Source organism: Ictalurus punctatus, chromosome 27 (assembly GCF_001660625.3).
Source record: "Ictalurus punctatus breed USDA103 chromosome 27, Coco_2.0, whole genome shotgun sequence".
NCBI classification, from domain to species: domain Eukaryota; kingdom Metazoa; phylum Chordata; class Actinopteri; order Siluriformes; family Ictaluridae; genus Ictalurus; species Ictalurus punctatus.
Window position 1 is genome coordinate 8,010,001 of NC_030442.2, and position 270,000 is coordinate 8,280,000.

Consider the following 270,000-nt stretch of genomic DNA (forward strand, 5'->3'; position numbering starts at 1 on the left):
TCAAACTGAACTTACTGAAGACATGCAGTAATTCAGGTTTTAACAATTCGGGCAATATATAAGCATTATAAACAATTTGTAATATATGATTGTAATCAACACACTCTCTGAAAAAAAAATTTAGGCAACTATGAATGAGCTAGTTGGACCTTTTCAGGCTGAAGACGGACTGAAAATCAAAACTGATCACGAACAGATCAAGAAACTGACAGATTCAGTGGATGGAGTGAATGGTGGCTATGTTTATCACAGAATAGTTTTGAAGGGTCAAGATTGTTTTTATTAATCGTCAGGTGCTATTTTATGTTCATTATTTGTTAGATCATACTTTAAGACTGCAAAATGAAGAAGTAAGTGAAAAAAAAATTATTTGAAATGTAGTTGCCTAATAACTGTGCACGCTAATAACTTCCCCTGAGAAAGACAAGTCACTGCATGCAGCAGATATATATTATATATATATATATATATATATATATATATATATATATATATATATATATATATATATATAATATTATATATATATATATATATATATATATATATATATATATATATATATATATAATATGTGTGTGTGTGTGTGTGTTAAGTGTTAGAAAATGTAAATAAATAAATAAATAAATAAAAACACTCACCATGGTTACTACTGATGAAGAAAAGCAAAATGATGAAACCCTGCAACACCATTACTACACTTTTTTGAAGAAAAAAAAAAGCAGTAACGTTGGAAATGTTTCAGCTTATCTTCATAAAAACATGTAGAATGAGTTAAGGAGCACACTACACAATGTGGTGAACACTTTGGAAGACTTTTTGTGCAAGGGATGAGAAAATAAAGAGTCACACAGTTTTGTGGCGGATGTGACAACTTGTGGGTTTTTTTTTGTGGCTACACAAATAGTCTCTGCTTAAGTGGGTGTGTGTGTGTGTGTGTGAGAGAGAGAGAGAGAGAGAGAGAGAGAGAGAGAGAGAGAGAGAGAGAATGCATGCTCCAGAATGCTGATGTAGGAACTGTGTTCTATCGGTGAGTTTTCTTGGTCTTACAGCTATTGCCTCGACTTTCAAAGTTCCCCTTAACTGCCATTTCTTAATGATATTTTGGACAATGGAAATGGTTAGCTGGAAGGATATCTTTTTACATTCTCCCCCTGCCTTATAGGCATCAATATGCTTCAGGTTCAATTCAATTCAATTCAATTCAATTTTATTTGTATAGCACTTTTTACAATGGACATTGTCTCAAAGCAGCTTTACAGAAATATATAAACACAGCATACAGATTTTAAGTGTGTGGATTAATCCCTATTGAGCAAGCCGGTGGCGATGGTGGTGAGGTTCAGAAGGTTTGAGTTATTTAACAAATGAATTTCTTATTGAGTTCTGAGATTTTATAATCTCAAACTTTCCACAGTTATTATTTTATTCATATTCTATTCTCTTTTATTTATTTATTTATTTTATTTCATCAAATATAAAGTAACTGTGCATTAACATTATTTTTTTTAATTGTTTGTCGCAGAGGTTGTGTTTACTTCTGTTCACTATTCACTTTCACATTAATAAACAAAGGGAAGTGTAAAGTTCACTCACCATGGTAACTACTGAGGAAGAAGGACAGCACTGAGCCAAAATAAAAAACAAAATAGAAATCCCCAAAGTGAGTAATATCGGAAATGTTTCTGATATTCTCTGTGAAAAGATTCTTGCGTCACACTGAATAAAGAAGTGCTCAGTGTGGGGAACAGAATCTTGGCTCCTGTCATGAACACCTGCCTTGGCCAGGGATATGCTACTTCAAATTAAGCTACTAGTTTGTTTATATTTTGGAAATTTAGAGCCAATTAAATTCATTAGAAAATATTTTGTACTATTTTATATTATATTGTATTATAGATCGTGTAATATTACTGCACATGTGAGATTTTTTAGTTGAGTGCCGTTATGAACTTATGTAGCTGTGAGTGATGTATCTGAGGTTGAGGAAATGTCCGAGCCAGTATACACACAGTAAGCTGACAGAGTGTGCATTTCTGCTTCTGTTTTTTTTTTTTTTTTCTCCAGTGTTTTCCAGTGTTTCCGGGGGTAAAGTGGTTTATTAAAATTCCGGTTTAGGGCACACCAACATCTGTAACACTAAACACATACAGATGCAGATAATGTCACTGTGTTAAAAATGAAGCTACATGCTATGATATGAGTAATACTGTATTATACATACTATACATAACTGTACTGTATAGACTCTGTGGCAAAAAAGCAGAAGTGAGTAAGGTTAAAAATTGTGCTGCTTTTTTCTGAAACTATGTTTTAAGAAGAAACTACATTAAGGTGGTGAAGGAAGTCTTGGCCTCTACATTGCTTGGAAGGAGGAAGTCATAGCATGTGGGTTTACAATGTTAACTGACTCAACCATCTCATCCTGCGAGTGCATGCGTGCATGTGTGTGTGCGTGCGTGTGTGTGTTTGTGTGTGTGTGTGTGCTTGCGTGTGTATCATAAGTGTGATGGCCTCATGGTGGTGATGGAGGCATGGCCTCTTGGTGTGACACTTCAACAATGATTCAATGATTTAAAAATGTCTGTGGACAGATCACTAACACATGATAAGAGAGTATTAAGGAGTCCGCTTCGGGGTTGGTGAGGCAGAGTGTGTCACATCTACCCAAACAGGAAAGGTCAATAAAAAATAGTTTATAGTGCACTCAGTGAAGCTTAATATTACATCACATCCATCCATCTTCCCTTCCCGTTATCCTACACAGGGTCGCAAGGAGCCTGGGGCCTAGGGCAATCAACCTACCACGCATGTCTTTGGACTGGGGGAGGAAACCGGAGTACATGGAGGAGACCCCCGAAGCCGGGGAGAGCATGAAACTACGTGCACACAAGGCGAAGGTGGCATTTAAACGCCCCAACCGTGGAGTAGATCCCTTTTCTTTTAATAAAACAGTACGCTCACTCACACCTGATTGTCATCCCATTGATTGATAACACCTGACTCTAATTTCACCTTCAAATTAATTGCTAATTAATTCGGTTATTAGCTTCGCATACTTTTACCACTCACAGATATGTAATATTGGATCATTTTCCTCAATAAATAAACGACCAAGTACAATATTTATGTCTCATTTGTTTAATTTAGTTCTCTTTGTCTGCTTTTAGGACTTGTGTGAAAATCTGATGATGTTTTGGGTCATATTTATGCAGCTATATAGAAAATTCTAAAGGGTTCGCAAACATTCAAGCACCACTGTAGGTGCTCTCTGGCATGTAAGAAAACATGCCAGAGAGAGTTTTATGGTGATTTTTAAACCAGCAAGCATGACCCCTTTCTTGACTCTGTTCGCTCTCAAAAGATAAGTCTATACACATGAGCAATTATAGACATTAACAATATACGTTATAAATCTATAGCTTATTAACAGAAGAGGAATGTAGAAACTCTCTTTCACACCACAGCAAAACATACAGTATACATCCATCCATCCATCCATCCATCCATCCATCCATTTTGTGTACTGCTTATACTGTTCTCAGGGGAGCCTGGAGCCTATCTCGGAGAACTCGGGGCACGTGGAGGAGGACACCCTGGACGGGGTGGCAACCCATCGCAGCGCATATACACTATACATAAACATCTAAATTCTACATATATTATTCATAAGCATAAATATCACACAGCAATGATATTTACATCATAAAGAGATAAGAATCAAACAGCTGAAACATTCTCACAGTGTAGAATGATAACATAAAAATTATTATAATAATAATAAAAAACAAACCAGCACAATTCTGGAACGGTGGACAATCCAGAAATCAATGGCAATGCATACATTACATCACTAGAAAAATCGTAAAATGTGAAAGATATAGTATGTATGGAAGCTTAGCTTGCTAGTCCACATGGAGGACCACAAGATGAACGAATACTTTTAAGATCATTCTCGTGGATCTCAGTGATCTTATACCTGAAACTTCTGTATTGACTTTTGCCTGCTAGACTATAACCCACACATGCTACCAGCATTAACACCATTTTTTTCACTTCAGTAAATGTGTTCCAAAAAAAAAAAAAAGTCACATGCACGTACTGTATATACCTTCAAAGTTCTTTCTTGACATCAATGTTACAGTGTCCTCTCATACCCCGGGTTCATACAAATCATTCAGCTTCATGACTGAATAGAGTGCTCTGGATTCTTCGTGGCCTTCCTGCTTTAATGTATCCCCTTGGGATCTAAACTTAATCTCCTCCTCTCCACATCCCACTGCATACGGACCTGTAGATGACAAGAAGTCTTCACATTTTAAAAAATGTAAATATGCTCATTCATACATCTTCAGTGCTTTATCCTGGTTAGGGCTGTCACAGGAATTGGAGTTTATCCCAGAAACACTAAGCTCAAGTCAGGAATGCACACCAGTCCATCACACACACACACACACACACACACACACACACACACACACACACACTTGCATACTGAATCACACTCAGGTTCAATTTAGCATAGTCAATAAACCTAGTGGCATGTTTTTGGGAGGTGGGAGGAAACCCAGTCGATTCGCTGTGTCAAAATATAAAATATAAAAAAAGATCAATCTCTAAAGCTCTTACATTCTATATCGGCTTTTTCTTCCGTATCATCCGCATTTTGGTTTCTGCAGGTTTGAGAAAACATGATGAAGCAGAAATAAGTTACAACAGAGGTAACAAAAGAGGTCATGTTCATTTAAAACACATGGTTATGAATGCTATTTCTTACCTCTGTAGTTCTATCGCCTGAGATCCTGTAAAAAAAACACACAAAAAAACAATATTATTTAATGTTGTTACATATAGGTTTTAGCGTATGGTTAAGTGGCTACGTGGTTTCACAAGATTCTTACCTGGTGAGGTTTTAATCTTTTTCCAGATAAACCACACAGTAGCTATAGCAAGAGCCAGTAATATGGGAATTGTAACACAGACGATGAGAGCTGTGTCGAAACAACAATTAAAACATAGGTAAGCAGAAATTACAGAAGGCAGGCACACACACACACACACACACACACACACACAGTGTACTATCCAATGTACTATAAAGATGTACTATCATATTAAAATGTACTATCAGTTAAAATTCACCAGTGCTGTTTCCAGTGTTTTCAGATGCTTTGTCTTTAGGAATGGGATCTTTAGGGTTGAGGTCTGTGTATAAATGAGAATTAAAAAGTAGGTAGGAAATTAATGAAGGTGTACACACACACACACACACACACACACACACACACACACACACACACACACACACATACACTATCACTCACCAGCGTTGTTTCCAGCTATTTCAGGTCCTTTGTCTTTATGTACACTGACTGTAATATTATTTATGATCTTCCACTTTCCTTTTGTTTTATTATGTGTGTGCACTTGTAAGGCACAAAGATATTGTCCAGCATCTGAGTCTGTTACGTTACTGATCCTGATGTTATGGGTGATTTTGTCTTCAGTTTGGTTTGAGAGTGTGTAAAGCCGTTCTTCTTGCACATTGCAGTGGGGATTGTATCTTATACGAGTATATAAGTCATAATCATAAGAATACACACAGGTACTGTTCTTTCCAATGGTCTTGATCCAGTACACTACAAAGTTCTTGTTGTCATATTGTTCTGTAAAGATGACACTGCAGTTTAAAAGTACATCTTCACCTTCAGTTAGCTCGACTGAAGATCTTTCCTCAGACTTGTTTGTCACTAAAGGAAAAACACTTTTGCTGATTATTCTGAAAAACTAAATTTGTCTTGAGAAAATACAGAAAATAAAAGCGTACTCACTTTCTTCATTTGCAGTGGCGACTATGTACGACGTGACAGTGTTGGGAGACGGTTTGAATGGAAATAAGAAACCAGAATCCAGAGCAGTAACACATCGATAAAATCCACTGCTCGCTATTAGCGAACATTTTTCACCAACTTTGAACGAATCTTTATTTTTGCAGGAATTCTGGGTATTATTAAGTTTGAGTGCTTCACCATGAACACACTCCACTGTGCAATTCACATCAATTCTGTTGTCAGACTCTGTGTTTGTTTCCCATTTGTTGGTGTCGCAAAACAATTTTACTTCATCCTTTGCTGTATAAATGAATTCAGTATGTCCTTAAAGAAGAGGAAAGAAGATGTCATTAAAGTTTAATAGCCTAATATGGTGAATATGGTAACATCAGTCTATATGACTGAGACAAGTTTAATTTCCCAAAATATTTCAGAAAGAAAGATTTTCCTTGAAAATGACTCTAGTGCCAGAGTATGACTTGTCTATTTAATTTGAAATGACTATAAAAACTTGCACAAAAGAATATACCCTGTATCTAAACCATGATAAAATGATAATACACAAAAGAAAGTAAGAAATCCACTCACCAAGGCATTTACTAAGGAAAATGACCAGGAGGACAAAACACTGCAACGCCATTACTGCTCCTTACACGGTGCCAAAAAAACAGAAGTGAGAAATTTTGGAAATTTTGCTGCTTTTTTCTGAAACTATGGTCTAAGATGAAACTACATTAAAGTGGTGAAGGAAGTCTCTGGCTCTACACTGCTCGGAAGGAGGAAGTCACAGCTCATAGGTTTACATGTCAACTGACTCAACAATCTCATCCTGCGAATGTGTGTGTGTGTGTGTGTGTGTCAGGCAAACATGCTAACCACTAAGCCACCATGCCCCCTTACATAACATCTCACCTATACAGAAATAATCATGCAACTAATTCAACAGCAACTGGAGATGGGGGGTGATATTGTACGGTGGCATAGCAGCTAGCATCCTTGCCTCACACCTCCAGGGCTGGAGGTTCAATTCCCACCTCTGACCTGTGTGTGCAGAGTTTGCATGTTCTCCCCGTGCTGCGGGGATTCCTCTGGGTACTCCTGTTTCCTTCCCCAGTCCAAAGACATGCATTGTAGGCTGATTGGCATGTCTAATTGTCTGTAGAGTCAATGGGTGGGTGAGTGTGAGTATGATTTGCCCTTCAGTGGGTTGGCACCCTGTCCCTTGTGCCCTGGTCTCCATGTGATAGACTCCAGGTTCCCCCTCAACCCTGCGTAGGATAAGTTATACAGAAAATGGTGGATAGTATTTGATTTGGTATTTAATAGTTGATATTTGAAACCATTAGAATATTAGCCTAAATTTGTACACTGCCATATATAGAGCAAAAAATGAAAATTTTGCTTCCTCAAACAAATCATGAGGAGACAATATCATAACCTTTCTATTATTGTTTTTTTTTTTAAATAATAATAATAAATTAATTAATAATAAATTTAAAAATTTTAAGTACTAGAGCCATCTGGTGGATCACATTGGTTTTGTACCCATAACTTGAACAAATTGCTACACCAACCCTGTGGCGACTTTAGCATGCCAAACTGCAACTGCTTTGTAAATTCTCTAAATTCTTTGGCATTTTTTGTAGGACAATACAAATTTCGGAGGAATTTATAACAATGATCGCTTGACAGTTTTTAAAGCATGTGGTTTATTTTTAAAAAATAATATAAATAAATATTTGTCAAAAAAACATTCAAAAGTAACAAAAAATGCTCAATAAAATGGCAAAAATGGAAGTTTGTATGCAACTTTAATAAACAATCTAAGATAAGAGAGAGAGAGAGAGAGAGAGAGAGAGAGAGAGAGAGAGAGATCAATCCAACAATAAATAACAATGTCATAACTCACTGATGATCAGCAAGTGTGAGAGCATGGTGTATAAATAATAAACCAGGTATGCCAGTTGTATGTGGTATAGCAGTTACAGGAGGAGACCCAAGAGCATTCCTCTACACTGTACAGCTCCCAGTTGATGCTTGGAGTTCAGCAGTGTCCTGATCTGGTAAATGGAGCTGTTTTCCACGTCCAGCAGTGGTGATGACTCGACCTCAGTCTCCCAGACACAAAATGTAGGTAATAATCTGAAAGAAGAAGGTAAAGGTAAGCAATAGACAGCAGTATTAATTAGTCTTAAATTTCTGAATATATCATCGCCTTCACCTTCAAGGACAAGAACAACTCTTCATGCAGTAACTCTACTGTGTACTGATTTTTGCTTAGTAGACCTAAGTGACCTAAGTTGTTTTCAACCTATGTAACTTTAAAAGGCAAAAGAATTTTGTAGGCGCATAACCCAATATTCTTGGCAAAAGTCCCCAAAATCCCAGTATATATATATATATATACATACACACTACCATTTTGCGGTGGTAATGTGGTGGTGATTGTACATTATACCCTCGTAGATGTTCAAATCATAAGAATATACACAGGTACTACTCATTGATGACCTTAATCCAATCTTGTTATATCCTTCTGAATGGATATATGACTATATGATTAACAAAAGAATCTTTTTTTAATTTCAGCTGCATATCAAAGCTTACACGTAAGACAATATTGTAAAGAACACTATGTCTAAAAAAACATTTATTTATTTACTTTCTACTTTGTATGGAGAGAATGAACAGAATGAATGTGAAATTCAGCCCAGACATCTTTATCCCTGGTCACAGATTCCAGAGGGATTGCCAGATTTTCCCAAGCCAGCTGTGTGATATATTCTCTCCAGCCTGTTCTGGATCTGTCTCAAGGTCTCTGTCCAGTGAGCTCTAGCAGAAGCAAACCACCTCAGTAAGATACCCAAACCACCTCAGCTCATCGTGGTTGGACTCTACTCCAACGTTCTCCCAGATTGGTGAGCACATCACCCTGTCACAGAAAGTAAGCCCAGTAAACCTATGGAGGAACCTCATTTAATATACAGTCTAAAGAACTATAACATGCTAATACACAAAATTGAAATGTGTGTAAAGGAAAGCACTCATCATGGCATTTACTAAGGACAAAGATAAAAAAGTGTAAAATAAACAGAAGTGAGTAATATTGGAAGTAAATCATTTGAAATGGACATCCATTCAGATGCTTTCATCATGTTCATGTACAACACAGACCACCAGAGGTCATCCTCACTCACATTTCAACATTTCTTTGTTGTTTGTCTCGCTTCCTGTGTTTGTGCACACCTGTTTTGTATTCGCCGTAATTAGTTCCCTTATATAAACTCTTCATGTCTTCCCCTTGTTGCTGAGCATTATATTGTTATATTGTTGTATTTGTGGTGCTGGTTTCTGGCCTGGCCCGGCCCTGCCTTTAGTCTAGTCCTTTGTTGTTATTTCTCTAGTTTTGTTCTTTTCAATGTTGTGGTTTAGTTAGTGTTTCATTAAAATCTATATTTGCATCCAGATCCTGCCTTGGATTTGTTACAATATCAATAAAAGAAGAAGTGGTGTACAAGTGTACTAATATACAGTTCTCAGTGCAAAATGGTTAGTATGAAGATGAGGTAGTGCAAAACAGTCAGTGTGAGGATGAGGAAGAGTACAGATTTGGCAAGGTGGATTAGTGGTGGATTGGCGGGTAAGGCTCTGGGTTACTGATTGGAAGGGTGGGGGTTCAAGCCCCAGCACTGCCAAGCTGCCACTGTTGGGCCCTTGAGCAAGGCCCTTAACCCTCTCTGTTCCAGGGGTGCTGTATCATTGCTGACCCTACACTCTGATCCCAACTTCCTAACATGCTGGGGAAGAAAAGAATTTCACTGTGCTGTAATGTGTATGTGATCAATAAAAGACTCATTATCATTAGCACCCTTGTGTAGGTACATCAGTGTGTAAAAGTCATGTAAACAATGAGAATGAGACCAGGGTATTTATCACCTGAGACCTACTGCACTAGGTGTTTAGCAGTTTTTATTTTTAGGCTCAGAGATTGTGGGGGTGGTGGTGGGGTGTGGTGGGGGCAGATGGGCTTATACACTGGCAACAGCTCTGGGGAAGAAGCTTTCCTTTAGTCTTGTTGTGAGTGTGTGGATGGACCTGTTTCACCGATGGTAAGGGGACAAATGCCCAGTGTCCAGAGTGGGGTGGGCCCCTTGTGATGCTCAAGGCTTTCTTAAGGCAGCTGCTGAGGTAGATTTCTTCCAGGTCCAGGAGTTTTACTCCATTGATACTGTGGGCTGTATTCCTTTAAGCATGCACCCATGCACAACTTAGTTATCATTAAAATGGCAGTTTACTAATGTCATTAGGAGTACAAAACAAAAAAACAGAACACATTTCTGGCCTATATCTGGAAACAATACCTATGAATCTTTTTAAGTCATATAGCATCCATTCAGTGGTAAACTGTGTAAATGTCTTCAGTTGATGTGTTCACACTTTCCGTGACCATACAAGGTTAAAGGGTCTGATAATTGGCTGTTTTATACTTGATACAATTTCCCTTATTTAAACATGGCTTGTGTAGCTTTTTATCTTTAGGGAAGATGTATGATTCAAAGAGCAAAAAGGAAAGTGAAAAGCTTTTGTAAGGAAACATTTTCAGCCGGTGATTCTCTTCCTTGTGTTGGGTAGTTTTCCAGTATTAGATGTTATATAACAATAAAGGTGTGTAAGACACACAGACTGACTGAGTGTCAGACAGGTAAAACAGATAGAGATACTGTGTGTAAGACAGGTAGACAGACATACTGTGTAAAAGACAGAAAGATAGACACTGTGTGTAAGACAGTTAGACAGACAAACTGTGTGTCAGACAGGCAGACGGACATATTGTGTGTAAGACAGTTAGACAGACAAACTGTGTCAGACAGGAAGACGGACATATTGTGTGTGAGACAGTTAGACAGACAAACTGTGTAAGACAGTTAGACAGACATATTGTGTGTAAGACAGTTAGTCAGACAAACTGTGTGTAAGTCAGGCAGACATATATGATGTGTGTAAGTCTTTTTACTATACTTTTTTTACACTGTGTCTACAGATGTTTAGTTTGATTAAATATGCAAATTTATGCATATTTAATTTTATGAAGCCTCATTCGCATAAATAAATGTGCGTATATATATATATTTTTTAGAGCTCCAATACCACAATACTTGTAAGAATATCAGCTAACAGATATCAAAATATCAAATTCCGAAGATTTGTTGTGATTTTTTAATCTATTGTTTACAAAATACTGTTTAAAAAAATTAACCACAGGCAACTTTGCTCCCGTTCAGCGTTTCATGATATCACCCTTATTAGCAACAACAAGACAACAGCGCCTCCTGTTGGTCAGTTGCTTGCAGCACTTGACCATTTATGGCCTGGTCACGTCATGCGGATTCCGTCAGCAGCGCGGTGAAGTGATCTCTCCCCAGCGGCTGTGCTCACTGAGATACAGCGCAGCCTTAGCAACTACAAACCTGCTGCTCGACATGGAGCTCTGAGGACAAACTCAGACGCGTTTTTAGAGGACTTTCCTACCGTGTCTGCTTCACACACAAACACAGACAGACCCAGGAGCTGTGTTTCTGCGACAGGGACACAGACATAGGATACTCTGCGAAGACAGAGCAGCAAAACGGACTTGTACAAGGTGTCTATTTGTCAACAGCTGTAACTATGGTGAGTTTACCTTTAACACTGACCTGCTTGTGTCTTTCACTTGACCAGGAAAACATCTGACATTCATCTCTTCCTGCCTTTATTCTTATATTAATTCATCTCTTCTTGTCTTTATTCTTATATTAATTAATCTCTTCCTGTCTTTATTCTTATATTAATTAATCTCTTCTTGTCTTTATTCTTATATTAATTAATCTCTTCCTGTCTTTATTCTTATATTAATTAATCTCTTCTTGTCTTTATTCTTATATTAATTCATCTCTTCCTGTCTTTATTCTTATATTAATTAATCTCTTCCTGCCTTTATTCTTATATTAATTCATCTCTTCTTGTCTTTATTCTTATATTAATTAATCTCTTCTTGTCTTTATTCTTATATTAATTAATCTCTTCCTGTCTTTATTCTTATATTAATTCATCTCTTCTTGTCTTTATTCTTATATTTATTTATTAACCAGAGATGAAGTTTAAACTAACTTGATGACTATGATTGTTTTTTACACACACACACACACACACACACACACACACACACACACACACACATATATATATATATATATATATATATATATATATATATATATGTATATGTATTCATCTAGTTGATTATTAAGAGCACATTTGATGAAAAGTGGGATACAGTTTGGGAATGAGGATGGGGGTCTGAGGGTTCAGGATGGACTGAATGGACCATTGAGGTGTCTTACTGAATTCACTACCCAGTTCTGTGGAAGAAAAAGAAACCTTAGACTTGGTGTCAGGTTTGCTATTGTGCCTTCACTTGCTTCTTCCTCTCTCTAACAGACCAGACTCTGATTGGACTCTGATATGAACAATCTGTTAAGGACGATTAGACTGATTGGCTAGATAGATGTGTGTGTGTGTGTGTGTGTGTGTGTGTGTGTGTGTGTGTGTGTGTGTATAAAATAATAAACTAATTCAAATAAAAAGTATGTATTACATAATAAAATATTAATTAACCAATCCAATATTAAATACAAATCTACACGTTTATTTCTATTTAACGAAAGTCATATTGAGACAGAAAAGAGCCGTGGTTAAAAGAGCAGCACAATGCATAGTGTCCCAAAAGTCTCCGTACACGGGGGACTGCGTGACGTTTGCCAGCACCACGTCGGCTGTGCTTTCATCAGTGGACGTCCGTGGACGTCCACGTCTCGGTCGAGCTGCAACACTTCCAGTCTTTTTGAGTTTTGTTAATAAGTTTGGTAACAGTGTCACGGGTGATGTGCTTCTCATGTTTCCTGTGAAAGTCCAACGCAACCTTGAGACAGCTTCCCGATCCAGCCATGAGAACGATACGTCCAGTACGTTTCTTCTTTTCGTTCGTAAAGCCTATCTGAAGAAGAAGAAAAAATCTATAATATAAACCGAGTATTAAAAAGTTTGAAGACATTTTGTTAAGACATTTTGCTCACAGATGGAACATCCAAATGAATGTGGCTATAAGAACATAACTTGTACACCATGCTTTTAGTTTTGTTTGCTTGTTGTTTACAGATTGATTGATAGATAGATGCAACGGAAGGTGACTTCAGTCCTTACTTCTAGTTCTGGTAATGGAGTAGGCTATAAACACTTTGGATTTATGTTCACTGTGTAAGGCTAAATGGAATCGATTTATTCACATAACATCTGCATTTGCTTCTTGGCTCGATTTAGGAACATATATCTAGGCTAAATAAGAGATGGCTGGTTTATAGCTCATCCTAGACTGCAGGTCAGAGTTACATACACATACATAATATCCAGCTTTTATTCTTTCTCATCAGATCACTGTTACAAATGACTCCAGCTCCAGAGTATCACATTCTGCTAATTCCTATCTGTCGCTGCTGTATTTCACGTTTAGTCTCTTTGCACCCACCACAGAGCTGGTTAAGCCGGTCTGTCCGTCTCACCCGTGCAGTTCGACAGTTGCTTTAAGAGTTTGACTACCTGCAGAACCGGTTTTTCCTTCATGCCTGCGCTCATAAAACAAGCCTCGTTAGGTAAGGTAATTGATGCGCTTTACTCCTGTCTAGGTGGGAACTATGTACGTAATCTTATTTACCATGTCTACCTTTCTGTATATGTGTCATAAGGTAGTGTTCGTTAGAATGTAACATGGGGAGATCTCTCAAAGAGGATAGTCAGGTTCGTAGAGTCCATTCAGAGAACTAGACGTCTTTGCTATGGTGTAAAACACGGTAGTCTGGGATTTCTCCAGAATTGGCCAACTCCGAAGAGTTTTGAGAGATGATTGTTTTGACTGCAGTTTTGCGTCAGTATCTCAAAAAAAACCCCAAAAAAACAAGAAGTCCTCATTTCGATGATGGAAACCCAAATGAAATGGAGTAGGGTTCCAACTCGGAGGTAACGCTTAACGTCCACGTCTAGTATAAATACAGCTCCCACTTCACTGACTGATCTCCTGAGTCTGTGACAAACCGAGGATCAGAGTTTTTCCAAACACAAGACGTCTAGACGTTCAACTCGGCACGTTGTATTCATTCATTTTGCTTTGTTTTACGAAACCAGAATAGTCCTTGGATACAGCGCTGCGTCATTGAGAGATGGCAAATGTGGGCTAAACTGAGATAGATTTACTGTTTGGTGTGCGGAAGAAAAAAAAACGCAGTCACATGGGCTGTCTGGGCTGGCAAGCAGACGGTTTGCATATTCTGTCTTCTACTCTTCTTTTTCTCCTTCTCTGCGTCTTTCTGCAGATACTCAATAGTAGGTCAGTATGGCAGCATATGGTTTGCGTTAAGACCTCCAGTGGGGAGGGCTCTCCCATCTCCCCACAATATACACACACATACACACATTCAAAACTTACTTTTTGCACTCTGCCTTGTTCTGCCAAGAGGCTATAGAGGAATTCAGCCTCTGTATCAGAGCTGTGGCATTCATGAAGCACTAGAGCTGAGATGCCTTTTTTTTTGCAACCATTTTGATCAATTATGTACGTTTTTCTTGGTCTTCATCCCTAAAACAGTTCCAGGCTTCAGCAAGCTTTCTGGATATCTGACGAATCAGACTGAATCCTAGCGTTTTCTTTTCTTTTCTTTTTTTTTTTGGAGTCAAACCATTATTGTTCATTGACCAAATGGCTAGAATAACATTTCTCTCAGTCCTACTGGATGTTAAATCTTTATTTTATTTTTAAAATAAAACCTCAAATAGACTAAAACAAATTCTTAAGTATGCATTTTATAGTTCTTTTCAGATGTAAAACCAGTAAACCTTCCTCTGCATGCTCCATGCTACATGCTGCATATGTTTCCACACTGTGTATGCGTAACGTTTATGCGCTCGTTCCTAACCTAGAGATTCGTATTTCATGGCGTTTTCCTGCACGGCTTTTACTCTGCTGCTCGACTCCTGTTTTAAGTCAAGCTAGCCATATTCTGGAAGAGATTATGGTAGCATTCCCTCTAGCCAAACCATAAAACCCCATGTTTCATAATGGAAGAGCAGAAACGGTATATGGTCTGTATTCTCGCTGTTTCATTTTGGACAGAGGTACAGCCTTAGTGCTTCTTCTAGAGACAGAGAACTTAAAGCAGCAACCTTATAATTGCTTTAGTTACTGCACTGTAGTTCTTCATTTGTAACAACAGTTAGCGTATCCTCGTCTCAAACGGAAAAATTCGAAGAAAAAAAACGCAGTGCAGGCTTTGAATGTGTCCTGCAGAGGAGCTTTGGATCTTCAACCAGCCAGAACTTTGTGGCTAACTCAATTTGTTGCAACATTTCTTATGGTTGTTCTCTGTCTTGGCCTGCAAGAGATATATATTATATATATATATATATATATATATATATATATATATATATAAGAATCCCCTCCGCATACCCACAGTTCATAGGGCGTGCAATCTTGTATTTGAAATGCCTCAATTAGTAATTATAATTGCATGTCTTTTCTCCATGACCAACCCACACAGGCACTGCAGTGAACCACGGTCATGACTGATTAACTGGTTTTATTGTGACACACCCCTTTAATACATTGGGAAGTCTTGTACCAAAAATGTTCTTAAAGTGATTTGCATCTCCATTATCCATTTTCATCTCCTTGACGCACCTTATACTGGTGCGTCAAGGTTTCAGGTCTAGAATGCACACTTGCAGTAATCCTTCAGCGCAGAAATGAAATGCGTCTTCATCTTCAACCACAAGTATGGTTTCCGGATTTGTAGAGGATCACATGGATTCAACTATGATTGCATATTAAGTGTGCGGTCCTTTGATGTTAGATGTCTGATGAAGATACTCGTAGTCGTGAGGCAGTTCGAATGTTCAGCCCGTAATGGATTGCAGACATCATTATTTACATCATATTTATGTTATGTCATGTTATGTATGATATTTTTTTTTTAAGTATTCATCCAAGGGCGTAACCAAGGTATGGACATTGGGGGTTTCCAACGAACTTGGTGGGAGGATATGCAAGTGAATGTCATGTTAATGGTCACAAACTGGAACTGACGTTAGCCTAGCGTACTTCGTGTTTGTGCAGTTATCAAAAGTTAATTGACGTTCTTAAGAACAAACCAGGCCATGGTATGATGCCTTCTATACTAAGCTAAGGTTACATACTATTTAGGTATCTAGTTACTTACTGTCTGAAAAAAGCTCGTATGTTCTGCTGCACTTTTCTACGCTTGGCTGCTGTCGCCATTTCTTACAGACTGAGCGGCGAAAATATATCAACGAACTTGCGTTGAGTATGGACGCAACTAAGTATATTTTAGTTGGGACACACACACACCTGTTTTCCTTAACAAACGGAAATATATTAAAAAGGAATAGACATAAATAAATAGAATAGATGAAGAAAAGACAGATCCGTTGGCAGGGTTCATTAAATGGGGACATATAGAAAATATTTTGTACTGTATATTGGGGGGGCAGTTTGGTATTTCCTCAACATTGGAGGGGACACGACCCCCCCAAAGAATGCGTGGTTACGCCCATGTATTCATCTTCAAGGAAATCTACATAGATCCCTCACCTATGTACAGAAATAGTCCTTGTTTGCTTTGAGAGTTGTGTTGTTTTGGTTGTCATCTGGTAGAAAATCTTTAATGTTTTCTACAGTGGTTGTGGAAAAACCAGGCTGGCTTGTTTGTGGGGAAACAATGGCTTCGAATTACCATAAAAATGTAAAACTTTTGAAAATATCACCCAAATATCTTGATCAGATTTGAAATCGCAAACGTCGTTTCTTAAAGGATAACTTTTATTAAAGAAATCAAGCGGCTAACCGTCCCTTATATTATATTATACCACATTACAACATAGTGCTGTTCTCAATTCCGATTGGTCAGAAATTGTTGATTCATTTTCTCTGACGGCAGCTCTGACATCTGTAATTCAAATCACGTTTATATTAATTCTTGTTTCTAAAGTAACAGCTAATTCACAGGGACTTCCCCACATGGGGATGAGCCACATAATCTCAGACTAGCCATCAACAGTTTAAAAAACGTCTTACGCCACAAAGTATAAATGGTGAAGAGAGAACAGGAACTGATAACAGGAACTAGCTTCTTGGACATTCCACAATATTAACTATAAGAATAATCTGATCATGATAAGTATCATGTGACACGCTTTAATTATTTAAATAGACAACACGGTATAAGAGGAATAAAACACGCCATTATAGGAAAGTAATCAACTTCGTGGTGGTAGCAGTAAGTTTGCTTTGCATCACACCACCCTGTTGTTGATTTTTATTTTTATTTTTCCCTATAACAGCATGCTTTGCCAAGTTTTATTCCTTACATAATATACAGATTATTGCCTCGGTCCATATGTGGGAGAATATATGCAGTATATGAATTATAATGACAGTTATTAATATATTTCACATAAATTCTGGTTAGTGATGAAACAATATATGATATTATACTGTGTGTTGTTAATATAATCAAATTGAACCTAACCTTAGTACTTCTGACCTTCCTCAAACTAAAAATAAAATCAGCTCTTGCTGATGTGTCTTTAACCTCAGAACACCAACAGCGTAATGATCATTGTTCCTTGTTAGCACTAAGAAGGAAAATATTGTGGTTATGTCTCGCGGGAGAATCCAGGCTGTGTGTGTGTGTGTGTGTGTGTGTGTGTGTGTGTGTGTGTGTGTGTGTGTGTGTTAGAGAACGTATCCTTATTCTGTTCATTTCTACACAAAGAGATAAAACTGCTGTTTTTGTACATTTCACGTCCTGACCTCAATCGCAACAGCACATCAGGCCTGGATTTGCATCTGCTGAGTCATGCTACTCAAGCAGAAGAAGCAGCTTTCCAAAAATGTTAAAGGTCACATTTTTACCTGAAAATGTTCAACTTAACTATTAAATATTTACAATTTTAAGTTCGCAAATACAAGTTCGCTTCACACCTCCAGGGTCTGGGGTTCGAGTCCCGCCAGGACCATGTGTGTGCGGAGTTTGCATGTTCTCCCCGTGCTGCGGGGGTTTCCTCCGGGTACTCCGGTTTCCTCCTCCAGTCCAAAGACGTGCATGGTAGGCTGATTGGCGTGTTTAAAGTGTCCGTAGTGTATGAATGGGTGTGTGAGTGTGTATGTGATTGTGCCCTGCGATGGACTGGCACTCTGTCCAGGGTGTACCCCGCCTTGTGCCCGATGCTCCCTGGGATAGGCACAAGGTTCCCCCGTGACCCTGAAAAGGACTAAGCGGTATAGAAGATGGATGGATGGATGGATGATCTGTTGCCGTGTAATGTAATCTTAAGCTGAGTGATCTTGTGGCCCCTGAGATTGGTGTTTTTTGTTGGTGAATTTGTTCAACATTTGCGTAGTTCCTTAATGTGTCCTAATCACCAAGCCATAGCTCATTGTGAGTCACAGCAATAGTCATCCTGCATCACTTCCCTTAGGAAGTCTGATCATAGGGCTATGTGAAAAATTGGAGCCGATTTAGAGCTTCCTGCAATAGCCAGACATACACGTATGAATGCATTGACTGTGATGTATCTTCTTATAGCCAGGAAAACGATTCTTTGTCATCCATGGCTCTTACAACATCGTGTGTATCAGCAGACAATGACGGAAAAGCTTGAGTAATTTTCACAGTGCTGCATTTTCCCTACTTGTCAGCAATCCCAGCGGCAATGCAGCAGAAAGGTTCAGTGTGATTACACTGTAGAGGTCACATTTCACCGATGATGGAGGATCTAGATTAAGATCTTGAGTCAGAAAGTGATGAGGGAAATAACTGCACATGGCGAAGACCTCATCTTATCTTCCTGATCTCTTTCTGCCTTTCTAGTTCAGCACAATTTGCTCTTTTTCATTCTACTCCGTTTTCTGTGAGGTCTAATATGTGGATGCATCCGTGACTTGTAAATATATGCATTTGCTCAACCTCGGACTGTTTTCCACATGCAGTTTTGTGATTCCAGGAAGTAGTTGTATCTCTGTAAAATCCAACGTTTCCCAATCCCAATGCTGTATCGGGTAGTTATGTGTTTTCACTGCTCCAGCGCACTTGATTCGTACTTATAAAGACTTTAATAATTAGGAGTTGATTCGGGTGTGGACGAGGAAGAACTATCAAATATGCCGTGCATGCCCATGTCTAAGCAGGCGGACTGAGAGGCTTTGTAAAAGGGAGTTCTCAGAGGGTAGTTGCAGCGTTCTTCAGACTTTGCCAGCACCTAGTTCCCGTTGGCTGTGAGTAATGGCCTTAAACCGGCAACATTCCTAAGTGCAACCTGTTTACTTTTCCCTTAATCGTCAGAAATACGCACACACACACACACACACACACAGGGCAGTCCAGGCCACAGCGAGCTCCTCCAGCCAGCCCCTACACAGCATTCCTCCTTTTTCCACGCAGTAGAGTTCAGAACTCAGCATATCCTCGTCAAAGCCTCATCCTCAGCAGTTATCAGAGATACCGTAAATAGCCCCACATCAGCATTCAAGTTCACCTACCTCCTAGCATCACCTAGGCGGACCAGTCCAACTGGCCCTTCCATTCCTGTTCTAACGCACAGGGCGTTTCTGTTTTCAGATATGCACTGGCCATTGTTAGACTGGTGTGTGTGATGGAAGGCATTGTGACTCGAGCTCCTGGCAGACCCAGGCTGAAAACAGACAGCTGAGGGGAAGGCAAGACGCGTCATTTAGTTTAATCAAGTTCCCACACATGCCTGCCTTTGATTTACAGCCTCGTTAAAAGCCTCTCATGTGGGCTAGTAAAATGGTCCTGACGTTGTTGTGTGTTTATGAATGTGTCGAAAATTTGTTTAGACAGTTTGGTGTTTTTGTTTTTTTATGAGGCGATGGCTATTAATGCGTGGTAGATGAAGGCTTGCTGTAAGGCGGGTCTTTTGCAGGACACATGCTTGCTCCTTTATGAGCCATAAACAGATCCTCAAAGCAAATGCTCGTTCCTTTAGAAGCTGTTTATTTGGCTATGGCAGGAAAAGAAAATGATTCTTTAGTTTATCACACTACAGTACATATCAGTTTGTTTATTCTTCTTCTGTACTGGGCCGAACATCCACTTACACAAGTGTGTATGGTTCTTCAGCTATGTTTGCTCATCATCATCCTGTCCATGGCTAGTCTCTCTCTCTCTCTCTCTCTCTCTCTTTCTCACCCTATCCAGGCTCATCCTCTCTCCACTTTGTGTCTGAGTATACCTCTCATACTCATCAAGGCTGTAAAAGCTGTGAAAATGTTACTGGAGTAACAACAGCAGACCTGTTCCTTTGTTTCAGCCATGTTTTGTTTTTGTTGAATCAGTTTTATTTGTTCTACGCTTAAATACCTCAAATGCTGCTCCAGACATGCTTACACACATAGACTTACTTGCTAGTGTATTTTTTAGTTTTTTTTTTTTTTTTTTTTTTTTACACTTTAAGTTTAACTTTGATCTGGGAAAGTCCTGTGTTCATGTGTTTTTTTTTTTTTAAAGGGGGACAATTAGCGGAGACCACAAGCTTTGACTCCTACTGGTCTGGAGTTGCTCAAGCAGCCGTTTGAGCTACTTAACACCAAGTGCTTATATTATATGAGCAATTGACTCTGCTCTTAGGAACTACACCTCCATTATGCACACAAGTATAAACTTTTTTTTTCCATTTTTCTCCCCAATTCCCACTCACCAGCCAGTTCTCCTCTGTCATACGACAGCTAACCGTAGGGAAAGGTGAAGGCTAATGCTGCGTTCGACTTGCCTTGTAAGTCATAATTTGCAGGTTGGAAGGACGTCCTTTTCCACCTTGGCGGCACATTCAACTTGCGAAGTGTAAAAAAAAAAAATTTTTTAAAAAAAAGCACGGATGAATTCATGTTCTTCTTTTGTTAGCAACAAGCTAGCCAGCTAACTGTGATGAATAATTCATATTTTCCTTCTCAAACAGCGAATTGTGTAGATGATGTTTTAGATTTAACAAGGGGATATGTCTGTATGTTGACTGATCTAAAGCAAATACTTGTATCAGTCCCTCCAGGATTTCGCAATTTTTCGATCACAGAAATGAATGCAAAATCAAGCAACCTTCGCAGTATTCAGAATTGCCGCAGATTTTCCTCAGATTTGGGCCAAGACATGTCATGTGACATCATCACAACGTTTATTCAATCAAAGCCCATCGATTCATATGCGTCGAACATGAGTACAGCTACAAGGTTGCATTTAGCAACTACATCACTACGAAACACCGACAATTTTGAGTGATTGCAATTTCGCCAATTCATATAGTTTTCTACAAAAAAGCCACAAAAACTCAAGCATTTTTGGCTGCAAGAATCACAAAAAAACTCCGTGAAATCCTGTGTGGACTGATTGTATACACAGCATAACTCATTTAAAGGAAAGACGGGTTCCTTTTGTTTATTTATACTGCTGTGCGCCGCCATGTCGACTTTACGTCACTCCGTAAACAGGTAAGAAACTCGTACTGTAGTTGAGAAGACGACCCCAAGTTGATGAGTTGAGGAGATGTTTTCTCCGGTTGGACGTGGAGAAGTTGCAACCTTGAGTTGAACGCAGCGTAACGTGCTTTCTCTGATACGCTTGAAGCCAACCAACCGTGTCTTTTTGAACTGCTGCATAACAAGGCAACATAAAACACCAGAAGTAAAGCACTATCTATACACCATCTTTTGCATACATGAGCTCACAGACTCTGAGGAATGGCCAGTTTCACTGTGATTGACATTCGCAAGAGAGTATACCATCAGTGGTAGCTCAGTGGTTGAGAAGTTGGACTACTGATCAGAAGGTCAAACCCCAGCACCGCCAAGCTGCCAATGTTGGGTCTTTAAGCAAGGCCCTTAACCCTCACTGCTCAGATGTATAAATGAGATAAATGTAAGTTGTTCTGGATAAGGGTGACTGCTAAATGCCATAAATGTAAATCTGTCCCACCCAGAGAGCATTGCAAAATATCTTCCCTTTGGTCCCGCTTCTGGACTGATCATGTAAATGGGTGGTTATTTATAGGTGGGTTTATTGTTCCGTAGTCCACATAGGAAGAAAAAAAAAAAAATTCATGTCCTAATCAGCAATATGAATTTAATAGGCACTGAGTTACGTTTGCATAAAGAAACCGGTAGTTGTTCTCCAATGTTTAGAACTATTAGATTACAGAGGCTGGTCATGATGCGACACTAGTCACACTTAATTTTGTACGGAGCATTCTCCGACCAGACATTCTATTCCATTGAAATCGATTTGATCTGGGGCGCACAAACATGTGATTCTTGTGCACTTTTGCCAAAAACAGAGAGACTTGAAAACTTCAGGCTAGCAAACAGGAACCATTGTGTGACAGGAAGTCGTAGAAATAGATGTAAAAATGATTCAGCTGCATTCAGCTGTCTGGAAAAGTGCTAAAACGGTGCTCACATTTGCTCATCAAGTTCACTTCCCTATTAGATTCCATTTGTTTCATTTCCACAGCTGAAGGGGTAAAGCAGAACCAAAAAAAACTGGGCTAAATTTAAAAATGTTGGAAATGAGTTTTGAAGCAGTAGCCAGACATTTATGGGTCACGCCCATCTTGGCTTATGTTGCGCTGGCATTGTCTCTGGAGACCTAGGTCCCACTCCACCCTTAGGCTTCAGGCTCTCTCAACACTTATGAGCTCCAGTAACCTTATCACCATAACTGGTGAAGTATTACGTCATACACAACCACTGGCCTTTTTTTAAATGTATTTTTATTTATTTATTTATTTATTTTAGAATTTGATTCCATCCATCAATCTTCTATACCGCTTATCCTTTTCAGATAACCTTGTGCCTATCCCAGGGAGCATCAGGATCAGGCACAAGGCGGGTTACACACTGGACAGGGTGCCAATCCATCGCAGGGCACAATCACATACACATACCCACACCCATTATTACACTACGGGCACTTTGGAAACGCCAATCAGCCTACCATGCATGTCTTTGGACTGGAGGAGGAAACCGGAGTACCCGGAGGAAACCCCCGCACCACGGAGAGAACATGCAAACTTGACACACACACAGGGCCACGGTGGGAATCGAACCCCCGACCCTGGAGGTGTGAGGCGAACTTGTATTTGCGAACTTAAAATTGTAAATATTTAATAGTTATTACTTTGTGTAGTATAATAGAATAACTATATCAACATCATGATGGCAGATAAAGTATCATTTTAAACCTTCAGTTCACGGACGACTTTATGCTGTCAGGTGTTTAGGAAGTGGATGTTTTGTTACTAGGGTATATATTAGTCAAATGTGAATGTTTTCATTTCACATCTTCCTGGTTTCAATGTGAGAAATGTTCTGTTTCCCTTTGTAACATTCTCAGGGAGAGACACCACACCAAGTCCAAGTGAGTGAGCTTGGCACCTTCTCCCTGGCATTGGAATAAAGTTATTATCCCCTTTATTCTGTACACAGGAGCTGATAGTACTCAGGACTAAGAGTTTGCACTTGTGCCAACTTGGAGCTGTTTGTAAGTCATGTTCCAGGAGCACTTAAGTCCATGTGGTCTGCCAAGTTTATACACTGGGGTTAATGAATATCCCATAGTTTGCAAACACTCAAAATCATTTCTGTCCCTCCAGAAAGCCATTTTATAAGTGCCACTTGCATAAATCTCACAGTACTACAGGTGGATAAAAATCTCAAAATGAATTGGAACATGTGTGATCATCAACTAGCAGAGAGTGGTCGGTATGTATACCCAGTAAAGGATTTCAGCAGACCGAACTGAGAACTCGAAATATACTGCAGCAGAACCAATTGATGTATGAAAAAAAAAAAACCTGGCTGTAATTCAGCAACTCCAGCTTTCAAAACCATCACAGCTTCTGTAGCAGATCCTCTGTTGCAGCCAATCACATGCGTTTAAATGATTTTCCTGAAAGCATTTCAAGTGACAACAGAGACGATTGGACAGAGTAGTATGCACTTATTCTCCTCTTCATGATCAAAACAGACACCTCATCTGTTCAGATTCCTGGCGTTAGCTAAAAGTCATAACGTGAAGTGCCACATAATCACTGCAGTCTTATCTATAGCCATGAACTAATCACTAATGGTTTATGGTGCAGTAAAAGGTACTAGGTCATATTCAGTCATGCAAGTTCCTTATTTGGTCTTTTGGAAGCAAAGACCTTATCAAATTTTAGTTGAATACTGGTTTATTGGAATTGGTAAAAGCTGAATTTTAATTGGTTGATACTTGATTGGGGGTGGGGCACGGTGGCTTAGTGGTTAGCACGTCTTCCTCACAGACCCCTGGTGTTGGGGGTTCAAATCCCACCTCTGCCTTGCGTGCAGTTCTCCCCATGCTCCGGGGGTTTCCTCCAGGTACCCTGGTTTCCTCCACCAGTCCCAAGACATGCGTTGTAGGCTGATTGGCATTGCCAGATTGTCTGTAGTGTGTGAATGGATGTGTGAACGTGGGTGTGATTGCGCCCTGCGATGGGCCCAGTCCACTGTGTACCCCGCCTTGTGCCTCGGGTTTCCAGGGACAGGCTCCAGGTTCCCCCGAGACCCTGTGTAGGATAAGCGGTATGGAAAATGGATAGATGGTATGGACCCCTGGTATTGACCCTTGGCCTAATGGTCCATATTCTGTAAATATGTGCTCATCCTGTCCATTTTGAATCACAGATCATAGATCCGCCTTCTCCCCTTCCACATCATCCACCCATGCTTTACCCACATGAAAATCAAAGGGTCCAGTCAATAATTGGTTTTCTGTTTCTCCTCCTAATCTGCTGAGGATCAGCTGAAGTGCTCATGGCATTAAACAGTGGCTTAGTGTTTAGGATTAAGCTTTAAACTGGATGGGTAACTGACCTTCCACAATATAAATAACACCTCTTATGCTTTTTCAGATATTACTTTTCATGTAGCGTGTTACAGAGCTGCATGTGAATGTAAAAAGTCTGCCAAGTTTCAAAAATCAGTGCACCACAAACGGAGTTATTGACACCCAAAATAAAGAACTGAATCTGAACAGCTGAAATGAGTCGTTAGTGATTCCAGACTTACTTCCTGTAGTAAGACCTACGTAGGTTTATAACAAAAAAAAAAACCCCGCCTCTCGTCTTCTTCTTATTTGCTGCTCGCAAATAACGTGTACTTTAACCCGCCCTCAAACACTACATCTGAGGTTGCGTCCTGGAAGAGTTTGGTTCGTGTCTAGAAGACTTTGTTTTCAACGCTGCAAAAGTAAAACCTCTTTACATGGACTCCCAAAGCATGAGGATGTAAAGCGTCAGTGGTTAGAATTCATATTAAACCGATACCACAGCAGTTCAATGCGGGATTTGAGAAACGATTATTCATTAAAGACAGGGCTGTACCCACTTTATTTGGACCATCTTGCAAATCTGTATCACAACCTGTAAGTATGAGTCATTATTTATGTATATATTTCTACCGAGTGTTCCAAATGCGTAGTTTTGTGTTGTATACGTGTTGTAGCCAGTGCACAGCTGTTAGCCTGTTAGATGTTAGCCTCTGCTAACCGGCTAACTCGCGTTATTGTCAAACTACAAACCTATAAACTATAAACCTACCACTGAGAAACGTCCTGTTCTCGTCGTGCATGCGATGGTGGTTCTTCCGATGCATCATTATCGGGCCTGGCCTCTTTGTTAAGATAAAACCGACGACATTATTACTGAGCTGAAATTTAGATACGGTAGTGGGCGTTTCCTTTTCCGACACCCGCTGTACGCAGTAGACCAATCACAACAGACTGGGACATCTGACCAATCAGAGCAGAGTAGGCTCCCTGAAAGGAGGAGTTTAGAGTGAACGGATCCTTGAACGAGTCGTTTGTGACACTGGGGAAAAAAGGTGATGCTGCAATTTAAATTATGATCAAATTAAAGTGCGTTTTGACCTTGGATGCATGTAAACCTATCGTATGAAAACTCTTAAAGCAAAATTAGGCACGTTTAAAAACCATATTAGGTGCACTTTAACTTATTATGTACAGATGAAATGTCATGCACATACTGTATATGCTTGTGTGTTCAGAGTGACTGCAGTTTCTGAATCAGTCTTCCCTTTCAGTATAAAATGTCAATACAGAGAGGGAATAACCTGTCCTGTCTCAGTATTTCCAATTCTCAGAAGCTTTATAAAAACAGCCGGTGGTGTGAAAACCAGATGTCTGGGAAGTGGAGTGAAGTTTAAGGGGAGGGGGAAAAAGTGCCGCCTGACTGTGATATTGAATCAGACCCAGCCATTTCCTGTGCCCGGCCTGACTTCGCTCCACGCGCGCCATATAAGGCCATGGAATTTGCATTTGGGAATTGCCAGACTGTATGGATCTGGATCTGGTGTTGCAGGAATCCTTCAACCTCTGCTGGATTACATTTTTGGGGTAATAGTCTCTTCCAGCACTTTTATGGGGAAAATATGTCGCAAATATTTACCCCATTCCTTTTTACTAGTAAAACAGACTTTAGTGGGGGATTTTCCAGGTTTTTTTTCCTGCTGAGATTCTGAGGTTCTCAGATTTTTATATGCTGATTGGTTTGAATGCACACACTTGAAGGCTTTAAAAAGAAACTGCGTCGGTTTTTCAGGGTAAAAGATCTGTTTACTTATTTTTGGCTGCAACTGATGTACATTTACAGGTTTAAATGTAGAAAGGTTTATGCCATTCATAATGAACCATGCAAGCCAAAGCTAGACAGTATTTACAACGTGCTCATGGACTCTCAGTGAAGTTCATGCTACTCCCAAAGAGATGGTGATGTTGTAGTCATCCTTATATCACAGACTCCTTACGCACACCCCAACTTTAGCAAACCACTTACAATCAAGGCCACCCAGTACAGCTTCGTCTCACTCGTTCTGCAGGCCTCCATTTAGCGCTGTGTTTTGAAGGCGGAAAGTAGTAGTCTGCAATTGCGTTCTTTAAAAAAAAAAACAAAAAAAAAACAGCCTGATTTTAAGTGTAGTATGCCGCCTACTTTTTATGGAAGCCAGTCTTCACATTAAATTGTGCTGTGCTGAATGTCGGTTCATAGTTAAGGGTCGGTTTTCGGATCGCGCCACCATGGGATGTGTATGACATGACACATAACAGGTGGACTCATTATCACGTTCTAAAAGGAGCGCTTACCGATCCTGGGTGAACCACAGAAATATTCTGAACTTTTGCCTCTTGTGTTTCCGCTTTTCAACCTCTCCCTTTCCCAACAGAACATTATCATTCCTAAATAAGCACAGTGGGAACAAATCTGTCTCCGTAAAATGACTATGTGTCCTCGGATTTTAAAGATAAACTTTGTTCTCCTTGTTCTCTAACGCTCCAGTCTGGATGGGGAACAGTTTTAAATGACGTCCTTAAAAAGCCACAGCATATATAAACGCCGTAGTATATTTCATGCACGGTGTTTAGTATTTAAAAAAGAAATACTCTTTGTGTAGAGGCCACTACTGGTGTCGCTTGTGGGTGTGCACTGTAGTAGTAGCTATGTATATATAGCTTCTGCCGTCAAATTCAATAATGCACTAATCAGTGGGACTAGACTTCTCTGGAAGATGAGCAAAACAAGCAAACTGTACTAGCTACATACACTCCAAGGGCATCTCTGCTACTTCCATCCAAGCTTCATTTTTCTACATAAAGTTTCTATACGCATATACCAACAGGTCAGAGGAAGATAAGATGAAACCACGCTTATAGGCTTTTCTCTCACTTTTATGTGAGTCTGCAATGAATGGGAACAGTTGCAGGTAGGAACTAAAGATGTGAGTGGGGAAGCTAGAAGCGGTAGGTCCATTTGAGCCATAGGATTGCTGTGAGGAATTATTCAAACTAGTTGTTTGGAGTTGTTGCTTTACTACATCATATTCTAATTTGCATAGAATGTAGAAAATCTCAGTTCAAATGGCACGTGTTGCTTGGCCGGCGTTGTTGCATTGCATCTCCGTGTTGTGTACGTACATAAAAAATGAACGGTCTCTTGTTGTTTGGCACATGCTAGTGTGAACACAGGGGTACACACATAAATCAGGTTAAAGGGGGAATCAATTGTAAACCCAGAACTTGTTTTCATCATCCATGTCTGCTATGATTGGTCCTATTGAAAGGAGCTTTGGGTTAGGACAAGTGCAAGCATCTCCAAACAATATTACACATTAAGGATGCACAAAGTGTTCTTTTTAAGTGAGTTTTTGTACTCTGAAATTAAGGATACGGTGTTTCTCGTACCGCCAGGGTTGGGGGTTCGCCCTGCGTACGCAGAGTTTGCATTCTCCCCGTGCTTTGGGGTTTTCCTCCGCGTTTTCCTCCGGGTACTCCGGTGGTCTCCTCCCTCCAGTCCAAACACATGCATTGTTGACTGATTGGCATTTCCAAATTGTCCATAGTGTGTGCCTATAGTATCTCTTCCCACCCCCCCACCCCAACACATCCAGGGTGTCACCTGCCTCGTGCCCCGAGTCTCTGGGGATAGCCTCCAGGCACCCCATGACCTTGTGTAGGATAAGCGGTGCAGAAAATGGATGGATGAAATGAAGAATTGGACACTACAGTGTCTGTGTATACCTTGCAGATATGCACACATGCCGACTGCAATGCCTCAACTGTTCCATTTGGTACAGCACTGTAGTGTTTTTCAATCCTCCTCGGCTCATCGACTTAACTTGTAGTGTTAGAAGAGCAGGTAAAATAAAAAGCAGTGTACAAAGGTACTTAAAGATAAGAAATGTACTAACTGATGTTAATTTCATGAACAATCTCAGCTGTTGTTAAAACTAATAATAAAAAAATAATAACTAAGGTTATAGTTCTGGTTATAATTCTGTTTCATGTATGTTTATTATAATACTAGGACTACAAAGGAGCAGCTGATACACTTCTTATACCGAGCTGCATGAGCTGCTGGTTTGGCTTCAGTTCTATCAGGAACACGTGGTGGGAAAAGAATGGTCCTAAAGAGCATTTGGGCTTCAGAGAGATTTTTTTTATTTTTTATGGCACAGCTGAATTCACATTCCACTGCTTTTGTGAAAAGCAAAGAAATCCAGACCAAAAAAAAGGGAGCAGACCAGACAGAAATGGTGTTAGATGTTCTGAGATTCATTTCTCCAGTTTCTCTTCTGAAGGCTGAGATTAAAATCTGGATGGTGTGAAATGATCGTAGACCTGGACCTGTATTTAAGTTGTTTGTTAAGTTAGGTTTTTCATTTTGTTTTGTTTTTGTTTTTGTTTTTTTTTTGCTTAATCATAGGCTTCCTAGCTCCCTTTTGTTTATACTTCATCCTCCTCCAGGTCCTAATGAGCTCCCATCACTCCAAAATGACACCTACTACCGGTTAACCAATGAGAGGTATCTTCCTGTGATGTGACGTGATGTCTGCTGTAAAACCCGTTAATGAGCACCAGGTGGAAAATTGTTTGACCTGGGATGTTTACTGTGGAACAAAATTGTAAGACCAAGGTGAAAATAGTATCCAAAAAAAACCCATTCCTTGTTGTAGTCTATGCAAGATGGAGTTTGTAAAAGGAGAGCGGTGTTTTATTTAGCTGGTGAAAACAAAATGCTGCCACCCCAGTCTGTAGCTCTAATAATGGTGTCCTCATAAAGTGTTTTTTTTGCACTCCTTTACTTTCCTGTAATTTACCCGTGTCGGTTTATTTACTCCTGAAGAGTTCATCTAAGCTCATTTGCATTAGGAATAACTTTGAATCCCCTCTACTTTTTCATCACGTGTCCTACTCCTCTGTGTATTGTTTCAGATTGTAACGTAATGTACGAATTTAAGTAATATAAGAATTTAACAGCATCCCAGAGATCTGGAAAAATAATAAAGGAGAGGAACAGACATAGCAAGCCATCAAGATCACGCTGAATCAGGAAACTATGGTTAAACTTGACATTAAAATGACATTGAATCTGATGTTTTCTGTGCATGTTCTCTGGCCTGTGTGCAATTCGTGATTGATGCTTTTTATGTCTAAATATCTCAGGAGTAAAGTTGATCATGCTGTGCCATGGCCTCAGTCGACACTGGCTCATTGCCCATGATGAACGACCGTGATGAATGATATCCCACTGTGTACACTGCAAAATCAAAGGAGAGAAACAGATAGAGAGAGAGAGAGAGGAAGAGGAGGGACCTGAGTTCTGAGGAACACAGGCATCAAAAGCAGTATTTGCAGTGGCTGTGGAAGATTTGCATGACGCTGCACTTTTCATGAGCTCAGAAAAAACAAAGCCATCATCTGCTGTGTTGAGAGAAAACAGACTGTATTCCAAACGTATTGGTCAGTAAATCGGACGCGGTCAGTTCACCGAGCGTAAGCAATGTCTGTGCTTTCGCAAGGCTTGGAATAGGTTTGCTGATGAAGGGAGTGCACTAAAGCCAGCTGTGCAGTGACAAGCTTGTATTCAGGTCCTGGCTTTAGGTGTGAAGTCATAGTTGGGAAAACATAGATGGGAAACAACGCGCTTTTGCTGATTTGACCTGTGACGAGGTTACACATCGTCCTTTTACAGTGCTATGCTGTTTTACATGCAGGAACAATGAAAATTTCCTGACACCAACCATACACAAAACATTAGATATACAGAATACATTACCGAGAATAGGTTAGTTGTTCTCTGATGACATTACACACGGGCAATATGAAAAGCAGTTTTCTAATGTACTGTGTTTTGTAAGTATGCAAATGAATATTTGTGTGCATTTTCTCGCCGATAATAAGAGAATATCTGAGATCCTGTGGGGAGAAAAAAAGAGTGTTTTCATTTGAAATAAAATGTGTGTGTGTGTGTGTTTTAACAGGGGAGCCGGGGACACTACCGGTACCACTGGCAGAGCCACAATGTCAAGCAGAGCGGTGTGGACGACATGGTGTTACTCACCAAAATCAACGAAGACGCCATTGTGGAAAACCTCAAGAAGAGATATATGGATGATTACATTTTTGTATCCTTTATCACTGTAACCTCACGTGGGTCAGTAAGATGAGTCAGGGGGCCGAGCTAGGGATATGAGAGCCATCAGACGTGCAATAAATGTCAGTTGAAAGGTTCCTGTAATATTTTAGCAGGATCTTGATTGATGCGTTATGTTGTACAGATCTCCTCAGGCTTTGGCTCAATTATTTATGGAGTTATTGATAAAAAAGAGCTGGATGAAGAATGATTTCCTGGATTTTCTTCAATTGTGCTTTTGGATTTGTTCCACCACACCATAGATTAAATCTTGATTAGACTGGCTCTACTCAGGCTTAGCCAAACATTTACAGCCCAAGCCACTCTGATCCAGCAATCCACAAAAACAGTTATTAGGTATGGCTGTTAAGAAGTTTGTGCAATGTTCTTTGCAATTCAGAATGTCTGACTTGTCATGTCTGTTGATTGTCTGTAACAATTGGAAAGCTATGTTAAGACTCTCATGAACCCTTTTGTTTTCTCTCAACATCAAGCATTGTTTAAATCTAAGATGTAACTCTTCTACTGGGAAGTTGTGAACGTCTCGTTGGGTTTCATGCTTTAGAACTAAGCCGAGTAATCCTGGAATATATCTGTGCTGTGTAATGTATATAGTCAGGGTATGTGGAAACATTCAAGTCTTCATTCATAATAACGGAGCCCCTGCTTCTTTACCCCTTCCAGAAATGCTGAACGATCCCATTGAAATCTCACAGGTCATAAACTTCTCTGGCCTTATTAGGATTAAGGGTTCTTAGCTGATTTGGGCCATTGGAAGTTTTACCCCAAACTAAGTGCTGAAATTGTGGTCAGAAAATAGTAACAGTGATGCTGTGTTGTAGTCAGAGGCATATGGGACTGAGGTCAGCGTGAGTCAAGCTCAATGCTTGCTTTATTTGCAATGAGCAGCAGCCGCCTAGTCACTCTAGTCAGAGGAGACAGTACTGCCTTTACAAACCCCTGACCTATCAGGCAGAAGTTCCTCTGAAGTTCCATATGACAAATACTCAGCTGTCATCATCATCATCCATTTTTAGGTCACTTTATGTCTGCCAGTTTTAGTACATTACAGTTTTAACAACTGATTAGTCTAAAGAAAAGAGTTTACTCAGTTCCCCCCTTAATTTGAATGTAGTCGATCACCTGAGGCATATTTTGGAGCTAGAAGGCTAATTGTCCTAACAAGAAAAGGAAAGCTTATACCTAGCAGTGTAGCGCTGGGCAAACATGACTAAATCATCACACAGTGTCCTCAAACCACACTGAATTGTTCAGTATCTCACACAGACTTGCTTCTGTGGTGTCTAATATCACATTAATTAATTAATCACATTGTAATGTATGAAGCTGGACAGAAGCACATCACATAGCTGAAACAATAGTGCTGGTCTATTCGAAAGTAGAAAGAGCACATAATTTGTGCTTGCTCAGCAAAAGCTTCAGACTTGCATTGAATGCTTGTGATATGTACGGTGTGTCGGAATGAATCGAAGGTTACTATTTATTTTTTTTAAAGCAATGGGAGATCCTCGGTGTAATACAATGTATACTTATGTATATTATGTGTATTATTAATGGACTCTTAACCCTTGACCTATAAACACAGACATACATTGGACCTGTGCTCATATCTGTTAACCCTTTTAAACAAATGCCATACTTTGGGGACAAGGAGGTGGAGATGTACCAAGGAGCAGTAAGTATTATATTGAAACTTTCTTTTAAGAAATAAGGTGTGGTCCAGATACTTGTACCCACTGCATTCTTAGGTAAAGGGAATGCAGCTCAGACCTGTCTTATAAGGAAGTCGCCTGGCAGCGTCTCGGAACAACAGCATGTTTGCGTCCGCTCTCATTGCCTGAGCATTGACTGACAGAGCCTGGCTCGGCTCTGTGGCCTCTCGGCGCAAACATTTTAACCTGTGGGAGTTTATGTTGTCCATTTGTTATTTATTATATTTTTTTTTAACTACTCTAATTGTTCCCTGTTTTTTGTTTTCATTTAGGCTCAGTATGAAAACCCTCCTCATATCTATGCACTGGCAGACAATATGTACAGAAACATGATGATTGACCGTGAAAGCCAGTGCGTCATTATCAGGTAGGCAAACAAATAGACTGAGTCACATTTTTCGGCCACGTGGGAGTTGTCTTTGTTGGGAAAGGCGTTGGCCATTATGAGTTTTACCTAATGCACACGTGGCAGGATTTTAGGTCGATGGATATCGGTAGACAATTAATGACCTCTGCTTAATGGATGGGAGGAAAGCAGGCCCGACTTGCTCAACCACTTTAACAAGTGATTTGGACGATGGCTGGTCCCTTTGAGACCAACTGAGAGCAGTGTCTGGGTGTGTAGGGGTGTGTGCGTGCGTGCGTGTGTGTTTTTACACCACTTTCTACACTCAGTCACTCTTGAGCCCCTTTGACACCAACTGAGAGCAGTGTCTGGGTGTGTGTGTATGTGTGTATGTGTATTTGTACACCACTTTCTTTTGCAATATAGTGATATGTAATTTCTAGAAGGTTCGGTATCATCAATGTCATCTCAAGTTGCTCTTGCTGTATATTTGCCTATTTTCTTTAGCATGTAGGTAGACTACAAAAGGCAACAGCTTTTAATTTTCATGTTTCCTGCTTCCTCAGCACAGGAATTTCAACTGGAATGGTCTCTCAGGCTCTGCTGTTGCTGCTATATACAACACATGTGTGTGTGTGTATAACAGGGATGTGCAAAAGTGCATATTTCTAAAATCATCTTATATTTAGTCTCAAGGAAAAGCTGTATATGCTACCCGCTGTGCCATGGTCCCAACCCAAAACATTCTTTCAGTTTCCCCAAATGCTACAGTGTTATATACTTTAATTAAACTGTCTTTTCAAGTGCAAAGCTGATAGAAGATTGGGGTATATACAGTGGTGGAAATGGCCGAGATACACTGTTGGAGAGTTGTTTGGTTGTTTTTTTGTTTTGTTTTGCGGGGGTTGTAAATATGTGTAAATATAATATAAATATAAACATATACATATAAATATCTCTATAATATGTAATAACATTAGACTTATTTAATGTCTCCTCCAAACGATATGCTTTCTTGAGTATCAAGACAGGCACATGAAAGATTGATGAACAACATTCATGAATTATGTGTGGCACAAAACAAACACCGTTCATTCATCCTTATCTTTTATATCACAACCCTCTGCCCTCTCACTCCTTTACCAGGTGGCAAAAAGTATTTTAATATAGTCCTGCCAGACTCTCTCTCTCTCTCTCTCTCTCTCTCTAGCCTTTTTTAACTATCAATAAAAATAAGAGTAACAGCCTCTGTCAGTGCTATAAAAAATTAAAGTGGTACAGTAAAAAAGAAACCTGCCAAATGACAGCTAAAACACTTTACAAACATTACATATCTCTCTATGTAACTACTGACCAGGTTTCTATTTGTAATAAACATGTATGCTAACATAACTGTGGATATAATACTCAGCAAGCTGTGATGGTGAAATTAAGATGTTCAAAATAGATTAAACCTGGATCATTTCAGGTAGGTGCACGCAGCTTGTGATCCATATCAAAGTTTCTACTATCGCATCAGTTAAAGTAACTGTTTCTGTTAAGATTTTCAGCTCCATTAAGACTCCGTTAACTAAACTGAGGTGGTCTGGTCGGTCCTGTGAGAACACGCGCTGATAGAGAAGCGTTCCCATTGGCTGCAGCCTGTAGGTATTAATCAATCACGAAAGTCAGCATTGTGCAACCACGCACAGAATATCCCCGCTATGCTTATATGCAGAATTCGCATTTATGTGCGGAACTGGCTTTCGAGTGGATAAAAGATAGAAACCGTCTTCATTTCCCGGAAAAAAATTTAGCCACTTTGAACTGGAATGCTGTCCCCCCTTGAAAATCACTCCCTGGACTTAGTCACCCATGTCTCATCCATCCCACTTTCCTCCCCTTTCCAGCCATGGGTATATGGTAACTGTACAATATTCCATCGCTAATTTTCAGATAGCCAGAGAGAGAGCATGTGGACAAGAATGGGGGGAAGTTGTGTTCTGGTTTGTGGTGTGTGTTGGTGGTCTGCTGGTCAGCTGAGGCCAGGTTTCTGACTGTATTGCCTACATCATGGCGAATGGCTCACGCTTCAGCATTTTCCTCTCGTTTGTTTGTCCAGCAGGCTGTTACCGCACAGTTTGGCCACAAAATATACTGGAAGTGGAATTCTGCTTGGTCAGATTAGCAAACAAAGCCCCTGCATTAAACTGCTGCTCAGGCATTGTGTGGTCAGCACAGCACTTTTACCGTTCTCTTGTTATTATTATTAAAGATTCATCATGAAATGAGCCGTTTTACTTCAAACTCCCAGCACCTTAGTTCATGTCTTTTTCAGATTTCCTTTCCTTTTATTGTGCAGTCTTTTGTGCGACTCTGCAGGCTTTTGGAATTTTCTACTCTTTTCTAACATGTTACTGCTCTTTCTGTGAGCACAATTCTCACGAGTTACAGTGCTGTGAAAAAAGTATTTGATTTCTTCTGTTTTTGTGTATATCTCATACTAAATTGTTTCAGAAATTAAAAAATCTAGGATAAAACAAAGGCAACTTGAGTAAACACAAAATAGAGTTTTTTAAACGATAATGTTATTTATTGAAGCAAAAAAGTTATCCAATACCAACTGGGCCTGTGTGAAAATCTATTTTCCACCGTAGTTACTAATTCATAATTCATAATGGGGTTCAGCTGGACTAGACGCAACCAGGTCTGATTACTGCAAACCCTGTTCAATCACGTCATCACTTTAATAGAACTTTTTCTTGGGACTCTATAAAAGCACAGTGGAAAAACTCAGCACAGTAGTGAATCCTCTCAGAAGTGGCCGACCTTCCAAAATTCCTCCAACAGCACAGCAACTACTCATCCAGCAAGTCACAAAAGAGCCAAGTACAACATCAGAGGACCTACAGGCCTCTCTTGCATCAATAAAGGTCACTGTTCATGACTCCACTATCAGAAAGACACTGGGCAAAAATGGCATCCAGGTGAAAATCACTTACAAAACACACCTTGCTTATCCTCAAAGCTTTTGGGAGAATGTTCTGTAAAATGATGAATCAAAAATGGAACTGTTTGGAAGACAGGGGTCCTGTTACATCTGCCGTAAACCAAACACAGAATTCCATAAAAAGAACATCATACCTACAGTGAAGCATGGTGGTGGAAGTGTGATGGTGTGGGGATGCTTTGCTGCTTCAGGGCCTGGACAACTTGCAGTAATTGAGGGAAACATGAATTCTGCTCTCTACCAGAAAATCTTAAAGGAGAACGTCCGGTCTTCAGTCCGTAAGTTGCAACTGGATTATGCAGCAAGACAATGATCCAAAGCATAGGAGTAAATCCTAGTGCTAGAAGTAAGTGAAAGACTGATCTCCAGTTATTGGAAGCATTTGGTTGCAGTTATTGCCGCTAAAGGTGGCACAACCAGATTTAAAGTTTTAGGGGGCAATTAGTTTTTCACATTGGTGATAATTGTTGGATAACTTTTTTGGTTCAATAAAAAAAACCCAAAAAAACCTTATTGTGTGTTTACTCAGGTTGCCTTTGTTTTATTGTTGTATTTCGTTTGAAGATCTAAAACTATTTATTATAAGATACACACAAAAATAGAATCAGTCAGGATTTCAATCAAGTTCTTTTTTTTTTTCAGCACTGTATATGAGTCAGTTGCTTTGCTTTTGGTCAGGTCTCAGGTTCTTCCGCTTTCTGTTTTGAAGTAGTTCATACATAACCATGTGACCTAACTATATATTAGACTCCCATTGTTTCACCATCACAATGGCTACGGAAGCTGGGGATCTGTTTCAAGTGGAGGAAGCCATTTAGAGAGGAAATTGTCCCTCACTAGAACAGAGGTAAGGATACAGAAAGAATAGAGGTAATTCCCAGGGAGACAGTGACACCTCATCACCTCATTATCAGTCCATAATGTGACAGTCCACAACAAGCCAGACTGGACATACAGTTTGGTTTAAAATAAAAATAAAAAATGTAAACACTGGCATTGTGCAGTGTGGTACTGTGTCTGTTTTGGCTGAGAGGTAATGAGTTTTATCACAGTGTGTTGAATGAAGCTGACAAGGTTCACAGGAAGTACTGGTGGTGCTGGTGTTTTTCTTTTTCTCTTTGTCCATATTTGGCGAATAAATCCATGTAGAAAAATGTCTTTAGCTGTGTAATTACAATATACAATGGGTAACTCCTACAGAAAAGGATTAAAAATAGCACCCAGATTGAAGCTCCAGCCCTTGGTGTGGAATGAGTGAAGTGCCAATATCGGCATTACTCATTTCCTTCATAGTGGAAAGCCAACATCACTCAGAAGTGGAGTCGCAGAGAGGCATATTACAAACATATACATCCATTTTATTAGAAACACCTGCACATTCATGCAATTATTCAATAAGCCAATCAGTGGCAACCAGGCGATGTTTTCCCAAGCTTTAGCTGTCTTGAGTCAGTGAGTGTTGAGTCAGGGGCAGTTGTGGCTTAGCGGTTAAGGCTCTGGGTTACTGCTCGGAAGGTTCAAGCCCCAGCACTGCCAAGATGCCACTGTTGGGCCCTTGAGCAAGGCCCTTAACCCTCTCTGCTCCAGGGGCACTGTATCATGGCTCTGACCCCAGCTTCCTGACACACTGGGGTATGCGAAGGATACGGTTTCACTGTGCTCTACTGTATGTGACCAATAAAGACTCATTATAATTGAGTCTCTGGCCACTGAAGCCTCAGATTGACAGGCTGACAGGGTGGAACCTGTTGTGGTCTTCTGCTGTTGTATCCCATCCATCTCAAGCTTTGATGTGTGTGCTTTCTGAAATACTTTTCTGCTTACCACGGTTGTTACTTCTATTTGAGTTCTTGTGAGCTCGAACCAACACAAAACAAGCAGTTTGTCCCTGCAGAACTGCCGTGCACTGGATGTTTTTTGTTGTGTATGTGTAAACTCTAGAAACCGTTGTGTGTGAAAATCCCAGGAGATCAGCAATTCCTGAAATACCCAAACTAGCCCATCTGACACGAACTGCCATGCCACAGTGAATCACACTGTTTGATGAGTATATTAATTGAGCTCTTGACCTGTATCTGCATGATTTTATGCATTGTGCTGCTGCCACACGATTGGCTGACCGGACAATTGCATGAATGAGCAAGTATGCAGGTGTTCCTAATAAAGTGGACAGTGGCTGTGTATTAACATGTATGAGTTAAGATTGTTTGTGTGCTTGTGCTTGTGCATTTGCTTGTGTGTGTGTGAGATGAAAACTGGTGTGCATGAAAGCCCTAACTGCAAGACACAGTAGAAGGTTTCTCAGGATGAAATTAGCTGAGAAGAATAGGTATATAGAGTTACTGTCGTGTAACGTCATGGGTCTCTGACAGTTTCCTCTGGCCTTCTCCAATGGCTCACAGCTGCATCGGCTCTAAAAAGTACTACAAACAAGATTACTTACGAAATCTTCCGAAAACATAAAATCACAGCTGATTCTTCTCTTCTGAATGATGTGAAGCTGTGCCAAACTCAAAGCAGGACTCAAAGCAAGTATGAAACTAGGCTATTTTAGCCATATGGAAAGAAGAGAATGGGTAATGTTCACAGGAAACTGTCTTCCGTGTGTAGGAAGTCAGGCTATAGTAGTTGTTCGGTTAATTCAGCAAGCTTTGTGATTGCTGGTACGATGACATCACAGTTTTGCAGCCTCATACAGTAAGTGAAGATTGCATCAATACAGGGATCACACACATCTCATGGTGCAATCACGGGCTCGTCATCGAGTGGTTAAAGATGTGAGAAGACTAGGCTAGGCACAAATATAATGATGGAAGCAAACAAATGAGCTAGCTAACATGCATCTGTCAAGTGTTACATACGTACAATCTAATGGCACAGTGAGATTAAGAGAGTAAGGTAGAGCTGGTGAGAATATGAATTTCCCACAGATCTGTTGGAAAAATGCCATTTAAATTGAATGACCACATTTCCATGGGTTCTGACGTAGTGTGAAATGTCAACATTGCCTAATAACTTGTGAACTCATCGCTGTTAGGAAATTTCAGTTGTTCCGCCTCATTAAGTCGGAATAGTCGAAGTTTAATAATAACGATGAATGTTGTTCACACATCATTTATAAATAAACATATATACAAACACTTCTCTCAAACATAGTAAACAAAAGGTCTATGCTGTACAAGATAAAATATTTATTTTTAAAATATTCATTTCAGGAAAGTGCGGTTAATATCTGTAAAGTAATTTGTATCCAGTGTCTATAAATTCACACTTTAACCATCTCCCTTAATCCTGCTTTGTAACTTCTCTATATTTAATTTCTATTATATTAATAGGCGACAGGGGGCACAGTGGCTTAGTGGTTAGCACGTTTGTCTCGGGGTTGGAGCTTGGAATCCCGCATCCGCCCTGTGCGTACGGAGTTTGCTTCAAGGGTTTCCTCTGGGTACTCTAGTTTCCTCCCCAAGTCCAAAGACGTGCATTGTAGGCTGATAGGCTTTTCCAAATTGTCTGTATTGTGTAAATGTTTGTGCGATCCAACCCTGCGATGGGTTGGCACCCCCGTCCAGGCTGTCCCCCGACCTGTGAAGGAAAATTGTCTCTTTTTTTTTGTTGTTGTTGTTGTGTGTGGAAATGTTAGCTTTCATAACTAAGCATTTCAAGTCATTCATTTCATTTAAAGTAAAGTAAATGCTATATCCTGGTCCGGGTCACAGTGGATCCAGAGCCTGTCCCATGAACACTGGACACAAAGTGGGAAGACACCCGGAATGGGACGCCAGTCAGCATGGCACACAGATACTTACATACTCATTCATGCATTCATTCACACCTGTGAGAAATTTAGAGTAGCCAGTCCACCTATTGGCATGTTTTTGAGAGGTTAAAGGAAACTGAGAACCCAGAGGTTCTCCTGATAATAACATGAGAAACACACAGAAAGTAACAAAGATCCAGAAGCTGTAAGGCTGTAATGCTTCCCACTCCACTACCGTGCCATCTATAAGAATTTGAGAAGTATCTTAAATTGTTGGGTCAGAGTTTGTCAGAGTTTTTTTTTTTTTTTTTTTTTTACCTCAAACAAAGATAGTTCACTGTGTTCCCTGTTCTTATTCCTGCCTCCCTAAAATAGTGCATCCATGGTAATGAAAATAGTCAAGTGTTTATTTGTGGAACAGCGGTCAGCTCTGCTGATGGAGCTGAGAATGTATTTTGCTTTCTGTGTTTTCTGATGACGCAGCACTCTTTGAGCCCGTTATGTGTGGACTGCAGTTTTGACTGCGCTTTCTGTGTCTCATAGTGGTGAGAGTGGTGCCGGGAAGACAGTCGCAGCCAAATACATTATGAGCTACGTCTCAAGAGTGTCAGGAGGAGGACCTAGAGTACAGGTGAGTCCAGCATGTCTGTCTATACTGAAAGCGACCTGCAAAATCAGAGGAAGGTGGAACATTTGTTTTTAATAGAATATGACACCAAAAACCTCTTCCTTTAAAAAAAAAAAAAAAAAAAAAGTTAACTGGGATTTTCCAATGAAATTTTCAGCTTCCCCTTTTTGATAAAAGACGCTGTAAAGTTTATCTGCTACACCTTTTATGGCTGCATATATTTGGTGGAATTGATTAGTGTGTGCATTTGGCTCAAAGTGCAGACAGTTTTTACATTTGACCGAATTCATTTCCTCAGATGAAGTCATAAAAGCTTGGAGGAGCAAAAAAAAACAGCTTAGCATAATGCCACTCTGCAACATTTAATGAAGTCACCATTGCAGGTTTTGCTGATCTAATCTGTTTTGTTTAAATTGTGATGCATTGTGCTGCTTGGGGTGTGTGTGTGTGTGTGTGTGTGTGTGTGTGTGTGTGTGTGTGTGTGTGTCTTAATGCCTTTATTTCTTCCTGCTCATTCTGAGCTCCTGCCTTTATGCATTCCCTTATGTGTCATGGTTTTATGGAGTCCTCCCTTTTCTGTCCTGTTATTTGACTCCCAATGATGCACTACACCCTGACCATTATAGTGGGAGTCTCTCTCTCTCTCTCTCTCTCTCTCTCTCTCTCTCTCTCTCTCTCTCTTTGTCTATTTCTCCCCTTCTCTCTCTGATTTACAGTTAATGGATTATAGTAATAGTTTACTCATCACCATAAAGCATTATCTAATCAAAGTATTCTAATACATTGTTAAGTAGAGTGTAATATTGTAATATTCGAATGCCCAGTGGAGACTCAACGGTTAAGGCTCTGGGTTACTGACCAGAAGGTCGAGGGTTCAAGCCCCAGCACTGCCAAGCTGCCACTGTTGGGCCCTTGAGCAAGGCCCTTAACCATATCTGCTCCAGGGGCGCTGTATCATGGCCGACCCTGTGCTCTGACCCCAACTTCCTAACAACCTGGGATATGCAAAGAAAAGAATTTCACTGTGCTGTAACGTATATGTGATAAATAAAGGCTTCTTCTATAATACACTATATTAAATAGAATGTTCTTGCCTTACAAACAAATAATTCCTTGGTCTTTTCTTAACACTTACTGATGTCTCTATCCTATGCAAATGATTTGTGCATGCCATTACACATGCAAATAAAACAGTGCTGTAATTGATTGAAATATCCATCTTTGATCTGTTGGATATTCTGGAGTGTTTGTCCATACAGCTAGCCTTCTGAATTCCACAAAAAAAGTTTTATTCCCAAATGACCGCAGTTGCGTTTACAGGCTCGCCAGAAATGCTACCATAGAATTTCTGCGTATAATAAAAGATGCGTTTCTTGATCGGCTCGCTGATTTAAAATGCATGTGCTCCTGATCTGCAGATGGTTTGGAGCAGATAATGCAATCCAAGCGAGAGGACTTGGTGTGTGTGTGTGTGTGTGTGTGTGTGTGTGTGTGTGTGTGTGTCCCATGACATGCAGACTGTGTTGCAGGCATATGGTTGTCAACGTACATCATCATCATCATCATCATCATTGCTACTCTCTCTTTCTCCACAGCATGTCAAAGACATCATTCTGCAGTCCAACCCTCTCCTGGAAGCCTTTGGAAACGCCAAGACGCTGAGGAACAACAACTCGAGCCGATTCGTAAGCACTCTACCTTCTGCCATGGCTTTATGTGTAAAAGAGAGTGCTCCTAAAGTCATGTGGTTTACCGAATCTAAGCTGGGAGGCTTCCAGAGCTTTATGGGGACAAAAGAAAACACAAGAAACTTCCAATTAAAATAGAAAGAAGGAGAAAAAGAGCAAGAGCAAGGGAGTCTTATTATTACCCTCTCCTGTCTCTTTCTGTCTGCATTATGAGTGGGAAACGGGGCCAGGTGAAGTCAACAGCTGGAAACCGAGAAGAGAAAGGGGTTAGAGTGGATCCAGGTTAGGCATTCACAGGCCAGGCTGATATATGAGCATGTGTATACTTTACAGTGTATAGGGGGGAATTACATCTAGCTATTGTGAACTCCGTAGACATGAATCATTCTATTTCTGTGCTCCTTTTAGTCATTGGAAAGAGGTATGTGTTGGCTGTTTGAGACTTGTTTGTATTGGAATAGAAGCAAAGAGTAAAATGACTGTAATAATAGCTTAAGTCAAAGCCTGTGAGATCCATCCCAGGCTCTCTAAACTGTGCATAGCTACTTTCAGTAAAACTTTAATCCAAAATAATATTCATTAAAAAATATTTTTTTTTTGCCACGTCTGAAACTCATCATTTAGTTTCAGGCCATCTCTGAGACTCACTGATGTGAGTATTACTTTTTGTTCTCCTGGGTTTGGTTTAGTTTTGCATAGAGGGGAATGAATCAGATGTGACACGTTGAGAATCGATGTGGATTAGCCACGTTGAGGAAGGGGTTAGAGAATGAATAGCGTTTCACTGAGTTCACGAGCCTCAGTGCTGCTGGGAATCTCATCACACCCTTGCTCTGCATGACTGTGGCTTTTTTTTTTCTTTAGGTCTGAGTACACGAGACAATGGGCTGCAGGTGTTTTGAGGATATGTGTGTTTAAACACTGTTTAACACCGCACGTTTCTTCTGGCAGGGCAAATACTTCGAGATTCAGTTCAGCTCCGGCGGTGAACCAGATGGCGGGAAAATCTCCAACTTCCTGTTGGAAAAATCTCGCGTGGTCACGAGGAACCCTGGAGAAAGAAGCTTTCACATCTTCTACCAGGTGAGAACCAGACCTTAGGGAACTCTTTTCATCTCTCTTCTGAGGAGGACAGGGGAAAGATTAGCAGTGGAGGAATTGAGAAAAAGGAAAGACCTGGCTCTATTACTGCATGAACTCCTTGGACGAGAAACAAGACCGTCTGGCTTCCGGAAACCTCTACGGCCTCTTTTTCTTGGATTAGAAGAGATACAATTAGACCAGACTGACCCTGCAGTGTGCTCTGTGATGGAAGCACAGCATAGTTTTGTAGTTTATTTGTAATATAAGATAATTATTACAATACAGATATCCTTGGTTCAAATGTAGCAGTAATGCCAGGGTACATGCATATGCTGGGCACTTATATAATTTTATAATCCTGGAAAATAAATGTCCTGAATGTTCACTTTTGTGACGTAGTTGATCGAAGGGGCCACCGCGGACCAGAGAAGCACTCTGGGAATCACCAGCCTGGATTACTACTCTTACCTCAACCAGTCAGGATCCTACAAAGTAGATGACATCAATGACAAAAGTGATTTTCGGGAAACTCTGGTGAGTCACTGGACCTTATCGTGTCTTTTCTATTTTCATGATAGGAAAGACGAGACCGTTCACCCATATGTTTCGGGAAATGGGTTTGTTACGGGCACACAAGTGTTCCCTTTCTACTTCAGACCAGACACCTGTTTTTATTTACAACTAAAGCCACAGCAGGAGTAATTAGAGGACACGGGCTGGGAAACGGCAGTCTCAGCTACACACTGCACACTGGTAACGTGAACCTCCTTTCTCTTTCGGCCTTCGTCTAGCACGCTATGGATGTAATTGGGATCTCAGGCGAGGACCACACCATGGTCCTGCAGATTGTAGCTGGAATTCTTCACCTGGGGAACATCAGTTTCAAAGAGTCTGGGAACTACGCCGCTGTGGAGAGTGAGGAGTGTGAGTAGAAAGTCATCTTCTCTTTTTGGATGTGTGTTTCTTTGTGTTTTTTCAGGGCTTTCTCCACTTGGTGTCCTTGGTTGCTCTGTGGAAGGTCATGAAAAACACATTTTCACTCTGTCCGTTTTCTTTGTTTTGTTTTTTTCCCCCTTTGGTTAGTTTTTTTTATCTCCCAGCGCTGAATGTTTGTTGTGTTAAAAGGGGGTTGGAGCCAGGCAGACTCAGCCATGCTGAATTAACCCAGAAAATGAAGCTTGCTTCAGGGTTCAGGGGTCTGGTTGAATTACATCACACTCTAAAATTACACCAAGGAAAGCAGAACTTCCTGTTGCGCCAGCCCACCCTTCCAGTTCTCCCTGTCCCCACCCTGTACTCGTCGGTTTGCTTCGACGCTCCCTCCACCCTCTTAATCCATCTTGCTATCCTTTCATGCGAGGCATAATGATTTTCGCACAAAGCTTTGCTGTACCGGGAGCAGACACAGTATTGCTGCTGGCTAATCGTCGTGTTTCCTGTTCGCCGTAAAAACCACTTCCTGTCTGCTGCCAATGGTTTTCACACATCTAGGAGACTGCTGTAAAAACACATCATGGATAACTGGCATAGCAGCATGTGTTAATGACAAAATCACACTTCAGTATGCGTGCAGAGCTTCTCAAACACCCTAAACACTCTGTGTGTGTTAGCCAATCAGAGTGAATTTATTTATATCTACCCTGTTGTTAGCCGTTTGTTGAAAGGCTAAGTTGAAATACATGTCACATGTAGGTGATGTTAATTATTGTTTACCTACTTCAGTCAATCAAATACAAATTTTACTCAAAAGGTTTCATTCTGTACCAAGCTACCGATCATGACATTTTGAACTCCACATAATAATGTTAAAGTACTTAGATGGATGACTCACACACAGTCAGTCCCAGCTCTTCTGGGAGGCAGATGGAGAAGCAGGAGTTTTCTCCTTTGCTCTGCTCACTTGTGCATTTTGACCACACCCTCATTCCCACGAGGTCGCTAGCATCGATGAAGTGTGTCTGTCCGTTAGATGGGGAACGCGCCCCCTCTTGAAAGAAAACCGATTTAGCATGTAGGCTACGTTAGAGACCGGACGAGGAGGCAGGTTCGAAACAATGCCTCGTGCCTCACCCGTGCCTCAGTATCCTCTCTTAGCGTTTGATGTGGTTTAATAAAAACACTGACTCTGAGTCATCTGTTTAAATCTTCATTCCGCTTTGTCCTCTGGAGAATTGTGCTGTTCCCGTAAAAGGACTTTGTGTACAAGATCATGAAATCGGGGAATTCAGAATGTCTTCTAGTGCACTGTTTTTTTTTTTTTTCTTTTTCCTCCTTGGAGAAACCGATTTTTTTCCCTCCTCACTACGTCATTTTCCTCTGCTTAGTCCTGGCATTTCCTGCTTTCCTACTGGGCATCAACCAGGACCGGCTAAAAGAGAAACTCACCAGCCGTAAGATGGACGGCAAATGGGGAGGGAAATCTGAGTCGATAGATGTCACCCTGAACGTGGAGCAGGCGTGTTTCACACGTGACGCACTCTCCAAAGCTCTGCATGCTCGTGTCTTTGACTACCTGGTAGAGGTATGTGCATTTGTCTCGTATTCTCCATATTACTCCATTGATTGTCTCGTATTCTTCATATTACTCTATTGAGTGTCTCGTATTCTTCATATTACTCTACTGAGTGTCTCGTATTCTTCATATTACTCTACTGAGTGTCTCGTATTCTTCATATTACTCTATTGATTGTCTCATATTCTTCATATTACTCTACTGAGTGTCTCGTATTCTTCATATTACTCTATTGATTGTCTCGTATTCTTCATATTATTCTATTGAGTGTCTCGTATTGTTCATATTACTCTATTGAGTGTCTCGTATTCTTCATATTACTCTATTGAGTGTCTCGTATTCTTCATATTACTCTATTGAGTGTCTCGTATTCTTCATATTACTCTATTGATTGTCTCGTATTCTTCATATTATTCTATTGAGTGTCTCGTATTGTTCATATTACTCTATTGAGTGTCTCGTATTCTTCATATTACTCTATTGATTGTCTCGTATTCTTCATATTATTCTATTGAGTGTCTCGTATTCTTCATATTACTCTATTGAGTGTCTCGTATTGTTCATATTACTCTATTGAGTGTCTCGTATTGTTCATATTACTCTATTGAGTGTCTCGTATTGTTCATATTACTCTATTGATTGTCTCGTATTCTTCATATTACTCTATTGATTGTCTCGTATTCTTCATATTACTCTGCTGCTTGTCCAATATTTTTAATATCATTTTATTGATTTACAAATGTTTAAGTAAAATCATTCTTTTCCCTTCTAGTCAATCAATAAAGCGGTGGTAAAGGATCATCAGGAGGAGAATATTGGGGTTCTGGATATCTATGGATTTGAGATTTTCCAGGTATTTTTAATGTTTTGTTTTTTTTCAGACTGATAATAGTCTTAATGATTTGATCTGATCTGTTCTTTTAGTCTGCCTTCCTGCTTGGATTACAAAAAAAGACATTATTTTTAAACCGTTTCACATACTCACTACCACAGCACGGTTTTGGTTTTAGGTTCAGGGTTATGGATGCCTGCCTTGTACGCGTTGACATTGCTGATTAAAAAGCTTGCTCTGATGTTAAAGTTTTGATAGGGGACGGTTACAGTGTGGCATTCTTTCCTCAAGTCAGATTCCACATACACACACACTGATGAACCTGTAACATGTGATAAATAAGCACACAAGTGAAAGTGAAAGACTTTTTTTTTTATCTTGGGTACAGATCTAAAGTGTACAAAAAATGGTTTTTGGTTTCATTGTTCTACTTCTTTTCTGTATTTTTAGAAAAATGGTTTCGAACAGTTCTGCATCAACTTTGTGAATGAGAAACTGCAGCAGATCTTCATTGAGCTTACACTGAAAGCAGAGCAGGTACTAATGTCTGTGTTCTATGTTTGATTCATAATGGCATTCCAGGTTATGAATGAACTAGTTACTAAACTTTTTTTTTTTAATGCAAAATGTACCAATATATTTTGCCTTCCTTCTCTTTTTCATTTTCTCTCTTTCCCACGCATATTTTTTTTTAGGAGGAGTATGTACAGGAAGGAATCCGATGGACACCCATCGAGTACTTCAACAACAAGATCGTTTGCGACCTCATTGAGAGTAAAGTAAGTGCCAAGGGGCTGAATTTGGGTTTTATTTGGCTGCTTTCCACAGACAGGATATGAGCTGTGTCCTTTAAACAGTTTTTTACACACCCAATAAACACTCAACAGTCTGCCAAATTGAGGTATCTCCAGTGGCACAAGCTTCCCGTCTTTTTCCATGGGTGTTGGATACCCTGAGACAAGCTAATGTGCCTTCTAGTTCGAATCGTCTGGAGCACAGAGAGATCGGTCATCTCCGTTGTAAGCTAAGACCTTTACAAAATGCAGCAATATGAGAGCAGAGGATGACCTCAAGAGGCATTTCCTGTCTTCAAGTGCAAGATGTTTTGGAGAGCCATGTTTTCTTTTCTTAGAACAAAGCAGGGGGAACAAACGATGACGAGATATGATGAAGCCTAGCTCGGATTTCAATCCTGAACCCCTGGTTAAGTCTTTCATAACATCTCTATTAGATTACTATAATTCCCTGTGATGTGGCATCTCTGGTTAAACTCTAAATAGCACTTACTGACCTCTTCTGTGTCACTCTGATTAACAGTGTAGAATTATCCCACCCAGTTAAGATTTTTGTAATCCTGGTCATAAATGGCTGTTTCATTGTTTTTTAACATTTACAGTATGTGAGTAATTGGGCAGGGACTGTCTGTTTCTCTTGTATAAAATAGCAAGCTGGATTCATGTGTGTTATCCTTCCTAGAATCCCCCAGGCATCTTGTGCATCGTGGATGATGTATGTGCAACGATGCATGCAAAGGGGGAGGGAGCTGACCAGACGATGCTGCAGAAACTGCGCATGCAGATCAACAACCATGAGCACTTCAACAGCTGGAATCAAGGCTTTATAATCCACCACTATGCGGGGAAGGTCAGAGCACTGATATCTCTTTGTCTTCATGTACTGTCTTCATATATACTGCCAGTTAAATGTTCATGAACGTCTTCTACAAGATCCGAATCTTTCATGTAGCTTATTATTTTTAGGGATTTTGTATTATTTCTGTGGGTCTAGGAAACAAATCTTGAGTGAAATTTACTCTGAAAGTCTGATCATGTCTAATATATATATATATATATATATATATATATATATATATATATATATATATATATATATATATATATATATATATATATTTTTTTTTTTTTTTTAAATAAATTTTTGCCTCTCCATCTCATAGCTTATTTCAATGACACCCCTACTCGTCACTAATATTCATTACACCCGACCCTCTATATGCATTACTATTCAGTAGCTTGATAATGGCTTTCTCAACAAGCTTTTGCACGTTAATACAAACAGACAGGTTGTTTATAAGCAGTTTTCACAAAAGCTCACTGACCTTTTGTTGTGTCAGTCTAAACAGGAAAATGCTGATTCATTATTTGCTGTACACCCTGAGCTAAATCAATAGATTGGGCTCATTTCCTAACAGCAGTTGTTTTCAATGTTATCTTGAGAGTATGGAGGTTTGAGAAGTTGGTCGAGCGGTTTGCTGAAACCAAATTAACCTGCTGGTTATGCAGCTGTTTTTGTTTATGGAACAAATACAGGATTTTATTTGCCAGCTTGTAGCAGCAAGGGGCTTTTTCGCTTGTCATTTTGAGCTAGTATGAACGCTGTAGCGCTAACTCAAATTGCCTACTTGTGTACTAATTAGTATGTGAAAATTGTGGTCTACCAGCTGCTACATTGGAGGAACTTACAGTTAGTGACCGTCTGTGGTTTAGTGCATACCCTGTGTGTCTGTTGTGCTGTATGCTGACTGACCAACCACAGTTATCACACAGATGTGTCTTGTGAGACACACTTGCTTGTGCAAGGTCATTCGCAGTGAGTTACTGAAATGATGTCATGCGAAAGATTCATGTCAGCCATTTTGAACAGTGTGTGAAAACAGGAAGGTTTAGGTACAGATTTTCTTAATATGTTCTCTTTAAGGATTCTTTAAGGACATATTAACTGGCTGCTCTCTGTCAGATATTATATAATATATACTATATAATGCTTTATCAAAGGCAGGTGCTGTTAAATCTGTCAAGTCTATATTTGAAAGTCTATATAAGACAGTGCTGGTATCAGTTGTAAGCTAGATATATGCAGAGTGCTCGATGATCCTGATTAGTGATCACTATCTGATCCTTTTCTAATGAAGGTTCCAATACAAAATAAATCTCCATTTCTACATTAACGTATGTAATAAGTATGGGACATCTTCACTTGTTCCATGCTTACATTTTCAAATTTAACAGATTTAAAATGGTCCCATTGCCTGTTTATCCTGGAAATAGTAGCATAACTGTTATTCAAAAAGGATTTGACTGGCAGTGTACCTGCAGGCTTCATTCTCACATCATTTGTCCACTGTGTATATATTTCTTTCCTGTTTGTCTGCCTGCTGTGTAGTGTTTTGTTTTCTATTTCCTTATCTTATGTTCGGTTCATGTGATTGTATTTCTATTACCTGCTTTCCCTCTCAGCCTCATATGTCGTCCCATACAGTACCTTCTGTAAGTTGCACCCTGCTAAAATGAGCACTTCCTCCATTTAGGATCTTCTGTTCTTGCTGTAGCACAGTTGGTATATCAGCTATGAGTCTTATTCTCAGGAATATTGCGTCATTTGGATGAGAATATCTGTGTGTGTGTGTGTGTGTCTTCAGGTGTCCTACGATGCTGATGGCTTCTGTGAGCGGAACAGAGACGTCCTGTTCACTGACCTCATCGAGCTCATGCAGAGCAGTGAAATGTGAGCGAGTCATCTTTTTTAACCATTACTCAGCTGTGCTGACAGCCCATTTTACTGTATGCAAAGCAGGCTCCTAACTCGCAGCAACAAAAGTGTGTCAGTATTGCTTTTGTGTGAGCGTGTGTACGTGCGTGCATGTGTGTGCATGTGATGATTGTGCCTCCTCTGAGCACTAGAAACCATTTGTCCAAACACCTCCAGCTCCATCTAGCCTCATGCTAGGTTAGGCGCGTTCCTCTACAATGCACAGACACTTGCTGTGGGGCAGACATACTTGTAAATATTTCAGAAAGGTACAGCATAGACCATTCTTCCTTCAGACGAGCAGATTCCCTATTAGTGAAAGAATAGAAGGGGAAGACCTTTATTGTCAGCTGCATGATGTCACCGGGCCCCTGGTCCATCTGCACATACAAAGTCCTATAGCGTTAACCTCTGAACTTTATTAAAGAGCACAATTTTCCTAAAACTGTAGAAACTCGCACTCAGATAAAGAGCTCACAGATGTGTGTTCATTAGATATTCAGTGGAAAATAATCTAAAAGGATCGTTCTGAGAATTCTATACAATTTTACACTTAACTCAAATGTAGTTGATCATCAAAGATATGTTCAGGGTCTTGTGCTTTGGACTGGACCTAAAATATTTTCTGTGAAAACATGCCTAAATCTTCAATGTAACAAAGGGGTTTACAAATGTAGGTAAACGTTATTACCATCTGCAGACTTTTAGATTTTCGATACAATTTCTCATTCAAACATTTGGGGGTGGGGCCTGTGGTATTGTCAAATATCTTTAGAGTAAACCACATACGTCTCGTTGTCCTGCATGGAATTATACAAAACTGTGCAAAGGTAGTAGAGTAAAATTAGTTGAGCAAGATGGCTGCCTCCAAAACCATGATGTTTTGCTAATTATTATAGATTACAATCAGCCACACTGTGTCCATAACCATCGGTGAGTTTGTGTGGCATTACTGAAGTTTATCCAGCCATCCATCCATTTTCTATACCGCTTATTCTATTGGGTCACGGGGAACCTGGAGCCTATCGCAGGGAGCATGGGGCAGAAGGCGGGGATGGGGTTCCAATCCATCACAGGGCACAATCACATACACATTCACACACCCATTCATACACTATGGACACTTTGGACATGCCAATCAGCCTACCATGCATGTCATTGGAATAGGGGTCGAAACACGGAGGAAACCACCGCAGCACGGGGATAACATGCAGACTCCGCACACACGGGGTTGCGGCGAGAATCGAAGTTTATAGTTTTGTCAAATAGATTTTTAACAAAACGTAGAACGGGTTAGAAATGCTTCCATTACTTGGTAGCTTGAAATTCACTAAACTAAAGAAGCAAATATTGAATCTCCAGTGACAGATATTAATGCAGTTGTTATAATATGTTATCGTTTCTGTAGTAACAGCTCATTCACATGGACTTGTATGGGGATCCTCCATATAATCTAAGTCTAATAATAAATGGATTTAAAAATGTGCTGTTAATTCACAATGTAAAATGTATAATCATTGATATGGGGAACATTTTTGTTCGGAGACTTTTATTTAACATGTATAGGAGGAGTCTCTAGTGTAAAGCGCTGTAGCAGTTAGTTTTCTGCCATGGACAGAGACAGGACAGAGGACTGCGTTATCTAGGACAAGACAGAAGAAGCTGCGTCTTTTTAACTTCAAGGAAGAGGAAAAAATTGAGTGGAACGACTGTTTATAACTGATATTAACATGATAACAGGAACGAACTTGTCTCATGGACATTCCACTACATTAAATTTAACTATAAATGGTTAAAAAGCCATGTTTTTTTGTAATCTTTATCAAATCGCTGTGGTATCAGAAGAAGAAAACACATCAGGGCATCTTATTGGAAAATAACCGACTTTTGTTGCACATCAGGCCACATCACAACACACAGTGTTGATTGTTTTCCTATAACATTATGGCCCGTTGTGTCTTGATCGACTACATTTGAGGTACGATTAGATTTTTCACCCAACCATTCCTTTAACATACATCTTTACCATAACAGTTCTTTTAACCAACGAAGAAAGGTAACCCCTGAGACATGTTCAACTGCTCTCCGAGGCTGAAAGAGATCAACACACACCCAGAATCCCTGGAATGCTCGCAAGCATGTGTTACATTCTGACTGGCGCTGAGCTATCGGTCATGGGTTATGGCATTTGTGACATGTGACATAAATGAATGCCTTGATGCGATATACTGTATACTGCTCTGAATTCTAGCACAGGAAAATTCCATTCAAGAATAAATGATGGTAGTGATTAGAGCGGGTGTGTAAGGACTGTACTGTCCCTAAAGCTCCAAAACAACATGCACTGTGGTGCGGCAGAACTTCAGTGACCCGAATCAAAAATGGTCCAGTCATCCCAAGTGTCTGCTTCTTTGTCTGTACTCCTCTCTCTCTCTCTCCTTTCTCTCATATGCGCCACTTCTTCCATAATTATTCCTGTCTGCCTTGGTTTGTTCTTCCTCAACAGAGCTTTTATTCGGGCCCTGTTCCCAGAAAACCTCAATGCTGAGAAGAAAGGTCGTCCCACCACTGCAGGCAGTAAAATCAAGGTGCGTTGAACTGTAAGGTGTGTTTGTGTGTGAGTAGTGGAGAGAGAAGTAGCAAGAGAAATGAGTAGCGAATATTTAAAAGAATACACCACCTTCACCAACATCTCACACATCTCTGGTGTATGTGTGATTACTAGGGAAAAGAAGTTTGACACATTTCGCCGTACTGAGAAAAGAACACACAGCCATTTTATTAGAAGCGCACTAACACTGGACACCTAAGAGCAGATGAAGAAATGTTTACAATATGCAACCACGAATTCAAAGTACCATGTCTTGTGTATTTCCAGTGTGTCGAGACTAGTGTGTTAATGCAGCGATGCTGATGATTCGGCAATCATTTTAAAGTCGTATAAACAGGAGCCGAAAGCTGAAAACACCGACTCTCTCTTTCTTGACCAGAAACAAGCCAACGATCTGGTGAGCACACTCATGAAGTGTACGCCCCACTACATACGCTGTATCAAACCCAACGAGACGAAGAAGCCGAGAGACTGGGAGGAGAGCAGGTACACACACATCCACATAAACACACACTTTAGCCATCACTGAAACCTCGCGTCACAGACAGGCCTAGCATTTTCATATTATCTTTATGGTGACTCAGCTATGGTTGTAATCACAACACATGCAGTAATATTCCAAAGTAATATTTGCTTACTCTGTTTTGTATCCTAGACACAGATTAAGAACAATGCTTATAAATAACCACTTAGCTCAGTAATTTCAACACAGACCTGTTTGGGTTCACAAAAGAAAGACACATGTGGGTCCGTTAGCTTGGCCAAGACTTTCCCGGCTTTTATTTTTCCCCCCTGTTACTCAGAAGTGCCTACATCTCGAGCCAATGTACTAAAGGGGAATGGATTCATGGCTGGTTACTTTCAGTTTCTTCTGACTTTATCTAGGTGAACTTTGAATGGATTTGCCTTTCATGTAATTATTGAAAGTGTACAAGATAACATCTAGTGGACATAGACTGAACTGAACTGAATACTGAATATAGGAGCACGGTGGCTTAGTGGTTAGCACGTTTTCCTCACACCTCTGGGGTTGAGGGTTCAAATCCCACCTCCATCCTGCGTGTGCGGAGTTTGCCTGTGCTAGCCGTGTCTTGGCGGTTTCCTCCGGGTTCTATGGTTTTCTCCCCCAGTCCAAAGACATACTCTGTAGGCTGATTGGCATTTCCAAATTGTCCATAGTGTGTGAATGTGTTAGACACGTCTTTCAGGGTGTCCCACGCCTTGTACCCCGAGTTCCCTCGGATAGGCTCCAGGCCTGCCGCGACCCTGTGTAGGATAAGCGGTACAGAATATGGATGGATATATGCTTATACATTTAGCTCGTATCTTTATAAATCCAAATATTTCTGCAGTAGTTAAATATCAGCCAATTTTCCATCTGCCTGCTGGGATTTTTCTGATTCACAACGTTGGCAGCTGTGATTATTTCTTCTCCTCGTGCTTGTTGTTCTGTCTGGTGCGTTTGGTGTGAGCTGTACTGTTGCAGGTGCAGCGATATTGTTCAGATCCTTCCTGTTGTGAATACAGGCTCTCGTGCAATTAGCACTGAGCCTGCTGAGTGTGTGACTAAACCCGGTTTCGGAGCGGATGTGGAAAATACACCGCTTCCACGCGACAGTTTGTGCACTTCAAATCAGATAATACGTTTGTGCTTCAAATCACTGCCTAACCAGAGTGTCTTCACACCAGCTGCAGTTGCAAAGCCATTCAGCAGCAGTAGTCTTGTGAAAGGTTTTTCCTGTCTCTGGTCTGTTTTTCTGCACTGTGTTAAATGCCTTTCAAAGACTGAAAGTGGTCTGGATTTTAAGCATGCTTCACTTAGATGTTCCATTGTCTAGTTTACAAAACATTTACCAAACATAGGAGCTAATCATGAAACTATTATGTGTTCATCGTAAATGGCCAAGTGTAATTTAGTGTACAGGGATATATATATATATATATATATATATATATATATATATATATATATATATACACACACACACACAAGAATTTAACAAGCTCTGTTTTTCTTACCTCAGAGTGAAGCATCAGGTGGAGTATCTTGGTTTAAAGGAGAATATCAGAGTGAGACGTGCTGGCTACGCTTACAGAAGAGTCTTCCGCAAGTTCCTCAACAGGTACAAAAAAATATCTACATTAAACCCCACTGAGGAACCCAGAGCACAGCAGTACACAGATGTGCAAATGATCAAGTGTTGTATTTTGGCTTGAGATCAGAAAGCAGACTCATGTCTGAGAGAGCAATGGAAAGGGGAGAGAGTATGCACTAAAGTGAGGAGAAAATGAGAACAATTTAACAATGTCTGAGGGAGCAGCCGTGGAAAGTGGAAGAAAGTTTCATGCTTATGGCATGAGGTTCATAAATGAGAAAAAGAAACGGAGCAACAAAAAAAATCCCCAGCTGCTTATTTTACACAGGTGTACCACAAAACAGGTGGGAAAATGTTCATTTCTTCAATCACAAGATTCATGTCTGTTATTAGTTGTTCACTCTCCAGGTTAGATTATCAAATGGTGTTCAGAGGCCACAAGTACAGATCTGAGAGCCTGTGGCTGCTGAAGTTGTGTTTCATACCGAGGTAGCTTAGGCCCATAGTGCTCTGCTTGTGCTATGTAAAGGCAGGATTATAGTGAGGGACAGTGTGTGGGAATTACGGTAATCAGTGCAGTACACCGCAAAGGTGCATTTCTTTCTAATCTAACACAAGCTATATATTGTTCAAAGTAATAATCATAAATGACCTATTGACCTATTCAAACTAAACCTGAACAGTTAATGGAGCAGTCTTTGCATTTCCTTGATTTGCTGTGACGCTTCTTATATCCAATACAGTGATTTTACATTTAGAATCACGTACATAAACAGGAACAAAATTTTATAAAATAAAAGTTATATGTATGAAGGGAAGGGTAGGTACATATGATTACATATAGTGTCTCTCTATGAACAGACCAGTAATGCAACCATCTAAAAAAATCCCCCAATATGGGGGGATATAGCCAGATTGTTCCAGGGGGGCCGCGTAGAAATTCTAGAACACTATTATTATTATTATTATTTATTTTATTTTTTTTCACCTGTATGTAAGTCGGATTGTGAACCTTTGAACTATGATGCACATAAAAATGAGAAATATTAATCAATGAAATCAATTATACACAGCACACTAAGACACACACCAAACAGAGACATCCACTGATATACTAGTGTACAGTACTGTTAGCCACACGCCGATAAAACTTAAGACTAGTTAAAATGGATACGTTTTTAGATAGAGGACGCGGTCTCTCAGCTGAGAAAGTTAATACAGAAGAGCCTAGCGTGAAAAAGACGCAATTGCGAACATTTGACAACTCTAGTGGGCTACAAAGGGATTGCAGGGATAAGGGGGGGCCTCACGCTGAAAAAGTTTGAGAGCCACTGTTCTAGTTCCCCTGTGAGGCTGGCACATTTTCCATCCACCCTGCTGCTGTTTGCTTTCTCCAGACATACACACCACGAACACACACACGCACACACACACACACCATCACATGCATGTATACACACTCACAGACAAACAGGACTCTCTTTTTATTGGTCTCTCTGCTCTGGGTGGACAGCTATAGGCACCAGAGGCATTTATATACATAGCCTTGAAAGGCTGATTTGTATTCAGCCTGTTAATCGTGTCACGGGAAATTTCTTCTTTGAATTCTAACCAGTTCCCACTGCTGGATAAAATGCCATCCTGAGAAAAGCCATATTCATATACATACAGTGTATAATTGGATAATGACACTACTTTTCTTGTTAGCTGCTCTACCACAGCACTTTTGAAATGAAACAATGATTCAGTGTTTAAAATGCACGTTTAAATGTCAGCTTTAATTCAAAATGTATTTACGTATTAACGGATGAGCCTTATAGACCACACAGCGCTTTTCATACCGAGTGGACATATTTCAGGGAATACTTTGCAGCTGATGAACGTCTACGAGCCTCAGCCTCAGATTACTACATGCTGACTATCTTTTCAGTCGATACTGGCAATAATAAGCTTTCAGAGTTCAACCAATATAGATGTAGCTACCTCAGTGTCGTTGTTTTATTTTAAATTCCAAATAATATCACTTTCCAATTACAGGCTGTGGTCTGTTTTGCGCATTAATCATAAGGCTGGTCGGTAGAGACTGTTATTAAATCCTAGTCTTGCAACTTTACCAGTCATGTTGGCTCTGGGCTTTGGTTTACCCAGTCAAACACTTTTCCCCTCTCCTTCCTCTATTTTTAGGTACGCTATCTTGACAAAGGAGTCGTGGCCGACGTGGCGCGGAGATGAGAAGCAGGGTGTGTTGCATCTCCTGCGTTCTGTCAACATGGACCAGGACCAATACCAGCTTGGACGCACCAAGCTCTTTGTCAAAGCCCCTGAATCGGTACGAGTGCCTGTTTGGTCTACTGCCCGAAATCAAAAAATGCTTGTCTCCTTACCCCAAATGTAATCGATCAGCCAAGACATGTTTCATGTTTTAATTTGGTGTGAGCTATGATAATCACATACTTCCTTAAAACTGTGTCAGGTAGTTCAGTATCTCAAATAGATTCTCTTAAGGGGTTTCTGACATATGAAGAAAGCTTGTTGCTAAAACAATCGTAGACAGAATCTCTTTCTTGCACTCTGCGCCAGCATCGGACATGGGTAGGAGGCTCAAATTTCATTCATTCATCTATAATAACCGCTTTATACTGGTCAGGGTCATGTAAGATCCGGAGTCTATCCGTGGAACACCGGGTGTTGGGACTTGGGAATACGTGCAAACACACTCACACCCAGGGAAATAGTAGCCATCCATGCATCCATTTTCTGTACCGCTTAATCTATACAGGGTCATGGGGGGGCCTGGAACCTATCTCAGGGAGCTTGGGGCACAAGTCGGGGGACACCCTGGACAGGGTGCCAACCTATTGCAAGGGCACGATCGCACACGCATTCACCCACTATGGGCAATTTGGAAATAGCACTCAGCCTACAGTGCATGTCTTTTGACTGGGGGAGGAAACCGGAGTACCCAGAGGAAGCCCCCGAAGAACATACAAGCTCCACACACACTGGGCGGAGACGGGAATTGAACCCCCAACCCCTGCAGGTGTGATGCAAGCGTGCTAACCACTAAGCCACTGTACCACCCCACCACCCCTCATAGTAGCCAATATACCTATATGCAGGGAATATACCTAAAGATATGTTTTTGGGAGGTGGAAGGAAACCAAAGAACCCTGAGGAAACCTACAGGGGAAACAGCAAGAACATGCTAAACTCTCCACAGAGAGTAGCCTAAGCTCAGGGTCAAACCAGGGGTCCTGGAACCACTGAGCCAATGATTACAGTTTGAAAACAAAAATGTTTGCTAGAAATGATCCAGATGATAATACAGTTCTGTTTTGATTTGTTACTTTTTTGGAATTATGCATTAATTCTGGTGTTTATCCGCAAATGGTGTGACAGGGCAAAATGTTTGTTTGAGGTCAGTGGGTAATAATTTAGCATGCGGTTTGTACAACACTAAGCTGTAAACTGTAATCTTCTCTTACCTGTCAGTATGTTAACCTCATAGCTAAACATATATTGGCTGATGCACTACATTTGGGATAATTATGTACATTTCATTTGGTCCAACTGTTCCTTTAAAAATATGCATATTAACTGGATAGTGCTTAAATGTAGATTTTGTGAGCTTTACGCTGAGAATGAAGTTGTACAACCTTAGTTAGATTCATCTGGATAAAATAAACCCTAGCTGTTTGGAAAGACCCTTTCTGTGAGGTTTAACAGACAGCAAGCAGAGATTTGCAGAGCAGGAAGTAAGTGCTACATCAGCAGCATTGAGTCAACATCACTGAGGGAAGTCCACACAAGTGTGTGTCTGTAGAGAAGGACCTCTTGTTAGGACACAACCAGGGTTTCTGTTCACACCATGTTCTATATGAAAGGTCTGCCTGTGACTTTTCTGTGAGGTCACTGTTGACATTTGCACACACTTGTTCACAAGCACACACACACATACGTTCTCGCACACCCTCTGAATCAGGCCTTGTTAATGAGGCTCAATGCAGGGGATTATTTAAAACGTATCCTATCTTGCTTATGTACGTTCACAGCGAATGTGTGTGTTTAAATGTCAGAAGTCAGCTCATAGTAAAAGTCACAGGGAGTTTATAGAAAAACGTGTGTGTGTGAGATGAATGCTTACACAACTGAAATATTAAGTGGGAGGGTCCTAGTCTTAACTACTCTAATAACTATAATAACAAGGATCTAATAACAAAACTCCCTCACAGATAAGGGCTGACACAGACTAATTAGTTTATGACTAGTGGTGAATTTTTCAGCTGGCAAAATTTCACCCAGCTGTGTGTGTGTGTGTGTGTGTGTGTGTGTGTGTGTGTGTGTGTGTGTGTGTGTGTGTGTGTACTCCTGTGTGTGCCAGAATGAACTCTGTGATCTCTCAGTGTGCTGATGGATGACACTTTTGTGCTGTGTTTGTGTCTGAGCCATCAGACACTCGGACTGTAATAGCACAGGATAAAACGTTTCTGAATTTTTTGTGTGAAAAAGAAATATTTTTGTTTAATGCCTGCCGTGAGGGACCTCCTGCACGCTCACAGTTCAGTCCTTGAGGCGATAATAAAAGAACAGTGTGTTTAGACTGGAGTTGTCTGAGGGCATACAGAGAACAGACTGAAGCACCAATCCAGCCAGAATCTCATTCTTACCCAGGGAGGGATGGATAGAGGCAAAAAACGGACTGATCGACATGTGGAGAGTTCGCGAGATGAATTAGTGAGATATTGTAGAGCTTGACATAAAGCGCAGGTCTTCGTGTTGGAAGTAAATGCCAGACGAGACACCTGGAGCTCTTTTAAAAGTGAAGCCTGTCCTCAGCTCACTAATAAAGCTCGTGTATGGAGTGACCTTTCCAAAGGTTTTTTATTATTATTATTATTATTATTATTATTATCTTAGTGCTGGACTTGCAGTTTTATTGAGGGGAGGAAAAAAAAAGGTACAGAGTATATTTAAATATTCTTTAGGCTTAAACAGTGCTTCTCAAAGGGTCCCGGAGACCCGTGCTTGGCAAAATATGAACAACTTCTTACACTTAATGAGTAGCTGACCTGTTGGGGCTGGTGTTTCATTAGTAAGACTAGAGATTGTAAGACTGTACAGGGTAGAGGGTTCCCGAAGACTGGAGTTAAAGGATTGGATTGGCTAAACATCACATTTCCATATTCTCCCCTAAACCCAAGTGTACTGAGTCAGACATGTTTGGTGTTCAATGTTTGTTTCTTTGTGGTGTAACATAACTGACAAGGAATGGAAAAGACTGTTCGAATGGGATAAGATTTCCATATTTATGTCTCTGGGAATTCTGATTGGTTTACATGGGATAAGAAATCTCGGTTTGGGCGCGTCTTCATGCTGTACGCATGTTCATCACACAAACACATTCCGTACATACTACGCACACCTCGTTTTAATACAAACAGATTGTTTTGATTTTTGTTGTAAGCGCTTGTCGTAGGGCTTGTAGCTTCACAACTTGAGCTTGATCATTAGCAGGTCATATGATCATAAGGTTTATGTAAGCTCTATCTGTACTAGGAACGCAAAAACTTCCTTAAAATATACCTAATACACTCTGAAGTGTTGCTTCTCTGACAAGTCCTTTTGAAATATTGTCAATATTTTCTTTTTTTTTTTATTATTGTTCCTCATTTTAATCTTAGCTGGGAGAAAACCCCTACGTCAAACCTACTTTGTTTCAGTTTGTTTTTCTGTTGGTGATGAGAGAGAAGAGAACTTCCTCCTTTATACTGAAGAAAATATACAGGAGAGAAGGGAACCTTAGCTGGAGTTTTTTCTACTGGTCATTTTGTAGAAGGTGAAATATGGCGTAATCTTTCCAGGTGCATGTACGCACAAAAATTATTGTCTCGGACAGGATTAAAATCTTAGAAATAAACCAGTAATAATTACATTACCCCACCTCCACATCTGAAACTAATCCAGTCCCAGCAGGCCAAAAGTCTCAGCCAAAACCTTTTCAGTAAATATATGCCTAAAACTGTGTTTAGCTGTTAAGTCATACTGACATTTGGGGAATTAAGGTGTAAATATAATTATTTCCCAAACCACTATCTTACGTTTAAATAAATATAACATACAATAACGAATGATGTGCTGTGAAGTAAAATTATAACCATCCTGACTAATTATGACAGGCAAGAGCATTGTTGGTTTGTTATTAAGGCTCTTATATGGTGTGACAGATTGGCATTGTGTTTGGTACAGCTGTATTTCCACTGGCTATAGTTTCTAGCTGTGGCGTTAGCTGCAGGTATGCGCAGATGCCTAAGCATTGCTGTTTCTCCACAGCTCTTCCTCCTGGAGGAAACTAGGGAGCGCAAGTTTGACGGCTATGCCAGGGCTATCCAGCGTGCCTGGCGCCAGTACATCGCCCGCAAGAAATATGTGCAGATGAGAGAGGAAGGTGAGCGCCACTGTCTAACCGATCCCTGCCCAGTTCACATACAGTACACACGCGTTCACATTCAGACACTGGGGCGCACATAGAGAACTAAAGAAGGAAGTGAAAACCATCTCTAGGTTATAAGACCAATATGTCAGCTATTTGTGTATGAATTGAGGTTTCAGTGGGTTTCCTTTGTTCAAGTATCGAGCACAGATATTGACCTCATTTCCTCACTTGTTACACAGGCCGAACGAAACCGCAACAATGAGCATGACATGCGTTAGAATATAAGTCGAAATTCCAACTTAGTATAATCATCTTGGCGAAGAATACTCTGGATCTGAGTTGACACAATGAATTAATCTATTATTAGTCACCTTTTCAACAAAAAGATCTTTGCGTCAACCGCTCATTCATAGCCATATATGGGTAATGCAGCAATAACAGCCAATACACTCCTCACACATCATCATCAAGCATAATCTTCGCTGATCTAAAGGGTTTATGTGTTTTTATCCTCAGCCTCTGACCTGCTGCTGAACAAGAAGGAGAGGAGGAGGCACAGCATAAACAGGAACTTTGTGGGAGATTACATCGGCATGGATGACCGGCCTGAGCTCAGGCAGTTCCTGGCCAAGAGGGAGAAGATTGACTTCGCAGACAAAGTCACTAAATATGACCGACGCTTTAAGGTGCGATATAGAATATACCTGTATTGAAAGACTTAAGACCTGGGGTTTCCACAGACATAATCTGAGTTGAACTGAGTAGTGTGTCCAGAAATCCTGTTTTGTAGCTTGAATCAGTTTGACATCAAATCAGATTTATTTTCTGGGTTTGTGAAACTGCTCACATTGACTGTTTGTTTGTTTGTTTGTTTGTTGTTTTTTTAAACAATCACGAATGTTAATGTTTTTGTTGTTTTCCTTCTTTTGGCAGGGTATTAAGCGGGACCTAATCCTCACACCTAAGTGTGTTTATCTGATTGGGAGAGAGAAGGTGAAGCAAGGTCCTGAGAAGGGCCAGATAAAAGAGGTTCTCAAGCGTAAAATCGATGTGGAGAAGATCATGGCTGTTTCTCTTAGGTAAGGCATGAAGCAGGACTCTGTATGTGAGTGTGTGTGTGAGCGATAAAGCAGGTTAAATAGTTAATCATTAAACACCACTGAGTCAATATTTGGAGAGTGGGTCAACAAACCTTGAACACATATAATGTCACGGGAAGAAAAAAGTCACCCCTGATACTCTGTAATACACACATTTATTACTGCACCGACATGAATCTCAGTACTTCCATACTCAGTTCAGAACTTGTGATCTCCTGTACATAAAGCCGGATTATTACTCAGGTCCTCCGTCCGCGCAAACCCAGTGTGGGGACTTCAGAGGCAGTAGGTCTGAACTGTATAGCCCTCACATAACCGTATGCTCTAAACTATCACATCTGAGGAACTGGAGACATCTGTGACACATTCAGAGCTTCCCTCCATAAGCCACATGCAGCCTTTAGGTATAAAAACCACATGTATGTTTGTTTAGCCTGACGTCTCAGAGTCAACTGTAAAAAGAAGAGCTTTCTCTAAGGCTGTCAGCGTGCATCATTCTTATCAGATTAAAGTCATGGGTCACACAACTTTCCCCAAGGACACGGGATTAAAATAGAAAAGTCACACGACAAGTTAAACATTGCACGTCAGTGCTCCACAAGTGTTGCGTAAACAGCACAATGCTATAAACTGTCTAAATGGTCCTCTCTTTCTAGTAGGGGGTCTGGGAGAAGTGATATGAGTGGAGGGTTGTGTGTAATGTAATCCAGCTGCTCCTTAGAAGGCAGAACATGCCTTGTAAAACGCTCATTAGAAATGGCTTAAGTTTATTAGGGTGAAACAGGCGATCACCGCATGTGCCTCCGTCGTGATATCTCTGTTTGGCCCTAAATTGCCTGCTGTTTTGTGTTCTGTCGTATTGAGTCGTTTGTAGACTGAACTGAGAACATCTGAAACATGCTCCTGTTGATCATTTTATCTGTACGGAACATCGTATGGACAGTATTCGGGTTTGGACGGTTATATGGAAAAGGAACAACAGGAATATTAATAATGGAAATGAGTTTAAACCATAGCTAGAATTGCTGCATAGTTCACTGTAGTTCTATGTACAGGTAGGCAATGTGGAGGGGGAAAAAAAAGAGTCATATCACAATACATGGCAGTTATTATCGTTAAACACACTATATAGGAGGATATTTAAATTTACTAACAGGGTGTCATCAAAACAGGAACAAAGCTTTAAAAAGACAAGTAAATCCTATTGCAAAAACATCACCTGGTATTATTCCAATCTTCATCCGTCCGGTTTTGGTGAACCCGTTCCCACTGTAGCTTCAGATACATGTTCCTGTCTCCGAGGGGCAGAAGTGGATCTTGACATTCTGCTGTTATAGTCACTCCGCCTCGGTGTTTGGCGTTGACGTGCTTTTCTGAAGCGTGGTTATTTGAGTTCCTGTAGCCTTTCTGTCATCTTGAACCAGTTTGGTGGTTATCTTCTGACCTCTGTCATCACCAAGACCTTTCCACTTGCAGAACAGCTGCTCACGGGATGTTTTTTTCCATGTACACCATTCTGTGTAATGGCTAGAGAGAGTTGTGTGTGAAGGACCCTGGAAAGCAGGAATTTCTAAAATACTCACTGAGATCACTTTTTTTTTTTTCTCTCTCTCTGTTCGGAATGAGTGATGTGACCAGGAACTTTTTGTGAAGGAAAATGACATGCTTTGAGCGTGTAGTCACATAGTATGCAAGTACAGGGACATTCTAACACGTCATGTAAAGGAAGAGAACGTTGTTGCCCAGAAGAGAAGACTGTCACCGTGAACAAACTCCTTGTTGCATTTCAGCTTTTCGTTATTCGTTATTTCTTATATCATTTATACTAAATCATTAAATTTATCATTCCCTTGATTTCATTTTTAGATGTTTCATTCACGCCTCTCTAAAATACATCCTTCAGTTCGACCAAGCAAACCGTCACAAAGCTCCTCCTCCATCGTGCAAGGAGTTGTGAGCAATATTAGCTGAAAAAGTGTCCACGGATCCACACGTCAAAAATCTACCGGAAATAGTAGATCATCCGGGTATCCTTTGGGATACTCGTTTCAACATACTACGATTTGGGACCCATTAATTCTCATCACGGATATTATTTAGTACGGATCCCATGCCAGTTGGAATGCAGGGATTGTCTTCTCCTTTCTTATTTATCTCTCTTCTCCTCTCTCCGGTGTGCAGCACTCTGCAGGATGACTTTATGATCGTTCATGAACAAGAGTATGACAGCCTGCTGGAGTGCGTGTTTAAGACCGAGTTTATCAGCTTACTGTCGCGCAGATATGAGGAAAAAACCCAGAAGAAGCTGCCTCTCAAATTTGGCAACACGTAAGTCCCCATAGCACTCGTTCAACTAGAATGGCCTGTGAGCAACGGCTTTGTCTCTGAAAGAAGAGCAGACTTGTTAAGAGTTTGGCTCTGATGTTCAGGTTGGATATGAAGCTGAAGAAGGAGAGCTGGGGGCCGTGGAGCAATGGAGGTTCTCGGCAGGTGCAGTTCATGCAGGGTCAGGGAGAGGTAGCCACGTTGAAACCCTCCACCAAGATGCTGCAGGTCAGCATTGGACCAGGACTTCCTAAGAACTCACGTGAGTATCAGAGCACCCAGAGAATGCGTCTTGAGAGTTCTTATTCCTACACGTTTCATTGCTATTAAGAGCAGCTGTTGTCCCAGGGATAATCAGACGCTGGTGTAGCATCAGTAAGGATGTTCTTACAGAGAAATAAGGTGCAGTGTACAGATGTTGTAGCCTAATTAAGGCTTTCGTATTAACCAGGAAAAGAATCAAATCTGGGGTGGTCCATTAATGTGGCCCAATGCAAAGCACAGTTGATTATTTATCCTATAACAACATGTCCTGAAGTGTTTTATTCTTCTTATATCACATCAATCTGCCAATGATTAGATTTTTATTTATTTATTAAGTAATGAAGACTTTTTATTAGTTTATAGTTCCATTTAATGTTGTGGAACATTCGCAAAACTAGTTCGTTTCTGTTACAACAGTTATAAACTGTCGGTCCCTCACTAGCCTCTTGACATAAAGACGAATATTGCAGCTTGTTACAGAGAAACCACAAAATACGGCATGCTCCATCCTGACATTTTTATGCTCAAGCTTTACCTCTTGATTGTTACAAAGCGCTGACACTGGAGACTCCTTCCATAAATGTTCATTAAACATAACGTTACAGAAAGCCTTACATTATTAGACTTGTATTATGTGAAATGTCCTAAATACAGGTCCGGTAAATGAGCTGTCACTATAGATGATAATGTATTAGAAGAGGCACTACTGTCAGAGCTGTGCTGTCATAGAACACTACTCAGCACTGTCCAATCAGATTCAAGCATTCATCAGCGCTGTGGTATAAAATCAAATTTAAAAAGCAAACGTTGGAGAAGACAAACATATCTGGGCTGATCTACATTTGGGGTGGAGGGGAATAATGTGTGCATTTGAATATTTTGCCAAGCCAAATAGCTTTGGAATGTAATTCTGAGAGAGTGTAGTGATTTTCAACACTGGGAACGTCACCTCTGTACTGGTCAGTTCTATAGCAGTAGTATTAGGCAACGGTATTAGGTGCTTTTAGGAGTGTGGAATGGACATGTAGGTAGAATGAGAATAGGATTACTTTGGTCTTGGTAACCAATAATACACCTACTGGCATCTCCAGTGTTGTTATTGTGTTTAACAACACAATAAAGTATGCTGTGTGTAACTGAGTTATATTGTTTTCCAGGACCCACTAAGAAAGGCGCCAATGTGATCCGTTCCAACACATTTAGACCACACCAGCATGTGCCAGCACGGGTTGCTCCCGGCCCTCCAGGTAACACACACACACACACACACACACACACACACACACACACACACACACACACAGGGAGAGTGTGGAGGAATATTCATTCTGCTGTTACAGTGTTCTTATAGTCCAAATCTGTCCAAATTTAAACAAAATCGATTGCTCCTTACATTGCATTTGTATTACTTTGTCATTTTGTTTCCAGTTTTATAGAAAAAAAAATATAAAAAAAGATGTTTCCACAGCCAAACACTTCCAACTTCAGCAGTATTAAGCAGACTGTGAAACTGACGTTGTTGTCAAAAGACTAATACTATTCAATTCAATTCAATTCATTTTTATTTGTATAGCGCTTTTTACAATAGACATTGTCTCAAAGCAGCTTTACAGAAATATCAACACGGTATACAGATATTAAAGGTGCGAATTTATTCCAACTGAGCAAGCCACTGAGTGGCGACGGTGGCAAGGAAAAACTCCCTAAGATGTTTTAAGAGGAAGAAACTTTGAGAGGAACCCGACTCAGAAGGGAACCCATCCTCATCTGGGTAACAACAGATAGTGTGAAAAAGTTCATTATGGATTTATATGAAGTCTGTATGGCGTTAGGAGCAGCCGTAGTCCCATTATGATCCAGTCATAATACCATGACTGGATCACTTCAGCCTGTGAAAATGAACACCGCACTGTTACATATCGAACTCCTTGGTAGTCCAAAAAGACATTATTCATTTTGTATATTCATTTCAGTCGCTCATCAGAACGGTGGGTTGAAACATGCTGCCAATCAGAGGAACGTGCAGCATCAGAGGCCGGCATCAGGTAATCAATCCCAACCTTTCCTGCCCATCACTGCCAGTCAGCTGAAGGACAGGAACAGCAGGCAGTCGGCGCAACAGCCCAACCTGGACTGCCTCAGAGTGCCTGATCAGGGAGCTGCTGGGTGAGTGTACACACACAAACACACACACACACACACACACACAGACACACACATTTTTCACAAATACACACTACACACTTTAGGAACATGGACATCAGTAATATGGGACAATTTTTGTTACAATAATTACACACAGCACTGAACAAATGAAGCTGTAAAGGTTTACTTTAGATAAAGTGTTCTTTGTCAGCACATCACCCAGACAACACGACACAGTGTGTAACACAGCTGATGTATCTCTTTGCTATGACAGAAACCAGCGGCCGGCTGCAAATGGAGGAAAGTGAGTCTGCGTGCGTGTGTGTGTGTGTGTGTGTGTGTGTGTGTGTGTGTGTGCGTGTGTGTGTGTGTGTGTGTGTGTGTGTGTGTGTGTGTGTGTGTGTGTGTGTGTGTGTGTGTGTGTGTGTGTGTGTGTGTGTGTGTGTGTGTGTGTGTGTGTGTGTGTGTGTGTGTGTGTGTGTGTGTGTGTGTGTGTGTGTGTGTGTGGTGGTGTAGTGTCATCAATGGTAGTGCTGGTTGTGGTTTCAATTCTGCTTTATTGTAGTATAAGGTTTGACAGAGATGTACAATTCCAAATCAGCCCAAAAGCCTCCTTACCACAGAAAGTTCCTTATTAAATATCTGTGCACTTACATCAAAGTACCGGAAAGCTGTTAATGAAAAGGAAAGGAACAACGTGCTATAATGAAATACTTATCTAATCAAATTTCCCTCTGCCCCAGGAGTAATCCATGTACTTTGCTTCTTTAGTTTTGCACTGGAACTACAAGGCAAATATAGCGCCAAGTGAAGGAAGTCTGTCTGAACCAAAATCTTTTCCCGAAATGGACGCGCACACACACCTCAATATACACAAAACAAAGCTGCAAAGAACAAACAAAACATCACCATGTTGCTGAATTCTGTAACAGTAAATGGGCAGCCGTGCCGAACTAAATTTTCTTCCTCGCCACAGTTTTGTATCAGTCTGCCCGCTCAGTCCCAACGTTCCCAAGTCTGAAAGCGGAATTGATTTGGAAAGCTGGATGTTATGCGGATAATATAGCATAGTGCCACGGTAAACTTACAAGAGTTACATTTGTGCGTACAAAATAGGTTTTACACAGACGAACATTGTTTAGAGCAAGTATATGAACATTTGCGCATGTATTTATGAGCCTCATAGTGCCACTGCATAAGTAAAGAAGCATCGTCTGGACACCAAACACATCTTATCTATTGACTACATTAGGGAAATTGGACACGTGTGTCAGTCTGAACCATTCTGAACAATTCTCTGATATCAGAAAGTGGAGATTACGAAGCTGGTTTGGAATTGAATCATGTTCTGTTCTTGGCTTTGCTGTTGTCTTACCGAACTTCTCCTGGGTCCTCCGCACATCACACAAACAGCTCCACAAGACCCCAGGAGACGTTGGATTCGGCCTGTTCTTCCACTGACAGTTCTGTGCAAACTCAGACGAGAAGAACACAGGTCTTCTGAGAGTGGTGCAGACGGGATGCGATGATGTGTTTCACCAATGACTGAAATGTTTCGAGTTATGATTCTCTCATCTCTGCTTTGTAGAGACTGGGTTTAGAAAAATATGATCTGTTAAAGGAATACTGCAGTGTTTTTAATCAAATCTCTCTCTATAACATCTGTAGAATGTGTGATTAACCATAGGTAACTGTTCCCCTGTACTGGAAACCTGTTTACACGACTAGTTTCAGGAAATGTCTTAGGATGAGACAGATATGAGCTGTCTTACCAAAGCTATTTTGATGTACTTCTGATCAAAGTAATTCATCACAAATATGCTACAGATGTGGTAGGTTTGAAAAATGAGTATTCCTTTGAGTTCATTATTTGTAAAATATGTTTTACTACACTATATTACTCTAAACTCAGATCAGATTTTGTCTTTATTATTTCAAATATATTCAAATCCATTTACCAACATAATTAGTCCTTTAATGCGGCAGTTTTGTGAAAAGGTTGCGCCACCTTGTGGTGAACATGAAATCATCAGCATGAAAGTCATTGGTTTGAAACTGAAGCGATCACAGGCAAAAGCACACAATGCTTTATTTTTGCGCCTAAAAGTAAAGTTAACTTCAAGTCAACTTCACTTTGCTCTCTTAAAGCATGCTCACAGCAGCTTCTGTAATGTCTTAGGGGGCGGGGCTGAGGGCCCTGAGCCCTGAGCCCTGTGTGATGCTGAAGTGAGTCTGATGATTGGGTCACGTTGTGTTTCAGGGCTCACAGGCAGTCGGCTAACAGGCCCGCCCCAGGAGGTGGACGGCCCAAACCTGCTCCCAAACCCAAGCCTCAGGTGCCTCAGTGTAAAGCTCTGTACGCCTACGACGCCCAGGACACAGACGAGCTTAGCTTCAATGCTGATGACATCATCGAAATCATCATGGAAGGTGAGCACGCGGAACAATTAGTGCAGAGATCATAGGCATAGGACCAGTGCGACAGTAATGGTGCGTTCACACATACAGCGATTTTATCGCTTCAACTCACCAGTTGCCGTATTATGAAGTCGCCAGTTGGCATTCCTACAACTGGTTGCCATAGTAACATGGGTGATGCAACTAACATTCCATTTTTGACAACAAACCAGTTTTCTTGCTATTAAAATAAAACATTCTGGAGGGAGTGCATTCATATTTAAAATTCACCAGTGTATATATGCATCATATCCTACGAGATGAAGAAGAAGCAGTGTGAGCTCTTTGCCATTGTGGCCATCGATCTGTGGCAGAAGCGCAAGCTCCAATTAGCTTAGCTTAGCTTAGCTTATGACCTTAGCTATGGCATTTAAAACAAAATAATAATAATGAAGCACACATACTTTTTGTTGCAGTAAAAATCCCGGTGTAGCTCCTATCTCAGTAAGTGAGCGTCACTATCGGGGTGTCATTCACTATATGTTCGATGGCTTTTCTGAACATTTCTCAACTTTCAAAGTCGCTGGACACGCCCACATCTAGTCGCCAATGGTCAAGTAGACCTGGCTGCAGCCTGCAGAACGGGGCGGGGCTGCACTTTTGGCTGGGCTACATGTGTCACTCCCCTAGCCGGTTATGGGCGGAGCGACACATGTAAGCCCGTCAAAAAGTGCAGCCCCGCCCTGTTTCTCAGGTTGCAGCCAGGTCTTTCTCACCAGGACCTTCTCCCAGTAGTCGCTGTTGCTCGCGTCACCTGAAGTCACCAGCTCTCATTGAAAATGAATGGTCTCCGGTCGCTTTATTCCTGCTAGTCGCTGTATCTGTGAATGCACCTGAATGCAACAGTAAAACTACTTAAAAGAAAGAACTTTTAATTAAATTATTCATTAAATTGCAAGTGGTACATATTCATAAAACAATATGGTAAAAATCCTGTTTATTTGCACATGTATACATAAGAATCCTTAAAGCAGCAGTCCATTTCCAATGGCTGATCAGGAATAAAGTGCACATTGGCAGCCACTGATTCTTTGTGAAACGCTCAAGACAGCAGCAAGGTCCTTCAGTGGTCAGATAATTAGTTGAGTAAATACACCAGTTCCTCGAAAGACCCCAGAGTTTGTTAGAGAACATACTTAAACAAACGGCATCACGCAGACCTAGGAGCTATCAAAATCATTCTGGAGCAAACTTCTGGAAAAGTATCAGGGCTTGGTTATAAAGATATCCCAAGCTTTGAACATCTTGTCGAGCACAGGTTCCCAACCCTGTTCCAGGAGTATGCTCTGTCCTGTGCGTTTCTGTGTTATTCCTGCTCTGACACACCCACTTCATTTCTGGAAGGACTGTCAGTTAACTAATTAGTTCATTTCTGCAGGACAGGACGCACTCCAGAACCAGGGCACCACAGAGCACAATGAAATCCATTATTAAAACATCGCAATTCTGCCTAGAGGAGGCTGTAAACTTCAAGTCAGTGACCGGTTAAGGAGGGCGTTAGTCAGAGAAGCATGAAAAAATGCTGTATTGTCATTATCAATGTTTCATCCTTTTAAAAGACAGCTCAGTGATCAAACATACAGATGCTTCAAACGTATAGTAAAGGAAACCGACTCTATTGTACATGGAGTTTAGAGAATACATTTCGTAAAGTTCAGTGAACCACTAGTTGCAATCTGGTTCCTTATGGACTCGCTGAAATAAACTGACTAATACCTCTCACTTTTTTCCCTTTTCCTCTTTGCTCCTCAGACGCCTCAGGCTGGTGGACGGGGAGGCTGAGAGCTAAACAGGGCCTTTTCCCCAGCAATTACGTCACCAAGATCTAACTCCATCTACTGCAGCCGAGCGGCCAGTCGGAGAATCACACGTACCTCAGAGACTCCTAGTGCAGTGGAAATGGACAAATGAGAGAAAGAGGGAGAAGACCACGACATGGAGATCATGCTGTATCTGCATGCTGTAGTCTTAACACAGTGAGGTTTTCAGCGGAGTCCTTCAGTCTTATCGAGCACAAGGACGCTGGCCAGCACACTTCTCTCCAGGGATCAGAGTTACACAGTCCCTGTGAGCACTGATCAAAACTATTTATTGTATTTATAGCTTTCAACATTTTTATTTTCCTTCCTTTGGTTCAACCATCGTTGATATTTAAAGTTATTTCTTTTGAAGACACGAAGCAACCGTTGTAAGTGGGACCTGAAATCTTTTTTTTTTTCTTTTCTTTTTTTCTTTCTTTTGAAACGGAAGGATTTTCTTGTGTAAATGAAGGTGCTTTACTGTAGATGTATCATGGTTTATGATCTCTTATGGCTCTACGTTTTAAATCTAAGGTTTATAGAGGGAATATGTTTTGCTGCTAATGCCTGATTGGTTTTAATGATTACATCTCAAAAATGTACTTTTTAACTGAAATTTGAAGCATTAGTCTTTAGAAGTCAATGAAGCCCCAAGCCACAACGCGCACGTGTTACTGCGTAAATGTCCAGTATGCTGTGTGCACTGCATGTGGTTACAAAGCACTTTATCAGTATGATGTACTGGCTGCTCCTGACACTGCCAGTCTCCCCAGGATGTATATACGAAGGATTGCCAAAGATGCACCATTTGCTGAAGGGAACTGTTTTGAAAGCAATTTGTTTACATAAATACACAGGCATTTTGCTTCGATGTATCTAGAATATTTTGTACGAATATGTTAATAATAGGATGGAAAGATTGTTGTACTGTTCCCCAGCATTCCCGAGTTGGCTGTTTGTCAATTTATGAAGGGTTGTGTTTAGATGGAAATTGGACCAAAGTTCACCTCCTGACACAAATGACACAAAATCTGTAAATATTAAATGATTAAAAAAAAACAACTTATCCACTATTGACAACTTTGATGAGAAAATACAGTTATTTTCCTTTTGGTAACAAATGCTTCTTGTTTCATTATTGTGAATGAACTTTCTACACATAGATACGTCTGTTTCAACTGTACTTTCTGTTCCTCTTCATATTTGTGCAATACCTGATATTAGGTAATGAACTCTGGATTTTTTTTGTTTGTTTTTCTTTTCATTTTCCTACTTTGTTTTCCTATTGAAATAGAATGTTGCTCAAACGTTTTTGGCATCTGATTGGTTCGCCATATCTCCAGTCAGGGCCGGCCCGAGGGGTTGTGGGGCCCAAGGCGGGATCAGGAATATGGGCCCCACTGATGTAAAAACTGCCATAGCAGTCCAATTTGGTGAGTGAAGAGCACATAACAATGACATTTTCCATATTTAAGTGTATAGATGTTAATTAAGTGCAACTTACAATTGTTGTATTATTACAATGAATATCAGAACTATATGTATAAAATACAAATATTTAAACAAATATATTCAATTATATCTCAACTTGAAAATCGGTTCGAACTGCATCTGATCAAACGGAGAGCCAGTCAACTGGGTCACGTGGTGGTGCTTGCCTGACTTTAGCTGAAACATCTGCAGCAGGTGGCTCAGCTGGAGTAGTCTCAGTTTGGGAATCTGATTGATGGGGTTCTGAAGTCTGAGCTTCTGCTTCAGGATCAATAATTGGCCTTTTCATTTTAAATATGCATTACGGAAATGAATAAACAGTTATCTACAATGTTATGTTGTGTAATATAAAATAATACAATACAATTAGTGTTTTATGTCAAACTAAATAATAAATACAGAGACACAGCCTGTCTCTGTAGCCGTGGGTCCACTGAGAAACTTCCGCATAGCCCCTAGTTAGTACATGAATAAAGTCAGAGAGCTCATTTTAAAAAAACAAGGCATGTAATCGAAGGTGTAATTCTAAGTGTATAACATTCAAACATGCATTAACGTGGAGAAATGTCTGCTACATGAAGCATTTCACCTAGTTTAATGGCTGTAAAATAAACACAGCGTAAAACTTTATTGCATTAGGCCTTAATGTGAGATGGGTTATAATGATCATTTATTAAAACAGGAGTATTAATAATACAACAATAAATAATGTCAAGCAGAGCGTACGTTTACTTTGAGCTTGCTTTTTTTTTTTTTCTTCCTTTTTCCAACTCCCGAAAGATACCGTTTAGGTGCCATGTTGTACCACAACTATAATCTCCGTAGTGTTCTTTATTTTTTTCTATTAATTTAATGAAAATGAATCGCATCTTTCAATGTAACGTGTGATGAGTTATGGTGTTATGAAATACTAATCCCTCGGCGAAGTTGCTATTACCATAGTCATGAGAATATTGGGAACTTTTTCAACCAAGAATAATGAGTTGTTGTTGTTGTTGTTTTTTTTTACAGAATGCCTGTGTCATGCGTTTTACTTATGCTTATGCTTAGTACATATTCATAAAGAGTAAGCAGCGCCAAAGACTAAAATAGGACGTTTCCCTGCATTTCTGTCGAACGTGAGCAATGAGCATTTTGGAGCAGAGCGTGGAATCCCGTGGATACGAATAATTACTGTACTTGAGTTCTCCTCAATCCATCACTGCATGAATAAATTATGCAAAATACTGTGATATGGTGTAGTTTTCTAATATTTTCTACTTTTAGTTATACTAATGTTTTTCATTTTTTTGGTCATTTTCAGTCATTTGTCTTGTTATTTAGAGCTCATCCTTTTACTTGCATAATATGGTTGAATTATTTAGTCCTCACCGTTTTTATGATTTGTGTGTTATTTAATGAGGTACATGTGAGTAGGTGTTTGATGCACTTTCTGCTCATTGCATGAAACCCTGAAATCGGGAAAACCTTGAAGTCGGATGGGTTCATCTGGCAAGTCGGGGCCCCAGGCGACCGCCTGCTGAACGGGCCGGCCCTGTCTCCAGTGCAAAACTAGGGTTTCTCTAGTTTTGTACTAGAGCCAAATAGCTAAAATTGCTTAAAAATTAAGGGAAGCTGAGGAAGAACAGTTAAATGCTGTTTGTCTCGGTCTATGTACACAATATCTACATAGCTATTAGCTAGTCAGTTTACCCTTAACTACATTTTCAGTAGCAAAGGGGTAACATTGCTACCTTTCTTCATACACGCAATCAGTGTTTGGTAAGTTACTCAAAAAAAGTAATCCACTACAGATTACTAATCACTGCTTTAAAATTGCAATTTGATTACATTACTGATTACTGCAGGTAAAAAGTAATCAGATTACTAATCACTTTACTTTCAAGTTACTTTCAAAACCTATCAAAATACACTACAAAAAAGTTGGATTTATCATCCAACTAGCCTCGGGTGTTGTCACTGTTTGTAGGACAATCAGACCGATCAAATATAACACTTTTCTAACTAGGCTAGTTTGGTGTTGCTAGCCAAGGAGAGTCACAACTAAGCTATCAATGTATGGGTTTAGCTGCTATAGAGCCATGCAGAGTACATTATCTTTCCTTCTGCTCTGCTCATATCATGTTCACGTAAACTGGAATTCATACAGACATTTACACACCTTGTTTTCCTGCTTAGCATCAAAGGATGTTTCAGTTTCAACCCCTTTAGTGGTTTAAAATAAATATTGAGCTAATAGTGAGCTAGTGTTTGGCAGAATTGAGAGACCGTCAGCCAATAAGACACGAGCGTTTCCACGTATTCTCCTGTAAACCCTGTCTGATTGGTCTCTCCTCTGTTCACTGAAGATATAAAATTACAACACCGCCGTCTTCTTTTACTGACGTTCAGTTACGTAGTGACAAACCTCTCCAAGTGGAGAATTATTCGGGGCTAAAGAAAAAATCTTCAGGGCTACAGACCCGAATGCCCAGGCCAGGTTACACCCCTGGCAGGCGTGAAGAACGTGATTTATTATAAAAATGCTTTTACTTGTTTTCTTAACAATAAATTTTTAATGCAAGTAACGTCATTTTATTAACATCAGCAACTAATCAAACTATATAAATTTCAAATGTAATGCGTTACAGTATTGTTATAAGAAAAAGTAATTAGATTACAGTAAGGCGTTATAGCCAACTCTGCACGCAATATAATTTTATTTCATCATGCTATGTAGCTGCTTCTTATCTGTTGCTTGAGAACAAGACAGGTTCTTTTCATCAGCTATGTTATTCTGGTCAACAATGTAGAAATCATTTTGGTTGTTCCACGTGACTCAACTTTTGCGTGTGTACTACACATTTACGCTATATTTTACACCGATTGCAACGGTGGAACATCCAAAGTGTGATTTAACCATGCAGTTTGCAAAAGACTAAATGTATGGCTATTATTGTCCTTGGTACTTGGCTGATCTTTGGGGCTAAACTGTGTGCACTTCGTTTTTGGCCAAACCACTTTAGGTAGCAAGTGTGAAACCCAAGCAACCTTATTAAGGGTGATTCATTGTTTGAAAGAGGAAGCTGCGCTGCCTGGCCACAAACAAAAAATCACACACTTGAAATTTTACACCACCCTTAGCTTTGATTGCAGCGCACATTCATTGTGGCATTGTTTTCACAACCTTGTGCAATATGACATTTACTTCCTTCCAGAGTTGCATTAATTTTGACCAAGATCTTGTATTGTGGACAGGAGAGTCAAACCACTGCGTAAAGTCTTCTCCAGCACGGCTCAAATGCTTTCATAGGGGTTAAGGTCAGGACTTACACCCGTGGCCAATTCATGTGTCAAAATGATTCTTTCATTCTCCCTGAACCACTCTCAATTTGAGCCTGATGAATTGGTATAAATCATCCTGGAATATGCCTGTGCTGTCAGGGAAGGGAAATTTAAAAAAAAAAAAAAATATTCATTGATGTAAAAAAAAAAAAAACCTGGTCATTCAGGACATTCTCCAATCAGAGACACCACTTGGCTGTCTGAATAGCGAAGTTCATTCCACTGCCTGGTCATCAAAGGCCGACATCTTAATGCAGGTCTACATTGTACCTTGAAGAATGGTAAGTTGAATTAGGCCACACTGGAAAACTGAATGCAAGGTGGTATAGAGTGGAGTTTGATAAGGACCTTCATATGGAAGCAGTTCCATTTTTGGCTTTATACCCAAGCATGATGCCTGTACTGAAGCACAGCAATCAGTGACAACTTTGCTCAGTTACAGGTCTGACAGCACACGGAAGACTAGCCAGGATTAAGTGACAGCAATCAAGAGAACCAGGGAATGATCACTCGACTGGCGTCTGGAGAAAGTGGCCCAACTTTGACCCCATGACCAAACTATTAAGAGGTCCCAAGTTTAAGTTCTGGTCTAGAGTGTTTTTTGAAGTCAGTAAAACAAACTACCATTTAGTTAGAACATCTTTGGACTTTTATTGAAATGTTCCATCAACTCAAATAGGAAAATTCAGCTCAAGAACATCTAAAACTGTTAAGGCAACAGTAAAACTACTTAAAAAGAATTAAGTTGTACATGTTCATAAAATTAAAAAAAAAAAAAAAAAAAGTAAAAAGTCATGTTTATTTGCACATATATACATAAGAATCCTTAAAGCAGCAGTCCATTTCCAATGGCTGGTCAGGAATAAAGTGCAGTTTGGCAGCAGTGATTCTTTGTGAAGACACTCAAGCGGTGAGCAGAGGGGCAGCCAGGTCCTTCAGCAGTGCAGACTTCAGCTGAGGAAGTAGGCTGACCTTCATCAGCCTGCTGCTTGAATACTTTTTCCTCACAGCCTGGAACAACAACGCAATCAGAGGAAGACACAAGACATGCATGCCAGCAGTGCCAGTGATTTCACTTACCACATATTTAGTGAGTCCCTCATTAATCTTGACCACATTTTTGGCCATGTGCTTCATTATGGGCTTCAGGTGGGCCTCACTGTAGGTGGTGTAGTGTTCCTGTGTTGGAGACTACAAAACAGGAGGATATTAAGTGACTTGCATACAGCTGAAAGAATCCAACCTTGAAAGGAGTCTTACCCATTTCTGGCCATCAAGCACAAGCTGAGAGAGGCACAGGGCAGCTGCACCAGTTTCTGATGGATGGTAATGAACCATGTCGTAGTCCACCAGGGTCAGCTCAAGGAAATATTTAGCAAGGGTGTGCTTCTCTGCATCAGCCTTGAGAACAGAAGGCAGTCACCAACGTCAGCTAGCTAAACTGAATGGTTAGATATTCAGGAAGTAAATGGTGCAGCCTCAATACCAGGAGTTTCATTTTAACTACAGAGCCAGAATGTGTAGCTGTATACCACGGCACCGTTGAATTCTTAAAGCTGATTGGTCAGGTGTTGATTTTCTATTAACACTGTTTAGACGGTCATGTTGGCTGTAATTCAAAGGGCAAGGTTATTCAATTTGCCAAGTCTGACGTAATTATTTTTATAGCAATAGCTCATAGAAAGTCCCTATGAATAATATGATCAATCTAATGGCAATAAATAGATTAAAAAGAATTGTGGCAACATTTGTTAAGGAGATACTTATACATTTCTGGAAGAATGTATAAATTCTCAGAGGCCCACAGGCAAATCAGTAAGTTTTTTGCCACTGGGAAGTCTTTGGACAAGACTTTGCTTTTTGTAGTTGTTGGCAGATCACCGGTATGTGAGGGATACAACTCTTCATACATGCTGTTGTAGGAAAACCAGTTTCAGGGTGGCAACAGTAACACCACGACATTAACCGTCCATTTTTAGGCAAGATCACAGCATGACCACTTGCGCATCTTTTAATGAACAGTGCCCCAACATGCATTTAACACTAAAATGGATGTTAAGTACCTTTAACTGCTCAGGTGCACACTAAAAGTCAATCTAGGAATGTCTCCATATCCTTATTGTTAAAATTTCAGGATCTAGGAACAGTTACAGCCAAACATGCACAAATAACCTCTTAAAATATAAAGCTCTGTAGGCAGCCATAGTCAAGAAGTTTTTGAACTTCAGGATATTTGGTGTATTCATTTTAAGAAATCAATCCGACCCACTGACCAAGCTGCACTAAACTAATCAAATTTGACATGTAGGGGGAAAACCAGCCCTTACATTTCCAGCTTTTGAAGCCCTCCTGAGGAAGTGAAGGGGCAATGGGCGGCCAAGCTCAAAGTTCAGCTCTCTGAGAATCAGCATCTCCATCTCACGAATCTGGGGTTTTGTGAAGGCGTTGTCTGTGATGTAGGCAAAGTCTCCAACCTCTGGGACGTACATTTCTTCATACTTTGAGGCGAGCAACATTGCAGTGACTCCCACCAGCTGCAGTTTCCTTCGAGACACTGGTTGGACCTGTGTAAACAAAACTTAATATCTGGAAGGAGCTCAAAGATGTGAGCTACTACTTCAACAAGTTTTACCTGAAGAAAGCGATCAAGGATGGCCACGGTCATGTACAAAGTTTCCTGGAGCAGCTGGAACCTTGAGTGCACCTGAATGAGCCAGTCGATCAGAAGCGCACGCATACGCTCATTGATCTCATAACCATCCATGTATTTTGGTCGGATTGCCTGCTGGGCCTGGGATGGAAGCACAGTGGTGAACGTTCAATAAGGAAAGTCAGGGAAAAAGAAAGAAACAACCTCCGCTGGCACTCAAACCCACCTCAAGGCTACGGAGATACACATAGATGTCCTTTACATATTCAGAGCACAACTGTGGGATGTCTGCATCGCCTTGATCAATGTCCTCAATGGGACAGAGCACATCAGAAAAGGCCTGGCACAGGTCATCCTCCTCCTTCATGGAGACATCAGCCTGAACTGGTGGAATGACTGGTGCAGGAGGGAGGACCTCTGGCACAACTGGAACACGTTTAGGCTGCACAGCAGCTGGCTGAGCTGCTGCCTTAATGCCCTTCTGAACAAGCGAGACAAGAGCATGAACAAGTGGGGAAATACAGGAAGGAAAAGGAAGTGCAGGAAAGGAAAAAGGAAGAGCCATACTGTTGTCTTTGCAGGTTTGGTAGCAAAGTTGGACAGTTCACCCAGGACAGCCCTCCTCACACCGACATTAACAACCCCAGCCTTGCCACCAACTTGTGCTGGGTTCTCTGCATTGCGGTGCTAAGAGATTGCAGAAGCAGTTTGGAAATAAAGTACACAAAACATTACTTGGACCTGGAACTTAGCACTCAAAACTAGAACAAATCCTGTTAAAATCCTTCTTGGTCTCACTAGGTGAGAAGACAGGCCAAGCTGATTAAGCAGTTGGACGATCTTTATCCCCTCAAACAGATCCATCTACCAACAAGTTCCAGCCAGAAGAGATTATCTACTAGATCGACCAGCTCATTATATTGTAATATCTTGTAACAGGTCAGAACAAGCTGGATTTTCCAGAAGGGGAGAGAAACACGGAATTTAATGGGAGGGGTTTCAAACGCCCTTCACAGTCTATACATGTGCACATGCGCCATAAATTTAACTTTAGTAACCACTTAGGCCAAACACAGCGTCGTCTCAACCGGTATGAGGCTGTGACTTACAACAAGTAACAAAAATGGCACCATTTACAGAACACAGGAAGGTCGTATATCCCGCGTGTGACTTGGACAACGTTAAATAGAAGCTCGAGCACCGAGCCCTGTTTTCAACCTGCACGCGCTACGCTACATCTAAAGCTAGCTTTTGTTGAGCAAAACAAAAGACACAACCCACAAATTTAACGCGTCACTAGGAAGTTAACATTCAGATTCAGCTTTACTTTCTCCAAAAACAAGAACTTCACTAAACAAACAAACAAACAAATAAATAAATAAAAACAGGTTTACTTAGAATGACCGAGCTAGATTATTTTGCTAATGCTAACAAGTTAGCTTGCTAACGTTACCATAACCACACATGATAAATACACGAATTCAAAAAAACATTTGGTTTTTTTTACAAGTACTCACAACAACACGAACGTCCATGGCAACTACCGTAAAATGCAATCGCAGGACTTTAAAATCTTTAAAAATACCGTGTACTCTTTACTCTCGTTTTCCGTTTAAGCGTTCAAAACAAATGAGATTGTAAAACTAACAACCCCTGCGACGATTCAAATACCGCTCCCTCTATGCCCATTGGAGCTCGCGTCATGGAATTCACCCATTTAATTGGATAACGTGAAAGCCAATCAACTGGTACATGTCGTGCTCTAGGGGCGGGCCTTATTCGCACATCTCATTTGTATTGGATAGCACATCATGGGACGATTCCGCTTTAACCCCCATAAATGTTTAGTTTTTATATAATTTAATATAAAAAATGTTATTATATAAGTTATGTTATATTTATAATGCATAAAAAAATGTGAAACTTGGGTGTTATATTGTTAATATCCAAATTGTAGATTTACGTTCATGGTGTATGAAATGAGTACATATAAAGAATCACAAACAATCCTAAACTGTTAGGTAATAATAACAATGCTATAAAATGTTGAAAGTTATTTTAAAAAGATAATGCGTGTGTATGAAATATGATATTGCTGGAATATCCACTATTCCACTAGAGGGCATAAATCGGCAAGTCTTATAAGTAGGTTAAATGAATAACATCGTTTTTATTTGTAACCACGGTTCGCATGAAATCGTTTTTATTTGTAACCACGGTTCGCATGAAATAAGTTTAATATATAGGTTTCAGTTTCTATGGTTTAGACGTTTTATTTGCGATAGTCGACTATTCAAAACAGTTTAAGGAGTTGTTTTTGTTTTGCAGTCGTCAAGTGTGCGTAGTATGTCGCAAAAAAAGTGTCGAAAACACAGTCCGCTCCGGTAACATTATTTTCTCCACCGTCATTCCAACAAGACCCACCTCTTGCGCTGGAAATTGGCAGTAAAACTGTCTAATGACAGAAACCGCTTGTGTATGTGACCTGATGGACCAATCCTAGCATAGGAGCTTGGCGCCATGGACCAATCGTGCCGAAGAAAACGTGATCCTCCTAACCAATTATAGTATTGCAGGCGGGCTTTTCAGAAATACGGGTGGTGAGAAAAAAAACCCGCCCCTACAGAATAAGCTAATTTGCATACTGGTCCTACGAGAGCGCGCGCGAGCAGCGAGTCGCGAGAGTTTGGCCTCCACAAGGCGCTAGTGTAATGGACGCCGCGGAGAGGCAGGAATGGGGACTTCAGCTCGGCGCCGACGGCAAACGGCGAGGAACTCGACGTTATATTTGACAAACAGATAAAACATGATCGCCGCAGGTTTGTCTTGGTTTAGGTCGACGTTATTTTAAACCGTCACGCGAGTTTGTATTTGCTCACGATTGTGAAGCTGGATTGTCGACATAAGCGGGCGAGCTAACGGTTAGCTTAGCTAGTTTGCTAACCGCAGGCCTCTTTTGGGGGTTTTGTGACTTGTCAGTTTCACAGCCCCCGATACCCCCTCCCCCTGCGCCTGCCGCTTATAGGCGCCTTTTCAATCAATTTTACGGTGATTTCTCGACGGAGTGGCCTGTCCGCATGCCCTGGGAACAAGCTGGAGAGGAGCACCGCGTCATTAAAAGTGAAAAGAGGTAAAGTGAACACGGGCCAGTTCTCTCTCTCTCTCTCTCTCTCTCTCTCTCTCTCTCTCTGTGTATATACACAGTATGAGAACCGAGTAGCTAACGCACTGCTATTGTTTGGCTCCTGGAGCAGCCGAGCTCGCGGCCCTGTGTGCGTGAATATAAATCCGCCACTGAGACTTCATTCAGGCTCCAATGTTTCATTCCCTCTCGGACACACACGTCATCTTTAAACACTTCATTTCATATAAGATCGGGCTAATATTTATTATCGACTTCCGCTTCATTAAATTCCTTGAGTGAAAACCTCAGCGTGTGAAAACGGTGTTATTTTCCTGGTCGTTAAGCGCTTAAGGCGCGTGAAGCAGGCTCTCCGACTTAACGTTAACTATATCCGTGTCTAAATAACACCTTTTATTAACAGCCCGATATCCTGTCTGTGTTTGTATGTTTTATTATTAGTACTACGTGACCCTGAGGTGTAAACAAGACTCTTTCGGAAAGCTACTGGATAGTATTTCTATCTTATTCCACGTAAAAGCTCAGTGTTGTGTCTCATGTAGACTTCTGTCAAACACATCACGCGTTAGCGTTGCTCCGTCTCACTCCGCCGACTCCTGCACTAAATAGTGCACTGTACACTACTCCTCTGGCTCACGGTTGAGACTAGTGCGCTGTTTTTCACCAGGATATAACACTAAACCTCCTTACATCGTTTTCTTATTGCACATTGAGTTTTACCAACTGATATTGTGCACATGTATTGTTAATATCTGTGATTTATATTAATTAACAGACCAAAGGACCATACACGGCTGGTGTTAATGAACAGTTTTGGACTTGATTCCTCTGAAAGTAAATGAGCAGTGGAGTTTAATTTCCAGCAGGAATGAATGGTCAGCATACATCTTTAGCAGTAACGCTTGCAGTCTAAAGTGCCGAATGAATGCCCGCTATTCTTTCGTATTAGAAACGTTTCAATCTAGGTTTGCCCTGGTCGTCAGACAGCATGCAGCAGAATGTCGCCTGCATAAGGTGTTTTGCTGACACCGAGGTAACTCGACATCTATAGGATCTACACAGGGATCCTCCAGAGAGGGAATTAAAACAGTCGCTTGCAATCCTCTACGTTCTGAAATCTGTATCCACCTTGGTGCCAGGGGGGCGTTGCTGTTGTTTCTGGCCCCGCAGGCACAGAAAGTGCTGGGTCCTTCGGCTCAGCGGCACAGCGCAGGCTGAACCCCAGAGGAGCATGGGGCGGCACTGCACATCTCACCAGTGGCATCTTTTATCATCACACACCCCGCATTAACCCATGCTGTAGTCCAGGCTTGACATTTATTTAAGTGTCGTACCTGCTCTGCGGTAGGTGAGGAGGATGGTTTTTGTTGATGTATTGTAGGAAAGGGAAGGAAAAATTGCATGGTTATTATTAGCTACACAAATGTGAGCAGTTTCAAGGGATTTTTCTTGCGCTGGCTCAAGCATCAAAAGATCAGAATCTTATGATGAGCTCTTACTCATTTAGTTCTGAAGATCTTTGCTTCAGGTAACACATACGAATAAGCTACTCGCATGTAGTGGATTTAAATATTTTCTTGATGACCGTTGTTAATCTGAACTCGATCATGTTTCTGAGAGGTTGTTTCGTGCAGGAAGATGAGCGGTTCTTGGAGTTGCAAATAATTTTTAGCACTGGATTCTATTAATATTTACAATATGGCCAGAATTGGAGTTGATTTGCAATGTACACCGTTATTGGAAGTCCATGTCTTTCCACGGTGAATGGAGTTATCAGGCAGACTTTGCCCAGGAGGATACTTGGCATGCCCCTTTTTTTTATTGGTCTAAAATAAGGACCTTTTGGAAAATGAGTGTGTTTTCCACACCAGCACTGGCCAAAATGCTGCCTGGAAATGTTTTGAACAGAGTTTGCACAAGGAATTTTTTGGTGCGGGTCACAGTGTCTGGGAACGATGCAGTTTACCGGAAAAATGTGTGGTGATTCCGGTCAAGGGTTAATTATTACTGCTGCGAGAAAACACTGAAATTTTGGCCTATACAATAGTGAAACTTTCAAGCACAATTAACATTGAAGTAATATTTTTCATTTAAATAAAAACATCAACAAGCTTAATTATGCAACCAACAGCCAAGAACAAGAAAACGTTCCTTTCAATGAAATATTATCCAAGTATTACCTTGCAGCCCATGTTCTCACATGTACAGCTTTTCTGCATCTTTGCAGCTGGACCAGGATCATGTGTCTCTGTGATCCTGAGATGTTCCTCAATGTCTCGATTAGGCTGATCAGAATCACTTGTGTTTAGGAAGAAACGTTTAAGAGTCGACTGTTTTGCATTTGTCTGTTCAACTGATTGTACAGTGACTATGTGCCAGTATGTCTCAGTATCAGCAGCTTTAAGTTGCTCAAGGAAGAGGAAATTTTGAACTTGAGTAAACTATTATCTCACCGAGTAAGAGGAACTTTTAATTTTGCACTTGAACAGTGTGTGTATGTGGTGTGTGTGTGTGTGTGTGTGTGTGTGTGTTTTTTTTTATATATATATATATATATATATATATATATATATATATATATATATATATATATATATATAAAACTTTAAGGGGAATTTCTGAATAATTGTGTCAGCAGAAAGTTCTGCCTATGTGAGCACCAGGGAGTCTGTCCCTCAAACACACAAACCCTGTGACGGGTGGCGTTGGCATGATTGAGCTTTATTTCTTAAGATGTGTACTTTTACTAGCTGTCTAATTTTCTCAGATTAAAAAAAAAGCATATAAAAGAGGAATTTTAAACCATTTATTAAACTTCATAAATCCTATATTAATTCCTGTCTGTTTTTTTGTGCATGGCCACTAGTGCCGCACAATTAATGGAATATCGGTCTCGATTACGATTTTGACTGCCCACGTTTACATGAACATGATCGACTGCGATATTGACGTTTAAAGTTCGTCCTCCACTTATAGAAAACTCCTGCAGATCAAATCAAGCGCTTCCTAAACTTACAGCCAATCACCATAGAGCGGCATGGGGATGACATCATTTTGTTATGCCAAAACCCGGAAACTAGTTAGCATTTTAGCGCTTCCTGTTCCATCGTCTCAAAGTCAATTGGTTTTTTGAATGGGATTTTGGTTAAAACCCTGAAATAAGGTCTGTGATGAACACAAGCTCAAAATATTTTCACGTTTTATTCTCCGATATAAAATACTCCAGTTATACCCCACTTGTGCGTTTTTACAGCTTTCACTTGTATTGAAAAAGGCGATTGATAACATGTTGCTAAGTGGCACTACAGAGGTTGTCAGGGACATTAAATGTCATCACGCCGAACAGGAAAAGTCTTTGCAGATCAACTGGTTCATCATCTGTGCACAATCCCCCCCCCAAAAAAAAAAAAAACCTGGATGAAGATCCATCCACGGAGTAAATCCATATAATGGAAAATGTTTTAAATCAAGTTTGGAAAAGTTCTCTGAAGCTTGGTGGTGTTGAAGTCGAGTGACCGTGGTGTAGTTTGTTTATAGCGTTACAGTTAGCTGTTTATTTCTGGCGATTGTATTTAGGCTTCAAACTTCATAAAAGTTGTTTATCTGTGAAAATGATCTTGATGAACAGAACGTGTTAGTGTTGTAAACTTTTGTTGATCACAGAGCTTATTCTCTGCAATAATCCAAAAACCTTTGTGAAAGTCCTACTGGGTTTTTGTCGAGGGAACCGGTGTGATGCTAACTTCCGGGTTTCGGTACAAAATGACGTCGTCCCTGCACCGCTCTATTGGGTGATTTGCCTGCGTCTCTCCTCCTCTAAACACTGTTATCGTCTTTTCTGCAGACGCCTGAATTGTTTTCGTTTGGTTGCATATTGTTATATTTGATTGCATATTTTCATTTGGTTGCTGACATTTTTATTGTTACTTATCCTATGTATTGAGTACAATTTTATTGATATTTTGCTTCTACGAGATGATGCACTTTAAGGACCAGTCTAATTTGCTGCAAAGATTTGTACGTGAGCAGGAATGTAGCACAACATGGAGGTGAAAGCAGCGGTCTGTCTATTTAACTGTGAAAGTGCAGTAAAAATACGCTGTCCCTAAAATCAGTCAATAATCATGATCTCAATAGTGGTCATAATAATCGTGATTATCATTTTGGCCATAATCGTGCAGCCCTACATTGTATAACCAGTTATCAGAACATACCCGTTTCATATCGACGATCTTACTGTGCCGATGTCCGTAGTTGATTTATTTAACGATGATGTCGTTCATGACAACAGTGATGATACGTTAACTTTTCATGATGTCACCTACATTGTATTTGGTCAGTTTAGTCTGGACTTAAAGCTCACATCAAGGTTAGTGTTATAGCCCAAGGCAGTTTGAAACAGGTTTCACCTTTTACTTTTCTTATGGAAGGATATTGTCTAATCGGGTGAACACTGCTACCACTGCAATGAACAGACGGACTGTGGGCCTCTTTTTAAACAGCTGGCTGCTTTCATAATTTATGCAAACGCAGCCCTGCATTGGAAATGTTGTGCTACTTCGACTCTGTGAGAGAGTTTGCTGGTTTATTTGGCTCAGGGGTTTTTTTTTTGCTCTGGGAAGGGTGATGGGGTTTAGATGGATATTGAATAGAGGAGGGATCACATTTATGCTGATGAGATTATTCTTCCGCGATTGAAAATCACTGATAAAAGAACAGGAAGTGGCGTTGTGGAATTAATTTCTTAGCCATGATGACAGGAATGACATTTTGGTTAACAATAGCTTTTAATGTCTGTAAATACCCTGTTTTATTTATAACCTACAATCCTAGAATTGACTTCCTGTCTAGTTAAAAATGTAAATAGATGCTTTAAATCTATGAGGAGCTTTATGAGGGTTGAGCAGCTTTTGTGTCTCGTGCAATAATATTGCGCAGTCCTTATAAAATGGCTTTGTGAGAGGCACTTTTTCTGTGTCCGTGTATTGTCAGATTAAAAGAAAGCCGGTACAGAAGCTTTTAATGTCCCTGGCTCCATTATCTTGTATATTCCCCTTGATTTATTACATTAATAATGGACAGAAGGCATTAGCCAGCAGATAGGTGTGGGCTTGTTTGTTTTCTCGGCGTGTATAATGAGGCCTGGGACGACCTTACTTTAATTCCTGTTCTTTCACAAAGGTCTGAGCTATGCCAAGAGTTTATTTACAGTCGAAACTGATTCGAACTGTTCTCTAAATACAGGAGAAAACATGCTAACTGACTCGGGTGTAGTAAGGTTAGCACAGTCAGATCCTGCCCATTGTAAGAAATGACGAGGATGTCGTAGACATAAAGCACTTCGGGTTCATCGGAGTCAAAGTGAACCCCGAACAACATCGGCACAGACATATTATTCTGTATATACGTAATGTATTTCACTCTAAATGTAAATTAAGGATAGCATTTGATGTGACCACTTTCCGTTCTCACAGTACTGATGTTGTTACAGGTGTGACCCCCAAATGGTGAGGTGATAGGATTGTCTAGACACATGTCTTTTTGAATAATAATTACGGTCACGTAACCCTTTGTTCAGGGATGGTTCTTGATGTCCCACTGCTGCTCCCATGCTATAGCTGAGTGAATGTCACTTTAGGTGGTATTATACACACATTGCTGAGACTCGGGTAAATTGTCCCTTTTGATAATTCAGCCTTTTTCAGCTTTTCAACCTGGGAACCTTGGAGTGGAATCTGTTTAGAGGCAGTCTGTAATTTCTTACACCATGTTTCAGTTTACTGTCCCATTTCCCCTTACAGGATGTTGTCAATTTTTTTTTCTCTAGTTCGTTCTTGACACGTGCCTCACCTTTTGCTTCTTTTTTTCCCTTCACACAGTTGCGGGATCACTGGCCTGCTGATGGACACATAGGAACTGCTGTGTTCGTATCGTTTCCAGCCGCTCGCAATGAAGAGCGAGGTCCAGACCGACACACGCCGCAAACAGGACCCGCTGAAAGGGCCTCTGGTTAATCCCGAGCCCATGGAGACGGCTAAAAGTTTCCCCTCAGAGGTGGATGTGATCGGTAAGGCTGGAGGAGATTTCACAGCGCTGTGTGGCGAGACGAGACATCGTGCCCTAAGAGACGCTGGGGGGCGCAGAGACTCTGAAAGGACCCGAAAGAAGCGAAAAAGCCAGCAGCCCGGACCCTCGGACTGCTCTCTAAAGGAAGGGAGACTGAGCGAGGCGGCGATTCCTCCACCCCATCTGGAGGCACGCAGTGAGGACGAGCGGAACGCCGAATCCTCATTTAGTGACTGCGCCTCCTCGCCCTCATCCAGCCTGCGCTTTGGCGATTCGGAGACTTTGAGCTCGGAGGAAGACGGTCGGCAACAGCAGCACATTAAAGCCTCATCAGCCAGTGCAGGAGGAGGAACAGGGCCGACGCGCACCCTCCTGAACCGAACCCGTCCCAGCAGGTCACACAAATGGGCGCGACTTGAAAACCCAGAAGTCAGTCATGTGAAACGACCGTGTCTCAGCTCACGGCGGCAGCTTAATAGGAAGCGATTTGCAAAGGGTGGGAATGGAGGTGGTGCTCAGCGCACTCCAAAGCAGAAGGAGCGTCTGCTGCTGCAGAGGAAGAAGAGGGAGGTGATCGCGCGCAGGAAGTATGAACTCTTGCATAGCAGCAGCAGCTCTAGTGAGGAGCTGACCTCTGACTCTTCCTCATCCTCTTCCACTGAGGGGGATGATGAGCTGTATGTGGGAGTGAGCAGCAGCGCTGGTAGTCAGATGAACAGCACCACTGTGGCCTCAGGTAAACTGCTACAGAAATGCCTGCTTATTTAAGTAAAACCTGTAATTTTGTATTGTTTTAGAGTGATGATTTTCACCTTATGACACGCTGATCACTATACTGGTTGTTACTGGGTGTTCTGACCTTTAGGTAACTGCCAGTTGCCATGGTTGCACTAGGAGCTCTAGGTTAATGTAATATCTACACAAGCTAGCTAGCGAACACACACCGAATAAAACCGCACATTTGACCAGTAGTCAAATGTCATTCCACCAAAAAAAAAAAAAATCTGGCGAAAAACGCTTGTGTCTAAAATGTATCCGTGCAGCGCAACAATTCCTATTAGTTTCAGAATGAGCCTGAAGTTATGTGTTGCTCTTCACATTCTCTGACGTCAAGCTTAAATGGACTGGAATAGACGGGTGAAAATACAGACACTGTTCTATTTTAGGTAAATCAAACACTTCAGTTCTGTAGCAGCACAGAGAGCATCGCCGACCGACTCGGGTTCATCGGGTGGGACTGAATGTGTGCGGGATCGTACCTCACCCCTACTGGTCGAAGTTAAATTACTGTTCATTTGTATAAAGTAAAAACTTGACTGTTGCACATCTCGTGCCACTCACTCACTTTGTCACAAACCGTTGCTGGGCCTACTCTCACTGGAAACCACCAGCTTTTGTTAGTAATAAATTACTTCTGGCTGCTGTATTGCGTAGTGTCAATGCCGGTGTGAACATCGAGTAAAACTTTATGAATAAAGGTCTTATGATGATGCAGACATGAGTTAATATCATAACAAAGCTGTTCTTTTTGTATTCACTGAAAGTATTGGAACGTCAAGACCAATTCTTTTGTTTTTGCTATACAGCGAAGACATTTAGGTTTGAGATTTGCCCAGTTGTTGTGCAGTGACTCAGACCGACTGTCCCTCTATTCTAAACTTCAAAATTGCTTCCTTTTCTCCCATAGACAGCTCTCTGGTCTTCATGTTGGTTTATCCTTTTTAACAAGAAATGCAGTCTTCACAGAGAATCCCAGGGATCAAATAAAAAAAAAAAACAGTAGACATTCAGAGCTATTAACTGTTTAAACAATCGATTTAACAGGACACTCCTGTGCAATAAGAGCCCTGTCAGTCACATATTCCGATATGTTCTAAGTTATTTATCACATCTAGATATAAATATCAGGAAATGTAAGCTGAAATTCGGTTCTGTCGTCTCACATTCATCTTTTGATGTCAAAACCAAATGTATTCAACGTATTGCAAAAAGAAAAGGATTGCTTTTTGCTGTTCCGATATTTTCGGAGGGGACTGTATATCCAACTTTCCAACACCAAAGCATTACAGTAAAAAGTACTTCAGGTTACTTTCCCTGGAGACTTTGTGGCATTAATGTGCCTTCAGACCCACCACATTACATTAATAATTCATAAGCCCATGTTCTTTCTTGCCATCTGTGAAAGGATGAGTTTTACTGGCTTAGAGTTTAATTTATAAATATCTCTGACTGTAGAATCTATGAACACCTACAGAGATATGCAGTGCACGTTACTCTTCATTGTGAGTTCAGCAGTTGCCCTTAGACTTCTGTTATAAAGGAGTTTGAAGTAAACCGGTTCTACGGTTTTTCGTCAGTGCAGGAAATGTGTCAATACCCGTCTGTGACCTGCGCAACAGAGTAACTGTGGAGTATCTCTTAAAAGAGAGGGAAGTGCCTGTCATGGTGTCTGATTCAAGCCTGGATATACATCCCTTGTCCTTTGTGAAAACATTATCAGCCGCTCAAGCACTTCTTTGTGTGCCATAAACGCAGATCTGATGGTAACGCGTCGCAGCTGTTAGAACAGGCTGTGGTTCAGAAGTAGTCAGCTTGACACACTCTCTCACACACCATAGTGTTTCCTCATCCAGCTGTTTGCCGTACTCATTACTAGCACAAGCGGAGGAGGCAAATGAAGGCCAGGGACTTTCTGAACCAGCTGTCATATAGAAAGGTTTGGCCTCAGTTCATGTGTAATTTTGCCCCACGCCTTCCTTATTAAGCGTTGGAATTTTGACCTTCAAATTATTTATGACTTTATTTATATCAAGACAGCATGAAAGATCCGCCAAACTGGTTTTACTTTTGGAAAGGAATGATAATAGTAAAGACCAGATTTTCAGACGAATACATCACTGCTCGTCTCCCCTTACTTTAAATGCGTCGGTTTAATCTATATAAAGATATCGATAAAATTAACATGCAAGATGTTTTTCTTGAACAAGTTTGTCATTTGCGATCTCTCTCACTGTAGTCACTGTGGTTGTTTGTGTATCCTAAGAAACTGAAACGAAACTCCTGAAGTTCTGAGGCTGCCGTGTTGGGCTGGTTCTTGTTTTTAATGTGCATTGGATAAATGCCCTATAGTGTAACTTTAAATTCGGTACATTGTTATAATGTTTCAAATGCCTGACTTTCATCACAGTTTATGATGATCGATGTGTTAAGGGAAACTGCGTACCTGTTCTTATTGGCTGGATTTGAATCCACAAAGATCCTTTGCAGCACAGAAATCTGCTCTCGGAGTGATGTTTGTTGTTCGATACAGTTGACACAATAATCAATACGGTTCTTACTTGTACGCTTATGTCTACACGTATAGACTGCACATGTCGGTGTCTGTATTTTTAGAGTTTCATGGTAACAATATTACGTATGTTGTATAATCACAGTATATATCAGTATAACAGATTATGGATGCGTGTTATTGATTGAGTAAATATTTGAGTGAGTCTGACAGCTGGTTCACGTTTGGACTGCGAGGCCTCAGAGCCCATAATAATATAAACAACCTCATTATGTGTATTTCGGCAAACCGACTGAGAACCAACAGGGCCATTTAAAAACATTTTTAAAATCCGGATGGGCGTTGGATTTAAGTAAATATTTTTATAATAATCATTAAGTGATGTAAGTGTAAAAAGCGTTCATGTAGCAGTGTTCTGTTGAAGGTCATTAGTTAACAGAAGGAGCTCTGACTCCATTTTAAAGGGTGGCACACCAGGATTAGGGCCCAAATACCACTGCCTTCTTTTTCAGCATTCCTACTGGTGCAGTTTTATCCTCTCCGCAGCATTTTGGGTTTGGGACTGCTGTCAAAAAGGCCAGAAGTTTCTGTTCTGTGGACAGTGCAGTGTATTGGACACACACACACACACACACACACACACACACACACAGAGAGTTTGCATGGATGATTTTGTCCCCATGTATTCCTTTTTCACACAGACCTCCTGTTTTACTCTATACTCTGTATAAAGTTCAACTTTCAGACACCCACATCATGTGCTTGCTATCTCTCGCACTCTCTCTCTCTCTCTCTCTCTCTCTCTCTCTCTCTCTCATGCTCTCATACAGACATATACACACACACACACACACTTTCTCTCTCTGCTTTTTGTTCTGGTGACATCGACTAGGCATGCGCCAATTAATCCTTTATAGAATACATCGCCGTATTCAACACATACAATGTTGTTACTGTGGTCTCTCCAGAATATTGTCTCTACCCCTGCTTTCCCTTTAGAAAGAGGTGGCCTAGATAGACTGTGTTTTTAAGCAGTCTGAAAAAGCCTGTCCTATTTGAAAGGCTTCATAGAGACCACACTGCCTTCTGTTTTGTAACGGTCTATTGGTAAATTTGACACCATCGTGTGTATGGCTGCAAGAGAGCTGTTGCAGTTATCTCCATATGACTTGCAGTATGCTTAAGTTCCATCAGTGGACTCTTGATGTGACCTGATTATAGATAAGCCTGCAGTGTTCCTCTTTTTTGGATGGTACACCCACAAAACATCTCGCGATGTTCACAGCACACTAATAGGATGATCGCAGAACACCTGCAAAGCGATTTAGTGATTTTAGTAAAGGTGTTAGCGGTTGTTGCAATAATGATGATTGATACGTTGATGAGCTGTTATTCCGTTCCTTGGACAATAAGGTTGTCAATATGTTTCCCCTTGTACATAAGTTTAGTGTTTACATATTGAGCCTTTAATTTTGAACTTCTATAAATGGACTGTTTTTCATTCGAATATGCAAATAAGCGTGAGTAGCATTTGAATAGCGAAGTGTGAGTTTGAAAAGCATGACAGATGAAGTGCGCTCTCTGACACTGTAATGTGAAATTATAAAAATATCGGCGCATACCCGGCGCGCTCTCCTTGGTCTGCCCGTTATAACATAACCAGCGGTGCTGAAGAGTCTTTACAATTTTTCCTGACCTTTTATATTTCTTCTGAAAGTTGTTTTACATTTAGTCCTGTTTTATGCATCTCTTTACAAACCTCAGAAGCCAGAGTTCAATTCTGTGCTTATGATTATATTTTGCGTGATTGCTTCTACTTTCAAAGAAAGTCATGGCATAATGGAATGGAAAAAAACTGCATGCGCGAAGTCTTCATAATCCTCACGTGTGTGTGTGCGCGTGTGTGAACGAGTACATTTGCGCATGTTTCCTGTTAAGCAATAGCATCTATTCTCCCACTAGTCTCCCTGCTGTTATTTGACTATAGTACTGTGAGATCTTACTTAACCATGACTTGTGCTGTGGTTTGCACCCAGCGCACCCTTAAACAGGCACAGCACACGCCCTTTAAGACCTGAGAAGATGTGTGGAAAGTCTCGTGTCTAGATGACATTATGAAGCCGCTCTGATGTAGGCCTCAAGAATGTAACATGCTTTAACAGTTAACACCTTTCTGCATATCTGTTCCTGTCTATATGAAAGACCAAGCTGCTGCCAACCAAGAACTTGGGTGTTGAGATTCTTTACAGTTTTCAGATGTCTCCTAATGAGAGCCTGTGAGATACAGTAAACAGCCTTCACTGAGATTGGAGCCCAGAACACTTATACAACTTGTGTGGCAGAAACACTAAACCTGACCACGTCTGTATTCTCTAAGGACATGAACTACTGAGATCATCTCAGGCAGTGTTCACTACAGAAATGTTACCGATACCTTTAGTTTATTGAAAATTTGATATAGTTAATGAATTCTTTGCATTTCTGATGCTCAACTCGCATCCCATACTTGTGTAGTATTCTGCACGATTTATGATATGCATAACTGCCTGTTGAGAAATACAAACAAAATGGTACAGCATCAGGGGTGGAGAAAATGATGCATGCATTAGCAAGTGTGCTGCCCAGTCCCGTATTTTGGTTGCACAGAAACCCAACTAACTAGGTTAAAAATGGTAACTAATAACTTATGGCCAGCTAGTTAAGTGCATTAATACAGAGTAAGGGAAGCGAATGAGTATACTATTGTATCTGGGGATATAGCAGTAGTCCTTATTCTCTCCTGATGAAGTTTAACGCCTTTCTACATCATGTCCCCATGTTGTCGTGGTGAACGTTTCAGGCCACGTGTACGCATTTAAAATGAAAACGAAGGTAGTTCACACTGGCGTTTTCCCGCTGTGTTTCGGAAACGATCTCCGTCCACACTACACGACCGAATACGCATGTCACATGACCATTCATGCAGACTGGGCATGTGCATAGAAGTGTAAACAGGAAGTTGATTGCTAGTCACCGGCAGGCACAGCAGTGAGCATGACGGTGAGGAAAAGCAAGGATGTCTTTGTGTGGACAAATGATGAAGTGCAATTGTTACTTAAAGTAACAAATGACTACAAGGCAGCCATGGGGGTCGAAAATGTAGACTGGGAGACTTGTAAAAACAAATACGGTGACATACCAGGCACTAGTTCTTCCCGGTCTAACTCAAAACCGGTGTTCCACGTAGGATTTGCTCCTCTTGAAATGAGATTTGTGGCCGATTTCTGTAATCATAGCTCGCCTCTTGTGCATGTAGCAGCCGCAGTTTTATAAAATACAGAATTTATCTGCACAGTGGCTGCTAAGAATGACGACAAAGCCAGCAAAGCTTGCGGATCAGTCTCCGTGTTGTTGTGTATATGATCAAGGTAGTGTAATGGTCGTATGGTAGGGGTTTGACGAATCATGGAAGGATATGCGATGATCCAGAAGAGCCAATCGGGGGTGATCGTGGGCGGAGCCACGTCTTCATTTTCAACAGTGCCCGGATTTTTCAAACTAAAACGGGGTCTTCAGCGTTTCCAAAAGTCTCCGTTTTCGAGGGTGGAAAACGCCAGAGTAGTGTAGATGACAGGCGTAACCGTAGCGACAGTTATGTGGTTTAAAACGAAAAGGCACTAGTGTAAACAAGGCCTCAGCTATGAGCTGTGCTGTTCTCTTCTTTGCCTGTTCAACTAGGAATAAAAAACGAATAGCACATACACAGAATCAACTTGTTCTGTGCATCCTGGCTACTGATTTGTCTACCTCTGTGCAAACAATCTGTAAATGATGCTCCGGGTTTAATTAGGGGTGTGTGTGTGTGTGTGTGTGTGTGTGTGGGTGGGTGGGTGGGTGGGTGGGTGGGTGTAGAATGAAAGCATGAGGAGAACTTTGAGGAGCTCTTCTGACAACTGTAACTATTCAGTGAATTTACACACGTCAGAGTGCCCATGCCGTCTCTCACGTCTGACTCACACAGCGTTATCTGATAAGCAAGTATTAGACACATTGGCACTGTAACCACAACTAGGTTCTTTCTTTCCATCGAAGATGAAACGGACAACTTTTTTTTCCATACAGTAGCTGGAGCATTAACCGATAATGCAGCACAGTTTTTCAGCATTTTCTACTAGCAACCAAATCACAAGCAACCAACGTCAAAAAATTAGCAGGGCTGGTAAGCCTTTATCCAGTTCCTCTTTCATGTAACCTATGTGTAAGGACATGCTGTTCTTCGGAAACATTTATTGCAATAATTTTGTTTTCACATTGCCGAGGCACAACCTGCTATGACACTGATGTCCTTCCTGTTTCTAGATGTTAATTGTGTGTGCTGTGACATCATGCAAACACGTACCTGCTGCTTTGAGACGACGAAACACAGAGATGTGTCGAAGCAGAAATGCCTGTACCACCAGCTGTGGTGCTGGAAAGGAGTGTTAGAGTTTGTATAGTTAATTTTATGCCCTTTTATGGCTGATGTGGTTTAGGGCTTCAAACATAAGTTGGAAATGTTCATGAAGAGCAGGAGGATTAGGGGAAAGTTGAGTCTCTCTTGCTCCCTGTCTTACTCACTCACTCACTCTTGCATTTGGTCAGTGTTAATTTCTACTCTATGGGAAGTAGGTGGGCGGAGAAGACTGCAGCACACCAGAGCAGCTCCTCTGAGCTCTGGGGCTTTTCCCTTTTTACCCCACACCCTGATCCTAGAGGGCTGATGCTGATCTCACTTCCCATCCTCCAAGCTGAAATATTAAAAATACAAAGGATCAAAACTGTTCATCTTGGCATCACTGTAAAGAAAGACCCAGGCCCTCATTGTGTTGGGCTAGTCTGGTTTTTGTCCTCCTTAGTTTTCTGGTTCATGGCTGTTGGATTTATGTAAGCGCAAGGCTAATGGTAGTTCATTTACCACATGAGATGCAAGACTATTATTACTACTGAAGTAGCATGTCCGCTGTAGAAGCTGTAACACATAGGCATATTGGATTAGATGAATGCAAAATGATTAAATACAGCAGGGGTTCCCAAATTACAGGTTATGACCCCATGGGAGTCACTTTCAGACAAGCCACGTTTAAATGATGTGCTATTTTATTTATTATTTCCCACTATTTTGACATGTGGCATTATTGTAGTTAAGCAGTACAAATGGAAATATTGTGTTGTCCAGCCACATCTGCTAAATGTACTGGCATATCTCAAGGCACATACTTGTGTACTATTATAGCCTATTATTGAGTACCAACACAAATCGATTTTCCTGTTCCAGTTAGTGTTTGAATAAAAAAAAACAACAACTCTCATGTCGCCTTCAAACCTATTGAAATGTATGTGTACCAATCTTCTGGATTTTCTAGATTAGTACTTTTGAATTTAATGTCAGAGTTTTTGATTTGAGATGCAGCTCATAACAGTAATCACAACGACAGCAGAGGGTTCTAAGAGAGATCGAGCTCGTCAGTTTGTTAATGTCGCTGTGCATGAAATCGCTGAACACTTTACACTTCGATTCGGAAACCCGATGTACAGGGAACTTTTGGCTCTGGAGTGATGGCTAGGAAATATCCAGTGCTTCCGCGTTAATTGCCTAGACTGCGGCGTCCCACCCATAAGCATGCCTCCTAGAGGGTCAGAGGTCCACCCATCACAGTCTCACAAAATCCTGTGGGAAACACTGGATATCTGTTTTAAATCTTCTTTATGTAAATAAGGTAACTAACGAGTGTGCATAATAATGCCACTCACGTTGACACTGCTTCTGCTTCTACCTCCTAGAAGGAGAGAAACAAAAGTACAGTATCAGTTTTCTACATCTAAAAAGTGTGAACTATTATTTTTAGCAGATGCGGATTTGCCAGGAGAAGAACTCCATCAGCTGTGCAAATAGCACCAAATGTGCTGGCAATGTATTTTCTGTTAAAGCAGCGTGATGCAGACATCATAGCAGCATGGTGTTTGCTTCTCTTACCGAGGAGAGGCGAAGGTGCTAAGCAGCAGCACTCAGTAGGGTTCACTTCCCTAACAACACACCCAGGAGGATGCTGGTACTCGCTAGAGTCACACACTTCTACCTCAGTACACTCATAAATTTGGTAAAGCACATTCAAAAGCCAGGCGATTTCTTAAAGAGAACCCCGACTATAAAGACTTGTATGGCTTATTAGATTAACGCTGATATCTGCTATATAAATCCGCTACACAAAAACACTCTAGATGTCAGTTTTAAAAAAATAATAAATCCTTGCACTCATACGCCGCCATTACTGTTTATGTCGCAATGCATTCTGGGTAGTGACGTGAAATGGTTGCAATGGTCTTGATTCTCCAGCGACCCTACAGCGATATGAACATGTCTTCAGCCTTTTCAATTTGAACCCGAGCGTAACATAAGCTGTTACTCAAAATGTACATCAGAAGCATTGCGCATGTCACGTAATGGTGGCTTCCGTAGATTAAAAATCCGTAATATTTAATACATATTTTAAAGTATTGAACATATTTGATGGGTTTCTGACGACGTATTTTAGTAGGAGAGGGCAATTACTGCGTGTTAAGGCCTACAAGTCTTCATAGTCGAGGTTCCTTTTAAAGCAGTGATTTCTTTGACTTTGCTTAATTTGTTTTTCTGTTTAAATGCTTTCAAGACAGATTGGTTGTTGTGGCAAAAATATACCATTACTTGTGGTGGAGCGGTCCAGTTTCTTCAAAACTTGAATCTAAAATTTAAGCTGCTGAATTGATTTACATTTATTCTCATTCTGCCACAGAGTGAACAATTTGCAGTGTTACTAGTTATGTCCCAAATGACATTTATGCACTTTTACTGTACACTACACTTAAACTATTCACTATACAATTATGCTATACACTTTACACTTAAACTATACACTTAAACTATCCATTATACACTTAAACTATATACTATACACTGCACTTAAACTATACACTTATGCTATACACTCTGCCGTCTAGTGTATGAATTTTAAAAGGGTAGTATCGTCTCAAATGGCACACTTTCTGTATTGTACTAACCGATAGTATATGCTGTTTACTGGTCGAGGGCAAATTAAGTCAAACACATGTAATGTCACAGTCTAAAACTGGATTTAAAGAGAAGCAAATTAGTAAATGAGTCACATGAAAATGTATCACTTCAATATGAATCTCATGAAAATGAATCACATGTAAATGAACCATATGAAAATGAATAGATAAATTAAAGACGTGTTTGAGGGCGGGTCAAAGTTCGAGCAGCCAATGAAGAGGAGAGGCGTTTTTCCTTTGTTATAAACCTACGTAGGTTAGTAAAGGAAGTAAGTCTGGAATTACTGCTGACTCGATTCAGCTGTTCAGATTCAGTTCTTTATTTTGGGTGTCAATAACTCCGTTTGTGGTGCACTGTGATTTTTGAAACTTTGCAGACTTTTTACGTTCAGCGCTATAACACGCTACATGAAACGTAATATCTGAAAAACCATAATGGGTGCACTTTAAAACAAAATCACAAGGCAAATCAAAAGGACTTAGATTTTTAGGTTTGTCATTTCTAAGGCCACCTTAAAGCCACTTTATTAATTACTTTTAAAATGGTGAATCCTTACATAATTTTGAGATCAGATAAATGTGTTTCCACAAATTTCATATGAAAAGCTAAAGGTTTATAATTTTTTTTTTTTAAATATTGGATGATTTTAGAAAGAGTAACCAAGTAACATTAGAAAAATATGAAACCATTGATTTAATGAGATAAAGTTTAATGTTTAGCCAGTGAGTTTTTACTGTGAACACTACGGTCATATTCTCAGTGATGTTTATTGTAATGTACTTTTCCACAGTATTATATATTCATATTACCCAGCCTTTCTTTCAAGACAAATCACTCTCTCACTCACTCTCTCACACTCTCTCTCTCTCTCTCACTCACTCACTCACTCACTCACTCACTCACTCATGTATATTAAAACCTAATTGACTTAAAAGAGCTTGCAGTGTTGCGTCCCACAAATGCAGCATGTAACTTGAAAACCCCCTGAAAATTCTCATGGGAGAAAAAAGGCAGGACAGGCAGCCAATCAGAAGCCAGGGATAGCACAACAAAAAAACACAAGCATCTGCAAACACTGGACTGCAGCTTAAGCATGACCTACATTTGCACTCTGGGACCGAACACACGCTGACTTTATGGCGGAGCTTAAACCAGGCACAACCGAGTGTAAAGCAAATTAAATTGTGTGCAAGAGAAAGGGTGAGGAAAGGAGGGCAGACGACGATCACGTACCCGGTGGTGTTTGTGAGGCGTTCTCTTGGTGTTTGAGAAAATCTTGAGGGTTCTCAGTTGTGTGATCTTGAAATAAAACTGTCACACAAATATGGTGCTTCTTTTCAAATATGGTTGTCCTAACAGTAAACAAAGATGTATATTAAAACATAAATGTTTATTGTTCCTATATTTTAGCTGGATGTAATCAGACAGAGAGCATTCATTTTTTTAAAGAGCAGATCTGCCCAACATTTGCTTTGCCTTCTGCTTTATGTTGCAATTTGCTTCATTTTTGTTTCGTTTCTACATGGTGACTTACTAATCTGATCACTGAGCACATATTTTTGGACAGTAATCATAGAATCATTCAAAAATATTACATTGCTCATTACTAAATATGATTCAAGGCAAAAAAAAAACAAACATTATATTTGCTTGCAATATGTTAATTTAGTGGACACACTTTAATAGAAACACCATCAGTCTATCATGTAGATGACTAAGCATTTTCACTCGCTTGAACACTGTCCTGCAAAGGCAACTCACTGCTGTGTGTCAGTTAATCAAGACCAAATTTTGGGGAAATTATTTTGTACTATTCTTGACGTACAGAAAGCCTAAATGTACATTTAGTATTAGATTTTCTGGCCGTTATTGACAGACTTTACATCAGACTTGCCATTATTGATGGACTTGTACAGCTCGAGCCACACACCTTCTTCAGAACACTATCAAATGGATAATTGTTATTGGAAAAAAAAAAATTGTATTGACATGATGTGTGACTTGCAGCACCATAAAACACTTGAATACATAGTTGAGAACAACACAATAGTCAATATTGTCTTCTTATTGTAAGTTGTTTTTTTTTGTGTGTGTGTGTAACAGGTGCACTGGATGAAGATGTGGTGGTGATCGAAGCTACTCCTGCACCTCCGGTTCCAGCTAGTGAGGAGATCAATGTCACTTCCACCGACAGTGAGGTAGAAATTGTAGGAGATGCCTACAGGTGAGCTCTTAAACTTTTGTCTTGTTACTTCGAACACCTTGTGATTTTTCCCTTTGTATGGAGTATTCCAGTGTAGCTGTAGTCTCGGTGTGCTTTCCGGAGTGTTTAAGCGTCAGCATTCTTTGCAGCACGAAGTCTGCAGTTTTTGAGAATAAACTCTTAGCCAGGAAAAATAAAAACAAAAAATGATCATTAGTTGCCGTACATTGTATGTATCCTTTAACATGGTGGTGATTTGTGTCTGGTCCCAGTGTAGGACTCAAAAGTGGGGGCTGTGTGAGAATGTACATCTGGGCCTTGATATGAAGCAGACAGGCTCCACTTGTGTGTAGGCATTCGTGGATCTTTCAGCTGTTGCCTTGGACTACAAGGTCAAGCTCAGTCAGAGCTAATGTGTTTCTTCCCCTCACTTCCCAGGCCTCCCTCTCTTTCCAGCTGACTGCTCTGTTCTTCTTTTAACATTAAAGATCGAGCAAGGCCATTGTGTCTTTTTGACAAGACCGCTTCAGAGAATCCCTTGGTCATTCTCACTATCCTTCAGGCATGGGGAAAAGGTTCTCTGGCTAAAGGGTTAATCATCATAAAATGTGACATTTGAAAGCAGTAAACACATTTATACCCTAGCTTATTGGTAAATAACTTTGGGTAGAAATGTAATAACACTAATAGCGGGTGCATTGCGTCCTCTCAAAGATAACAGTTTAGCTGTATCTGTAGCTCCGTGACAAGCCATGGCGTAGGGTTTATATTATTAACTGAGCAAAAGCTAACACCAGCCATGGCATTAATCTGGTGAGCTGAGGTAATGAAGGCTGCTAACTAGACAAGCTGACCTAATAAAGCCATATTTGGACTGGATTAGTTTTATATGAGGTGGTGGGGTAATGTAATTATTACTGAAGTATGTCTGGGATTCTAGTTACATCTGAATTTGTTATGTAGGTGGTTTTTACAGACTACACATCTACAAGTATGGAAAGATTACAGTGCCCTCCACTAATATTGGCACCCTTGGTAAATATGAGCAAAGAAGGCTGTGAAAAAATCGTCTTTATTGTTTAACCTTTTGATCTTTTCTTTAAAAAAAAAAAAACACAACAAATACTCTGCTCTCATGGATATCAAACAATTGCAAACAAAACACAGGTTTCTTAAAAAAATCTATGTATATAAAAAAAAAAGAAATAAATTGTTATACTCCATTATGAAGACACTCCATAACTTATGTGACCCAGTTACGATAGTGATTATAATAAAGGTCAAAACAATCAGTTCGTATTAAAATTATGTGAATGTAGAACACAAGGAATTTTTGGTTACCACCATGCATACTTCATGAATACTCTCCCATCTGTGTGATTTTACAGAGATCAATTATCCCATGCAAATTGATCATAATCGCTACAGACATGCTCTGATAACATTACTTAACAGACGTGTGTCCAGAAATCTTATCCTGTCCGAATAGTTCTGTAAGCTGTAAAAACACTGCCATACGGTTGTGCCCTAAATTTTGGAGTTAAAGATGTACCTACTAGTGTTGTGGATGATATTGACGTACCTGGTGCTGATCGCATCATTCTTAAGAGCCCTACCTGTATCCGTGTTGTGTTGACACTCCCAAACACATAAGTGGTCGCATGCTTTTCTTAACAAAGCCATCATTCTGTATTTTCATACCTGCGTCATCTTCTATTTTATGTAGATGTAAAAAGCTTTTTCTTGTTCATGTAGTTGAAGTTTCTAATGTTAAGTATTTTGCTCATTAGATTTAGTATTGTTCTTGACATAGTGTTTTTTAACGATTAATTTGGTTAATTCGAATTACTGTTTGAAGGCGATTTTCAAAATGTTCTATTCAAGCTTGTGCATGTTTATATATGCATATTTAAATTTTTTATGAAAACATTCATAAATGCTATTTAAGAGTTTAAACAAACGCGAAGGAAAAACAACCGTCTTCACATGATAAACACCTCATAGAGCCTTCAAGTTAACTTTGTCATTCATCCACATACGTTTATCCATATACAGCTGAACGAAATATTCTTTCTTTCGGAATAAGGTACTAAAAAAACAAAGAAAGAAACAAAATGCAACGGGGGGGGCATGAAAACGTGCAATGTACCAAGACAACATATGTAAGACACATAAGGCACAATAGTATTACAAGGCATTTAAGGTGCTGTGTGCACACCGGCTGTAAACATATTTGCATGAATTTTGCATGAATTTAGATATTTAAGCAGATAAGAGCAGCTGGAGTGGAACAATGAATTTAGTCCATGTTATGGACTAAAAGTACGGGAGTAAGGGAAACAGAAATAATTACGAGATGTATATTAGTTGATGTGGTGGATGGCTGCAGGTGTTTAGGCATCTATGTCTGATAGCTTGGAGGGGAAAGCTGTTGCAGAACTGTTGCTGTTGCAGAACCTTGTGATTTTGGTTTTGATGCTGTGAAATTTTCTGCCTGATGGCAGCAGTACAGACAGTCTGTGAAGGGTGTGAGGGGTCCTCCATAATGGAGATGGCTCTGTGTGCGTGTCAGGAAGATGTCGTGGACGACGGGCAGAGAAACCCCTTCGATCTTCTCGGCTGTCCTCACCACGCATTGTAGGATCCTGCGTTCAGATGCGTTGCAGTTCCCAAACCACACAGAGATGCAGCTGTCCAGGACGCTCTCCACAGTGCCTCTGTAGAAGGTGGAGAGGATGGGAGGTGGTAGTCTGGCTCTCTTCAGTCTCCGCGAAGTGGAGACTTTGTTGTGCCTTCGCTACTTCAGCCTGCAGTGCTCTCAAACATTGTGCATTTAGGATAAAAAAGGGTGCAGGATAAACAGGCAGCACTTCACCGAGCACTGAGCTCATAGCAAAAGGTTCAAATATCACTTCAGAGATTTGGAATGAGATCTCCTGATTTGGATTGAAAGTCAGATGAACAATTTATGTAAACTATAATGCATTACGTTGTAAGTAGTAATTCGCCGGTCAGATTCACGTCATTTTCAACGTCGGCACATCCAGCAGACGAAGTGGTAAACTTGTGGTAGCCCCCATGTTCATATTTTGTTAGCAACAAGCTAGGCAGCTAACTCGGATGAGTGATGTGTGTTTTCTTTCTCAAACAGCGAACTGTTTGAGTGTTTTAGATTTAACAAACGAATATGTCTGTAGGTTGATTAAGCTAAAGCTAACACTTGTATATACAATCTAACTCATTTAAAGGTAAGAAGTTTTAATTTGTTTATTTCTGATGCTGTGCACTACCACACTGATCTGATGTCACACTCTAAACAGGCAAAGAACTCAGATATGAGAAGAATACCCCAAGTTGACTCTCGGTTGCGAATTTGGAATTTGATATCAGGAAAGACATGGTCCCTTTTTACTCTGTCGAGGAAAAAAAAAAAAGTAAATGCTATAAAATGGTACATTTGCTATAGATGTTACTATTTTTTCAAAGTCCATTCCAATTAATAATAAAAAAAAATAATAAATTGCTTAATTTTCGTTCATAAAGTTGAAAAAAAGTCTTTCTTCTTTTTTCTTTTTTTTTCTTCAATGTTGCCCAGCCCTATACTCCACCCCTCATCACTTATGCTCCGCATTTACTCGCATCCTAAACTATTATTTAAATTAATAGGAAAGGCAAGGTAAAAGTGCCTTATCTTGAAGCTTTCCCTAAAGCTTTTCACTTTTATATGTCTTGTTTTAATTATTCTCTCTGTCCCTTCACTGATCCAAACCATGACTCATTATTGTTATTGATATTGAGTGCCTGTTTGTGGACCCCAGAATAATTTCCAGCAACTTTATTGTGTTATCCCACTCACTGCTGCCAGAAATGGCCTGTGCCTCATCCTCGCTCCTAACAACATAGTCACATTGTCAATCTTTAGATGATCACTGCAGTTCTGTTGTCACCGGTGTCTCGTGCCACATGGACTGGACCCGTTTATGCTTGTGGAGGCTGTAACTAGACTAACTATTCTGAGCTTAAAAGATTGTCACATTTTTGCTGGAACAAATGTCACTGATTGAGATTGATATTCACCGGGTCTGACTGCTGGATGATCTAGGCACAGCATGGTGAATACCCGTTGCCTTATGTGTGAGGTTTGTCACAATACCAATACCAGGTGTCGTGATCCTCTGTACCAAAACAATACTTGGGCCTAAATAAATAAATAAATCGAAGTGTGGATACACACACACCAAAATTCAAATGCACCCAGATTTCCTTCTTTCCTTCTAATTGACGTTGCTGTTGCTAAGTTGCTGTTGTGTGAGCATTAATGCCATACATTCCTTCAAAGATCATGGACAGAAATGTTAGTTACAGCTGTTAGAGTAATGTCCCAGTCCTATATGTCGGTTTTACTCAAAAATTAGTTGTGAAGCTTGTTTTTTCTATCTGCGCGTTTGTTGTCTGGAGCCACTGCCCATCTCAGCCATCCGAGTCAAATTAGCGGACTTAATTTTCCTATAGGCAAAATACAATGTCAGATTAGTGTTGGCCTGTTGAAAGGCAGCATCAAAAGTATCGAACTTTATAGTATTGACAATGTATTGAATTTTTTCCGATAGCTTGTGCAGCTCTGTTTGGGTATACGTTTGATACTTTGTAGCATCATTTATGATATTTTCATGATGCGTTACTGCAAAGAGTCTTATTTCTGTTACACTTCCATTGGATTCTTATATGGTGAAGACAATGATACCTTGGACGATAGGCGTTCTTATACTGGCTTTGCACTGGGAAAAGTACAAGCAGAAGCCTTTGTCATATATACATTACAGCACAGTGAAATTCTTTCCTTTGCATATCCCAACTTGTAAGGAGCTCAGGGTCAGAGCACAGGGTCAGCCATGTTACAGCACCCCTGGAGCAGAGAGGGTTAAGGGCCTTGCTGAGCAGTTCTGGAGCTTGAATCCACAACCTTCTGATCAGTAATCCAGAGCCTTAACCATCGAGCCACCATTGCCATTGAGGCCTAGTTAGCCTCCTCACAAAAGCTGTGCAAAAGTGTCTGCAATAACAATACTGAGCCAGGGATTTTCCTCGGTCAGAATTAGGTCAAGGTTGCCCATGTTGTCATTTGTGCAATGTCAACATCAAGAAGTATTTCACTCTGTGGCAAAAAAATAAAAAAATTAAATGGGTCAGGGGAAAAAAAAAAAGTATGTGAATTGTCGTGTTTAAAGTTCAGCGTACAAACCGAAGCAATATATGTTAATATTCACTTGTTTGAAGTGTTGGTGGTCAAAACACTAGCCCGTGATCTTGGGACAAACAGATTTTTTTTAACTGTCATTTCCTGGTGGATGTGTGATTCAGTAGTTTTGTAAAAAGCTGGTGGTAAAAGAAAGCTTTGTTTTTCCTGTCTGTCTGCTAGAGAGTAAAAAAATCATGCTCATTATTGTTGTTGTTTTCTACTGAAAATTTTTAAACATGATCCAGCCCGTTTGTTTTGTTGGTACTGTGATTTATTTATTGGTGCACTGTGTTACTGTAAAGGTTTATCGCTACTTTCCATTAGGATAAATTAGAGAATCGGTGTGTTTTGGTCCATTATCTAACTAACGCGTCATACATTCGGGTTAAATTACCATTAACTACCATTTTTCTCTCTGTAATGAATTTATTTGTCCAGCCATGAAACATCATTCTCGTCTGAGCATTTTGGCAAAAAATATCATAATTGAAGACTTTTTAAAGATGTTCTTCCAGTTGTATTACCACATTTAAAAAAAAAAGTCAGTCTACCAGAACAGTTTTTGATTCGTATTTGATCTAAAATGTATTTTTGTGCCAAATGTTTAGCATTTTATTGTCTATGGCTGCAGCTAAAGATTATTTTGATAATCATTTAATCTGCTTACTGCCCAATACTGCATTATGCAAATACTTCCTGACGTGAGCTTTGAAATGAACAAAGGTTAGCCTCATAAACTGATCATTCATTTGAAACTATGTTTCAGCTCTTTGAGTACAGAAAGTACTGTTGTCTTGGTCCAATTAGCACATGGGAATATTATAGGAGAGGTAGATTAATACATGACCATAAATGTGTGATTACAGCTATAAAACTGGTTAAGGAAGAACAAGTCAATACATGATGGTTAATAAGCATGTTCAACCAGGCACATTGAGCTTCCACTGTTTCTCGCATTCCCACAAACAAAAAATTAAAAATTAAAATATCACTCACATGAAAGCACTGTTTATTTCCAGAGTGTAGCATAATGTAAAGAGGTTGTTCTCTGTTGTAACCTACAATAGGTCATTTCAGTCGTATGTGTTTTTAGTACAAGTGACTGCATGCTTCATAACACAGTCCAAATAATCAATAATTAATTAGTTTCTTTTTTTTTCTTTTTTTTTTCTTTTTTTAAAAAACATTTCTATTAGCAAATTTGTTGATCAGTTGTTGCAGCTCTAGTCCAATCAGCAGTGAGTAATAGAGGGTGTGGTCGGCGATATCAAAATGTTAACGATGCCCACAGTGCTCTCAGAACGACATACTGAGATTTATATTGTATTATCTTAACATTCAACAAGATCCCTAAGATTAATTCCAGTTATGCTTTTATAACTGTACATGTGTGAACATTATCTTGGTTAATTCTTAGTTAGTTATTTCTTATTGCGATAGAGGTAGAAGATATTCCACCATGAGCAGAACTAGATAAACAGCAAAGCTTTATTTTCAGGTAATTGTGCGCAAGAGCAGAGATGATTTGGTTTTAGTACTGCTGGGACAAACGGCTTATTACAGATTTTCTCATTCTCATTGGAGTAGCCGAATACTTGTTTTGAAAATCATTATTAAAAACAATAATATTTATATTTCATAATAATCCACAATTTTAAGTACAAAGGTTTGTGGTCACCTGACCACCACACTCGTTTGGGCTCATTCTAGAGTTAGTCCCCCTTTGTTGTTATAATAACCTCCACTCTTGGTATTAGTGAGGTTACTGACATTAGGTGAGGAGGTCTGGGACCTAGTCAGATTGGCAGTGCTCGGATTTGAACACACAACCTTCCGAACCACTGCGCTACCGTTGCCCTGTTCAGTGGGGTTGAGGTCAGGGCTCGGTGCAGATCACTCAGTTTCTTCCACTCCAAACTCGGCAAACCATGACTTCATGGAGCTCGCTTTGCTAGTCATGTTATGGCAGTTAAAACGATCTCCAGTAAGCAGCAGCCATGTACTAATAGTATATATTGGCGATCTTGCTGTGTACCTGCTTTTGTAGCTGTGCAGCAATAACTAGATAAACGAGGTAAAAGGCTATGGGTTTTCCATTCTGCCGGTCAACCGCTCTTTTAAGCACTAATGCGTTTGATTTGGTGTTCGAAACAGAACTGCTTTTGTACTCACTCGACGATGATTTAGGGACTCGTGTCTGCTGTCTTTGTTCACTAGTTGTCGTTTTAAATTAGCACACAATTTAGATCACATGACAGTCTTCTTGGGAGTTATCTATGTTTGGTGAATCATGTAGTGCAGTGTATATAGGGTAGAGAAACCATTATTTCATTGCCTGCATGATGCACATGTAAAGGGAGTAGGAACATAAAGCCAAAGCTTCTGAATTATAAATAGAGAAAGAATAGAAATCTAGAGACTTCTGAGTATTTAAATTATTTGGTCCAGCCCTAATTTATGGAATAAAATAAGCACGCTTGGTACCTTGATCTATGTTAAGTATACTTCCTGCATGCTTTTATCACAGGACCAACAAGTAAGACAGTGCCTCTGTGCTTTAACAGCCCAGATCCTGCATCGCAGCCAGTTCTACCACTCAGCAGCCCTGATGAGCCTCTGGCTTATTTACTGTGCACCCCTCCCCCTCTGTGGCACCTCTCTCTCTCTCTTTTTCTCCCTCTCTCTCTCTTTCACACTCTTTCTTTCAATATCATCGACTCTATCTCGCCTGTTTTCGTAAAGGTCAAGAAACCTATTATTCTTGATAACATGGTAGGCAGCACCACCGTGCTGGTGCACTTCTGTAGACTCCTGTTCCTATGGGGGGGGGGGGAGAAAGTGTGTGTGTGTGTGTGTGTGAGAGAGAGAGAGAGAGAGAGAGAGAGAGAGAGAGAGAGAGAGTCAGTCAGAGGATGGGACCACTGGGGTTAGGTAGTGGATCTGAATGCCAATCTGCTTCATCTCTCGACTGAGGAATGCAGGAAAGCAGTTAGAGGCAAAGAGGGGGAGGGTGTGTGTGTGTGTGTGTGTGTGTGTGTGTGTACATACATATATATGTGAGTGTTTTTGTGTGTGCGCATGTGCTGGCGCTTGAGCGAGAGTGATTAATGGCTGATGGTCTTTTCAGCTCAGATAAAGCGAGTGACCTGTGACTAGGGGCAGATGAAAAATTGTGTGTGTGTGTGTGTGTAGGCTTGCACAGTTGTACATGCGGAGTGTTTTAAGAGTAGTCTGCACTGTGTGCGCATGTGTCGTGCACGTCGGTATGCATTTTATACATATGCTGATTGATTACAGTCAAAGATACTGCCAAGCAGTGTAGGCTTATTGGTATTCGTAATATTATTAAAACATTTCACCACGAAGATTGATGAGATCTGCAGGATTTGAGCTTGTGTACAGCTTTGCTGTTCCTGCCGTGTGTTTAATGGAGAATGCAAGTCAGCACAGTCACCCTAGCTGGGGCCAAAGCCCCTCTGTGGCATGCAGATGCCAGGCTGTATTTAGCAGTGCTGGGCTTACAACACCCCAACAACACTGACAGATATCACTCTAAAACACTACATCTCCAAGCTTAAAGCTGGATGTTTAGGATTCATTGCATTCTTCTCTTTCATACGTTTTGTATACGTGTTCACTGAGTTGTGGATCTGGATATATTTCTTACCTGAACCCAGCCATATGGTAATGTTAGTTGGCTAACTATTTAGCTTTTAGTAGCTAGTCAAGTTTCTTAGGTAACATTGAGGCAAACTATTATGGTTATTTCATAAAGGGAAGCCAGTCGGTGTGATTGGCTGATCAAATTTGACTTAAGCTCCGCCCTTGTTGACTGAAGGATCTCTGTCACACTGGATAAAGTCAGGATGTGCTCTACTACGCTACTAGAGAGCTTGTGCCACTTGTTTAGGACTGTTTATCTGCATAGGCAGAATCATGTCTTTGATAAACATACTGAAAAGGCCACCGGTGTGTGTGTGTGTGTGTGTGTGTGTGTGTGTGTGTGTGTGTGTGTGTGTACTCCAGTCTGTGGGGTGTGTACTCCAGTCTGTGGGGTGTGTACTCCGGTGTGTGGGGTGTGTACTCCGGTGTGTGGGGTGTGTACTCCGGTGTGTGTGTGTGTGTACTCTAGTGTGGGGGGTGTGTACTGTGGTGTGTGTGTACTCCGGTGTGGGTTGTGTTCTGTGGTGTGTGTGTGTGTGTGTGGGGTGTGTGTATGAGATGGGTCCTTTAGTTTCTGTATTTAAAACATTGTGATATGGCTTGGTTTGCTTGCATATTTCCTCTCCTGTTTCTCACTGTATATCTCTTTAGTGGCTTTGTCAGTTCTCTCCCACACCCACATGCTCGTCATTTTTCTCTCAGAACTCTCTCTCTCTCTGTTTCCCCTCCTCTTCTTGCCCTTTCTCTGTGGCTGCTTTACTGTATTCTCAGAAAAGGCATTTCCGGGAACAGGGATTTCTGCTCGAGAGAGAGGGAGAGAGGCCTTGTTTATTCTTTCCGGTTGCCCAGACTTGCCTGAGAATTCCGAGAATGGCAGCCATTTTCTACATTGACCAGGTTGTTGAGGGTTGTTTGTTGAGGTTGAGGGGGTAAAACTTCAGCATGGATGATGTACTTCTTTCATTAAAAGATCTTTTGTGTACAGGGCAAAGAGAGGTTAGTGAGAGAGGCTAAAACTCATGTTGCATTTGCATGTTGGCCTTGACATGTTGGTTCACTGCAGGATTTATATGGATAGTAAGGTAGGTGCCATGTAAATGATGTCATGGTGAGAACATCATGTGTTGGACATAATGCTTCGTCATGGTTTGAATAATTTTCTTGGAGGTTCCAGAGTTTTTGTTACTTATTTAAATGACAGCCAGTCATTGAAGGTCATAATTTGTCAACTGTTCTGTTGTTGCCAGCAAGCTATCCACTCTGATTAGTGAACATGAGCCAAGGCTTCTTCAGGCAGTCCATAGACCATGAGAAAAAATTAGCATGTAACCCTGGCACCTAAGGAGCATGAATTAATCCTATGATTGCTGATTAGAGGTAGAGGTGATGATGCACTTAACCCAGAGTTCTTCTATGTGGTAGATAGTGTGATCCAAAACGGTTACTTCACATTATTTGTTTAATTATTTAACATGACATGAATAGTCAGTGTCTGTATCTTGGAACTGCAGCTCAATTTCTTACTCACACACACACTGGAGAGACTTGGGTCACTATCTAAACTGTTCAACATCTCAAACGCGTTGTATACTAGCGTGCTAAATATTATGTGAAAATTGTATGTCTCTATTCTAAGCCATTATGATGTAGTACACAGGGTTGGACTTGGGCTAAATGAAGGACATCTGTCCGGACTACTGACGTGACCGACATCTCATGGTTCTGCGACTAAGGCTAATTGCGCCTCAGCTAACAATTTATTTTGGTGACGGTACTAATATCAACAAAACATCGTGCGGGAAGTATTTTAATACTGCTGAAATGTCCGTGCGTAGTTACTGCAAACTCACTGGGTAAGTCTGTTAATAGAGCCAAAGGTCTAAAGGTAACTTACACAGAGACTCCACTTTCGTAAAATTTGTTCAGGAAAACTAAACCCAATGCTAAACCGTGAAACGTTCTTTAAATACACCAGTCGCGAAAAGAGCTTGTGGAGCGGTGGACATCATCTCCCTCCTTCTGTATGTTCTTATTCTTCTATAACCAAGGTTAATATTCTCTCTTCTTCATCCTCGATTTGATAAATGCACATGTGCTGCTTCTTTCAAAAAGAGGTGAAATGAGCTGTCAATCAGCACCAAACTGCCAGTAATGAATGAAATTTTGGGGTGGCACCAAGGGTGGCCAATCAAGAAACCAGACACCCTCCTGGCTCCACCAGGGACATGGACATAGGTATGTGTGTTCAATAAGAAATTATAGAAAATGTTATCTTGATAGTCTTTATTCGAACACCAGGTATGCCTGCACCCCAAGAGAAACTCAGTTTATTTTACTGCTATAGTATGAATTTAACGCAGACTGCTAGGCAGTTTAGTTTTCTAGTTCATATCTGCTTTAGTTGTAGTTTATTCCTTCTCTCTCTCCATCCATTTTTACTTGTACTCTTATGATATAACCTTGCACCGTCCAGGTTTAATTCCAAAACTGAAGAACAGGAGTATTCTCACCAGTGAGCGAACTAATCGAAAGACGCATAATTCATGATAATGCCTGGCGGGGAGACTCCTAACGACATGGGTTTCTGTTCCTTAAATGGTGTGTTTCAACTCGTATCTGAAAAATGGAAGTGTGAAAGAGTTATATAGTTCTTGAATGCTTATATATTGCTTGTACCAAATGAGCAAATATTCATCATAAATTAGCAATCTGGAAATACGTTGTAGACCGCACATCTCATTAACTTACAGGATGAACTTAAATCTTTTTTCCTTTTCTTTTTTTCCCCACATTCTTGATATTTAGAAAGATCAAGCTTGGGTAATATAGTCTGTAAGGGATTTGACTGGCCAATTTGGACAGAATAAATGATTTGTGTCATTTGCACTTACTGCCACCAGTATTCCAAACGTATCAAAGCCTGGATGTACATGTCAATATTATGTGACGGATTCAGCACTCAATAACAATACGCCACAGTACAGAGCCTTGTACAGAGTGTGTCATAATCAGGTCACTTTGAGAAGGACCACTATTACTGAGGGAGCTTGGCGATCAAGGGCAGAAAGTAATTTACTCCAGAATTATTGCTTTAACAAATCATAAAACTTACTGGAAGATTCCTGCAGGATTAAAATGATTTTGTTGGTATTTCTGTAAGTTAATTGAATCCAGCTGGAACAGGGCTATAGACATATATAACATTCTGTTTTAGCAAACCTACTGAAGCTAATAATTTCCCCGCCGGGGATTAATAAAGTCATCTATCTATCTATCTATCTAATGAATTGGGTGTTTTTGAGAATGAATACTGTCAGACCTTCCACCTAGGAATGCATGACTGTATAATCTCAGAAATCTGCCTGACCAAGTCAGGTGCAAAGGTTTGTAGTGTTTAAGCAGTAATTCATCTGTGTGAGCTTTAACCCTAAGAATTCACTAATAACCAATAGAAGGTATCGGGGTAGTGTTCCTACCACACAGGCACCTGGGAAGCTCCCCCAGTGCCTGTGTTTACAGTTTTCCACTTTCTACAAGGTCTCAGAAGACCAAAGTGGTAAACAGGTATTTACAAAATAATCCCTGGCCTACTTGTGGGTAATTAGAAACTCATCCCAGGAGGCGGTGCCATCTCCCTGGGAACTTAGCACTGCTGCAGTGGTGTTGAGCAGATAACTAGTCTCACTGAGTATCTTACCTAGTGATGGGTTGCGTCCGAGATCGCGTACTACTCAACTACACAGTGGGCGAGAAACAGCAGGCGAGAAATATCCGGATGGTGTACGGCTTCCGGCGAGATTTTGCAGTATGCAACCGATGTATGTCGCGCTACGTGAGTCAAAAATCCCATAATGCAAAGGGACTGGTGCGGAAGACGGTATTAAACCTTGGTTAAACCGGACTTGTTTAACAATACCTGAATAAATTGTTAACTTGTTGAATGTTTAAACAAGAAAACAGTTGTCATAGCGTTTCAAACCTTTTTTTGTGATCTCCATCATGCTTTAGCCGGCCATGCTAACGGCAACGAATTTACCTCAGAATGTTAACTCCGCCCACATTACATTACTAATTCAGTTCACTTTCCTGATGTGGATTTTGCCATTACTGCGGTTGCTTTAATGTGGTGGTCCCTTTAAGATTTTTGTGTTTACGATGCCGTCGAAGGTCACATGACAATGCCAATATGGCGGACGTAGTATATCCGGGATTGTATTCGTACTACACTCTCATACTGATTAGTACCTACTGTTTCAACAGCTGTGCAGTAGGTACTGTCACAGTACGTGATTTGGGATGCAGCCATGCTCTTCCTACCCTTATGAGAAGCAGTCTTAAATAGTCACAGAAGACTTTGTGTACACTCCTTTAGATTTCATGTCCCTTCTTTGTCTCTTGATTTCCATATTATGAATTATTCAGAATTGTGAAGAAGGCTGTCTTCCTTATTATACTGAGTACACTTCTATGCTCAAGTTAAATTTTAGTGTTAATGAGAATTTCAATACAGCTTGGAAATTTTGTGTGCGCGCGCACACGCATGCTGTGTAAATAAGAACTTGCACTGGTTTCAGCAGTCTGTTTGCTGTTTTACATATCTCATGCGTGCACACGCTGGCGGTCTTGTGGCGCCTCCCCGAGGCCCTGTGCACTTGTTGGTAATCATTTTGTTTTTGAAGTATTAATGATGCAATCTGAGGTTAAGGGTCTAGGTGGGAGGGTTGGGAGGCAGGGAGTTTTGTGGGTCTCCAGACAGGGAGCATGAAGCCCCTGAAGCCCTTCCTGAGTTACACCTCTGTTCTTTGTTTCCCACAATGCCCTTCTTTATGGCAGCCAGTGCTCCTGGGCCATTCCTATGGATTCAGTCCCCATGCACGCATACCCAATTTCCACAGTCTCTACAGATTTGCTCCCAATTAAGTGGGAATTTTGGATATTTGCCATGATGCCTCATGTTATGTGTGAATTAATGCTTTTCCCTTCCCGTGGCATTTTAATCCATTGTCAGTGGCTGAGTAATGTGTACATGGATGTTTTCTCTAAGGTGAAAGAAATTATCAGTGCTTGTCTTCTGTACAGGTTCGGGTTTGTCCTTTACGTTCTATCTGGTAACTAATCCAGCCAGAACAGTGGGTGATATGGTGATGCATATCATAGGATGATATATATATCGTCTATATACCACTTTTTGGTAGCCGATGTACGTGATTAAGGTTGCCGTTACTTTCAGACAAAACAAAAACAAGCATGGCAGATCGTGACAGAGCGGTGAGGAAATTTTCCCACTGGTTAATCGACGTGTGGTAATACCGGTATCACTGGTTGGTGGGGGGGGGGGGGGGGGGGGTGATACCTTATGAATGCCCATGAAGATGCGCTTTTCACTTTTACTTTCATGTTAGAGGCTATTGCTTGAATGGTGGGTTCATTAATATTAATGAGAAACACAAGAACTACAAAACAGTACAATGACAAACTCGCTTATTAAACACAGACGTTTTCGAAACCAAATCTTCCGCCATCGTGTTGTCAGAGCTCGCCTCACTCTGCTAAATGAAATCTGACTCCTGCTGATCTGTGCTGTGACCCTGACTTGTTCGGCTCATGCTGAAATTGTAGCGTCCATTTAGTTGTAGCATCCGCTCTCAAACTGAACTAAATGATTATTACTATTTAAAAGGCAAAACGATGATGGGGGCGGGGCCGCGGTGGGCAAGTGATGTAATCCCCAACATCGGTAACACCGGCTATCGCTGCAAGCCTAATATATGTTTATAATATACATGTACAAATCTGTGAATCGTTCACTGAGTACAAAAATGTTTAATGCTAAATATGAACAAAACACATTTACAGTTCAATCCCTATGTACCCACAGTACACACAGTCTTTTTGTTCAAAGAAACGAAATAACTTTCTTAATTCTTTCCCAGTCATGTGAATTTATTTTTTCCGTTTATTATGTGACAGGGTTATCTGTGACTACTCTATGACCAGTCATTGACTAATGTGATATTCGCTCTGTTTTTGTGTGTTCAAGGCCGCGGTCAGTGGGGGGTCATGGCAGAATGCACTGGGGGCCGAGTTGCTCTCAGAGTCGGGCTCAGGAGGGCCGAGGGCGCCATCGTCTCTCCACAGTCATCCAGCCCCTCAGACAGAGTGCCAGCGAGGTAGTGGACCTCACTGTGGACGAGGACGGTAAGAACACTGTATCATATCAAATAAAAGTCAAAACATCACTCTTTTCAGATGTTAATGTCATTTGGAACAATAATTAAAGATGTCTTTTACCTTACCTGTGATTAGTCAACAATGAACTGTATTTATTCCAAACATGGTGACTGCAACACTAAAACCACCTGAGTGAAACACTAGGATATGGTTTGGAGTGACAGATGAGTGCTGGATCTTCACACTGCAAGAGTGCAAGAGCACTTCTCTCCCTGACGTATAGGCTGTGTGTTCTGTGTTGCGAGTGTGGGAGGACAAATGAGCTTGATGAATGTAATGTTCTTCAGTCATGACTATTCCTGCACTGTAAGATACTTGCATCATTAATGAAGATTTATCCATATCTTTGTATAAAGTATAACTAACCTCAGCAGCTGAAGTAATGTTTGCTGCATCCAAAGGTTTCTGTGATGCACGCTGCTGTTTGTAATTGTTCATATTCCTAATTTCATTTGCAGGCAGCATAATGAAGTCTGTCTGTTATACAAGCTGCCTGTGCTCTCTGAGACAGAATGAGCTGTGCTATTAAAACCAATTAAGCTGCCACTCTGGATAAAGGTGGTTTTGTGTGTGTGTGTGTGTGTGTGTGTGTGTGTGTGTGTGTGTCCTTATTCAGCCATATGATCTTAAGGTTAATAAAAGAAAACTAATTTACAGTCATTCAGATTTGATTGCCAGTTGAAAGTGTGTGTGTGTGTTGGGGCGGGGGTGGAAGCAGGCAGATGTGAGGGATGAAACATAGCGCTTAGAGATATGGCTGCATTTGCATTTCTTTCGAGAAGGAGAAATTAATTTGTGAATATGAAAAGCAGATGGAATGCTCACTGTGGAATGTTAATCAGCAGCAATCCTCCTGGGGTCCCTGGCCATCGATGCAAGTCCAACACACACACACACACACACACACACACACACACACACACACACACACACACACAGAGTTTCATACCCAAATTAGCAATTTAAAGACAGGTTTTTAACACACATCCACACATTATTCTTATTGTTTGTTTGTGTGTGTGTGGTGTGTGTTGGACTGTTTGGTTATCTCCTCAGATCTTTCAGTCGTGCCAACCACTTCTGACAGTGTGCACTTGCAACCTGCCAGCTCCTCTGCCTCCTCTGCTTCCTCCCTCCTTGCCTCTACCTCAGAGCCCTCCCAGGATGCCCCAGGCCCCTCCACTAGCTGCTCTGCTATGGCCCCTGACAGCACGATGGAGGTCCACAGTGGGGCCCCAGGGCCCAGCAACACTACCACTCCTACAGAAGGTGAGGAGACGCTGGACAGTGCACTATTTAGATTCTGTATGGTGGGTCACATCACCTTAGTCTAGTGTATAAAATAGGACATGTTGGGATTCAGTGGACTTTAATTAGGCTTTAAGTGAAAATAATTGTTTTTGAACAACAAATTTGTTCAAATGAAAACATCTTCATTGAGAGGGACAAGTGCAGAGGGGCCACACTGCCGGCACTGCAGCATAATTGGTTTTCCGTTGGTGCATGTCAGTCCAGTGAAAGAGGTGTGGCCACTGTACCAGTCAAGAGCAGTGTTCACTCCTCCTTTACTGGACTATCAGTTAAATAGTCCCTGCACAGGATTTTCACTTTAGTCCGGTAAAGGAGGCGTGGCCTCTGTGCTGGACAGGTACAATAGCCACATCTCTTCCACTGGATCTGGTAGACATAGAGAATCATGATGCATAGCACTAAAATAAACTTATTTGATATGTCTAAATAACAGAACACTGATGATAAGTAGTATTTTATGTTGGTTTTTTTGGTTGGTCGTTTATTTGGGGTTTTTTTGCATCAGAAGACAGTAGGAGAGGTTCATCTGGTGAGAGTGGTGGTGTTGCGATGCCCAGGCTGCCGTCATGTTGCCCTCAGCACTCTCCCTGCAGTGGCCCTTCCTCAGGGCACCTTTCCCTGAATCACTCTCACTCAGGGTGCATGCAGGCCGCGCAGGTGCAGCAGCATGGCCCCCCACAGCCCGGATCTCAACACTCGCATGGTCACTCTCATCACTTCCACCATCACCACCATCACCATGCAGGTACTGCGCCCTCTTCTCTGCCTTTCCCTGAGCCCAGCTGTCCCCTGGAGAGGCCCGGTGCAATGCCCGTACCCTGCGGAGGGGTCAGCGCCAGCACCCAGTACCATGACCAGGTATAACAGGTTTTTTTCTAAACTCACTTAATCACTGCCTACATATACACGATGGAGGAATTATGTTTTTGGGTTGACCGTCTATCCCTCCACCTGAGATTCTTGTTAGAGGAAACTAAAGCTTTCATGTTTGCAAATTGCTTTTGAATTATCAACAGATTTACCGAACATATTGGATTCGCAACTGATCCAAACAAGGTAACGGTCACGACAGGGTCCAATGTCTTGTCTGACTTGTTGGAAGCAGAGGTATCCCAGTCAACGCCTTCTATGTAGAGTTCTATTTGTTTATTATGGCATGACGTGGGTGTTTTGTGTTAGTTTGTCCATCTAAACCTTTTGGGAGTTGAACTTATCACACAAGCACTTATTACACAAAAGGAGAAAATCACTTGGCAAAACAAACTTTAGAACAGTGCTTTCTCACCTTTTACAGCTCGCAGCCCACACAGCCAACAGCAGAACCAACAGGCCTATACAAGCTACAGTGTTGCTTTACACTGACTTTACTTGAGTACCGAAGGAAATGCCCAAACAGCTTTCCACAATACTAGCGGTTGTGCTACCATTGGGGTGTGTGTGTGAGTGAATGGGTAAATGAAACGCAGTGTAAAGAGCTTTGGAACCTCTAAGGCTAAAAAAGTGCTATATAAGTGCAGACCATTTACTATAGGGGTTCTAACAGACTATGATCAAACAGTCAACCAGCATTTTACACATTTTGTTTGAGTACCACTGTCTGAAATTACTGGAGCTCCAACTTGCTGCTTAATCTAGCATCCATTCTCTATAAAAATAGACCAGAAGACTTTTATTTTAAATGTCTATTAACCTTAACATTCTTTAAGCATCAGTTTTCTGACCTGCTACTTTATTTATACTTAAACCACCTCTACATATTTAGTACTTTTTATAGGTTATGCATGTAACCCATGTTTAACATTAGAAGTGAAGAAAGAGCATATTAAAGGATGGTGACTGTGCAATGTTCGTGTCCCCAGCGCTTGCATTTCTCTTCCTTTGATTAAAGCCTTTTGAAAATGAATTAAAAGTTCTTTTGAAGTTGAAAAATTAAGACTCTTGGGTAATATTATTGTGTTTGAGGGAAAACAGTCAAAATGGTGACATTTTGTTTGAAGCCAAACTTGAAGAACAGCTGACCTCTAAATAATTTACATTGAGTTAATTGTCTGAGCTCCTTTGTTGTATTATAATAAGAGAAAATGCAGTGCCTAGTAGTCTAAACCAGTGAATTGTAAATTTTATTAACTCAAATCCCTATTCAGCCATTCTGCAAAATAATTAAATTAAGACATTTGCATAGTTATAATTATTTATGGCAATAAAAGAATCACTGTGGTCCACTGGTTAAAACCTATATCGATAGTGCTCTGCACTCCTACCCTTCAAGGGTTTTTGTCTGTGGTTGCTCCTTTGTCACAACCCAATGTTCAATAATGCAAGGGGAGTTTTAGGCTATTATGTATAAAAAGGAGCCGTCAGGATTAGCAAGACAGCGTAGTTTCCATGTGTAGTGCGTTAGGTGAAGCATGCTGAAGCTTTTGATGATGGGGCCCACAGCTACTGCTCAGATATGCAGAGACAGGAGACGGCTGAGTGAAGCGTACTCATGTTTTATACATCAAAGCATTAAATGGGATTAGATACGCTCCACCTCATAGAGCGATTTTGAATGTCCAATTTTTAAGATGTTACCATCTCTTTCATTATCAGCTTATTATCTCAGATTCATTTTAGATTGTTTTTTTTGTTTTTTTTGGTACCTGTGCTGATTTTGTTCCTTCCTACATTTTACATTTGCCTTTGTCTTTCTCTTGTTGTCTGTCTGTTTCCCAGCAGACCCTCCCAGTGGATCTCAGTAGCAGTGCTGTCCGTAGCAGTGGCTCTAGCAGTAGCAGTTTCAGCAGCACCTCCGCCTTTGATCCGTGCTGTCCAGGCAATACCTCTCGGCCTCCTGCTTACGTTTCCCAGGCCACTCCAGGTCCAAGCCAGCCAAGCGTGGTGGATACTTTCAGCCCGGCCTTGGTGGCCCAACCGCAGCCCCAGTCTCAGCTTTCATCCTGCAGGCACTACATGCATCCCACCTGTAAGTGCAAGTCTTCATCCATTCGCTGGCATCCTTATATTTTGTAGTTTAGCACTTTTGTGGCATTAATGACTGTTTTAAAATCATCATGTTTTGATACCTCAGTCTTTCAGTGTTTGTGCTGAGTTTTGTTCTTCAAACTGAATCACTGAAATAATGAACCTGCACCAGAATGCATGATATTGTCTCGTCAAACAAAAATGTAATGTGTGTAGAGTAACTTATAGAAATGTATTATTGGAAGCTTCATTATATTGGAGAAGCATTACTAGGATTTTACAAGGATGTCTGGGTTTAAGCAGGTCTTCACAAATAACACCGAACCAAGAGAATATTGTTTCTGAAATACTACAAACTGTTAACCTGTAGTTTAATGCTTCAAAATCATTGCAGTACTGTTCAGTAAGCAGTCTTTGTGTGTTCTGCCTCTGTGTGGGCATCTGTCTCTGGGGAGCTGGGCTGAAATAGCTGAAATTTGTGCTCGTACCCGATTCCAGTGCTGATGGTAATTAGGCAAAGCACCTGGTGTTTAATGTGTTAATTGCTGCAGGTAGTATGTGGCCAGCAGTCAGCTTTAATTGCTGCTCCTTCTCAGAATAGAGGCGTGTAGAATGTGAATGAGTGCGCTCCCTCCCTCGTGGGCCTCTGTTTAGAAGGATAATAGCTGCACATTACAGCACCTGCCTTCTCACTCAATCTTTACCTGTATCTCTGTATCTGCCTCATTTTCTCTCTCTCCCCTCTGTGGCACATCTCTCCATTTCTCTCTCTCACTCTCCCTCTCTCCCCTCTGTGGCACATATCTCTCTCTCTCTGTCTCTCTCTCTCTCTCTCTCTCTCTCTCTCTCTCTCCCCTCCCTTCTCTAGTAGTTAGCTTCATTTCTGCTTTTATCTCTTAAATCGGCGAGTTATTTCATCTCATGTTTGCTCATGCATGCTGCGGCAGTAGGAATTCAGACCCCCCCTTTACCACACACACTGCTCATGAAGGCTGCAGCTTACCAACCCCTTTAATGCTTAAAAGTCCTTTTCTCAAGTTTATATGCGAATACCAAGAAGAACCTTCAATATATTTCTTTAAATATATTTCCCAGACTTCTAAATGCTTAGACCGTGTCTTTGAAGTAAGCCAGATGTTCTGAATTGCAACGTTTATATCTTCAAAATAAGCTTTTTAAAATTCATATTGTGAATACTGTGTGTGTGTGTTTACAGATGGTTCTCTGGCGCGCTCTTTACACCACCAGTCCTCCTCATCGTGTCCTCACTCTCACAGTAACCCCCCTCCCCCTCCACAGCCTCCTCCTCAAAGCGACTACGTCATTCCCCACCCCGTGCTCCCCTACCACACCGCGTTACCCTCTCATGGCCCGGGCCACACTGTGCCTGCTGCCCCTGCTCCCTCTCTTCCACCCCACCACCTCCCAGGCTCTGCTGCCCCCCTGCCACAGCACCTGGCCCCCGAGCACCAGGCACTGCAGCACCACCTGCCCATGTTGGGCCCCAATGCCGTGCAGAGGCTCCACCAGCACGACATTCTGCAGAGGATGGAGGTTCAGAGGCGGAGAATGATGCAGCACCCCACGTGAGTGGCACTGGGCCTTTACTTGGCATCAGGTCTTCATGTATGCCTGTCTGCATCACTGTGATTAGCATCTAGCAAAGAAGTGTAACAGTCTTTTTGTATATTTTTATTATGCTATTATGTTTCTCTTATGTAATCGTTTATTACAATTCATTTCCAGAGCGTTGTTGAAGTTATTTATAATCATTCGTCTCATGGAACAGATGTGTTTACAATTTCAGCAGCTTCTTAATCCTCACCAACTCAGACGCACGCGACTGTTTCCTGTTCTGGGTTGGTTTTTATCACTCTGAGTGGGTGTATGTGTATATTTAGCCAGTGTGCGTGATTGAAGCGTAAACTCTTCGATTTACATACGCCCACTCGTGTATGAAAGTTTCTATAAAAATATGGGTAACAAGAGCGTATAGAACATTTAGAAATGTTGCTCATGTGCCGTGTGCCATCTGTGAATTATAGGTAATAATATAACATTTGGCATTTTTTAGGGAATATGTCGGTCTGTTGGTTTTTCTCTAATACTCTAAAAGCAGCATTTGTCATAATTCAAAGACATTTTAAAAAGCGAAATTTCTTCTTGTCTGCAGCCGAGCACACGAAAGACCTCCCCCTCACCCTCACAGAATGCACCCCAACTACGGTCATGGACACCATATCCATGTCCCCCAGACCATGTCCTCACACCCGCGCCAGACTGACCAGAGAACCACATGGTAAGACAAACATGACTTTGCTGTGCCTTTTTCACAGAAAAATAATTTAGGGAAAAACTACACCTGATCCCTTTAGGGTCGTGTATATAATCTGTTTTGCCATTTATCTAAAGTGGTTTATGAGGTGACATCACATCACTGTGCAGTTTCATTAGCAGTTTTGCTGATTAGAACACAGTGATCATCCTCTGGAGCTAAATATGTTAATTAATAGGGAACAAAGCCAAAAATGAAAATCAGCATCTTCTTTACAGCATTGTGTCTTAACTGGGATTTCTGCGTTGTCCGTATCTGATGTTGTGGTGTGTGTATGTGTTTCAGGGAGCTGGGCATCGAAGCTGGTGTGACTGTAGCTCCGTACCCTTCAGGGCATTTGCACCCTCATCTGCCCCACTACCATCCCCCACCCAGACTGCACCACTTCCCCATCCCACTGATGGTGAGTACCCCATCCTCCCCCACTTCCAGCCATCATTATAAACATTAACAAGCATTACCATAAGTAATGAAGGACTGGTGTTGGTGCAGATCTCTTGCATATTAATCATGACAAGCTATTGCAATCCCCCCTTTTACAACATCTGTTATTTTATTATAAAGCTTAGTGTATTTCCATTTATTCTATGTACTTGGCAGCCATTTTAAATGATTATTTTATGGTACATTTATTTGGGCAGTATTAACTTGTTTGATATTTGGGCAGTAAATATTTAAACCTGAATTTTTTTTTTAGTTAACTACACTTGAAATTATACTGCACGTTTGTCTGTATGTGTGCTCCAGAGACCCTGATACACAACATCAGTGTTTTGAGGTTTTGATCATGTCTGTCTGTGAGGATAGATGTTGATATCTATATTTTTTGCTTTTCTGTGTCTCCCTCAGCACTCTGGCATGTCCGAGGTCACCTATCCTCACATTCGCTACATCTCATCTAGAATGACATTTGGCCGAACATACGAGGTAAGAGCAGGAATTTAGATGGAATAGTTTGCTTAAAATAAACTTTACGCAGTCTTCATACACAAGCGTCAAATTGGATTTTTAAGCAATGTAACATTTTTAAATAAGAACTTTTGTGAAATAGCAAGGTAGCCTGTATTTACAGATTTAATGTAATGTGAATCTGTATCATCTACATAACTTCCAGCTTTTCAGTACAGTTCCACGCCACCGCCTTCCATCTTGTGCAGATGTTGCACCAAGGGAAAAAACTGATTGCAGTTTATCGTAATTCTGATTGTGAATTTATATATATAATTGGTTTATATTATATATGAGTATTTCTGCATTATTGTTTGTGGATGCACAAAAAAACGCAGTTTTTAAAAAATAATTAATCTACAGTCCTAGATGAATTTTATAATCTCACTTTCACTGCACCTTATGGTTTTTATTATTCATTTTAGGCACATATTTACTTCTGTTTACTTTGATCGTACCGTTTTAATTTGATTTTACAGTTCTTACTTGCGCTCCCATCACCGCATGTACACTGCGAGTGAGGTTCAGCGTGGCCTCGTTACAAATAGATCAATTACAGATCGCTCCCGTTATAGAAAAAGACAGATTTTACATATAATGACAAAATTAAATTAAACATTTTAAGCAATTCACCCCAGTTTCCCCAACTTCTTGCACACAATGGAGGAGTTTGTGCTCGTGCATCACTGTCGTGCTTCCGTGCTACACAAGTGCCACTTCGTAAAGTTTGCAGGTTACAGTCTTCATCGCTGCATTTAATATAAAGTGCTCCCATGCCTTAGAGGACTTGGCTCGCACATTCCACCCCCACATCCAGCGGTTATTTGACGACTACGCCTCCGTCTAACGGTCACATTGAGGCCACATTGGGCATAAAAGGAAACGTTTACTTGAACAGTAAACTCAAGAAATTCATTTTCTTTGACTATGGATATTCTGCTAATGTTAGCAGAGCTTTATTTGGGGGCCGGGGGGGGGGGGGGGGGGGGGGGGGGTAAATTAAATGTAAAATTCTTTGCTGAACCATTCCTGTAAAAGGCATCCATCAGAGACCCCTTTTGCTACCCAGCGACGTTCTGAATATTACAGCAATGCATGCAATGAGATCTAAACTAAACAGTTGATAAGCTTGTGGCTGTGGACCTCTTTTTTTTTTTTACTTGTTAATTTGTATTTCATAGGATTTGCTGCATTTAGAGGAGCGGCTGGGGACTGTGAATCGAGGAGCCTCTCAGGGAACTATAGAGAGGTGCACTTATCCGCACAAGTACAAGAAGGTGAGCGCTCATAGTGATGACAAAAGTGTATGGTGGTGATAGCCACTGTTAACATTCATGTGCCAGGCATTTTTATCTTGTGTAATCTTTGTACTTCCTCTGATATGGAATTTGAGACAGCTTTCAGTCAAGTTTTGTCCTGCTCTTTGCTAGTTCCTCTGTGAGCCCTGGGCCTAAAATAAGTGCATTCTTTAAAAGAATAAAAACATTATAGAACATTTTATATATATATATATATATATATATATATATATATATATATATATATATATATATATATATATATATATATATATATATAACTGTTTATTGCTTACTACAGTAATAGATGATCATGCTGGTTTTGGATAGCACAGCTATGATATTTCAAGAGATAATACTAGTGTACCTTCCAATAATATTACCATAACTACAGCAATAGCACACCTACTATAAAAACACTAACAAATGAGCACATAACTGAGTTTCCCTTCGAGATCAATGACGTTCCTACGCATCTGTTATATTAGGCAAAAACACTTTTTTTCTGAACAGGTCTCAACACCACCTAGAGGGCAAAAATAGTACAGAAAATACAGCAGAAGCTGTGTGCACAAAGACTTACTGAGCAGATGTGATTTATGGAATGCAAACTGGTCCATAAATATACATTCCCACCACCTCAACCTAACCTGTACTCATTTTTATGATCTCCTAATTTGACAAATATCTGTATGTGTGTGTGTGTGTGTATATATATATATATATATATATATATATATATATATATATATATATATATATATATATATATATATATATATATATAAAACTCAACAACCTGTTATCATATGTTTATGGTCCAGTAGGTTTTGGTGTGTTGGCATGCTGAGGACTCTGTCATACAGACTTCAGATCATTCTCATACAGTAAATCTCTGGAAAATGTGCTGCACTTTCTGATTAAAAAAAACAAAAATCTGTGTAAAGGCCCCCTGTGATGCCTGTGTGTTCATGTGCTTGTTAGATTGTAGTGTCTTTTGTGAGATGATGTTTTGAATGTGTGTAATATATCCTCTTGTCTTGCACACAGAGAAAGCTGCATGGTAAGCAGGATGAGGAGGAGGGCGCGGAAGAAGACACAGAGGAGAAATGCACCATCTGTCTTTCTATACTGGAGGAAGGAGAGGACGTCAGGTAAAGTCCTCGTGTGTGTGTGTCTGTGTGCCGATTTTTAGTTCAAACAGGCGATCTTGAGAAGGATGGTATCGGATGGTCTTTGTCTGTCGCTGTTACTGTCTCTCTTTCCTCCTTGTCTCTCTCTGCTTTCGCTCTGTCACTGTTTCTAGTGCTTTTTCTTTTTGTACCCGTCTCTCTGTGTGTCTGTCTGTCTTGTGTCTCTCTTGCTTTCTGCCTGGATCTTGCTCTCGTTTATGTCCATCTAGTCTCACTTGCTATCTGTCGGACATTAAACTGAGGATCTTGTGTATGTCTGTTTTGCAGGCGCCTCCCCTGTATGCACCTCTTCCATCAGCTGTGTGTGGATCAGTGGCTCCTCACTAACAAAAAGTGCCCCATCTGTAGAGTGGACATAGAGGCGCAGTTATCCTCTGAAAGTTGATGCTGTTTTTATAGTGACTTTTTTTTTTTTTTTTTTTTTTTTTTTTTGTGTCGTTGTACTGTTTTGTTTTTTATTTTAATTTTTTTCTCCAGTAACACATTCAACCAAAGATGGCATGAATTACCTGTGCAGATCCAATACTGAAAAATTTTAAAAAAAGAAAAAAAATTGACTGCCAGTTATCATAGTACCAATAATGCTAGAAATTACATTTTCATTAAAGGGTTCAAATTTTATTGTATTTATAAAGATTTTATGTAGCTTTTGTTTCACAAGTGTCATAGTATATTATGTTTTGTGTGTTTTTTTTTTTTTGTTTGTTTGTTTTTGTTTTTTTTATTTTGCATGGATCCTTGCGATGCATTTCTTTGCACATATAAATGATAACGGGCCTGTCGGGCTTTACAGACTTGCAGGCAAGAAGAGCTGCTCTGGTAAAGAAGCATTTTTATATACCTAATGCCTTGCTTTACCGGAAGAGAATATCAACCGCCATTATAAAACATTGCAGGACTCATTTTATCGATCAGTATATTGATTAGGTTCATGTTTTAGACAGTGTGATCTGCAAATGATTTTCTTTTTCATCACATTCCTTATTTAGGAAGTAAGATCATGTTTGAAATGGGTTCTTGTTATCAGTGTTCACCTTCCCACAGCGTTCATCATCACTCTTCACTTCCAGGGATCAGCATACGATCGTGTCCTGATGGATCCCACTGTGCACCTCAACATCACTATCGGGGGGGGGGGGGACCTGAATGTCACCTGTATCTGTTGTATCTGTTTTTAGTATCATTACAATCAGAGCTGTGTTAGGCCACGTTGCTCTCTCGATGAACTGTCACTGCTTGGTTCAGTGGGGATTTCTGGCACAAACCCATTCACCACACAGCCTGGAGGAATTATAAAACTGAGTATTGATTTCCTCGTGCTTTCCTGGATTTTTATTTCTCGCCTTTGTCTCTCATCTCTTCACATCTCTGAAAGGGACTCTTACAGGCTGATTACTCTGTTCAGATTAACACAAACGCACACACTCTCATGAATGCATTCTTTTTTTTTTCTCGATCTAGAGCTGTGCAGCAAACTGTTGATTATGATTTTTCTTCTGTTTTCTTTTTGCTGCTGTGAAAGCCTAACACTAATATTATTCTTAACTAGCTAACTTGCATATACTTGCACATGAGAGACAAAAAAAAAAAACAGGAGTGCATTGAAAAAAAAAAAAGAAGTGTGCTGAGGCCATGGATTTCCTCTGTTGAGTTTTAGGAGGAAAAAAACTGTCATTTTGAATGGAGTGTGGGAATACAGTACTTAATGGCAGGTATCCATGCATTCATAGACTTAATGATCCCAGGGCGCTACGCCTTGGGATTTACGTTAGTTTTAAAACAATAATATTAATAAAGTTAGGTAACTCTTTATGATGCGTGTTGTGTTTCCTTCATAATTAAATGTGATGGACATGTAGCATCCCATACATCATGAGCTCATCTGAAAGTATAAGGATATAAATATGGCATCATTTTTTACTAAACAACCCATGAATCCATTGTATACAGTCGGGTCCATCAATATTTCCAGAGTTATTGTTGTTTTAGCTGTTTATCACCGTATACTGGAGTTGAAATTAAATAATGAATAGGAACTCTAAGTGCAGCTTTAATGTGAGGGTATTTACATCCAAATCAAGTGAACAGTGTAGGAATTACAGCACGTTTTATGTGGGCCAGGTGTGTGTTATTCATTCATTATTTCACTTAAGTATGCAGATGAACTGATTTCAAGTGTGGCATTTGCATTTCTTTTCCTATTAATTCTCGGTATGAAGTCCAAAGGGCTGTCGCTGTCAGTGAATCAAGTCATCATTAGGCTGAAAAATCTAAACAAACCCATCGGCAGGGATGCAAACTTTTTAACTTTTCGGTGAAATTTGCCATTTTGGATCCAAAATATTGTCGTTATTGTGATTCGTCTAGATCCGATGAGTTTTTGAAAATGTTTGCAGGGGGGTGGATTTGGACAGGGTCATGGTGAATCAGTGAATGAGATCATAAGAATCACACCTTCTGAGTTGTCAAGTAAAAACATCTTCCTGGGAAGAGTGAACACCAGGGGTTTAACCTGGCCTGGGCATTGGGAGCTGTAGCCTAGAAGATTTTTTCTTTAGCCCTTAGTAAATCTCCACTTGGAGCAGTTCGTCAGTAGTGATGGGAAGTTCGGATCATTTTACTGACTCGGATCTTTGAATCTCGTCCAGTAAAATGAACTAATCTTTTTTCCCAGTCCTTTCATTAATTTCAGCAGAATATAAATAAAATGTTACATGTTCAATTCCCCAACACATCTAGTACTTAATAAATTATCAAATGAACTATAGGCTAATGCAACCAAGGCTGAATTATGAGAAAGAGAAATGATTAATATCTTAGCTGGGTCTTCAGGCTATGCAGTCTGTTAGTTCACCTCCTGATCCCAGTCCTTCTTTTGTTCACCTCTCGAGTCTTCGGGTTCGAATCGTTCGTTCATCCCATGACCACCAAATAGGCTGAATGCAGTGGCGCTGTGACGTCATGAACCCAAAGACTCGAGAGGTGAACTAATCATTTCTGTTTCCAGTACAGAACCTGTGGGGATGTTGCAGCGCAAGCGCGGTCAAAAATTAACAAATCGCTCTGTGAGACAACTTGTTGTTCCCGAGTCATATTAAAGATTCATTCGAAATGAACGACCCATCACTAATGAGGATGCACAAATAAGAAATGAGAAGCACTCGGGGTTTACAGGAAAATACGTGGAAACACTCGTGTCTTATTGGCTGAGTCTCTCAATCCTGCTAAACGCTAGCTCACAGCCAGTGTGAGGAGAAATGGATATACGCCATTTATTAATTATTTTAAACCAGTAAAGGGGTTGATATTGGAAGGTGTGTAAATGTCTATATGAATTCCAGTTTACGTGAACATGATAGGAGCAGAGCATAAGGAAAGATAATGTACTCTGCATGGCTCTGTAGCAGCTAAACCCATAGCTTAGTTGTGCCTCTCCTTGGCTAGCAACACCAAACTAGCCTAGTTAGAAAAGTTTTATATTTGATCAGTCTGGTAGTCCTACAAACAGTGACAACACCCGAGGCTAGTTTTATGATAAATTCAACTTTTTCTGATCATGTCATACATTGTGACGGTTAAGTTATCTCAGCATCCATAAGACAAAACTTAGGCTATTAGCTGAGCTGGAAAAATGCATCTAGGCTCAGCCCCGGATGATTAACAGTCCAGCTAACGCACCTGGGTGCTTTGCTGAGGAGAGCCGCTCTGGAGGTCTGCCCGCAGAGCTTCTCAAACTTTTGTAACTAAAGCCCTGCGCCACGCATATTGGATTAGACCAGGTATAATGATTATCTACTCTATATAAAACCTAGTCTATAATCTCTCTTGATTGATTGATAGATTTTTTTTTGCTTTTGTGTTTGTTTCCTTTTTTAATTACTTTTCATAACTTATGATTTTTTAAAATAACTTTTATAAAACTGTGATGGACTGGCATCCTGTCCAGGGTGTACCCCGCCTTGTGCCCGATGCTCCCTGGGATAGGCTCCAGGTTCCCCGTGACCCTGAAAAGGATCAAGCGGTTGAAGATGGATGGATGGATGTAACGGACAGGTATGGAACATGAATGATCAAAAATGTTTCTGAACACTATAACTACTTTGAACAAGAGAACTAGGTTGTAATAACATGGACTATTTTACATGTAAAACATGTTGCATTACATTCGTCTTGCGTTCTAAAAATATTTGCATAAGAATGATGTAAATTGGGAGGAAGGGTGCATCTCATCTCAAGGGTGTTATCCATTGTTATGACATTGTTACATCTCCGGCTCTCAGCCTCTCACTGAACAGAGCAGACGCAGAGAGAGGTGTGAGTGCAGTGGGAAAGCAATACTTCGCGCTTGCCGGACAGTACTGGTGACATTTGGAAAGTCACTAGATTTGTCATTAGGCGCTTTTTTCTTCTTCTTTTTTTTTGGCAAAAAAGTGCTAAGTTGGCAACACTGGTCTGCACTGACAGCTAGATAAAAGGCAGGCTAAACTCCACCCAGCAAAAAGAAAATACAGAGAGAGCGGGAACGCAGGGTTTTTCATTTATGCACATTCTATTTGAAAAGCAATAAAATACACAGAGGACCCAAATGATGTCTGTGTTTTTTTTCTTGAAAACAATTTGCACCCCCCTTCCAGTTGACAACCACTGCTTTAAGGTAAAGAATCTCTTAAAGTAGCGTTATGACAACCTTAATTGTTGTAACGTTACCATCTGTGGGTAAAAACCAACCAATAGCACAGACCCAAAAAACATAATAATGTGGGGAAACTAAGCCCAGTGTAAGGAGGAAAGAACCACCTAGCAACGAAGAAGCACATCTGGCAGTTTTTAGCAGATCCTGGCCTATCCTGTCTATTTGTTATTTTTATGAGACCACAGGTTTGTTTTGTTCAAGGTGGTGTTTGATTTTCTTTTAATTTATTCAGCTTGTAGTGTAGAAATGTCTTTTTTGCAAGTAGAATGGAAGTATATTTTTCCACATGTAGCATTGCACTGCATTTTTTTTTATAACGATAAACAGCAGCAAATGCACCAGCATGAGTTCTTTGATAGCAAATAGAAATATAGAATTGTTATTACATAAATATGAAAAGCAATTTAGAATTTACTATGTGTGATTTTGGGTACTTATTATATTTTGTATTCATGATTATTTATTGTTACGGAGAAGAAGAAAATGCTCCTGTTCCTCCTCACACTCCTTCTGATGCCCAAACACCCACATGGAGGTTTCCACTGCAAAACTGACCGCTCCATCTACCCCCCAGAGAAATCAGAGAAGAGGGGTCACTCTTGTGTCACTCATTTGAGCCATTTGGAGAGCAAGTGCTCCTGCATCTACATCACAACCTGAACAGGACAGGTGGCACAATATTAACGAGGATGATGTGCCTCCCGTACATCACTTTTCTCTTGCCCACACTCCTCGGGTACAGCACACTTCTCTAGAGCTGTTCTAGTTATTTTCTTTGGTAAAGCCACAATCTCTACAACACAAACCTGTATGCAGAGTAAAAGCAGAAGGATATGTAGACACCATGGAGTTCTGTAACTAGCCTGAAGATATGCAGATTCTTGGGCCTAGTCATTTACTGTGGCCTAATAAAGCCATCAAGAGTTTGAGATTTGTGGAGAAAGGATAAGCTATACATAGTTTTCCATTCCCAAACTCTGTCATGGCATTCTATAGATTTGAGGCAATATTCTGGATCCCATACAAGAACAACGTCAAAGACAATGAGCAGAGTGACCGGCTAAAAGTGGAGGCTGCAGCTGTCAGTGACGTGTTACAGGTGGCAGAGAAGAGGCCATGCTATCTAGTGACAATTGTATACACCTCAACCTGTGCCAAGAAAGACAAAGCTGGGAGAAAACACGGTGTACTGCCTTCAACTGAAGAAGTGCAGCAAGACTATTTACAAATGCAGGTCTTGTGATTCCTGTGTACTATAGTGGACCATCATTGTTTCACTGAGTGGAGATGATGTCAAGGACAGCCAAGCTCAATGATGCGCACTAGACTCTCACAATACGTATTTATAAGGCAGCACAACACAACTATCAACAACAATATAAAATAATGAATTTATTGGACATAGAAATAATTACTGCATTACTAATACTAAAGTCATTATAACTACAATATAATAACATTATAAAAATACAGGCTGCATTTTTATGAATACATTAATAGAACCATAAGACTGACTAATTAATTAGAGATGCACCAATACTAAATTTCTCAGCCGATACCGATAACCGATTATTCCGAGTGATATCAGCCGATACCGATAGTTCTGCCTTTAGTGCCTTCTTTTAAATGAATAATAATGAATTCCACAATTCTGTAAAATCAAATAAAATCTTTATTCTCTCCATTTCAACAAGTTGTTTCACAGTAACTGGTCTCATAAACAGAAAAAAAACATTACTCAAATTAACATTAACACTAACTAAATTCTGAAGATTAAAGTAACATTTCTTAATTTATTGAATGTTAATTCATATTAACATTGACTGAATTGTAAAAAAAAAAAAAAAAAAAACCCTCCTGTTAGTCTCATATTCACTCTCCACAAACACAAGCATTTCTACTTAATCACTGAACATCAAACTGGTAATATATACTATCAACTTTTTTATATATTATTAACTAGTTATGAAATATACTACTGTACAATGATATTTTTCTGTGCTATATATACTTTTTTTGTCAACTCATCTTCATTTATATATCTTTCATTAGTGTACTTGCGCTTTAATTCAGCGTGCACAGCGGTGCAGAAAAATGTAAACCTGATGCCGAAACTCCCGCTTCACTGCTGCAGTTAACATGCACACAGAAAAAAAATACGCACTGCTTCTGCTCTGCTGCAGCGTCCGGTGTAAAATTTTACTTTCTCCGGAGATTACAGAGCTTACAAACTGCAGTTTTGTCATCATTCCACACAAGAGACATCTTTACACACAGCACTAATTTGATGTGTTTTCCCGGCCTCTTTTGATTTACAAGATATAATCAGCTCTGATCATCGGATGTTTTTAAATTATCGGCTGATAGCGGGAAAAATTGCCTTTATCGGCCGATACAGATTATTGGCCGATACATCGGCGCATCTCTATAATTAATACTTATAAATTGGTGTATAATAGATAATGAGCATGGGCACTAAAATGCAAGTGCATCACTTATAAGTAGAGCTGCAACAACTAATTGATAATAATCGCTTATGAAAATCGTTCTCAACGAATCTCGTTATGGATTAGTTGGTCTGTGCGCGGCATGGGGGAGATTTACTCATTATGTTACTTCTGTTCTGAAAACACGCTTCGGAGAGTGAATACTAAAGTTGTGTCCCAAAAGACGTACTGTACACTTTCACTATGCAATGTGTACTATCATCTAGTTCAGTGTCTCTCAACCGGGGTCCGGGGACCCATAGTGGTCAGTGGTGTAATTGCAGGGGGTCCGTAGGAAAGTTTTAAAAATGTTTAAATAATATGTATTTTTTTTGTTAAATGTATAAAAACATATTCAAATGAGATGTTTTAAAATTAATCAATTTGGTTATTCACAAATATCATGTTAGCTGAGCTGACAATTGTTCATTGATGGATTTATTTTTAATTTATATACAAATGAAATGATAATAAAATCTTTAAATGTTTAGATTCAATTTAATGTTAATATTATTAATGGTAAATATTAATAAAAAATAAAGCAACATATATATATATATATATATATATAAATATAAATGACTGTTTAATATATAGCCTATAACTGTTGTGGAGTCAGGGGGGTCTTTTGGATTGGTCGAAATATGCTAGGGGTCTAAAGCTCACAAAAGGTTGAGAACCACTGGTCTAGTGTATGAATTTTATAAAGGTTGTTGAACCCTCTTTTGAAAACATGAAATATGGCTGGTTGAAAATGTTATTTTAGTACTGGTGCACACCTCATATGTGGTGGATAAACATTCAATTTCCTTTCTATTCAAGCACATTAATAATACAGACAATATATAGACCTAAATAGTCAACTTAAAAAGGGTTTTATCCTTTTCCTAAGAACTTTATTTTTTAAAGGTAAGGTTAACATTCGCATGGAATTTCTCAACTACACTTTCTTTTCCTTTTTTTAAGTTTTATGAATCGATTAATTACACTTAAAGGTATTGAGATTGAGAACAATATAAATGTGAACAATTTGAAAAATTGTTGAAATGAGAGACTTAAACATGGTGTCATGTATCAAGGAAGGAACTCTGGACTTCATTTCCCCGCAGCCACTGCACCATACTACATCAATGTCACATGACCACCTGCACCTGTATCACCCTTGAGCACTCCTATATATAGCCACTGTTAACACTGCTTCCTTGTCTTACGTTAGTCTTTATATGCCTTGTCTTGTTTTTGTGCCTTTGTTTATGTTTAATCCTTGCCACAGTGTTTTGCCTCATGTCATTTTGTCTTTTGCACTTTGTTTGTCATTAAATGTTTAAACGCACTCTACTTCGTTGCGTGACACATGGCACTTTTAGGAACTGCTACTTCATTAGTTCAACTGACAGAGCAAAGCAACACCGCAACAAATCCAGTGCTCAGGCGGCACGTCTGAATTGAGGCTCACGGCCATGACGTAGTTAGTTGAGTGGCCCGTGGTGGACAGCGTCCCTCGTCTCTCACTCGTCTTATACACGGGTGAAATGTAGCACAGGCGGTCGGGGATGTCCTGCTTCTTCATGGGCATGAGCCAAATCACTGGCATGGTGTCGTAGAGGACCTTGGGGTACGACTCTGCCAGCAGCTTCTTTTTTCTGTCCCAACGCGCCCCTTCCAGGAACAAACCACGGATGTAGACGCCATCCTCAGGAGGCTGTGTGTACTCCATGTCATCCATGACATGGAAGTCAAAGGCGAGCAGGTCGATGGGGATGGTGTGTTTGCGAGCGTAGTTCTGCTGTGCACCGGTCAGGAAAGCCTGCGTGAAGAAGAAGCCTGAAATCCAAAACACAGCCGGCATGCCATTTTCATACCAGTCCTGTAAGAATCTGAGCCTCTCCAGGAAGTCGTTGACGTATCCTCCAAGAGGTTTGAGACTCGGGTACGATTTTTTCATCCACATACCTGGAACACGGCCCTTCAGAATGCTTGTTACTACTTCCTCTAACTCAGCTGACATCACCACTAGACCCTTGATGGCCATCTGGATGTTGCCACATGAGTTACGGATGGTCTGGAGCAGCTTGTTAAAGCGGCCCATCTCCTGCACCAGGACCGTGTTCATGCTCTGCTTGTAACTGGTGGGGAACCTGCGCATGGCTTCCTCGGTGTTAAAGTCATGTGGCAGTTTGCTCAAAATGTCCGCCGTCACCTCATACACCATGTCGTCAGAGGATTTAGCATCACTGCCTGTGATGCGAGACTGAGTGAGCAGGATGCTGTCAAACAGGAGCTGCGTCTCTACCTGGTCCTTGGTGATGTCAGCATTGGCGTTCATGCCAAAGATTTCTGGCGACGGGTACAGTGGGAGTGATTGGGTGTACTCTATGTAGCTATTATGATCCCCTTCGGGCGGTGAGTAGTAAATCCCGCTTGGATCGAACTTGTACTCCGGGTCTTCAATGATCTTATTGGTGTAGAAGACGGAGAGGATGGTGCGAAGTGTCCGGCGATCCCAGTCATCAGTAACACGTCCTCCATAGTTACACTCTCCTGTCATGTAGCGCAGTGCGTCGAACGGCACTTCTTCATATTGGTCCAGGAACATATGCAGCTGTTGGACAGAGATGCGCAAGTCAGTTTCGTTGAACTCATAGGGGATGTTCCAGCCCAGGGGACCGAACTTCCTTCGCTCTTGTGTAAGAGCATGAAAGAAACACAGGCCATAAAGGAGTTTCTTGAACACAGCTGGCTTTGAGTTGCTGTTGAAGAACTCCGGATCAGAGATGGGGTCCATATGAAGAGAGCCAATGATGTTGGAACGCAACCCCTTGGGGGCCTCGTTTGTCATCTTGACACCATTCTGAAGGACGGCCACAGGGAAGTTAGGTGAGGGGTAACTGGTTAGCCACAGGCGGAAGTCTGGATGAGTGGTGTCTGGGTTGAGCTCCTCGCATACCCGTTCCAGCGTGGCCATCCAGGATGTGGCCAGGTGGCAGTTTTGCAGCACCACCCAGGTGCCTTCCTTCACTCCCACCTCAATCATATTCATGGCAATGGGACCCTGGCCTTGGCCCAGTGACAGAGAGGCCACCTTGTACCCTGTGAACCCCTGTTCTTCTCCAAATTTCAGCAGAGCTGCCATGGGGTCGGAGCCTGGTGAGAGGATGAAGATGAGGGGAGCACAGCAGTGACTGTCTCCAAATGCCTTTCCCAGGTTAAAGGGTGGTACCTCGATAAACTGCTGTCCCAAGCTGTTTGACACAAACTCCTGCACCATAGGAACGATCTTGTCCGGTCTCAGGCAGCGGATGACCAACATTCTCTGAAATTGTCCCAGTTTCTCCTGCCACTCTCCAGGAAAATGTGTGTGATGAGGATCCTTGCTGTCATACACTTCTTTCCAGCCATCTCTGAAGTGGGCCAGGTCCTTGCGCAGGCCCTTGAAGCACTCCAGCTCGTCCAGGCGGCAGATCTCATCCCAGGATTTCTGGGGCAGCCAAGTGCAAGGTTTAGAATGAGGGTTATCTAGACCCACGCCACCCGTCAGCAGAAAGCGCCACTCACTCTCATCGATAAGACTTTTGTATGTAAGCAAATTGACAGTGAGGCAGAAAGAGAAGAGCAGCTTGTCCTTCTCGAATAGTGATCGGCACACGTTGACATACAGTGAGTAGGTGAAGTGGTCTCTTAGGATCTGCAGTCTCTGCTCCAGAACCTCGCTCTTGTCCGAGTTGTCGATGGATAAGATAAAGAGATTGATGAACCAGCCTAGTGAGTACTGGTACATAGGTTCAATGTTGGCCAGGTCAATGATGGAGAACAACAAGATGGCAGAGTGGACTGCGATGGGAGTGTAGCCCATACGTGTTTCATCAATCTTTCTCTCCGTCACCTCAGCCACAGCCTGCTTCTCAGAGATGTCATTGGCCAGCAATTTGGAAGAGGTGAGAATCTGGACAGCTGTCTCGTCCTCCAGGATGTTCCCTTCAGATGCCGAGAGTACTTCCAGGATCTTGTCTTCGATCTCCTGAAGCTGTCTCTTGTTTTCTGCACCTTGCAGGATGAGGGCTTGTTTCTCCTCTTCTAGGTCTGGCCTCTCTCTAGCCACCACTATACCAAGCAGCTGGTCTTGCAATCCCTCAGGCGTGATCATGAAGTTCAGAAGTGTTACCTTGACTGAAGTCTCTGGCAAATAGTGTGGGTTTCGTAGCTTGGTGGTGATGTAGAAGCGGAAGTCCGGTGAGTACTCTATGGTGGAGTCTCCCAAGCGGATACACACACTCCCACCCTGCTTAAACGTCTGCTTCAGCAGTAGAGGCTCCAAAATGGGGTCCAGCTCCTCGCCCACATTTTCCAGAAGCACTGGCGTGCCGAACTGAATGCAGTTCTCCAGTGTTCTCACAAAGTCGCTGTCGCTCAACTTGATAACGTGCAGGCTGTTGGCCTTCTCCATATTCTTTACCCACTTGTTTGCTTGGCCCTGTGGGTCAATCATCAGAGGCCATCGCCTTGCGTTCGATATGATGATTGCATTGTCAATGGAGAAACTATCTGATGGAAGGCCTGCAATGATCCAGCTTCTGATTTTCACCGGCTCTCCCAGTGAGTGCATCAGAGACACATTCTTAGAGCAGGGGATCGCTCTGGTCTTACACAGCTCAATCCATTCTTCTGAAATACACTGTCTATAACTAGATGTGAAAGCCCCAAGGTAGGCTACTATTGCAGCTGAGATGAGAACGTCTCCAGTTAGATTAGTGTACAATTCACCCAGGTTCAACGCTGTCTCACTCCAACGAGTCTTCTCCCCGCCCAAACCACTGATCAGCTGTTCTGCTCTCTCCAGCTTCTTACTGCACAGCTCCACCTGATTTTCCAGGTCAACTTTCTCGTTCTTTTTGGCCTCCAATGTCTGGTGAAATTTGGCCAATTTGTCCTGGACCTCCTTTAGAGTGGCCTGCTTATTCTGGAGACTTTCCGTGGCTACCTTCAGCTTAGCCTCTGCTTGAGCCAACTTCTCTTTCTTAGGCGCCACAATTTTTACAACCTTGTCATAAGATTCCATAGCATAAACCCACTTGCAGAGACCCTCTGCTGCGGTGGAGGCCGTTCGTATCTTCTCTGGGACAAAATCTAGGTTGGTCATGTATTTGTTGCGGATGATTGTCATGGTAGCGGCTGGAATGTTGTCTTTGTTGTACTCATGCAGACTCTGCAGGAACTTCATGTCACTCAGAAGTTTCTTGGCTGGGCCCCAGAAGTCCTCAATCTTTTTGCCTGGGGTGGAAGGATCAGGGATGCGGTCAGGTTTTATGCCTTTTAGGATACAAATGGCCTCCATCACAAGTTTGACACCAGCTGGAGGGCTCTTCATTGACTTCACCAGTGAAATGTCCTTTGTAGTAAGTGTATCAAGTGCATCCAGAGCTGACTTCAGGATGGGCAGAGCATCATCCAAGTCCGCATCACACTCGTCTTTGATGGCCTTGGCAGCCATAGTCTGTTCATTTGCCACTGCCTCATCCATGCGAACAACCTTTTCTGTCTCTGCCACCTCCACAGACTCATGCCCAATAATGATCATCATCTCATCCACCACTTTGCTAGCCACCTGGAGCTGAGGCTGAAGTGCCTCCTGCTCCACTTGCATAGTGGCCACCTCAGCGGCAGCAGAGTCCAGTTTCTCCAGACCAACCTCATAGCGTTGTTTCAGCTTCATCACCTCAGCCCTTTTGCACTCCAGCAGGACTTTGAAGGTGGAGATGAGCTCCAGGTATGAGGTCGGGGTCACGTAGTTGGGGCGCTGCAGTTCAGCCAGAAAGCGTTCAGAGAGATTGATGGTGGAAATGTGGAAGATTTGGCACATGTCTATGCAGCCAGCGCGAACATCATCTGTCATCTCAATGTCCTCCAGGAACCGAGATGCCACAGCCTGTAGAGCATCATCAGGCCAGCTCTGGAACCAGTCTATGGTGCAGCAGTTGATAAGTGCAGGGAAACGTCGCAGACGGCCTCGGAAGGCATCACCTATTGGACTCATGGCCAGCACCACATGCAACTGACTACGACAGCGCTCTACGAACATGTTGAACAGTGCCAGAAGACTTCCATCTGTCTGCTTCTCCCGCTCCCGCTGGCGATCGAGGACCCGCATTCTTTCGCAGATCTCCTGCTTCTCATCCACAGCAAAGAGATTAGGAACTTCACCTGTGTTGAGCAAATTGCTAACATCCTCGAGGAATGACTCCATCTTTATCTGAGTGTCAGTGAAGAGGAAGACACCATGGGTATCACCAGATGTTGATTTGCACATAATACGTTTTAGGTCATCACGCCATTCTGTCATCCCATAACTCCTGGAGATCTCCACCTGGAAGAGCTCGGCTTCAGCCATGTGAGCAGCCAGACGAGTCAGGGACTGCCGACCGCTCCCTCCAACACCGACTAGAAGCGCATGACCCCTCGGCTGTTTTAGGATACGAGAGATCCTGCAGACATGTTCAATGGCAAATCGGAAGAGCACAAGATTCATGGATGTCTTGTTGATGTTGTTATACTCCTCTAGGTGGGCTTCCACCACTTGGCGTAGCTGATCAAGATCACCAACTTCACGGTAGTTACGGTCTTCACCCTTGGGGTCATGGAAATCACAGAACATGAGGCTACGCAAGTCATCTTCAGTTATGCATCCATCAGAGTCAAAGTCCAGGTGCTTGAAGAGCTGATGGAAGTCCTCCTTTAGGTGGGACTTGCAGACCTCCCGCAAGAAGTCCACCATCCAGGTGCGGTCTGATGGGTCAACCAAGCGGTCGTAATAAACTCTCTGCACCTCATGCACCCACAAGCGTTTAATAGCTTTGGGGTCCTCTGCTGTCTGTGGGCATGATAAGCAAATGCCTTGGATGACACGAGACAAATCCCGCAGGTTGAAAAGATAATGAGATTTGTGTGGGGTAGGCAACAAGTTCTTGGTGGCCTCCTGATACACTGCCAGGGTGGCACTCACTATCTGAGAGGTGAGGCTGGCAAATGCCGGAGGAAAGGGAAGTCGTATAGCCAAGTGCCAGTTTAGGATTCTGGAGAAAATTGTGTGCATGGTCTTCTCATCAAACTCATTTATCGTTACCAGGTTAAAATGACGAAGGAAACGAGGTGTAACTGGGTTTCTCCCACCACCAGGAGGCCCCATGGCGCACATCAGCTGGATGTCTATCAGGTTGATCATGGAGCAGTCCTTCATGTCATACCAGTTCCAATGGTCCAGCCACTGGCGCAGAAGCTCCACAGGAGGCTGAGCACCGTACGTCTCTCTTGCAGGCATATTCACATCATCCACAAACACCACCATCTTCTTTCCCAGTGGGGCGCCAAACATTCCTTTGCCTCTCTTGTCCAGCTTGGACATGATGATGTTTTGAGTCTGAGCGGCTGTGGTTTGGGCTGAAAAGTTGATTAGCAAGGGACTGTACGTATCCTTGTTGAGCCGCTTCAACAGGAAGTCTATGATGTACATGCTCTTGCCGGTTCCTGTGGGCCCCACAAAGACGGTGGACTTCTGGTGCATGACAAGCAGCTCCATCAGAGCCGTGTAGCGCACTGTATCCTCCGTGGGTACAATAATCTCATTTAACTGCATATCTTTGGGGATCGGTGGCGCCTGCCTCAGCTCCTCAGTCCACAGCTCCCATCTGCCTGGACCCTCTTTGATGAAGCGGTACTCATAGAGAGTGCCCTTGTTGGGTAAGGGCACAGTGAGCTGCTTGCTTGGTGCCTCTACGTGCTCCAGGATGCCATGGATTGCCCGCATCTCCTCAGTAAGAGCACCTGTTAGCAGCTCCCTCACCAGACCATCAAACTTCACCCTCCCAGGCTCTGTGCAGCTGGCACCCACTGACCACACCAGAGAGAATACAAAAATACCCTCAAGCCAAGAACACACATCCCTCTCGCTCATGACCTTCATCTGGCCCTCATCTCTAAACTCATCCATCATGCAGTCCATCAGGTTCATCAGGGAGCGCACCAGGTTGGTGTCTGATGTCGGCGACAACTCCTTGGTCCCTTTGCGGATGAGCTGCAGGCAGGCGGGCAGTATGCGGTCGAAGAAGCTGGTGATGAGGTCTTTCTGCACGGCACTCAGTGCAGACGGCAGGGTGTTGAGCCAGGAGATCATCAGCGGCCTCCAGCCCAACATATGGGGCTCCATGTAGATCATACCACAGCGAGAAACCGTGGCAGGTGAAGCCACCTCCAGGTCCATGGGTTCAAAGATGAGGCTCATTTGAGGAGACATTTGGATGATCTCACCGCTCATCAGGCACAGTTTCTTATTGTCATCAAGCACTGTGTTCATATTCTCGATCCACACTGCATCCACAGGACCATCAAAGATCAGCCACTTCCTGTCTGGAGTCTGAGAGGTGGCAAAGGCTCTGTAGCTCACAGCAAGTATGCCGTCTGACCATTCATGAGAGACAGGGTCAAACTGACCATACAGCTGACCCATGGTGATAGATTTGGGGTTAATAACAGTGATCTGAACCTTGTTCTCATCCATCAGGCCCTTTTCACAGATATCGTTCAAGGCAGCAGCGAGGACTCGACAGGCACTCGTCTTCCCTCCGAAAGGCTCTCCCACCAGCATGAAGCCATGACGCACGATCATCATCTCATAAATCTGCAGGATCTTCTCCGCAAAGAAATCTGTTACCTGCAGGTTCATCTTCTCGCTGTTCTCTTTAATGGCCTTCAGCAGGATGCTGTAGTCTGGCTTTGGGAGTTTTACACCAGGAAAAAGATCTGAAGTGATACCCTCAAACAGTGGTAGATCATGGGCCAAAAATTTGGGAAGGTTAACATCGATGATGGACCTCAGCACAAGAATGTCCTCGTTCTCCTCAGGGAACTTCAGCTTTAAGTTTCCAGCGGCAGTCAGGACAGATTTGACTGCTCTCATACCATAATCATAGTGGCTCTGAGAGGACAGCTGCTCGGAGCAGAGGCGATACGTGGCCACAATCTTTACTGAGAGTGGACGAGCAGTTACAAAACCACAAGAGTAGAGCACAATCTCTGCAATCAGGGCGTAATCAGGAACCATCATGGCCACGGTGCGGAACAAGGCCTTCAGGTTATCAGGCAGTTCGGAGCGGCCAGCGTATCCCGGGTTCATAGTGATGAAGACAGCACAGGACGGGTTGAGCCTTAACTCTGTGCCCTCAAACATCAGCATCTCAGCTTGAGCTGCGATCCCTCTCTGAATAGTGAGAATTTGTTGCGCCACCACAGACAGTACCTCCAAGTCAATGCGATTGAACTCGTCAAAGCATGCCCATGCGCCACAGGATAGCAAGCCCTTAAAGAACTTTCCAAGGGCAATGTAATCAAGACCATCAGAGCAGTTGAAGACAACACACTGCTTAGCCACAGCTTTGGCCAGATCTTTAGTCGTCTCTGTCTTCCCTGTACCTGCTGGGCCTTCAGGAGCTCCTCCTAAATGCAAGTGCAGGGCTCCAAAAAGGGTTCTGTAGCAGCGATCGGTGAGAGGGGTGATAACCAGACGTGGCGTGTTACCAAGGTACTCGTAACCATAAGCCAGGCCTGCATTAATCATTTTGGTCTGAAGCTGTTTCTCAATCCAGTAATAACGAAGCTGGCTGAGCCACTCAAAGTTGTTCTCATCATCCACACCCTTGTGCACAAGCGAGGCCAACACGTCACGAGCGTGCACGTCCAACACCACCAAGGCTTCCAGAGTCACTCGGTTCTGTTTGGACAGTTTCCCACGCACCAGTGCCACTATATCGTCAATCTGTGTGTTATTCTGGTGCAAATAAGCTTCCAGTGCTTTTGGTCCCACTGCAATGGCTTCGTGGATGTGTTTGGTCCAGTACACCTGAGACACACACAGTACTGTCTGACCTGGCCAGGCTCGTACCCAGTTGATCCGCAGCTCTTTAGGGTACGCCTCGATCGCCTCTTCTATCGCCTTGTGTAGGGACATGAGCATGCCACTCTCCAGCTTGAGGAGCCATTTCTCGACCTGGCCTCGGGCTTTAGCAGTCGAGATGATGTCAAGCAGTTCCACCACCTCACCCTCACTGCTCTTCATGTGTGTGATCTCCAAAACATCACTGAACACAACACTGGCGATACCCTCAAAACACTTCTTCAGATGCGGCTGCACTCTGGTTGGGTCCTTCGTCTCAGAGAGAATCTCCAGTAGCTCGTCGTTGGACAGAAAGAAGAACCGAGGGAAAAAGAGTCTCTTCTTTTCCAGGTACAAGTTCAGACCTTTCAAGATGAGCTCCAGAAACTCGTTGCTATTCTTAAGCTTCTCCAACATCTTATCAATGGCCACCACAGCCAGGATGTGCTTGTCCAAGCTGACTTGCTTAATGATGTCCCTCCAGGTTTTATCCACAGTGGTGAAGCGACATCCTTCCTCTGGCATCTGGGCTATGATGTCTGGAGAACTGAAAATGGGCTCCAGATAGAGCCATGTGGACTGGACTGTCAGCCACTCGTTTAAAATGTTCTGCAGTAGCAGCAGCTTGCCCTCCCAGTCTTGTATCTTAGCCTCGAAGGGTTTACTGAAGGATGAGCCACGCATGGTCTGCGTCTTCACTATATGATCATCCAGCAGCATCTGGATTTCATCCACTGAGGACAGAATGGATGTGCCGGATTCACGGTAGGGCAGCAGATTGAACTCCATACCTGCCCATTCACCTGCCATGCGCTCCATAGCCTTCTCCAGTGAGTACTCTTTGCTGGCTGCCTCGCTGATGCTCTCAAAGTTGGGCATGTGGGTCTCGAGGGCAAGAGGAATAAAGTGGGAAATGCAGGCCTTGTCTTTCGAAGGCTTCAGGGAGAAGCCCACTATGGCTGACATGGCCTCCCAATGGCGGTCTCGCAAGCCTGGATTACACAGCACCTGCACTAAAGGGATGTGCTGCTTAAAGTTCTCCACCTTAGCCTTGATTTGGGTGGCGATGTGTAGAGCCTTGGGCGAGTCCTGAAAACATTTTTCCAGTTTGTACAGTGAGCGCCAGTAGTTGCTGACGTCGCCCTCCACCTTCTCTGGGTTGATGGATGTGAGGGGTCCATTAAGCCACTGCTTGTGCTGAGCCTGAAACTCAGTAGCTGTCTTATACAGGTGAAGGTATGGGAGCAGCTGGTCTTGGACTTTCTTGCGTAAAGGGTACTGGGAGATGGGCCATCCAAACGCTTCTTCCTCGGAGTTGAAGCCATCTATTTTCTCCATGGCATTCTCCAGCTTGGAATTGAGTGTCTGAGCTTTTTTCAGATACTTGCTGAGTTCAGATAGGTTCCCAAAAGCGGTAAATCCCTCCACCTGCTTTGCGTAGCCTTCCAGCTCTTCCACAAACCTCTTGCACCGCAACTTAAGGAAATCCTGGAATTTTTCAGTCTTCTTTTCAGCAATCTCTTGGTGCTTGTCAAAGATTGAAGGCATGCTTATATGCCACTGGAAGGGCTTCTTGTTCAGGTTTACGTCCATTTGAGAAAACTCAGCTAAATAGCAGAGATGATTCATGGATTCGCTGAGCTGGAGCTCTAGTTTGGGCATCTCTTCAGCTTCAACCTTCTTTATGTAGGCCTTAAGAGCAATTAGCTCTCGTGTGTTTGAAGGACTGCTGTGGGCTTTTTTTGCAATCTTCTCAAATTCATCACATAATTTTTCATTGCAGTTCTGGTGGTCCTTCAGCAGACGGGTGACCAATTTCTCCCTGAGTCCCTCTGCACGCTTCACTAATGCACGGATAAGCTCATGGCAGTGCACTTCGAACATACCGAATCGTACCACCTTGCAGGAGTCATACTGGATCTCATCAGCCAGCTGCTGGTAGCGTGTCACCTCCATGATCATCTCCTGGAAGGAGTGCTGCTCCACCAGTAAGTGCTCTGTGTCCTGCTCGGCCTGTTGCGATAACAGTGGTGCAAATTTGTCATAGTGGCGCACATGCTCAGTTGGCCCACTGCTCTCCTCACGTATCACGCGCAAAATTTCAGCCTTATGTGCCTTCAGGATCTCAGGCAGGATGATGGGTTTCAGGGTTCTGGCATCCTCAGAGCCTGGCCATTCCGAGTCCAGCTTTGTCTCAACTCGAGGCACCAAGCTGACAGATTTCAACATTGCCTCATAGACATCCAGCAAAATGGCCTCAAAGTCCTTGAAATCTGGCTCGAATACGATCTTGTTCTGCTTCAGTATCAGCCTCAGAACAAAGCCTGGATGCTCACGTGCACTTGGGAAACGTGGGTCCTGAGCTATCAGGCATGTGTAGTCATGAATAGATTCCAGGGTCAGACTCTGGAGCTGAGAGGACATTAGGGCAGCCAAGCAGTTGAAGAAGGACTGCAGCCGTGGTAGACTGTTTTTTCTTGGGACCAATTTACAATTGCTTCCCTGGTAGAAGATTTCTTGCACATCAGGAAACCACTTCTTCAGCAAGACGTCTTCAGCACTTTCAATGTGTCGGCTGACAATCTGCTGAAAGACGGAGAGTTCCATAGCCTCCTCCCTGGTGTGGAACTCTGTCACGTCGAGAAGACGTAAATTCTTGAAGGACACATGCCACAGGTTCAGCACAGACGTCATGGTGGGGTTGATGGCATGAAGATGCTGGCTCATCCTTTTTTGTGCTTGATGGAAGGATGCATTCCAAGGCTTTGGCACAACTGCCATCTCTACTCTGTGAGGCAGAAGACTTTTCACCTTCTGTTCTTCATTCTCCCTCACGTCACACAGAGCAAAATTGACTACAGCTTTCTTAGCACTCAGCAAATAATCCTCTCTTATTTCATCTGAGAGAATCTCAACTGATCTTGTTAAGGTGTGTAGGTGACTTGGCACCCGATTCAAAATACTCTCCACCCAGGAATCTTCCATAGGGCTCACGTTGTGTGTGTCAATCCCGTATTGAATGTAGTTATAATATTTAAAATATTGTTTCTCACCACATGGGGCATGTAAGCTTTCGTTTGTATCTGATTCCTCCTCCATGAACAAGCTTATGACAGTCCTGCGAAGCTCCCTGCGATCTTTTTTTAACTTCATACATCGTTTGAAAGCTTCAGATACTCTGGCTGTGCTGCGTGCTCTCTGGCTGTGCTGCGTGGTCCCTCCGAGTGTTTCTGTGGAAATCCTAATGGGCATTCCATGAGCTGTGTTTTCTGTTTGGCCCAGGAGGACGAAGCTTGGCTTTGCATCCTGCCACTTAGGCTTTTTACTCCCTGATGCATCGTTACTTTCCATTTTATAAAATTCAAAATGCACACTTATACAGAAGCAACTGTACTTCTATTTAATTGATCAGCTAAAATATAAAATAAACTAGTTAAAATAGTAAATAAAATAATAATAATCTGGCTATCGGCCTTGTCTAAAATCACTAAGCTGGTAAACATTAAGCTGTTAAATTGGCGTCTGTAATTGCCAAACCTTACCTTACACACACGAGTATTACAACCTCTATACTGAGGATTCTAGAACTGCCATCGTGAGGCGTCATAATTCTAGAATCTTCCTACTGAGGGAGGTTTCAACACGGAGGAGTTTAACCCACCTATTATCTATTATGTAGCGTTATAGCGTGACCAATGTCCGCCATTATAAACACAGCAGACTTTATGTTCAAACGGAACGCTTTTCGCAGCGCGTTAAACGCTACGTTGTTCGCTGCGTTTTTTGTGCTCACATCCAGGAGTTAAACGCTGGCGATGCGCTGAATGAAAGTGCAAATTCACTCGCTGATAGTAGCTGCCGTTTATTGAAAAGCAGAAATGCCCCGGTACACAAGGTGGCGCTGCACAACTTTCCATTTCTGATACCCGCTCATCAATGAGAAGAAGAAGAAGAGCTCAAATATATTCATACACTTCTTGCAAACTCGCTAAGGCATGTGTGCACTTGTTGTGAAGTGTAAGGTGATTTGACCACTGCAACAAATACTTCTTTAAAGCTAAATCCTTAGTTTTCATTTTAAAAAGTATACTCTTTTAAAAATAACTAATGATTCGAATTTATATCAAAGTCACAGAAATAGCATTCGTATATTTATGGTAAGACCCCGATTATTTTACTTTTTAAATCTGTTTTTTTTTCGGGAGGGGGTGGATATAAGGCAACTATTGTGGCCAAAAATGTTAATGTTCCTGTAAACTGATGAAGTGTTGACTATGAATGATCTTTTTTTTTTTGTGTGGTCAATATGATAATACAACGATGCAATAATGGGGCATTTAGATATTTGAATAAGAGGTCAATTATACTTTATATATGCATAATATAATATTTATGCCAGGTGCAAAATAAATACATTGGTCTATCAATCAGATTATCATTTGCATAGAAGAGACAAAGAAACAAACAATGCTATTTAGTGTAGAAAACAACACTGACAGAATGAAATGGATCATTTAGATATATATGCTTGCATTTCAGTGTCATCAAAAAAATAACCACAACATAATAGATACACTATATATTATATTAGCAGTGAGCGCTTTATTTCGGGTATGTCACTTATGGACTCTCACTAAAATGGTGGGTGCTGGACGATTTCTTCTTCTTCGGTAAGACAGTTTTGTACTTGAGCGCCATCAAGTCGCATTTTTATGTCATTTCAGCGGCTCCAGGCACGTCAACAAAAGCGCGAATCTCATTCAAGAAGTTTTTCACCAACAGCAGGAAAGCTCAGTATCAGAGGATTTTACTGATTCAGTTTCAACCCCTTTACTGGTTTAAAATAAATAAATAAATAAACGGCGTATATCCATTTCTCCTCACACTGACTGTGAGCTAGCGTTTGGCAGAATTGAGACTGTCAGAAAATAGGACATGAGTGTTTCCACGTATTTTCCTGTAAACCCTGAGTGCTTCTCATTTCTTATTTGTGCATCCTCATTTCTTTTCCTTGCATCTTAGCTTCACCCCCTGAGCCTGGCCACACACTTGAAGATTTTAAAGCCGGGTTCACACGGTACGATTTTGGCCACGATTTTGGCCACGATTTGGTCGTCTGAGACAAATTTCGAGAATCCTAAAAGATTCCTATAATCCTAGGCCAAAATCTGTAATCTGTTATCTATAATCTGTTTATATATATATATATATATATATATATATATATATATATATATATATATATATATATATATATATATATATATATTACAATTGCTTTTTTGTTTTTGTACTTTTTAAAATAAATTTTCATAACTTTTATGACTATAAAACTATAATGGACAGCTATAGAGCATCAATGATAAAATGTTTCTGAACACTATACTTTGAACAAGAGAATTAGGTTGTAATAACTTGGACTGTTTTACATGTAAAACATATTGCATTACATTCGTCCTGCGTTCTGAAAACATTCGCATATGAATTATGTAAATTGGGACGAAGGGCACATCTCGTTCTCCATGACATTGTTAAATCTCCGGCTCTCAGAGCAGATGTAGAGAGAGGTGTGAGTGCAGCGGGAAAGCAAGACCTCGCACTTGCAGGACAGTACTGGTGACATTTGGAAAGTTGCTAAGGTTTGTCCAAAAAGTCTCTAGATTTGTGATTGTGTTTTTTTTTTTTTGTTTTTTTTGTTTTTGTTTTTTTGGGGGGGGGAGTTGCTAAAGTGTTCTGAAAAGGTTGGCAACACTGGTCTGCACTGACAGCTAGATAAAAGGCAGGCTAAACTCTGCCTCTTTCCAACAAAAAGAAAATGCAGAGAGAGAGAGGGAATGCGGGGTTTTTAATTTATGCACATTATATATGAAACGCAATAAAATACACCGAGTACCCAAATGATGCCCTGTCTGTGTTTTTTTTCCTTGAAAACAATTTAAAGTAGCGTTATGACAACCTTAATTGTTGTAACGTTACCATCTGCGGGTAAAAATAAACTGCGGCAAGTAACGATGTCAAATCACTAGCCAATTTGGCGGGTTATGTTTCACAACTTATGCTTATTCAATTTGCTGTCGAAGTTTATGTAATCTGCACAGATTTAGTGCACATGCTAAACTCATGAATCAATATGAATATTAAATATAGCCTCTCTACAGCACCTGTGCATTTCTGGCTTACTCCAACACAACAGTCACTAAATTGATTGTCTTTGAATTTATTTGTCCAGCTAAAATGCATTTCGACTTGTCTGGTGTTGTGCATATTGTTTTTATTTAGTTTGATGCACTTTATTGTATAGTGAATTTTCTGAAAGACTCAAACCAAGCTGTCTGGTACCAACAACCATGCCACAATCAAAGACACATCTCACAATTTTTCTTCCTTCTGATCAAGTTCAAGTTCACTGGTGAATGAAGAAATTAAGTGTGCTTCATACAGAAGCAACTATTTCTATTTAATTAATCAGCTAAAATATTAAATAAACCAGTTAAAATGTTAAAATAGTAAAATAATCAAATAAAAATAATCTGGATATCAACCTTGACTAAAATCACTAAGCTGTTAAATTGTCTGTAGCTGCCAAACCTTACACACACATTTTGGATGGATGGATGCTGGCTCGGTAAATAGAGTATGAAGCATATTCTGAAAGCAACCCATGATTTTTTAAGGCAAAGAAGTAGATTGACTACAATGGCCAAGTCAGTCACGTGATTTGAATTCAAGTGAGCATGCATTTCAATTATTGAAGGCAAAACACCCGCAAGACAAGCAGGAACTGAAGACAGCCGCAGTAAATGCCTGGCAAAGCATCACCAAGGAAGGAACCCAGCGTCTGCTGATGTCTATGGGTTCCAGACTTCAGGCAGTCATTGTCTGCTATGGATTTGCAAAGGATTTCTTTCTTTCATTTCACTGCAAGTTATATACTGTATATAACATAATATTACAATATATATCTTAAACCTTGAATTTACAACCTAGCTCTCTCTCTCTCTCTCTCTCTCTCTCTCTCTCTCACTCTCTCTCTCTCTCTCTCATATATGTGTATATATAAATAAATGTCCCTTTTTCAGGAGACCGTATTTTAAAGATAATTTTGTAAAATCCAAATAAAGTTTACAGATCTTTATTGGAAAGGGTTTAAACAATGTTTTTCATGTTTGTTCAATAGACCATAAACAATTATTGCACATGCACCTGTGGAACAGACTTTAAGACACTAACAGTTTACAGACGGTAGGCCATTAAGGTCACAGTTACAATAGCTTATGACACTAAAGAGACCTTTTTGCTGACACTGAAAAACACCAGAAGAAGCTCCCTAGGGTGCTTGCTCACCTGCGTGATCATGACATAGGCCTGCTGCAGGAAGGCATGAGGATTACAGATGTGGCCAGAGCAATACACTACCAATGTCTGTAATGTAAGACGCCTAAGACGCCTGTCCTACATGGAGACAGGAAGGACAGCTGATAGTCCTTGCAGTGGAAAATTACATGTAACCATGTGTCCCCCCAGACGTGTTCTAGAGCTTGCAAATGCCTTGGTGGAACAGTGGGGTAACAACTCACAGCAAGAACTGGTAAATCTGGTGCAGTCATTAAGGATGAGATGCACTGCAATACTTAAAGCAGCTGGGGCCACACCAGATACCGACTGTTACTTTTTGATATTGACCCTCCCTTTGTTCAGGGACTCATCATTCCATTTCTGTTGTCAAATGTTTGTGAAACTTCTTCATTATGTTTCAGTTGGGGAATCTTTTTATGTTAAGACTAATATTTACACATGTTAAGAAATTTGCTGAAAATAAAAAGCAGTTAAATGTGAGAGGAGGTTTATTTTTTTTGCTGAGTGTATATATGCATGTGTGTATAAATAAGTAAATAAATAAATAATATATATATATATACACAGTATCTCACAAAAGTGCCCCTCACATTTTTGTAAATATTTGATTATATCTTTTCATGTGACAACACTGAAGAAATGATACTTTGCTACAATGTAAAGTAGTGAGTGTACAGCTTGTATAACAGTGTAAATTTGCTGTCCCCTCAAAAGAACTCAACACACAGCCATTAATGTCTAAACCGCTGGCAACAAACGTGAGTACACCCGTAAGTGAAAATGTCCAAATTGGGCCCAAAGTGTTAATATTTTGTGTGGCCACTATTATTTTCCAGCACTGCCTTAACCTTCTTGGGCATAGAGTTCACCAGAGCTTCACAGGTTGCCATTGGAGTCCTCTTCCACTCCTCCATGATGATATCACGGAGCTGGTGGATGTTAGACACCTTGTGCTCCTCCACCTTCCGTTTGAGGATGCCCCACAGATGCTCGATAGGGTTTAGTCCATCACCTTCACCCTCAGCTTCTTTAGCAAGGCAGTGGTCATCTTGGAGGTGTGTTTGGGGTCGTTATCATGCTGGAATCATGAACTCCCTGTGGCCCAGTCTCCGAAGGGAGGGGACCATGCTCTGCTTCAGTATGTCACAATACGTGTTGGCATTCATGGTTCCCTCAATGAACTGTAGCTCCCCAGTGCCAGCAGCACTCATGCAGTCCCAGACCATGACACTCCCACCACCATGCTTGACTGTAGGCAAGACACACTTGTCTTTGTACTCCTCACCTGGTTGCCGCCACACACACTTGACACCATCTGAACCAAATAAGTTTATGTTGGTCTCATCAGACCACAGGACATGGTTCCAGTAATCCATGTCCTTAGTCTGCTTGTCTTCAGCAAACTGATTGCGTGCTTCCTTGTGCATCATCTTTAGAAGAGGCTTCCTTCTGGGATGACAGCCATGCAGACCAATTTGATGCAGTGTGCAGCGTATGGTCTGAGCACTGACAGGCTGACCCCCCACCCCTTCAACCTCTGCAGCAATGCTGGCAGCACTCATACGTCTATTTCCCAAAGACAACCTCTGGATATGATGCTGAGCACATGCACTCAACTTCTTTGGTCAACCATGACGAGGCTGTATGCTCTTGCCCACCGTGCTGCAGCTCAGTGTCAGGGTCTTGGCAATTTTCTTATAGCCTAGGCCATCTTTATGTAGAGCAACAATTCTTTTTTTCAGATCCCCAGAGAGTTCTTTGCCATGAGGTGCCATGTTGAACTTCCAGTGACCAGTATGAGGGAGTGTGAGAGCGATGACACCAAATTTAACACACCTGCTCCCCATTCACTCCTGAGACCTTGTAACTCTAACAAGTCACATGACACCAGGGAGGGAAAATGGCTAATTGGGCCCAATTTGGACATTTCCACTTAGGGGTGTACTCACTTTTGTTGCCAGCGGTTTAGACATTAATGGCTGTGTGTTGAGTTATTTTGGGGGGACAGCAAATTTACACTGTTACACAAGCTGTACACTCACTACTTTACATTGTAGCAAAGTGTCATTTCTTCAGTGTTGTCAGATGAAAAGATATCATCAAATATTTACAAAATTGTGAGGGGTGTACTCACTTTTGTGAGATACTGTGTATATACATGTGTATAATCATGTGGCAGCAGCACAATGTAAAAATGGTACAGGTCATGAGCTTCAGTTAATGTTTACATCACAGAGAATGAGGGAAAACTGTTGATATCTGTGACTTTGCTCGTCACATGGATGTTGATTCCAGAAGGGCTGGCCTGAGTATTTCATGAACTGTTGATCTCCTCTGAATTTACACAGAAAAACAAAATCCACTGAGTGTGTGACAGTTCTGTGGTTTTGCACTGCGCTTACTGCCACCATTGATTAGATAACTGCATGAATGTATGGGTTTACAGGTGTTCCTAATAAAGTGGACGGTGAGTGTATACAAGTCCTATTGCACTTTGATAAAAAAAAGTTTTGATTCTAACAAAATACATTATTATTATTATTATTATTATTATTATTATTATTATTATTATTATTATTATTACGCTGTTTGTGCTATAGGTGGCGTAAAATCGTATTTACGTCTTGACGTCACCGACGTCCGCGGTCGTGGCTCGGAATTGATGTTTAGTCGCTTCGCCGTACAGAAGTGGAGAACTAAAATGGCGTCCGGTGCCATTTCAGCAGAGACTAAGAAGATAACGGATTTACGCGTTGTTGATTTAAAAACTGAACTCAAGCGGAGGAACTTGGACGTTACAGGAGTGAAAAATGTTCTCATTGCAAGACTGAAACAGGTAAATTCGCTTAAACTAAAGACAAGGGCGAATCTGTAGATAATGCTAACATCAACCTAGCTGTTAGCTAGCTTGCTATCAAGTAGCTAACTAACGCATAAAAACGGCCTCGCTGCTGTTAGCTTTTATCCTTATTAGCTGTAATGCACAACTTCAAAGTACGTTAATATATGTAGCTGGATAAACCGTGTGGACAACGGACTGTTTATTGTTGATGTAATTTATACTTCGGGGTTTAGTTAGTTAATGGCGTAGCTTTGAGCATGCTAGCTTGTTAATCAGCTAGCTGCGCGCGCTTGGCATTTATTTATTTAAAAAAAAAAAAGGGATCGCTGACTAGCGTTTTATTTATACAAGCAGAGAGGGAGTGTTTTTTGCAAAGCACAAACAGATTCGTTTTTGTATTTTAACACGAGCCTGCGCTTCAAAATCCAAACAGACTGCAAGGCCTCAACCGACATCAGTGATGTTTATCAGTGGCTGGAAAAGAGGACAGTTTCTTTTGTTTTGTTTTGTAGCAGGCGTGATTTGTGAAGTAATTAGCATACCCATCTCTCATATTATATTTTTCTGTCTCTGAATCTTTCTAAAGTTGTTTACAGTCTGCAGAAAAAGCCTCACCTTTCTTTCTTTTTTAAAAATCTGGTTGTAGGGAGTATTAAACCCGCAACCTCTGTGATTAAGGCAAAAAAAAAAAAAACAGTCTTTGAGGGAATTCAGAAATCAATCAAATTCAACAAAACCAAATGAAGTTGCTCCAAGTGTTTTATAAGGAGAAGTGACTAATTTTGTAAAGAGAAGTGACTAGATTGACTGAGGGTTTGGGGACAGGTCAATGTCCAAGACTGGAATAAAGTTTCTTTGACGGACGTTCCATATTCGATATTCGCAGATATGCGGAAATTAAGGGACCGTCTCTAAAGTTACATGCGACATTGTTATACACGTTTCTAACTTCAGTAGCATTTGACGGGAATGACTTAGTCATATAACCAATTGTAAAGTGTTCATCTAGTGTCAGGTATGATGCACACCTTTTTAGAGTTTTTATATATATTAAAATAAACTATTAAATCATATATAAATATTGCCATGTATTTGATCACTGCATGGGCTCATAGACAAAATATACCATAACTTAAAGCTCAATAGCATTTGAAGGGAATGATGTACAGTCACACAACCAACTGTAAAGTGTTCATCTAGGTGTCAGATATGATGCACACCCTTTTATATTTTTGATCTTTAATCCTACAATGCATGAACCAAAAAAACCTTCATGAGTGCATAAAGGGGGTCAAAATGACCCGTACTGGACAATAGTTTTCTTAAAAAAATAGATGTCATATTAATTAAGTAATTTATTTATATATATATATATATATATATATATATATATATATATATATATATATATATATAATGTATGTGTGTGTGTATATACACGTGTGTGTATATACACGTGTGTGTATATACACGTGTGTGTATATACACGTGTGTGTATATACGTGTGTGTATATGTATGTGCGTGTGTGTATATATTCATACATACAGTATCTCAAAAAAGTGAGTACAGCCCTCACATCTTTGGAAATATTTTATATCTCTTCATGTGACAACACTGAAGAAATGACACTTTGCTACAATGTAAAATAGTGAGTGTACAGCTTGTATAACAGTGTAAATTTGCCATTTTCCCTCCCCGGTGTCATGTGACTTGTTAGTGTTGCAAGGTCACAGGTGTGTTAAATTTGGTGTCATCGCTCTCACACTCCCTCATACTGGTCACTGGAAGTTCAACATGGCACCTCATGTCAAAGAACTATGGCCTAGGCTATAAGAAGATTGCCAAGACCCTGACACTGTGCTGCAGCACGGTGGGCAAGACCATACAGCGGTTTAACAGGACCCGTTCCACTCAGAACAGGCCTCATCATGGTCGACCAAAGAAGTTGAGTGAACGCGCTCAACGTCATATCCAGAGGTTGTCTTTGGGAAATAGACGTATGAGTGCTGCCAGCGTTGCTGCAGAGGTTGAAGGGGTTGGGGGTCAGCCTGTCAGTGTTCAGACCATACGCTGCACACTGCATCAAATTGGTCTGCATGGCTGTCGTCCCAGAAGGAAGCCTCTTCTAAAGATGATGCACAAGAAAGCCCGCAAACGGTTTGCTGAAGACAAGCAGACTAAGGACATGGATTACTGGAACCATGTCCTGTGGTCTGATGAGACCAAGATAAACTTATTTGGTTCAGATGGTGTCAAGTGTGTGTGGCGGCAACCAGGTGAGGAGTACAAAGACAAGTATGTCTTGCCTACAGTCATGCTGCATGAGTGCTGCCGGCACTGGGGAGCTACAGTTCATTGAGGGAACCATGAATGCCAACATGTACTGTGACATACTGAAGCAGAGCTTGATCAGTATGCAGTATTCCAGTAACATAATGACCCCAAACACACCTCCAGGATGACCACTGCATTGCTAAAGAAGCTGAGGGTGAAGGTGATGGACTGGCCAAGCATGTCTCCAGACCTAAACCCCATTGAGCCTCTCTGGGGCATCCTCAAGTGGAAGGTGGAGGAGCACAAGGTCTCTAAAATCCACCATCTCCATGTTGTCATCATGGAGGAGTGGAAGAGGACTCCAGTGGCAACCTGTGAACCAGTGCTGGAAAATAATGGTGCCACACAAAATATTGACACTTGTGGCCCAATTTGGACATTTTCACTTAGGGGTGTACTCACTTTTGTTGCCAGCGGTTTAGACATTAATGGCTGTGTGTTGAGTTATTTTGAGGGGACAGCAAATTTACACTGTTTATACAAGCTGTACACTCACTACTTTACATTGTAGAAAGTGTCATTTCTTCAGTGTTGTCACATGAAAAGTTCTAATCAAATATTTACAAAAATGTGAGGGTTGTACTCACTTTTGTGAGATACTGTGTGTGTGTGTGTATGTGTAAAATTTATTTAATACATTTGTATATTTTATATATATATATAAATTCCATTCATACACACGTGTGTATGTATGTAATGTGTTTTTTATATATATATATATATATATATATATATATATATATATATATATATATATATATATATATATATATATATATATATATATATTCTCATTAATAGGACTTTTATTTTATTTTTTTAAGAAAACCATTGTCCAGTACGGGTCATTTTGACACCCCCCCCCCCCTTATGCATTGGTGAAGGTTTTTTTGTTTGTTTTTGGTTCATGCATTGTAGGGTTCAATATCAAAAATCTAAAAGGTGTGCATCATACCTGACACCTAGATGAACACTTTACAGTTGGTTGTGTGACTGTACATCATTCCCTTCAAATGCTATTGAAGTTAGAAATGTGTATAACAATGTCGTATGTAACTTTAGAGATGGTCCCTTAATTTCCACATATCTGCGAATATCGAATGTCCAAGGTCAAACCAACTTTATTCCTGTATGTCCAAGAGCATGCAAGACTGGAAGAAGGACAGCAGATGCATTTACACCCACATCATTAGCATGCAGTCTGTGGAATTTAACTCAGACAAAGATGATGTTTAAAGCCATTCACTTCTTAACGGTGAAATGGAATCACTGTTGAGTTGCTCTGCATCCTCAGCACAGAATATGTATATATTAAGCAGTCCCTCATGGGGTGGTGTGTAATTATTAAGGATGTGATGCCATGCACAGACAAAAAAAAGGATTTTAAACTGTCATGTCATATCTTATTTCGTGTTAAGATGTCCAAGTTAAAATGCCCTTTAGAGGAACAGTTCAAAAGGAAACCGTCCTTTTCTGAGTTGGCACTGGATAGTATCTACTGTGCTTGGGTAACTTAATACCCAATGAAGGGTGCAATAAATGAATATGAAGCCATTTTGGAGTTAAACCTTACAGACAACAAATTTTTACTTTAATCACATGCTGGGAGAAATTCAAGATATATATATATATATATGTATGTATGTATATATGTGTGTATGTATGTGTGTATATAATAAATATATATATATATATATATATATATATATATATATATATATATATATATATATATATATATATATATATATATATATATAAAATAAAACTTCCCACAACAAAACATGACTGTGTGAGAATAAAAATACAACACTGACTTATAATTCAAGACACTAAATATATTTGAACAGAGGGGAGAAACCCCAGCAGTCCTACTGAAGGTTGTTTTTAGTAGATATTCGTTTCTAACCTGAACACTGGTCAGTGAGCCAACTTGTGTGTGCCTCGGTGTGCTATGTAATCTTTAATATTCCCTGACCTCAGGCATTAGAAGAGGAAGGTGGTGATCCAGAAAACATTGAGATCCCTGTTTCAGCCGACACAGCTACTAGGAAGAATGCAAAATCCAAAGGTAAATAGGGTTTAATGATAAACCTTTGATGACAATCAGTTTAAAAAAAAAAAAAAAAGAAGCAGGAATAGCAGCTCATGGCTTTAAATACATTTGTTGAACATTACTGGCTGATTCTGCAGAACAGGAAAACTAAACTGTTTGTAACCTAACTTAATGCTGAGATGCAGTGCTTTGTGTTGAGTGCATCTCGAAACATTTTGAATGCGCTGCTTGCTGTGTCTGTTCAGGAAGGAAGAACGACTCTGACCTTGACACCACAATGGAAGAGGATGCATTTTCCAAGGCAAGAGGCTTTATGAAAAAATAAAACTTTTGTTATGCTTCTTTCTCAAACATGAGTTCATGGGGGATGATCTCGTATTTATATAGCCCGTTGTCTTTATGCTTTTGATAAAAACGTATCTGCAGCAAATCGTTGTTTTTTATCGGTTTAGCACCTTAAGGTGGGGGTGGTACTATTTATAAACACCAAAGACTGAATGCTAGTGCAAAAAAATAAACTTAGTTAAAATGATCTCTATTTCTTAATTTCTCTCCTTTTTCTCTCCGTTTCAGGAGCACGAAGAGGATGAATCTGAGAAAGGTATGTTTGGTCTCAAGTTAGTGTGGATTGTTAACATTTTTTAGGCTCCACAGGTTCTTTGCTTCTCAAAGGTGGGACTCGCCTTCCTCATTTTGCTCCTTGCTTTTGAACCTCAGCACAACCTCACTGTTCATCTCTCACTTAGGACAAATCACAAAACCACATGTCAAAAACTTTTTCCACATTATGACCAGCACAACTGCTGCATCAAATGAGAGATCTGATCTTCCAGGTTCTCTTCAAACTTTGTCAAACGCATTATAAATAGGACTTGTTTCAGGAAAAGTGCCATCCTGCTGCTTCTGAATCTCAGAGGATGCTTCTCAAAAACACAAGGACTCGTCAACGTCATTCTTCAGTACATGTCAAGAGTCACTACATCAACAGTTATTCTCAGCTGTGGACATTAAATCTGACTGATGGGAAGCAGAGTCACGACACATGCCTTGGATAAAATGCTCAGATGATGGCATGCCAGTGTCTAGACTCTTCTTTTTACAGCGGTGCATCATGGCTACAAGGCAGAAATTACCGTCATTCTGTTCTGCTTCTACCTGGAACACAGTCGAGACTGGAAAAGCACAGAAGGTGCTGATTTTTACTAGTGTTGTGGACAGAGTGCAGTGGCATGGACGGACTGGCTCACTCCGGTGCATCAGAAGGGATGAGGTCCTCTGTTTTTCTCTCCCTTACCTGACGAGGAGTGCTTGACACTTCAGGAGAGCCTTCCAAAGATGTTGCTGAACATGGCTTCCCTGAGGCTGGTGAAAAGTGGACTGGTTTGGCACATTGTCCTTTCCCCCGGAGAGGTACATGCCAGCCATTTCAGCCATTGGGGGAGAGAAAGGATCCTTTAAAGATTGGACCAAGGAAGAATACTGTTGGATTGTATTCTCTACACTATAAGAAAGATGACTTAGAAGATTGTTGAATCCCTCCATTGTTCTAAGGAATGTATGTTGTGTGTTAAACGTGTGGTTTCCTCACCCCCGATGACCACTAACATTAAACTTGCTCTCTATTCTACTTTCTAGGTGACGTAGCTCAGCGATGTGAATGCTAAACAATGTGTTTGTGCCATGTTTTATCCTTGTTAAATCCCTCAGATGTAACTGATACTGATGATGCTACTCGTGAAAATACTAAATCCTTCTCCGATGGGGATGGCCTCGTCGAGCCTGAGGCACAGCCAGACCTGGAGGCAGAGTCTGAGATTGAGGCCGAGGCAGAGCCTGAGATTGAGGCAGAGCTGGAGCCCGATCTTGAGGCTGAGGCAGAAGTCGAACCTGAAGACCCAGTGACTGAGGCCTTGGAGAGCAAAGCCGCTACCGAACCTGCCAAAGAGGTCGAAGATGATAACATATCCGTCACCATCCAGGCTGAAGATGCCATCACGCTGGATGTGGATGGCGACGACCTCCTGGAAACAGGTAAACATGTGAAACTTCCAGATTCTGAGGCGGACAAGGGCTGTGGGGAGGCGGAAGCCTCTGCCGAGACGAGGCAGGAGGCAGACTCGATGGCCGAAGTAAAGGACAGCCACAAAGATTGTAAGAGAGACGATGGCCCGAAGACTGATGCCACCAAGAAGGACAGCAGGGAGGCCTTGAAGAAAGCGGAAACGGGAGATAAAGAAAAGGATTCTGGGAAGAAAGGCCCCTCTTCTGCTGGGGCAGCAGGTCAAGCAAAGAGGTTTGTCTTTCTATGTCAGTTCTTTAAGATACTTCTACCAGGTTCCAGATCACTAAAACTCAGCATTGTGAGTAGCTGCAAGATTTTTTCCCATACAGAGTTGCTCATTGTACCTAATCCCTGCCATTGGTTTCCTTTGATTTGTTTGGCCATTGTTTGAAGTTGGGTAATGGGTGGTGTAAAGCGAGGAGATGAGAACACCGCTGTTACTCGCATATCCAGCACTTTTATTGCCTTTTCCAGTCCATACTTATGGGTTAAAAAGAGCAATAGTCCCAGAGATGACAGAGGGGTTTATCAGTCCAATGAAGTGATTCGCTGTGAAGTTGAACACACTCCAGAAGATTTCATTGATCAAGAGAATAAATTGGCAGAAAACCTGACCCACCTTGCTCCTGTGGAAAAGCAATGAAAGAAGCCTTATTGGAGTGTTACCCAAGTGCAAGCCTTACCTATGGGAAATGTTCTTTTCTTTTTTTTCTTTTCTCTTTTTTCTTTTGTAATGCACCAAACCAGCATTTTGATCGATGGTTGTTTTATATGAATATGTTCCTCATTGCCCAAGCATGACCATGTTCTTGTACGATTTGCTCATTTCTCTCTTTGTTGCTCTCACAATACTTGCGTTTTAGCTCCTCAAAAGACAGAGATGGGAAGACCACAAAAGATGAAAAAGGTAAGTCTTGTGGAACTCAATGGTGCAGTTTGTAATGTTTAAATCGTATAATAATGCAATGCGATTAAATTGATTTTCAATTATTTTGTCATTTAATTTATCCAGCTTTCAAATAAGCCCCTCCCTGAATCAGCTCTCGGTTGCTCGCCTCTGCCCTTTTTCCTTAAGAGGCAATTTGGAAGGCATCTGTAGTATCAAATTAAAGATCCTTTCCCAAATAATTTTTTTAGATGGTCCTAAATGCTAATTTGAGTAAACTTAATTTTACAAATGCAGTTTATTAACCTAAACTTTAAAATTCCGACAACCGCTGGCGGGCCATCGCATTGTTTAGTGAAAACTACGCTATGTACACAGCTGCTGTGTACATAGGTACTCAAGTAATATAACTTTTGGAAAGCTAAGATTCTTGTGATTTGATTGATATAAACCGTTTCAAGATGCAATCACAACAGCAGCTGCAATCATCTGTGACCACTGACATACGAACACTTAAGAAACATATGAAGCCTCATAGTAGTCCACTGATCCATAACATCCTGACAAAAACAATCTTGTTATGCTGGCAAAGGTCCAAACAATCCAATTATGTAAAAATATTTAGTCTAAAACACATTACATCAGTAAATATCTACAGACTGTTGCTGCGTCATTTGTAATTACCGACAGATGTGCCTAATCTTTCACGTGTTCCCCATTACATCTTCGGTTCGCTTTTGAATATTCCTTATCGCTTAACTTCAAAATGGCACCTGTACTCTGCCCTTTCGATTGATACCTCACTTGAACCAATAGGAGCTTCCATGTCCTATCCATAGCCTTCAAGAACCATTGAGAGTCCATGCTGAAGGGAAGTGCCTTCCCCTTTCCTTCGTGAAAGTCTTGAGCCTATTGCAACCGATTGTGTGGATGACTGGCGCATTGTATAGCCAATGAAATTCTGAAAGCCGTTCTATTTCAGCGTGTTCAAACTTCTGTTACTCAATACCAGTAGCACTTAGTGATTCTGAGGGGAAAAAACTTCAGTGTGACACCTTTCAAAAGAGACGAACCATACATGTAGTCCAAATGGTTCAAGAACAGCTTTAATTTTACTTTGGGTATGCCTTGGATAGGTGTTTTAAGCTAATTTTACAGGAGCTTTAAAGAGATTAAATATGATTTACTTGCACGAATAATACATCTTTTTCATAATCTGTATGTAGATTAGTTAAGAACAAACACCATTAATATAACTTGCCTTATATGGTTATTAAAATAAAAGTTCTGGTGATTAACTGAAGTGTATAACCAATCATCGCTGCCATTAAGATGAGTTTGAATGCAGGCTTCTTACAGTGAAGCAGGGTAATAGGTGTTTGAGATTGAAGTGGAAGAGGCTCTGACTGAAACTTCATTGCCTTGTTTTGAGAATCTCTAAACACAGTATATTAAACAAGAAGTTTGTAGATAAAATGTGTACTTGTGACAGTAGTTATTCTCTTACATGTGGCAACGTATCCCCAAAATAATATATGTAACGTACTGTCTAATATCCATTCATTTCTAGTAAAAGTTCCATCAGTTACTGCTGGCATGAAACTTGTTATAATGCTTTTTTTTTGTTAGTAAGTCATTGTAGCTAAATAAACATGAACACAAGGGAAGAGGGCCTTTTTTTTGCGGCCGTGAGCGATATAGTCACCTGTTTGCTTGTGGTCTCCATTCAGCAGGAAACAACAGCACTAGCTCTACTCGTAACTTGTGGGTTAGCGGCCTCTCCTCAAACACCAAAGCAGCTGATTTAAAGAATCTTTTTGGCAAATATGGAAAGGTAAGTGCCATCTGTGTTGGGAAGGGGGGCATATATCGTGCTTTGAGTAGTGTCACTTAAAACACTGGTTTTAATTATTATTATTTTTTGCGTTTACATGCTATTTAAGTAATGTTCTTAATTTTGACAAAGAAAATGTAATCTTCTGCTTCCCATTCACCTGCACTTTGTTTACTTGTTTTAATTAAGGTTTTCAGCGCCAAAGTAGTCACCAATGCCCGTAGCCCAGGAGCTAAATGCTATGGCTTGGTGACTATGTCCTCCAGTGCTGAGGTGGCACGATGCATATCCCATCTGGACTGCACTGAGCTCCATGGTCAGCAGATATCTGTGGACAGGGTAAGAACTGAACTGCAGTAAAACGTGTTCTACATTCACACTAGACAGTTTGTATTGCATGTTTTCTCCCTTGTCTCGAAATGTTTCAGCTTACTTGGCATACTTTTGCACCTGAGCATAGCTATGTACAGTGTTAACACAGAGTTCCTGTTTGCAACAGGAGTGTATCTTTGCGTTCACAACGCACCAGGTTGCTCAGCAGAAATTACTTAAAAGTTCCTGGTGTATGCAAGTGCAATAAAGACCATTTTATATCTTCTCTTCTATTCCAGTGTGGATGATAAACATTTATGTATGTACAAATGGCAGTGTAAAATTAGAAAGTGCGTCAGCAAAATTAGGTTAATGTAAAAACTGTTTTTAATTCGTGTCCATATTACTGTAGTATAATAAAAAGAAGACACCTGTTTTAATATCTCAAGTCCGACGTGCACAGATAGCAGACAAAATGTCACTCGCTTGTTTTGCTTTCTTGGTGAACCTCATGGTGTTTGTGCATCAGGTGAAAAGTGACCCTTTCAAGAAGGACTCTAAAAAAGAAGCAGAGGATAAAACCGGATCCAATAAAGTATCAGGGGACAAGCGCATTTCCGCTGGGCTGAAGACCGCTAGCAAGTGAGGACTTGTAACTGTTCCTGAACCTGCACGTTACATGTTCTCTTGTGGGAACGGTCGTTGCTCATCTGTGCTTTTGAAACCTCTCCACAGGATTCAGGCCTCCTCCAAAAAGGAAGAGAAGAAGCCAGCTGAAAAGGACAACAAAGAATCTTCCAAGAAACAGGAGTCGAAAAGCACCAAGTCTGACGCTCCATCCTCTAGCTCTGTTTCTGACCCCAAGAAGGACGAGAAGAAGCATGGGCGTAAGTTCACCAATAGTGTGCTTATATTTCCTTCTACCTTTGGAAAGTTTACTTTGTGTTTATGGTGCAATGAGTTGAACCTTTGTTTTGGTTTTTTTTTTGTTTTTTTTTCCCATAGGGAAGAGTCCAGGGAAGATGCTCGTGGTCGAACAGTCTAAAGTCCAGCCAGGCTTCAACAAACCTCGCCTGCCGTTCAGAAGGGGAGGGAGGTTTGACAAGGTGCTGATGATGTACCATGTCATTTCAGTAGAACCATTCTGATTGAGTACTTTTGTTTTGTATTTTATGTAAACCTGGCTTTTTATTATTTTTAAGTTTATTAAAGTTGCTAATATCGTGACTCAAAGTCATAGTATTCATCTCCTTCTCCTCCAGCCTGCTGCTCCCAATATGATGAATAGACGTCCTCGCTGGCTCATTCCTCCTGAACAGGTTTGTGTTCTAACCTTTCACCCCCATGTCTGTTCTGCTTAGATTGGCTGCCTGTGTCATTTTGCTCTGGATGTATCTCAGGGTTACTCTTATAACACAAAATATAAAACGACAAAAAAAAAAAAAAACTGAAATTAAACCATACATTAATATTGAATAAACTATAGTTTATTATCATGGTTAATTTAATATATAGTTCAAACTTTAAATGTTGCCCCTAAAACCTGTGCAGTGAATTTAATTTTTTATCATGACAAGTAGCGTTTATGTAACCTGAAATGTACACTACCGGTCAAGTTTAGAAACACTCATTCTTTATTTTTCATTTTTTTTTTACAAGTTTTATTATAATAAAGTTATCAAAACTCTGCAGTAACACAAATGGAGCTATGGGGAATTATGTTGTGATTAAAAAAAAAATCCAAAATAAATCAAAATAATTTAGTGTGTTCATCTTCAAAGTAGGCATCCTTTTTGCCTAGAATTTCCAGAAATGTATTCTTGGCATTTTCTCGACTGATTTCTTGAGGAATTTCCCTGAGATGTTTTTTAAACAGTATTAAAGGAGTTCACACCGACACTCTGCTTTTCCAAATAATTTGCTCAGTCATCTGTTTAAAGAAATATTTTTTTGTATATAAAATGTTAGTTTTCTAATGAAATAAATGAATATATTGGCACTATATATTTTTTTGTCTACAACACAGATTTCATACACCTTCAGCTCAAAAGATTTTTAAGATCATGAGAAACATTTCAGTCAAGTGTCTCCAAACTTTTGAGTTGTAGTGTATGAGTGTTAAATAGTGGCTGGCACAATAAATGTGTGCGCTATGGGATGGATAACTTGGCCTAAACTTGACTAGACCCTAACTAAAACAAAACCTGGGACAGGCTTGGTTATGCCATGACACTACCAGGATGAGGCTATAACTGAAGATGAATGCTGTATTATATAATCCAAACAGTTAATCACCTTTCTTGCTCAGGGGTGGCATTTTGATAGATTTGTTTGTGTGTGTATGATAAAGTTAAATTGAATCTGGACAGAGTTGATTCTAATTGACTGTGTCGCACTTCTAAACCCTTCCTCTAGTTTTTCATGTGATCTTGGTTCATTTTCAGTAACGATGATTAATGTTCCCACAGATAGAAGCAATAAAGAAAGCGAGGCCTTTTCCCAACAAAGGTGGCAATAGGGACATCCTTCCCTTTGAGAAAATGAAAGAACAGAGGATGCGTGAGCGCATGGTTAGAATGGAGAGAGTCCGCAGGGCCATGGAACTGCGCAGGTGAGTCTTGTTCTCTCTCTCTCTCTCTCTCTCTCTCTCTCGTTCTCTCTCTCTCTCTCACTCACTCACTCACTCACACACTCTCTCACACACACACACACACACACAATGTCTTGCTTACACATTTCTCTGTGCTGTGTTGATACAGTCACAGCTGTGCATGTCCATCACATAAAGCCTAATCTTTTGGTTTTAAATACATGTAAACACTCCTGCTTCACATTCAGGCGACGTGAGATGGCAGAACGGGAGCGCAGAGAGCGCGAACGACTGCGAGTAATGCGAGAGCGTGAGGAGAGGGAGAACCTGATGCGTGAGCGCCAGAGGCTCGAGATGGAGCGGCAGAAACTGGAGCGTGAACGCATGGAGCGAGAGCGCTTGGAGAGAGAGAGGATCCGCATAGAACAGGTCCGCTACTCTACTACTGCATGTGATTTCCCCCCCATCCACCCACCCCACCTCCCTGCGTGTGTGACAGACTACTGATTCTACTTTTTTAATTTGGCGTTGTGTGTCTGACAGGAGCGCCGAAAGGAAGCAGAGCGCCTGGCTCGGGAGCGGGAGGAGCTGAGGAGGCAGCAAGAGCAGTTACGCTACGAGCAGGAGAAACGCAACAACCTGAAGAGAGGCCGTGATGTGGACCACAGGTACATAGTAATGATGATATGCCTTAGGAAACGTACAGAAAATGTACAGTTTGTATTGAGAAGGCTATAAAAACGTATCGAAGATGTGTATGAGTTTACGAAGTTTTGCAAGACAAGTCTGTTTCATTACTGACTCGGATAGGACATTGGAATTAATTGCTGATGTGTCTAGCAAGGGTTGTGGTGAAAGCCTGAGAGCTCCTTGATGTTTTGATTGTGCCCTGTATGTGAGGTTCTCAAGGGAAAGGATTGGTGGTTATTTGCTATCAAAATCCAAGTGTTATGTGCTTAACTTCATTGGTTTACTCGGTATGTTTACTGATTCATCTGCCTGCTGCAGGAGGGATGACTCTTACTGGAACGGCAATAAGAAAATTCAGCCAGAGTCAGAGGGCCGAATGAGCCAGGCATCAGACTACAGCAACCGGCAGCAGGGCCGCTTCAGTGACTTCAGCTCCAGAGACCGAACACGTTTCCCAGACAGTACTGCAGTCCAGCCCAACAACTTTGAGAGGTATACAACAAATGAAAACTTCATTAATAACCATTTGTATCCAAGTTAAAAAAAAAAAAAAAAAGATACACGATAGGGATATTTGACTAAAAGCCAGAGTAAATATTTTAAGCTGTATGGACACAATTCTGGTGTTATTTCTTTCAAAAGCCCATGTTTTAGCTGCCCTTTTTCTTGTAATTTAATAATGATGATTGGTAAACTGGGTTGGGGATTGCCTCAAGGAATTTTATGGGAGCAAGTAGAATAAAAAAAATAAATAAAATAAATAAATAAAATTAGCTGTAGCTTAGACACTGACCGGCCCTTTTTTTTTTTTTTTTGTGTTGAATTTATATATAAAAATTTTTTTTAGGCGGAATCGGTTTGATGGTGAACCAGAGGCTAAGAAGAATCGTCCAGACCCACGGCGTGAAGGTTCTGGGTTTGAGCGCTACCCTAAAAGCTTTGATGGCGTGCGCCGAACTGAGCCCCCACCCCCTTCAGGCCGCTCTGATCTTCGTGACACAGACCGGCGAGATATTCGTGACAGAGACGAACGTCGCCCCGTGTCACTGCCTGAACGCCCAGCAGGAGGCAGAGCTCCTCCACCAGCCATAAGCCACTCTCGCTCGGCCAGAGACACCGGCCACACAGGCTGGAAAAACGACGGTGGCATAAGCACCAAGCCGTCTGATGTCAGGTGAAACCAGTAGGATTGGATGATTGTGCACTTGTTTTGGAACAGTAGAGGAAAGTAATAAAATGTAAAGTAAAGGGTTTAACCCAGTAGAAGGATTGTATATGAATACATTGTTTGTTTGGTAGCCGTGGGTTCAGTTTTCCCAAATCTGTGGAATTGTTATTCATATTTGTATATGAAAACCAATGTTTCCCAAATCTGGGAAATTGGAGCTGTAGCAGTTGTAACCGCAGGTGAAGTAGTCTCTGTGCTTCTGCTTTTAATTGTTGGCCACTTTTAAGTTAAACGGGGCGATGTGTGTCGTACCAGGGGAGCGGTGCGGATGCGTCCGGAGCACTCGGGCCGAGATGGGCCGGGCCCTAACATGAGAGGCGCCTCCTCAGCCAATCGCGGCAGAGGCTCCTTCAGTAGCCGAGATGGAGGCAGACCTGCAGTCATGGCTGATCAGGTGAGCTGTTAGAAATTTTACCTCAGCTTTGATCGCAAATAGCAACTAGTCGTTTATTTTCTTTATTAATTTTGTATACGAAACCCACTATTTTTCTTTGTGGCCACAGGTTTCTAAATTGTTATTGACATGGGTTCCTCTGTGTTTTTAGCAGCATTTCAGCAGTGGAAGGCAGGTGGTGGTGGAGAGGCACGGCCGGGATCAGGGACCCAGAAAGGAGTGGCATAGCAGCGGCTCGCAGAGTGGAGGTTTCCCTGATAACCGGCGCATGGCAGAAAGTCGACCTGCCATGATGGCTCCACATTCCAGGTGTGTAGATTCCCTTCTGCTACACAGTGCTCCTCTAGTGCTCGATTCTCCCCCAGTGGGGTGAACACAGGTAGCCAGTCCAGTAAGTTTCTTAATACCCTGTTAGCACATTTGTGCAACCATTTAGGAAAAAGCATGGGTACTAAGATTAGGATGGTGTATAACATTTATTTAAGTACAAAGATGGTAACAAACTGTTCGTGTTTGCAGCCATTCCTCCGGTGGCATGAACAGAATCGTCCAGATCACAAATGTCCCAATGGCTGGCAGCAGCGGAGGATTCAAACCCTTCAAAGGGAGGTTCTAGCAACCTGCTCTCCTTTTGCAACAGAAAATAAAATACATTTTATAACTTAATTTCTTTGTTTTTTTTTTTTGGTTTGTTTTTTAAGTTTGAGATATTTGATGTTTTTAACTGGTTGGACTGAATATTGTAAACAAGCTTTTTTTTTTTTTTTTTTTGTATAGATCCTTGTTAAGCGAAATGTTGGACTTGTTCCTCAGCTGTTCTCCTATGAGCTGTAAAAAGTGCATAGACATGTTACTTTAGTTCACCACACTGTACAGGCAGCTTGAGCAGTTGTTGTTTTTTGCCCCCACCTCCTTTGTGTATTTAAACTATGTTTGAAAAGGGAGACTAAAGACTCACCTGCATACTTTTGTCTAGTGTTTAATAATTCTGATGCTGCACTGCTGATTTCAGTGTCTCCCTGTGTTGATGTTTCCATTTTAAAATCATGAAGGGTTTGTTAAAGGGCAGATAAGCCGTGTGTATGCGTGTGTCAAAGAGCAAAAGCAGGCAGTGCGGTATTGGGGAACAGTGCAGCGTGTTCTTCCTGTTTCGTGATGTTCTGGATTTGCTGTTTCATTAAAATCCTACAGCTTGTTATGTGTTTGTATTCTGGTCAGAACACTAAAATACATTCTGCTGTGAAGTACCACAATGCAACAGGTCTCGCTGCGCGTATTTCTTTAATCAGAAGTTTTTATCCTTCGTCTAAGGCTTGTGTTACAGATAATGTCCGTCTACTTTCACACACCATGTTGGGCTAACTTATACATTTTGGTCATATATATATACACACATAAACAATTAACCCATTTTAATGCAAAGGAACCATGACCTTTTAATATCCAGCCTTTATGTAACTAAGATTTAGTGTAAATAGATATAGAAAGGAAGTACAAATAGAAACTGGGTCACTGACTCAGTGATGCTGTTAGCTCTACACATGCACCATGACATTCTCCTTGTGTGGACCAATCCATTAAACTGATCTCAAGAACGATGCACCGAGCTTCTTGTGAGATCTAGATTTGATCTCGAGTTTCTGCTAGACTGCATACATGTTAAATAAACCGAGCTTCGTCCATGAGGAGTGTCACATGGGTGGTTTTGGCAAAGCAGGCACAATATTTTTTGTTTACAAATCACCTCAATGTAAACTCGGTGTGTATTAATCATAGCCTTAAATCACAGGTTCCAGATCCGGAAAACCCTAATGTGCAGGACAGGGGCTTCTCTGATTGCAGGGTATGGAACCTGTCACTTAAAAGAGTTTGTGGTTCGTTTGGTGACCAATTAAATCGAGTTGTGGTCGATCAGCTAAAACATTTGGTAGCTGACTCAGCTAAAATCTTGCCTGCACCTATCTGCCTCAATCCACATCCAGTTCATTAGTAACATCACACAGACATGACAGTGGTTTACGATGCATGAACAGATCTTCAGTGCAGCTGAACATTACGTGAGTATGTTGCATTACTGCCCCTTTAATCTGAAATGATAAAAGCAGAGTTGTTGACATTTTTTTTTTTTTGTGTGTGTGTTTTGTTTTTTAAGAATAAGCCTCAGCTTTTCTCCATCGGACAGCTTTACATCCTGTCCGATGGTCACATCCTGTTTATTAGCGTTTCAGGGTGCTTAAACTAACTCTGGCATCTGATTCTATAGAAAATGAGGTATCTTGCTCCTTATTAGTGCATTCAATTGATAACAGTGCAGAACCAATTACAAAGGCAGAAAAAAAAAGTCTTCAAACACACCTTGGTGAATAATGCAACCATCAGTAGTGATGGCAGTGAAGCTTTCAGCACAAGTTACAATCAACTGAACGTGAAAATCTGATGTTAATCATACTGTTTTGTAAATGGGACCCTATAAGACATTGTTGATCAGAGTGAGCTGGGTGATATTTTTCATAGTTACTGATATTTCCATTGTTTATCAGGGTAATTCAGCAGCCGAACATAGACAGCCTGGGGGTAGAAATGACTGATTCTCAGTTAAACAGTCGGCACTTGAAGCACAGTTATCTGATGTGAACACAGTTACGGACAATAGAGAGCTCATAAGCAAATTATTCTTCATTATTGTCAGAACTGTTACTCAGACATTTTGCCCAGCTCTACTGTTGAATGCTTTGTTTTGCTTCAGTGTGAAAAGGAAACTTAGTTTTGTTTAACGTAACTGAAGATCAATGTCATGTTTCTCAGTTTTCTTTTTTTTATAGTTCATAACCAGCCTCCCAGGAAAACACGCCTGAAAGTCTTTCTGTCTCATAAACGTGGTCAGCTTTACTGTTGTGCTTCCGGCTAAGCGTTAATGACCAACATGAAGCCCACTGCTGACTGACGCGGTGTTCAGTGGAGTGCGAGTGTGGAAAGAACAGATGGCCTGGCGCTCTGCAGATAACCCTCTTCATGTCAACAACTCTATTAATGCTGCTTCTGATCTCTACCACCACCCCACCCATACCCCGCTCCACCCCACCCATACCCCATAGTGTGTAAAAACCCAGATTCTAACCCTGTATTTGACCACAGTTACCTAAATCTCCTTCAGCACGGTAAGACACTCGAGCACGTGTTCCATCGCTGAAAGCCTGAGTGGTTATCTGTTCATGGAAAAGTCTACAGGTTGTCTCAGTCTCCGCTCACACCTACTACTACGTGTTTGTTGTATAAAAGTTAGTGTAAATGCTGAAAGCTGTGTTTATGTACAGAGAGTTTGGCCACTAAGGGCCTGTCTAAGACAAAAATGCCTCACACACCTATACCTGTAATCTCAGACCTTGGAGACACACACACACCCCTCAAACAAGCCCACTGGGTAGGACACTTGGGCCAGGGACAAAACCTATACATCTGATCAAAATATTTTGTTCAAATAAGCCACATCAATGAATTCTTCCCTGGTTGTCCCGACAAGCCATAAGATGATGGTATACTTCGGGTATTGTTCTTAAAACACCTCTCTGTCGACAACACTCACGACACTCTTTAGTAACTTCAGTCAAAAGTACCAGTGGCCAAGTTCACTAGCAAGTGTTCACACCTAACACTTCACTGACTGAATGTAACTTGAGCTCTGCTTCGGTTCCTGCTCGGGACACCGGCCCTCAGTAACATGCACGGGCCATGCAGGTCGAGCTAGTTCGGCACATAAAACATGGTTTTTAAAGTAAATCAAAATATTTTTTCCACTTATATATTACCAACTTGGAATGGAATTGACATCCAATCGGATTGCGTTCTGTGCAAGATCTCCTAAAGTCTTCATTTCAAGGTGAAACAGAGAGGACGTCAGCAGAGGTGCATTAAAAACACTTGAGGTGTGTCGGGGAGAAAGCTCCAACGTGAGCAGAGTCTCCTCACGGCTGGGATTGGGATCTGACCCTCTACTGCAGTCCCTCATCTGAGCAACTGTGGGTGTGTGTGTGTACATCTCAACGTGAGTGAAAACATCCTGTTGGAATGTTATCGAGAGTAAAAGTTCGTCAGGAGAAGGCAGTCACACGGATAACGTGCCGAGTTACACTGCGCCGCTATGGTGGAGTGGTACACATATATACATACATAGTGCCATCACGTTTACCGTCAACAGAAAACGGCAGAAGCTGTGGCACGAGCGATAGAGAAAACAACACAAGGCTTAAATCGTATCAAGTTATCTGGTACAATCCAAAACAGCACTGAAGCAGGTGCTCAGAAAGTGGCAGCATATTAAAGTGGCAACTCACAGGGACCGAAACGTGTCTAGTGAAATGGAGTGCGCTTTAACGTGCAGGGAAAGTCGGGGGCTGCTGCTGAGCGCTGCAGGACGACGGGGTCGGCAAACCAAACCGCTCTACGTACGCGCCGCATTCAACAATCTTGCATGTCTTAAAAAAAAACACAGAGGGAGCGAAGAGAGACCCAACGTCATGATAAGTACATCTTAAACGTCAACTCGTGGCTGCAGGAGACATTAGTTCTAAGCGAGATGCAATACGGAGAAGGATAAATAAAATAAATTTTAAAAACCCAGATGGCAAACTGGGTATAGGGTGGGCGATATTATGAGGTTTGTTTTCTGAAAATAATCACCAGAGCGCTAACCATCCTCTTATTAACAAGTCGTCTTATGGTTCCTTGTTAAAAACTCCAATATGACTTCCACTAACAGGCTGTGGTGATAAAATCTGCTTTTGTACCAACCGATTCATTGTTGATCTTTACAACGTGGCACTACTGATTTACTGGCACTTTGTTAAAACAAATGATCGTGATATTATTTTTCATGAGTGATATTTTGCCGTATCGCCCACCTCTAACCCAGACTGATCTACAACCCGAGACTTTAGTGCATAATAGCAACGGTTTCAAGTGAAGGGCGAGTTTGGCCTGATCCGCAGAAGCCCAGAAGCTGAACGGCACGTCGTGTAACACTGTTACAGTGTGATATGTAGTCCTGCTACTGCTGCGTCCTCTCTGTCCCAGTGTAAAGATCCTGCCTGTGAAACTGCATCTCTGCGTATAAGAAGTGTGTGTGTATTATATATATATATATATCGGCTATAAAACAGCTTATAAAACATCTTATAAACAACTGCAATAATGGAAATCAAGAAAAGAAAAAAGAAAAAAAAAAAAAAAGAAAACGGTGCCGTTATTTCTCCTTCTGGTGTGTTTTGCTATAAAATCCACCATCCTGAAGCGTGTGAGGTCACTCCAGACAAGCGCAGTGCACCGTGCGGCTGTAAGGAAGGTCGGGCGAGCTCGATCAGAGACGCAGTGCGAGTTTGTTCCTCCTGATCCGCTCTGCTGTGTGTTCAGAGCTCAGAGAGCAAACAGCATCAGGCACCAGTGGCTAAGGAACAGCGGATCCTCTCCTCCGTCACGCTCTCTCACTCCTTGTGCAGCTCTGAGTCAGTGTGTAATGACGAGCCTTCTGCGTTTCAGTCAGACCGTGATGCAGGCTGCAGCGCTGTTACAGGATCACACACTTATCCTTGTCCTTGGCCTCTTTCTTGGCTTTGCGCTCTGTGCTGGAACTGTGCTTTCCTGGACTGGGACACACTGCTGCTCCTCCTGCTGGGGCTGCGACTGCTGCTTCTGCTACAGCGCCACCTGCTGCCTGAGCCTGCAGCACAGTGAGAGAGGAAAAGAGATTAGGACTTAACGCAGGGACACCTGCAGGACCACAACAGTGACTGGAAAACAAACTGCACTATTTCACTCATGCAGATTGGAACGCTGTTGCTGCTCAGTGGACTTTTAAAACAGCAAACAAAAAAAACCCACCAGTTTGATGTACTGTCACGCTGTTACACTACAGTGGATATAAACCCTTTATACATGTTAAAATGGAAGGTTTTTGTGATGTAATTTTTTTTAAACTAAATTAAATCATGCGAGAACCTGTCTCACCTTTATTGTGAAATTGCAACATCCAATACTTCCAATACCCAACTTGTATTAGTGTGCACAGCCTTTTATAACTAGGAATGTGGCAGTGTTCAGAATCAACCAATCACATTCAATCTCATGTTGAATACTAACTAGTATACACCTGCATTCAATTAAAGTGACTGATTACCCCCAAATAAAATACAGCTGTTCCTATAGGATTTTCCTGACATCATCTCGGTAACGTCCAACTGGAAAAGCCATGGGAGAGGATTACAAAAAAAAATTCAGCGGCATTGGATATACCATGGAACACTAAAGACAAATCAACAAGTGGAGAAAATATGGCACGATAGTGACACTACTAAGAACAGGACATCGCTCTAAAATTGATGAGAAGATCAGGAGAAAACTGGTCTGGGAGGCTGCAAAGAGGCCTACAGCAACATTAAAAGAACTGCAGCAATTCCTGGCAAGTACTGCTCCCTACATGTGATGATAATCTCCCAAATTCTTTACATCTCTGGGCTATGGGGTAGCATGGCAAAACGGAAGTTTTTTTTTTTTTTTTTTTTTTAAAACAATAAAATAAAAAATACATCCAATTTCCAAAAATCATGTGGAATGTTGTGTTATGGTCTAAGGAAACCAAAGTTGAACTTTTTGCCCATAATAACAAAAGATATGTTTGGCACAAAAAACATCACCAAAAGCACACCATCCCCACGGGGAAGCATGCCGGTGGCAGCATCATACATGGGGCTGTTTTTCTTTAGCTGGAACTGGGACTTTCAGGGTGGAGGAAATAATGAATAGCTCCAAATACCAGTCAATTCTGGTGCAAAACCTTAAGGCTACTGCTACAACATTTAAGATGAAGAGGAATTTCACCTTTCAGCTTGGCAAACCTCCAGATCAACAAAGGAATGGCTTCACCAAAGCAGGTTGAAGGTTTTTTAATGGCCCAGCCAGGTCTGGACTCTGGCTGGGCCAATGTGACAGAGTTAGAATACTTTCACAAGGAAGAATGGCAAAATATTGCTAAGTCTAGATGTGCCAAACTGATAGACTCTTACCCAAACAGATTGAATGCTGTAATAAAATCTAAAGGTGCTTCAATTAAATTAGTTTAGGGGTGTGCATACTTATGCAACCAGGTTTTTGACCCTTTCCCCCTCTAAAATGATTATTTTTTTCCACTTTAGTTTATAAGTTACATTTCAGAATAAAGGTAGAAAAGGTTCTGACATGATTTATCTTGGTTGTTTGTTTTTTTTTTTTTACATCACAAAAACCTGCCGTTTTAACAGGGGTGTGTAGACTTTTTATATCTACTCTATATTAAAGTGCTTTGAAATATATGAATGAAAAGCATCACCCTTAAAAAAAACAAAACTCAGTGGTGTGATGAGGACCCAAAAAAAAAAAGCAAGAAAATCAGATGGCTTCAGTCTGTAGTGACTTTCTAGACAGTGCTCTACACCATCATCAAAACAGCAATGGAGGGAATATCTTTTTGAAGAACAGCGTTCATCCCTCCAGTCCAGTTCCACAGACTTGTAGAATCTGCCACGGTGTACTTGAAGCTGTTCTTTGAGCGTATGGTTACTAAAACATTAATGTTGATTATCCCTTTGTCACCCATGCATGTATGAAACACTGAATTTGTGTGTCTGTATTTGTACCTGGGCCTGTGCGGCTGCAGCAGCCTGCTCCTGCTCCTCCTCCTGCTCCTGATAGAACTCTGATGCCCTGCGATCTTCCTCCTCCTGCAGCTTCTTCGCTAGCTCCAGATCACTGATGCCCTCAGGAAGCTGTTCCCAGCCCAGTTCTGAAACCTGCTGCTCCTGCTGCAGCGACAGTGCCATCAGGTAGTCCTGTGAGCGCACACACACACACACACACACACACACACACACACACACACTTCAGTCAACAGAAACTATGTACAATAGCATAAGATGGCTGTCAGGTGCTCTAATAGACACCCATAATGTGTCCTTTTGCTGTTTTTGAATCTATACGGAGTAGTGTTTGTTCATAGCTGTCCTCCTATAACTTTACATGAGCAGCAGTTTGAAAAGATGCAGTGTCTGGCTTCATAATTGTTGGAGAATGCATGTTAACCTGCACCATTAAAGTATGTGTGATAGGGGAGACGTAATTAGGACCGAAGTGGTGACGAATAACTGGCACAATTGGCAGAATTTTTACTTTGTGATCATTTTCTAGTTATTGAGGTATCCAGGTCTAGTTATTTAATGCTGGTGAGCCATTTCAGGGCGTATTCCTGCCTCACATCTGGTGTTCCTGTAACTGGCTCCAGATCCACCACTACGCTGACCAGGATTAAGCACTTATAGAAGATGGATGAATATTGCTTATATTTTACAAACAGCACTCTCTGCTGCTCTCGTGAAGTAAAACCTGAACTCTTGTTCACCCTGTTTCCCAGCAAAACACAGCAGTGTCATGAGCTGACACACAACTCAAGTAACAAAAAATATCTTCTATTATTCAAGACGCAATATAGGCAAAGAGACAGAGGATGTGAGACATCGTGTCATTTCTACATTAAACCTTTGCGGTGTCTAACCCCACAAGGACATACAAGTGGAGGGAAGAAGAAGGAGGGGTGCATTTTCAGCATTAATTATCGATAAAGCTTTGCCTCCCAGCAGCTGTGCCAACATCCATGTATCAGGAGAGCCACGTATCAGGAGAGCCATGTGTGCACAACTACACGCCACCTTTTACTAGATCACTATTGCACCTCACTAAGGACTGTTTCGAACAATGCACATCACTGCCACTTTCACACTAACCCCTTGACCCAATGTAATGACTGTACTACCCTAAAATCTGACTCTATATAATAAAAAAAAAAAATCACTAAGCCCTGTGGCTGCTTTTGAACAGAACCCTTAGAGGTGATGAGGTAAGAACTGCACCAGGTATTCTGGGAAATAAAGCTCTGTGGATGCAGGGACAGAAGATTAAAAGCGCTCATGAAAACCTGCATGTATACATAATGAGGCATGTATAGGGGACTGTACAGGGACTGCCTTAAGTACACAAGCTTATTCATAACAGCCAATTAACATTCAGAGGTGGGTAGAGTAGCCAAAGATTTCACTCGAGTACAAGTAAAACTACTTATAAAAATAATTACTCAAGTAACAGTAATAAAGTATCCAATGAGAAGACGTCAGATCTGATTAAAATGAAGGGAAAATCCTGAATCTGCTTACATGGAGAACTGTAAGTCACACCTCTCCTCTGTTTATATGATATAAAACCTGGGTTCAACATGACACAGCATATCCCAGTCCTGTGATGGGTCCAATAACACAGAACCTGTCATTTTCAACATAAAATCTCACACACACCCCAAAAAAAACACCTTTTCCCAACGGTTGACTGTCTTTATTTTCACAACACAAATCTGCATTTAAACAAGACAACAGAACAGAAGTGTGTGTCCTGTATCCCTCCCTCCACATGCTCACTATTCCCCCCTCTCCAGGACTGAGGTGATAAAAAAGTGAGAGGTTCTTGTGTCCACATTCAGACCACTGCAGCGTATCGCGAGACTCACGACCTCACTATACGTGATTTAAACTAATTACTAAAACTACATATATTCATTAACATTTAACAGTGACAGAGGAACGCCGCAGAATGTATTTCTACGATTAAAAATAAACTTGTAAGAGTATAAGTATGACCAGTTAAACTTACTCTTAAAAATATTTTTTTTCCCCCAAAAATTACTCAAGTAAAAGTAACAAAGTAAATGTAGCGCTTTACCACCCTCCACTGTTAACATGTCCTATTTTAACATTTGCCATTTTTAGTACGGTAATTTAAAATATATCCAGCAGATGGCAGCATTGTATTAGGCCACCAGACACCTAGAATTCATGTAGTAGTACCAGACGGACTACAAGTAAACTGATTTTTATAGATTAATCATATTAACATCTTCATAAACCCAATTACAAGTTGTCTAAATCAATTTAGGGGTATAAACTCAAGTCCTACACAAACAGTTAGCTAAAACTGACAAAGTAATTCTATGTAGCCAGCGGGTGGATATTTACAAACCTCTTGTAGAGGCGATCGCCATAAAGGTAATTACGTTAAAGGGGACTACGTTAAAGCGGAGAGCATTAAGTAAGGAGATGTCCTGACCTGATCGATCTGGTCCTGCTGGCCATGGTAGACACTCTCGGGGTCGGAGGGTCTCAGACGGAACTCTGAATCGCAGAAATTTCCGTCTCCGTCCACGTTATGTAGACTCTCCCACACCACCTTCTCCTCAGTCAGAAAGCCCTGATCCGTTACCAGCAGGTACAGCTGGCCCTGCCACACACACACACACACACACACACACACACACACACACACACACACATTTAACCTTATCCCAACACCCTCAACACTTGAACACCACATCGCTGTAGAATTCCTGATTCTCACTGATCAGAGGGGGTTTTCTGTTTCTGTTTGAATACATTATTGTTTCTATAGTGACAACTAACTCATGGACTTGTATATTAGATGCTCACATAATTTAAATGATAAACAGTACTGTTATTTAAAAAAGAAAAGCATGTTACGGCTTTCTGTAAGCAGCAAGTTTATTTAACACTGATGTGAGGAGATGCCAGTGTTTTTCCAGAGTCCGAGATAAAGCGGTATGTTTCCTGGTGCAGATCTTCAGGACAGACGACTTGTGCTTTCCAGTTTCTTAGTAACATGACAAGCTGCAGGTTTAGTCTGGAAGTATATCATGTAATGTTATAACGTAATGCTGTAATGTCACAGAAAGTAACTTCCCAGACGTTAAATGGATTTTAAAAATAGTTGTATTCATTGGCAAGTTTCAGTGGATGTGCTGTTATATGAAAATAAGCAAGTCCGGGGTAACAGTAACTCCGCTTCATGTCAGGCCACATCACACTGTACATATTATGACAGTTACATGTCAGTGTTATGGCGTATTGACATCAAAATATCCTTCCAGAAACTCAGCCATAAAGCTGTGATAACAGTCATATGCAAATAAAACACCACTTCTCAATTTAGCACAAAATGTCAAGTGAAAACATGGCCACTTTTATAATAATTAATTAAATTATACTGTGTTTATTAGTGATAACAGGCAAACTTGAGTCGTGTATGACCATAACGCACCTATTACAGTTAATCTCTCACCACTAGAAGAATAAAACTAGAAGAATGCTGTGGCCACGGCTTGTGATTAGGCACTCGGAAGATGCATCTCGCTTTCTATTAGGCTGTTGCTGAGCCAGAGGAAAAGTGATTTGAAGGGCTTTTGAAAATCTGCGAGTGTGTCAGTATGTGAAAGCTTGGCTAATGTAAGCTGGGTTACATTGTGTTCATCTGCTTCAGTAGCAATATCTTTAAAAAGGTTTCAGTCTCATTTTAGGACACTGAGTGCATGACAGTTATTTATTCACCACTGCATGCTAATTTATTTACTGACTTAAGGAACTAAAGGTGGGCATCAGGACTGGAATCCCACAGGACACAAGAGTGGTGTCTGAACTGGCTTTTCCACCACAAAAGTTTTTTTGCCTTTGGATTCCTTGTTCGTTACAACCAATGTGAGTCGTCTAAATGCTGAACCATACAACAAATTCTGACAATCTACAAACATAAATACAAATATAATAAACTGTCAAAACCTTTGTGGACTTGAAGAGAAATATGGTATAGTTTACATCTAGAAGGATGTGATGCCACGCTTGGATATAAAAAAAAAAAATTTTCAATTAAAAAAGGATAAATATAGGGAACTTCAGAGAGCTGCTGCTTTCTTTTTTGTCAAGTGTGGGACTGCTTGTTGTGCCAATCTGCCCTGTTGTATAAACAAGTGAACAAGTGAAGGTGTCTAGCATGTACGCCCAGGAGTCTTCCTTCATTCATGCATGCATGCAACAAGAACCTGTCCATTAGGGGGCAGAAAATGAAAAACTAAATAGCGTCTTGTGTTTCTGAATGAATGTAGAAACGAGGATGTGACAACACTCAGAAGCTCTTCCAAAGGGTCTAAATCCCAGATACCGTGCTATTAGGTATTAAAGTCAACCAGATACAGGTTTTTTCCCCTTCAATTTACTCCACAGTAAAGAAGTTAAAAGGTGAGTGTGGAGATCACTTATTCAAAATAAGTTAAAATGGTAAATTAGTTAAAAAAAAATCTTCTTATACAATCTTCAGTACACCTTTTAGTTCAACTATGACAACAGAGTTTATCTAGCTCATTAAAATGAATTGAAACACTACTTTCAGTTTTACATGTTCTGTATATACTCTGTATAAATCAACTCTTTTTCAGTAAATACACAGCTAAAGTAGTTCAAGTAAGGTCTTGACAACATTACAGTTCCACATCACGCCGCCAAGTTAACTGAAGTCATAAAAATTCAGCCTACTGTCCACCACAGCACACACATTCAACAACAACTCCACCTCGCGCCATGACCACGTGCATTATTTTCTAATAATTCAACGGCACGTCGTCAATTATTCCTTATGTACAAGGATAGTAATCCACAACAATTTTAATGCACGACATGGAGGCAACGAACACCCCCCCGAAAATATAAGAACAGTAAATTTCCGTTAGTTATTTTATATACGGGTCGTTACATCTAGAATACTGCCTGCTCTAAACCATACACAGATAAAGTAGTGCGAAAAGATGACATTTATTTGAATGAATTATAGTAAAACTTTATGAAAGAGAGAGAGAGAGAACGTGTGAGAGAGAGAGAGAGAACGTGTGAGAGAGAGAGAGAGAGAGAGAGAGAGAGCGCAAGCACACATGTGTGAATGACCTGCTTCTGTGCTGCATCTCTACTAATAATGAAGCTGCAAGTTTCAACTACTGTATGTAACTGTATGTTACTGCATGTTACTATGATTACAGCTGTTTACAGGCAGGGCAATAACTTAGAACGGTTATTAAACTGACTGGAACTACCTGTACATTATACGGTTTGAACACACACCTTCCAGCCAATCAATCAATTTTTCAGACAGACCTGCGTGTGGGTGTGTTTTTGTTTGTTCCGTCTCACCTTGAATTTGGTCATGGTACTGAAGTGGTTGTTCCTGAAGAACACACACAGTTCCCCCTCCTGCACAGTGGATGTGAGCTCACACAGGCCGTGGTAGGTCAGCTGCGTGGCCGTGCTGTGAAGGAACTGCTCCGCCACGAAGCCTGACAACACACGTCACCAAGATACACATCATTACACAGCCATGTACCAGTGTCCTGAAGGTCATCACAGAAGCAAGATACTAATTCTGCTGATGCACGTGCACACATACACACGCGCACACACAAAGTCCAACTATAGTATAGGCAGAAATATAACACACATCCATACAAACAGGCAGGTACATGTCATACTGTATGATGCCAGTATGATACTGTATGATACCAGTCTCAACCCTGACCTGAAGCCTAAGAAATTAAAGGTGTGGCTCATTTAGTGCTTTGATAAATACACACCTTTACATTAAAGCAGCTGTAGAAGATTTAAAGTCTCTGCTCTCTGTGAGGTGAACTGAAAATGGAATAAAAACACTGACAAGCCTCAACTTCTCCCTCACTGGACTCAAGGTCTCTGTTGTTCTAAAGTGTTGCAGTATGTTGTTGGGTCTCCAGAACAGCTTCAATGTGCTTTGGTATCAATTCTAAAAGATACTCCTTCAACTGGTGTTGTGATGACCTGGAGACCGAGGTCTAAACCTTGACAGAGCAACTGTATCCCAGTCTTAATGATTATATGAACAATTTTAAAAGGAAAGAGCCTACAAAGATTTCTGCCACCTTTATACGTTACCAAAACAAAACAAAAACAAAACTACGAGTATACACTCACCGTCCACTTTAATAGGAACACCTGTACACCTGCTCATTTATGCAGTTATCCAATTCTCAGGTGTGTGTGAAAATCCCAGGAGATCAGCAGGTTCTGAAATACTCAAACCAGTCCATCTGGCACCAACAACCATGCCACGGTTAATGTAACAGATCACATTTTGACTTCATTCTGATGTTTGATGTGAACATTAACTGAAGCGCTTGACCTGTATCTGCATGATTTTCTGCATTGTGCTGCTGCCACACGATTGGCTGATTAAATAACTGCATAAATGAGCAAGTGTACAGATGTTCCTATTAAAGTGGATGGTGAGTGTACACGTACGTAACCACAGCATGTAGATGGAAGGCAAACACAGACCCAGCAAATGGCAGGAGAGAGAGGTGAAAAAATGTAAAGGAGGTAGAGAGAGTTACAGAGAGGGGGAGAGAGAGATACTGAGCGAGGGAAGGAGGGAGAGAGAGAGAAAAAGAGACAGACCTCCTCAGACAGAAACAGTGTGATACAGTAGAAAGAAAGGGGCACACCCAAGCTGAAGAACAAAAGTAAAACAGAGAAAAGACGTGTGTGCGCACGTGTGTGTGTGTGTGTGCGCGCGCGCGTGTGTGTGTGTAGCTACAGACTTCATGACTAACTTGTGCTGCCATTTATTTAAATATTTATGTGATGCAAGAGGCATGAAAAATTTAACCTAATGAACAATGTGATGTAAATGAAAATGCGCACAAAGAGAACAAGAAAGAAAGTGCCCAAGCAAGAAAAAGAGAGAAAGAGAGTGTCAGTAATAAGATATACAATAAATCTCAACATTTAACACACACACACACACACACACACACACACAGACTCGATCCTTTTTACATAAAGACTGTCCTATTCACAGAACAGCCAATGCCACGATTACTTTCACCAGATGAGAGTATGAAAAACAATCCTTGAAAAAGGTGTAAGAGAGAGAAAGTGCTGGAGGTAATGGAGGAATGAAAGGACCTTCACACCTTCTCCAGCCAGCTCGCTGTTCTCCGACTGCTTATAACTGATGATCTTCTCAACCAGCTGGTTATAACTGCAGTTCCCCACTGCCTTCACTATATCACTCATCTACACAGAGAGAGAGAGAGAGAGAGAGAGAGAGAGAGAGAGAGAGAGAGAGAGAGAGAGAGAGAGAGAGATATGAAATACATATATTCTTGTTTTATTGCAGTAAGTTTAACACACTATGAGATCTTTCACGAAACTGAAAAACAAAACAAAACAAAGCAAAAGTATTCTGTTTCTTAGAACTCTGATAAACTCAAACGCAGAGAGGATGCTGGGACAATGAGTGTAGCAGCTTAATTTCACACAAAACCAGAGTTATTCTCCCTTTACTTTGGCTCTCATCCTATACACTTAGTGGCCACTTTAATAGGAATACCGGTACACTTGCTCATTCATACAACTATACGAATCGCACGGCACAACGAACCTTAAGACATAAGACCACAATCGGATTCCACTTCTGTCAGCCAAGAACAGGAATCTGAGGCTACAGTGGACATGGCTTCACTGAAATGGGACAGTTAAAGATTGGAAAAGCGTTGCTTGGTGCATTCCGAGTTGCTTTTCTGCTCGCCACAGTCGTAAAGACTGGTTATGAGAGTTACAGTAGCCTTCGTCTCCGCTCAAACCAGTCTGGCTATTCTCCCCTGACCTCTCTAATCAACACGGTCCTGCAGAAGGGGCACCGAGTGGATGTTTTTTGTTTCTCCCAGCATTGCTGTGAAGCTCTTGAACTGCATCTGCATGATTTTATGCATTGAATTGCTGCCACATGACTGGCTGACTGGATAACTGCATGAAAATGCAGGCATACACATTTTACTACTAAAGTGACCAATGAGTGCATTTACATTAAAGCTGCAATATGTAACATTTTGATGTAAAAAATGACTCTACACCATGTTGCTCTTGTTGCCCTGGGTGCCTCAGGATACACCTTAAATGTTAATCTAAGTTCAGAGCTGTCTCATTACAGCGAGAATCAGTGTTTTTAGACAGTAAGGATTCTTCCTGCTCATGTCTGTACTGTTCCAGAACAGTAACTGTGTTTAGCTGACGCCATGCTTTTAAGTCTCAAAACAGAAAACGTAAAAAACGATTTAGAAACACCCGATTTAGAAACACTCGATTTAGAAACACCCGATTTAGAAACACCCGATTTAGAAACACCCGATTTAGAAACATCCGATGGGAAAAACACTAGCATATCTGATTTCTTTGAACACGCAATTTACAATACAATGGGAGTAAACAATATGGTGCACCATTTTGTGTCCCAGATGCAGCAGTAGTTTTATGAATGAGTTCACACACCTGGGGTTCAACCAGCCAGCCATGGTACAGTGGGATGTCGAGCAGGTCAAAGACGATGCACTCTGGGGTGTATTCAAACACCCTGACACCTGTGAACTTCACATTCACGTCCAAACCTGTCTGTAGCTTGTGGAGGACGGCCATGGCATCACTCATGTTCTATACACACACACACACACACACACACACACACACACACACACACACACACACACACACACACACACACACACACACACACACACACACACAAAATTAGGAGAAATGAAAGCAGTACAATGTACATGACCATTAACAGTGAACCACCAAAACAAAGACCAGTTTGGTCAAAAATGACATGTATGCTGCTTCCTTTTTACCCAAAACTTTTGATAGATGACGGCTGCTTTTTTTTGTTTCGCACTGGAGCCAAGATGATAATAGCTAACTACTAAGGCCAGGGTTATACCAAACATATGACTACACTTACGCATGTGGACACAGTAGCTACGCAAGCAGCATTGTGCACATACTCGCGTTTCAAACATCCGGAGGATTAAAAAGCTCTGTCCACTAACGGGCAGGTCAGAGCCAAAACACCACTTCAGAACTGGAATTCCTTCTCTGACAACTTCATCTGATTTCGCAGAACAAGCTAAACAGTGCAGATGGTGGGAGAAGAAGTGAAGAAGTCTATGATGATATGTATCTTGAGAAACTGGCGGAGACAGCTGCAGCGACTCCAATACAGATGTTAAATCAGGCCATTAAACCAACCTTGTCGTGTCACCCGAGCTTATATTTCTCAGTAGCTGCCATTTGTATGTTATTTGGTGTGTTGCTTCACATTATGTCTATGTTGCTATGATGCCACAGATGTGTTGATTTTTTTGGACATGTATAATTGGCGTGCTGAATGAAAGCAGGATATGTGCTGCAGCCATCGTGAGTACACATACTGTACATGCATTTAAGCATAGTGAAAGCATTGCGAATGGCTAAATCATCATGTATACACACACACAGTTTTAATTGTTATTCCTATTCACGTCCCCACCCCCAATCATTTGAAATAAATGTTTTTGTAACTAAAACCAAGTGTGGTGCTTCCCTTGAAGCTCACTGATATGAACACAAGTAAGAGGAAAAGAAACGGAGAATAACCAGCAGACAAATACAAAAAGAAAGAAGAGAGAGAGAGAAAAATAACATTTACTCAGCCAGGCCCATATACTGCACAATAAAGCAATCATAATTGAACTTTACAAAACGGCAGGCCATTGAGCAGCAGCAAACACAGGGTTATTGAACACTCTCCCATCAGGCCGAGGTCAGCGAATCCTGCTGTACTTCCTGCACACACAAACACGGCCTGTCGATGGAGTCATGGCTAGGAACTCGGCAGCTGCTGCCTCACACACATACACACACACACGCATACTTTTTGATGTAATGGGGTTGTGGCTAATCTTTGTGGCTAAGCATGCTAACTTTGTTTGTATTTCCCAGCTAGCTGTTATCAAAACTATGAATTCCCACGTCACTAGTCTCCGAGACTGAGCAATCCAGAAAGCTGGCGCTAGCCTAGCAAGTACGTCCTACTGAGATAACGCTACGTTCTCTAAATGGTGACGCAAACTGGGAATTTCAGACAGACAGAGGGCTGTCGATCAAACGTACTCAATAGTGGCTTCAGCTGGTGTTTGTACTGTGTGTTATCGTATTTCTATCAATTTAGTCTTACTGGATGTTAATCAAATTTGGTTTCATATTTTACACTGTAGTCATTGGATGTTAGGATGAAGTTTCAGTCTATTAGGGAAAGCATTTTACTCACTCCTTTCTTTTGATCTCGCTCTTGTTTTATTCAGGCCATTTGGGCTGCACTTAGGCTTTACACACTGTGTGTGTGTGTGTGTGTTAAATTGTGATATTGCTTATACTGTCACAGGGCATGAACTTGAATGTGATGATTCATAAATAGAAGCCACATAAAATATTTTCTGAAAACTGCTTAGTTGTGCTGTGCGGGAACATGAGTCAGCATCCTGTTGGAACGTGTGTGAACATGATTCATTACAGCACCGTCGGTTCCACTGGGCAACCTGCCGCAACCCAAACCCATCTGCACACGACCTCATCACACCATGCTGTGCTCCCACCTCAGTACTCACCCTCGCCCACCCTCACGCATTCTCGCTCCCTGTTGCTTCACCAACTTGTCCTATCTGTGTGTGTGTGTGGCCACATCGGTCTAACCTCTCTCCATGGTATTATAAACAGCTGTGATATAAATACTGTGTCTGACTGGTCTCCAATAAACCTTCCATTTCCAGTCCCCTCTCTCGGTCTTTAAAGCGGAGACTTATAAATGGGTCAGTGAAGAAATCAGAACACTTTTGCGTAATATTTTAAATTCTCCACACACTCTGATTGCTGAGAGTAGAAACTCCAGCCTCTGTAAATGATGTGAGAAACCAACACCCAACCAATCAGGTGTTTCTAGCTGCCTGTCAATCATGTTGCCTGTCATTTCAGAAAGTTCCTCCTGTAGCATTAGCATTCTGTGTGGTTCTACCCTGCGTTCGGGGCCATGGCTTTGGGGAGGCGGATGTGTTTATATTGGTATTTCTATTAATCTGCATTTATTTGAATATGAATTACTTGAATCTAGATTCAACTACCGTTACGTCCCCGTTATCAATACCTGATCCGCACCGCCTGCATCATTTCCCTTTTGGCTATGACAATAATTTGCTTATCGGTAATTTCAATTCGCTTGTAGGTTTTAAACTGTTTCAAAAGTAGAAATAAAAAGCAAGACATAAGAATTTATACCACAGAGCAGCTGACTTCTCGATTCTGATTCAGTGGGTGTTGATTTACTCTAAACAGCACAGCTAGAACAGTGCATTTTTGGAACGAGTCACTAGTGTCAGAGGTAAAGCTGATCCTTTAAGTTTTCAGACACAAAAAACAGGATGGAGGGCTTTTCTGTTTTTCATCAAAATAACATTTGGCCTCCATTTTGTTCGAGATTTTCATTCTGGTGCATCACTGCTACAGATCTATTAATTAGAGGTCGACTGATTGATCGGTTTAACCAATTGTTGGAACTACAAGGATTATTATTTTATTAAAAAAAAAAAAAAAAAAAAAAAAAAAAGAGTACAGTACATTTTCATGGTACAGTTGGTACGGTTTGTTTTTGTAATAAAAGTTCAGCAATATTTTACTTTGAGTGTTGGTTTTTAAAATTGATACTGAATGCAAAACTCTCAGTTGATTAACTGGTTATCTGCCCAACTTAGTTATCGGGATCGGTAAAATCCACTATTGGTCGAACTCTACTATTAGGTGAGGGGTTCAAAGAATAATCAAATCTTTGAAAAAAACGCAGCTGTCATTACACTTGAACTGTAGCAGATGGCTTTGGTGAGCCAAACATGTGGAGTAGAACAGACAGCACCAGACATTAAACACAGAAAGGCAAGGAGAGTGCTACGCCTGCCAGTCCATCCCTTCTGGAGCATTTACACTCTTGAAATGACAGCAGCACAGAAGAACATCTAACACTCACCAACTGAGCCAGCTTCAGGCCGAGCTACAACATAAACACACACACACGAGCATCTGAGACGCTTCTATTTTAATCCGGCTCTTCTCACGCTTTCAGAGCCCACATACAAAAATAGACCCAAGTGCTCAGGAGTGCGAGTGGAGACGGGGAAAAATGAACCTCACCGTAAACGAGCTCAGGAAAAGGACAATATGTGAGCTACAACACATCACGGCTGACAAGGGCAGAAAGAAAAGACCTTTGAAATCCTGACAGCTGTATCATAATTAGGCTTTATTTTCAGAAGACGAACATCCTCGCCGTCAACGTTGATAAAGGGCGATGAGACACTGAGCAGTGCTGGATTTCTGAGCATGCGCTGTCTTTACTATGTACAGCATGTTCAGAACCAGAGAGCTGGCTCAGTACACTGTGATCCTCTCTCTTTCTCTCTCTCTCTCTCTCACACACACACACGCACTTCTGGCCTGGCGCCACTGTCGCTGAAAGAGGGGCAGAAAGCAGAGCAAGAGGAAGAAAAGGAGGATAACATAACAGGGAGGGGTTCTCATTTTTTATTCTCTTCATCTCTCGCGCTATTCTACACTTTATCTCTCTCAACACTCTTATATGATCAGTAACATCTGCATAAGCATTTCTCATGTTCTAAACATGACCTTTTCGGAGTAACCATGCAGCTTCACTAACATCTGTATTAACTGTTAAAAATGGATGATAGTCCGATAATAATGGAGCTTGCAGTTCGTTTTTCACCTGACTGGCGTTCAAACAAGCACATCAATGACACCAGGGTTCCTGCTCTGTCGTTTGACCTTTAAGACCTTTTTTTTTTTACCTCTCCAGACTTTCTATGTTCAATTTATTTTTTAAATGTCATTAACTGTAGCATGAAAATATAGTCTGCATTTTCCAGACTGTAATTTGCATTTTTTTTTGCCACCCAGTAAGCATGCAAAAGTTATTTCTTCTAGAAAGAAATTACAGTTGTAAAAGATTGTGGATGGATTTACTCACTCAAAATACACAAAAATTTGATCCAAACAAGTTTTGGGTGAAGTATTGTTTAAATTCTCTCTTGAATTCTTAATTCTATCTGTTGAAACATAAAATTGAGAACATAAGGTGCAATAGAAAAATATTTTTCTTACTTTGAATGTGATAAAAATGTAAATATACTACTAGAGAAGCCTAGTGTCTTTTTTGCCATGTAGACCCATTTCAGTTCATGAATACACCCCAGTACCACAGTTCCATTATCAAATGCTGTTGCCATATGGCAACAATTACATTTTACCATTTAACAAAATACTCAAAATATATAAACTTCTTATTTTTTGTCATTTAAACAAATGTTAACTTATCTCAGATAATGTTTACATTTTCAATTTAATATTCCTTCAAGTAGTTAAGCTCAGTGGTTAAGACACTGGACTACTGATCAGAAGGTCATGAGTTCAAATCCCACCAAGATGCCACTGCTGGGCCCTTGAGCAAGGCCCTTTACCCTCAACTGCTCATTGTATAAAAATGAGATAAATGTAAGTCGCTCTGGATAAGGGTGCCTGCCAAAATGCCATAAAATGCCATAAATGATGTGCAAAACCAGTCAACAATGAACAGCAGTGTTAATCCGTCCTCCAAATACCATTACTTCCTGTTGGTACTAAAAACCACACTATTAGAAATTCTGGTAGTAGTCTTGTGGAAAATAAAAGTAAAATTTTTCCTGGCCTTTATACAATGAAAATGTAATTTAGATGAACTTGTATATAATTTAAGGTCTGCCTAAAAGCAGATATTTTCGACTTTCTGCCTATTCTATTCTATTCTATATTCTGCCTCAACGCGGTCTATTTTCTGCAGATTTATGTACATCCTGAAAAAATCCGTCCCCCCTCACCCTGAACTCAGCCGTACTGAAACAGCATGAGGCTATGAGAGCTATAATGAGAATGGGGTGAAAAGGTGTAGATGGTCCCACTGTGTGAGTAACATGACTGGGTGCACCTCCAATCCCTCTCATACAGCTCTGAGAATACACCAGACCATCCGTTCCTGCGTGATGCATTTCTATCAGACAGCCTCATACGGCTCAGGTTTCTAAACACCAAGCAAATGCCTCTGCAGTGCGTCCAGATGTTTGGAAAACAGCGCCGCTATAAACAGCCCCTTACCTGCTCGTAGTTCAAACGCTGAGCCTCAGAGATCTCTTTTGGTTTGGCATCAAGGATGTAGTCTCCTGATGTAGAGAAAAAGAAGGAGGGGGAGAATAATGAGGGAAAGCACACATCAGAAACACGGTGCTCATTAAAACAGCCACACAAACACAACACTGTCACAGCTCTCTCTGTATACTCTGTCTAACTAACCATCTGCTCCTGCCAATTATCCACAAGCAGCAGCTCTTTCTATGCTCATTTCACAGAATTTTTTTTTTACCCAGGTTTAACATGCAGATGTTTTCCAGGAAACACTAAAATGGGACCGAAGGGTCGAATTGACACATTATGCCAGTCATACACTACAATCTGAGCCTGTATTTAGACCCGGTGTCACATGGTCACTGTGTGATGCATAGTATGAGGAGGGTATGAGGCCTGATTAACTGCCCAAACAATCCAGCTCCATTGATGCTGTTAGAGAACTGAATATATTTGTGATGTTGGTCATCTCAGCCAGCTGACTCAAATTCAGGGACTGATTTTCTGGAATTTGGTGTTTATATGTGGCAATAATAATAATCAACATTTAAAGACTGATCCAAACAGAAGGCATTCTGTATACAAAATCCGATCAGATTGTCAGTAAGGTAAAAGTGCAAAAGTACTGGAGATTTTCCAGATACAATCTGCAGTATCGTACGAGTACTGCTGGAATGCACAATTTAGGGTCACTTTGATCCTCTTTTTTTATTTTTATTTTTTTATCCCAGATCATCATAAGTCATACTGAGACTTTACAGTTGAATGGGGCTGCCTGTTTCTTTGATCACTGTCTGAGTCAACTGTGAATGCAGGACCCTAGGTGTGGATGTAGATAAATGAATTGGATTAGGTCTGGTGAAACACCTCTAAGGACGGCCCACTGAATGCATATAAATGTACAAGGTACGTCCCCCGTAGTTAGACTTGAGGACTATAGCGTGAAAAAGCATTTTCTGATGTTGTAGACTGATGCTCTCATCTGCAATGAAGAATCCTGCTGAAAATACTTCAAAGTCTCCTGATCTTCTCTACAAATTCTCAACAGTATCTACACTCTGGCATGTCAGACATTAGTTTTATTCTGTCTGAAATTATTTATTGGCAGGAAGAGCTTTTCTCAAAGAAACAAGAAAAACGGTACAGTACATGAGACTTACTCAGACACATGGCAGTGGAAAGCCTCTGCCATGATAATCAAAGCAATCCGACAGACCAAAGGCTCAAAAGCTTGTTTATTACAGTGAATCCTGTTTGGCACTACAGGGTGATTCAATACGGCCTCTGAGAGCTCTTTCCCTGATTCTGATACCCAGCAGGTGCAGGACAGGCCTCTCAAAGTGACCACCAGCACTGGGTCAAACTCAAACCATAAGGCTCATGTCAACTACCTGATTAACATTCTCTCCACTCCCTCGCTCTCTCTCTCCATCACACACACACAGCCCTAAGGCTGGCTCAGAGCAACGGCAGTGATGCTGACCAATAAATCAAAACCTGAGCACAGTGACATACACTACTGGCTTTTATTACTAATTCACATCCACTATTAAACTCTCATGTAACTCAGGGCATGAAGCCTGTGAACTCACTACTGTACCACGTTCCTGCCCCGCCTCTTGAGCTTTTTCACATTTTACACAATCTGGAAATGAAAGGGACTTAACTGGGATTATACAGTATGTCATGGATCTACGCAAAATAGCTAAAATATAAAAGTGGGAGGGACCAATACAGTCAAATATAGCAATAATCTTTATTAAGAAAATATATATAAAATAATAATAATAATAATAATAAAAGTTGGGATTGCAAAAGTGCTCACCCCCATTGCTGTGTAATTAGTTCTGGTGCAAACAGTTGCCACAATCACATTATTAGCTTACTGGAGTCCACCTACGTGCAATTAAAGGGTCACATGTTCGCAATATAAAAACTCCAGTTCCTGGAAGTCCACACAGTTTGTTAGAGAATATACCTAAACAAACAACATCAGTAATGAGCTATCAAAACAAGTCCAAAGCTCTGGAAAAGTATCAGTTAAGGATTCATAATCTCCCCCCCCCCCCGAAAGTTTCAACATTTGATGAAGTACCATTAAAAGGTATTATTAAAAATAGAAAGAATATGACAACCATAGCTATAGGGGAATGTCCTCCAAAAGCCAGTGGCTGTGTAAGGAGGGCATTTGTCGGATTAACAACCCAGAGAACAAGGGTAAGTCTGAAGGTGCTGAAGAGGGACAACCACAGCACAGATACTCCTCAAAGAATGTCTTTATGGAAGAGTGGTGAGAAGAGAAAAAAAGCGATACAAGATATGTTTGAGTCTTAAACATGTACAAAAGTGTTCTCTGGACTGATGAGACCAAAATTGACCTGTATTGGCCTTGGCACGAAATCTCAACACTGCTCATCACTAAGAACATTACCACAGTGAAGCATGTGGTGATAGCATCTTGTGATGGAGATGATTTTTATTAGCAGGAAACAGGAAACTGATCAGGGTTCAGATGTATGGCAAGATGTATGGAACCAAATACAAGACAATCCCAGAAGAAAACCTGTTCCAGTCTGTAAGAGGTTTGAGACTTAATAAAAGGTTTAATAAAAAAGCCTAAGCATATTGGCAAAGCTACACTACGCTCAAAAGCAGGAACCTGCATGTGTTAGAATGGCTCAGTCAAAACACAGATGTCAATCCAAATGAGAACTTTGTCCAGCAAGAAATCTGTCAAGCAAGAACTGAAAAATGCTGAATGGACAAAGACATCAGGATAGTTGATGGAGACATGTCACAGAATACTTGTAACTGTCAAATCGCAGCCAAAAGTGGTTCTACTAAGCATTTTGGGGGGCTGGGGGGACAGGACAATGCAATATCTATCTATATCTCTCTCATTTTATATATATATATATATATATATATATATATATATATATATATATATATATATATATATATATACATATATATATATATATACACACACACACACACACACACACACACACATACACACATATTTCACACACATATATACACACACACACATGATTTATTAGGGGTGGGGGTACTTACACAAAGCACTATACGAGATGTATGTTGTTTGCTCAGTGGTAGCTCATTGTTCGGTTAAGGCTCTGGATTATTGGTCAGAAAATCGGGGTTTCAAGCCCCAGCACTGCCAAGCTGACACTGTTGGGCCCTTGAGCAAGGCCCTTAACCATATCCGCTCAAGAGGCGCCATATCATGGCTGACCTCGTGCTCCGACCCAAACATCCTAACAACCTGATCTACGCGAAAAAAAGAATTTCACTGTGCTGTGACTTTCACTGTGTAACATATGTGATAAATAAAGGCTTCCTCTACATCTTCTCGAAGGGGTATAGATTTTAAATTCAGTGCATTGTCATCAATACTGCGCAAAATACTGGGAGGCAGTGCTGATTCCTCAAAGCTGTTTGTCACATATGCTTTGTATTGTCCAATACACAACAGATACACCCCCTTAATATCCAAATAAGAAGTAATTAAACCTAAAACAGTTCCAAACAACTACTGCCTGAATCTCTTCAGAATCGGGGCAGCAAACCGTTCAAGCCAGCCAGAGTGAGGAGGAAAAGTGCCAAGCTGGTTAACTTGATTCTCACACACACTAGCTTCCTCTGCCAGCTGCCAAGAATGCAGACCCAGCCCAAGCTGCTCCAGTCAGGCTCCTCAACCTTCTCTCTGCCCAGGAAACCCCTCGCTTCCAAATCCCTCCCCCTCTCCTCTCGCTATTCCTCTGTTCATATAATCCCTCCATCCATCCAGCTCTGTAAAAATCACACTATTGTTGTTCTTTAAATCGTCCAGATATAGGCTTTTCCATGTCAGTCTTGGTGATCGCAAAAGAAATCATTTCTATTTCTTCTCATGCTTTCATCCAAAGCCAAATCACAAAGGAGACTGAGATCCAAGCACAGAGCTGAGCAACTAAGGGGTTAAGGGTTCTGCTCACAGGCCCAACAGTAGCTCTCTGGCAGTTAACTTGGCACTGCGCAGTTAAGCTAGGGAGAGAACTGTGGGACCTTATTATTCAATTCAATTTTATTTGTATAGAGGTTTTAACAATAGGCATCATCACAAAGCTGCTTGACAGAAATCCAAATGCAGATTTATAATTAGATCCCTAATGATTAAACCAGAGGCAACATTGATGTGGAAAAACTCCCTGGAAGAACACGACGGAGGAACCTTGAGAGGAATGACACCAGATGATAAATTACAAATCATTTATCTTCTACAACTGTACACTATAGAGTAGGCATGTGATATCATCCCTAATATTACACTATATTACATTGCCACAATATACAGTTTATTAGCGATTATATTCCCAGGCCTGCCAACTGTTATGCATTTTGCTTAGAAGTGCCACATAAATATCACAGCACATGTATTTTACAAGTTCACTCAAAAAAAAAAGAAAAGAAAAGCCGAAAGAGCAGTATTTTTCTCCCCTTAAAAACGAAAGCATATCAATGAGAGAATCTGGAATGATCTGCAGGTTTTTTGACCTCAGCAAAATTAACAGACACTTCCTGGAAGCCCCACCCCTTCCCATTCTGTCATGGTAAATGGGGAATATTAATGTCAAATAAAATCATGTTCGATGTAGTTCGATTTAGCGAACATTAGACAGTATATTAGAAGAAGAACAACATTAGAAGTACATATGTAACTATATTTCTTAGGGGTGTCACCAGTCAAAAGGGCTCTTTCATATTAAACCATAATGCACTTTCCATTACTTTCACACTATCTGTTTTACCCAGATCAGGACGGGTTCCCTTCTGAGTCTGGTTCCTCTCAAGGTTTCTTCCTCTTAACATCTTAGGGAGTTTTTCCTTCGCCACCGGCTTTCTCAATTGGGATAAATTTGCACATTTAAAATCTGTTTACTGTGTTTATATGTTTCTGTAAATCTGCTTTGAGACAATGTCCATTGTAAAAAGCACTATACAAATAAAAATTGCATTTGAAACATTTTTTTTTTTAAATTAAATGATTTTTAAAAAAAAAAAGAAAAAAAAAAAGTTGAACAGTTTACTGCACAGTTAAATAACTTCCACCACCAGCTGATTTTCCCCCGAATTTCGAAGTTTCTGACTGCACAGCTCATATCATTACACACTCCTGTACTCTCCATGAAGCCAAACATGTAGAAGTGCTCATTATCATTGTCTTTGGATGATTAAATTGTTTGCCACGATATTTTAAAATTATAAATTGTAATCAGTGTTGCACAGACCTACTTTAGAGCATCGGGGTCTTTATGATTACCGCAGCAGTTCTTTACGTACATGTCTACAGTATCCCTGCTGAAGAAGGGAATAAACCCTTTGGTTTTAAAATGTTATAGTATAATAAGCTTAATTTCTAGAGTACTGGGTCATTTCTTTGTGATACTAAAAATCTATTAGTTAATAAACATTTATCGAGAGTAGATTAAATAAATTTCCATCCACTGGCTTATTCAGTAGGTGTTTATATGGTCTCTGTTGCTAGGTTACCAGGCCCCCTTTAGCCCATCAGCGTAAAAGGCTCTAGGACTAGAGCTGACCAGATGTTATTTGGGTGGTGGATTAATCTCAGCACAGCAGTGACACTGACAGGTTAATGTTTTGTGGTCCTGATATCAGTGTTAGTACAGTGATAAAAGGTTCATGGAAAACATTAACTATGTTAGCTAGATGCAGATTTGATCAGTCACAGAGGTACAATCTGGAAAATGTTAGCCTTCACAGCCGAGATTCTAAAATCGATCAGTTTTTATTTTTTGCAGTCAATAGTAAGTTCACAACAGATGCTATAAATAACAGTAAGAAGTTGAGCTTTACAAAAATCACAGGATGAACAGAGTACACAAACTGCTCCTCAAATGGCCTAAAACTCAGTCTACTTTGAGAAGTTCCTCTCAGCTGTATGCTCGTGCATGCTTCCATTGCCTACCGGCTTTGCCTGGAAATAAAATGACACCAGAGCAGCGAGATACAATCGGGGAGCAGTGGCCAGAATGCAGAATGCTTTCCACTGGAGCCAAACCATTAAGCTCTTATGACCATTCAGCGTTGTTAGTTAGGGCCTCCATCAGTGCAGGAAGAGATGGGGGAAGGGTGTTATGGATCCCTGCACATTTCCAGTGAACATTTCACAGTACATATTTGTACAAGCATAAACATACACAGCCACCATGCGAGGCATTTTCATACGCAAAAAGTGGAACGCAAGCAGACCTGGATTCAATAGCAACACATGCTTTCTTATCTTATCTTTCAACCAGGGGCAAGTATAGAAACAATATGTACGTTCCTCACGTGGTGCTGCTCTCCAGCCATTCGGGTTATCCTTAAAAAAAATTTTGAGTTAATCTCACTTGGTGAGTTCGAACTCCAGATATAAGGCTGAGGCCCACAATTTCCTGCTCCTGTCCTGCACCTGCCCTTATCCACATTTAACTCAAACATTCTGCTCTCACCCTAGGAAAAACATGAGCCCTTTCGGTCACTTCCACAACCGACTGTGATCTTTCTATAAAAAAAATCAGCATATATTGTGATTTAAACCTGGGACAATGTTTCACGATTGATCATGCAAAGTCAAGACCTTTCATATGTAAATATTGTTTCAGTATTAAACAATAATGCATCATTTTTATTTAACCAGTTACATTTTTTTTCTTCATCAATCTCTCATCTACAGTGGACATAAAAAGCCTAAAACCGCTGTTATAAATAAAAATAAAAGCACATCATGCTGAAGCATGGTGGTGGCAGCATCACGCTTTACGGCTGCTTTTCTTCAGTCAGAACTGCGGCTTTTATCGAGGTGGAGGTAATCATGAATGGCTACAAATACCAGTCGATTATAGTGCAAAACCTTCAGGTGTCTGCTAGTAAGCTGAAGATGGAAAGGAGTTTCACCTTTCAGCACGACAATGACCCAAAGCATACATCCAAAACAACAAAAGAATGGCTTAACCCAGTGGTTCTCAACCCGGAGAGATCGGAAAAGGGCGTAAATTGTTTTCAAGGGGAGAAAGACAAAAAAAGGAAAAGAAAGAAAGAAAGAAAGGAAAAAAAAAAAACAGACAGGGCATCATTTAGGTTCTCTGTATTTTATTGCTTTTCAAATATAATGTGCATAAATGGAAAACCCCGCGTTCCCTCTACATTTTCTTTTTGCTGGGGAGAGGCGGAGCTTAGCCTGCCTTTTATCTCGCGGTCAGTGCAGACCAGTGTTGGTTGGGGCTTTAGTTACAAAAGGTTGAGAATCTTTTGGCTTAACCAAAAGATCAATGTTTTTAAACGGCCTATCCAGAGCCCAGACCTGATTCCAACTAAAAATCTGTGGGGTGACCTGAAGTGGGCTGTGCACAGGAGATGACCTCACAATCTGATGGATCTAGAACGTTCTTCCGAAAAAAAATTGGGAAAATATTGCCAAGTCCAGACGTGCCACGCTAATAGACTGCTACTCCAAAAGACGGAGTGGTGTAATAAAATTAAAAGGCACTTCAACAAAATATTAGTTTAAGTGTGTGCACACTTCCGTGACTAGATTGTTGTACGTTTTTCTTTTTTTCCCCCCCTATAAAAAAAAAGTTTCTGATTGTTTTTCACTTTATTTGTATACTTCGCAATTGCACATTAAAAGGTGAGAAAAGATCTGGCATGATTTATCTCCGTGTCATTCTTTTACTTCACAAAACCTGACGTTTTAAAAGGGGTGTGTTGACTTTTTATATCCACTGTATGTTTACTTCACAATTGTGCAATAGAAAAGATTGTATTTAATAATATACACAGAATACCCCCAACTGAAGAAGTACCTATACAGGCATGCATAAAGACCTTTTTTTTTGTATTGTTGAAACTGATAAAAAAATGAGAAACCTATTTATTATTAAGGGATCAGTGGCATCATGAAACATTTTATTTAGCTCTGTTTACATTGGTTGTTGCTGTCCTCGCAATCTCTGTTAAAGAACATTTAAGGCTCCTGAGTAGTGCGATAGAAAAAATTGTTTGCCTTATCCTTAGTAGATCTGAGGATCTACTAAGGATCTACTCTCCAGGGTCAGTCACAACAACACTAGCCAATTGTGGGCATCTGTGAGATGGTGTATGCGGAAGAGGGAAGAGAGCATTCTCAGTGTGAGAGCAGCTGTTCGAACAGATGCGGTTGGTTTCACGTGTCTCAAATGAAGCACACGTTAACCTTCACCAGTTGGTAGCTGTCGTATGATGCCCATCATTAACTGTGAAATATGACCAAATCGCAGTTTGGCGTCGTCTTTTCATTAGTGTGACAATGTTTACTAGGTTTACGTCACATTCTATCACCTGGTATCAGACACTGGCATCAAATAATTTTTACAGGTATGAATAAACGAGCATGGTATCAGACTGATACCGATGTAGGCTTTATTTATGCTAGGGACACTGAACACTGTGAATATGTCCGCACCACATTTTTTCTATGCCTGATTGTGTTCCCACAGCCTTTTTAAACTGGGGACTATTTAAAGTCTTTTATTTAATAGCTTGAGGCAGAAACTGATCCAAGCTCTTAAAGATCACTATAGCAGAATTCATGGTGTTATAGTTGCTCGGGGGCATCTGTAAGAACATATCTCTACAATAAAACTCCCTCATATCGATGTCCATCAAGGAACATGGCATGAGCAAGGTTCCATTCCTTACCTGAAAGCCTGGATGTTTGTTTCACACATGGTGATATGGTCACGTTACTGTATTATGGATTTATTTGCAGAGAACTACAATCATTATTTTGTAGCATATGTGAATATAAAGTGAGGGTTTATAGCAGCTGTAGCTGACATTACGCATTTTGCCTTCGGCTATCGATGAGGACGACACGTAAGCCGTGTAATCAACGGCAACCTTTACATTTTTGAATACTTTAAAATGTTCAACATTCTGTGATGCTGAACATGCTTAAAAAGAGTGTGTGGTTTTTAACACTGGGTCAAATGGAAGCAGATCTTTTCTCATTACACACTAGAGACAAACGAAACTCGCTTCAGAAACACTTTTGATGAGAACTGACAAGGCTTCCCATTGATCACACATCCTCCTTCTTGTCCCTAGCACTTTTCAAAAAAAAAAAAAAAAAATTAAGTTACACCCAAGTAACTTCAGCAGATCTGTAGCAAGTTGAATGACCAATCAAAATGCCAGAAGTGTGTGTCCGTGAGGCAGGAAGTAACAGGAAACAGTGAGATGCGTGCAGGACCAGAGGCCAAATATTGATAGAAATAATAATCCATTAAAGCTGTCATGTATAAATGAAATAAACCCTTCCTTTATAGGCAGGAGCAAATATTTAAACAGTGTTAACACAGTCATGTTCTCAGCTTAAACCGGATAGTGTTGTCATGCATGACTTGAGGTGTGCTGGCACAGAGCAATAAATACACTGTTAAGTTCATGCACACAGGAGTGATGCCAATCATACGAGTGCAGAGGCCAGTTCTGTCACTCTATAACGCTAGATGAATAATATATTGCTTTTTGAAATAAAATGATTTATTAGCCTCACGATTCAATTCATACAGCCGGCCCTATAAATGATTAAATGGTAGTAGTCCAGGTTTTTATTTCCATCAGTAAAAATATAGGCTGTGTTTCAAGCATCCATGAACAATAACCATCTTATTCAAATTACATTACGATTTGTGTTTTCTAATATGTAACTTTAAGGAGCCACAAATTTTATACTCTGGAGAACATTTTCCATGACTGAAAAACGTCCTTTCTGCCACAGAATGATGACGACATGCACAGAGTATTCTGGTCCTGGTTCCTGACACACTTCGAGAGATGCTACGGTCCACTTCTAGAATGTTCCAAGATTAATTACTGCATTTCCAGCAGACGTGGACTGAAATTAAATTATTACTGCCAACCGCAAGGCAAATCACAGCTTTAAACATTGTTCCAATACGTTCAAATTTGAACTATTCACAGGGACTTGTATGGCCGACGTTCCACCTAAACAACAGACTCTACGTTCATATTTGTTCAAAATAATCGTGTGATGAACATGGCCTTGTTTTCCTAACAACGGCATCATCTTTGTACGTGCACTGAACAGAAAGCAGCCCTCAGCGGAATGGCATTTTAACCCCAAGTCTGTGATTTTGGTCTCGTAATTCAAACGGCCACAGAGGCATGAATCACATGTTTACTATTGAGTCATTATGGCTACCAAAATAAATAAATAAATAAATTCTCTCCACTCAACACTGCAGAGAAAATACAAAGTGAAGTTTATCATCACATAACTCATGATTATGACAACTGCCACCTGATCGCGACATGAGTTTAGCTATGTGAGGAATGCAATGTATTTCTTCTGGGTATTTTGTCAGCCAGAGAAAATGAGCACAATGCGATATGAGTTGGGTATGAACAAAACACTCTCTCCCTCTCGCATGACTAATCTGGACCCCTTTCAAAACTTCCCGGCTGTCACATAACTTAGCAGCTGCTGTATTTCATATTTCTTTTTGCAACATCAAGACAAATCAATAAGGCAATGCTAAATTACATTTGAAACACTTTAAACGTAACGGAAACCCAGAGTTACACACTTCGATGCCAGATGCAGAAAAACACCAAAGGTTTTCTCTGTAATTAGACGCGCCCACACCCCCTGTAATATGTGACCGTGTGGGTGCAGTGCCAGCGCAGTGCCTAGGAGGGGCAGCGGGGCATGAATCGAGTTTCCCTGACGTGAGGGGGGTATTCCCCAGACCTGATGCTGTCCGTCAGAACCTCGGCCTCCCGCGCACGCACACCAGCTGTCTATTTGCAAAGGCTAATCTAAAGATTCCCTTTCAGCAAACTCGTTGGCTCATGGGTAGGGAAGGTGGAAGTAAAACATTACGGATTATTGGTGAGTATTTTCCTCCCACTGGTGCATGCATGGAGATGTGGTCAGAACTGTGAATAGTATAGAGGTGAGCAAAATCATTGCACAATACTGCTATAAGTTTTGACAAGAGGTTGTTCTAATAAATGCATATGCCACACTGCTGTTGAACTAGTGTTGATTAATTTTCCATAACAGCAGCCCTCATAGTACTCATCCCAGCTGCAAGGAAAAATCAGTTTTATATTAATGCTCCTTCTAATATGTTATCATTTCTATAGTAACAACTCATTAACATGGAATGCATGACAAATTTATAAACAGATCTTTTGACATTTCTGTGAGGAGACATTTATTTAGGATGCTTGGAAGGAGTCTCCAGTGTCAGCTCTTTGTACCTTCCTTTACGTTTTCCAACAAGGGGAAGTCTTCAGGACAGAGGAGGACTTTGGACTGGTTTCTCAACAACATGACTAGCTGACTTTTTGTCTTATTAACTTGAACTAAATTAACAGAGGGAAAAAAAGAGAACCTTGTGAGGGAATAACTGTTTACAGCTGTTATAACATAAGTGATGACAAGAACTAACTTGTCTTAAAAGGCCATTGCATAATGTTAATTTCCCCGAGGTATTGAGTAACACTTTTTAGCAAAATGTCTTCCAAAGTTGTTCATACTTCGTTTATATTATATTGTTTGTGGAAGCAATAATCTTTCATTGTTCTTTCGGGCAAAGAATTGACGAGTCTTCATTTGAGTTTCAAGTGTTTACTGAAAATTTCTTCCACATTCAAGAAAAACAAACAAATAAATGCCGGTCAAAAACTGCGTTGCTCCGTCTGTCTTTCTAGCTTAAAGTGGGATGCCTATTCTTCAAAACAGTTCAACAGCAAAATACAGCAAAACATTACAGAGTAAAAAACGGGGTGACCAAACAAATGTACATCATTAACATATGTAATACCTAAGCAAACACCTACCTTTTCATAATGCATAAACAATTTTAAAGAATAATAATTTCAAGCATTTATGCTTTCAATGTCCAATCAGTTAGTTATTCTTACGTTGTTTTTTCAGATGGGCTTTAAGAATGCTTCTGACAAAAGAAGAACGAATTGAAATCATTCTCATGGCTGGATCGAGAAGCTGTCGCAAGGTTGGGTTGGACTTCATCAGGAAACATGGTAAGCACATCACATATGGCTCTGTTACCAAACTTATTAACAAATTCAAAAAGACTGGAAGTGTTGCAGACCGACCGAGAAGTAGACGTCCACGAACATCCACTGACGAAGGCACAACTAACATGGTGCTGGCAAACATAGTCCCCTATGTACGGAGGCTTTTGAGACACCCTGTGTGTGTCTGTGTGCATGCATGTATGTATCTATGTACGTGTGTATTTTATATACACATTATACTCATACACACACACACACACACACACACACACACACACACACACATATATAGCCACAATATAAGTCCACCATCCTATAATTCTGATAACCACAGTGCCTCAGACTTGAATTACCGCCTTAAACCCTAAACACAAGCTAGCAATCAGTTGTGCCTTGAGGTTGTTTTAAGACTTTCCTGCTTTAGAAATTCTAAACCTGTGTATGACAGTCTTACTCCTCTGTCTTCCAGAGGTTCAGGTCAGGACAGTCCATGTTTGGAAATAGTTCAGCTGTGTGTTTCTCTTAACAGTCAGAACTATGCAAGAACTATGCATTGTATTTTGACACTGTACTGTGCCACACAGCTCCATTCAATAAAAAATAAATAAATAAGCAAACAAACAAACAAATAATAAAAGACTCTCTTTGAGGAACCAACCTTTATAAATAGAGGATGCACTGGACCAATTCTTTCATTTTTGATACACTACCAACACAACAAGCAAACAAACTCCATACAAGCAAGTTTGGTGACATAACAGGCATGATGGCAGCAGCCTTTAAGACATGTTAATTCCTCACCAATATCATACATTTCTGGCAAAAGATCACTGGACTGAATACATGAATGTGTTTAAGCTCAGCCAATACAGAACCTTCAGGCTGATTTCACGCAATTAATCAGATGTCTGTATCGTTTCCAATTCAATAACATGAACTATTAGTGATGTTTGGTCTTCGTTCCTATCTCTGCAGTCACACTATAAAGACTGTCTACAATACAGAAAGGATATAATGCTGACAAAGTGACAGAATGAATAAATTTATATTCACCCAGATACTCCATCAGCTGCTCTGCTGTTATGATCTCAATCATTGGCGGCAACTTGACCTAGAAAAGACCAAAAACAGTCATGTTAAAATCAAATCTACACAATGTTAGCATTAAAGTCCACATGAAATCAAAACTGTTTCAAATGTTTGATGGCTTTTAGTATGACTATGTTAGCCTTAAGGTTATCTATAAGCTAGTGTGTTCCAAAATAATGACAAAATTTGCAATTAGAAGATATACGCATTCAAAAAGTACCGTCTCTCTCTACTACGAATATGGATCAGCAATATTGATGACGTCATTCTGCACCGCGACTCCTAATCAGTTTTTATGTCCAATCACATGCTCTCTAGAATCTGAAGTGTCCCGCCTCCAACAGTTGTAAGTTTCCTGGCTGTGAGGGAAGCTAAACACTATTAACTATTTAATAAGGGTGAAGAGCCTCTCGAAAATGTCCCGCCCTGACGTCCTGTTTCAGTGGAAATTACATCAACACGTAGGATAAAGCCGTGCGTTTCAAGGCACCTCACAAGGCATGTTTGGTCTTTAGATTTACACTGGAGCTATGACAGTAATGTAGCCGGCAAAGTAATGGAAATCTCTCACCCAGAATATTTTAGGTAAATATCTGCCTCAAACCATCCAGCTTATCAGTGTCGCCGCACAAACTTGCTGATGTAGTTTAGAAAACAGTACATGTTTACTCTCATTGCACAACTTCAGCTGGATGCTGTAACATTATGGGGGCAGCCATCATGGACTTTTAAACTGGAATTGTTTTTAATTCCTCTCCCTTGGGCACCTTTTTTCAAAGTTTAACAATGGAATTGTCCTGGAAAGCTGAAAATTATGTGTAGAATAAAGTTGCACTCTGAACTTGTTTAATTCTTTTTAATATTACTACTGAAGCTTAACAATGCCATTTAATGCAATCATATGAAGATTTGTGCATGAATTAATGGAAACGATTTCCATTACATCCATTATTTATTAGTTGGATTAGCCCCAAAGCTCCAGTGGAAAATGAAAGAAGCAAACGTCGGCCACTAATCGTGTGTTCTCGAATCTACAACGTTTGGGGAAAGTGGAACATTTTCCACTGAACTGTTTCTTTAAATTTCATCCTTGATCTGCCAATCATTTCCACACAGGTAGGTTTTCAAAAGCACCTGTGAAGCCGAGAGATAGCGAGCCTCATTTTGAAGATTAAAGCACAAGCACTCACACGGAGCCTCCTCTGCCTGCCAGGTAGCCGTCAAACGCAGTAATTAAACGTTATCTTTATAATGCAAATGAGCCTGAGGCTGAAATTCAAAAGGGAGCTGTATACTGGTGACCATTTACAGACTGCTTAACCAAAACACACGCAGGACAGGATGACAGCATGCCGGCGAAAACGGCTTTAAATGAGCTTTGGAAGAAGGCTGTAGAATTTGGTGATGAGAGGAAATCCAACAAACAGGACCTTTCTGGCCTGAACGCATTTCCAGATGTGCTGCTGATTTCAAGCTGTGAGGACAGAAGGCTTCTGATTGAAGAAAATATGAACCTGAACTATGCAATCGTTTTCCATATAGGACAAATTACTTCACATTCACACCGAAAACATGCAAATGTTCATTAGAATTACTTCATTTGTTTCAGATAACTCAACAACAACAACAACAACAACTATTAAGAGCTTGTGTGTTAACATAAGTACAGTGTTTAAGTTCAGCTGGACACAATTATTTGATAAACAATAATGGACAATTGGCAATAGATTTTTTACATTCAATCAAAAACATTCAGAGTAGAGTAGAGTACAAGAGAGGTGTGTGTGTGTGTGTCTGTGAGTTTAGCTGTGAAGGGTTATGTTGCAATATTCTGTGCAATAAGCTATTGTTCTTGCAGTCTGACTCACTCACAAGGTGTGAAAGCCCAGCCCAAACATTCTCGCACAAATATCCTAATATATGCCTTTAAATATTCTGCATTACCAACAAGCACCTTCAGCACTGATGCAAAAGATCTGTGATAACAGCTGTTGTTGTTATTATTGTTATTATTGTTATTATTATTATTTACCTTCCAGGCCAACAGCAGCACGTTCATAATAGCCAGCAGAGGGCATGGACCATTCTCATTCTGGGTGATGATAGGTGTGTTCTCCTCCTTCCACCCGATCCACTTGATGTGGTAGATGGACTGACGTGCACCACCTCGCTCCCTGCAGGTCTGAGTTTTGCCCCCTTCTGCCCCATGTTGGCCCTGAGGGACCACTGCCAGTCCCTTCTCCTGATCCTCCAAACCTTCACTGACAGGCTCAGAGCTGGGGCAGGAGGAGTTTAGATTAGAGAAGGACTCGAGGGAGTCCAGGCTGGGCAGACCCTGAGACAGGGTGCCTTCATTAGACTCGGACTTGGCCTTGGCAGCATTGCTGTCCGCACACATACTACTCGCCTCCTGGACCTCCTGGACCGTGAGATCCGCGCGCGCACTTGTAGTCCCTATAGAGGGCTCCTCTCTGCTCGGCTTGTTTACTAATTTGGAGTTTGGAGCGTCATTACTTCCGGTCGTAGGCTCACGCGCACCGTGACCCAGCCCGTTATCCGCTTCTTCTCCAGACTGCACGAGCTTTCCGCCTGCTTCCATCATTTCACAAACATCCGCTCTGTCTGCGCGAGACGCGGCGTTAGCGCTAGCGTTAGCATTAGCACTTGGAGGAGGAGGAGTAGTAGTACTAGTAGTAGCGCTTGTTGTGCAACTCGGACCCAAACTGCTGGCCGACAGCTCAGCGTTCGCGCTGTCAGCTTTCGTCTCTCCTGCCGTAGCGTCTCCGTGCAGGCTCGCATTTCTCTCCATCTCGACGGCTCGTCGACCGCAACCCCGTTTCTGAACTAAAAACACAGCTCCGGTCTCAGCAGCGCCGTCGACGCCATGACGACGTCTCTGCCTCTTACGTCACCGCTTTGGCGACTCCTAATAATCCACTCTGGTCGTGTTCCCATTGGCTCGTCCCTTCCTGTACACTCGTACACTAGTTTATGCGCACTAGATAGGAAGAACACTATTATGAACGGTTCAAGCTGACGTCACCATTGTTTTCATTTAAACAGCGGGCTTGTTCAGGTTTATAAACGAGTTATATAGAACATTAGTGCTGTTACTACACTTAACATCGTGTATAAATGTCACATGATGTTTGGAAAGCTTACAGAAATAGGTGAAGAGTACTCTAAGCATTTATAAACATATTCAGGTGACTTCTTAACGGTATGACGTTAATAAAATTGTGCGCGCGGAATGGAATGCATCGTGTGAGCGCGCAGGGATTCCACGCACGAGCTAATAGCGTTAATAAAGAGCACAAGCACACAAAAGAACCTCCAATCTGCAGCCCTACCCGACTAACACCGCGCATGCGCGACAAGTATAAGAGGAATAATAATAATAATAATAATAATAATAATAATAATAATAATAATAATAATACAACAACTACTACTACTAATAATAAATATTATTATGACATGATGATGATAATAATAATAATCCATCCATTTTCTATACCACTTATCCTACTGGGTCACAGGGAACCTGGAGCCTAGGGCACAAGGCGGGGTACACCCTAAACAGGGTGCCAATTTATCGCAGGGCACAATCACATACACATTCACACACCCATTCATACACTACGGACACTTTAGACATGTCAATCAGTCTACCATGCATGTCTTTGGAGTACCTGGAGGAAACCCCCGCAGCACGGGGAGAACATGCAAACTTCGCACACACAGGGTAGCGGCGAGAATCGAACCCTCAACACTCGAGGTGTTAGGCGAACCTGCTAACTACTAAGCCACTGTGCGCCCCTTGATGATGATGATAATAATCTTAGCTTAGTGGTTAGCATGTTTGCCTCGCACCTCAGAGGTTGGGGGCTCGAATCTCACCTCCACCCTGTGTCCGCGGAGTTTGCATGTTCTCCCCGTGCTGCGGGGGGTTCCTCCAGGTACTACGGTTTCCTCCCCCAGTCCAAAGTCATGTGCTGTAGGCTGATTGGTACATCCAAATTGTGTGTATGAATGGGTGTGTGTGTGACTGTGGCCTGTGATTGGTTGGCACCCTGTCCAGGGTGTCCCCTGCCTTGTGCCCCAAGGCCCCTGGGATAGTCTCCATGTTCCCCGTGACCCTGTGTAGCATAAGCGGTACAGAAAATGGATGGATAATAATAACAATAAGAGGAAGAAGAAGAAGAAGGCCCTTTCCCCCTTCTTATTTTCTTCTCGTCATTTTTTACCTGGTCATTCATTTCTTTATTACACATGTATTACACATCTACGTCACTGGGTGAATCAGGAGTTATAAAATGCAGGATTAGTCAGATCATTTAAATCGTGATTCATGATTTAATTTGATACCTTATATAACCTAAATTAAGCCTGACCACACCTGCAGACTGTGACTAGTTTTGAGAAACACTGCCCCATCCCACACACCACAGTCTGTGTCTGTATATCAGTCTCTGTCTGAATATCAGTCTCTGTGTGTATACCAGTCTCTGTGTGTATACCAGTCTCTGTATGTATACCAGTCTCTGTGTGTACATCAGTCTCTGTCTGTACATCAGTCTCTGTGTGTATACCAGTCTCTGTCTGTACATCAGTCTCTGTCTGTATACCAGTCTCTGTGTGTATACTAGTCTCTGTCTGAACATCAGTCTTTGTCTGTATACCAGTCTCTGTGTATATACTAGTCTCTGTCTGTACATCAGTCTTTGTGTGTATACCAGTCTCTGTCTGTACATCAGTCTCTGTCTGTACATCAGTCTCTGTGTGTATACTAGTCTCTGTCTGTAGATCAGTCTCTGTCTGTATACCAGTCTCTATGTGTATTCCAGTCTCTGTCTGTACATCAGTCTCTGTCTGTATATCAGTCTCTGTCTGTATACCAGTCTCTATGTGTATTCCAGTCTCTGTCTGTACATCAGTCTCTGTCTGTATACCAGTCTCTGTCTGTATACCAGTCACTGTCTGCACAGTTTTTCTGAAAATCAATCATGAAGCCCTATGATTGTCTATTTTTTCGTTAAACCTTATTTTGAATTCACAAGCCAAATAAGTCAACTCATCCAACTTCTCGCTTTAGTTACAGTTTATTTAAATTTAAATACTAAACTCTAAAACCCTGTGATAAGTATAATAGGTTTGTGTTTTGTATTGATGTAAATGATCTTTTCTTTATTTTTTATCTGAAGAATCTAAATATGAAGAGATTGCTATGTTTTTTTTTTTGTTGTTGTTGTTTTTAAAAAAACAAAAAACAAAAAACAAAACAAAAAACAATTAACGGTTAAAATGTGAACACACTTTGTGCAGTACTTACTTTGACCACATGATGGCAACGTTAGTATGAAATACTGTCGGGTCACTACTATCATTTGTTATTTACGTTTTATTAAATGAGAAGAAGTTTATTTGATTTGGTTAATTTAAGATTTCAACATACATTATTGCTATGTATACATACACAGTACTGTGCAAATGGCACATGCAAATAAATGCGGTAAAGTAAAAATTAGAATGTGTAGAACGTGCAATAACTAGTAATAAACAACAATAACAAAAAACCCTTAATTTATGGTGTTACGAACCTTTGCAGGTTTTTTTTCCTTCTAAAATACACCTAACCCTAACACCTAGGGTTCCACCCTATTATCTTCTCTTGACAGCATCTGCCCCCTAACCTCCAGACCTGCTCGCACATCACCCTCTAGCCCTTGGTTCTTAGAAGCTGTGCGTAACAAGCGGGCCAAACTAAGAGCATCTGAAAGGAAATAGCATAAATCTAACAATGCAACTGACCTAACCAATTACCAGACACTTCTCTTTTTCCAATAGCATCTCCATTGCTAAAGCCACATACTACCAAGAGAAGATTGGCAGTTCTCCTAACACCTGCACTCTCTTCAAAACCTTTTCTTCTCTTCTCTGTCCTCCTTCTCCCCCTTCCCCTACCTCTCTCACTGCAGATGACTTTGCCATTTTCTTTTTCAACAAGGTTACATCAATCAGCAACCAGTTCTCAACCCCAGACATGGATAGACTGGCTCCTCCTCCATGTAACTCCCAACTGACTTCCTTCTCTCCTCTCTCAGAGACTGATGTCTCTAAAATCCTCCTCTCTAGCCATCCCACAACCTGTCCTGTTGACCCTATCCCTTCTCACCTTCTTTAGTCCATCTCTCCCACACTATTACCTGCACTCACGAACATATTAACACGTCCCTCTCTACTAGTACATACCTTACCTCATTTAAGTCATTTAAACCATCATTTAACCCTGCTGGAGTTGACAACGACAGACCTGCTTCCCTCCTCCCTTTTCTTTCCAAAACGCTTGAAAGAGCCGTTTTTAACCAACTCTCTAATTTTCTCACACAGAACAACCTCCTGGACACCAAACAGTCTGGTTTCAAGATCAATCCCTCCACGGAGACTGCTCTGCTTTCTGTCACTGAAGCCTTACGACTAGCAAGAGCAACCTCTAGATCATCTGTCCTCATCCTACTCGACCTCTCTGCTGCTTTTGACACTGTGAACCATCAGATCCTCCTTTCAACTTTCTCTAGAATGGGCATCACTGGAATGGTTCAGCACTGGGTGGAATCCTATCTCTCTGACAGATCCTTCAAGGTATCATGTAGGGGAGGTATTTCTGAAACTCAGCAACTCACAACTGGCGTTCCACAGGGTTCAGTTCTGGGTCCACTGCTCTTTTCTATCTACACTACATCTCTGGGGCAGGTGATTGAGTGTCATGGCTTCTCATATCATTGCTATGCTGATGACACCCAGCCTGACGATCCCTCCGTCTCAGCACGTATCTTTGCTTGCCTGTCGGACATCTCGGTCTGGATGAGGGAATACCACCTTAAGCTCAACCTGGCAAAATCGGAGCTTCTCATCATCCCAGCCTGTCCCTCAATCAACCACAACCTCACTGTACAGCTCGGCTCAACCACACTCAAGCCAACCAGGACGGCCAGGAACCTTGGGGTGATTCTAGATGACAGCTTGACCTTTACAGACCACAGCTCAACAACTGCACGGTCCTGTAGGTTCATCCTGTACAACATCAAGAAAATCAGACCTACCTCACCGAACAGGCTACACAGATACTAGTCCAGGCTCTTCTTATCTCAAAACTGGACTACTTCAACTCACTACTCTCGGGCCTCCTGGCAGCTCCATCAAACCCCTTCAAATGTTTCAAAATGCAGCAGCACGCCTCGTCTTCAACCAGCCCAAGAGAACCCATGTCACACCCTCGTCATCTCCCTCCACTGGCTTCCTGTAGCCGCCCGCATCAAATTCATACCTTGATGCTCACCTACAAGACCTTGTCTGGAACAGCACCCTCCTACCTCAACTCTCTCCTGAAGGCTTACGTTCCCCCACGCAATCTGCAATCAATTAACGACCGACGCTTAGTAGTACCTACTCAGCGTGGCTCAATGTCCCTTTCAAGAACCTTCAAACTAACTGTTCCTCAGTGGTGGAATGATCTTCCAACCTCAATCCAGACTACAGAATCTGTCACTATCTTCAAAAAACAGCTAAAGACCCACCTCTTCCATGAACACCTAATCAACCCATAATTAAAAAAAAAAAAAAAAGGCACTTACACCTCTACTCTGTGCACTTTGCTTCTTCTGGAACTCAACTAACGGATCTTGTATGGTAGCACTACTTGTATTGTTCTCCGCTTGATATATCGCTTTGCTTGTATTTTCTCATTTGTAAGTTGCTTTGGATAAAAGTGTCTGCTAAATGAATAAATGTAAATGTAAATGTAAAATACAATTTGTGCAGTTTTATAAGGAAATTAGCTGTTAAGTTTTACTGAGCATCTTGTAGGACCAGCCACAGTTCTTTTGGAGACTTTGACTTAATTTATGGTGTGAATAAAGTAAAAAAAAACCCCCCCCAAAAAAACAACAACATGCAAATATAATAAACCCCGAGTGGCAAAACTAACAAGTATAAATGACTCAGTATTCCTTTCATGTTTTCTGTATATTTAAAATCTCGTTATTCTGTAGGGGGCGGGGCTTGTGGCACTTCCTGACTCTGGCGTCACGCCGTTTGGAATCGGTGACGTCTATGGCAAGCGGAATTAGCGTATGAAACATTGGATTGACTATCCATAATTGTAGTTTAGATAGTTATAGTTGTATTTCGACGAGTTATAATTATATTTTGACTAGTCAGAAGGATAATTAGAGATATCTTTAGTTATAATTTGACTAGTAAGAAATCTGATTCGAGATATCTGTAAATACATGTTGACTAGTCAAAATTCTTTTAAATATATATTTAATGACGTCAGTTGACGCGTCATACATACACAGCGGTAATTAGAGATATCGCTCATTCAATTTTGACTCGTCAAAATTATATTTTCAGATATCCGAGTTAAGTTTTTTGCTAGTAAAATTTGCTTTGTGATGACGTGAGCGGGATGTGGAAACCATGGCGGCTGCTGTTATGAACCTTTTGGCCTCTTGGAGTCGCTGTTTCGCTGATATTTCAAAGGCGCATACGAATATACAAGCGTGATACAAAACGTGGACTGTAAACATACCAAAAAAAATGTATGGATTGATGAACTTGACGTGTGTGACACTTTTCAATGGCTTTTTCTATATTCAAAGAATTTGTAGATTGGTATTTCTTCAAGCTTTATTCTACCCTGATATAATAACATTATTATGTAGGCCCACAGTTTGTTGCACAGTCATTCTTTTCTCAGGTTAATAGGCAGATTTAATTTGGCATATAGGTTTTAATTTGTCTTAACTTTGTCCGAACTGCACTAATTGACTGGTTAGAAAAGGAAAGACGTGGCTTAGCAACTGGGTGATTTGAATACACAATTTAGATATTTATAAAGTAATTTCAACTAGTCAGAATGTTATTTCAAGATATGACTGTTGAAATTTGTCCTAGTCAGAATGACATTTGCAGATCTCTATAAATAAAGACTGCCATAGTCAGAGATCCATTTGATATATCTATAATTACATTATAAATGTCTTTACAATATTTGACTAGTAATAGATGAAATTCAAGATATCTTTAATTAAGTTCGGACTAGACATAAATCAAATTCAAGACATCTGTATTTTGACCAGTTATATGTTAGTTTCAGATATCTAAAATGTATTTTTGGATATCTTTAATGATGAGGAATTTAAAATACCTTAAGTTTGAATCATGACTAGTCAAAAACCAAATAGAGAAATCTCAAAATACATTATGTACTAGTGAAAATTCAATTACATTTCTCTTTAATTAGAATTGTATATATGTATATATATGTATATATATATATACATATATGTATTACAAAATGAATAATAGATATCTTTGATTACAATTTCTACTAGTTAAAACTCATTTGTAGATATTAGAAAATGTTTTCCAAATAATGTTTTCCAATGTAAGTCAGTGGATGTATATGACTAGTCAAAATAACATTGTAGATATCTTCAGTGTATATCATGACTAGTCATAATTATGTTGTAGATATCTTTAATGCCAATTCTGACATGTCAACATTGCACAACAGATATCTGGGACTAGAATTTTGAGTAGTCAAAACTAAATTACGACTAATAATGGAACCAGGGGCATTTTATTTTTTATTTTATTAATTAATACATGAAGAGGTAAAACAGTTACATAAGCATTGCAAGGAAATGACTTACAGTTACATGAAAAACAACAACAACAACAACAACAATATTTAAATAGAACATAAAACATTTAACGGCAGATTGACATTTCAGGGACACAGAAACTACAGTTGTAAACATCCATAAACCAAAAACATACACATTTTACAACAGATCGACATTTCAGGGACACAGAAAAATACAGTTGTAAACATCCATAAACATACACATTTTACAGCCCAGGAAAAGCATCTAAATACATGGACTTTCTTTCAAAAATTTCTTCAGGATATTTAAGGAATCTTTTTTTTTTTTTTTGCAATTATTTATAAAAAGAAATTAAGAGATTTAAAAAAGTAAGTTGAATTCCATTTTAAGATGGTGGGGAAGGATGGAATAACATTTGCAAAATTGTTGTTTTAGAGCTCGGGGAATTAAATGCTAAATAAAGGCTTGCCATATGACGTCACGCCGCAGAAGAGCAGCAGCCGCGCCGACGTAAACACGGGCTTCTGTGCCTTTAAGATTTTATAGGTATCGAAACTGAAAACACACACACACACACACACACACGCACACACACATAAGCCTTTCGCGGTGTCAATGTTCGCGCGATGAATTTATTCGACATGGTTTTGTTTAAATTCTTGGTGCTGTTTTACTGCATGAGTGATTCACTAGGTGAGTTGTGTTTTTATTACTATTATTATTATTATTATAATATTATTATTATTACATGGCTGTTACACAGAAAGTGTTTGGAGCTTGTTGTTAATCGGCTTGTGGAGCTGCTATGGGAGGGGTGACGGAGTAATAGTGCTCGGAAGTGCGATATTCAACATATAAGATACTCTAAATCTCCGGTAGAAGTAGAAGGCGTATTGTGGATTTAAACATTTGGTGTAGTTTTTTTTTTTTTTTGCTTTGTGTTGAACTTAAAGCCTGAAGCCTGACTGACTAAACAGTTCTGGTACAAAGTCAGGAAGAAGCCATTATCACGTTAGTAACTGTCAACCCAAACCCGGCTAGTTGCCTAGCTAGCTAACTTCGACTAACGTGATAGAGACGTGAAGGTTTTCCCAAACAGTCAGTGTCACTTAAAACCAGGTATCCATCTAATAACAGCAATAAGTACAGAGAAGAAAAAGTAACCTGAGCACCAGATAGAAAGCTGTATGAGGACAAAATGCAGATATTTTATCTACGCCAGGTGCAGTGAGTGGAGCAGGTTTCAGGGTGGGACTTGTTTGTTTGTTTATTTGTTTGTTTGTTTGTTTGTTTCCATAGAAGTTGTAGTTTAGTACACAGTAGTTTAGATGTGTTTATAAACTCCTCATCCTCTCTGTACAGTTTTACTGCGGCAGGAAGGACAAGCCCAGGCTTGAATATAGTAGGAGCGAAGAAAGAAAACAAAAAGAAATCTGCTGCAGTTGATGGCACTTCTTTGCTCTATTCATAAACTTTCCTTTGTGATTATTTCCTCCGTCACACCCTGAGTGTACACACTGTATTACAGGATCTTTCTCAGTCCCTCACAGCTCTCCTGTATCTGAAATCATCTGCACTTAACCTGACTTTACACGGTGCAGTTCTGTTTTCGCCGAACGTCTCATATCATAAAGGTCGTGAGTTGAGGTCTTAAGCCAGATTTAGATTGTGTGACTTCAGTTTTTGTATTTATTACATTGTTATATAGTATGAGACGATCGCACTAAAACCTCGGCTGGACTCTGTCGGATGCGTTCTTCATATCCGGTTGTGGATTACGATGAAGATCCTCTAACGAGAGACCAGTGATTAAAGAAAAAGATGACTTCCTGTAAGGGGCACGGTGGCTTTGTGGTTAGCATATATCTTGGGTTGGGGTTCGAATCCTGTATGTTCTCCCCATACTTCAGGGGTTTCTTCCAGGTATTCTGATTTCCTCCGCAAGATCCAAAGACATGCATTTTAGGCGGCTTGGCATTTCCAAATTGTCCGTAGTGTGTGTGCGATTGTGCACCCCGTCCAGGGGGTCCCCCGCATTGTGCCCTGAGTTCCCTGGGACAGGCTTCAGGCTTCCTGTGACCCTGTGTCGGATAAGCCGTACTGAATGGACTACTTCCTGCTTAAGTTATCATTTAACGTGATCCGGGCTTGTGCAGAAAAAGTGGTGATCAGAAACGTTTAGCAGTAAGTTAGCTGCCAGTGACTCAACTCGCGACCAAAAAACCGTTCTACAATTTTGTCTGTGATGGAAAAATCAGGCGTAGATTTTCAGACAAAGACAGCTGCAAAGAAAGTTCTGGCAGTGTTCAAATTGTTTGAGTAAAATCTGAGTGCTCCTACCGACGCTAATCTTAAAGCCACTAGTAAGTGGACGGCACAGGATTACGCAAAAATCCACACGACAATAGTGTCACTGATAAAAATAATGTAACCAAAACATTCTAATGGACTGAAAACTATCTTTATTACCTGAAGCTTACCCTCTGTATCCGCGGCTCCATTTTCTGCACGAGCCGAATGTAGTCATTTTCTTTACTTGTTGTTAGAGGAGCTTCATTGAATAATCTAACACAGAGAAAACGTTAGCACAGAGTCTGTTCATAAATTCAGCCAAGATCTTGAGATTGGCATCATCTGGTACAACGTGAGAAGTGAGTGACTAGTGACGAGTCTGTCTAAAACCGCCTATAGTAGAATATGTTCATAATTGATTGCGTCTTTGTTACACACACTTTGGATAAAGGGTTAAATGACAGTACGAGAAGAGTGTGTGTCAGAAACATTGCAATGGAAGTGCAGTCTGGAGGATGGAGAGTAAAGAACAACACGATCGTGGTTCAGGTTCTGAGAACGGTGCAGTATAACATGTATACCATGCTGTGAGCACGTGGATGGGCAGAATGCCTGGGCTCAGTAGCAGCTTGTGCATGGTGAGGACAGCTCATGTAAAGTCATGGAACAGGAATCAGGAAGTGGAAGAAATTGAGTCACAGGCAACTCATGCCAGAATTCATAGTGTGGCACAATTCAGTTCCCTTCAGATGTGTGAGGAGACACTTTGGTGTACTTGCGCTCCATCTGCCCACTTTTCATTTGCCCATCTCACCATTTGGCTTGTGCCGGGATTACCGATGAGTGTAAGGGCCAAATTACCTACTGTAATTTTCTTTAGTGAGTAATGGATCTCCAAACTGAGAGAAGCACCTGTTAAATTGCCTCTGAAATCAAAATAGGTGTTCCAGAGCTTTTTGGACTTATACCTTAGTGTTACGGACACCGGTATAACAGTATCGAGAGAAAAAAATGACAAAAAAAAAAATTGCTTATCACGACTCATACCCATACTGATTATATCCAGACGTATATGTCCTGCTCCTAGGGACTGATCTTGCTCTACAGTAGGTGCTCAATAGCAGCAAACATGGCTGATCTCCTGTTTCCTGTTCATATTCCCTTTTCCAACCATGCCTTGCTGGAGAATAACTGGTTTGTAAATCAGTCAAGCATTTCAAGACACCATTACTCTGACTTCCTGTTCCAAAGGAAATACATCAACATACGGAATCAAATCACGGCTCTCAAGTGTTTTCATGCAAAACTTTAAATAGGCGTGCATTGATCATTTGTTCGGCTGTATGTCCTATTATTATTATTATTATATAATATTTTTTACAGGATCACAATATTAACTCCATTAAAACGTTTCAATTAATCTAAACTTAGAATATAGCGTAGTCGGTTAGATCTGATGAGGCTGTATCCTGAATGCATAGCTGCTGAAGTTCATGTGCCCCTCAGTGAGACTAAGCAACATGGTAATATCATTATACTGATGATCGTGATGAATATTTAGGGAATTATAGTGAGACACTATCAGACAAGTAAAATCTTGTGATGTGTCACGTCTCGAGACGTAACGCATATAAGGACGGATGCAAGTGCAGTAGAAACGGTTTTATTAGAAACGGGCAAAGCAGGAATCAAGGTCGCGGTCACGGAATACAGGGTCGATATACAAAACAAGAAAGATGAACTATAGCGAGGAACTGGGAGCGGAGAAACCAGCGTGGACTAAATTAACCAATCTAACATGGAACATGGCAGGGACAATAACTAACACTATTACTGTGAATAACTATCGTTATTTAAACTAATCGAAACTAATCTAACCTACTATATCTATACTATACTAATATTCCTCGCCGTGTGCTGGGAGGCGTGCGGTATATATACAAACGTCATCAGCGCGTTTAATTGCTGACGGCTGACACCAATCTAGACACACGCTAAATAACAGCCAATGACAGAACAGGGAGGAGACATAACAGTGACATAACAAACGCAGGTGTTCAGTGTACACCCTGTCACGATTGTCAATAAACAAAAAGCAGGTGCTCGCGCACCTTGCTCGTGCACGCGCACCCACGTGCTCTCCAGCCCGCTGCTTAAAGGGGAAACCGTGACATGATGTGACTGCTACTCAACCTGCTACACCGCACGGATGAGAGTAAAGACCTTAAATTCAGGGTTATACTTGACGTGTCCATGTGACTTGACATGTGTCCATGTACGCGCCAGTCTGCCTTAGATGCCATATTGTGCAGCAGCATGGAAACGTTCTGTCACTTCCTCTATAGGACGTCATCGTGATTGTTGTCATGAACTAGCGTAAAGGATAACATTTAAAGATCCATAAGACTTGCGGTCTTTGCAGAAGCCTACATTAGAGTTTTTTTTTTTTCAAAATTCAAACACTTCCTGTTCGGGTAAATAGTCAATAACGGTCTAGAGTAGTGTGTAAGTATGCAAAGACACAGCTCTAGATTGTTCAATCTGTTGTACGTCATCATGCTTTCGCTGTTTTTGCCAGTATTGCACCATGCACAGTTAATTTTTTCAGGCATGCACAAGAGTGGATTGTGTGACGCTGCTCACATTAAACTGTGTCTGATTAAATTTCCGGACTTGTCAGAAATTTGTTGTGACCCCTGACAGCATGACGGAACGTATTATCTGGATTTATTTCCCCACGTACTGTGTGGTTCGCCATCCGAATAGAAAAACCGACGTGATGCAAAATCATGGCTTAATCAAGCCAAACTTGTACGGCGTAATCCCAGCAAGTAAGTGTTATTGCATCATAAAATATAAGAGCCTGTCATGTTCCAGTGTACAAAATACAGGCCATAGAGTACCGGTTTTCCAGGGGAAAAGAAAAGGCCATGCATGGACGTGTTTATAATTTGCCTATTTATAGAATCCTTTACGAGGGGAACAAAGTGTATTGCATTTAGTACCTTTTCTGTTATCTAATGACATTTTGGTGGAACTGGAACATCTGGCAATTAATTATTCAAAGCAATGCTGGGTGACGTTAATAGATTAGCGTGTTTGTGATTATAGTCCAGCATGCCTCTTGAGTTTGGATATTATTTTGATGTAAACACAATTAGTTTGAACTGAACTGTGAATTTCACGCATCATTATAAAATATCAGAATTTACATCGCCGGAATAATTGCGTGAGATTTGAAATGGAAAACATTCCAGTTCAAAAAGCCAAGCGTTCATTAGTGTGTTTTTGCTTTTCGTTCTTCTTTTTTTTTTTTAATGAAGCAAGTAATTTTGGGGCTTCAACGTTCTTAAGGAGCTCACACACAATCCCGATACGCCTGATCCTAAGGGAGCCCGACTTATTGCTCCTTTTGCACTGAAAGCACAGCTATCCTCGGTCTCTCATACACTTTTATGAAGGAAGCCAGCTGTGATTAGGAAGGCAGGAAGGAGTTCAGTGTGAGTTCATGCAGAATCCTAATCCCGACAGGTTTGACGAAGGCGGGACGTAGTGTGATTCCGGGGAAATGATCAGGAAACGTCGAGCGAGAAACTGAAAGCGAGAAGTCTTGATGACGCCTTCAGATGCGACGACGGGAGGAAAAGCTTAAGTCGGCAAAGTAAAACAGGGGAGAAATGTCTGGTGATTAAAAACATTCATATGATTCATGGCAGGGTAAACTTTATAGTCATTCGTAAGCGAGTCAGCAGCAGATTTACTGTAAATAGACAGACGTCTACTTCAGAATACCGGTTGAAACTGAAAAACCCTGTTACATCTTGTTTAACCACAGTACAAAGAGGGCTAGATGTATTGAGGTTTCCTGTTCTGCACAGTGACAAAGTGTTGGAAAAAATTATCAAACCAAAAACAATTGTTTCTTCTGTGCATATCTGCAGGCTGTATCGTAAGGGATATGATGGGCCAGGCTAACGGGGTGTGTGCGCACACTGATAAGTTTTACAGACGTTCACGGCCTATAAGATGAGACTTAGAGCGTGTGTGTGTTTATGTATGTGGATTTATTCATTTGTGATACCTTTTTAACCAAAGTCACTTCCAAGTGAACATGAATCCTATATAAGCACTGAGCTGGTAATGAGCTGACAGTGAGACAAGTGCTCAGTGAGACAAGTGAGACAAGTGCTCAGTGAGACAAGTGCTCAGTGAGACAAGTGAGACATGTGCTCAGTGAGACAAGTGCGCTGTGTCCAAAATGGTTCCCTCATAACATTGTTACACTATTACAGTGAACAAAATGGCTGATTTTAAAGTAAACGATTCAGTACATTACATTACATGGGTTTGATCATCACTCTATGACAGTAGTCGATTAATCAGCTTAAAATGACCTATTAGGGCGGCGACTAATTAATATTTTCATAATAGATCAGTTGGCCGATTATTCTTTCGATTAATCGGATGTGGAACAATCTTTCAGTAACATTTTTTCGTTTATTTAACATAAAATCCACAAACTTGAGTGTTACAAATATAAACTTCAGACAGATATTTTACACATACACGTTTGTCCAGTTATGTAAGACTGAAAAGAACCCAACACACACACACACACACACACACACACACACCAGAATATATATCATTCAATTATGACTGTAGTTTAATTCTGTGCTTTTTGTGCACGCATGAAAAATAATGAATAAATAGTTGTATATAATATAAACTAATATATAAGTTTATATTATATAATAGGATTTATGCATGACTTTTTATAAAAGATAACATTGATATAAACAGTAAACTGAAGAAAGATTGTCGGTGACTCTGGGTATTAAGCTAAAGCTAGCGGCGGTGCATTACGTGTGTATGACCTCACGCGCCGTCGACTAGGACGCGGCTTATACTTCCGGTATATACTACCGCTAGAGTTCCTTTTGAGATGATACTACCTTTCTAAAATCCACACACTAGACGGTAGAGTACCTGTGCATAGTGTAAGTGCACAGTGTAAGTGTACAGTACGTCATCTGGGACACAACTTTAGTATTCACTCTCCGAAGCGTGTTTTCGGAACAGAAGTAACGTAACGAGTAAATCTCCCCCGTGCCGCGCGCAGACCGACTAATCCATAACGAGATCCGTTGACGACAGTTTTCATAATCGATTATCATGGATTTTATCAATTAGTTGTTGCAGCTCTAGAAAATATCATTTGGCATTTTTGTTAAATTCTTCTAAAATATTGCTCTGAATATCCTAACGTTTAACATCTTGGAGTTATGAAATCGACATAATGTATTTGTATGCAGCTTTAAAGACACAGAGACAGAGAAAAACACAACTAAACCACACAAGTAGGAATGCTACAATGTATGGCCAAAAGTTTGTGGACACCTGACCATCACAATTGTATGTGGGTCATCCCCAAACCATTGCCACAAACTCGGAATAAGACGCCTTTGTATTCTGTAGCATTACAATTTCACTTCACTAGAGCTAAGAGGCCCAGAGCTGTTCCAGCATGACAGTGCACCTGTGCACAAAGCGAGGTCCATGAAGACAAGGTATGTCAAGTGTGGTGTGGAAGATCTTGAGTAATCTGCACAGAGCTCGGACCTCAACCCCACCGAACAACTTTTGGATGCACTGGAACACTGATTGTGACCCAGACCTCCTCGCCCACCATCACTACCAGACCTCACTAATGCTCTTGTGGCTGAATGAGCAGGTATCCCCACAGCCACGCTCCAAAATCTAGTGAAAAGCCTTCAGAGAAGAGTGGAGGGTATTATTCCAGCAAACAGAGACTAAATCTATAATGAGATGTTCAAAAAGCACAAAAAGGTGTCCACATACTTTTATAGTACTCATATAGTGTAGTACCGAGCAATGTTACACACACTAGTCATGTAGCAGACAAACTATAGGCCTAAATGATACAAAGATAAATGATATCACTGGAGTAATAACCCTGATGTCCAAAGGTCACTCCTCATCGCTTCATGAATAGAGAAGTAGAGAACAGAGAAGTATTGTAGTAGAGCTAACGATGGGAATAATTCATCCGCACTACCTATTGCACTAAAGATGCTTGCCATGAAGGGGTTAAATAATTTTGAGACTGGAGAAGTCATTATAAGTTGCATTTTCAGTTGAATTTGGGGAAACCACTTGAAGCATTCGCTGTGTCGAACAATTTCGATTGCTTTTGTTTGATTTGTTCATTGCAAACAGCTGAAAGTCTGTAAAGTTTGGCAGTAAAGCTGATTTGTAATGGGGGTTGAGTAATATTGATTGGAACTGTAAACCTTTTATTTTTTAATACTTGCCACTTTTCTCACGCGGAACATTCATAATTGTTTCATTCACTGATTTAGTAAATAGGCTATAACATGCAAATATCTTACTGGCATATTAATATAAGCATGCTTTATCACTGCTATCACAAACTTCACTAATCCAATGAGATTTTCATTCCTAAAATCTGGTGTTTAGCTTTCAGTGGGAATTTTTTATGGACGTGTTTGCTGCACTGTGCATTTAATATTCCTGTCCGTTATTTCTCTTTACCGTGTCTGTCGAGCACAAACACACGCATCGCCACCTAGATGAAGAAGGTTTACTTCGGTTCTCCAAACATCTCATTACTCATCTCGTTATTCTTATTATTACACTTAAGGAAAGCGGAATATTATTAGACAGGAGGCACATCCTTAGTACGGTAGTTTACTTCCACATCTTTTTGTTTCCTTGTCATCTCCTATCACAGGACTAATCAGTCCCTCCCGGATTTCAGGATTTCGCAATCATAGAAACGAAGGCAAAATCAAGCAAACGCTACAATATTCCGAGGAGCTTGCAATTTTTCACAGTTATGTGGGCCAAGACGTGTCATGTGACATCAGTGAGCATTCAGCCAAAGTCCTCTTCCATTCAAGTGCGTCGAACACGAGTACAACTAAAATGTCTCGTTTACCTGCAAACATCTCTGCAAAACAATTTTGTGAAATTTAAAAAGTAGTTTTCACAAATTTTGAAAGAGAAAAAACATGCAGCAAAATCGAGCTTTTTTAACCGCAACAATCGGAAAGAAATCTGTGAAATCCTGTACAGACTGACTAACAGAGTAGCAGAAGTTTTCTGGACAATATGAGGCAGTGATTAGGTATGGGCACATGAATGTGTGTGCCAGTGTCACTGATCTACCTCATGGGCCAATACTATTAATCCCAACCGACGTTTTGTTTACATGCATTAATGGCAGCGAACAACCCAAAAGAAGCCAGAGGTGCCAATACTTTTTCGCTTAGTGCGAATAGACAGAATGCCGAGTACACACTTAACGAAAGATGTTAAAACACAACAACTTTTCCATGGCTGAATCTCAAATGAAGTTCTCTCAGCGGGATCGTGCACTAGGTAGGTTGAACACCACCTCTATGTAGTGAGCAGATGTAGTGAATAGAAAGGCATTTGGGAAATCGGCTGGAAGAGTGGAAGATTTGATCTGGATAACAGATAAGAAATGTAAAATTAAGCAACAAAAACAAATCGGAAACAATATATCGTATAATCAAATCGCTCTGAAACGTTGTTAAACCCCTTCAGAAACCATGTTAGGTGTGACGGGGGTTTGTTACCATGGTGCACCGTCCAGTGGAAAAGCGCTACTTCTGCACACATCCTACCTGGTAGACGAATGAAATATCTCTCAGGTGTAATATCATGATAATATAATCAGCCATCATTATATTAGAAGCCTGGGCAATTATCACGAGTTTAATATCGGTTCCTGCCTCACACATATTGCAGCTGTGATATTTGTGCCGTGCTTTCGGCTCAGGCGTTTGTGATCATTACGTATCTTTAGTCTAATTCATTTTCCGTTTATTAAGGTAGGCACTCGTACGGGGTGTGTGTGTGTGTGTGTGTGTGTGAAAGAAGGAACCCTGGAAGCAATTGTTATGAAACGACGTTGTAATACAAAATGAATTCTGCCAAGCAAGTTCCCCCATTCAGCACATTGTTGTGAAGAAACGCAGCTTTTTTGAGTGACTGTGTGTTGACTCTGCACCTTTTACAAAAGTGCCATCTCTCCTGAGGGACTGCACATGAATAATTCATCATATAGAGGCAAAGCAAGTTGCTAATCTACTCTCGCTAAGAGCTATGCAAATGGCTGGCCCTCGTCCAGAAGCTGTGATGTTTATTACAGAAGATTCGAAGCACCTTGGGGATGGAAAAGGAGATTTTTCATGAACCGCCCTGCTTGTCAGGTGTGTGTGTGTGTGTGTGTGTGTGTGTTTTTTTTTTTTTTTATCACACTAGGATCAGGTGAAACACGTTTACAGCATTTACAGTTTCTGGGTTTTTAGTTTAGTTTAGTTTTTGTTTTTGTTTTTTTTCCACTTCACATGTTTAGCAGTGCACGGTGGAGCTAAACTGCTTAAAAGCGTCTGAAGGTGGTTGGGTACATTGTTATCCTTTAGATTAGAGGATGTCAGGTTGAGGCTGTGTCTTTGTTCCTGAAAGGCTGTTATTGTCGCGTCGAGTGAAACAGCTGCTCCAAAGTCCTCTGAAGAAATAGTAATGCACCTCACAGAGGTGTAACGGTACACAAAATTCTAAATCGGTCCGATACGGTGGTTTCTCCAAACATTACATTTTCCATAAGTGTATGCATCGATTGAAAATAATTGAGACATAAGTCGTTTCAGGCGTAAAATCTGCGCCACTGGCAACCCTGTTGTAACCCTCAAAAGTATGCTAGCATGCTAGTATTACTGTTGCTTGGACACTTTTTTAAAACAGCGTGTTTAGGAGAAGTGTGTATGTTTTTTTTTAAATGTAGCTTCTACTGTAGCCTGATTCAAGATAAAGTGGAAGCTAATTTTTCAGAGGAGCTTTCTGTACGTTACGGAAGGATCTCCAGTGTCAGCGCTTTGTAAAGGTGCAGGGAAGTCTTCAGGACACAGAGAGCTTTTGTAATCTGCTTTTGTGATCACATGACGAGCTGTCTTTGTTTTGTCCTATTAACGTATTAAGCAGACAATCCACAACATTAAATAGGCGGGAAAATAGCTCAACGTGTTGATCGTTAATAAACGAACGATTATAATCCGAAGAGAAAGTGTGCAGTCCAGATCACACCGTCCCGTCATTGGTTATTTTCCTATAACAGCACTTCCTGGGGTGTTTTATTCTGTACCTAGCAAACACTTCTTCAAGCAAACATCAGTTACTCAGTGTGTACAGGATTTCATGGAGATGTTTTGTGATTGTTGCGGCCAAAAATTCTTGATTTTGGTGCGGCTTTTTTGCAAAACGTGCGATGCACCTTGCAGAGTTTATTTTTTGGCTTTTTTTTTTTTTTTTTGCAGAAAACTACTCGTATCGGTGAAAGTGAAATTTCACGAAATCGTTTTGCACGGTCTTTCACAGTGATGTTTGTTGGTAAATGAGAGCTTTTATCTGCACTCATGTTTGATACACGAGAATCACGTGACTGACTGCACGTTGTGATGTGACATGACACGTCTCGGAACAAATCTGCGGTAATTCTGGAACATTGCAGAGTTCATTTCTGCTATCGCAAAAAAGCAAACTCCTGGAGGGACTGTGTACTTGTGCCGCTCTGACAGGATCCAGAAAGTTCACCAGATTTGGGGCATATGTTACGAGCTTGTTTGGTATCCGCAGCTGCAAGGAGTACAATCGGGTGAAGGAAAATATTTGCTCAGCGTCTCAGAGAGAACACACGACAGAAAGTCTTCGGACAATATGAAGTGAAAAATACATGAACTTTTACGATAAATCGCTAAAGCAGGAAATCATATTGTATGTTGGTGTAGCCAATTTCAGCTGTTTGTTACAAATAGGTGTTAACACACACACACACACACACACACACACACACACACACACACACTAGTGCCGCACAATTAATGGAATATCGATCTGGATTACGATTTCGACTGCCCACGTTTACATGGACATGATCGACTGCCATATTGACGTTTAAAGTTCATACTCCGGTCATAGAAAACTCCTGCAGATCAAATCAAGCGCTTGCTAAACTTACAGCCAATCACCATAGAGCGGCATGGGGATGACATCATTTTGTAATGCCAAAACCCGGAAACGAGTTAGCATTTTAGCGCTCCCGCTGCCAGCTTCGCTTCGGGATTGAGAGCGCGCTGCGAGCTCCAGCACTTGTGCGAGGGGAAATCATGACACTAACATGTTGCTAAGTGGCACTGCAGAGGTTGTCGGGGACATTAAACGTCATCACGCCGAACAGGAAAAGTCTTTGCAGATCATCTGGTTCATCATCTGTGCACAATCCCCCCCGTCCCACCCCCCCCACCCCCCCCAAAAAAAAAAACCTGGATGAAGATGTAGTTTGTTTATAGCGTTACAGTTAGCTGTTTATTTCTGGCGATTGTATTTAGGCTTCAAACTTCATAAAAGTTGTTTATCTGTGAAAATGATCTTGATGAACAGAACGTGTTAGTGTTGTAAACTTTTGTTGATCACAGAGCTTATTCTCTGCAGTAATCCAAAAACCTTTGTGAAAGTCCTACTGGGTTTTTGTCGAGGGAACCGGTGTGATGCTAACTTCCGGGTTTCGGTACAAAATGACGTCGTCCCTGCACCGCTCTATTGGGTGATTTGCCTGCGTCTCTCCTCCTCTAAACACTGTTATCGTCTTTTCTGCAGACGCCTGAATTGTTTTCGTTTGGTTGCATATTGTTATATTTGATTGCATATTTTCATTTGGTTGCTGACATTTTTATTGTTACTTATCCTATGTATTGAGTACAATTTTAGTGATATTTTGCTTCTACGAGATGATGCACTTTAAGGACCAGTCTAGTTTGCTGAATGTAGGAATGTAGCACAACATGGAGGTGAAAGCAGCGGTCTGTCTATTTAACTGTGAAAGTGCAGTAAAAATATGCTGTCCCTAAAATCAGTCAATAATCATGATCTCAATATTGATCAAAATAATCGTGATGATCATTTTGGCCATAATCGTGCAGCCTTAAGGCACACACACACACACACACACACACACAGTATTGATATTGCAGGCGCTTTTATTTTGTGCAGCGTTTTCTTCACTCCTAAGATAATAAGCACATAAGCAAGGCAGCATAACTTCCATGGCGCTGAGATGTATCTGAACACTTCTTCATCAGACTACTCTGAGTTTAAGAAAGTCATTACGGATGATGTACAGTGCTCTCCACTAATATTGGCACCCTTGGTAAATATGAGCAAAGAAGGCTGTGAAAAATTGCCTTTATTGTTTAACCTTTTGATCTTTAAAACATTCACAAAAATACTCTGCTCTCATGGATATCAAACAATTGCAAACAAAACACGGGTTTATCCAATAAAAAATATATTTGTTAAATATATATATGTGTGCCATATGGTTAAATATATACATGTTATGTATATGTGTGTGTGTGTGTGTGTGTGTGTGTGTGTGTGTGTGTGCGCGCGCACGACAATTATTGACACCATTTTAGTCAGTACTTTCTGCCAGCTCCCTTTGCTCAGATAACAGCTCTGAGTCTTCTCTTATAACGCCTGACGAGCTTGGAGAACACACGGCGAGGGATCTGAGAGCGTTCCTCCATACGGAATCTCTCCAGATCCTTCACATTTCGAGGTCCACGCTGGTGGACTCTCCTCTTCAGCTCAGGGGTCTTGGATGGTCATGGCAGGACCTTGATATTCTGGTCAGTAAACCATTTTTGTGTCTGGCAGACTGAAGCCGCTTGAGTGTGTTTTTGGATGAGAGTAGAGGCGGGATGTAGGTGATGTCGGATTGTAGTTTTGGAGACTTTCTGACTCCGAGACGCAACTAACTTCTGCAATTCTCCAGCTGTGATCCTTGGATTTTTTTGGCGACTCGAATCATCCTAATAAAACAATAAAGACGATTTTTTTACAGCCTTCTTTGGACGTATTTACCAAGGGTGCCAATATTAGTGGAGGGCACTGTATGATAACATCATATGCCATTATCATATAATATGAACATGTGGCTAGTTACAAAAAGTAATAATCCTAATGTTTGGTCAAAGTTACAGTGTGTATTTACAGTATAGTAGCTTTCTCATTATCTATCAGAAATCGAGCTATCATCATGTAAATCCATTCACAGAATATAGCTTGAAGAAATGGTGCACCTGTGAACTGAGTCAGATCCTAGTCCCGGATTATCCCACGCCGGTTTACTTCACCGCTCAGGCCTCAGTGTTAGATATCAAGCGTTAGCTTCAGTACTGACTCCACTGTCTCTGAATAAACGCCACAGAGTGAGAAACTGCAGGGCGTTTTCACCGTACTCACTTCCTTTTTATGTGGAAATAGGCCGAATTGTCTCTCTCTCTCTCGCTCTTTCTCTCTCTCTCTCTCTCTCTCTCTCTCTCTCTCTCTCTCTCTCTCTCTCGCTCTTTCTCTCTCTCTCTCTCTCTCCCTCGCTCTTTCTCTCTCTCTCTCTCGCTCTTTCTCTCTCTCTCTCTCTCTCCCTCGCTCTTTCTCTCTCTCTCTCTCGCTCTTTCTCTCTCTCTCTCTCTCTCCCTCGCTCTTTCTCTCTCTCTCTCTCTCTCTTTGTCTTTCTTTCTCTCTCTCTCTCTCTCCCTCGCTCTTTCTCTCTCTCTCTCTCTCTCCCTCGCTCTCTCTCTCTCTCTCTCTCCCTGCCTCTCTCTCTCTCTCTCTCTCTCTCTCTCTCCCTCCCTCGCTCTTTATCTCTCTCTCTCTCTCTCCCTCGCTCTTTCTCTCTCTCTCTCTCTCTTTGTCTTTCTTTCTCTCTTTTGTTCTCTCCCTCTCCCTCTCTCTGTCTCTCGCTCTCTCTCTCCCTCTCTCTCTCTCTCTCTCGTTCGCTCTCGGTCTCTCGCTCTCTCTCTCTCCCTCTCAATCTCACTCTCTCGCTCTCTCTCTCTCTCTCTCTCTCTCTCTCTCTCGTTCGCTCTCTGTCTCTCCCTCTCTCTCTCGCTCTTTGTCTTTCTTTCTCTCTTTCGCTTTCTCCGTCTCCCTCTCTCTGTCTCTCTCTCTCTCGCTCTCTGTCTCTCGCTCTCTGTCTTTCTCTCCCTCTTTCTCTCTCTCTCTCTCTCTCTCTCTCTCGCTCTCTCTCTTTCTCTATGTGTGTGTGAGGGATAACAGATAAAATGTTACCATTTCCTGGCAGTGCGGATGTATAACAGAACGTGCCCTCAGTGTTGGGTTAACCATCATCACTACTACATGTGCTGATGATACATTATATACCTCACTACCCTTTCTTCATTTTAAAAGGAAGACTTGTAGGTCTTAACACGCAGTAATTGCCCTCTCCTACTAAAATATGTTGTTAGAAGCACATTAAATATGTTAATTACTTTAAAAATCCTTAATATTTAATACATATTTTAATCTACGGAAGCCGCCATTATGTGAAAGGCGCAATGCACTCTGAGTCGATGACGTAAAATAATTGCACTTGAGCACTCAGAAGGATTAGTTACTAGCCCTCGCTGCAGGAGAAGAATGTCACATTCACTGTGCTGCTTTTGGCTGTAATTTTCTTTCTGTAATTCTGTGGTACAGGGGAGATCTGTAAATATAATCAAACCCGTAAGCATCTTGTTACTGCGTTTTTCTGTATATTCTCATAACATAAAGCTCCTGTAAAATTAGCATAAAAACGCCTAGCCAAGTCATACCCAAAGTAAATTTAAAGCTGTTCTTGAACCATTTGGAGTACTTGCATGGTTTTGGTCTCTTTTGAAATGTGGACTAAATATTTTTACATGATTGGATTGTTTGGACCTTTGCCAGTGTAACAAGACGTAAGTGTTTGTAAGTGTTTGTTTGTATATCGGATGTCTGACAGAGACGTTGATTGTAGCTGCCGTTGTGATTGGATCTCGAAACGGTTTACATCAATCGAATCACAAGAATCTTAGCTTTCCAAAGATACGAGCACCTTCATACACACAGAAGCTGTGTAGATAGCACAGGTTTGCTCATAACATGGCGACAGCGCGCTGGCCGTCAGATTTTAACAGGATAAAGTATACGACGGCGAGATGTCTGATAATCTCTAAAATTATTGATATTAGAAAACGTTTAACCATAAACCGATAGTTTAATCCATATCCATACCTTGAACAACAAACGCTCTCGGTTGGCATAGACGTGCCTCTCTGATCGTCTTTTGAGTAATGTCTTCTATATTAGCCTCCTCGCTTATGTTACGCTCGGGTTCAAATTGAAAAGGCTGAAGACATGTTCATATCGCTGTAGGGTCGCTGGAGAATCAAGACCATCGCAACCATTTCACGTCACTACCCAGAATGCATTGCGACATAAACAGCAATGGTGGCCCACGAGTGCAAGGATTTTTTTTTTCTTTTTTTTTTTAAACCGATGTCTAGAGTGTTTTTGCGTAGCGGATTTATATAGCGGATGTCAGCGTTAATCTAATAAGCCATACAGGTCTTTATAGTCGGGGTTCCCTTTAAGAAGAGGCTGCCTGGGTACACGGCAGTTTTTTTCCCAGCGTTTGTGCTCCTGATAATCAGCATTCAGCATGTTCTTTCATTTTTGCCAAATTTGAGTGCAGCATCGTATTGTGTGCTTCTTGGTGTCCTAGTTCTTGTTCACCAGAACAGTTCTATAAAAGTTTTGACAATCATTGAGAATCAAACTCGGTGTTTTGCATCGGGACCGAAATCCTGGGGGACTCAACAAAAAAAGTAGGGAACAGGAGTTCGTTTTCTCTCATGACTATTTTATTGATATTTTGGTAAAGACGAAATAAGTTCATTAGAAAATAACTGTGGATGCGTGCATGATTGGGTAGTCTTTCTGCAAGAGCAGGTGGGATCCGTGAATAGAATCTGAATGAGTGAGACATAGGAAAAAAACATCCAAAACGACACTGGTTCTCCGAGCGAGCTGTTGTTCAAAGTTTAAATGAATTGCTCGTCATGTAGCCTACAGTCATATCTGTCACATTTGTGTTCATTGCTCCTTGGTTAAAATGAATCGGGTAGCGTAACACAACGTCGTAGCTACCTTAACTTGCTAGCTAGCTTCAGCGAATAGTTTACTAGTTGTGTTCAATAGCAGAAAAGAGCTGTTCAGGATACTGATAAACAAAAACAAATATGGCACATGTAGTGTGGAAGGTCTAACATACTGTATGACAACACTAAACGCAGTTCACGCACACTGTGTTATCTTAAACCGTGGTAAAAGGTTAGGCAATTATTATGTGATGTGGAACAAATACAACATAACAGTATGTGCTGTAGCACATAATTGACAGGGTGGTGTGATACAGGGGTGTAACCTGACCTGGTCCTTTGGGGGCTGTAGCCCCGAAGATTCTTTCTTTAGCCCTGAATAATTCTCCATTTGGAGCGGTTTGTTACTGAACGTCGGTAAAAGAAGACGGCAATGTCGTCATTTTGTGTCTCCAGCGAAAGGAGTGTTGTATTTTATCTTCAGTGAACGGCGGCGAGACCAATCGGACGGGGTTTAGAGGAAAATACGTGGACATACTCGTGTCCTATTGGCTGACAGTCTCTCAATTCTGCCGAACGCTAGCTCACGCAGTCAGTTCGTGTGAGGGGAAAATATGCCGATTTTGTTCTTTTTTATCAGGGATGCGTGCCAATGAGTTGTAGCTATAGAAATAATAACATGCGTTATATGTATTAGAACACCCTCTGACCAATCAGAATGGAGAATTCAGCAGCTCTATGTCTAGTTCCTATCAGTTTTAGTATAAAAAATTGAAATAAACGAAAAAATTGCTGTTAAAAGTCCATGACTGAGCTGCGTTTGATTTTGAAGCGCTGTCGGTGTGATTAGCTGCTGTTCGGTGTGTCCTTTTTGGCAGAAGCAGGACCTCGATGCTGTATCACTGTAATTCTGTAGCTCTGAGGGAGAACAATCTCCTGGAGTTATGAAGACACATATTGCAGTGCTGATGCCAAATAAGAAGCTGTGCAGTAGCGAGCGATTGTGTTTCTCTTTTCGGTGCACGCTGCTGTTCCACACATCTGAGCTGCTGTTACTGCAATATCCCAGCAAACAAACTTTGACGTGAGACGCAGATTAATATAGAGTCATGTAATAGCCTTGTAATGGGGACAAATCACCAGTGCTCTCGCTGCAGCGTCGTACAGAGCAGAGAACCGCAGCAGAAGCTTTTATATCTGTGCTACTGGAGCACATGTGATGTCAGTATGTACTGATATTACAGGCTGGATTCAGAGAGACATTTTCTATCTTGGTCTGACTGCTTTACTCATCGAAACACGCATACACGGAATAAAAAGCAAATAGCATACCACGGGTTTTGAATACGTGTACACCAGAGATGGAAAATCGAGTCTGCGACTTGGACTAATTCACGTCGCAAAAAAAAAAAAGTGTTGCGACTTGACTCGGACTCGTGAACAACTGACTCGAGACTTGTATAAAATCATACAGGTACAGGCCAAGAGCTTCGGTTAACGTTCACATCATACATCAGAATGGTGAAAACGTGTGATCTCTGTGACTCCGCCATGGTTCTAGCGCCAGATGAGCCGATTTGATTGTTTCAGAAACTGCTCGTCCGCTGGGATTTTCACACAAAACTTTGTTGATAAGAGAGGTGAGAGGAAAATGGCCAGACCCGATTAAGCTGACAGGAAGGCTTCAGTAACTTACCTAACCACTCTTTACAACCATGCTGAGCAGAAAAGCATCTCAGAAAGCACAACACATTGAATCTTGAGGCGAACGGGCTACAACAGCGGAAGATCACACCAGGTTCTCCTCTCAGCTCCTGTCAGCCAAGAACAAGAATCTGAGGCACAGGATATTCAAGACTGGAAGAAGATGTTTTGAATGATCAAAGCATCAAGGAGACTTATTTGCATGTTGCAGACCTCAGCTATTTATATATATATATATATATATACATACAGTATATTGACCGTTACACTATAAGTGTATAAGTATTAGGCGAAAAGTTTGTATACACCTGACCATCGCACTCACATGTACGTTTCATACATCCCATTCCATATTTAGTCACCTTTTGCTCTTATAAAAATATCCACTCTTCTGGGAAGGCTTTCCACTAGACCTTGGAACATGGCTGAGGGGATTTGTGCTCATTCAGCCACAAGAGCATTAGTGAGGTTGTCACTGATGTTGAGCGAGGAGGCCTGGAGTGCAGTCGGCGTTCCAGTTCATCCTAAAGGTGTTCAGTGGGGTTGAAGTCATGTCTTAATGGAGCTCACTTTGTGCAAAGGGGCATTGTCATGCTGGAACAGGTTTGGGCAATTTAAGTTCCAATAAAGGGAAATTGTAATACTACTGCTTTCAAAGACATTCTTTAGAATTATGTGTGTCCAACATTGTGTCAACAGTTTGGGGAAGAACCACAATTTGTAGTCCGAGGCCTACAAATTTTGGCCATATAGCGTATGTAAAATACCATAATAATATTGTACACCGTGGTTATGGAGGTTCAATATTGCCACCTTCCCAATGAACTGTTGACTGTTTGTTTGTTGTTTTTTTGGTAATGCTGGTCATGGCACTAATGACAGTGCTTTATAAAGGTGCTTTTTTTTTTGGAAACTCAGCTCTCTTTTACAGCGCTGTGTAACATGCCCTTCCAGGACAGTTTCCAGTGGTACCAGTGCCTTGTAAGCATGCAGAAAGCTGTACATTGTACAATAACTGTACTTCATGCCTTTGTGTTTCTGAATGCCTCCCCCTTTCGTTTGCCAATGCAGTACTGCTCTCAGCTCCACCACAAAAGCTCATTTGTCTGAACACATCTGCCATGCCTGTCTGACTAGTAGCTTTACAATGGCTAATGTCTCGTTTGACTCACGACGGTTCCTCACAAAGCAGACAAATCCTGTATATGAGCCCGTCTTTTTTTAGCGGCTTTATTGAACTTTTATTTACTCCGGATGTATTGTTGGTCTCTGTGAGTGCATGTTTGTCCTTTTTGTCTTTCCATAGAGGATGAAACGTGCAGTCATTCCAACACGGCGTTGTGTAGTACTGTAGTGTAGCATCTTTTTGCTAACGCTGCATTCCTGTACTGATTTCAAACACTCGTCAGTGTTTATCATCTATGTCACATTCGCAGCACAAAAACAGCAGTGCGTACCGAAGTTTTTTTTTTGTAGGATCGCAATAGATCTCGGTTCTAATGCAGAATGTAGCTGACCCGATTTTCTTCAACAAGTTGTGTCATCACAGGAGGGAGTTCCCCCGTTATTCAAACGGGTAATTTGCACTACATAGAATACTGCGTCAGGGCTCAAGGAGGTGAGTAGGCAATGCTTACAGTGGTTTTCGATTTTGGCTTTTGTTCGTCATGCGGCTCCATCGTCTCTGAGTTCTCCACCCATCATCTGGTTGAGGATTCACACGCAGGGTGAAGGTCACACGCTTGCCACTCGGTATGTATGCGTGAACTTATCAGCAGCGGAGGAGGAGGGTGTGTTTCCACTTCCTTATTCGTTTTTGCACCATTGCGACGGGCTTTACCGCTTGGTGTGTGGAAACTCTGTAAAGACACTTCCAACTAAATGCTGACTTCACCTCTCTGGATGTTACACCGGAGATCTTCTAGTAAAGTCTTTTCTCTTGGCTGCCATTGGGGTAGTGCATCTGTGGATGACCAGAGAGAAAAGGAAAAAAAGGCGTGAATAATGTGCGTTTCTCATTTCCGATAAAGTCTTTCTCAATAAGGCGATTGGTTCTTTTTTACTAAGGGGCGGGATTTATATAATACAGCTGCCATGATGAGCGTCATGTGCTGCATCGTTCATATTTTAAGTTGTGGGTTGTTTCTACTAGAATCTGGCTACACGTAGTCTGAAAAAACGCTGCTCCTGAGTCCTGATAACAATAATAATTCCTTAGATTTATATATCACTTTTATAGGCACTCAAAGCGCTTTACATTGTGTGTGGGGGGAATCTCCTCAACCACCACCAGTGTGTAGCATCCACCTGGATGATGCAACGGCAGCTATAGTGCACCGGAACTCCCACCACACACCAGCTATTAGGAGAGAGGAGAGGAGAGAGTGATGTAGCCTATTCAGAGATGGGGATTATTAGGGGGCAATGATAGATAAGTGCCAATAGGGGAGTTTCACCAGGACACCGAGGTTATACCCCGACTCTTTATGAGAAGTGTCCTGGGATTTCATCTGAAAAACAGTGCTGTTTTTACAGTATAGTGTCCCTGTCACTATACTGGGGCATTAGGCCTCACACAGACCACATGGTGAGCACCCCCTGCTGGCCTCGCTAATACCACGTCCAGCAGCAACCTTAGTTTTCCCCAGGAGGTCTCCCATCCAGGTACTGCCCAGGCTCAGCCCTGCTTAGTGGGAAATCTGGCAAGAGCTGCAGGGTGATAATCTCCCTGTCAACCCTTGGTTGAATCCCCGTAACCATTTTAAAGGTCATTCTATTACTTTTTTTTCTTTTTTTTGCTCGATCAACCCTCGGAGGACTGAGAGATTGAGTCAACTGTATGACTGTAGACTTCAGGAGCAAAACTTACAAAATTACACTGTCATCTAAAGCAATTTCCTCTATCAAGCTGTAAAATAACCGCTCACTATAGTGTAGGTACATTTGGAAAATTGGACTAATATAAAAAAAGAAACAATACAATACGTTTGGGTAGGTCCCTTCATTTGTCTTGCATCTTGGGTTTCTTGTTTATTCCCCATGAGCAGCAGTCGAAGGGCTCAGACAAGCAGAAAATTGCAAAAAATTTTGTCATGTGTTTATATGGTTTGAGGGAAATACTCTTGGGACTCAGAGTCTATATTAAGACCTCAACAGAGAATCAGAAAAAAAACAAACAAACAGTCAGGTAGGGTTCAGTGAAGGTGGAATTCTGGGAGTTTAAGGGTTTTCTTTTGTGATCTGTTCACTACTTTTATGTTCCATCGCCCCAGGGATTGTTTGTTCCAATTCAAGTGAACGATTCATTTAAAATCCCCAAATTTATGTTCTCTTCATCTCAGTGATGATCAGTATATAGCCAGCTCCAGAGTTATTAGCACTTTTCATAAAAATGAGCAAATATGATCACTGAAAAGCAAGAACCAGCCCAACTGGAGTGATTAGGAACAGTCACAGTGAGGATAATATAAAAACTGCACCGTTATCTGGTGCATAGTAACGTTATCACAGAATGCAGTATGTCGTTGGGAGGTGAAAGGAACCCAGAGAACCTTGGTGCCAATCTTGAACAGGTACCAAAAACTGTAGAACCAGAGCCATTGCTGCCGAACCACTGACCAGATCATGTGCTGTTGCAGTCATGTGCTCAGTAATCCGAGCGAGTAAAGGTCAGAAGTCACGTTAACCCCTTGTGCCGGTCTGCTGATCCTGCATCGTGATGTGTGGGGTCGTTTTGTGCAATATGAGCATTCACTGTTCACACTCAAACAATGCAGCTCTCTGTTGTCGTCCCGTCCCCCCCCCCCCCCTTTTTTTTTTTCATCTGTAGAGCAGAACACTGGTGCAAATCTGTGCTGCTGGATCTGGACTGTGGGTGTATGTAAGCTGCAGGGTGGGAACGTACGGTTTCCTGAAGAATGCACATAGGATGTGTATAGGCTGGCCTGGGCACGTGTGCACTCCTACACACGAGAAAATCTTATGGCGTGCTGCTCTGCCGAAAAGAATTTTTTTCCTTCGCAAATTTGATCTATCGTCAACGCCAAGCATTCCTCTCGGTCAAGATTCAAGATAGCCGTTGCGTCATATGCACGACTTTTAGATTTATTACAGTATTCTGTTTTCAAGTCCGTAGTGAAACACTGTTTGCATTAAAATGGCTTGCGCTCTAGGAAAGTGTGCGATTTGAGGCTCTCTAACAGTTAGGGCTGTAACAATATGGCACAGAGTATTGTTCAATAAGAGACTTTCAATTCAGTACATCTGCTTATCGGACAATACAAAGATTCCCAAAATCATTAAGGTGTGGTGGAAAGCCGGTTAGGTACGACGCTAACGGCCAGCGAGGGATGGATTGAAATATGAGTACAATACACTGGCACCGATAACACAAACATGTCTGACATCACCTTACAGTGCCGCTCTCTAAAATGACACAAAAACAATCTCTGTGCCGCATTCAGGCAGCCGGTCCTCACTGATTGAGTTCTAGCTAAAGAAATCACTGCTTTTATTTTATCTAAGTTCATATTTTCTAGTGGAGAACACTACATTCAAAAACACATCAAGGGCTGTTCCTTCTTGTCTGTTCCCTGGTGGTCTAGTGGTTAGGATTCGGCGCTCTCACTACCATGGCCCGGGTTCTATTCCCCGAACAAGGCCGTTAGAGCAGTGATGGCTCAACAGTTAAGGCTCTGGGTTACTGATCAGAAGGTCAGCAGCTCCAGCACCACCACGCTGCCCCTGTTGTTCTTGAGCACTTAACCCGCTCTGACCCCAGCTTCCTAAAAAGCTTTTTAAAGAAAATTAGTGTTGCTGATCAGAACGTTGGGGGTATATTTACTTATGCATCATGATTACGTTTCAATTATTGCACTTTTGTAATGTTGAATGTTTTTTACTCCCGTTGAAAATTGAAAGCTAGAGGCACATGGTTATTTTCGCTGTATTAAAAACGGTATCATATCGAGACACCACTGCTCTGACACAGGAAATGCACCGGCTGATCCTTTTTCTTTTAAAAGTGAACACCTTGTCCTCTGTCATTATCATTATGTGCTTCTGTTGTGCAGCGGCTCATCCGGGGAGAACCCGAGCCCCGATCCGAATAGAAACGTCGAATGAAATGTTCATGAACTGGTCCGTCAGTCTATAACCATAAAAGCGCTTGACTGGTTGGAATGTGCAGTGAGCCAAAACACAGTTTAACGCGAAGGTGTCGGATGTGTACGACACGCCTCTCGCGGACGTGAGATTATGAAAGTGCAGATAGCGAGTGCTAGCACTTTTCTAAAACTCCCAACAGCTTTAATGTTGATTTACTGCATTTTTCATTGGATTTCAAAAGCCAAAGGTTGTCACAAAAGTGTCGTAAAACAATGAAATTATACTTCGATTTGATCGAATAAAGCAATAAAGTGTGCAATGAAGTGTGTGTGTGTGTGTGTGCGTACTTTCCCACCTACTCAGACACACATTGTCTCCTTAAACCCAGTGTTTAGTTTTGATTAATGTGGTGTGCCTTTTCCTCAGGTGCTCTGTGTGTGTGTGTGTGTGTGTGTGTGTGTGTGTGCGCGCTCGATCGCCAATGCTTAACATTTACACTGCTAATAAATCCTCACACAAACAGGACTTCTCTCCTTGATGAAAAGTCTTTCATGGCAGAAAAAAACCGACCTCTGCATAATAATTTGTCATCTTTTATCACTATGTGCGTGATGTTTTCTTTTTTTTTTTTCTTTTCCTTTCCATTTCGTTTCATCTGTCCTGTTCTTCCTCTGCTGTTCTCTCACTCCTACATCACTGAAGTGTTTAACAGGCTCCGAGTCTGTGAAACAAATGCAGATTAACACATTTGTTCTCAGTGTGATTCCATCAAGTTAACGCTAACGTCGCGTCTCAGACGTTTAGCAGTTTTTTTTTTTTTTTTCACGTCACTTTAGTGATGGCCTTTGGAAAGTAAAGAGAGATTGACACACGATGTTGCTTTAATAGAGATTTATTTAGAACAGCTCCATCTGCCTGCTGATCCATTCCTGCTCCGAGTGACTTTGGCATTGTGCAGCAAATAAAAAAACAACAACACTGATGTTATTTAGTGATTTATTTATTTATCGACCATTTTACACAGTGAATCGACAGAGCTAAAGGATCAGGACTATATAAAATCTGTGTCTCATTTTGTGTCTTTTTAGCGCAAGTATGTTTACTCTGGAAACTCTCGAGACGTTACTGGCTCACAGATAACAGACCGTTCATGCACACTGGGCATGTGCATACAGGTGTAAACGGGAAGTTGGTTGCTAGACACCGGCAGGCACAACAATAGGGCTTACGCCGCTTGAAATGAGACTTGTTGTCGAATTCTCTAATCGTAGCTCGCCTCTTGCGCATGAAGCAGCCGCAGTTTTATAAAATACAGAATTGAACTGCACAGTGGCTGCTACGTATGACGACAAAGCCAGCGAAGCTTGCGGTTCAGTCTCCGTGTTGTTGTGTGTACGATCGAGGTAGCGTAACGGTCGTATGGCAGGGGTTTGACGAATCGGGGAAGGATTCGCGATGATCCAGGAGACCCGATCAGTAGGCGAATGTGGGCGGAGCCACGCCTTCGTTTTCAAAAGTCTTCGTTTTGGTCCGTTTACACTGAAACGCGAGCCCGGAACTAAAACAGGGTCTTCGGCGAATTCCGTCGCAGTGTAGACGACAGGCATAACCGTAGCGAAAGTTATGCGTCTTTAAATGAACACGCACTACTGTAAACAAGGCCTCAGATGCCCAGTACTGTAGTGCGGCCACCTGGAAACCTACTTGACTAGAGTAAAAATGGTGGCTAATGTAGTGTCATAAAATATAGTACACTAGTTAGCTATATAAATTCCAGCATTGGAAACAACTTGGCCAGAGTCATTGGTTTTTTCCTAGGAAAAGTTTCAGAAACTAAGCAAGTATCGGGCAACGTTTGTCAGCGGGCTTTCATATCGTGCATGAAAGATATATTCGAATGGGGCGAAACTAGCATCTTTCTTTTTTCCTCGACATGTTTAACCAGAATGTGGCGTACTCAGCTGGCAGGACAGTTCCCTATATGATAGCTTTACACTACACTTTATTTCGCTCAGTTTCATCAGTGTTTCCACGTACCTGTGTGTTTACAAACAAGCTCATCTGTGCAACATGGTGGAGGTAGTGTCATGGCTCGTCTATATCGAAGATGCAACGCATGATGGCAGAATAAATTCACAAGTTAGTTTACAGGAACATTTTGAACACTGGTAACTGTTAGCCTACTGAACCTATGGAAAAAAAACAACAACAATACAATCGATAAACCATTTAAAAGTATTAGAAAACCACTCGGGTATCGTCCCGAGCTACTGATCGTTCCACGCCATGTAAATCGTCAGGTGCAGATTAACGTATACTGTAAGAATGGAGACGTTGCCTGCGACCGTGTTTTAGGGCAGAGAATTAAGAGGAACATTGAGAATGAAGTTGTGATAGTCTGAGAAAAAAGTCGCAGTATTTCGAGAAGTCGTAATGCCGTGACAAAACGGTACGTATCGTGTTCGTGTTTCAATATGAAGGGGCAATGAGGATTTGCTGACGTAATAAGAAATCGCAGGCAGTGATCACCTTCACAGCTAGTGATGGTCACATGTGCGTGCTGTTCATATCGGGGGTGAAGATGAACGATGATCAGAATTGTCGATCCTGAAGGAGTGGAGGGCCGGCACACTCCGACTCCATAATGCGTCGTCATATGGACTCGTACCGTAAACATAAGCTTTTTGGTGAGGCCATAACGCCATAACGCGCTGGGCAATCGACTGCTGTACTGAGTGCGCGAGTCCCAGCTGTTATGCCGCAGATGTAAGCATGGATATTCAGTCCCTCCAGGTTATAGCTAATACTATAGAATACTAATAATAATCTGCTGCTGATGCAGCTGAAGATGAAGTATTTCTTTAATTGTAAAATAACATATTTCCTTATTTTTGGGGCGGCTGTGGCTCAGGCGGTAGAGCGGGTCGTCCACTAATCGATTGGCGGTTCGATTCCCGGCCCACGCGATTCCACATGCCGAAGTGTCCTCGGGCAAGACACTGAACCCCGAGTTACTCCCGATCGCAAGTTAGCGCCTTGCATGGCAGCTCTGCTACCATTGGTGTGTGTGAGTGTGTGTGAATGGGTGAATGAGACCCAGTGTAAAAGCACTATATAAGTGCAGACCATTTAACGATTGTTGCTATCGCAGAAATGAACACAAAATCAGGCAGACTGCAATATTCCTAGGAGCAAATTATTATCTGGTCCAAGACGTGTCATGTGACGTCATCACAAAGCGCGTTCAGTCAAAGCCCTCTTCAATTCACGTACGTTGAACATGAGTACAGCTAAAAGGTCTCATTTACCACCACCATCACCGCGAAAGACAATTTTGTGCAACTGTACTTTCGGCTATTCGAGTAGTTTTCCACACAACAATCAGACATTTTTAGACACAACAATCACACAGTCCTGTACAGACTGGAAGGAATTGAAGGGGACCACTGCCTGTGATTTCTCCAAGTTCATGTGGGACTTTCTTCGGAATAAACACGATTTCTTCCCCCGTCATTTCAAACTTCTAATACTATTAATAATCTGGAGCTGATGCGTCTGAAGATGAAGTATTTCTCCGATTGTAAAATAACACATTTATTTATTTTCGTTGTGCTGATACGCACGAGAACACCACAGTATTGTGACTTTTCTCAAACTATTATTCATTTATTTTAAAAATATTTTTACTACTTTGTTTTTCCCATAATATCATATACTGTGACATTTTTTATGACATATTATGAGTTTATTCCTGAAATATTACCACTTTATTCTTGAAACGTTGTATTTATATTTTTTCAAACCGTGGCCCTATCATGAGCAGCCGGTGTCTCAGGTCAGCTGCGCGGTCCGAATCAACACCTTTCCTAACGCTTCGCTCTTACTCGGATTTCTACCAACCCCATTTGTTTTAGAGGTTCAGCTCAGACTGAACAGAATTGGTGTAGAAAATAATAAAAACCACTTCAGTCCCATTTCCAGCGCAGATAAAGCATGACAGCGGAAAAAACCTCTCCAGTGCTCTAGTGATTGTCTGTCCTTAGAGAGGGAGAGGGTTTGAAATGAAAGGAATGCACTGTTGATGTGTCCTGTTCAGCTTTATTTATTCTTTCTATCTTCCTCTCGTTCTCTCTCTCACTTTCTCCCTCCCCCCCCCTCTCTCTCTCTCCCCCCACTCTCTGTCTCTCTTTCTCTCTCTCACTTTCTCCCTCTCTCCCTCTCTCCCCCCCTCTCTCCCCCCCCACTCTCTGTCTCTCTTTCTCTCTCTCACTTTCTCCCTCTCTCCCTCTCTCCCCCCCTCTCTCTCTCTCCCTCCCTCTCTGTCTCTCTTTCTCTCTCTCACTTTCTGCCTCTCTCCGCCCCCCGCTCTCTCTTTCTCCCTCCCTCTCTCTCTCCTCCCACTTTCTGTCTCTCTTTCTCTCTCTCACTTTCTCCCTCTCTCTCCCCCCCCGCTCTCTTTCTCCCTCCCTCTCTGTCTCCCCCCCCCCCCCCCCCGCTCTCTCTGTCTGTCTTTCTCTCTCTGTCTCCCCCCCCCGCTCTCTGTCTCTCTTTCTCTCTGTCTCCCTCTCCCCCCCCGCTCTCTGTCTCTCTTTCTCTCTGTCTCCCTCTCCCCCCCCCCGCTCTCTGTCCCTCCCTCTCTCCCCCCCGCTCTCTCTGTCTGTCTTTCTCTCTGTCTCCCTCTCCCCCCCGCTCTCTCTGTCTGTCTTTCTCTCTGTCTCCCTCTCCTCCCCCGCTCTCTCTGTCTGTCTTTCTCTCTGTCTCCCTCTCCCCCCCCGCTCTCTGTCTCTCTTTCTCTCTCTGTCTCCCTCCCCCCCCCGCCCGCTCTCTGTCTCTCTTTCTCTCTCTGTCTCCCTCTCCCCCCCCCCGCTCTCTGTCTCTCTTTCTCTCTGTCTCCCTCTCTCTCTCCCCGCTCTCTCTGTCTCTCTTTCTCTCTCTCACTTTCTCCCTCTCTTCCTCTCTCCCCCCCCGCTCTCTGTCTCTCTTTCTCTCTCTGTCTGTCTCCCCCCCCCCCCACCCCGCTCTCTGTCTCTCTTTCTCTCTCTGTCTGTCTCCCCCTCCCTCTCCCCCTCTCTCTTTCTCTCTGTCTGTCTCCCCCTCCCTCTCCCCCTCTCTCTTTCTCTCTGTCTGTCTCCCCCTCCCTCTCCTCCTCTCTCTTTCTCTTTCTCTCTCTCTGTCTCTCTCCCTCCCTCTCTCTCTCTCTGTGTGTGTGTGTGTGTGTGTGTGTGTGTGGATGAGTGGAGGTGTTTATCACTGTCACACAGGTGGAGAGTCCACAGCAGCGCCTTCAGCACACTGCACCCATCATCCATCTCCCTCTCTCTGTCCTCTTCTCCCTTACATCTCCCTCTTTTCGGCTCGTCTTATAAATCCCTTCATCTTGGACATTTCTCAATCTCAACACTTGCTTGGCACAGTAAAGAAGATTTCTCATCCAAACCGATGCCTTTTATTCAGTTAACGGACGTAAAAGAAAAAAAGAAAAAAAAACAAACAAGCATTTTTTTTGACCAATTTGTTTGTTTGTTTTTTGTCAGCCGAACCCCTTCATCATGAGCGCCATTCCATCTCAAGTGCTCCAGTACAGGTTGCTTGTACTAAAAATTTCCCAAATTTCTTTTTTGGAGTGATTACCTCTGTTTACAACTGTTTACAGAAACCTCAATATCTCAGTTCAGCATGGTTCTAGCTCCAGGGAACAAAAACCGATCTCTCGAGCACATTACAATGTACAAAGAACATATATAACCATTTTTTACCCCCTAAACAAAATCTAAGGCGGAGACTTGTACCCTTCCCATTATAAACGGACCCTGAAAGTGGAACTGGGAGCAATCTTCAGCATTACATTTGGGCTTCGGTTCAAAGTCTAAGGAGCAAGAATGTGCAAAATGTTTAAACATGTACCATGTAACGTGCTCCAGTGATCAGTTTTTGTTCCCCGGAGCTAGGTCCATCCTGAGCTGAGATATTGAGCTTTCCATAAAAAGCTATATAACCAAAGTTTACTGTGTGAATTGACACAAAGATGGTGGTCGCGGCTAAACCAAGTAAAATAGTCATTTTAAAAAAAGGACGGTTTTGCAATGCCAATACATAGAGCTAATCGCTCAAAAATAGTAAGGTCACGCAGCCAGATTGAGATGGACTGACCCATAAAGTATCCGCCTTAAGTTCCTCGTGATAATTTACCTGGACTAACACTAACTGAAACCTTTGTCATAAATGCTGAAACTTATTATTATTATTATTATTTTTTTTTTACCAAGCATTGGTCCTTTATCCTTTTGTGAACTTTTTAATATCTTATCTAATTTTTGGGAAACTATGTTATTATAAAGAGACGGACATTTTCAGCTTGGCATATAATAGTGCGAGTTTGTTTAGAATTAATTTGCCCCCTGTTTTGGTCTGAAGATCAGGTGAGGTTTTACCCTTCGTTCATACGGACTGCGATCCCCCCCCCCCCCGTGTCACTCAGACCACGAGTTTGTGTCGCTGTCACTTGTTGCATACTGTATGTTCGCTGTGATTTCACTGGTAGCTGACTGGTGTGAATCGGCAACACGTATCATATAGCAAGCTACAGAACTTCTGCAAAACCACCCGTGGGACCACAGTCATATGTTTTCGTTCCTTGTACACATGGTGTCTCACAGATTTTAAGAACACATTTTTTTTGTTGCCAATTAAAACCCACCAACCGGTTCTGCCTATTACACAACAGGTGCAAACTGGTGAAAGGTTATCACGTGCGTCCATGAAGCCAAACGCCACATATTTTTTTGAAACTGCTGCGTAACAGGGCAGCAAAACACACTCGGAGGAAAGTGCTCTCCACCCTCTTACGCATACACGAGCTCACAGACACCCACGATTGGCTAGTGTTGCTGTGATTGACATGGCAGAGAGTGTATGCCACCGCTCCCACCCAGAGAGCATGGTCAGTTTAGATTCCCACCCCGCATCCCAATCTGCCTCCTTATACTATGTACATATAAGTATGTACTCTCTTTATGCAAAAACTAGGACGAACTAACATGTCATGGAAGAGAACGTTGTTGCCCGGAAGACTCAGAACACCGTCAGCGTAAACAAACTATTCCTTATATAATTTATACTAAATATCCGAATTAATCACTCCCTTGGTTTATTTTCCCCCCATTTCCTTCACACCTCTCTACAATGCGCGCTTGAATTCGGTGAAGGAAACCGTCACAAACCTCCACCTCCTTCGCACAAGGAGTCGCGGACGATATCAGCTGCAAAAGTGTCCACGTGTCCACATTTCAAAAATCTACCGGAAATAGCAGATCATCCGGGTACCTTTGGGATACTCGTTTCAACGTACTACGATTTGAGACACGCTCAGTCCGATCTCGGGTACTATTTAGGACGGATAGTTTTTGCGAATCGGGACGCAGGGCCAGCCTAGACTGCCAGTCATGGGTGGAATTATCGGGGCCGTGGCGTTACCGTGATTTGAACTCCAGCCCCCAAAAAAATCTGACAGGAAATGTTTATGAACAAAATGTAGTGCATCGACAACTGCTGGTGTCAGCATGAAACGAAAGCAAAGTTTGCTCCTAGCAATTGCTGCTGGTTATTTGTGGTGAAAACAGCAGCGTCGTCCTACTTCAGTACATCAGACCACATGGCGTAGCAGCACGGAGTGTAGCGTGACAGTGCGTAGCAGCGTCTGCTTCATGAGGTGCAACTAGAAAAGAATCACATCACCTCGTGTTTCCAACTGTTGCTTCATCGTAAACCGTCGAAAATGAACGACTTCCGGTTGCTTTGCTGCGTCGCGTCGCGTCGCGTCGCGTCGCGTCGCTGCCAGTGTGAAGAGATTACGTCTCTTCCTGTTGGCTGAAGCACCATCTGTCCCTCTGGCATTTCTATTTCTGTGCAACATCAAATTTACATCCTGATTAGAACGATGACAATAATGAATTAGAATACATTTGATGTATGCGACACAGTCTTTTGTGTTTTCAGGAAATACGGTTCACCATCTCTACTCGGACAGTTTGATCCATTTGGAAGTAGGCAGCCTGGGCGACGTTATTAGATCCAGAGATATAGAGTGTCCCATTCAGAAGGGAGTATAAGGACAGCTGTGTCCTTCGTCAACGGTCTGGACAGTGTGGGCCGACTGAAAAGTATTTCCGCATATCAAAAGAAGCACTTAAAAAGTGTGTAGTGTCTCAGAGCTGATGAACGTGATAAGAACTGGCTGTAGTTCAGCTAGCTCGGCTTTCAAAACACGAGGCGTCACATCTCGTGTAGCAGGTGCTTCGGTTCGGCCATCACGTGTATTTATGCTCGTTATTTAGCTCAAGGCAGGTCGTCAAGAGAGGAAACCGTTTCCATAAACTTTTTTTTTTGTTTGTTTTATTTTATTCTTCCCTGCTGAAATGCCTCCATGGCTCGTTTGACGTACGATCGGACAGAGACGTATGCGTTTACAATCTCCAGTCCCTACAGGATCTCGCGCTTTTGCGATCGCAGAAATGAACGCAAACTCAAACAAGCACCGCAATTCAGAGGAGAGCTCGCAGTTTTTCAAAATCACCACAGGTCATCCGGAGATTTGGGCCGAGACGCGTCATGTGACGTCATCACTACGTCAGCCAAAGCCCTCAGTGATTCACATGCCTCGAACATGAGTACGGCTAAAAGGTCTCATTTACCGGCACACCTCACTGCAAAATAGTTTGCAATAGCAATTTTGCCAATTTAAATAGTTTTCCTCGAAAAAAAAAACAAAAAACAACACTCCGCAAATTCCGAGGAAAAAAAACGCGGCAGAATCAAGCATTTTTGGCCGCAACAATCACAAAACACACGCAGTGAAATCCTGTACGGACGGATTCTCCGCTTCAAAACGGATGGATCATCTGTTCAGACTCCGTGGCGCTAGTCAAAACAGGAGCACATGTTTCATGAAGTCCCACTACGTAAGAAAACATAACTTCGCATTGATGTCTTATTTCCAACTATGAACCAAGTCCTGGTTAAGCATTAAAAGGGAACTCTTGTCGCCATTCAGTCATGTTAGGTTGCAAGGAATTCTGAACCAAATTTTAGTTGAATACAAAAATATTCCCCTAACGGGAAGCAAAATCGTCTAGCTAGACGTCTCAATCACAGCGTGTGATAGAATTATCCAGACATTAAAACTAGAGATGCACCGATAAAGGCAATCTTTCACGCCATCGGCCGATAGTTTAAAAACATCCGCTGATCAGGGCCGATTGTATCCTGTCAGTCAAAAGAGGGCGGGAAAACACATCGCTTTCATGCCGTGTGTAAAGAAGACGTCTCTTGAGTGGAACGACGACAAAACTGCGGTTTGTAAGCTGTGTAATCTCTGCACTGCTCAACGTCGACACCGGACGCTGCAGCAGTGAAGCGGGAGTTCCGGCGTCGAGTCTAATCTTATTTTTGCCTCGCTGCTAGCGCTGAATTAAAGCGCCAGTACACCGATGAAAGATTTAAAGATGAGTTGACAAAAAGTATATATAGCACAGAAAAATATCATTGTAGACTAGTATATTTCATATCCGGTTAATGTTAATATATAAAAAAGTTGATAGTATATATGACCAGTTTGATGTTCAGTGATGAAGTAGAAAGGCTTGTGTTTGTGGAGAGTGAATATGAGACTAACAATTCAGTCCATGTGAATATGAATTAATAACATTCAATAAGTTAAGAAATCTTCCTTTAATCTTCAGAATTTAGTTCAAGTGTTCATGTTAATTAGAGTAACGTGTTTTCTGTTTGTGAGTTGTTTCTGTGAAACAACTTGTTGAAATAGAGAGAATAAAGTTTTTATTTGCATTTCCTTCAGAATTGTGGAATTAATTATTATTCATTTAAAAGAAGGCAGTAAAGGCAGAACTATCGGTATCGGCTGATATCACTCGGAATAATCGGTTATCGGTATCGGCTGGGAAATTTAGTATCGGTGCGTCTCTAATTTAAACGGCACGTGTTGTTGTTTTTGTTTTGTTTTTTTAAACCCAGCGCTAATGAGGATGTGTCAGCATGCTGCTGAGCTGAAACTCTCTCACGTACTCCGTCAAGATGTGGCACTTCCATCTGTTATCTGTGCACAGCCTGACCTGATCAAACCGTGTACACTGGACACACAGCCTGCTTTGGAGCAGTCGTAGTTGATCGAAGTTTATACAAGGTGTCACGTGGGGTATTAGAGCTGGGCTTTTATGGAAATGTGGAAAATGTATACACTGCAAAAAAAAAAATTCAAATACCTCTAGCGGTTATTCGTTTAGTCCCGTTTGAGTTTAGAGTTCGTTCTCATGCAAGTTTGTTTTCATCTTTGCGTATTTGTCTTCCACGTTAAATGTGGCATATTAAATAAGTCTGCAGATGGAGTGAACAGCAGCCGTACCAGAAGCTAGAACTAGAACAGAATCACGGGGCGCTCCTCATTTCTTTCATTACGCTCACTCGCTTCCTTTCCCTGCCTCTCTTCCTCGCCTCGTGGCTTCTCCCTCTGAGGATGTGAGGAAAGAAAACAAAAAGCACAGGAATCGACACTGAATTTGTTTTGTAAACGAGACGAGCATGTTCACTGAAGCACCAGTTTAAAGCGCTCGGTGATTAACGCGCCTCAGTGCAGGGGAAGGTCGGGTCGTGGCCTGTCAAAGATCCTAGGCATCGACTTGTTATCAGATTTCTAGAAACGCAAACACCTTTTTTATTGATCCACTGCTTTCATTCAAACCCAATTTGGATTCATTGTCTATCATTTTGATTTGCTATCCATCCATCCATCCCACACAGGGTCGCAGGGAAGCCTTGAGCCTATACCAAGGAACTCGGGGCACAAGGCGCGGGACACCCTGGACAGGGTGCCAATCCATCGCAGGGCACGATCGCACACACACTACAGACAATTTAGAAATGCGAATCAACCTACAACACGTGTGTTCGGACTGGGGGAGGAATCCGGAGTACCCGGAAAGCACGGGGAGAACACGCTGACTCCGCACACGATAGACGGAGACGGGATTCAAACCCCAACCCTGGAGGTGTGAGGCAGACATGCTACCCACTAAACCACCCTGTTTCCCACGGTTTGCTGTCATTTTCTAGAATAAATCTTCAGAAGGGTTTTAACAGAGGAAAATGTATAATAATATAATAGATAGATATAGGGAAGGTTTCTGAGGACTTGTTTATTTAGCATTTTTTGGAAGGAGTCTCCAGTGTCAGCACTTTTCCTGTAAGTTTTCTGCCATGAAGGCTTTGTGCTTAGTTTCTTGGTAACAAGCTGCATTTGTAAAGATCTTATTAACGTCACGAGAAAGAGTAGGAACATGATTTGATAGTTGTTTGTAAAGTGTATGACCACAGAAACGAACGTGTTTCACAGACGCTCCACATCAAATGTAACTATAAATGGATAAAAGTTTGACATCATTTTTTAATACATTAAAACATTTTGATCGTTGGCAAATTTGTTTCTCATTAGTCTCGGTGTGTGAGTGTGAGAGTGTGTGTGAGTGTGTGTGTGTGCGAGAGTGCGAGTGAGTGTGTGCAGTGTTCGGAAGGGGTTAAAGCCTCAATAGGCAGCACTAAAAACAGGAAATGTGCTCCGTCTCACACTGTCTCACGCCGTCTCGCACCGTCTCACGCCATCTCAGGCACATCCTCATCACACATGTTGCAATGATTTAGTGTCTTGTATTTGTGTTTGTGTTTGATTAAGAGTGTCAGTTGGGAGAGAAGTGAAGCGTGTGTGAGATTAACGCGGCCTCGCAGGGTGTGGTGCTTCTCGAGCAGAGGTGAGGGGAAGTGTGTTATTTTGTGAGGGGAGAGCGCTTCTCTCAGGGCAGGTTATTATTAGCGCTCAGCCATACTGTAGCAGGAAGGTGCTTATTTCCAGACTGAGGAAGGATGTAATCCAACAAAAGAAGACACACTGTACACAGTAGGCTGCGTAAACACGTGTACGTGCAGCGCAGCGGCGGATTGAACGCTCCGCGTTATATTTCTGTCCCGCACGCTTATTAAAAGCGTCCCCGAGTCCAGCATCACCGCGTTTTCATTTCAGGAACGCGGCGCTCGAGTCAGTGACCGCAGCTCCATCATAACTGTGAGACAAATGCTGTGTGAGCTATTCATCATCATCCTGTTACACACGATGCGCAGAACTCTCTGCTTTAATGTAACCCTCTTATGTTTACTTTCTCTTCCTCCTTTTCGTTCCTTCCTTCTCACCCTGCCTTTGCTTCTCTCTATTTCTGTCCTTTCCTCCTTCTTCCTTTCCTGTTTCCACTTCCTCATCCCTCCTCTTTACATCCTACTCCATGCTTTTTTTCCTTTCCTCGCTCTTGTTTTCTCTTCTTGTGCTGCCTTTTACTTTTTGCTCTTCTTTCCATTATTTCCTTCCTTCCTCCCTTCCTTCCTTTCTTCTTTCCCCCCCTTCCTTCCTTTCCTTCTGTTATTACCACCCTTAATTTTTTTCTACCTTCTTACATCTACCCTGTCCTTTTCCTTCCTTTGCATTTTTCCCTTCCTTCACACCTTTTCCCGCCTTCCTTTTTTCTTCATCCTTCTTTTATTTCCATCCTTACTTATGTCCAACCTTCTTACAACATCCTCTGTCCTCTTTCTGTCTTTCCTCTCTTCCTGTGCTTTTCTTCTCTTCGTTCTTTCTTTTCTCTTCCCCCTCCCTCTCTCTCTCTCATGCTCTCTCTTTCTCTCTCTCTCTCTCTCTCTCTCTGTCTCTCTCTCTCTCTCTCTCTCTCTCTCTCTCTCCAGGTCAGTATGAAAATCGCCTGAACAAGTACATTCGGCACTACGAGGGTTTGTCCTACGACACGAACGTCCTTCACAGCAAACACCAGCGAGCTAAAAGAGCTCTGTCTCACGAGGACAAGTTCGTCCATCTGGAGTTCCACGCTCATGGCAGGTGAGTACGCCGCACCGCACGTACGCTAAGAAATACGACTGCGATCATCTACACAGTCGTGATCAGTCTCCCATGATGCATTACTGTCACCGTGTCAGAGTGGCTGGTGCACTTCAGGACACTGCCGCCGTGTGGGTTGGCTTTTATTTTAGGAAAACGTCTATTTCTTGCCTCCACAGTAGCACCGAGACTCGGGCTGTAACGTCATCCGAAAAAAGGCCTTTTGAGACTTCAAACGTGAATCTTTAATTTGCGAAGACTTGTAAACAAAGAAAACAAACATGAACAATTAAGTAGGTGTTGCGCCACGAAGCAGTCCAGCAGCTGTGCAAGAACATCCTTAACGTCCTATTAAAAAGCCGTATAAATAACTGACAAGGCAGTTCTTTATCCGCATTTTGTTTGTCCTGGGGATTTGAGAGAGCCGCAGCTGCTCTGCTTCATCACATGCTAGCTGTACATGATGCCCGATTTACCGTTGATGGTGTTGTGTTGGTGCTAGAAGGCAACATGGTGTAATTACAGCTGATGTCTGGCTCTTAACCTCTGCTCTGGTAGTTTTACTCAAATACAGTACATTACCAACGATCTGGAAGTGTCAGCAAGTTTACAGATTTCTTCCAGTGTCTCATTAAATACAGTTATACGACTAAATACACTGAATTCAGAGACACCGGCGACACTGGTGTGGACCGTTCAGTCTTTTATACACAAGGACCTGTAAGGACCCGGCTGCTTTTTCTCCACTCTGCAGACGATGTGAATGGGTCTCTAGTGCTCTCTGGATCAAAACCGTGGCCGCTTAAGTGTCGCTGTGATCTTTAAAGACAGCACGTTTGTGTGTAAAATACTACTGCCCAGTTTTATTTATGGTAATCGCTGGTGGTTGTTTACAGATTATAGGCTCCGTATGTTGTTGTCTAGATTTAGAAGAAGACTCTGCCATTGTTGGAGGCCGTGGCGAGTTTTCGGGATTAAAAATCAAAATGAGGATGTAGAAAATCTTGTTTCCAATGAAACTTCTGCTTAAATCAGTAGTTTGGCACGTAATGAAACGTCCACGTTTCCCCTGATGATCAGCTAAAATGTGTCAAGTCGTGGTTTTGTTCATGGTTTTTTTTTTTAGTTCTGATTATTTATTATTTATTTATTTATCTATCTAGCTATCTACTTTCATATATATATATATATATATATATATATATATATATATATGTGTGTGTGTGTGTGTGTGTGTGTGCATATGTGTATATGTATATATGGATATAGATATGAATAATGTCTTCTAAACTGCAGTTGAGGTCCGGAGTTTACATACGCAAGTCTACATTGTTAATAATAAAATTGCATTTATTTTTTTTATTTAGTTCTGCCCTGAATAAGCTACATCACAGATCAGATGTTTACATATAGTCCATAAGACACAATAATAACCGAATTTACACAAATGAACCAGTTCAGAAGTTCACATAGTTTACAAGTTGGTTCTTAATCCCGTGTGTCGTTACCTGGATGATCATCGACTGTGTTTATGTTCTGTGAGAGTTCTTCACGAGTCCCTTGTTTGTCCTGAGCAGTTAAACTGCCCGCTGTTCTTCAGAAAAATCCTCCAGGTCCTGCACGTTCTGTACTTTTCCAGCATCTTCTGCATATTTGACCCATTTCCGACAGTCTCTATATGATGTCGAGATCCATCTTTTCACAGTGAGGACGACTGAGGGACTCGTACACGACTATTACAAAAGGTGCAAACATTCACTGACGCCACGCCACGACACGATACAGTTTCTTGTCTGGTGGACTATATGTAAACATCTGTTATGGGAAATTTAGGGCAGTACGAAATTTTTTATTCATTTTTATGATCAAGTAAGACGTATGTAAACTTGTGACCTGTCTGACTAACTAGGCAGACATTGTGTTGTTCTTTAATAAATAATAAAAAAGGTCAACTTTGGCACATTGCTGTGGTAAAACAGGAATAAAACACTTTTCTGACGTGCAGTGGGGTGTTGTCGTCCGTCTAGTTCACATGAACCGAAATGGTACAGCATAATGCTGGTTGTGTAACTACTTTCCATTTTCCTTCAAATAGAAGAAAAGAGGGAAACTGTTTTCTCATTCTGTCTCACACGCATTACAGGACCCAGCAGATTTATGTACAGTCCTTATGTAGAAGCACATCCCTCTGTTTTGTGCTCTCTCTCTCTCTCTCTCTCTCTCTCTATCTATCTATCTATCTCTTTCTTCATCAGGACATGAAAGTCCACTCTGTGTCCTAAAAATACGCACTCCCAGAAGGAGGCCAGTCGTTCTCAGCCTCCCTCCCAGTGTGTTCAGTAGTGACTGACAGTTTGCGCTCCACAAATGGCTCCTTTCACCCTGTCGTCCTTCTGCTAATGCAGTGATCTGCCAAAGGTTTACAAAAACGTAACGGCGTAGGCGCAGAATAAGTGAATGAAGCGGAGCTCGAATATCACCAGAAGCCAAGTCATTCAAATCTGGTCTCAGTCCATCATATGAAAAGGGTCAGTTAGATATGAGAATCAGAAGCACACTGTGGAATACAGGGACCTGGAGCTAAAAGTCCAGATATTCCTGAGTTATTTAAGTAGCTACACACATATCGAAGAGTTTATTCTACATGAGATATTTTAAATAGCTTGAGTTTTACACATACACTACTTGCAGGAGTGGAAAATACTTAAATAACTGTACTTTGTATCTAAACTAAAGTATTATTTTGGCGTATTTATACCTGAGTTAGCACGTTCGCCTCACACCTCCAGGGTCGGGGGTTCGATTCCCACCGTGGTCCTGTGTGTGCGGAGTTTGCATGTTCATGCGGGGGTTTCCTCCGGGTACTCCGGTTTCCTCCCCCAGTCCAAAGACGTGCATGGTAGGCTGATAGATGTGTCCAAAGTGTCCGTAGTGTAAGAATGGGTGTGTGAATGTGTATGTGATTGTGCCCTGTGATGGATTGGCACCTTGTCCAGGATGTACCCCGCCTTTGCCCCATGCTCCCTGGGGTAGGCTCCAGGTTCCCCGTGACCCTGAAGAGTATAAGCGGTATAGAAGATGGATGGATGGATGGATTTATACCTGAATACTATTGAAATTACTGTTGACTATTACAAAATTATATTTCCAAATGGGAAAAATGTTTTTACTTCTTGCCTTTTTATTTAGACCTTCAGAGTATTCATGACAAATATTAAAGGTCTCTTCTTGTCTCATCTAGCCATTAGCTATATTTCCTTCCAAGGATTTTTTTTTCCGCGAAAAAAAGGTTGCTGCAGTACTGGGACTAGAGAAAATGAATAGGCTCGAGCATCTCTTTTTATTTAGAGAAGTTATTATATGAACTGGTTAGCACACTCACGCTCACACCTGGGCTGCGGGTTCCATTCCCGCCTCCGCCCTGTGTGCGTGTTCTCCCCGTGCTTCGGGGGTTTCCTCCGGGTACTCGAGTTTCCTCATACAAGACATGAGGTGTAGGCTGATCGCCATCTCTATATTGTCCGTAGTGTGTGAATGGATGTGTGAGTGTGTGTGCGATTGTGCCCTGTGATGGGGTCACACAACACCTTGTGCCCCGCGTTCTCTGGGATATGCTCCAGGCTTCCCGCGACCCTGTGTAGGATAAGCGGTAGAGAACATGGATGAATAGATGGATTAAATAAATTTTTTGGCACTGTATTCTCTTTCTTTGTGTCTTTCAGTCCCATCGAAGGGGATGTGTCCATGTTGCCACCAAAAATTTGCCATTCAGCATTCTGTCTTTAAAATATGTGTGTGTGTATGTGTGTGTGTATATATATATATATATATATATATATATATATATATATATATATATATATATATATATATAATCTCTGTCAAATCCATGGGACACATATCAATTACATCCATAGCATAGAATTTAGCCAATTGTACAAGCCTAGACAACAGAAAGTAGACAACAGCAAATATCAACACATGGAGCAGAAACGTATAATAGCAGGCTCTGGCTTTCCACTACTGTGAGCTGCATTACTTTTGATTTGATCATAACACCTATCATCTTAATTGTTGCATGTCAAAAAAGTTCCTTATCATCCTGCAGGGCAGATTTGGACAATGGCACGGTGTTAACTTGCTTCTAAGCCTGAAAGGTTAAACAGAGCAGTTGTTTCTTCCCCCTCAGTAATAGTGGCAGATGAGCACATCGACATTTGAATCTGGAATGATTGACAGTTGCGTAGGTGTTTTGAAGTCTCCATTATTAACTAATCCCCTGGACGCCCGCCCCCTTCCCACCCATCTCGCATTATTAATCTCTTCTTAGTCTTGCTTTTCTCGCATGAAAGTTGCGACGTCTCGAATTTCTGTCACGGTTAATGGCGAATAAGGTTTTATGGTGTCCACTTAATTTCCATAAACGCAATAATCAAAGCCATTAGACACTTCATAAATACAGCCATTAGTAATGAGCAGAGATCCTGAGCAGAGACCTGGTGCGATGGCACGCTGCAGCACGCAGCAGACGGCCCTGCTGCTCCTATTCAGATTTAAATCAAACTGTTTGTACAACACTGAATCATGCCGGCTATAAAGGATTTCTTTATATCGCAACAACCGTATCACATCAAACCGACTCATTCAGACTCTGGTGTGTTTGATAAAATGAACGAACCCCAGTCCAGTGGAATAAAGTCGTAGCTTGTTTGTGTATTCGGTGGGGAAAGCCTTGATTTCAGCTCCCAGACTGACTCAGAAACAAAGCTTGGCATGACAGTTGGAGAACTTGTGGTGTGTGTATGTGTGTGTGTGTGCGTGTGTGTGTGTGTGTGGGGGGTTTGTCTTTGGCAGTCAGAGTGAGTTGGAAAGTGTGTGTTTCTGCCGGTGTGTTGTGCTGTAGGATCTCAGTAGACAGTGTGTCAGTGTGTATGTAATCCATATAACAGCGGTCAAACTCTTTGCTACGCTCAGTACAACACACAGCGCTGAGTCTCTGGGTCTCTGCTGGAGCAGTCGAGACTGTTCCCTTCTCCCTGATCTTCACTTTACACCCCACGGCTACTCTCATATCATAGATGCCACCAGTGCTGGAATGCCATCCATGATGCATTGCACCTCCCCAGGGTCTTGCTGGGGTTGGGCGTGTTTTCAGAGTGCATGTTTTCAGTCAGCTCTGCTTTCATTACAAGGGAAGTTTGATATTAGGCTGGCACAACTTAATTAGGAGCAAATATAAAAGGTCTGCTTTACTCAAGCCTGGTAGCTGCCTAGTTCTACTAGCAAATTACACAAAGGAAAAAGGTCATAGGTTAGGGAGTGTCTTTTTTTAATCTCTCGAGGCCTTAAGTCAGTGGTTTACAAAGTCCCAGTAGTCCCCCACCTACGGAGGCCGTACAATGTAAACAATAATTCCGGTAATATGATTCATATTTGTGTAGCTCGGTTATGTTCATTAAATAAATCTCCATTCGGTGATCTGCATGAATCTTTTGAAGACTTTTAGATCAGAAGCCAGTGGCAACAACTCACAAGAAAATAAGTACGACGGATGACAGCGATGAGGTTCTTACAGCGGAAATAATGATTAGAATGAACGTTTAACTTTTTAATAAAGAGGTCCATGAACACTGTATTAAAATCAAAACTTGTCCAACGTAATCCGACACCAACCAGTGTTTCAGGCCAGCATCGGATATGGTTCCACGGTGTTTGCCTGGAGGATGAACGTGTTCTTGAATTCCTCAGTCTTCAGCCCAGCCAAAGCAGGAAGCACAAACTCCCCTTCATGTTTGTTTATGTGAAGGCGAACCTTCGTCTCCGGGACATCCTGCACGACAGGAAGAGGCTGGCGTGCTGGTGTTGTGAGGTTTCCTGTAGAGCGTTTGGAGTTGTCGGAGTTGTTATTGGCCTAGATAGCTAATAAACGAGGTGCTGAGAGTCCACAAGCGTACGCGCAGTGTGTCAGTATGGCCAACACTTCGGTGTAAATAACGTATGTAAATATGGGCCATGCGTCAAATACAACAGGAGTGCGTGTTGTAGATTTCCTCACGTGAACTCGAATGAGGCTTGACTTGCTGTGTGCATTGACTTCTAGTTATCAGAAGGTTGTGAATTCAAACCGCTGAGCGAGAGCCCCATTGCCATTTTGAAACCAAGAGCACAGTGGAGAATGTACCACAAAAGGTTTGTTAAAATGATGTAGCCCAGTACATTGTTGTGGACTCCTCCCTGTGTGTACTTTAGTCGAATAAGAGACTCTTATCCATTTCTTTCATGTGTTTGATTAATCTTTTATAACACTCCCTTGTTGAGTTGCCTTTACTGTTTCCTCCAAACAGCCATTTACCTTTCCATTACTTTATCAGTTCAATTGAAGGTTGTTAGCCCTTGGAGTGCAGAGAGAATGAGTCAGCAAAACTGTAGATCTCAGAAGCAGAATTTACCCAAGTGACATCAATATCTCGTGCACGTTCTTTATCAGATCGTTATTTACGCCTTGTGCCTTTTGTTTGTATTATGAACGTCGGTAATATTAGAGCTTGTTTTTTTTCTTTCTGTCTATTAAAAGTAATAATACACATATCAAGGATCATGATCAAAATAACTGGGATACAGCAGAAACAGCTCTCTAAACCAGTGCTTAATTTGTAAATCTGCAGGTCCCGGAACGTTAAGAGGGGAGCGATCCGGCAGGTCGGGACACACGTGAAAGGTCCCGGTCCCTGAACTTACAAACGTGTAAAAGTGCTTCTCGAATCTCACGTAGCCAATGATATTCAGTGCTGATAGGTAGGCCTGTGTAACTGATCACACTGGTACAGCGACGTAACGAGTATATAGCAGCGAGTATTCTCAGTACAAAGGGAAATTTTTATGGATTGCACGTTCTGTCAGTTTATGTGCTGTCACCTCAGTTAGCTAAAAAACACATTTGCCCAAAACACTTAGAAAACAAAGCTATGTTTCATACAGTAAGCGTAATTACAATGAACTACAACATAATCCAGAAAAAAAGCATATTACCTAACAAAAACGATTCCACAAAGCGGTCATGTCAGTGTCCTCCTCCTCTTCCCTGTGTCCCTTACGTATACACGAGTGCACAAATGCCTCAGGATTGAACTTTGTAAGCGGTGGACCCACGAGACGAGGTGGTGGGGATGAGAAGGGATTCGTGCTGCGAGCTATAAATGACATTAATTTTGGAGAAACCCTGCTCGCGCTCCACTCGAGATCGGTGCGGTATTCACTGTAGCTAACAACTGCCTCAGTCCTTCTGGAAGTTTTAGTGTATTTGAGTCCCTGTACTCCCTAAAAGCCGGAATAACTGCACATGGGATGCTAACTCTATTTAATTCCGTGCAATCACACTTTCAAAGCCATGTGCAGGTTGACAACGCTTGGCCTCGTAGGCGCTTCTAAAAACCTTCCAAAATCAGGCTAGCATTATTTTATTACTGCTAGTCATGGGAACGCTCGCCTAACTGCTTCATCAGCGACCTGCTGCCGCTCGCTCTCTTGGACTCTTATCTTTCTTAGTGTTTTTCTCCGTTTTCTCACTGTCATGGTTTGTATTCTTAAAAATGCTGTTAATGATAACTGCTTTCTTTTCACCATGACACACTCTACAATGCTACGTGACTGTAGGCTTCGCCTCGTGACAAGGAATGCAGGAGACCTTTGAATTTCAAATGATTACGTTATGTGAAAGAGGCTATCGATTGGCTATTAGCAATATTTGAGCAGCGGTAATATGAGATTAGCGTTTTTATTATTTTTTTGTTCTGTTTTACTTTTGGTGAATTAAAAGCTTAAATTATTTGTTGTGATAATTTGTTGTTGCGTGAGACTTTAAACATCCAGCTGCAGAGGTGGCGGATGCACATAAAAAGCTTCCTGAACGCAGGTGTGCTGTATTTTGGAGGTGCGGGATCCTGTTTCTGCAGGAAACTCTGACGAATCCCTGTGGTAGACTAAAAGTGGGACACTGAACATGTGGCGGATTAGCTCCATTTTTCTACGGCGTAGTAATTTGTCAATAACGTTGAATGCAAAATGTTAACGCTCCATTTGAGATGTTACAACCCTGCAAGATGCAGATGCTAGTTAATTACACGATGTATGTGGATAAAATATACTGCATAGTGCAGGATCACTACATAGTCACTGAGTTGAAAAGGGAATTTTTTTCAGCTGGGTTTGATGCCATTCCCTCTAGTCGTTGTACTGTAAGGGGCCACACTCTGAAGGGTGTATCACTGTAGGTAACGCACACTTGTTGAGTTGTGAAGTGAAGTAGCTGAGCGCACTAGAAGCAGTGACTGAAACTCTGGGCTCGTCACCGGTAACACGGCTCAACCTGTCGGCACTCACTCAGATTAATGCTCACATGTCAGTGCTGAGCTCATTATCATGTCAAGTGTGTGTGTACAAGGTGTGTCACTCAATTTAACCCTCTCTCTATATTCTCTCTCTGTTCTGCTTTCTGCTTCCCTTTCTTCATCTGTTTTCACTTTCCTTACGAACTCTTAAGTTAAAAATGGCCACGAGTTTTTACATAATATGAATGAATGATCATTTGTTGTTTTGCAGCTTAATCAAATATATATTCACATCCATTGAACTCCAAACGGTAAATCTTTCCTGAAACCGAGCCAGCCATAATCTTCATGTAAGAGTTTTTGATTGGCTACATTTTAGGCAGGAACTGTGGACTGATTGGATACAGTACTGTTGGACATTGGTGGCGTTGGATGAGAGAAACTGTGGACTGTTTGGGTATGCTGGGCTTTGGGGACAGGAACTGTGAACTGATTGGTTATAATATCATTTTTAGACAGGAACTGTGGACTGATTGATTATAGTATCATTTTTGGGGACAGAAACTGTGGACTGATTGATTATGCTGGGCTTTGGTGACAGGAACTGTGGACTGATTGGTTATAGTATCATTGGTAGCCAGGAATTGTGGACTGATTGGTTATAGTATCATTGGTAGCCAGGAATTGTGGACTGATTGGTTATAGTATCATTGGTGGAGAGGAACTGTGGATTGATCGGTTATTGTATCATTGGTAGACAGGAACTATGGACTGATTGTTTATGCTGGGCTATGGGGACAGGAAATGTGGACTGATTGTTTATGCTGGGCTACAGGGACAGGAAATGTGGAATAATTGTTTATGCTGGTGTAGGGGGAGAGAAACTATGGACTGATTGGTTATGCTGGGCTTTGGGGATCAGGAACTGTGGACTGATTGGTTGTAGTGTCATTGGTGGACAGGAACTGTGGACTGATTGGTTAGGCTGGGCTACGGGGACAGGAACTGTGGACTGATTGGTTATGCTGGGCTTTGGGGATCAGGAACTGTGGACTGGTTGGTTGTAGTGTCATTGGTGGACAGGAACTGTGGACTGATTGGTTAGGCTGGGCTACGGGGACAGGAACTATGGACTGATTGGTTACTTTTTTGGGATTTTTGTTGTCATTTCTGGGTGGGGCCTGTTATTTTCCTGTGGCTTTTTTTGGTAAAGGTTTGATTGTTTACTATGGCATTTGGGGACAGGAACCTAGGGTCTACAGAAACTGATGATTTCTATAACCGACACAATTATTGCAGAATCAAAGACCGATCCCCTTATTTTAGACTAAACTATGACTAGCTAACACTGGTTTTAACTACTAGATTAGCTAACTCAGTATCAGTATGAGCTCAACTTGGAATGAACTGACGGTTTCAGTCTCTCTCTCTCGCGCTCTCTCTCTCTGGATGTTATTATTAGTCCAGTTAGTGAGGGTATAAGAGGCTCAGCGAGACTTAGCTCTTTTATCCTCTTTTCTATTAATCTGACTGGTTTTCTCACTTCAGGTTCTCTCACTGTTTTCACACTAGAAGGTGACAAGTCTCATCATCTCTCTCGTCTCTTGTGGCCATGTCATCATCACTAGTGTCACACCATGCACCCTAAAATGTTTGAGTTTATGCTAAGAAAGAATAGAAGGTAGTAGAATGGTTAATATAAAACGCTGACTATCCAGTCCTATGCAGTCATTCAGAATTATCTAGCCAACTTTGTGTTTGATGTGTTCAAACGTGAAGCTTTCGAACTTGGCTACTGTTATGCTATTAGCAATAAAGTCAGGGCTGAAACATAACTACTTTGTAGATCTTCTTTTGGCTGCAATCTTCTGTCATCTGTCTCTATCAGATTTGCACATCTGGATTCTGATATTCTTTTTTTAAGTGCTCTCAGTTGTTTCCATCCAATCTGGCCGAGCTTGAGCATTTTTTCCCCCCAGGAGTCTTCTTTCCCTTTGTGTGTTTGCTTCATAAGGGACTTGGTGAAGGTTTCATATTTTAGGATACATCAGCACACATTGCTTTTAAGAGGACAGTTTAAAGCCAGTGTGGAGGGAAAGACATAGTAGTGTAAGTAGCTTGTTCCCATTTAAATTTAGGATGAGTTCTGGGTCACATATTTCACATAGCCCAGTATGAAGTAAGGCTGCAGCTTATTTCTGCTCGCTGCTCTCTCATTTCCACACTGAATGGCTTGTGGACTGCCAGGGAAGAAATCTTTTGTTGGTCCCCCTTAATTTTCAGGTGACATTATTGCCTTGAGCGTAAGACATGGCTGTGAAATCAGAGGTCTCTCATCTACGGAAAGGCAGAGTTTTTTTTTTCCTCCTTTTGGTAAAATGAACAGTCATCATAAGAGAAGAGAAGTTGCTCAAATCCAGAAGTTGCTCAAGACAGCTGACCTTCAGTAAAGATTTGACTGATTTCTGCAAAGCATGTGCCATTATTACATTTTGATGCCATGATAATTGGCAACATTTTGATGACAGGTTGTAAAAAGTGTCATTATTTTTGCATTAAAAAATATCTGAGTTTAAAGCTCTATCTATGTAGTTAGACAGCCGAGTCAGAAATCTGCCTGAAGATTCATTTTCAGGATTCAGGATTCAACTTCAGTGTCAGGATTCGACTTGAGGATTCAGCCTGAGGATTCAGCTTCACAATTAAGTTTCAGCTTCAGTATTGAGCTTCATCTTAATGATTCAGCTTCATATTCAGGATTCAGTTTTAGTGTCAGGATTCAGTGTCAGGATTCAGGATTTGGATTTGAGTGTCAGGATTCAACTTCCGGATTCAGCTTTACCTTCAGGATTCGCTTTCAGGATCCTGCTTCAGGGTCAGGCTTCAGTTTCAGGATTCAGGATTTGGATTTGAGCGTCAGGATTCAACTTCAGCATCAAGATTCAGCTTCATGATTCAGCATCAAGATTCAGCATCAGGATTCAGCTTTAGCGTCAGGCTTGAACGGCAGGATTCAGGATTTGATTTCAGGATTCCGCATTAGCTTTAGGGTTCAGTTTCAGGATTCAAGATTTAGGTTTATCATCAGGATTCAACATCGGCATCTTAAATTCATCTTCAGGAATTTCATCCAGTTTTTTTTAAATGCCATGTGTGTTGAATATAAGTATATCTACACATGACTAATTACTACAATTCAAGCTACAGTGCTTTAGACAAAGATATGTTGGGGCTGTTTCCAACTTTGGCTTTGTCCTTAATGTCCCTTGATTTGAAAGCAGAGAGAGCACTTATGTGTCATAGTGAACGTGAGAGAGTGGAACAGATCACGTCTTCAGTGCACTGGTACACAGCTGGGCCAGGTGACATTATGGCAGACCTCCAGCTGCTGCAGGGACTCTGTATGTGTGTGTGTGTTACGCATTAGAGGCTGTTCTGAATGTCACCATGTGTTCTGACCATGTGTACTCTGTAGATAATCTCTTCCTCTCTGAAACCTGGTAACAGCGGCAATGCATGAGATTGTCGGAGGTCTGCAGGGGACGGAAGAGCACGCCACAGAGATGTTTCCGGAAAGCGGGTGTTTGTAAATGAGGATGTGAGTTGTGTTTCTCTGGTGGTCAGCTTTGAAACAGCGAAATGTTGTTCATGGTTCAGCCAAAAAACCTGCCAAATTTCTAGCAATAACAAATTCCCCAATATTCACTAATGTATGTTCAGATCATAGAGAATAACTGTTCCAATGGCATGATTACAATGATTACTATAATCATCAGCCTTTTAGAAGAATACTGCATCAAAAATATTATATACAGTATATATGCCATTGACACTAGGAGAAAGGAGACATCAGTCATTTATTGTACTGCTTTTACACACACACACCCACACACACACACACACACACACAGTAGCTAATTAATAAATATTCCTTCAACCTTTAACCTCAGTAATCAAAAGGAAGTATTTTGGCTTGTTTAATTTTTCAGATAAAAGCTATAAAAATGTTGTGTTTTTGTGACTGGGTGATTCTGAGGACCAGTCGATTGTCAGGACCGGGGGATTGTGTGGACCAGGAGATTGTTAGGATTGGGTGATTGTGGGGACCAGGCGATTGTCAGGACTGGGTGATTGTGGGGACCAGGCTTATTGTGGGGACCAGGCGATTGTCAGGACCGAGCGGTTGTAAGGACCGGGCGATTGTGAGGGCTGGGCAATTGTGGGGATCGGGTGTTTTTGAGTGTTGGGTGATTGTGAGAGCCAGGTGATTGTGAGGGCCGGGTGATTGTCAGACCCGGGTGATTGTGAGGACCAGGCGATTGTCAGGACCGGGTGATTGTGGGGACCGGGCGATTGTGAGGGCTGGGCAATTGTGGGGATTGGGTGTTTTTGAGTGTTGGGTGATTGTGAGGGCTGGGTGATTTTGAGGACCATGTTTGTGAGGGCCGGGTGATTGTGAGGACCTGGTGATTGTGAGGGTCTGGTGATTGTGAGAGCCGGGTGATTGACACAGTCCTATCTTTGTGAGGACATTTAGTCTTTTTAGTCACTTAGTTTAGTAATTTAATCAATTTGTGTCATCACAGTATTAGTGGGTTTTTTTTTTTGCTTACTAGTCCTGATTTAGTAACCCTGATATGAAAAGGAAGAATAACTGCCTTCACAAGCCCACACGAACACAGAAAGGAACAAAGAGTAACAGATGTGGAGTACAGTTGCCAGACTGATCTTGTTACAGACAAATAAATGCAGTTAGGAGTTGAGGTTGAGTTTTCTATCTTGAGCTTGAGATTAATGACTAGACTTTCTGTTCCTCTTTAGTTTTGTTAAACTGTCAAATCCAACTATCTTAAAATGTGTAAATTGGTTTGTGAAGGGTTGCACGGACAGGAAACCATATTTGCGAGAATTTAAAAGTTAACATACCTAGCAGTTTCGTTTCGGCTCACATGTGTGAATGTTCTCCAATCACAGGTTCTGTCGTGTATTGTGTTTGTCACAGAGTTCCAAGCGTCTGCACAATGTTGGTTCAGTTGGTTCGCAATGATGTCATATTGATTTTGGGAGTCATCCGAACATTGTGAGGAGCAGTTTGTTAATTTAAGAGCCCTCTACTGCCCGTGAGATGAATTGCATATGTAAAGAAGACATTCCTTTCTCGTCTATCCATCGAGCACCTTAATAAATCTCACACGGAATATACGCACTTGTGTCCTACCTAATTCTTACACATTCATTTTATTTATTTATTTATCTATTGAAAACTTTACACTCTCTGTGTGTGTATAAAATTGAGGTTTGCTAAGCAGCAGAAAACACACTGAGTGACACTTTACACTCCCTACAGTAGATAATGTTATTGGGACAGTTTCACAGCTTTCATGCAAGGAGGTGAGTTAATTCTGCTACATTTAATTAGCAGTCTGCTTACCGTGCCTTCACCAAACCTCGCTGTTTGTTCAGGTTCGCTCACTAGCAACATCTGGAGCGTTTTAGTTAGGTTATTGGCCGTATTAGCATAGGTCCATCACTGAAAAGACGTTTGGTGTTATATTTGTAACACAATATGCTAGAGTTGAACATTTTACCTATGAGGAAAGTAATGTTTTGGAAGCTCTTACATAAGTCATACCTACAGCAGGTAGATGCAAATTATGTTATTATTATTATTATTATTATTATTATTATTATCACTTTGGTGTATTAAAACCTGTTTCACTCCACCCAAACCACCAAACCAGTACATTTCACACCACTGTTTTTTCATAACGAGCCCGGCTGAATGTTACTCAATTTAGAATCGCGTATTGAAATGTATTCATTCGGCAGACCCTTTTATCCAACGCGACTTACAGAGCGAGGGGGAATTTAACCCACGTACAGAGCTGCTAAAGGAGCCGGCATAATGATAGAAGGGCTGCAAGACTTCCAGGAAACTCTCTCAGAAATGTCTTGTAGAAAAAAAAACCCCCCAGTGCAAGACAGTTGCAGGAAGTACAGAGATGTAACTAAAGATGAGGATTGGAGTGAGGGCTAGTACCTTTTTCACACTCCAGTCTCTAAGCAGTTAGTCAGATCAAAAGGATAAAGACAAATTCAAAGAATTCTAACATGAGTAATAATAATAATAATAATAATAATAATTGGGGCTTTATGAAAATTAATACGACACCAATACCAATATCAAAATGAGCAACATATACGTATATTTTCACAGAGCACAGTTTGAAGCGTGCTTTGCTTAGATTGTCATAATTAATCAAGAAATACATCTAGACGGCTGACATTTTGTGTCTTCGGACCGTGCGACATCATACACTAGCTTTACATCGCATGGTTTCATGTGGTATCAGAACATTCTGCAGCAATGCATGTATGATAATAATAATAACAATAATAATAATAATAATAATAATAATAACAACAACAACAACCAGTACCAATATCAAAATGAATAACATACTTAGTATTATTCAATCAGGGGCAAAATGAGGCGTATTATTTAGCTCTGTTTATGTTTCCCCGGTTTAAATCCTGGCCACGATAAGCACACACGTCCATGTACTTAAGCTACCGTAGTCGTTTTTAAATGAGGGGCATCATTAGCTAGCTAGATGAGTTACTTTGGATGGAATAGGTTTGCAGTGGAGAGGCGCTTCTGTCCAATTGTAAGTAGGGTTGGGTGATGTGACAAAAATATCAATATCACAATACTTGAGGACATTTCTACGGGACACGATATTTATCACGATATATACTCCAGCTAAGGAACGGTCCATAAAACAGTAGTAAAATAAGCAAAAAACTGTTAGACTGAGCTTGATGATACTTTACTTTGAAGATTACGTTTTTTTTTCTAATTACGTCAAATCAGCAGCATCCATTCAGTACTATTTAATTTGTAATTATTAAAAAAACATTTATCACAATATGTATATTATATCGATATATCGCCCAGCCCTAACTGTAAGTAAAATCCTTTTTTGTTTTCATCGCACCCGAATCTCCTCGTTGTCAATGTCCGATAGTGGCTGATCATCAAGAGCAACATAGGCGACGTTTTTTTCTTGCCTAGCCAGCGTGTGCTGCAGAGTTGCTTCGTGTTTGTGTTGCTGTCAATGAACTCCTTTATCTTCATTATGCTTTGTCAGGTTACTTATACTGTAGGAAGATGCTGTCGGTTCTTAAGTGTACAGTTTGTGGTCTGCTTTGCTTAGCTTGTCATAAGTAGTGGCAGAGGTGGCTCAGTGGTTATAGGATCTGGGTTACTGCTCAGAAGGTCAGGAGTTCAAGCCCCAGCACTGCCAAGCTACTACTGTTGGGCCTTTGGGCAAGGTCCTTAACCCTCAATTGCTCAGTTGTATAAATGTAAATCGCTCTGGATAAGGATGTCTTCCAAATGCTGTAGATGTAATTAATTGTGTAATAAGTCTAAATCACTGACATTTTGTTTCATCTGTTCATTAGTGTGACATCGTACACTTTACATCACATAGTGTCACATGGTATAAGAGCATTTTTTACGAGTACCAGTATCGGTATGAATGCATCCATAACAATAATAATATTAACCGCAACATCATCATCATCTAATAGATGTCTCTGTGAGGAATATGAGTCAGGGGCTGGCTCAAAAAAAAAAGATACATTTATGAACAGTAGCAGCGTTCAGCTTTTCTCTTTGCCCCGTGTGTGTGTGTGTGAGTGTGTGAGGGTGACGGTGTTGGAGTAAGTATCCTGTGAAAATGGTCGAGGAACCACATCACATGCAACCCGTGCTGCATTTTTCCTTATAGTATCTTCAAGGGATTAATAGAAACGGGCATGTTGTTATTAGGTAGAACACAGACACGTCTCTTTATACTGCGTATTTCCTTTGGTCTCTGTACAGCAGTACAGGAACATGCAGTGTGCTTTTGAAAAGGAAAGTCTTGTTAGAAAAACCCGGCACTCTCGTTGTCTTTTTTTTTTGTTTTACTCTTGTGTTAAAATAAAGGAAGGAGCCAATGTAAGTATGAGCTTTGTTTTACACACACACACACACACACACAAAAAAAGGTCAGGTAATTGGTTACACTCTTCTAAATCAGTTACCTTCATCAGATCAGCAGGGACATGATGTTTGATGACTGACTTGCTCAGGATAATAGTGATCACCCGGTGAGTGTGTGTGAAAAGCCAGGTAAAAGAATTACTATGCAAATATTTGAAGCCATTATTCAAAGAATATTCAAGCATTTGAATGAACGCAAAACATTAAGTGTGTTCAGTGTGTTGACTTACTTTAATTTTATAACATTGCCACAGTACAACATGTACACCGTTAGGTCGCCGCATGCAGATAAGCATGAAAGTCTGCAGCGCCAGCCAAACCACGTTTCTCTTGTGGAAAAAGCGAGCGGTCTGTTTTTTTGTTGTTGTTGTTTTTGTTTTGTTTGTTTTTGTTGTTGTTGTTGTTTGTTGTTTTTTTTTTAACGCAGGCTCATCAGACTGGTTTGGAGCTGACCTTTTACACATCAACAGAGACAGGCTAGTATGTATGAGAGCTAGAAACGTCTCAATCGGTATAGACATGAAGGAAATAAATACCACAACGTAGATTCGTTTACAACTCCGGTTTCCTCCCCCAGTCCAAAGACGTGCATGGTAGGCTGATTGGCATGTCCAAAGTGTCCGTAGTGTATGAATGCGTGTGTGAAAGTGTATGTGATTGTGCCCTGCGATGGACTAGCAGCCTATCCAGGGTGTACCCCGCCTTTGCCCCATGCTCCCTGGGATAGGCTCCAGGTTTCCCCGTGACCCTGAAAAGGATAAGCGCTATAGAAGATGGATGGATGGATGGAGATTCGTTTACACATTTATCGTGACACTGGTGTTGCCTTTTTTCTTAATTTTAGCAAAACTGCGTCCGGGAAATATTGCTTGGGGATTCGCTTTCAGACTTGAATGAGCGTGTCTTGATGGCAGCATGCAAGCAAAGAGTTACTTAAAATGGTTGAAGTGTGTCTTGAATAATGGATTATTTGAAATATATCTTGACTAATTCCCCAGTCCCAGCTGAAGGGAAGTAGCCCCAGTTGCACGATGCTGCCACCACCATGCTTCTCTGTGGACTTTAGCACTTCTGGTTTCATCATCCCGATGTCAGTGGGTTTTTTAAACGGGTTTTTAGTTAAATGCCTGAAATAAGGTCTGTGGTTAACACAAGCTCAAGATATTTTTACGTTTTAGCCTACGATATACGGTAAAATACATCAATAATACCCCACTCGTCATTTTTTTCAATGCTTTTCCGTGTATTGAAAAAGATGGTTGTTAGCGAATGGCCAAACGGGACTTCAAGGACGTTAAACGTCATCACGCCGAACAGGAAAACTCATCTACTACAGCCTCGTTGTGTTTATTCTCATGCTCTTGCAAACCATTCCAACTTGTACATTTTCAACTTATAGTATTTCCCTGTGGTAGTGTTTTTACAAATTGTAGTGCTATAAAGCGTAGTGGTGGTGGCGTCGAAGTCATGTGTCCGTGGTGTAGTTTGTAACTCTAGCTTTTTATTTCTGCCGATTGTATTTAGGCTTCAAAATTCATAAAAATTTGTGTTCATATGCGCAGAAGAATCGTAATCTTGTGTTGGTCACAGAGTTTTATTTTCTGCAGTAATCCAAACGCCAGTGGAAAATTCCTGTTGGCTTTTTGTCGAGGGAACCAGGGTGATGCTATCTTCCAGGTTGGCCTGCAAAAATACGTCATCCCTGCAGCACTCTATGATGCTCTTTGGATGATAAGCTGTCTTGTTTTTGTTCCAAACGTATATATATTAGAATTATGCACAGAAAGTTCTACCTTTTTATCCTCAGAACATGACACTTTTTGCCACAAGCTTTGGGGTGATTTAGGTGGGCTTGGATGTTTTCTTGTTGTTTGTTTTGTTTTCATGAAAGGGCTTCCATCTAGCCACTCTACCCCCAAATCTATCTTGCTTTCTTTTTTTCTTCTTCTTTTTTTTTTTTCCGATTATACAAACCTGCATATTTAACAGGGGTGTGTAGACTTTTTCTATGCACTGTATGTGGACAACGTAAAGGCAGAGCGAAAAGTGTAAATTAGACAAAATTGCAAAGAGTATAAGTAACATTTTCCTCAGATGTGTTGGGAAATTTCTAGAAACTTCCACAGCATGTGAACTCTAAAGTGTGTTTACCGAAAACTTCCCACGAGTAGGCCGTTTACATGTGACATTCTCATAAACACAGTAAACACATGACCCTGTTAGATAGCATAGCAGTCTGATGTGCTTTAAGGTGGTCCTGAAGTCATTAAAAGCAACAGTTCAAGATCTTGTTCACCTTCCAGAGAAAGAGAAAGTCCAGGCAGTCAGGCTTCTCTGAACCAGTGTTAGCATTCTGATGAGGCAGGCATCAGCGCTCTCTTCAATTCTGTCCAACTGCTTAGCATTCTTATCTCAGGTGGAGCGTGTTCTTTTCCAATATCGATCGCAGTAACCCAGCGGTGTCCAGAGCGGTGCTGAGCGCTCCTAAAGACCTTCTCACTCTGATGAAAAGAAGGTTAGATATGGGTCTGCATGCCGGGGGTGGAGGTTAGCCTTCAGGAGCTGGAGACTCCATGACACAGGAAGGAAACCAATAGAAAGCAGAAACCAAAAAAAAAGAATTTAATGTGTGCAGTGCAGTTATAAAAATCAAAGTTTGCCAAACAGGGATACAAAGTTTAATTATGCGGTGGTCTGGGAAAGCCCTTTGGATATCGATGGGGCTAAATCCTGGAGGTTATCAGGCGATCAGTTCAGTTTGTATTCAGATACCGCCTGTCACGATGTCTACAATGTTCCTGTGTGTGTGTGATGTCACACACACACACCGTGTGTAATGTTGGACACTTCATGCACTCGATAGTAGTAGCTTTGTTTACGTAGCGGAAAAGGGGCGGGGCTACCAGGCACTGACACCGGCTCAAATTTGCTCGGAATCGAAAAAGATTATGTTGGGCATAAAAGGTCAGTACGTTTACACGGACGACGATAATCCGATATTAACCCGATTAAGACGATACTCAGATTAAGAAACTAGCATGTAAACAGCGATTATTGGTGACTTTAATCCCACTAAAGTCACACTCGAAGTAAACACAAATCAAATTAAGACATGTGGAGTATTCCTGTTTTAGTCACATTATCAACGTGTATTACAGACATGCACACACCGTAATCACGCTATTAACGTCGTGTGGGAGTTTTCACCGCATTTTGTGACAGCACACGTACACACACGGCAGCGCTCGACCGTCTGACGGCAAACAAGACGTCCGTTTGACGTCCGAAACTGCGTACATACCTACTACATAGTAGGAGAAATACATGTATCTTAGGAACTTTATAATAGGTAAGTACACGGTTTGGGACGCAGCCCAAGGATTCAAGCAGTCGTCTATTTGCACGTATATCAAGACAAATAATTAACCGCACTTGAAGCTTCCGTAAAATAAGTGAAAAATCAAACACGCAACACCGTATACGGTTCCATAACGAAGAGCAACTGTATGTCGATACGTGGAATTCTGGAGGGACGTCGGACGGCGAGGACGTAATGACGTGTGCCGTTAATCCATCTATGTTCTATAACGTGTAAAACGGGTACATGAAAGCAGTATAAAAGCGACTCGTAAACACCTTAATCACAATATTATCTTATTCAGAGTAAGGTCAATAATTAGATTACCGCTGTCCGTGTAAACGCAGTCAGTGACATGGAGTATGTCTCAATCAATAAAATGACTCGTTCAGTAGTCAGGGCACTGATCAGGGAGTCGGCCATTTTAAAGGCTGTCTCAATCGCAGAATCCTTCCAATGCACTGGAATATTCACTTCCTAAAAAAATCCCACAATGCACCGCATAAAAAACAGGGAGCGTCGATGCTCACTATGATCCCTTACTGGAAATGACGTCGTGTTTCCCGAAGCCTCTCAGCTCGAAAAAAAATGTCGGACGAACTCTAAACCTCCGGCTACAAATGTAAGCGGCTTGTTATCGTTGTTGCAGCTCTCAAGGGATCACTTACACTAGCAGTTTTTTATCTTTATTTGACATTCTATATAGAGTTTGTCTGAGTCTGAATCACTTTTAAGTGTTTAGTGATTTTAAAAAACATCTTCCACTAGCTAGTGTACAATCCTGCATGAGTACCATGACAGATGTTTTACAGTGCGAGTATGTAATCGCGTCACCGGAAATTTGTTATCAGTGTCCCATTGTGTAGTGAGCCAGC

The 270,000-nt window shown here is 41.2% G+C and overlaps 8 protein-coding genes across 16 annotated transcripts in view; 4 read left to right on the plus strand and 4 right to left on the minus strand.

Annotated features, from left to right (window-relative positions):
• Positions 1-6,626, minus strand: part of LOC108259101 (uncharacterized) — a 9,785-nt gene extending 3,159 nt beyond the window's left edge. Inside the window, exons 1-8 of one of the 3 annotated variants that reach the window (XM_053676740.1) lie at positions 6,420-6,623; positions 5,832-6,155; positions 5,325-5,750; positions 5,143-5,205; positions 4,902-4,991; positions 4,778-4,802; positions 4,630-4,673; positions 642-4,291 (exon numbers count right to left, since the gene is read on the minus strand). In XM_053676740.1, the coding sequence (XP_053532715.1) occupies positions 4,152-4,291; positions 4,630-4,673; positions 4,778-4,802; positions 4,902-4,991; positions 5,143-5,205; positions 5,325-5,750; positions 5,832-6,155; positions 6,420-6,471 (1,164 nt within the window). In that variant the 5' untranslated portion in view covers positions 6,472-6,623 and the 3' untranslated portion in view covers positions 642-4,151. Of the gene's footprint in view, positions 1-641; positions 4,292-4,629; positions 4,674-4,777; positions 4,803-4,901; positions 4,992-5,142; positions 5,206-5,324; positions 5,751-5,831; positions 6,156-6,419 lie in introns of all 3 variants that reach the window. The other 2 variants (XM_053676741.1, XM_053676742.1) reach the window with 2 other exon arrangements.
• Positions 6,627-11,251: 4,625 nt separating this feature from the next.
• myo1ea (myosin IEa) lies at positions 11,252-74,023 on the plus strand. 2 transcript variants are annotated; one of them, XM_047151647.2, is made up of 29 exons: positions 11,252-11,501; positions 30,802-30,945; positions 32,560-32,649; positions 32,959-33,053; positions 40,322-40,409; positions 42,002-42,091; positions 43,046-43,177; positions 43,577-43,711; positions 43,969-44,101; positions 45,502-45,698; positions 46,462-46,542; positions 46,972-47,058; positions 47,217-47,300; positions 47,998-48,165; positions 49,961-50,046; positions 52,577-52,658; positions 53,061-53,167; positions 54,706-54,804; positions 56,962-57,106; positions 61,108-61,222; positions 61,727-61,896; positions 62,144-62,289; positions 64,492-64,638; positions 64,740-64,897; positions 66,057-66,146; positions 66,873-67,065; positions 67,319-67,348; positions 69,305-69,474; positions 71,254-74,023. In XM_047151647.2, the coding sequence occupies exons 1-29, from the start codon at positions 11,499-11,501 to the stop codon at positions 71,328-71,330; spliced, it is 3,342 nt and encodes a 1,113-aa protein (XP_047007603.1). In that variant the 5' UTR covers positions 11,252-11,498; the 3' UTR covers positions 71,331-74,023. The 2 variants fall into 2 exon arrangements, with proteins under 2 accessions (XP_047007603.1, XP_047007604.1); XM_047151648.2 differs by lacking the exon at positions 67,319-67,348.
• A 2,718-nt stretch (positions 74,024-76,741) lies between these two features.
• On the minus strand, positions 76,742-80,443 carry ccnb2 (cyclin B2). Of its 2 annotated transcripts, none has more exons than XM_017458527.1 (8): positions 80,283-80,443; positions 79,333-79,452; positions 78,992-79,246; positions 78,748-78,906; positions 78,443-78,679; positions 77,376-77,516; positions 77,196-77,306; positions 76,742-77,126 (listed from the first exon to the last, which is right to left on the minus strand). In XM_017458527.1, the coding sequence occupies exons 1-8, from the start codon at positions 80,298-80,300 to the stop codon at positions 77,019-77,021; spliced, it is 1,149 nt and encodes a 382-aa protein (XP_017314016.1). In that variant the 5' UTR covers positions 80,301-80,443; the 3' UTR covers positions 76,742-77,018. The 2 variants fall into 2 exon arrangements, with proteins under 2 accessions (XP_017314016.1, XP_017314017.1); XM_017458528.2 differs by having other exon boundaries at positions 78,992-79,243; positions 80,283-80,441.
• A 971-nt stretch (positions 80,444-81,414) lies between these two features.
• On the plus strand, positions 81,415-127,526 carry rnf111 (ring finger protein 111). Of its 3 annotated transcripts, none has more exons than XM_017458524.3 (14): positions 81,415-81,895; positions 87,787-88,709; positions 100,435-100,555; positions 115,477-115,634; positions 116,724-116,936; positions 117,484-117,836; positions 119,694-119,943; positions 121,159-121,528; positions 122,116-122,241; positions 122,563-122,680; positions 123,127-123,204; positions 124,407-124,502; positions 125,574-125,677; positions 125,984-127,526. In XM_017458524.3, the coding sequence occupies exons 2-14, from the start codon at positions 87,857-87,859 to the stop codon at positions 126,099-126,101; spliced, it is 2,958 nt and encodes a 985-aa protein (XP_017314013.1). In that variant the 5' UTR covers positions 81,415-81,895; positions 87,787-87,856; the 3' UTR covers positions 126,102-127,526. The 3 variants fall into 3 exon arrangements, with proteins under 3 accessions (XP_017314013.1, XP_017314015.1, XP_017314014.1); XM_017458526.3 differs by having other exon boundaries at positions 119,697-119,943; XM_017458525.3 differs by having other exon boundaries at positions 117,487-117,836.
• Positions 127,527-133,462: 5,936 nt separating this feature from the next.
• LOC108259145 (dynein axonemal heavy chain 7-like) lies at positions 133,463-146,533 on the minus strand. Its single transcript, XM_047151688.2, has one exon. The coding sequence runs from the start codon at positions 146,163-146,165 to the stop codon at positions 134,277-134,279; it is 11,889 nt and encodes a 3,962-aa protein (XP_047007644.1). The 5' UTR covers positions 146,166-146,533; the 3' UTR covers positions 133,463-134,276.
• A 6,300-nt stretch (positions 146,534-152,833) lies between these two features.
• Positions 152,834-168,597, plus strand: sltm (SAFB-like, transcription modulator). 3 transcript variants are annotated; one of them, XM_017458625.2, is made up of 20 exons: positions 152,834-153,006; positions 157,331-157,418; positions 157,649-157,704; positions 157,977-158,004; positions 159,111-159,696; positions 160,329-160,372; positions 162,082-162,185; positions 162,375-162,524; positions 163,027-163,139; positions 163,233-163,384; positions 163,503-163,603; positions 163,760-163,816; positions 164,966-165,108; positions 165,336-165,516; positions 165,631-165,755; positions 166,096-166,269; positions 166,625-166,951; positions 167,261-167,399; positions 167,551-167,708; positions 167,919-168,597. In XM_017458625.2, the coding sequence occupies exons 1-20, from the start codon at positions 152,872-152,874 to the stop codon at positions 168,013-168,015; spliced, it is 2,958 nt and encodes a 985-aa protein (XP_017314114.2). In that variant the 5' UTR covers positions 152,834-152,871; the 3' UTR covers positions 168,016-168,597. The 3 variants fall into 3 exon arrangements, with proteins under 3 accessions (XP_017314114.2, XP_017314116.2, XP_017314115.2); XM_017458627.3 differs by having other exon boundaries at positions 167,554-167,708; XM_017458626.3 differs by having other exon boundaries at positions 162,085-162,185.
• Positions 168,305-205,638, minus strand: mindy2 (MINDY lysine 48 deubiquitinase 2). The gene is made up of 9 exons (XM_017458628.3): positions 204,666-205,638; positions 202,598-202,655; positions 189,392-189,456; positions 183,659-183,817; positions 182,302-182,404; positions 180,491-180,633; positions 177,573-177,743; positions 175,064-175,255; positions 168,305-173,112 (listed from the first exon to the last, which is right to left on the minus strand). The coding sequence occupies exons 1-9, from the start codon at positions 205,440-205,442 to the stop codon at positions 172,960-172,962; spliced, it is 1,821 nt and encodes a 606-aa protein (XP_017314117.1). The 5' UTR covers positions 205,443-205,638; the 3' UTR covers positions 168,305-172,959.
• A 7,210-nt stretch (positions 205,639-212,848) lies between these two features.
• Positions 212,849-270,000, plus strand: part of adam10a (ADAM metallopeptidase domain 10a) — a 116,924-nt gene continuing 59,772 nt past the window's right edge. Inside the window, exons 1-2 of the mRNA XM_053676780.1 lie at positions 212,849-213,000; positions 249,237-249,387. Coding sequence (XP_053532755.1) covers positions 212,934-213,000; positions 249,237-249,387 — 218 coding nt within the window. The 5' untranslated portion in view covers positions 212,849-212,933. The remainder of the gene's footprint in view (positions 213,001-249,236; positions 249,388-270,000) is intronic.

What these genes read in the sequence shown, in the direction of transcription:
- ccnb2 (XM_017458527.1), bottom strand. An exon ending in GGGCTTCAAAAGCTGGAAAT is followed by an intron (nt 77,517 to 78,442) that starts GTAAGGGCTGGT and finishes TCTGTTCTCAAG; the next exon opens with GCTGATGCAGAGAAGCACAC. An exon ending in TGCTTGATGGCCAGAAATGG is followed by an intron (nt 77,307 to 77,375) that starts GTAAGACTCCTT and finishes CCTGTTTTGTAG; the next exon opens with TCTCCAACACAGGAACACTA.
- myo1ea (XM_047151647.2), top strand. An exon ending in CGCTGTGGAGAGTGAGGAGT is followed by an intron (nt 44,102 to 45,501) that starts GTGAGTAGAAAG and finishes TCCTCTGCTTAG; the next exon opens with TCCTGGCATTTCCTGCTTTC. An exon ending in TTACACTGAAAGCAGAGCAG is followed by an intron (nt 47,059 to 47,216) that starts GTACTAATGTCT and finishes ATTTTTTTTTAG; the next exon opens with GAGGAGTATGTACAGGAAGG.
- sltm (XM_017458625.2), top strand. Translation starts at nt 152,872, where the DNA reads ATGGCGTCCGGTGCCATTTCAGCAGAGACTAAGAAGATAACGGATTTA. An exon ending in GGCTCATTCCTCCTGAACAG is followed by an intron (nt 163,817 to 164,965) that starts GTTTGTGTTCTA and finishes ATGTTCCCACAG; the next exon opens with ATAGAAGCAATAAAGAAAGC. An exon ending in ATGATGGCTCCACATTCCAG is followed by an intron (nt 167,709 to 167,918) that starts GTGTGTAGATTC and finishes TCGTGTTTGCAG; the next exon opens with CCATTCCTCCGGTGGCATGA.
- rnf111 (XM_017458524.3), top strand. Translation starts at nt 87,857, where the DNA reads ATGAAGAGCGAGGTCCAGACCGACACACGCCGCAAACAGGACCCGCTG. An exon ending in CAGCACCACTGTGGCCTCAG is followed by an intron (nt 88,710 to 100,434) that starts GTAAACTGCTAC and finishes TGTGTGTAACAG; the next exon opens with GTGCACTGGATGAAGATGTG. An exon ending in ATTGTAGGAGATGCCTACAG is followed by an intron (nt 100,556 to 115,476) that starts GTGAGCTCTTAA and finishes TGTGTGTTCAAG; the next exon opens with GCCGCGGTCAGTGGGGGGTC.
- LOC108259145 (XM_047151688.2), bottom strand. Translation starts at nt 146,165, where the DNA reads ATGGAAAGTAACGATGCATCAGGGAGTAAAAAGCCTAAGTGGCAGGAT.
- mindy2 (XM_017458628.3), bottom strand. Translation starts at nt 205,442, where the DNA reads ATGGAGAGAAATGCGAGCCTGCACGGAGACGCTACGGCAGGAGAGACG. An exon ending in AGCGTTTGAACTACGAGCAG is followed by an intron (nt 183,818 to 189,391) that starts GTAAGGGGCTGT and finishes GTGTGTGTATAG; the next exon opens with AACATGAGTGATGCCATGGC. An exon ending in GCTGGCTGGTTGAACCCCAG is followed by an intron (nt 182,405 to 183,658) that starts GTGTGTGAACTC and finishes CTCTCTGTGTAG; the next exon opens with ATGAGTGATATAGTGAAGGC.